The sequence below is a fragment of the Oryzias latipes genome, chromosome 2, assembly GCF_053564925.1.
Source record: "Oryzias latipes strain Hd-rR chromosome 2, Olatipes_Hd-rR_3.1".
NCBI lineage: Eukaryota > Metazoa > Chordata > Actinopteri > Beloniformes > Adrianichthyidae > Oryzias > Oryzias latipes.
The window spans coordinates 41,446,755-41,690,547 of record NC_136238.1 but is presented as its reverse complement, the minus strand read 5'-3'; the positions used below and the strand labels follow the sequence as shown (position 1 = coordinate 41,690,547).

The 243,793-nt window shown below is 41.2% G+C and overlaps 10 protein-coding genes and 1 long non-coding RNA gene across 59 annotated transcripts; 4 read left to right on the top strand and 7 right to left on the bottom strand.

Annotated features, from left to right (window-relative positions):
- Nucleotides 1–16,566: 16,566 nt before the first annotated feature.
- On the bottom strand, nt 16,567–33,530 carry abi2b (abl-interactor 2b). Of its 13 annotated transcripts, XM_023961535.2 has the most exons (12): nt 33,325–33,509; nt 29,061–29,228; nt 28,768–28,944; nt 28,251–28,268; nt 26,815–26,918; nt 24,432–24,578; nt 22,358–22,482; nt 21,986–22,192; nt 20,504–20,668; nt 19,776–19,862; nt 19,199–19,384; nt 16,567–18,534 (listed from the first exon to the last, which is right to left on the bottom strand). In XM_023961535.2, exons 1-12 carry the CDS (start codon nt 33,439–33,441, stop codon nt 18,359–18,361), a joined length of 1,677 nt encoding a protein of 558 aa, XP_023817303.1. In that variant the 5' UTR covers nt 33,442–33,509; the 3' UTR covers nt 16,567–18,358. The 13 variants fall into 13 exon arrangements, with proteins under 13 accessions (XP_023817303.1, XP_023817318.1, XP_023817312.1 ...); XM_023961550.2 differs by lacking the exon at nt 19,776–19,862 and having other exon boundaries at nt 33,325–33,511; XM_023961544.2 differs by lacking the exon at nt 28,251–28,268.
- Nucleotides 33,531–33,800: 270 nt separating this feature from the next.
- Nucleotides 33,801–38,684, bottom strand: cyp20a1 (cytochrome P450, family 20, subfamily A, polypeptide 1). 2 transcript variants are annotated; one of them, XM_078943961.1, is made up of 13 exons: nt 38,593–38,684; nt 38,021–38,070; nt 37,678–37,844; nt 37,457–37,602; nt 37,206–37,373; nt 37,042–37,120; nt 35,535–35,647; nt 35,406–35,460; nt 35,214–35,334; nt 35,034–35,145; nt 34,901–34,965; nt 34,361–34,450; nt 33,801–34,274 (listed from the first exon to the last, which is right to left on the bottom strand). In XM_078943961.1, the coding sequence occupies exons 4-13, from the start codon at nt 37,583–37,585 to the stop codon at nt 34,121–34,123; spliced, it is 1,086 nt and encodes a 361-aa protein (XP_078800087.1). In that variant the 5' UTR covers nt 37,586–37,602; nt 37,678–37,844; nt 38,021–38,070; nt 38,593–38,684; the 3' UTR covers nt 33,801–34,120. The 2 variants fall into 2 exon arrangements, with proteins under 2 accessions (XP_078800087.1, XP_004066406.1); XM_004066358.5 differs by having other exon boundaries at nt 38,454–38,652.
- Nucleotides 38,685–39,097: 413 nt separating this feature from the next.
- LOC101166111 (transmembrane protein 237B) lies at nt 39,098–42,949 on the bottom strand. Of its 2 annotated transcripts, XM_004066359.4 has the most exons (14): nt 42,747–42,949; nt 42,511–42,546; nt 41,189–41,220; nt 41,069–41,082; nt 40,929–40,997; nt 40,713–40,841; nt 40,546–40,639; nt 40,283–40,428; nt 40,083–40,215; nt 39,824–40,015; nt 39,682–39,755; nt 39,517–39,604; nt 39,327–39,448; nt 39,098–39,256 (listed from the first exon to the last, which is right to left on the bottom strand). In XM_004066359.4, the coding sequence occupies exons 1-14, from the start codon at nt 42,765–42,767 to the stop codon at nt 39,192–39,194; spliced, it is 1,215 nt and encodes a 404-aa protein (XP_004066407.1). In that variant the 5' UTR covers nt 42,768–42,949; the 3' UTR covers nt 39,098–39,191. The 2 variants fall into 2 exon arrangements, with proteins under 2 accessions (XP_004066407.1, XP_020563214.1); XM_020707555.3 differs by lacking the exons at nt 42,511–42,546; nt 42,747–42,949 and adding an exon at nt 41,678–41,784.
- Nucleotides 42,950–43,026: 77 nt separating this feature from the next.
- On the bottom strand, nt 43,027–58,203 carry mpp4b (MAGUK p55 scaffold protein 4b). Of its 2 annotated transcripts, XM_023961520.2 has the most exons (22): nt 57,903–58,203; nt 56,809–56,917; nt 56,602–56,723; nt 56,106–56,183; nt 55,932–56,015; nt 54,696–54,827; nt 51,964–52,045; nt 51,420–51,505; nt 49,750–49,824; nt 49,483–49,679; nt 48,935–48,993; nt 48,818–48,835; nt 48,697–48,738; nt 48,598–48,618; nt 48,463–48,477; nt 47,488–47,529; nt 47,244–47,417; nt 47,086–47,166; nt 45,096–45,189; nt 44,920–45,028; nt 44,704–44,838; nt 43,027–43,715 (listed from the first exon to the last, which is right to left on the bottom strand). In XM_023961520.2, exons 2-22 carry the CDS (start codon nt 56,864–56,866, stop codon nt 43,524–43,526), a joined length of 1,896 nt encoding a protein of 631 aa, XP_023817288.1. In that variant the 5' UTR covers nt 56,867–56,917; nt 57,903–58,203; the 3' UTR covers nt 43,027–43,523. The 2 variants fall into 2 exon arrangements, with proteins under 2 accessions (XP_023817288.1, XP_078799963.1); XM_078943837.1 differs by lacking the exon at nt 48,463–48,477.
- Nucleotides 58,204–59,394: 1,191 nt separating this feature from the next.
- Nucleotides 59,395–77,936, bottom strand: als2b (alsin Rho guanine nucleotide exchange factor ALS2 b). Of its 8 annotated transcripts, none has more exons than XM_078943787.1 (35): nt 77,759–77,934; nt 77,381–77,450; nt 77,028–77,173; nt 76,045–76,952; nt 74,788–75,130; nt 73,421–73,595; nt 73,253–73,349; nt 71,946–72,023; nt 71,644–71,865; nt 71,311–71,482; nt 71,048–71,237; nt 70,915–70,980; nt 70,685–70,847; nt 69,188–69,319; nt 68,987–69,115; nt 68,871–68,894; nt 66,879–66,949; nt 66,663–66,729; nt 65,786–65,955; nt 65,644–65,709; nt 65,457–65,555; nt 65,220–65,384; nt 65,035–65,146; nt 64,171–64,248; nt 63,962–64,095; nt 63,721–63,885; nt 63,530–63,659; nt 62,660–62,817; nt 62,034–62,150; nt 61,783–61,959; nt 61,647–61,698; nt 61,413–61,474; nt 61,184–61,333; nt 60,589–60,685; nt 59,395–60,511 (listed from the first exon to the last, which is right to left on the bottom strand). In XM_078943787.1, exons 2-35 carry the CDS (start codon nt 77,398–77,400, stop codon nt 60,473–60,475), a joined length of 4,974 nt encoding a protein of 1,657 aa, XP_078799913.1. In that variant the 5' UTR covers nt 77,401–77,450; nt 77,759–77,934; the 3' UTR covers nt 59,395–60,472. The 8 variants fall into 8 exon arrangements, with proteins under 8 accessions (XP_078799913.1, XP_011479545.1, XP_078799935.1 ...); XM_011481243.4 differs by having other exon boundaries at nt 63,530–63,647; XM_078943809.1 differs by having other exon boundaries at nt 74,833–75,130.
- A 3,509-nt stretch (nt 77,937–81,445) lies between these two features.
- zgc:113142 (D-beta-hydroxybutyrate dehydrogenase, mitochondrial) lies at nt 81,446–84,264 on the bottom strand. The gene is made up of 4 exons (XM_023961647.2): nt 83,763–84,264; nt 83,138–83,290; nt 82,924–83,057; nt 81,446–81,844 (listed from the first exon to the last, which is right to left on the bottom strand). Exons 1-4 carry the CDS (start codon nt 84,118–84,120, stop codon nt 81,479–81,481), a joined length of 1,011 nt encoding a protein of 336 aa, XP_023817415.1. The 5' UTR covers nt 84,121–84,264; the 3' UTR covers nt 81,446–81,478.
- A 6,033-nt stretch (nt 84,265–90,297) lies between these two features.
- LOC101166362 (inositol polyphosphate-4-phosphatase type I A) lies at nt 90,298–137,035 on the bottom strand. 26 transcript variants are annotated; one of them, XM_023961462.2, is made up of 26 exons: nt 136,865–137,030; nt 118,951–119,182; nt 118,831–118,875; nt 118,616–118,734; nt 116,879–116,995; nt 116,712–116,791; nt 116,298–116,409; nt 116,120–116,210; nt 114,676–114,823; nt 113,700–113,830; nt 113,477–113,581; nt 113,298–113,406; nt 113,110–113,127; nt 110,869–111,055; nt 110,574–110,789; nt 108,091–108,232; nt 107,886–108,011; nt 107,498–107,530; nt 104,740–104,912; nt 103,130–103,253; nt 102,990–103,057; nt 102,704–102,903; nt 102,524–102,621; nt 100,905–101,017; nt 100,659–100,813; nt 90,298–91,215 (listed from the first exon to the last, which is right to left on the bottom strand). In XM_023961462.2, exons 2-26 carry the CDS (start codon nt 119,054–119,056, stop codon nt 91,083–91,085), a joined length of 2,949 nt encoding a protein of 982 aa, XP_023817230.1. In that variant the 5' UTR covers nt 119,057–119,182; nt 136,865–137,030; the 3' UTR covers nt 90,298–91,082. The 26 variants fall into 26 exon arrangements, with proteins under 26 accessions (XP_023817230.1, XP_078799896.1, XP_078799805.1 ...); XM_078943770.1 differs by having other exon boundaries at nt 110,869–111,052; XM_023961441.2 differs by lacking the exon at nt 90,298–91,215 and adding an exon at nt 94,874–96,069.
- Nucleotides 137,036–142,372: 5,337 nt separating this feature from the next.
- On the top strand, nt 142,373–147,476 carry LOC101157900 (CD48 antigen-like). The gene is made up of 8 exons (XM_011490497.4): nt 142,373–142,672; nt 144,241–144,390; nt 144,676–144,801; nt 144,889–145,049; nt 145,181–145,268; nt 145,362–145,445; nt 145,793–145,849; nt 145,994–147,476. The coding sequence occupies exons 1-8, from the start codon at nt 142,603–142,605 to the stop codon at nt 146,005–146,007; spliced, it is 750 nt and encodes a 249-aa protein (XP_011488799.1). The 5' UTR covers nt 142,373–142,602; the 3' UTR covers nt 146,008–147,476.
- Nucleotides 147,477–156,788: 9,312 nt separating this feature from the next.
- LOC110016046 (uncharacterized) lies at nt 156,789–171,944 on the top strand. 2 transcript variants are annotated; one of them, XM_078939492.1, is made up of 9 exons: nt 156,789–156,837; nt 156,972–157,043; nt 159,960–160,109; nt 163,007–163,132; nt 163,209–163,363; nt 163,441–163,528; nt 163,628–163,726; nt 169,162–169,230; nt 169,301–171,944. In XM_078939492.1, exons 2-9 carry the CDS (start codon nt 156,977–156,979, stop codon nt 169,396–169,398), a joined length of 852 nt encoding a protein of 283 aa, XP_078795618.1. In that variant the 5' UTR covers nt 156,789–156,837; nt 156,972–156,976; the 3' UTR covers nt 169,399–171,944. The 2 variants fall into 2 exon arrangements, with proteins under 2 accessions (XP_078795618.1, XP_020563226.1); XM_020707567.3 differs by having other exon boundaries at nt 156,792–157,043.
- A 10,636-nt stretch (nt 171,945–182,580) lies between these two features.
- On the top strand, nt 182,581–217,735 carry LOC101167524 (NACHT, LRR and PYD domains-containing protein 12). The gene is made up of 16 exons (XM_078939476.1): nt 182,581–182,702; nt 185,195–185,332; nt 185,415–185,492; nt 186,516–186,704; nt 188,862–189,047; nt 194,021–194,227; nt 195,921–196,025; nt 201,805–201,883; nt 202,045–202,243; nt 202,383–204,183; nt 204,280–204,453; nt 205,142–205,315; nt 208,567–208,740; nt 214,654–214,830; nt 216,074–216,247; nt 216,556–217,735. The coding sequence occupies exons 2-16, from the start codon at nt 185,247–185,249 to the stop codon at nt 216,575–216,577; spliced, it is 3,825 nt and encodes a 1,274-aa protein (XP_078795602.1). The 5' UTR covers nt 182,581–182,702; nt 185,195–185,246; the 3' UTR covers nt 216,578–217,735.
- A 16,816-nt stretch (nt 217,736–234,551) lies between these two features.
- On the top strand, nt 234,552–242,551 carry LOC144988697 (uncharacterized). The gene is made up of 5 exons (XR_013652670.1): nt 234,552–234,616; nt 238,337–238,474; nt 238,557–238,667; nt 240,245–240,349; nt 242,452–242,551. It is a non-coding gene; the product is annotated as an uncharacterized LOC144988697 (long non-coding RNA).
- Nucleotides 242,552–243,793: the final 1,242 nt, after the last annotated feature.

Genomic DNA, 243,793 nt, shown 5'->3' with positions numbered 1-243,793 from the left:
CTTCTAGGGTGTTTGTAGACTGGAGCTGGCAGCAAGTGTGTGCAATTGCGTGAAAATCGTTCAAACAAAAGTGTCTTTTCCCCATATTGTGGGAAAACACGAAAATCGCCAATTCTCAGAGTTCGCCACAAAATGGCCGCCAAGCCGTAGGTCGTGTGGCCGTCCCATAATGATTTCAAAACATCTTTGGGACATCCCCGACACGTGTGTATTGGTTTGGCGACTGTATTTTGAAGTACATTTTGTCCGGCCCCATACGCGATTTTCGGCCCATTCATTTTTTTGACGGGATCGCTGGCCGTGATGTCATCGTCTTCGGGGGGGTGACGTTGACTTTGTGGAAAATTCATTTGCAATTTATCCCAGGTGTGTGCACATTTTGGTGACTTTTCGAGCATGCGGCGGGGGTCAAATTCTCGCTGAAAGGCGGCGAAGTCGTCGTTCCAACTGCGAAAACAATATGGTCCTTGCAGTCAGTGACTGCTGCTGCGGGCCATAATAAGGTATGAGGAATAGCAGTGCGCGACTTTGCGAGCTCGCCACGCGGACGCCGTTCAAAATCTACAACTTCTAATTGCAACATTTTTTTCACAGTAGCTTGACGTTGATGCCCAAAAAGTTTCGAGACGATCGCGGAAAATTCCAACGACAAGTTTACGATTGAATCCAGGGGTAAAGGCGTTTTTTATAGAAAATTCAAGATGGCGGCCTTTTCCCGAGGTCAAAGGTGGACGAAACTCCAGAGGTAGTTGTGGACTTGCTCTAGCAACATGTGAGTCAAATTTCGTGAAAATCGCTCGAAAAAATGTTTATTTTTCCATATTGTGTATAAACGCGAAAAACGCAAAACGACAGATTTTGGCACAAAATGGCCGCCAAACCGTAGGTCGTGTCACCATCCCGTAATGATTTCAAAATGTCCTTTGGATATCGCGGACAAGGGTATATTGGTTTCGTTAGTCGATTCTCAAAAAAAAAAGTTCCGAATGTTTTCGTTTTTGCCGAGTCGGCACATTTTTTTGCGATGGTTTTTTGCTTACCACGCCCACATTCCTTTATCGATCTTGTCGTGCGTAGCATCATTTTGTTCAGCGCGGGCCAAGGAATCGCATATCTCCTCTTCACGACGTTCCAATGAAAAATGTGCGAGCTAGCCAAGATGGCAACGGTTGCTAGCTCGCCACGCGCACGTCATTCAAAATCTACAACTTCTAATTCCAACATTTTTTCCAGAGTAGCTGGCCGTTGGTGCCCGAAAAGTTACGAGACGATTGATGAAAATTCCAACGACGAGTTTTCGTTTGTATCTGGTGCTAAAGGTGCTTTTTTGAGAAAATTCCAGATGGCGGCCTTTTCCCAAGGTCAAAGGTCAACGACACTTCTAGGGTGTTTGTAGACTGGAGCTGGCAGCAAGTGTGTGCAATTGCGTGAAAATCGTTCAAACAAAAGTGTCTTTTCCCCATATTGTGGGAAAACACGAAAATCGCCAATTCTCAGAGTTCGCCACAAAATGGCCGCCAAGCCGTAGGTCGTGTGGCCGTCCCATAATGATTTCAAAACATCTTTGGGACATCCCCGACACGTGTGTATTGGTTTGGCGACTGTATTTTGAAGTACATTTTGTCCGGCCCCATACGCGATTTTCGGCCCATTCATTTTTTTGACGGGATCGCTGGCCGTGATGTCATCGTCTTCGGGGGGGTGACGTTGACTTTGTGGAAAATTCATTTGCAATTTATCCCAGGTGTGTGCACATTTTGGTGACTTTTCGAGCATGCGGCGGGGGTCAAATTCTCGCTGAAAGGCGGCGAAGTCGTCGTTCCAACTGCGAAAACAATATGGTCCTTGCAGTCAGTGACTGCTGCTGCGGGCCATAATAAGGTATGAGGAATAGCAGTGCGCGACTTTGCGAGCTCGCCACGCGGACGCCGTTCAAAATCTACAACTTCTAATTGCAACATTTTTTTCACAGTAGCTTGACGTTGATGCCCAAAAAGTTTCGAGACGATCGCGGAAAATTCCAACGACAAGTTTACGATTGAATCCAGGGGTAAAGGCGTTTTTTATAGAAAATTCAAGATGGCGGCCTTTTCCCGAGGTCAAAGGTGGACGAAACTCCAGAGGTAGTTGTGGACTTGCTCTAGCAACATGTGAGTCAAATTTCGTGAAAATCGCTCGAAAAAATGTTTATTTTTCCATATTGTGTATAAACGCGAAAAACGCAAAACGACAGATTTTGGCACAAAATGGCCGCCAAACCGTAGGTCGTGTCACCATCCCGTAATGATTTCAAAATGTCCTTTGGATATCGCGGACAAGGGTATATTGGTTTCGTTAGTCGATTCTCAAAAAAAAAAGTTCCGAATGTTTTCGTTTTTGCCGAGTCGGCACATTTTTTTGCGATGGTTTTTTGCTTACCACGCCCACATTCCTTTATCGATCTTGTCGTGCGTAGCATCATTTTGTTCAGCGCGGGCCAAGGAATCGCATATCTCCTCTTCACGACGTTCCAATGAAAAATGTGCGAGCTAGCCAAGATGGCAACGGTTGCTAGCTCGCCACGCGCACGTCATTCAAAATCTTCAACTTCTAATTCCAACATTTTTTCCAGAGTAGCTGGCCGTTGGTGCCCGAAAAGTTACGAGACGATTGATGAAAATTCCAACGACGAGTTTTCGTTTGTATCTGGTGCTAAAGGTGCTTTTTTGAGAAAATTCCAGATGGCGGCCTTTTCCCAAGGTCAAAGGTCAACGACACTTCTAGGGTGTTTGTAGACTGGAGCTGGCAGCAAGTGTGTGCAATTGCGTGAAAATCGTTCAAACAAAAGTGTCTTTTCCCCATATTGTGGGAAAACACGAAAATCGCCAATTCTCAGAGTTCGCCACAAAATGGCCGCCAAGCCGTAGGTCGTGTGGCCGTCCCATAATGATTTCAAAACATCTTTGGGACATCCCCGACACGTGTGTATTGGTTTGGCGACTGTATTTTGAAGTACATTTTGTCCGGCCCCATACGCGATTTTCGGCCCATTCATTTTTTTGACGGGATCGCTGGCCGTGATGTCATCGTCTTCGGGGGGGTGACGTTGACTTTGTGGAAAATTCATTTGCAATTTATCCCAGGTGTGTGCACATTTTGGTGACTTTTCGAGCATGCGGCGGGGGTCAAATTCTCGCTGAAAGGCGGCGAAGTCGTCGTTCCAACTGCGAAAACAATATGGTCCTTGCAGTCAGTGACTGCTGCTGCGGGCCATAATAAGGTATGAGGAATAGCAGTGCGCGACTTTGCGAGCTCGCCACGCGGACGCCGTTCAAAATCTACAACTTCTAATTGCAACATTTTTTTCACAGTAGCTTGACGTTGATGCCCAAAAAGTTTCGAGACGATCGCGGAAAATTCCAACGACAAGTTTACGATTGAATCCAGGGGTAAAGGCGTTTTTTATAGAAAATTCAAGATGGCGGCCTTTTCCCGAGGTCAAAGGTGGACGAAACTCCAGAGGTAGTTGTGGACTTGCTCTAGCAACATGTGAGTCAAATTTCGTGAAAATCGCTCGAAAAAATGTTTATTTTTCCATATTGTGTATAAACGCGAAAAACGCAAAACGACAGATTTTGGCACAAAATGGCCGCCAAACCGTAGGTCGTGTCACCATCCCGTAATGATTTCAAAATGTCCTTTGGATATCGCGGACAAGGGTATATTGGTTTCGTTAGTCGATTCTCAAAAAAAAAAGTTCCGAATGTTTTCGTTTTTGCCGAGTCGGCACATTTTTTTGCGATGGTTTTTTGCTTACCACGCCCACATTCCTTTATCGATCTTGTCGTGCGTAGCATCATTTTGTTCAGCGCGGGCCAAGGAATCGCATATCTCCTCTTCACGACGTTCCAATGAAAAATGTGCGAGCTAGCCAAGATGGCAACGGTTGCTAGCTCGCCACGCGCACGTCATTCAAAATCTACAACTTCTAATTCCAACATTTTTTCCAGAGTAGCTGGCCGTTGGTGCCCGAAAAGTTACGAGACGATTGATGAAAATTCCAACGACGAGTTTTCGTTTGTATCTGGTGCTAAAGGTGCTTTTTTGAGAAAATTCCAGATGGCGGCCTTTTCCCAAGGTCAAAGGTCAACGACACTTCTAGGGTGTTTGTAGACTGGAGCTGGCAGCAAGTGTGTGCAATTGCGTGAAAATCGTTCAAACAAAAGTGTCTTTTCCCCATATTGTGGGAAAACACGAAAATCGCCAATTCTCAGAGTTCGCCACAAAATGGCCGCCAAGCCGTAGGTCGTGTGGCCGTCCCATAATGATTTCAAAACATCTTTGGGACATCCCCGACACGTGTGTATTGGTTTGGCGACTGTATTTTGAAGTACATTTTGTCCGGCCCCATACGCGATTTTCGGCCCATTCATTTTTTTGACGGGATCGCTGGCCGTGATGTCATCGTCTTCGGGGGGGTGACGTTGACTTTGTGGAAAATTCATTTGCAATTTATCCCAGGTGTGTGCACATTTTGGTGACTTTTCGAGCATGCGGCGGGGGTCAAATTCTCGCTGAAAGGCGGCGAAGTCGTCGTTCCAACTGCGAAAACAATATGGTCCTTGCAGTCAGTGACTGCTGCTGCGGGCCATAATTAAAGCCGCAAGCGGCGTTGTATGGCCCGCAGACGCAACCCGCCTTCCACGCCCAACTCTAAGCACCACCGCCTCCCTCACCGCCCTCACTGCCCAGTTTTGATAAAGGCTAGTCAAAACGGCATTTGCTAATTATGCTAACTATGCTAGCTATGCTAATGTGGCTAAAAGTGCTAGCATAGGGATCAGCATCATTAACTGACTCAGAAAAACACATTTCCTAAAATGCTAATTATGCTAACTATGCTAGCTATGCTAATGTGGCTAAAAGTGCTAGCATAGCGATCAGCATCATCAACTGACTAAGAAAAACACATTACCTAAAATGCTAATTATGCTAACTATGCTAGTTATGCTAACATAGGTAAAAGTGCTAGCATAGCGTTCAGCATCATCAACTGACTCAGAAAAACACATTACCTAAAATGCTAATTATGCTAACTATGCTAGTTATGCTAACATAGGTAAAAGTGCTAGCATAGCGATCAGCATCATTAACTGACTCAGAAAAACACATTTCCTAAAATGCTAATTATGCTAACTATGCTAGCTATGCTAATGTGGCTAAAAGTGCTAGCATAGCGATCAGCATCATCAACTGACTCAGAAAAACACATTACCTAAAATGCTAATTATGCTAACTATGCTAGTTATGCTAACATAGCTAAAAGTGCTGGCATTGCGATCAGCATCATCAACTGACTCAGAAAAACAGATTACAAAAAATGCTAATTATGCTAACTATGCTAGTTATGCTTACATAGCTAAAAGTGCTAGCATAGAGATCAGCATCATCAACTGACTCAGAAAAACACATTACCTAAAATGCTAATTATGCTAACTATCCTGGAAATGCTAACATAGCTAAAATTGCTAGCATAGCGATCTGCATCATCAACTGACTCAGAAAAACACATTACCTAAAATGCTAATTATGCTAACTATCCTGGAAATGCTAACATAGCTAAAATTGCTAGCATAGCGATCTGCATCATCAACTGACTCAGAAAAACACATTCCTCCATGGGTGAGAGCTATATGTCATAAGTTGATAAAAAACCCACTTTTTCCAAAATGGCGGCTTTTCTGTTGATTTTATCTCCATAGCAACCATTTTATGTTTTGGTCCCCTCGGGAGGACGAACAGATTGACGTCAGTTTCGGACAAATCGGTAAAAGTAAACTTTTTGTTGTCCTTAGCAACAGGGGTTTTATGCTAACCACGCCCACATTCCTTATATGTCCATATCCAGTGTTTTTCAATGTATTCTGTTTCAGGCATTAATGCATGCATTCAATTTTCACTGTATTGTATTGAAATGCATGGGAGTTATAACACTGCGCCACTTTGCTAGCTTGCCACGCGCACGCCGTTCAAAATCTACAACTTCTAATTCCAACATTTTTTCCACAGTAGCTTGCCATTGATGCCCAAAAAATTTTGAGACGATTGATGAAAATTCCAACGACAAGTTTACGTTTGAATCCGGTGGTAAAGGTGTTTTTTATAGAAAATTCAAGATGGCCGCCTTTTCCCGAGGTCAAAGGTCGACGAAACTCCAGAGGTGAATGTAAACTTACGCTAGGGACATGCGTGTCAAATTTCGTCAAAATCGCTCGAAAAAAAGTTCATTTTTCCATATTGTGTAAAATCGCGAAAAACTCAAAATGGCAGATTTTGGCACAAAATGGCCGCCAAACCGTAGGTCGTGTCGCCATCACGTAATGATTTCAAAACTTTCTTTGGATATACCCGACAAAGTTATCTGGGTTTCGTTAGCCGATTCTTAAAAATAAAATCCGAAAAAATTTTTTTTTGCCGAGTCAGCACTTTTTTTTGCGATCGTTTTTTGTTTACCACGGCCACATTCCTTTATGGATTTTGTCGTATGTGACATCGTTTCGTTCAGTGTGGGCCAGGGTATCGCATATTTCAGTTTCAGGCTATTCCGATAAAATATGTGCGAGCTAGCTAAAATGGCGACGGTTGCGAATTTGCCACGCGCACGCGTTTCAAATTCTACAACTTCTAATTCCAACATTTTGTCCACAGTAGCTTGCCATTGATGCCCAAGAAGTTTCAAAAAGATCGAAAAAAATCCCTAGGACGAGTTTTCGTTTGTATCCGTTACTAAAGGTGCTTTTTTTGAAAATTCAAGATGGCTGCCCGTTCCCAAGGTCAAAGGTCAACGAAACTTCTTTGGCAGTTGTAGAATCGTGTTAGTGGCACGTGTATGCAATTTCGTGAAAATCCCTTTAACAATAGTTTCGTTTTCCTATATTGTCAAAAAACATGAAAATCGCCATTTCTCTGAGTTTGCCACAAAATGGCCGCCAAGCCGTAGGTCGTGTGGCCATCCCATAATGATTTCAAAACTTCTTTAGGATATCTCCAACACCCGTGTTTTGGTTTCGTAACTGTATCTTGAAAAAAAAAAAATTGGCTCCATTTGAGATTTCGGCACCATTCATTTTTTTTACGGTTTTGCCGACTGTGAGGTCATCGGGTTTGGGGGGGGGGCGTTCACTTCGCCGAAAATTCATTTTGAATTTATCCTAGGTGTGTGCCAATTTTGGTGAGTTTTCGAGTATGTGGCGGGGGTCAAATTTGAGCTCAAAGACGCAGTAAGAAAGAAGAAACGTAATAATAATTAAAGCCGCAAGCGGCGTTGTATGGCCCGCAGACGCAACCCGCCTTCCACGCCCAACGCTACGCACCACCGCCGCCCTCGCCGCCCTCACCGTCCACAAATGAAAAGCTAGTCAAGGCTGGATTTGATAATTATGCTAACTATGCTAATGTGGCTAAAAGTGCTAGCATAGCGATCAGCATCATCAACTGACTCAGAAAAACACATTACCTGAAATGCTAATTATGCTAACTATGCTAGCTATGCTAATGTGGCTAAAAGTGCTAGCGTAGCGATCAGCATCATCAACTGACTCAGAAAAACACATTACCTAAAATGCTAATTATGCTAACTATGCAAGTTATGCTAACATAGCTAAAAGTGCTAGCATAGCGATCAGCATCATCAACTGACTCAGAAAAACACATTCCTCCATTGGTGAGAGCTATATGTCATAAGTTGATAAAAAAAACCCACTTTTTTCAAAATGGCGGCTTTTTTGTTTATTTTATCTCCATAGCAACCATTTTATGTTTTGTTCCCCTTGAGAAGACGAACAGATTGACGTCAGTTACGGACAAATCGATAAAAGTAAACTTTTTGTCGTCCTTAGCAACAGTGGTTTTATGCTAACCACGCCCACATTCCTTATATGTCCATTTCCAGTCTTTTTCAATGTATTCAGTTTCAGGCATGGATGCATGCATTCAATTTTCACTGTATTGTATTGAAATGCATGGGAGTTATAACAGTGCGCCACTTTGCTAGCTTGCCACGCGCACGCCGTTCAAAATCTACAACTTCTAATTCCAACATTTTTTCCACAGTAGCTTGCCATTGATGCCCAAAAAGTTTCGAGACGATCGATAAAAATTCCATAGACAAGTTTACGTTTGAATCCAGTGGCAAAGGTGTTTTTTATAGAAAATTCAAGATGGCCGCCTTTTCCCGAGGTCAAAGGTCGACGAAACTCCAGAGGTAATTGTAGACTTATGCTACGGACATGCGAGTCAAATTTCGTGAAAATCGCTCAAAAAAAAGTTCCTTTTTCCCTATTGTGTAAAAACGCGAAAAACTCAAAATGGCCGATTTTGGCACAAAATGGCCGCCAAACCGTAGGTCGTGTCGCCATCACGTAATGATTTCAAAACTTTGTTTGGATATACCCGACAAAGTTATCTGGGTTTTGTTAGCCGATTCTTAAAAAAAAAAATCCGAATTTTTTTTTTTTGCCGAGTCAGCACTTTTTTTTGCGATCGTTTTTTGTTTACCACGGCCACATTCCTTTATCGATTTTGTCGTATGTGACATTGTTTTGTTCAGTGTGGGCCAGGGAATCCTATATTTCATTTTCACGACATTCCGATAAAATATGTGCAAGCTAGCTAAAATGGCGACGGTTGCGAATTCGCCACGCGCACGCGTTTCAAAATCTACAACTTCTAATTCCAACATTTTGTCCACAATTGATTGCCATTGATGCCCAAGAAGTTTCAAAAAGATCGATGAAAATTCCTAGGACGAGTTTTCGTTTGTATCCATTACTAAAGGTGCTTTTTTTGAAAATTCAAGATGGCCGCCCCTTGCCAAGGTCAAAGGTCAACGAAACTTCTTTGGTTATTGTAGAATCGTGCTAGTGGCATGTGTGTCCGATTTCGTGAAAATCGCTTGAACAAAAGTGTTGTTTTCCCATATTGTCAAAAAACACGAAAATCGCCATTTCTCTGAGTTCGCCACAAAATGGCCGCCAAGCCGTAGGTCGTGTGGCCATCCCATAATAATTTTATAACTTCTTTGAGATATTTCCAACACGCGTGTTTTGGTTTCGTTACTGTATTTCAAAATATTTTTTTTTGGCCCCATAAGCGATTTTCGGCCCATTCATTTTTTTGACGGGAACGCTCGCCGTGATGTCATCGTCGTGGGGGGGGTGACATTCTCTTTGCCGAAAATTCATTTTCAATTTATCCTAGGTGTGTACCAATTTTGGTGAGTTTTCGGGTATGTGGCGGGGGTCAAATTTGAGCTCAAAGTATCCGTTAGAAAGAAGAAGAATAATTAAAGCCGCAAGCGGCGTTGTATGGCCCGCAGACGCAACCCGCCTTCCACGCCCAACTCTACGCACCACCGCCCTCACCGCCCTCACCGCACACTTTTGATGAATGCTAGTCAAAACTGCATATGCTAATTATGCTAACTATGCTAGCTATGCTAGCTATGCTAATGTGGCTAAAAGTGCTAGCATAGCGATCAGCATCATCAACTGACTCAGAAAAACACATTACCTAAAATGCTAATTATGCTAACTATGCTAGCTATGCTAATGTGGCTAAAAGTGCTAGCAATGCGATCAGCATCTTTAACTGACTCAGAAAAACACATTATCTAAAAATCTAATAATGCTAACTATGCTAGCTATGCTAATGTGGCTAAAAGTGCTAGCATAGCGATCAGCATCATCAACTGACTCAGAAAAACACATTACCTAAAATGCTAATTATGCTAACTATGCTAGCTATGCTAATGTGGCTAAAAGTGCTAGCATAGCGATCAGCAACATTAACTGACTCAAAAAAACACATCACCTAAAATGCTAATTATGCTATCTATGCTAGCTATGCTAATGTGGCTAAAAGTGCTAGCATAGCGATCAGCATCATTAACTGACTCAGAAAAACACATTATCTAAAATGCTAATTATGCTAACTATGCTAGCTATGCTAATGTGGCTGAAAGTGCTAGCATTGTGATCAGCATCATCAATTGACTCAGAAAATACATTACCTAAAATGCTAATTATGCTAACTATGCTAGCTATGCTAATGTGGCTAAAAGTGCTAGCAATGCGATCAGCATCTTTAACTGACTCAGAAAAACACATTATCTAAAAATCTAATAATGCTAACTATGCTAGCTATGCTAATGTGGCTAAAAGTGCTAGCATAGCGATCAGCATCATCAACTGACTCAGAAAAACACATTACCTAAAATGCTAATTATGCTAACTATGCTAGCTATGCTAATGTGGCTAAAAGTGCTAGCATAGCGATCAGCAACATTAACTGACTCAAAAAAACACATCACCTAAAATGCTAATTATGCTATCTATGCTAGCTATGCTAATGTGGCTAAAAGTGCTAGCATAGCGATCAGCATCATTAACTGACTCAGAAAAACACATTATCTAAAATGCTAATTATGCTAACTATGCTAGCTATGCTAATGTGGCTGAAAGTGCTAGCATTGTGATCAGCATCATCAATTGACTCAGAAAATACATTACCTAAAATGCTAATTATGCTAACTATGCTAGCTATGCTAATGTGGCTAAAAGTGCTAGCATAGCAATCATTATCATCAATTGACTCAGAAAAACACATTAGCTAAAATGCTAATTATGCTAACTATGCTAGTTATGCTAACATAGCTAAAAGTGCTAGCATAGCGATCTGCATCATCAACTGACTCAGAAAAACACATTCCTCCATTGGTGAGAGCAATGTGTCATAAGTTGATAAAAAACCCACTTTTTCCAAAATGGCGGCTTTTCTGTTGATTTTATCTCCATAGCAACCATTTTATGTTTTGGTCCCCTCGGGATGATGAACAGATTGACGTCAGTTTCGGACAAATCGGTAAAAGTAAACTTTTTGTTGTCCTTAGCAACAGTGGTTTTATGCTAACCACGCCCACATTCCTTATATGTCCATATCCAGTGTTTTTCAATGTATTCAGTTTCAGGCATTAATGCATGCATTCAATTTTCACTGTATTGTATTGAAATGCATGGGAGTTATAACAGTGCGCCACTTTGCTAGCTTGCCACGCGCACGCCATTCAAAATCTACAACTTCTAATTCCAACATTTTTTACACAGTAGCTTGCCATTGATGCCCAAAATGTTTTGAGACGATCGAAGAAAATTCCAACGACAAGTTTACGTTTGAATCCGGTGGTTAAGGTGTTTTTTATAGAAAATTCAAGATGGCCGCCTTTTCCCGAGGTCAAAGGTCGACGAAACTCCAGAGGTGATTGTAGACTTACGCTAAGGACATGTGCGTCAAATTTCGTGAAAATCGCTCGAAAAAAAGTTCATTTTTCCATATCGTGTAAAAACGCGAAAAACGCAAAATGGCATATTTTGGCACAAAATGGCCGCCAAACCGTAGGTCGTGTCGCCATCACGTAATGATTCCAAAACTTTCTTTGGATATACCCGACAAAGTTATCTGGGTTTCGTTAGCCGATTCTTAAAAATAAAATCCGAAATTTTTTTTTTTTGCCGAGTCAGCACTTTTTTTTGCGACGGTTTTTTGTTTACCACGGCCACATTCCTTTATCGATTTTGTCGTATGTGACATCGTTTTGTTCAGTGTGGGCCAGGGTATCGCATATTTCAGTTTCAGGCTATTCCGATAAAATATGTGCGAGCTAGCTAAAATGGCGACGGTTGCGAATTCGCCACGCGCACGCGTTTCAAATTCTACAACTTCTAATTCCAACATTTTGTCCACAGTAGCTTGCCATTGATGCCCGAGAAGTTTCAAAAAGATCGATAAAAATCCCTAGGACGAGTTTTCGTTTGTATACGTTACTAAAGGTGCTTTTTTAAGAAAATTCAACATGGCCGCCCCTTCCCAAGGTCAAAGGTCAACGAAACTTCTTTGGTTATTGTAGAATCAGGGTCTTGGCATGTGTGTGCAATTTCGTGACAATCGCTTAAACAAAAGTGTCATTTTCCCATATTGTCAAAAAACACGAAAATCGCCATTTCTCTGAGTTCGCCACAAAATGGCCGCCAAGCCGCAGGTCGTGTGGCCATCCCATAATAATTTCATAACTTCTTTGGGATATCTCCAACACGCCTGTTTTGGTTTCGTAACTGTATTTTGAAATATTTTTTTTTGGCCCCATAAGCGATTTTCGGCCCATTCATTTTTTTGACGGGATTGCTCGCCGTGATGTCATCATCGTGGGGGGGGTGACGTTTTCTTTGCCGAAAATTCATTTTCAATTTATCCTAGGTGTGTGCCAATTTTGGTGAGTTTTCGGGTATGTGGTGGGGGTCAAATTTTGGCTCAAAGTGGAAGAAAGAAAGAAGAAGAATAATAATGAAACGAAGCAGAAACAATATAGAAGTTTTTGCAGTCAGGTGGCCTATGTATTTCAATGCGGCCTGTCTTTTACTATAGGCTGGGCATGTCTTTTTGGCTTTAAACCCGTCTTTTGAGGGCTTTTTGGGGCTTTTTTGTGTTTTTGTCGTCATTTTTGCGACTACAATTTTGTCGTTTGTGCGGGGGTGTTGTGCGTGTGTGTGTTTATTTTTGTTCCGTTACACAATTGTCGTGTCGTTGTGTGCTTTGGGCGACTTTTGACTCCATTTTTTGGCGTTTTGACGCGTTTTTTCGACGTTTTGGACTTTTTGAGTGTTCGACCCTCGTACCAGTTACAATATGGTCCTTGCAGTCTATGACTGCTGCGGGCCATAATAATGAAACGAAGCAGAAACAATATAGAAGTTTTTGCAGTCAGGTGGCCTATGTATTTCAATGCGGCCTGTCTTTTACTATAGGCTGGGCATGTCTTTTTGGCTTTAAACCCGTCTTTTGAGGGCTTTTTGGGGCTTTTTTGTGTTTTTGTCGTCATTTTTGCGACTACAATTTTGTCGTTTGTGCGGGGGTGTTGTGCGTGTGTGTGTTTATTTTTGTTCCGTTACACAATTGTCGTGTCGTTGTGTGCTTTGGGCGACTTTTGACTCCATTTTTTGGCGTTTTGACGCGTTTTTTCGACGTTTTGGACTTTTTGAGTGTTCGACCCTCGTACCAGTTACAATATGGTCCTTGCAGTCTATGACTGCTGCGGGCCATAAAAATGAAACGAAGCAGAAACAATATAGAAGTTTTTGCGGTTAGGATTTCCTATGTATTTCAATGCGGCCTGTCTTTTACTATAGGCTGGGCATGTCTTTTTGGCTTTAAACCCTTCTTTTGAGGGCTTTTTGGGGCTTTTTCGTGTTTTTGTCGTCATTTTTGCGATTACAAATTTGACGTTTTTGCGTTGGTGTTGTGCGTGTGTGTGTGTATTTTTGTTGCGTTACACAATTGTCGTGTCGTTGTGTGCTTTGGGCGACTTTTGACCCCATTTTTTGGCGTTTTGACGCGTTTTTTTGACGTTTTGGACTTTTTGAGTGTTCGACCCTCGTACCAGTTACAATATGGTCCTTGCACTCTGTGAGTGCTGCGGGCCATAATAAACGTTTTTTCAGTTTAGTCTACAACATGATACAGATGGATTGTCGGGAAAATTTTGAGAAGAAATGTGGATCCGGTTAAAAAGTTCTTTTAATGAGCCTGTTTTCCTCTAACCAATTTTCAATGAACATCAAAAAGAATGCGAAAAGGAAACAAAGAAAATACTAACAAGAGCAAGATGACAACAGGCAGTTCAAGAAAACATAAAATCAGCCATAACGGACCACTGCAAACAAGAAAACCACATTATGGCCAAAGTCCTCCGCACTGAAGACAACGGACACCGCAGATGGATCATGGAGGTGGTGGAGATACGAAAACCGGCCCACACTTCCATGAACCGGGATAACTGGAGCAACATCCTCCAGCAGAAAAAGGACATCAAGGGGCGGAGTCACTTGTCAAGGTTTGACGGGTGACTCCGCCTTAGTCAGAAGAACCATCTGTTTTTAAGAGGTCACACACCACCATCTGATGACGACTCTGATGAAGGCGGAAGTGCTTCCGCCGAAACATGTCAGGTATGTGAAAAACAACCGTGTCTGATACAAATTAACTTGAGAAATCACATTTCAATGAGCTGCTGTGAGTCACTCCTGCTTCAGAACTCTGTTTCCATCCCGCAATCCTCAGCTACGGTGGCTGTTTTGGTTCAGTTGTTCCACTCTGAGCATAAAGCCTGTTCAGACTGAAGAATCTAAGAGCGAACCGGAGCTCAGTCCGATTAGAAACAAACCAAGACCACCATAAAAGATTGGTCTAAGAGCGGTTCCTGGTCCCGGACCATTGTCTGCTTGGGTTGGTGAAATCTGGTTCCGGATTATCCAGGCAAAGAACTCCGGTTCACTTTAAGCGAACCAAATGTGTCCAGTCTGAACACATCCTATATGAACAGAGAAGCAGGTCAGTTCTGTCAGTGGTGAGGAGGAGTCTTTGTGATGATGAGGGCAGCAGAGTTCTGGAGTTTCTGGAGGAGTTCTGGTCAAAGACCATAGAAGATTGTAATTGTTTATGATAGAAATGAGTAAACTAAAGGGTTGAACTCACCATTTACAAGAACTAGTTCTTCTGTAAACAACATAGACAGAAGATCAGCAATCAAACAAGTCTGAACTTATGAATGTTTTCTGCTTAAAGTTCAGTGTCTGTGATTCAAACACAGACTGCTGCAGATTTTACACTTATGTTTCTGTAGAGAACAGTCATGATCTCTCCTTCAACTGCCTTTGTATCACATATGTCTTCTAAAATCCTGTTTGAAAAACCAAAAATAGAGTTAACTTGATGTCTACACGTTGAGTTCAGAACACATAAATCAGGTTTGTGTTTCATCTGTAAGCATTCAGGCTTCATTAGACGTGTTTGTGACACATTCTTCTTTTTCTACATGGATTGGTTGACTTGAATTCAACTTTACTGAAAGAGAGCTTAAGAGGGCACTCGGTGCTGTCCACCAGAACGCCAGGTAGCGCTGCGGGGATGCTAGGCAAACCTGATGGACAGCTACGTTGTCCACAGAGCCTCTGGCTAGCACAGCGAGCCAGCCCACTGAGCGTCCACTTAAGCCAATTTGGACAAACCCATCTGGGGCCCACTTGGCCTTGCTGTCTGGGATCCTTACAAAGACTTCATAATACATTTACTGCAAGCACAACAATCGCGTCATGGAATCCCTTTAAGTGGGCGAACAAGCCTCAAGGGAACTGAAAGACACACCTGCGTTCACCTTGAGATGTGGACTCAGTTGTCTTCGACCTTCCACGGATCCAGACAACCCAAAAACCCACAGGGTGTCACTGAGGAGCACGTGACCTAGACTTTGACTGCCAGTGTTTCGTGCACTGCTCGGGCTCAGGCAGTCGGAGCTGTTACAAAAATTAAAAAGAGAGGGTAATACAAATGTTTCAAGACAGTTTTTTTTTTCTCAATAGATGCAAATTGCTGCATCACCTGCATGTCTTCAAAATGCATCTAAGGCTCAATGTTGTTGTTAGTCACACATATTAACCTTGACCTAAATCTATCCCCAACCCCTAAACCTCTCTTTGTCACCTCTCCCCCCCCTTCTTCCCTCACAACCTCTTTTCTTCCCTAAAACCCCCTCCCTCAATTCTCTTACAAACCTCATTTTCTCCTACCACTTTCTCTTGCCCACTCTAGGGTTTGAATGTATCTCATAACAACTGTTTTCTATTTATTCTATCTTTTCTAAATAACCTAGAAGTTTATCCCACCTCTCACTATGTTATTGCCACTAGATACATACGAAGACAAGGCACTCACCAAGTTGCCACCTGCACCCATAAGGAAGATACGCAGGTTTCCAATGCACAACACAGCACACAAGTAATAGCAGCATACATTACAGACAAGGGCACTGTCAGGTCGCGTGACCCCGACCGGACAGCGGCCATCTATATCAAGTACCACCGGCTGCCAGTCCTCCTGTAGTCAGGGAACATAAAAAGCAGGCAGTTCTGTCCACCTAATGGTCGCCGTTTACATTCACATTCTAGAAAAAAAGAGGCAGCGGCAAGGAATGTTGAAGACTCTGCCGATGCCTCCTCATTGCCCGGTGGCAGTTTTATTTGTGAACATAGTATAACTAGCACATATATATTTTTCCCTAACAAAAAGGCCTGCAGTAAAAAGTTTTCTGAGATGCATTGGAAATTATTTTACAAATTAAGATGACTACTGATAACTAATTTTGTGGGCTCCAAGATGTTAGAAGCAGCACAAAAGCTTTGCAAATTCAACACTTTAACCCTTGTGCTATCCTAGGCACTTTACCGTTGGGAGTTGGGTCATCTAGACCCACTAGACAGTGCTCTGAACCTTTTTTCTTCAATGATTTGTGATTTTCACTGGTGTCCATGGATTACATGAAATCTTTCCACCTTTATCCACCTTTGTCATGGTAGGGAGAACACGTCAATGGAAGGGTGGGGTCATCCAAGATAGCACAAGGGTTAAACCAATTCGGTGATAGAAGCACGGTGATGCCACCCGTAATACAATCGGATGAAAAGACGACAATTCTACACCACGAAATCTTCATCATTTTATTGTCTTTGTTGTCATGATTTTACAAACATGATGCTTCTGCAACTCCACTTTGAACTGTGCAACACGATGGCGTTATGGACCGTCAACAACCCGAAGGACGCCTGGGATTCCAGGAGGCCGTGAATCCTGCAACCCGGCGGTCGTCAGGCGGTGGTTCTTAGCGCTGTTCTCAGGGAGCTACGCAAGTGGATCCTCCCCTCCCCCGCCCGCTGTTTCGCCACAGTGGGCCGAAAGCAACTTGGGAATAAAAAACTCCTCCAATAGTGTCATGGATGGCTACAGTCTTTGGGGGAAGACGCCCCACACATAAGTTAGGGTTCCTTGGAGTTGTACAGTCTCTTTGGACGAGGCTGCAGGTACCTGGTTAAAGATGCCCGTCCGTTCGGTAACGGGGGATGTCGCCACATGGTTTTTTTGTATTTGTGTTTTTTTCTGGACACCGGTACAGATAAGAACGATGGCATGCAAGAACCACATTTTTTTTACTTCGGTTTTTACTGGAAAACAGGATTCAAACATAAAGTAAAGCACTGAGCCCTGGAAAAACACTTCACGGCCAAAAGCTTATTAAACTATATGGAGGACAATTCAGACTTTTTTATATAAAGTAATGGGGCGCTTGCAACAGTTAGAACCATTTCAGCACAACAGTTTGCATCTTTTCATATTCAGTAAGTCCAATCGTGAGGACAGAATACATTTCACATTTATATTATATCTTCTTCTACACCTTTTTATTACAAATGTATGTGCTTTTTAATAAAAATTAAATCAGGAAAGGAGAGGAAATAATAATATTAGCATTCCGATGACGATCCGGCCAATTTATTGCGAATGTTGACCTGTGAACACCCTTTAATATGGCACAAACACCGTAGAAATGTCCTAAATGCATCGTCATCCTGGTGAATATCAAGAAAAAAATGAAGAACAACCCCACCGCATATCTAAAACAAAAAAATATTAAGACGGTAAAAATTAGTAAAGCAGAAGTGTTTTTTTTTCCTCATCGGAAACATGCGATCAAGCAAAAACTCAACGCGTGGTTAAAATAAGGAAAAAATGTGCAGACGAGTGTTCCCACGTTGATGACGATGTCCTTCCTGGAGACGTCTGGAGCGACTGAACCTGTGTGCAAAACGTGACAATCGACCCAACGGAGCGAGAGCTGGGCCCTCGGGCGGACCCACGCGAGCTTTGGGCGGCGCTTTAAGACATCGGATGTGCTTATTTTGCTCAGCTTTGGCACCGCTTTCTGCCGAGGTACCACGCTGTGTGACCCCTCCCCCCGCATTCCCACACTGAGGATACTGTTGTCTCTGGAGTGTTGAGGAGAATCGGCCCTTCCGCTAAGGTTACCGATATTTGACAGTTATCTGAAGCCTTCGACAACGGCCACCTGCTCGCCATTTATCCCACTACAAATAAATATCGTAAATAAGTCGGTAGAACGCAAAGGATATGAAGCAAACCAACACGTGTAGTGGCTTCAAAATGTAAGACGAAACTCTGGGAACTAAAATCCACCACCGTCCACTCTAACGGATGAAGAAACACTACGGGGGAGGATGTACTGTAACTGGAGTAGTGGTTGTTGTACAACGGCGATGTGGAGAGAATGACGCCGGGCCACGATGTCCTTTCCATCTCCCCCATCTTTGTCCGGAGGCGACCGCGCTCCGTCGGACCCAAAGTCTGACACCGGAAAACCCTCCCTCCCCCTTCCCCCTTCCCTGCCGGGTGCTCCCTCCCACTCAGCGGAGGGGCAGGTTGTTCAGTCGGCGTAGTGCATGATGGACTCGACGTAGTTGCCCGGGAAGAGGCCCGTGGTGCCGTTCATCACGCCCTCGAACCAGCCGTCGTCGTTCTTCTTGATCACGTAGATGATGGAGCCCTCCTGGAATGAAAGCTCGTCCTCCTTGTCGCGAGTGTAGTCGTAGATGGCCACCACTGCGTGGTGACAGAGGTCAAGTGAGATGTCGTCAAAGTTTATGGAGGATTGAAAGAGGGGAAAGGGGAGCGGGGTTGCTCCCATTGACTGTATCAGAGAACTGGACCAAGTGAGTGATGTCATCCATGGAAAATGACTTTTTTTATACTCTAGCCAATTATTCGCCATTTTTTTCACGATTGGTAATCAGTGATTGGTCAGAATTGGTCAATATTTCTATCAGAAGTGAGCTTGTTGGAAGGCCACACCCCTACCACTCAAAAATAGGGTACATTAAATCTGTCAATGTTTTGAATGTTGGGCGAAAGGGCCAGCAGGCTCCACCTACTTTTATTGAGGCATCCGATTGGTCAGTTTACGATTTGAAGAAAAAGAATCAGAGCAAAAACGGTCATTCTGACTGTAATAGCCGTTTATTTCTCTATAGAAGTCTTTGGGTACTTCCTGTTTGAAACATGAGGGGGGAGGGGTCACTCAGTCCAGTTCCCATTTACAGTCAATGGTTGCTCCAAAAATGATGACAAATATTGCTGAAGTCATGTACAAAATGGCTTCTTCAGGTCTTTCCTACCCTAAAGGCTGATGAAATTTAGGCGGGACTTGGTTCGACCCACTTCAATTCATATCACGCATTTTTATGAGTGTATTTATTAAAACCCAAACCTTTCTCCATGTAGGTTCGGGGGGCCCAGGGCGGGTCCTCTTCAGCGTATGGGTCACTGTACTCCACCACCGCCGACTCCTCTTCATCTTCATCGTCATCGTAGTCCTCGGGCGGAGGAGGCGGCGGCGTGGGCTCCTCAAACACCGGCTCGTCTGAGGGTGGAGGCGGCGGCGGCACGTCTGAGACTAAAGGTGTTTTTTTTGGAGGATGAAACAAAAGCAGTTAGGAGGAGGAGGAGGCGCCAAAAGACGGCCGATGGTCCATGCGGGGTTCAGGTAGACGTGTGGTTGTGCGTTAAAAATGACCACATCGCGCTAAGGGCCAAACGCTGCTCACATGCTTTCCACCTTAAGGAGGAGCCAACAGCTGGTGCCGCTGCGAAAGAATGAAACTGAAAACTGAATCTGGATTCGGTAAGAATCCTTCCTGCAGCAATCAATCTGATGTTTTTGCTCGTTTTTCCAAGATCAAGATGCAAATGCAGCAACTTCCTGCTGGTGGCTGATCGGAAGGTGGCGGGAAAGTGAAGGCGGGCGGCGGTCATGCTGAGGCGGCGAGGAGCTAAAAGCCACTTACTGGTCTCCTGAACCCGGGCCACAAAGCCCATGAGGGGCAGCTGAGGGGTGATCTGCATGGAGGGGGGAGGGGGCGCGTGTGGGCCAGCTATCGCCGTGCGGCGTCAGAATACAGACAGAAGCGCCAGGCGGAGAACGGCGGGAAAACACATGTTAAAGAAGAGAAAGACAGAAGTTGGAAGACAGGAAAAGGAGAATTAAAGAACAATAATCCAGATGATTTAAGATTATAAAAATACATGAACATAATCGTTTTTCATAGTTTGATATTTGCAGATGATTCCATTTAATTAGAATTTAAAAAAAACCTACATATAAAAGCTTGAAAAAACGTGTAAAGCAATGACCACAGAGGGCGCTAGAGAGGTGAAATTACTCATGACAGTTTAATTATAAATTACATAGCTTGGAAAGAATCCGAAAGATACTTAAAGCAATATTTAATTTATTGTAAAGAGAAAAAAATTGTTGGTTTGCCTGGAAACAGATGACAAATCGCTCAAATTTAAATATAAATTTAATTGTTTTAAAAATGTCTTTGAGTTTTATTGTGAAAGACAGAGTTTTAGAAAATAAATGTTATTTGTTATTTGAGTAAATTGCAGTAAAAAAAAATTCTAGAGTTAGTTTTTCTAGATTTAATCACTAAACGTATTACAGATGGATTATACAAAAATATTACAGCTACTTATGTGTTGTTGTCTTTTTACTGCAGATGCTCAGATGTACCTGGGTTCTGGGTGTAGTGGGGCCCCCCGTTGAGCTGGGTGGGGTTGTGGGCCGTGTTGGGTTGCCCGGTGACGGAGTTCGGCCGGCGGTACGGCAAGGAGCCCCCCACCTGCTGGTTCTGGGGCTGCTGGAGGGGGCGGTTCATGCTGTAGAACTGAGGCGCGCCTGCAGGAGAGGACAGCAGGGGGCAGCAGAGAGTCAAGCTCTGAGGCTGCAGCATCATAAATCCATGTAGAGGACACACAGCGCGGCTCATGCACACCGAGGAAGAGGAGGATACGCCAATGGAGATGAAGAGCAGGGAGGTGAGTGAACTCTGATGACAGTCTTCTTTCTCTTTCGGCTTTTCCCATCAGGGGTCGCCACAGCGAATCATCCTTTTCCACCTCACTCTATCATGAACATCTTCTACCCTAACATTAGCCAACTTCATGTCCTCTGTTAAGACATCCATGTATCTCCTCTTTGGCCGTCCTCTTGCCCTCCTGCCAGGCAGCTCCATCTCCAACATCCTTCTACCAATATATCCACTATCCCTCCTCTGAACATGTCCAAACCATCTCAGTCTGGCAGAGATATTTAAGTAACAATAAACTGACTTTATTCCAAAACTTTTAAATCCTCACTATCCATCCATAGTTTATTCAGATTCAGGGGGAAATTAAACCCTTAGATAATTTTTTACATTTTTGAAACATTTGTAGTTTATGGGATAAAAACTTAAACTTGAAAAAAGAAACAGCTACCTCAGACGAACAGTAATCAGATTACAAACCAAGACTAACTATATGTTTAAAGATGACATACTCTCCAAATACCTATGGATAGGTATTTTGTAACCTGATTACTGATCTGTCTGATGAGTTTGATAGTCACTAATCTGCTATCTTCCATTCTATGCAAATAACAATGAAAAGAGCTTGTAATCTGATCTCAGAAGTTTATAATCTGATCAAAGGCTACACATGATATGGATATGGTAGTATGTAATCAGATTACAAATACACACGTGGCAGAAATTAGGTAGTTTTTTTATTTATTTTTTGTAATCTGATTACAGATGGAATACTTGACTAAAAAATGGGTCTGATTACAGATGACATATGTGACTGATCCTCAACTCTAAAGTGAAGCTCTTTAAGGTGACGTTTTTTCAACATGGACAAAAATTACAGATGTGTTGATTATTTAACTAGTTCCACCTTAAAAAAGAATAAAGGTGGCATTTAGTTTTCTGGTGTAAAGTTTTCAGAGCTGCAGATGTTACTGTAGGTCAGTTGTGTTTGTTTGTTGTTTACTTCCTATGAGCTGCCTGCAGGTTTGTTTGTTTGTTTGTTTATCGGTTTATTAGATTTATTTTCAACAACAAACCTTAACGAACCAGATCTGCTTCATCTGAGAGGAGGATGATGAGGGCAGAAACACAAAGCAGGTGGGGGTGAGGGGTCGTCTTGATGGAGGGGGTGGGCTTCTCCCACTCACCTTGTGCCGGGTTGCCAAAAGGAGCAGGACCGGAACCAGGGGGGGTTGTGTTGGTGGGGAGCTGGGGAGGGGGTGGGGGTACAGGCGGGACCTCTGCGGGGGGGTTGGGGGCTTGTGGGGGGCCGTCTAGAGCAGAAGAGGGGGGGCCGGGGGTTGTGGCACTGTTGGGGGCGGGTTTAGCTGGGTTTGAAGGGGCGGGGGCTGATCCTGACAGGTGAGGGGGAGGGGGAGTGAAATTAAGAGGGAAAAAAAGAGAGAGACAGGTGAGGAAGAGGAAGATCAAAGTGAGCAGGGAAGACGCCGAAATCCTGGACACTCAGATTAGTCGAGTTAGTCATGTGGGGCCCCACCCTCACAGAAAGAGGGCGTTACCTGGGAAGGCTGTGGGCGGGGCCGGGGTCGGCACGGCGATGGGAACTCCGACGCTTCCGCTGCCGCTGTTTTCCCGGCTGCTGCTGCGACTGCTGCTGGGGTGGCTGCCTCCGCTGCTCCCACTGCTGGAGGCGGGGCAGCAGAACACGTCAGAGCACAAACACACCCGGCAAACCCAAAAAGATGCTAGTCGCTTTAAGCTAACAGTTAGCCGCTAACTCTTTTAGCCTCACGAGGTAAAACTAGGAAGGAGGACGAGAAAGGTTGTTGGGAACCCAGTTCATCAGGGGGATTAGTCTAAAATCAAAGTAGCAAAAACGACAAAGAACAAGACTTCTTTTCTTAGAAGTTGCCTTAAAGTGGCGATATTTTATCTTAATAATTTCAATTTAAGGCTATGGGAGGAATGACGAATTATAAAACTAAAACGGTTTCTCAGTTTATTTAGGTGTAATTTTATGTGACGCCACACGTTGGTACATCCCCTGTATTTCGGCAGACATTGAACACGACTGTCATTTTTTTTCGTAGAAAAGTTTTCAATCGTTGACTTTTTTCAATGAATCCTGGGAGATGTAGTGAGCTGATTTATTCATTTCTGCACCTGTTTTGCAACATCTGACATCAGAACCCACAGGAAGCCGGCTACAATCTTCAGTTGCGATTTTTGTTAAAAACTGACTATCAGTCGTATCGGCACAAGGAAGTGCGGACGCAAACGTCTGATTGGTTAGATTGATGAGGTTCAGGTTTTCCTTTTGCAACTCCTACAACAAAAAGACTGATGCCACTTAAACGTTACTGTGACCACGCTAACTCCCAACCTGCTAGTAATACGTTGAGGAATAAAAAAAAAACGAACAGTCCAACACCGCTACAAGTTAGCTGCGTTAGCGTATTTACAATAACACCCAACCGTTTTTGAAAGTCGCATTCAAAACAAACTGGGATTTTGAAGGAGCACCGTGTACCTCTCCAAGTCAACATCTGTACGCAACACCAGAATGAATCCGTATACAAGACGCTCTGGATTATAAGGTGCACTTTTTTTGAAATACGGTAATATTGTTTACGAACAAAATAACGAAAAATGTCCAAAAATATGTTTTTTATGAAATAATCAAACTTCAGGGAGGTTTTGACGGCTAGAGGAGTTTCTGCTTTTCAAACAAACACCAAAATACAAAAGACTAAAACAATTTCAAATAAAATAACTGAAACTCGCATTATGTTTAATGTTTTTGGTTTTCAGAGAATATTGTGGGACTGAAAGACTGAAAGCTTTAGTCTGAAGTGTGGGTCACCAACAACTTACGTCTTTTAAGGAAGAAGATTAAAAAAAATCCCCAGGAAATGTGGGATTTTAAACCATCAGATCAAATCATCATTCAGGAACTGTAGAACTCAGAACTGTTGTTGTTTTTTTAAGAGCGTCGATGTGTTAGCCGCAGTCGGAAGCCTCTGAAATGACCATGTCACAGGGATATAAAGAAGCAGCTGAAGCCTGAAGGAAACAACGAGACGCAGACACGGAGATGACACGGACAACACGGGGCGGACTTTCTGTTCACAACAAAGAGCCCAGAGATGAGCATGAGGATGGAGATCTGTGGATGGAGCGGTGAAGATAAAAAAAAAACACCAAGAAGAGGCGGGTGGGGGTTGGTTTGGCAGGTGGGGCAAGATAATTTCTGTGTCGTTCCCACATGTCTCCACTTGTCTCACTGGATTTTAATGAAGTTTATTGGTCCTTGTTTTGGTTGAAGAATGTTATTTTTGAAGAAAAACAAAATCAGCACTGCGGGGGCGTTGCGTTGTATGGCTATCACCATGGAAACCTGTGTCTAGCCGGGCTAAAAACAGCTCCGGATCTCTGCGCCGTCCTCGTTTCTTTGTCAACTCGAGCTTCAACTGCTGGAAAAAGTCAGTTCAGGAGGAGGAAACGTCTAAACGAGGATCTAGAGAGGAAGACTCCCCGACTCCAGGGGCAAGAGAGGAAGAGAGAGGCAGGAGAAAAGGGGCTGGCTGTTGAAGTGTTGAAAGGCATGCTGGGAAAGGGGGAGGGAGGGGGTACCTGTACGTGCGGTTCCTCTGATTAACTGATGCAGTGCGTGCGGGGCTCTGCTGGGGGAGCGCCGTGTTGCGCGTTGGGCTCGAGACGTAGTCGTTAGGGACAACGGGCGGACGCACCGGCTCGAGCGTCCTATAGGGCGAGTGGCGCCTGCGAGAGGATCGGGGTCCAGAGGGTGGGGGGAGGAAAAGGGAGGGGCATCCACACAGAGGTGTAGGAAGGGGGAGGGGGGAGGAGAGCAAGAAAACAAGTGCAAACTTAAAATGATTTGGGTATGACAGGTGGTAAACATCGGGGTGGGTGGGGATCCACAGGTGGTCTGGGGGGGTCAAAACCCATCGCTGCTGAAATACAAACCATTATATTCAACTATTTAACTACTAAGTAAGAAAAATAAATGCAACCCGACTTACCTTAAACGCTAAAAATAAATAGAATAAAACCTTCAAAACACGATTTTTAAAAATAAAAACAAAAAAGGTTTAAGCGTCTATTAAAAAACGTTCATTTTGTAAATCATATCCATATCAGACGCTCCTTTACACTTAAAAAAAAAGTACAACATGTTTAATTTTTATAAGAAAAGCATTTTCTTAAAGTCGTCCAGATAATCTCGTTTAGATTTAACAGACCAGTGATTAAAAGTGAACCCCTGATGGTCAGTTATGAAACTGCAATGGAAGATGTAATTAAATTAGCCAATTAAAATGAAATTTCCTATAAAAAACCGCAAGTTACGTTCACACCACCCTCGGCAAAACGCGATCAAGCTACCACTTCCAATGAAGAGTCTGTAAATGCGCATTTTGAGCTTCCACGTTCAAAACTTAATCGTTCATGCGTAACTACAAATGTTTTTATGACTCTTTTGGGGCTCTAAACGTGCAGTGCAAGTTAAACCATTTAAAGTTTAACCAATCAGGGACTGGCATCTGGTAGTGATGGCGTCCCTTTTAACCTTTCAACCTTTCAAAAGGTTGGCACGGAAGGACTTGCGCTAGTAAACAGTAAAAAGAAGAAGCCCCCCCCTGCTTGTCCAGTTTGAACATCATGGACTATACTCATGCTCAAGAATCCACGGGTAGCGAATCACATCCCCGGTAAACATGTAACTTTACGCATATCATTAATTTATTCCCTCATGTAGTTGTAATGTCAACCTCCGGCCACATGGTGGCGGTGACACACTAGTCTGTTCACCCAATGTAAATAAAAAGTAACCAAAGAAAAGGGTCAACGTAAAAACTATATTCTCAAAAGCAATCCACCAATTACAATTATGTTATTCTAGCACATTATACGGAAAATGGACAGTTTGAAAATAACTTTATTGCTGACCCACAATCAACAAGTTACATCCGGTTAATTGAAAGAGATCTCTAAAAATGATTAATGAAATTTCGTTAACTTCTTAGCAAGTCCTGTCATTCTTGACATGGTATTCTTATTATTTTTATAAATTAAAATGTAAAAAAAAAGTCAGATATTTGATCTTAAGCAGACGGTACAATTGCGTTTTGATGACGATTACTTGCTGCAACTTTCTATTTTTGGGATTAGCATCTTTCCTGTTTCATATCAAAACAACTGACAGTTGACGGAGGTAAACAAACACAAAAACACGGAGCTTTGAACCGAACAAAAGTACGACTCGTTTCCATCACTCTTCCAACGCTCAGGATATCTGATCATCTGGAGGATTTTAAGAGTGTCAAGATGGTGAGGAACCTGAACCAAAGCAACAAAATAAAGGCTATAGATTTGTTTCAGTGAAATTAAAACCTACGAACGCAAAACCATATATGCTAGCTCACTAAAATGCTAATTTCTTTGAATCGTTATAACATTCTTCCTTTAAACAAGGTTACTTTCAGTGGAAAAGCTGGCGTAGGCCTGTTTTCCCAGCAGGCACAGCGGGGCGACCCACTCCCCGAGCCCTGTTGCTAAGAGACACTTAAAAAACGTAAGTCGATGATTGTCAGGAGCTAGCATGAATCTTGCAGACAGACAAAAGGTGAGGGGGTCGTGAGGAGGACGGAGAAGCCCTTTCTGTTCCACATTCAAACAAACAACTCAAGCGGATGGACGGGGGATGAGAAGACAAACATATCGACACCATTAAAGAACATTCACGCAAGAAGACTTCAAAGAAAACCACAAAACACAACATCTCTGGAAAACCTCGGAACAACTTGGAGAACAAATTATTTCTCTAGGATCCTGATCATCAAAGTCGAGATCAAAGGTGTTTGGAGATCCGTGTTTGGAGAAATGGTTGCTAACCCAACCGCGGGAAAACCAGGACCCCGATGAAGCACCCGGTCCCACAGACACTCGCCAAGCCTTTAGAAAAGACGCGCTGAGAGCGGTGCTGCGGCCTACATACCCAATCGTCCCCTTCCCCGTCATGGGCGGGCTGGGGGGCTTCTGTGTGGGGGGGTTGGTGCGAGGAAGAGCACCTCCTCCGGTCTTCATGTTCTGAGCGTTAGCCTGTGGCGAGGAGTACCGGGTGTGAATACTTCAGAGAGAAACACGTCAAGCAGTCGACAGCAATGAGCGCATCTGTGTTGTCTTTGTGAACCAGCAAATACTGAGCATGCCGACAACAACACACAACAGCTGGATTCACAAAGAGGAGAGATGCACCGTTAAAACCCACCAGGAATCACAACTGGACGATTTTCCATGGAATGTAGCCCCTCCCGAGAGTGTTTATTTTAAATTAGCATTAAGCTAACAGGAGATTTTAAATAAATATTTAAATCAGATGAGGTGATAATCAGCAACGCAAACAAGTTTAAATAAAAAGATGTAAAAAGTTAGCAAAGCGGCTTTGAACCATTTGAAACACATTAGTAGCGTAAAGCGTTGGCGCAAAGCCGTTGGAATTACGTAAATTGCAGAAACAGTTGAAAAGTTAAAGTAGTCGATAGAATGTGAACACAGGCTACTTTTTTTCTTAAAGATTTTCTGTGACTCTTGATTGAAGTTTGTGTCATTGTTTTTTTTTTATCCCTTCTACAACAAGCTAGTGTAAGCTAACAGATGCTATCCTTGTAGCTTCATTTAGCTACTTTTTAGACCTCAAAGCGACAAATCGACCTATTTTTTTCTATTGTTATTAAAGATTTCTCGCCATTGTTTGCTTTACTTGAGAAGTAGCAGCATATACTGCCATAGCAACCTTCTACAACAAGCTAGCATAAACTAAAAGTTGCTATCCTTGTAGCTCGATTTAGCAATTTTTCAGTCCTCATAGCGACTAGTATCAAATCGAGCCCCTTTTTTCCTGATGTTGTTACAGACCTTTCGTGATTCTGGATTAACGTTTAAGTCATTGTTTGGCTTTCCTTGAGAAGTAGCGGCGTATACCGCCATGCTGTCCTCCCACATCATCTGACAGCAGCTACAAGACAAACACATCCCGTCTCCACTCTATGTTGTCGTTTAACACCTATTAAATGAAATTATTCTTTCTAATGCTGCAAACTAGAAATATTGCTTCACAAAATAACAGCAAAAAGACTGAAAAAACAAAACAAAAATGTGTTCATATATATTTTTCTTTTAAATAAAGTTCTCAGAACTCGATTTGACCAAGAGTAAAACAATCTGTGTTCTCTTTTTGGGTGTAAATAAAGTTTTTAGCATAGACAGAAAGAAAATAAAGAATGAAATTGTTTTGGTGCATCTCAAACAAAAAGGAAACAAAATCTAGAAAACCTCTCAGATTAAAGAAAGCATTAAAAAAAAAATCCTCAAACACCCAGAAATCCCGGTAAGCCCCTCCCTCCTTTGAGGCTTTCACTTCAAGCGTCTTACCTTAAACCTTTGCAACCACTACGGTTGACAAAGAGGAGAAAGGAGGCGAGCGTAAAGAGGAAAAGAGAAGAAATCAGGAGGTTAACGAGTGCTTACAAAGTAAAAGCATCCATGAGGAGCAGAGGCAAAACATGAAAGCTGCCAGCTGAGTTTTTGCTGATCAAGCACATTCGTACCCTTAATCTTTTATGTATTTATTACAAAAGTCAGATTTATTCAAAAACAGGTGGCTTTTCAAAATAAAACAACATGCTGGACTGCAATCGAAAGCGAGAACAGGAAGCAGCAGCAGTATGACAGATATTTTGTCTGGATCATTGATTTCTGAAACCCAATCGTCGTTTGACCTCAAAGAGTTCACCGTGAGGCGCCGCGGCCGCCATCGATCCAGAAACACAAACATGGGTGAAAGCCACACCTCCTCCAAACTACCAAAACCTACCGGACCTTCTAATTCGGTCCAATAAATAAACAATCTGACAGTTTGATGAAAGGACAGGAGAAAAGGAAGCAGCACCTTAACTCCATGACCCATGTCGTCCAGCAGGCTGTAGTCGACGGGCTTGCGGATGTAGCGGACGGGCCTCTCGGGGTTGGCGGGGGCGATGATCTTGTGTGTGCGGGACGTGTTCTTGTTGGTGGTGAGGATACCGATTTCCCGCCGTGCTACTTTCTCTTTGTGGATGTCCACCGTCTGAAAAAAAAACCCCAACTTTTAAGAACAAATGCCTAAAATAAAGACAACTATCACGGTAAAAATGAAGTTTCGGCCTTGGCAGATTAGACGAAGAGGAAGGGTGTTGTCCTCACCTGGGAGATGTGGTTGATGGAGGACTCCATCCGGCGGAGCTGCGACGCCTGGATGTCGAGCATCTGTAGCACATTGTTGGCTAGTGTGTTGATCAGGTAGGCCACGCTCGCCAGAGACTGGGTGGTGTAGTTTTTGGTCTCCTCCAGCGCCCTCTGCTTGTCTGGAGACTTAACAAAACACAGAAGGGGCATTTACAGAAAGCAGATGATGGATTTTTGCTTTTAAAAAAATGGCATATGGTTGGTTAGGAAGCTGGCTTTCATAGAAAACCTGTCTGCACTAGGGTTGTGCCGATGGACGATATCATCGTCCATCGTGATGGGTGACTGACATCCCGATGGAGAGACCACCATCGTGATGCCACGCCCCCGCCACGTTGCGCGTCGACACCATAAGCCGCGGTTACACGTACAAAATATCTTGATGGGATCAATGGTCGGATTAGAATCCAACCGTGTACATGGGCCCAGAAAAATGTTTTCAGAATATAAAAACGTTCACTAAGGTCACAATTTCGGTCGGAATAAATCATTCGCACACGCGCAGTATTCACACATGCGCAGTTTGAAAACCGGAAGAGGATACAACTTCCGCCGAGCGGCTTTTTTTCCAAACTTTATTGAATGTAACGATTCAATACAAAACAATAACAGCTATATACATTGACATGTCAGCTCGGTAAAATACGAGACGATCTTCTAAACGTGCTTTTAATAATGTTACGGTTATTATGAAACACCTCTTCGCTCATCATTTGAATTTTAATCCGTGTGGTCAGTGCTTTTTCTGAACGTAGCCAGGATTAGCAGTATGCTAACACACGGGCTAACAACATTAGCTTTGGAGCTGCGGGACGGATCGCAGTCTTAAATCTCCCACACATACCGCTCATGTACCCCCCCCCCCCCCTTCCCATCAAACATAAAGCTGTAAATCTGCCCTCCGCCGGTCCACTTCGCTAGTTTAAGTGCGGGAGCGGACTACTTCTTTTCTATTTTGTTTGTTACTTTTTCTGTTAAAGTCACTTCCCTCAGTTTATACTGGATCATCGCGGATTAACTATTAGTTGGGAAATAAAATGAAAAAAGCAAAATAACGAATAGCAGTTATATAAGAACGAAAAATGTAAAAATACCCCCCCCCCCCCCCCCCCCCCCCCGACGATGTCATCGTCCATCCCGATGGTTGACAGCAAACATCGTCAACGGCCAAATTAGGGGACATCGCCCAACCCTAGTCTGCACCAAAAAATAATGACCTGATTAACGTGGCCGGGTTGCAGTGAGCGAAGGTAAAACAAAGAACGTGGCCCCGGCCTCGCCAGCTTCAAAGCGCCAGAGGGATCAGTGAAGATCCCTGATGGGGAACGGTGCACATCACAACAAGCTCCACCCGTCCAACCCTTTCTCCTTATTTGACTGTTTTTATCTGACAGCAAATCAGCCGTTTGTGATCATTCGACCGTCCATCCATTCATGCCTTTATTGATTCCTCTGGAGAAAATCTGCAGCTCGCTGATAAGACGGCTATCTGGAACCACATCCATCACCAGCAGCCTGCAGGCTGGATCCAGCCCACTTCTTTCCATTGAAGGTGGAGGAAATAACTTCATTTATTGCAACAGAGGTAACTAAGAAATGTACAAAAAACAAAAAATCTACTCAGCCTTCAGCATATTATCATGAAACCCTAATACAAAGCAAACTTGTAGCTAAAATGCCCTGGAGTTAGTCAGCAAAAATCTACCCATTCTTCATCCAAGAGAAAAGAAACCTTTACCAACAGCGTCATCGTGACAGCAGGTGAGGAGGTGAAGCACTGGTTTAATATAAGGTCAAACAGGTTTTCAGGTGCGCGTACGGACCACACCTATTAAATAGAAAAGGTCTGTGTTCGAAGGAAGCCGGTTTTCCGCCTCACTTTAAGTAATTAGAGATGATGGACTCAAGTTCCAGTAAGAGAACATAAAAAAACCTCCCAAACCACCACATAGAACCAGCTTCTGGTTCCACCTGTTTAAATAAAATTACAAGCTTAATAAAGGTCAAACCTCCATAGCAACCATTGGATTTTTTTCTTGTATGGAGCTAATAAAGTAAATTATGTTGCTATCACAAATTAGATTTCCATTTGTCCTTAGCAACTAGGGTTGTGCCGATGGATGATGGTGGGTGACTGACCTCACGATGGAGAGACATCATCATGATGCCACGCCCCCGCCACGCTGCGAGTCGATACCATAAGCCACAGTTACATGTGCAAAATACCTTGATCTGATCAATGGTCGGATTAGAATTCAACCGTGTACATGGGCCCAGAAAAATGTTTTCAGAATAGAACAAACGTTCACATGGGTCACACTTTTACTGCATACATCGTCAACTGGCAATTTAAGGGACATCGCCCAACCCTAATAGGCATTCAAGCATTTTACAAACCAGAATGACAAAAAGAAATAGACCACAATTACATTTTGTTTTTTGTTTTTAACTGTGGTTTTTCCAGAATGAGTGCTAGTGTTAGCAATGAGCTAGCAATGATGGCAGCTTCATTTTCTTTCCACACAACATGGAGCCGTTGGTGTTTTTCGATCGCAAATGCTGGCAAAGAGCTTCACCTAAACGGACACTGCAAAACTTCTCCATCTGTGCCACAAGAAATCAGCACATTTAAAAAACACACAAAAGGAGTCCTTGGCTTCCGCGCGTTTACGAGGCGGTCACCTTTGACCTCTCCCAGAATTCAACCCACACCTACGTATTTGTGAACTAGTCCATATCTGCAGAGAGGATTTGTCATTCAGCCTCTAAGTACATTTTGTGCATTTTCCATGCATGAAATTTTTGTCTTCCGTGAAATATGCGTGACAATTCATACGCGTTTCTCGTGTTCGTCGATGTGGGCTGATGTCTATCAAGGGTTTCAGCCAACGGCTCTTTACGTGAATTCGGTTTTAAGTGTGAATTACGCGGTTTATGCAGATTTTGTGTGGTTTATGCGCAATTATTGTGTAAATCTTACGCAATTGTGTGATTTTTGAGAGATGCAAACACAAATTTGTGTCTTTCCAGGTATGTCTAACGGACTTTTCACGCATGAACCACCAATGTATAACTTTTAGATCGCGTATGCGGCGCACATCACGTTCCTTCTATGTCCTTTATGCACAAATCACTCATGAATTGCAGATAAACAGCACAATAATCACACGCGGTTCATGGTCTACGTTGATTTCGTTGCGTGGTTTATTCATACCTCTTCTGTGATTTTAAAGTGGTTCATTCGTGATACATCTGCGATAAGACCACAACGACAACAGGTGACTCCGCCTCATTTACAATCATCCGTTTCTATATAAGTGACATCACTACCACCTGATGAGGACTATGACGAAGACGGAGGACGTCTGTCGAAACATGTCAGGTATGAGAAAAACACAGCCGTGTCTGATATAGAAGAACCTAAGAAATCAACACAACTTTTTTCTTTTGTAGATTCATGTCTGACCAACAGGTCTGCAGGACGGATCCTGATGCTGGCAGCTCTGAGGTTCAGACGATGTGGAGGTGTGAGCAGCATGACAGCAGCGAGATGACAAGCCTCCACCTCCACCTGTCAGGTCTGATCAACCCTGTTTGTCAGGGATGTCAGGGCCAAGCGCATCACACCTCCTCAGGTGCCAAAGATGTGTCGGTGTCGAACGCGGAAGCTCACATCACACATCCTCCGTATGTGGTTCACAGATGCAAAGCAGCTGCGGGGTTTGCGTGTGTAGAGGGGCGTGTGTTTGCGTGTCTCTGTATCCCGCATCATCATAAATCAAGTGTTTAATGTCTGGTCACGTTTATCCGCCGTCAATCCCAGATTACCAGAGATTAGCCTGGTTCAATTACCCCCCCATACTATGACCACTGTGTGTGTGGCAGCGGATCGTATCGATCCCCGAAGCATCACGGGAATGGATTTTTCGTTGGTTGTTTGGACCGAAAGGTTAGCTTGCTAACATCTAGCGCTCGAAAAAAACGCAACATTTTCTCCCCAAAAAGCGTCAACAATAAAGCGCGTGGGCCGCACATCTGCGTGTTTGTGGCGGGTCCACCGAGAATCGCGCGCGCGCGCATCGAATGAAATTACTTGACAGCGGCTTGTTTTTACGCGCTAGCCGCGGCTAGCTGCCTTAGCTGCGGCTAGCACGAGCGTCGGATGGCCGCCGGGAGGAGCGTCCGCCCCGGGCTCCCTCTGTCCCCCCACGCGGAGGGATACCTGGACATAGTTGCTCTCGCAGTACTCCGCGACCCGCTCCAAGTTGGTGAAGCTGTCCAGCAGCGCGCTGCGTCCGGCCGGGATCTCCTCTTCCAGAAGCATTTGTAGCTCCGCCATTTTCACATCTTTGGAGTGGGCAGGCGCGCGCGCGCGGGCTCCTTGGCGCTCGCAGAGGCCGCGTGCAGTACTGCAGGGTTCCCCCGACAGCATCAGCACTTGCGGGCCTCCCACCAGAAGGGGGCAGTAAAAGGCCGCTAACTTTTTTTCTTCATGTCATAACAACTTTAGTATTTATCTCCTTTGTCAGTTAAAATTTATAGATAAAAATTAGAAAATAAATCTTATTAAAAAGAGATTTTTAGATACATTTTATAAATATTTATACCTAAAACAAATGACATTTTCTACAAAATGATGCCTAAATAAGTAGAGAAATAAAAACATAATGTTTATAAACAAAAATGCACCAAATATTCAAAAAAAGTTTTATTTGTTTTTACAGTGAGCTAATTGTTAGCTCCATTTGTTCATGGGTAAAGCAGAACAATAAATGTTTTGGAACATTTTTATCATTCAAGAGCTTTTTAAAAAGAGTGTTGGAATCTTCTAGATCCTCTATGACTCACAAAGACCTAGAAGTCTGAGGACAGTCGAGGTGCAGAGATGGTATAAGGATGGCGGTGAGGGCTTAGAAAGGCACTGATCTGAAGATGAGATCTTCGTCGAGAGGAGGGGGAGGAGCCTAACCTCTAATACTTTCTGGTTTCTCTTCGACTGGAGTTTGTTCCTGGAGCTCTCAGCCCCTCCTGCTGCTCACCGTGATCCAGGTTTCCTCTTTGGGTGTGGACACCAGCTCAGACCGGACCTCGGGTGCCTGTCCCTTCAGTGGTCGGAGCTTGAGCCGCCTCACCAAGGTGGCGAGCAGAACTGTAGCGACTGTGTAGGCGAACCTGAGGAGATACAGCCCCCGCCGGGTAAACGCCCACTTAACGTTAGGGGTCTGCATCTCCTAAAAGAAAAAAAAAAGGTTTCTCACCTGAGCTCCGGACACGTTTGGCTCCCAGAGAAGCCGAGGAGGCAGAAGCTCTTCCTAGCCGACTCGTCCTGGAATCGGTCGGGATCGAACCTAAAAGAGGACTGAGAGTCAAGCGGCTGCTGCGTGACGCTACGTATACACCGGAGATTCAAGAACGCGCATGGTGTTCACACTGGACAAGAAGGGAGGGGCTTCTTCTTCTACCATTTACAAGCAAATTGGGCACAAACGGTTTTGGTTCCTTGCAATGGGGATGTGGTTTCGCTTTCCCTTTGTTTATCTTTATTTGAAAAACAAACGCAGACATCGTCAGGCTCTTGACCGTGTTCACCAGATAAACCATTTAGAGTCTGGTGAGTTTGACAGAGCAGAGTCCCCGTTTGACCTGGTTTAGCTGGCAAGACACGAATAAAGGTTGGTAGAACCTGGTAGCTACACGTGAACGCCAGACTTTTGAAGCACCACTTTCCATCGGAAGTGACCGCTTGAACACGTGTTACCGAGGCCGGTGTGTACGTAGATGAAAAGGTCAAGCTGAACCTGTAAGGGGTGCTCCAGGTGTCAGCGTCCTGCAGGACCACGCCAAGAGCGTAGATCACCAGCGTCTGCAGGAGAAACGACCATGTTCATGTCTTTCAGTCACAGCATCTGTCAGGACCTGGACCCCACATACCTCTTTGGGGATGACGTGTTGACCCACTTTCCCCTCCACTTCCTGGAGGCGAGCGGCGACGGGCGTCAGCTTGGCGGTCCTCACCGTCTCGTTGAGGACCTGCTGGCAGTATCTACCGAAGACAAAACCATCAAACACAACCGAAGCGGGAATCGAACTCTGACAGATGACCAGCCTCACTTCAGCTGCGGGATCCGGTCTAGGGAAACCGGGTCGGAACCAAACAAGTCCTCCACCTCCTGGCACAGTTTCTCCTGGACATCCTCTGCGGTCGACAAGAAGTGGAGCGCCCAGATGCACACTGTCGGGAGGAGTTCAGGGGTCAGAGGGAGACACGGGCAATGCGGCACCAACTGGTTCAGCGGCGCTTACGGTTGGCTGTGATGACGCATCCAGCCAGCGTGAAGACCATGCAGTCCTCCATGATCTGAAACAGAGCCAGCATTAGGGCCAGACCTTCTCCCAGCACCGCTGCGCGGGTTCGAGACCGGAAACACACACCTGCCGCTCCGTGAGGCCGGACTGAAGCAGAGCGTCCACGAACGCCGTCTGCCTCCGCTGCGCTTTCCTGTCCTTCGCCACCGCCAGCAGCGTGGCCTCCATGTCTGACAGCGCTGAGCAGAGACCCGCAAACGTTAGGCGGAACCGGATGACGTCTGAAGATACACCTGATCAAAAACTGGAGCAGGGAATGCTGGGAAATGAGCAGCATTTTGGACCTCCTCAAAGATTTTACCAAATCTGGGAATTCCGTCACCCAGTTGGGATTGGGATTACAATAATCTGCTCTCGTCCAATCACACGAGTCGTAGCGATCCAGCCAAAATGACCTCTAGGTTCAGGTGTGAAATCTTTGCTAAAGAACCAACAGTTTGAAGTTACGATTCCTGTTTTTGTAGAGAGAGAGGAGGCTTGGTGGTGGAACGAAAAAGTCCAGGAGTGAGAAAAGGTGGTGCAGTTCAGGGTGATGTAGCAAAAGGTGGAGGTGACAAAGACCAGACAAAGGGTGGATGAGGACTGTCAGGTCAATGTGAAATGTGAACACATTTTAAAGTGAATACGACAGCTGATCACAATTTACTGAGGATAAAAATAATAAAGAATGTGGAAAACGTATACTACTATAATTAGCAAATTAATAAAAAAGGAAAACCACTGAGCGGTCCAGTCCGGTCTGCTTTAGAATGGAACACAACCGCTTTCTTGGAGCTTTCTTTGGTCATAATGACCTTCAGCGCATCAACGGGTGTCATCAGTAGCTCCGCCCTAACTGGTCCGTTCCATTTTTCTGTGGACCAACAGGGGCCGGTCCAGCGTAATGGGTCCATTTTACAATGGAAATGCTTAAAAAACCGGACCGGACCGCTCAGTGGAAAACAGGCTCAAGAGCTGATTTACACTGATCCATCTGTGCTGCTTCTCTGTTCATTAATGAATTGTAACGTTTATATCGACTCTGTTCATGTCCACGTCTGATGTCCGCAAGCAGTATTTCCCATCTGTTGACGGGTCAATTCTGCGGCAAAAAGACAGAGAAACAGGAAACGGGTCCGGGTTTCAAAATAAAAGCTGGCTTGCCCACGAGATAACACATTAACCTGATGGACAAAGTTTTGGATGAGCTACTCTTCCAGGAGCCAGGGGGGGACGGACTGGAGACGCAACGGAGACATCGCAAAACTAACTGACGGCCGGAGACGGAGTTTTCAAGCAACGCAACGGAGCCGCAACGCAACGGAGCCACACCGCAGACGGACTGGCATGAGTCAAGGAAGTTCTGCCTCCGTTAGACACGAGATGACAGAGTTCCCTTGCTACATCATGCTCCTCCTTTCACTGTCACACAGTTTTCTTTAGTACAATTATGCATCCTCATTTTATTTTACAGTGCATTGTGTTCTGCATCCTGATTGGCTGCAGACCACTGTCAATCACTCTCTCCAAGGAAAGTTTGTGTGCTGCTGATGAACCAAAAGACGTGAAAACAGGAACCGAGGTCTCTGCTCACCGCTCTCGTAGTGTCGCTTTCTACTGGAGCTCTTCTCCAAGGAGCCGTCCATGTAGCCTTTCCCGATCTCCGACCAGATCTGGCGACAAAAGAAGGGTTTGTTTTATCCGAATAAACGTAAACAAAGGCCAAAGCTGCAACCCTGCCTCTGAGAGCGTTCTCACCGCTTCGTGGTTCTTGCGGAACGAAATGACCTCGGCGTCGTCTTTGAACCGTTCGCCCAGCGCCAGCTGCGTGACGGTCTTCAGGGCCAGGCCCAGCAGGTGAGCGCACAGCGGGATGTGCTGATCCTCCGGGACGGAGCTCCACTTATCCACCAGCTCCTCCGCCACCTGAAAAAACACAGCATCCACTGGGGGGCGCCGCTGGGACTGTCGGTGAGCTGCAGGTTTAGCCTAAAGAAAGATGGACGAACCTTCAGCACCGCAGGGAAGCTGTTCTTCACGGCGTTGTTGATGGCGCTCTCGTACAGCTTCTTCCTCATCACTGACTCGTTGGCCCCACCTCCCGCCCCTGCCTGGTAGCCTAGCAACGACTTCAGCATTGTCTCAAAGGAGTCAGCTGTGGGCAAAAAGAGGAGAATCACCAACTTTTCATTTTAAAGATACAGAAACAAACAAAAGCGGCGCCCCCTACTGGTGTGGTTGGGGTTGATGTGTTGCCGGAGCGGGTCCACCGAGCCCAGGCTGACCACCGGCTGGCGGCCGAACCAGAACGAGGCCACCGGACCGAACTGCTCATGCAGACTGACGAGGAACTCATGGAGGCTGCCTCTGCCCACGATGTCCTGCAGGTTCCCATCCCTGAAGACACAAACAGGAACTAAAATGGAATCATGTAATTTCCTGTTAACCCCTTTAAGACAATAAAAGTCATTTAACTCTTTCACACTTGAAAACGGGTCAGTTTTAAACCAAACACAATTTAGCACTTAACGCTTCTCTAACGCTGTAACACCAGGGGAAATATCTGCACTTACTTCTCATCTGTTGGGAAGAGACCCGGAACTCCTGAGGCTCTCCTTGACGACTGAAAACAGGAAACTCAAAGTTCAAAACATAAGAATTTCAAAATAAAAGCCCGGTTTTTCTTCTCCCCCCCAGTAGGTTAAGTTCACGGATCAATAGAAAAGTCGCTTTGACATTGACTTACTTATATTCTGTGAAAAAAAAATACATTTTTATATATTTTATCCCATTTTATTTTCAATAGTCAAGCCAAACCCAAATTAGCTTAAAGTTTTTACATACATTTAATTATTAAATACGATAAAATATTTGTTTTAAATTTCTAAATTATTTTTTGGCTCATGAGCGACAGCGAAAACTTTAAGCCGCGCGCTCTCTACTTCTACATTAGCTCGACAGTGCATTAGCATGATGCTAACGTAGCGGAGCTAGCTGCGAACTTACCGGGTATAAATACAGAACAGCGCCCACTAAAATGACGACAAACGTGACGGCGAAGATGGCGAAGTCCAGCATGATGGTTCGGCTGTCGGAGCGCCGCTCTACGGACTATAGGTCGTGTATTTCTGCAGGTTTTTATTACCTCGCTCGCGACCGTTTCCACGTCAACAAAATCGATCGGCAGACCAAAGCAATCGATCCGAGATGCGATCGATGTGATGTGGGAATCTGCCTCCTGTTCATCTTTTCTGCATTTCTCAACACCTTTAGAGGTTTAATATTACATTTAAATTATTTGTTGACGGTTCTTTAATCATAAGTTTAATTTTGCTTTTATAATCATTTTTCATTATTTTGTCATATGGTACCGTTTCACAACATTCATTAATAATTTTCTTAGGTAATACCGTTATTATAAAAAAGTCAGTAATAAAAAAAAAAACTATTATTTCTGAGTTGTATGTATTGCTAAATTAATCTCTAAATTTTAAACTGGATTAACCTCTAAATCCCAGCAGCCTCCTTTATGTTCACATAATCCATCAATGATTATAATCTGGATTATTTATGAATAATTCTGCAACAAATTAACAAAAACACAGACAGTTGACACAAATTTTTTCCTCAATTGACTGATTGAACTAAAAACAGATTTTTTGTTCAAAAAACTTTATTTAGAACACAAAAAGTAAAATGAAAAAAAATACAAAAATAATCTATAGATGATAAAAATCGCAGAGCTCAGGCCGTAATCTCTGCGTTCTCTTCGGGTTTCGGTGCCTCCACCTCCATGGCTCTAAGGTAACCTGCAGCAGAAGAGCGCAGACTTCAGATGTGGATTTCAGGTGTGAGCGGCGGTGGGCGGGTTCGCCCCACCTTCGGTGTAGTCGGCTTCAGGCCTGGTGGCGACGCATATCCAGGCGATGCCCACCAGCAGAGCCACCACCAGGTTGACGGTCACCCAGGGGTGCAGGATCTGGTGCTCGGAGCCCGGCGGCCTGCGGAGGAAGCGCGTGTGGCAGATAGGGGAGATACTGGCGAGGTGAGGAGGAGGAGCTGGGCTCACCATAAGGTGGCGTTGTAGGACGGGTAGAGGTTGATCCGGTCGCTGGTCATCTGTTGGCTCAGAGAGAGGACCAGCGCCGAGAAGTACACTGCGGGGAAAAGAGGAGGTCAGACCGAGCGGAGGAGGTGTGGTTGAAGGAGGAGTGAAGCGGATTGACGCGCTCACAGAAGGAGGCGAGGGCGACGGGGTCCAGCGTGATGAACTCCCGCAGCGCCACCGTGCCTTTGGCCAAGTTCACCCTGCAGACACATGTTTGGTTCAAAAGCCAGCGCGGGCTCTGCGCCAGAAGGGGGCGGAGCCAGCGTACCTGTCGAAGGCGGCCACCGTGCTGATGGCCAGCAGCATGTAGAGCAGCGACTGGGACGGGTACGCCAGGCTGTGGTACTGCTCCAGCAGGTTGGCCAGGGCGGTGAGGTGCTGCCCGGCGAGCATGTACACCACCACCACGTTCCACACGGCGTAGCCCGCCAGGAAGCCGTGGCAGTACAAGCCGAAGACTCTGAGGACGGCGAGGAAGCGTGAGGACGAGACGCCGCCGCGGGGCTGAAGAGAGGTGGCCTGCTCACCTGAACCCCCCGTGGACTCGCACCGACACGTCTCTGGTGGTCCACGGCTGCTGCAGGTGCTGGAAGTCCGCCGTGTGGTCCATCTGCTGGCTGCTCTTCCTCAAGTCGGCGCGCTCGGCCGCCTGGAACCGTCCTGAACGCCAACGCACGTGTCAAACTCAAACCGCCACCGGACCGGCTCCCGAATGGTTCCTACTCACGGTTCCTCTCCACGAAAACCTTCGCCACCGCCTGGCTCTGACCCTGCGGCGCCGAGAACAAGGCATGCTGGGGGATCGGGTAGTCTGTAACCACATCGTCTTCCTGTATGTCCAAGTCGTCGGGGAGATCAGCGACTTTCGGCTTCCTTCGAAAAAAAGAAATAAGAGAAGCTGCGTTACATTTAAACCCACCTGATGAATTTAAAGCTTTATTGTTCACCAGTTCACAAACATTTTTGGCGTAAACGAAATTTTTTTTTTACTTCTTCTTTTTGGGCTTTTTGGCCACTTCCTCCCCGTCTGTGGTCTGATCGGCCTCGTCTCCGTTCACCAGATCGGCCTGATCGTCCTCCAGATCTGAAATCCGAGTTTCAACCGGAACTACATCAGCCGCCGCAGAGGGCTCATCCCCTCCAAACCCCCGCCTCACCTATGGTGGGGGTTTTCTTCTTCCTCCTCCTCCTCTGCGGCAGGGCCTCAGTGGCGCCCTCGAGGGTCAGCTGCTCTCCGATCTCCGACGACCGCCGACTGCTGACTCCGCCCATCTCCATCCCCTGATCTGAAAGCAACCAGACACTTCTCAGAAATTAAATATTTCCGATTTTAAAAAAATGAAAGACAAAAGCTAAAAACCGTCATTTTGTACCGTCGGTGTCGTCGACGCCCTCCACATCCTTCCTCGCCCGCTTCTTCTTCCGTTTTGCTGCTGGAATTTCTGCGTAAAAAAACGGAAGTTAACGAACGGAAGAACACAAAAAAAATTGTTCCTTCATTGTTTTTCCTTACCTGTCGTGTCTACACTTTAAGGGTAAAGATCAAAGAAAAATGATGAAAGAAGAAACATCAAAGACTTCAGTTTGACGTTTTTTAACACCAAATTGCGTAACATGTAGGAAAGGTAAGAACCTGGACATGGCGGGAAGCGACCTCTGACCTCGCTGAGGAGATAAAAACAAAGACGCAAAGTCTCTTATGTCCCACGTTTGTCTCAAAATAGACGCAAACAACACGAGACACACAAACACTACAGTTCTAACGGTATTTTGACAGAAATACTTCACTTCAAAAAGGTGGAGAACGTCTTTTTTGGGAGCATTTTCTGGGCGGTTTGGGATTACATTAAAATTTAAAATCATTCACAGCTGATGTGCAGGAAAATGTTTGATCCCAGGAGAACTTTTACACCTTTAGGTTGTTTTATTTTGGAAAACTACTTGGAATAAAGTTACATAAGAATCTAACAGGCGAATTAAAGGCTCTAAAGTCCTTAAGAAACAAATATTTTAAGTTGAATTTTACTTCTTAATCTAAAAAGGAATTAACGTTTTAGAACTATTTAAATAAATAAATCAGTATTTTTTCCCCCCTCTTTGATGTCAAATCAAATCGTCTTACCGTGGTCTTTCTGGTCATTTTACCAGGCGGTTGTGGCGAAGCGAACAACAAACCTGACGGCTAAATCCCAAACTAAATCTGGCAGGATTACACAGGTCAAAGGTCGGAGGAATCACAGCTTCTTTTTGTTTTCTTTCTTTCTTTAAAGGTGAGAAGGTTCAGCAAAGACGGCGTGCATAAAAAATAAGTTTGGTTTATTTGTTAACTTTGGGTTTCTGATTGAACTTTAGTCAAAAATGTTTTTTTATTGTTAATAAAATTGTTTAAAGTTGATAAAAAGCACAAATGTTTTTCCTTCAAAAAAATAATAATAAAAACATAAAAACACAGAGGAAAAATTCAACTTAGCTCCTAAATGTTTCTCAGATCCTCCTTACAGCAACTCTCAAGCAAAATCTGGGATCTTATAGCAATTTAGTTTAATTTTTCTAGAATTATTAAACAAAGATATTTTTAGAGAAAAAACAAACCAAATTTATTAAACTGTGGAAAAAAAATGGAAAATTGTACATTCAACACATTTAAATTAAGTTGTTTATTTTTATTATATAGTTGTAAAATAAAAAATGTATTTCGATCATTTTTGCCTTTTTTATTGTATTCCTCATTTGCATTTTAACTTTATTGTTAAATGTAGAATCGGTGTTTAGAGCGAAACACTGATTCTTAAAGGGCCAGCATCGAATTTCTCACAAATAACTGAAATACTATATTCATTAATAAATATTGCAAATATCTTATTTAAGAATATAGACTTACTTTTGGTGAACTAAATGAAACTATTAATTTTAATTAATTAATTAATTAAATCAGAAAAATGAGTGGAAACTGACCTGCGGGAGCGGCGGCAGCTCTCTGGCCCTCATTTTCTGAAACAAATCACGAAAGTAATTTCATTACGAACAACAACCTATAGCGGTTTCACTTAGCAAACGAAATCCCTAATAAAAATTAACTTTAAGTCAAGAATTGAGTATTATTTCAAACTTATTTTGGATGAAATCAACGTCCGAGTTAGCCAAAATAATCTCACTGCTGCACACACACAAAACCGGTTAACAAACATCACCTTCGAGCCTCCAGCGTCCATTCTACCAACGTAAACCTCAACATGGGCCTGAAATATAATTTAGCTTCATAATTGTCACCGAATATGTCGCTTTTACTACACTTTCAATTGTTATAAGCCATTTCAAAGCTAATTTAACTCCACCGTTAATTTGTTTACACAGATATCCGAGTTGACGTCACCGGAAACCGGTGGGCATCGACATCCGGTTGATTTAAAATAAAAGTCCGTGGTGAAAATGAAAACACAACAAAACGGTAACAATAAATACAACCACACATTTGTGAGAATTAATTCATAAAATGGTTTATTGCAGTAAACAATTACTCCACACATGGTTCATGTGAATGTTTACATTTGTGATGCGTTCAGCTTTTATTTGAAATAAAAAAAAGCTACTTGTTAATTCAGTGTAAAGATGATACATTGCTATAAAGTTTTTGTGTTTAAAAATGAAATTAATTTCACAACAACAAAAAACATTTTCTTCTAATTGAAAGAAAAATTAGATACAAAAGCAGAAATGTGTGACATCATCAGTGACAGTTTCAGGGATTTCATTTTTGTGTGTGCGCGTGCGTGTGCGTGTGTGTGTGTGTGTGTGTGTGTGTGTGTGTGAGACTTTTGGGTATTTAACTAAATAACCAGATCAAAGCTGTAAACAAATGGATCCAAGTATTTACATTATTTATTCTTGCCAAAGTTCCTTAAAAAAAGGTTGTAGTAGTTTTTTGTTGTTGTTGCATTGGCTGGCGTGTTTTGCTGCAGGCCCCTTCCTCACGGTTCGGCGGTGGGCCGGATCCAGCTGGCAGGGACCCATTGGGGCTCGTCCTGCGCCTGCCTGACCGCCGTCAGCAGCTGGACACAGGAATCCTGCAGCTCATCGTTGATCAGGACGTGATCAAAGAACTGCCAGTACTGAGACTCGATCTTACGCGCTGCATCTTCCATCTCCTGGAGATCTTCATCCTGGTGGGTAAAAATTAAGCCTGATTGTGGTTAGAACTCTTGGTATTATGGCTAAAAAACAAACCATCAAATAATAAGTTTGATATGTTGCATTTAGCAACTTTTTATTGGTGTGGAGTGACCAAAAAGATACATTTATGCATTTTATTTATCTAATAATTTGTTATTTTTGTTAACATAAAACCATGAATTTTTTTATTTAAATTTGAAAAGACAGATTTTTTTCTTCAAAAAAGGTTTAAAGATCTGGTTAAATAATTATGCTAATCATATAATCAAAGTTGTTAATTTTTCATCTAACAAGAATATTCAGAGAAACCATAAAAACAAAAAAACTTGTTTAGAAATTTTTATGAGAAATTATGTTAATTATAGAAATTAAATAAAAATTGTGCTGGTCCCAGCATGGATCCCAGAGGTACACCAAAGTTAATAAAAAAAAAAAAAAAGAGCTAATTTGCATTTTCTAATCAAAAAAATAGAATTACTTGAGAGCATTAAAACAATGAACAATCAATCAATAAGTTTTACATTTTACATTTGACAACTTTTATTAGTGCATAGTTACCAAAAGATAAGTTTAGGCATTTAATTCCCGTATTTTATTTGTTATTTTTGTTAGCATAAAAATAATATATCTATTTTTTAAAAGGCAGAAGGCAAAAAAGGTCTGCTTTTTTAATCTTAAAAAAAATCTAATTATAGAGTCAAAACATTGCAAAGAAATTATTATAGAAAATTGTGTTATTTAAAATAAATTTGACCCCAGGACAGATCACCAAAGTTAATCAAAAGAGTTAATTTGCATCGTCTTAAGGATAAATCTGTTTTTCTTTTTTATAGCAATAATTTATCTTGTGATTTTTATTTTATTTTAAAGCAGCTTGGGGAAATACCACTTTCTGATATATTTTTTATAATAAAATAATAATTTCAACACCGTATTCTATAAAATAAATTCAAAGTGATGGGCACCAACAGTCCGTACTTTGAACGGCCGGTTTACGTAGTAATCGGTGGTGATGTACGAATCCCGTCTGGTCTCCCTAAGCCTCTCCAGAGGTGGAGGCTTCACGTAGATGATGTAGGCCTTCAGTTCATGGGTCCTCACCGCCTGAATGGCCTAATATTGAGAGGAGATTCAGTTAAACTTAAAGGAAGCTGTCATTCAGCTTTAGATCCTCAATCTCATCCCTGGACTCACGTTCGGTTCTATGTCCATGACGCAGATCTTCCCGCTGTTCAGAACGTGGCGCGCAGACTCAATGCTGGTGCCGTATAGATTCCCTTTGTACTCCCCGTACTCCAGCAACCTGTTCAGCAGATTCTCCATTACCCACAATATGATTGATCTCTACCACCAGCTTACAGCAGCTTCACCTGTTGTTGTAGACCATGTTGTCAAAAGCCTCTCGAGAGGTGAAGTAGTACTCCCTGCCACTCTCCTCGTACCCTCTGGGTGGCCTCGTGGTGTCTGACGATGGAATGAAGGCAGAGTCATGCAAAAGTCAAAATATTGTCTCTGAAAGCTGATTTACTGTATAATTAATAGAAATAACAAATCATTTTAGAGTTATATTATGCAAAATTAGAATATTTATTCATCTGAAACCTGCTGGTTTGAGGCAAGTTTAAAAAACAAAATCAACTGGAACCACATCAGTTCATCAAATGACCACCAGGTGGCATGTTAACTACTTCAGCACATCTCATTCAAAAGCAGATGCACAAACCTCGTGGCATGCTAGTTTTTCGTCTAATCGGTCATCAAACCAAAAAAACTAGGCAAAGGGGCGGGGCTAACACACCTGTAAATTGTTGGTAAACACCTATCACAGTGGTTCTAGAGCGAACAGTCATCCGTCATCAATCTCAAACCAAATTAAAACCATTTTAAGCAGGTAGAAAATGTTCTCCACCTTGGTTGGTTCCCATTCACTCCAATGTAACCCAGTCCAACTTTTTAACACAGATACATCCTTTTCTATCACTTTTTTCATGCCTCTATGGTTTGATCAAACATCCACGCCCTTTAAATTATGTTAAATGCGTAAAAGGTTCTGCTGACCTCAACGGCTTCAAAAACTAACCTGAAACCAATTTAAGAACTCGTGTGCTGGCTTTCTCCATCTTTCTAAAGCTACGTTAAACAGGTCACGTGACGCGTCTTCAACAATGTGCCAAACGCGGGTTCTTGAAGGCGAATTTAGCCCACGATGTTCACACTGGACAAGCAGGGAAGGGTTTCTTCTTCTACCGTTTACTAGCGCCACCTACAATTGGAAGTGGCTTGGTGGGAAATGTCAAAACGGTGCAAATCTGGCGAATCTCGCTGCAGGCTTTTTCTTACACGGCTCTCTTCCGATGTATGAAAGACTTTGTGTCATTGAATTCCGACGCCTGAAAAGGGTCTTAAAAATGCAAGAGCGCAAGAGTTTTGACCAGGGAAGCACGAAATGCTCATTTATTTCTTCATTGGAAGACGTCGCTGAAACGCATGATGCAGAGACTTTAACCAACAACGACCTTTTGTAGACATTTGTATGGGTAACTTTTTTAGGTCAAGTATGAATTACATAAAAACAAGCCCATACCATCTGCATCCACCTCCGTGTTTACAGCTAATAATGCTTTTTTACAGCTTTATTCAGAGACAGGCTTGTGTTCTCAGCTCATCTTGCTCTGATGAGGGTTTCCTTTAGTTGAGGCTTAAAATAAAATTTATCTTAACATTAATTTTTGACGTTTTTGGGGTATTTTAGGTGTTTTCTTTATAATCCTGATCTTGATGAAGGTTTTAACTTCAATCTACTCTATTATACCCCCAAAAAAACTTTTGTGTAACAAGTTTTCTTTTCTTGGTGTCACTATCCTCATCATTCAAGCTGCTAAAATCAGTAATGCAGTTCTTTTAGTTCTTCCTGAGTCTGTCACGGATAATATTTTGCTGGCGAGTTCCCTCCTTAGACGATTAGCGGCTGCCTTGAAAGTAATCCTCTTGTAAGTAATCTTTCTCGTTGTGGGAATTGTTTGGATTTGGGTCTGTAAGCCTCTCCAGATTGATGTGCAGCAACAGTTTGTCAAATCGTGGCTGATGTTCCGTCCTCTTGTTTGCAACCCCGCGGTTGAAGCCTCCAGGGTTCTTAAACCTGAGGCCCTGGAGACTCATGTGGCTCTTTGACCCAGTTTTTGAACGATAAAGCAAACTGTTGAAGTTATTAAAAAATCTATTATCCCACTACTGCTACATTGGCTCCATTGATATGATCTCATGGGGTCCAGGGTGTCTCCTACTGGGTTGTGGTTGAAGAAAAATCGACCCAAATGGCTTTTTAAAGTCATACAGTATTAATTAAACTGTTGTACGTACGAGGCACCGCCCCCTGGAAGATGTTTGGGTTCATCTCAATCAAGCGCCTCCGCAGTTCGCTCACCCCCACGCCAGACGGACCTTTGGGAAAACACTTTCCATTAAAAATCCACCAAAATCCCAAAGAGAGAGCCGCTCAATCTGATCGTCCGGTCTACCTAGAATGGCGATGAGGCGGTGCACGTCCTCTGGGTGGCGTTGGTAGCGCACCACTTCCTCGTATGGGCTGTTGAGGGCGCTGTAGCAGCTGCTGGGACAGCGGGTGGGGCAGGACGGATGGATGGTGCTGTGAGCGCGGCGCCGACACAGACGCATGCTGCGCCTGAAACCAGCTAACGGTGGAAAGAGGGCCGTAAGCAAACCACAAAAAAAACTCCATCGTTACCTTTGCTCCAAACCTACCCAAGTAAACTCCTTCAATGTTGCTGCTGTAGTCATCCTCCTCTAAAGGACACACAAAGAAAGTACAGAAAAATTTTTGAAAAAAGCTCCGACATAAGAGTTTAGCAAAAACAACAAAACACATTTAAGAACTGAGTTGTGCCTTAAATTGTGAACACAAGAGTGAGCCTCGTTTAGGAATTTATGAAGGCTTTGAAAACCAGCTGTGACAGTGGTGCTGGAAAGTCAACCATAGATTCAGCAGGAGTCCATAGCAACCATTTAAGTTTAGCCATCTCTTGGGCTAATAAATATGTCCACCAATTTTCAGATCTTGATGCAAAAGTACATTTTAACAGTTTCCTTAGGAACCACAGTTTTGGCCATTTGGCCAATTTTTCGACTGATGTCAAACATTGACTCAAAATGGTGCCCTCCAAATGGGCGAAGTTGAGTTTTGACACTAATTTATTTCAGGTTTCGATACAAGAAAGCTTTCTGACGATTTTTGTTTCGGCTACTTTTCTTTTTGATTGACGCAGAGTTGCCATGGTGACAGTATACAATGGTCATTTTCCTTGATTTTTTTATATTTTGAGGTGTTTTTCTCCTTTGTGGCTTTTGTAGATTTTAAAACGGATCAAAAATTGAAGTGTTTGGGTAAAAAAATTAAAATTTTTATCACATCCTTAAGGTTAAAGTGAAGAACATAGCCAGAGCTTTAACTTGCAATTCTAAGGATGTTATTTTGCATCGTCCAAAATGAGGTCATACATCTTTCAATTGAGTTTGCAACGTAGTTTTTCTTCGACATTTCATCAACGTATCATCAATGTATCATCGACGTATCGACATATCATTGATGTATCATCAGCGTAACATTGATGTATCATCGATGTCATTGAGGTATCCTCAACGTATCATTACTGTATCATTGGCGTATCATCAACGTATAATTGACGTATCGACAAAAATCTAGAGTATAGAGTTTCTCACCTTCTCTGAGTTCCTCTGACGATTCCCATCAGACAATAGCGAGAAAAGAAGCAACAGTAACAGTTTTATATGAAGGACGCTCAATGAAGAGCATCTGCGATCAAGCACAGATGAAACCAACACAGACTTACCCACCAGATTCAAAGGCCTCTTCATCTGAAAAAAGAAAAGCACACAAATCAAAAACAGGGAAGCAAAGTGTGCAAAAAAAACTTGTTTAAATCAAAGTATTACCTGCTTCAACACATTTCTCATCAATAGCCATCATGTCCTCTTCTGTGGGGAAAATAAACACAAATCGACATGATCGTCAAAGAAAACAAAAAAAAACCACGGTATAACCGTTTGGCTTTACCTTCGTCAACAGTACTCACTGCAGCAAACGTGTCAAAACAAGGAAAATGGTCAGTTGAGACGTTCAGATGAGTCAGAGGTTTGAAAAAGTGCAGCTATGAACATGTGGGAGACTCACAGGTCTGCATGCAGAAGTGTGGCTGGTACGGCTGAGACCACCAGAACTCCCTCTGCTTCCTGTGGAAACAGCGTTCAAACTCAAATACAGGGCTATAAATTAGCTTTTATTCCAGAAAAACTGGTAAAATATGTTTTAAAAACAATGTTCTATTTGGTTCAGCTCAAAATGGTCGGGCCTGTTGTACACACACGTTTTTGTGCTCACCTAATTAGTTATGGTGTTCCACAGGGATGGGTATTTGGACACCTTTTTTTCCACCCCAAAATCTCACATTATATAAGGGAAATCGTTTAAAACCATGCAATGCGGATGACTCTAAAAATGCCTTTTTGTACGTAACCTGATGATATTCGTGACCTATTGAAGTTTCAAGCCAGAGAAGACAACTTGGACTTTTGAAACCAAGTCTAATTTGTTTGTCTTTACAAGTGCACTGAGAGACCAAACAAAAATTTCCTAGTCTTTTGTTTTTGTGTCATAAAATTTTTTATATTAATGGATATTCGATGACTTCAGGTGGAGATGGAGTCAGTGAACAGTCTGACCGTTTGAGGAGATTGGTGGAAGGAATGAGGCCGGCGCATGCCACGCTGCTGGGCAGTTTCTTGGCTTGCCACCAGAGGGCGTCAGTCTGATCCACGATCTCAAGAACGTCTCCTTTCTTGAAGCTGATGCCGGCGTCTGCGCAGGGGATGTTGGGGTCCTGCTGCGGGCTGTAGTCAGTCATGGCGCGCATATATAGCTGAAACACAGCAGTTGTTGGTTGGATTTTGGTTTAGGAGTAAACAAATAAAGTAAAGAGCAGCACGCACCATGGTTTGGTTGTGGACGGGCCTCTCTGTGATGGGGATGACCTTAAACATGATGGTGCCATGGGACCGAGCTTGCTAATTGGATAAAAACACAATTTTCCTATTAAGAACATAAAAAAGGAATGACTCATTTTAAAATCATTGTAACTTATAAAGATAGGTAACTTTATTTGAGATCTTTTATTTTTGAATGAGCTTTGAATGACTTTTAAAACTTTTCTTATTGTAGGCCTATAACATTTTTTGCCAGTTATTTTGACATTGTTTAACGTTGTTAATCCCTTATTGGATTTCTAAAAATGTAACTTGCCGAAAACAAGATGGCAGCTAATTAGAGAGATAACTTAACATTATCATTATATTTTAGCATTTTAACAATAACCAATTTAGCACTGTTATTTAGCATTACAAATATTTATTTGAGTTTTTCTTTATTTCTTTAGTGTCTTGCCGTGTCATTTAATCTAATCCTTCTAGGTTAGCATTAGCTTCCCTAAAGCATTCAAACATTTTATGCTAGGTTGGCATTTAACTTGCCAACTTCAGCTAAAAGTTTAGCATTATTGCATACAATTATTCAACTAGAGCTTTTTTTCCCTAAGATTTTAGGCTATGTCCGAATTCCCACCCTAACTACTAAAAGACTATATAATGTGGGACTATGTAGTGCTGTGAATTTTTAAAGCAATTCAGACACCAAGCTCACTACTTTTTTTTGTAATGGCGAACATGAGATCATTGATTTCACGAAGTTAAAATCTAATTGATATGAACGTTTTTCGACAATCACTGTCCACTGTCCACTGTCCATTGTCTTCTGAAGATAAAAAAGTTGCTGGTTTATTTAAAAATGTATTTAAATACATTGTTCCGACCCAATGCATTGTGGTCAATATTCACCAATCTACTGAGCATTAATGCACACAGGTTTTCTCCAAAGACTTCTGGGAAATTTCAAGGGCAATTTTGGAATTGTAGATTCGGACAGCACTGAAAAATGGCGAACGCACTACATAGAGAGTAGGGAAAGAATTCGGACACAACCTTAGTGATTTTTCTTTTACTATATTTTTACAATTTAGCCATCTTGTGTAAATTTAGCACTTAGCCAATAGATAGCATGCGTAGCATTTATTTAATTTTCTAAAGCATCGTTCAATGTTAATTCTAGTTTATTAGCAGTATCTTTCCTAAAGCACAAATACATTTTTTGCTGGTTTGGCATTTAACCTGCCAACTTTGCAATGCTAAGATTAGCATTACTTTGTTGTTGATGGCATTTAGCCATAACCCAAGTAGTTAGCATAAATTATTTTTTCCCCTAAAATTTCAGGGATTTTTTTCCTCAATAATTAAACAATTTGTACGTTATCTTTTTATTTCTTAATCTAAAATCATACATTTATCATGAATACCAAAATAAAGTGTCTTCTCAGCTGCTTTAGACATTTTGACACTACTTTAGCATTAACAGTAATAGGGTTCCTTTAGCATTTTTTAGCTTAAATATACGTCTTTGCTTCACCTTTTCTGTTAGGCTGGAGTGTTTTTGTCTTGGTAGCTTTATGTAAACCCATTTTTGTAACACTCAGCATAATTTTTCTTTAATAGATGTCATTTTGGGAATCTTTATATCTAACAGTGAAAGAAAATATGTATGTAATATTTACCACAACTTGAATGACTTGTTCAGGCTCCATCCCGTCAACAGGAAAACCGTTCACTTCTACAATCCGGTCTCCTGCATGAAGCAGACCTGAACACAAACAAATCCAGACCTGATATTCTGCACAATGTTTTTTTTTCTCCAATTTGATAAAACAAAAACATCAAGGGCTAAATTTTTAGAGCAAACCCACTGATTTTACAGATACGTTTGAAAACGTATCATTTAGCCTCCTGGACTTCTGATTTTTTTTAAAGAAACTGGATCTTTCAGAACTATTTAATTAGTGGAAATGTTTTATTTTGATAAAATGAAACCTAAAATACTTTTAAATGACAAAAGGTACTGACTGATCACATTATAAATAGCATAAAAATTTTACTTTGACAAAAAATGGCCTCATGATGTCGGTACAGACCTGTAAATGTAAAAGGTGCTAATATCTTGTGATTAAATTTTGAGCAATATCTTTCAATAAATGATCGTATATAAAGTTGTTAAATTACAACATAGCTGACAGAGGAACCTTTAAAAAGAAGAAACCTTACCACTTCGATCAGCCAGGCCTCCATGGATCACTCGAGCCACGAAAATCTCCCCTGTGATCTCGTTTCTCTTTATCGTCGCTCCCTGTGGAAGGAAATCAGATCTTAGCCGCTGTCCTTTTCTCCATTTTTCTCCAAATCAGTCAGACATTCTTTAATTTACTTAAAAGTGGCTTATGACGATAAATACCAGCTGGACTATCTCAAAGCACAAAAAGATTTCAAAATAAAAGCTCAACCACCTATATTTTCGGGTGAAAGTGATGAAACACAATTTTGGAATCCCCTTTTCTTCTACTTTCTTAAGTAAAAGTTCTTTCAATATTGCACCAAAAATGGCACCACTGAGGTATTTTTGCGACGTTTTACTGCTAACGAGTACTAAAGTTTAAAAGTCGTTGGACCACTTTCAAGGATTAAAGAAATATCTGACATTTTGGGGGGAAAAATGAAACAAAACGATGGACCAAGAGGTTGAAGACCAAAAAGAATAAGTATTTCTGTTCAAGAAATAAGGAAAGGACTGGGAGTCGGGACAGATTCAGAGGAAGGCCATGTGTGATGTTTATGTAGGGGTCAAACATAAACCACCAAACCAAGACATCAAGATGGACGTTCTTGCATGAAAACATTTGAAAGTCACAATGAAAGATGAGGAAAAGCAGATAAAAACGACTTTTTAAATCTACCGCTGCTTTTTGTGCAGGTCGGCGATTTCCCAGCGAACTGGAAGAGATACCCAAAAAACCAGTTTGGATGCTCCTCAAGTCGCACTCTTCCTTCTCTTTTTTCTCCGTTTGTTTGTACCACCTCCTCCCACGGGCCTTTCTCCATCCAAAACCCCATTGGTGAGTCTGCGCGATCCCCGATGGCCGTTGTGCTTTTTCTGCTGCTGAGGAGCGTGCCTTGTCCTTGTCGGCGTGGGACGAGGAGATCCCTGGTAAGATCCTGACAAACATTCTGCAACCTGGGAGGTGGAGGGAGCGTCCAGCGAGTTGCTGCTGGACAGGGAGGAGGTGCAGGAGCATCTGGACAGGTGGGTCTGAGCTGAGTGCTGCTCAGAGTCCGTGGGGTTCAGGGGGCTGAAGTCGGACCGGGAGGTGACCAGAAGGGTCTGCAGACGATCTACCACCTGCGTGAGGAGCACCAGAGCTTGGGAGTTGTCTTGAACTGTTTCAGTGATGCGCTCGGTGGCAGCGGTCATCTTCTCCCCGAGGAGCTTGATGTCTTTAGTGCTGCTCTCCATGGAGCTGGCGGCCAGTTGGACGGTGGTCCTCAGCTCGTCCAGGCTCTCCTGCTTGGCGAGCTCGACGGAGGAGTCGTCCAGGAGACGGTGAGGGTGCATGGGGCTAGGTGGAGCAGTGTGGACACGGGGGCTCTGAAGCCTTCTGGGAAGACCTGGGTGGAGGCACTCCTCAACATTTGGGTGGTGTAGAATGCCAGAACATGGTGGACTTGCTTTCCACCTCTGGGAGGCGGGATAAGGGACGTTGGTAGAGGATCCTGCTCCATCAAACCCTTTCACAATGTCGTCTCCGATGAGAAAGGAGAAATGGTTAATCCTTGAGAAATCAAGACTGGATGGTGGATGGATTATGGATGGATGACGGATGACCAAAACAAGGGTCACATCTTTTCTTACCGATCCAAAAAGAGCGGTACACTGACGGCGCAGAGCGGTTCAGCCTTTCCTCCCAAAACAAGTCTGTGCAACAAACCCTACACCGAAAGTCTGGCTTGTGTCCAGGTCGGGGGCACGGCAGCTGGGGAAGCCTTCTAGCAGGGTGGATCGCCCCTCTGGAGCTACTCCAACACTTGGGAGATGAGACTCTGCGGTCACAAAGCTGCGGGACAATGGAAGTACCGGAAGTCTGTTTGTGTTTGGCCTTGAATTCGCAGCACTGATTTAGAAAAAAATAACAAATGACAAATCATTCAAACGCAATGCATTGTGGTCTACATTAGGTAATCTGATTTTCTACAGAGACTTCTGGGGAGAAGATTCAGACACGCTGAAAAAATGGCGAACACCCTATACAGTGCACTAATGCCTTTTTTCCACTGAATGGTCTGGTCTGGTACGTACGGTTCAGTCAGGTATTTTGTGTGTTGCCATTATCTAATGGATCCATTAAACCGTACCATTTTTGGGCCCCCATTGGTTGTAGGTCCATTGAAAAATGGAACTGACTGGTTTGGGCGGACTTACTATTGAAGCACAAAGTACCAAAAGCTAAGCAGAAAAATGTACCTGCTGGATGACCTCCGTTGTTGTTGTTGACTTAACCCGTGACGGTCCAACTTTGAGTGGAAACGCTCACCTGAATTTGGACCAAGTGGAACCAATTTTGGACCAAGAAACTAAACCCTACTTGCAGCCGAGCCTCATAGTCGAGATTTAGCCATAAAGAGGATCCAAATTGGAAGCTATAAAAACAGTTTTTTATAACACGTTTATATTATAGTATAAATTGATATCAATCATGATTAGCACTTGTTATATTAGGAAAAGCTAAATAATTTAAATTAAAAAATAAAACATTTCAAAATTTATTTTCCAAAATAAAAGTTTCATATCTTTGAGCAGAGCCCTAAAAGATTCAAATCTAATAAATGAGGTTCCGTGCATTGTTGAAATATGAACAATCTTTATGAATCAACCTACGAAAAAGAAAACGCTGGGATGGACTAGGAGTTGTGAAACGTCATTGTTGGATAACGCCTAAAGAGCTCACCAAAGGCTGTTTGTTCTTCACCAGACAGACGATTCGCGCGGCCTCCTCGTCCTCCGGCAGGTCCTCTGGCATGGGGGGCAGTACCGGCTCATAGTCCTTCTGGGCCACCGTATCGTGGGCAGAAAGTAGAGCCTGGAAAGGTCAGACTGATTTGTTAGCGCTTTGAGCTAAAATGGACTTCGGGGAAAAAGTCAGGAATCCACAAAGAGTCTAGAACCGTCTCCTTAAAAGGGATGAAACCGAACAGCTAAAAGGTTCACAAACTTTGACAAATGTATCAAACCAATTAAAGAACTGTCTTAAAAACTTCCTAGCTGTATTTGCTTGAAAGGCAAAGGGAAAAAACAAAAGCACCTACGATATAAATTGTATTTTTCTATTTGGTTTATTTTAATTTTACAATGTAAACTAAAAACATGAAAATTGCTACATGTGTTCATATAAAGAAAACGCTATGGTTGCTATGGTTGTGTATTGGGACTATAGAAAAAAAGAGCAGCACCTCTTAATGCTGTCACCGTGACGACAGCCAAATTTAAAAGACCTTGGTGCACAAAAACTTCACTACACTCATAAAAATACTTCTGTTTGTATTCTATTGCATTTGGGCAATGCAATGAGTTGTTAATAAAGAGTTGTTTGATTGACCTTTGACCTTTAATGCCCAGCCATCTTTGAGTCAAACTGTAGTGTCACATAAAAATCTGTTATTTCTCTTTAACTTTTTCAAAACTTAGACCTATCCCCAGCCAAACACATCAATTTTCATTTTTATGTCCTTCTATTAAAAATAAGGCGGTGGGAGGCGTATATGATGGTTGCTATGGAAACCGAACATTTTGCTTTAAGGTATAGACATAAAAATTGCCACACATGTTAGTCAGCCCAAGACATGAACATTTTTCTATGGTTGCTATGGAAACATCATTAATACAGGGCAACAATTTTCAATCAAAGGATGACTTGAAAGTTTTAACATTGGGCCCATAACAGACAAAACTCAGAGTTTCAGAATTTATGCTAACTCTGACGTTGAAAGTTATTTTAATAAAAACACAAACTCCTAAAGAAAATATGCTAGAAAAAAAAGGCTTTTGAGAAAAACTGCTTTCCCACTTAGGTGTCTCCAATAAGCTCAATTGTCCTCATGTTTTCTGTTTTTGTTCATGAAAAGCCGTCTTGGTGTGATGCAACACAAAGTGCAACATAAAGTGAAATTGCAGAAGCGGTTCTCACCTGCAGGTGTGGTTGTCGGAGGAGGTGGTAGAGCTCTTTAGCCTCTTCAGAGCAGCATGGCAAAGACTTAATGTCTATCAGCAACTGTGCACAAAAGCCCCCAAAAAAAACCAACACAATCAGGACACCAGGAAAGAGAACAAACAAGTGACATTTTACGTTTAGAGAGCAAACCTGAAGTGAAAGTCCAGACGCATAATCCAGATAAGGCTCAGGAGAATCTCTCAGACGTTTATGGAGACACTCGTATACCTGACAAAAAAGTAAAAAGTAAAACCTTTATTTGTAAGTATTATAAATATAGTTAAGGTCATTTAGATGTTTAAAATAATTTGAAAAATTGCACACACAAAAAAAATACAAAAAATACATTTTAAAAACCAGAGATTCCAGTGTTGTAGGACGCTGTAAAACTTTGACTTGTTGGAAAGTCTCATTTATTGAGTGGCTCAGTGACATCACCAACCCACTAGGCGGAGTCAAGTGTCAAACCCCGCCTTTAGATTGACTACTGAATTTCTGAATGTGACTCCCCAAAGCCTCAACATTTGGGCAAAAATAATTCTGTTGACTTAAATACTTTTATTTTGAAAAAATTAGAAGTTAACTGATATGATCAGAAATGGAGGTTTTAAAACCATTATCAACTTTTATTTTGTCCTTTTCAAACCTTGAGGAGCGACTGCAGCCAGGGAGCATTGAGCAGACCATGGAGGATCTCGGCGCCGTCGATGTCTTGACTGACCGAGCGCCTCACTTCCTGGATCACGTCTGCCAGGACGTGCCGCAGGCCTGGAGCCCGGACACACAGCGTCATGATCACAGCTCAGGGGAAGCTTTAAACTCGTCTGCAGACCCATCCAAACACCCCGCTTACCTTGCTCTCCAAGCTCAAAGTGAGGAATTGACCCCTGAGCTTCAACCGCCTGCCTCATGGTCGCCTGACCTTTAACCCTTAACTTCCCACTGAGTGCTGAGCAGCAAACCTGCAGATGAATTAACTCATGTTACAAACTGCAAGAAACTTGATTTGATTTAAACTATTAAAAAACAGCATCAGGTACAGAAAACTTTCCCTCACAACTAAACCAAACACGTATGATTTTGGTTCTTTATCACTAACAGATTTTTTTGTTTATGAAGTATTTGCTTACAATTGATGAAGCTTCAGTCTGCTCATCATATATCGCAATAAAATAACTTACAATTTAACGTAACGTAATCAGCTAGCATGAATATTTCATAATGTTCTAGTGATCAAATGATGTGCGATAAAAAAGGTACAGCCGATGGTTGAGCATTCCCAAATTTAAGGCAGAAACATACAGATCTGTCGCCAAAGTCAATATTTTAAAAGTTCGGATTTAGCGCCACCTGGAGTCACCACCAGGAAATACCCAGACTGCTACATTCTACTGCTTAAAAATCCCAAACACGATGGGTTCGTTGCTCTGCAGAGGCGCGACTCAAGTCCTCATGACCTGCGAGTCCCTTTCAGTGAAACCAAACGTTGCATGCTTTCAGAAGATAAAGCAGCGAAGAGCCGCGGCTTCAGGAGATTTTCGCTGCCATCTGCAATTCTGCAGTTAATCAAAGTTGCACTTTTTGCCCGGTTCCTGCAGCAGAATGGAGGAGGTCAGAGGTTACTGGCACACGTTGTGCCGACCCGCAAAGGCAGCAAGATGGGCATAAACTGTAATCTCCTGCTGACAAAGAAACTTAAAAAAAGAATTAAAACGGTCTTTTTTTGTTGATTTTTGAGCAATAAATCAAGATTATTTAACCAGATTTGACCTTCTGGAGTTAAACAGGAAAATCTTCAAAAGAAAGAGCAACTTCAAATGACACAGAGCTGAAAATGCTGCAAAGTAAAAAGATCTGATTGATATGCAATAATCCGGCAAATATTTCAAGCACTAGAAGAAGATAATCCCTGAAGTCTTCCTCTGACCTTCGTCCCTCAAGTCTTACCTGTTCACCTGCAGGCTTTCGGGGCCCTCACCACCTTCCACAGGTGTCGGCTCGGGAGCAGAAGCAGGGAAAATATTCCCCTGACAGCGCCCACGGTTGCACTACGCTTTCATCCAGCCGTAATCTCTCGCAATCCCACTTAATCCCGGGCAAGTGAGCTGCCTGCCTCTGGCCACCGGAAGCCGGTTCCTCCCTCACCGGCTGGCTGTTTGCCCCAGACCTGCCAAATCTCCTTAACTCAGCTGTGGGTGGAGGCGGCAGGAAACACAGGTGCTGCTTGTGACGATTAGAGCTGAACTCCAGCAGAAGAAAAAGCACAAATCTGGACTCGCCTGACGCCACAGGAGGACGGAAATGAACTTTAGCCACAGTTGTAGCCGCAGAAAATCCCAGATTTACCCTGAAATTCCTGAAAATCTCACATTTTATTCAGTTTTTTTGACACGTTACATCAATTGTTTACACATTTGAAGTAAAACATGGAGAAATGCAGAACTGCAGATAATATTTAGAATTAAGCTAATTTTCTTTATTAAACAACAAAAAGTATCTTATTTACTAATCTTTAGCTTCCGTAGAAAATTAAATCAACTAAATGTTTTCCCGAGCTAAAGAAGTATTTGACTATTTTCTTCTAAAAAAAAAAAATTAACAAAAAAAAAAATTTAGATTAAATTGACAATTCTGGGGTGAAAAGTTTGGTGCAACGAGAGATTTTTTTTTTAAACTGACATCCACAAAAAGGTAGATAAATGTTCCCATTTCCATAGCAACCGGTACTTGTGCTTGCCACGCCCACATTGTTAAAATAATTATTTTTAATTGTTAAAAAATTGTTAGGATGAATTTGTCTAGCTTTGTATATTTTACATAGTTTTTTTATTGAGAAACCTTTGAAAAGTCCAAAAATAATTGAAATTATTTAGCGTTTGTTACAAAATTTATTTTCTAAAACAAAGCAAATTAGAAAAACCTGTTATTTCTATCCTGCAATTTAGCTAGCCATCATGGTGATATCATGTAAGGCGGCAGAGTCATCAACTTTGACACTTGTTTTTTAAGAAAACATGAAATTGGACAAAATATCAAATGTTTTATGGGGGAATTTTTTTTTCAATCATTGAGTGGGTTCATTTTTTAAATTTGGGGCGTTTTAACTGTTATCATACAAGTACTTCTTCCACTTTATTTTAACTTAATGGCTAAACATAAAAAGACAAGTGAAGACAGTTACTGTCCCTCGACGTTTGGTGAAATTACTTTTTTTAAACATTTAGTTCATGTCTATAACTTGTGCTCTAATTCTGCGTGCTTGGATTATTCATGTAACTGCTTAATTAAAAAGGGAAAAAAATGAAGGAAATTTTTAAATATAAAATGCGGGTATTTTTGATCATAACAGCTTGCCATATAGAGAGAAAAGCAATAAATTCCATACAAATCCTTCCTTTAGCCTTTTGTTTTGTGATTTAAATGCTTGGTCTCACTGAAATTGAGTCAGATGAGTCTTTATTGCTTTTTTTCCAAAACTTCAGAGCTTTTTCAAACAACTGTATCAGAATTGGGTCAGTTTACAGTTCTTTCACAAACACGCGAGGTTCAGTCAGTTTGTACAACCGTTAAAAAGTGTCCAGAATGCAAACAGACCAAACAATAAACCATAAGGACAGTCACTTCTGCTGCAACAGGAACACTTCGGTTCTGAGCAGCTTTATGTTACGTCATTTCATAAAAAATGGGGAGGAAAACAGCCGTTTGACCTCTGACCTGCTGGATTTTCCCATCGCTGAAGAAAACAAAAGCCAGCCGCGGTGTTTAGGAAAGGGTCGCCTCTTAAGCCGTTTCTCTGACGCACGGCGCTGGGAACAGTTAACATGTACAGATGCTGCAGAGTGGGACTGTGGCGGCACACAGTGGGTTTTTTCCTGTCTGGGCTGCAGGAAACTGACACTGTGCTTAGGCTAGCTGTTGTTGCTAACGGAGCACAACTAAAAGCTTATGATCGGTACTTCAACACGTCTTCAAAGTCGGGTTCACGTTTACGCAACAACCTGAAAACTTCGGGTCTCTGCGAAACAAACATTAGGCCGTCGGTCTCGTTGCTGCTCCGTGTGGCCACAAGAGGAGCTGCAACTATCAGCTTCAGCCTTCTTTCTTTGTTCTGGAAACTTAATTTAAGATAAAAAATCTGTCCTACACCTGCTGACAGAAGCTTCCAGCAGGGGGCAGCGTTGAACCGATAACCAGAACAAAGGGAACTTTTCAAGTTTGACCATGTTTTTAAGTGCTGCGGATTCACCGGAAAATCTGCGGACGGGTTGTTCTTCATGTAAGAAAAAAAAAAAAAAAACCTATTCAATCCAAGAAAACCTTGTATTAGATTGCACTGCCACGCCCCTGGCCCCTCCCACAACTGTGGGCCTTCTTGATTGGTGGAGATCAGGCTGGGGGACCGCCTCCTGACAGGAGGGGAGAGGCGATTCCATCTCCATGACAGCAGCAGATGGAGCCGTCAGCAACCCGGTCGCATGATCCAATCCGATCCCACCGCAGAGCAGGAGGAGCAGGTCTTACGTGATCTTCTCGTGCTGGATCTGGTAGTAGCACGCCTGAAAGGAGGAACATCAGGAGGTTATTGTTGTCGATGAGGACGCAGATGATGATGGTGATGGCGAGTGTTTGTTGCCTTTAGCGTAGTGAACATGATTCCGAGTTCTCCGTGTTGGACGGACGGGTCCATCAGGTCCTCCATGAGGCTGACCTCAGAGCCGAGGTTCCTGATTCTGAAGGAACACAAAGAACCAGAGAAATGTGAGTTTGAAATATAAAAAACTGAAAAAAAAAATGAAGATGCGTATTCATGCATGAAAAGTCCGTTAGACATACATGGAACGGTTGTGGAAAGACAAGTTTGTGTATATATCTCACAAAAACGCACAATTGCGAAGGATTTACTTAATAATTGCGTATAAACTATGTAACACACGCATAAGCTGTGTAATTCTCAAATGATCAAACATTTTGAACAGCTCAAAACCAAATTTACGTAAAGACCCATCGGCGGAAACCCTCTACAGACATATACGCACATCGATGAACGCAAGAATCATTAGTGAATTATCATGCACGTTTCATTAAATGTACGTAGCGGCTGAGTGACACGACCCTCACAGAAGCAGGAAGAGGGAATGCTGGGAATGTTTTCATTCCAAGACGTTGTCCACTTTTACATAAAGACAACAACCTCTCGTCTCCACATTTGTCTTTGTGTCAGGACTGACCGAGCTCGCAGAACCACGTAGAGAAAGACGGGGAAGAGCTCGTCCATGGACCACAGGAAGTCCTGCTTCAGCAGCGACTGAACCACCTGGGTGATCTCCTCAAAGGTCAGCTGGATCACCTGCAGCTTGTCCGTGGGGGTGAAGGTGGTGCTGCGGAGGCGACAAACCCAGACAAACGCTCAGATCGTTTTCCACCACTCCTTTACTGTCCGGAGGACACGAGTCGTACCTGATCTGCTGCAGCGTTTCCACCGCAGAAGCAAAGCAGGCGTCTTTGGTGGTAGAGACGACCTGCAGCACAAAGTCAGACGTGTAGATGTTTACAAAGAGCAACACAAACAAACAAACAAACAAACAAACACTGCTAACTCAACAAAAGCAGTAAACAGTGGAAATGTTTGAACATTTGGGACGATCAAAAACAGGTAAAACAGACGCATCGAGAACATAAGTCAAACTGTACCAGCGGCTTATCTCCTGTCTCAGGTATGGAAGGTGAAATGGGCCAAAATTTCCTAAAATGACAAAACAGAAGAGGTTACAGACATAACCCCCCACCACCACCACCGAGGTGCCCCGTATTCAGGCGTGTGACCCACTGCTGGACTCCGAGGAAGGCCAGCAGCGCCAGGTCGGGCTGCTTGTTGAGCCGGAGGACGCACTCCCAGTACACGTCGTCCTCCTTCTCCTTCTCCAGAGCGTAGAGCGTGAAGAGCGGCGGGTAAAGCCGAGGCAGGAGGACGGGCAGCAGCAGAGTCCAGCTGCTCACCACCAGCCTGAGGAGCAAACACCGAGGGGTTAAAACGCCAAGGAGGGGAGAAACCAGCAGGGGGCGCAGATCGGCCCATACCCGGGGCGGGGGGACTCCAACGGGGCATCGGCAGCACTCGGCTCCCTTTTCATCTGGATGTTGGAGGCTGGTTCTGGGATTTGAACGCCCTCTTCTGGCAAGTCTGGGAACAGAAACCTACAAGACATTCAAATATCAGCTGTTATGTGACACAAACACCAAGAACTTCATTAGATTTAGATTAATCTAAAGTTTGTCGTTTGTTTTTCCAATTGTCGACTAAATTTAAAACTAAATTGTTTTTTTCAGAACTTCTTTCACTAACTTGAACTTCAGTTGCTTTTTTTTTTTAGACAAATAAACTTGACAGTCTTACTTTGAAAATCAGAACCTTTACATTGAAAATGTATTTACTTCCTGTGACAGCAGCACATTTGGTTTGTTTATATACTTAAAATCCCAAATTATTTTGAATTTTAGAGTGGTAATTACACAGCTGAAAGTGTATTTTTACTATAATCCACTATATTTACAGAGATCACAATTTCAGACGTTACACTCAAGTTTTCGGGAAAGACTCGCAAATATCCGAGTATTCGGATCCTTGCTCCAGCTCCAGTTCCAATAGTGTAAATAATGAAATAAAGAAGCACACTTGGTTCCAAACTGAGTTAAAAAAAATCTACCTGACGATCTGGAAGATGCGACTGAGGTAGGACTTAATCTCGGTGACAGCTAGCGGCAGCAGTCGCCGGTTTGCGCCGACGCCCACGTATGTCATCCTGTAAACCGCCACCAGGGTCTCCACCAGCTGGCCCAGCGGGTGCAGGGGGGTGTCGCATGCCTGGAATAAAAAAATAACAAAATTTAAAAAATTTCATGGGCTTTCATTTCACAGAATGGATTTGCACATTTTTGCACTTTAGAGTCTATTTTCTAACCTATGTAGCTTAATAAAAGCGCATCAAACTATAAGACACGTTAAGCAAGAAGAAAAAAGTCAGTCATACCTCATTAACTCTGTTCACAGTAACTCTAGGACTCCGTGTTAGCTACGGTAGAACTGTTAGCCGCGTTAGCATATTTACAATACCTATAACTCCCAATATTGGTAGCAACACATAAAAAACAGATTGACACTGCTCAAATAAATGGTATCAGTCACGTAAAAATAGCACAGTCCGACACCGCTACACGGTAGCCGCATCAGCATTTTTACAATTCCTGTAACTCCTAACCTTGTTAGTAACACATAAAAAAGTCAGACACTGCTACACGCTAGCTGCGTTAACATATACCCACAACACCCAACCATATTTATTAATGCATTTATAAGGCGCTCCAGATTATTAAGTGAACTGTCGTTTACTGAAAAAAATATTAAGTTTTTTAAGTGCCATACAGTTCGTTTACAACAGTAATGATTTTTGTGTTATTTATAATTGTAATAAAGTTATAAGATCCAATTTGCGACTAAAAATGTATGTATTGTGTTGAATTATAGTTTTACTTTTTTCTATTTTGGCGTTCCTGAGTGTCCGTACGGGTGGACTCACGTTGAGGAGGTACACGCGGATGAGGTCGTATCTCTCCATGGTGATGGGACCTTCATGCTGCGGGACGACCTCCAGACCCTCCAGGGTTTTGCTGTGACTCCGAGACAACAACCCTGGACTGAGGGAAACACTAAAGTCTAGTTTCATTTGTCTGATTACGGGAGGCGTCTCTCTGAACACCTGAAGCGCACCTGTCCCGGATGTGTTGGCGGTGGCTGGTGAGGGCCACGGCGATGTTCTCCCAGGCCTTCAGGTGCTCTCCCCGCTCTGGCGCCTCGCAGCCCAGCTGACTCCAACACTCCTGGAAGACGGCCTGCCACTTCTCCTCCGCGCTGACGCACAGCCGGCCCAGCTTCCTGTACGGTTACACGCAAACGTTCATCACTCAGGTACGGTGAGGCTTCTCTGAAGCCAACGCTGCAGCAGGCTTACACGGCTCGCGTCTTGTCTTTGCCGGAGTCGAACAGGTGAGGTTTGAAGTACGAGCCGGTCACTTTGAGCCCGGAGCCCCATTCGCCACTGAAGGAACCCTCCAGGTAGTCGCCGTTCGCCAAGGTCAGCACGCCCTGACGGACGGAGGGCGCCATCAGCCCACCAACCCCAACATGTCTGTTCTTCAGAATGTCACCAGAGTTAGTCACCTTCCCGCTGAGGGTCCAGTCGTCAGAAAAGTCCCCCTCATACGTCGTATCGTCTTCCGAGACCAGGACACCAGTTCCCTGAAAAAAAAAAAAAAGAAGAAAACTCTGAGTTTAGTTGACTTATCTTCAGTCTGGTAAATTAGGTCAAATCTAAGAAAAATGTATGGAAAGCCAAATAAAACAAAAATACAAACAACAAAATTCATAATTATAGTGTATCTCGTAAAAAGTAAACCATCACAGTCATTTACTACAAGCTAAAAGTTGGTTTAAAGTATGGAAAGCCAAGAGGGCCAAAAAAAACAAACAACAAAATTATATTATTATAGTGTTTCTATTCAACATAACTTCATAATTTCCTAAAGACTACATGTATGTATGCTAGTGGGCGGGGCTTTATATATAATTTAAGATAAACAATTAGAGCAAAGCCTCCCAAAAAGCGTTTAAAAGTGCTTTGACAAAATATTTTTAATGTTTAATTAAATATGCCTTTTAAGTATAATTTAAAATAAAAAAACTTTTCTGCATCAGATTTTTCTAGTCAAACATTTTTGATGTCGAGTTACTTTTTAACTTGAAAAAAAGGGCATATAAAAACCTACTAACTAACTAAAAATATAAATTTATAACCCTTCAATGAATAATAAAAAGCATTAATTGAAAGAATTTCTCTGATCTGCTTGCTCAGCTGTTGGACAGGACAAGTTAACAAAAAGAAAAAAAAGAACAAGAAAAAAAAAAAAGAAAGAATTTCTTTGCTTTGGTGCAGTTTCTTTATTGTTTTTCTTAATTTTCTTGACCTAACGCACAGACAAGAAGGCTCCCACAACCCCACATTATGAGCATTTGATGAGCGCTCACCGCCATTTTGTTGTCCTTGAAAGCTCCTTCGTAGTACAGCCCGAACTGCGTGACGACGACGCCCGTGCCCTGACGCAGGTGGTCCTGCCACATGCCCATGAACTTCTCCCCTCTGCAGAGAAAACCCACCAAGCTTTGGCTTCTGCGCGGGTCATTTCAAACGGTGCGGCCGAACCGAGCGTTACTTTGTGATGTCGTCGAAGACTCCGTAGCCCGTCTTCTTGTCCTGCAGCCACTGGCCGATGAAGACGCTGGGCGAGGAGGTGTTCAGCTTGCCGCTGCGCAGCATGCCGTGGCCGTGGCGCACGCCGTCCTGGAAGGACCCATCGTAAACCTCTCCGCTGGCATACCTGCAGTCGGTCACACCAACTATCATCAAGCAGAAATGCTAACGCTAACATCAAAGGTCAAAGCGGTCTCACCTGTAGGTCCCTGGACCGTGCATTTTCCCATCTTTCCAATGGCCCTGATAGCAGTCGTTCTTGTTGAGAGGCTTATTTGGAGCCAAAAACTCCCCAAAGCTGGACAAACACACCAATAAATGAGAGGAAGGAGATAAACTAACCGAAGCTCTAGACTGACAAAACAACTGGTTTCTGGCTGATTTACCCATCCTCCAGTCCATTCTTGAACGTCCCAGTGTAGATCCTCCCATCAGGCCATTTTAGCACTCCGCTGAGGAAAAGAAAGAACAATCGGACTCGGAACAGAAAGCTTTCAAACTTTAGGTTCTGAATCAAGCGGGTCAGACCTGCCGTGGGGCTTTCCGGACACCCAGCCACCTTCATACGTCGCCTCTTTCAGGCGTCCTTCTTTGTAGAAGGTGTAGGCAGCTGTTCTGGAGATGGGCGGTTCTGACTTCTGCGCCGTCCCGCTCAGAGCCTGATCCACTGCTTGGTTGATGGCACGCAGCCACTTGGACTACAACAACAACAACAGAAACCCAACCAGCTTCAGAGAAAGCTCAGGGTATCTAACACTAAACAGACGTATCAGAATATGAATTTAGCTTTGTCTGCTAACTTTTATACGGAGCCCGTGACCAATAAAAAAATACTTAGACGTTCCCTTGAAGTAATAATGCGTTTGAACGCATTATTACCTCGTTCCCATGAAATAATTCCAGACCCCAAACAAAAATAAACTTAAATGCTTCTAGTTACATTTTACTGTAATGAACAAAACTGGTTTAAAGTAACAATATCAACAAAATGTGCTTTTGCCACTGCATCAACGTTTCCATTAACTAGGAAATTGCACAAATTGGGTTTGCAATAATAAATTAACCTAATGGAAACACGGCAATTAAAAAAAAAAACTCTTATAAAAAAAAAGAGGCGTATCGAAATGGATATATTTGGCAAAACTGCTCTAGAAACACTTTTTTTTTACTTAAATGAGTTGAAAACGATTTAACATGTTAGAATATATATATAGAATTTAGCACTATTTTAGCTTTTAATTCTTTTCTTAGCTTTGAAAATACTGTAAAACAAGCCCAGTTGTGTTTTTTTTCTTTTGTGGCTTTCATGTGCATTTATTTTTGTAGAGTATTTCCAAAGGCAGGACTGTTTGAATAGTGAAATAGAGATGAAATGGTGTCATGAAAAAATGTGTAAAAGACTCACCTTTTCTGAGGGAGACGACGCCAGAAGTGTTAATGTCTCTTCAGGTGTGATCACCTTCAACCCATGTCTACGCAAAAAAACAGACCGTACAACGTTAAAGAAGCTTTAAAAGTCTGAACCTATTAAGTAAATAAACATATTTCAGAAGGACTTTTATATCAGTAATTTCTCAATAGTCAAACTAATATAAAAACCCTTGAAAGTGAAGAAACTTACAGGCTGGAGTCGTCCTCTGGGATTGGCTCCACCCACAGCGTTGCTAAAGGGAAGATGTGATGAGAGGAGAACTGGAAAGAAGCAAAGGTGGGGTTAAAAAAAAAAATCACAGTTTAATTACGAAAATCTTATTCATATTATAGTTATGAATATGTATTATCATCGTCGCAATTTTAAACTCTGCAGTACGGGTTTCAGAAACAACAGTGTAAACTGTGATAAATGGCTAACGTAAAGGTTTACATACACGCTAAAACAATCTCACTGCAGTGGAAGTATTTAACCAATCACAAAAGATCCCTTTTACGCATTTGGCCAATCAGACATAGCCTTTCTGCCGCCGACCAATTGGACAGAGCCATTTCATGTCAGATTACCACTTCCAATATAGACCTAAGTTATTTGGAGTTTAATTTAAGTTACGTTGACTCTTATTGCTGTTTTGCTATTTGTTTAATAATGCTCATCTCGGACATCGTGATATTAGTTTTCCTCATATCATGTAGCCCTACTTTTTTTATTTTATTTAATTTGAGTCAAATATGTTTTTAACAACTTTGCATTTCAAAATTAAGTGTAATCTTCTACGCTAAAAATTACGTTTGATATATTTATTTCTCTACATGCTTTTATTTTGTACAGTCCCATCCTACTATTTTTTTTGTTCCATTCAGTTTCAACTGCTGCAGACATTTTAAACTGAAAAACGAAATATCAAAATTAGCAGAAATTTAATTTTGAAAATCACAATCAAGCAAGCACAACTGTCACAAAATCAGGACAACACTGTGAACGCTGATAGCAAAAGAACAGATCATAAAAAAAAGGATGATGGCGGAAACACTTGAAGTATTGGGGTGGGGGACTTTTCAATAGGGACCGCCAAAAAAAACTGACACCAAGAGTGAAAACAGGATCAGCTGACTGAAAAAGGCAGTGAAAAGAGGGTGTTTGAGGTGTGAACCCACTGGGGTCAAAACAAACACGGGAGAGCTACAAAAATAATCCCTTTTTTGTAAAAAAAAAACAACAAATCAGTTAATTTTCTTTTCAAATAATTTCAACCAAATATTTTCTACAGTGTAGAAATGTTCTAATTATAAATATTGCTTGTTTAAACAGCTTCAGCGACAACAGGGACCGGCAGGTTTGGAATGACAAACTAAGTCCTCATTTATTATAATGAAATCATTTCAAAACAAAGTAAAAGTAAACTAAAAGAAAAACTCGGACAACTTACAATTTAAACATATTAGTTTGTTCTACAACAAACATGAAATACACAAATAAAGGAATTTCATTTTTGTCAATTTACTAAAATTAAGGTTTAAAAATGAAAAAAAAAAAACTAAAAATAAATGGATTTACAAGAATAATTTAATTTTATAAAAATATGTATTTTACCAAAAAAAAGGTGTTCAAAAATAAGGATATTTAAGATGAATTCTATATAGTCATAGTGGAACATTTTATGAAACAGAATAAAGATAAAGATTTTTCTTTCATTTGAAAGAAAAAATTCATACAATAGAGAAAAAAATTAAGAAAATTCACTAAAAAACTGAAAAACTAACAAAAATGTTGAATTTTGTGAAATACAAAAGTGAATACAAATATACTACGGATCATTAAGAAAATTCAACGTGGAATTAACGTAAATAAAATCAACAAACAAATTAGCAAAATTAAGGAGCAATAGCAGCATCAAGTTGTACTTTGAATACAACAACAAATAAAATTTAAAGCGTAAACAAAATAGCATAAAAAATCCGAAAACTGTTTAGAGTTTTAATCAATAAAAGAAGGATAAAGAAGAGTAATCTTTTGCGCTCAACGCTGCCACTGATGGCTGACACATTGAATGACACCTCAGTTTGATTTGTAATCGGTTGACAGGATGGTGAAGCATTCAGACACACAGAGAGGAAGATGAGGAGGAGGAGGACGAGGAGGAGGTTTTGTTTGGGCTGTTGCTCGTAGCTTCATACTTACGAGGTTTTTATGAGGCGCCACGCCCTGACAGCACGGAGGAAAGCACACAAACATTCAGACACGGCAGGCGGAAAAGTGAGAGAAGAAGAGGAGCGGCGGCGGCGCTCGGGGCTGACCTGCGCGTGGACCAGAGCGTCGTTGAAAAGGATGAACCAGTTGACGGAGAAGCGGCCGGCGTTCTGCAGCGTCAGCGTTTTGTTGCTGCTCTCGCAGATCAGCCGGCGCTGGGGCTTCCGCAGCGAGTCCTGGCCACCAGAAAACGGTCAGCGGGATGTCACGGCGACAGGACACACAAAAACACACTGGCGGACGCTTACCGTCATTTTACCGGGAAAGCTCTTCCAGAAGTGGAAGGTGTACTCTGCCTCCTTCCTCCTCCTCTTCAGCTGGAGGCTCAAAGCTTCAAACTTGGAGCAGCTGTCCTGCAGCTTCCTGTAGTCCTCAGAGTTCTGAAGGATCAAACACGAATAGGAAAATTAAGGCTGCAGGTGGCATTGGATGGTCCGCCCGTGCCTTTGCAGCCCACCCTCTCTGAAGGAGCAGCTGCCTAATGCCCCCGCTGCAACCACACAGCCCCTTTCTACCCATTCTCAATAGCTGAGCAGCCTTTGTGCTACTTTCATCCAAAAATCTTTTTTCCTAAAAAGGTTAAGTATGCTAACTATGCTAATATGGCTATAATTGCTAGCATTGTGTTGCGTCTCATCTACCATTTCAGAATGTCACACTGCTGAAGATGCTAATTATGCTAATTATGCTTATGTTCCTAAAAGTGCTAGCACTGCGTTCAGCATCAACTATCTCATAATTGCTTAGATTGTTAAATATGCTAACTTTAGTAGCTATGTCTATGGGGTTACAATTGCTAGCACTTCCTTCAGTATCATTAACTATCTCTTTTAAAAAAACTGCTGAAAATGCTAATTATGCTATCACTGTTAACTATGCTAACCTTAAATAACTGGCTAGCAATGCGTTAAGCATCATCAACTCCCTCTGGGAACTACATTGCTAAAGGTGCTAATTAGGCTAACTTGGCTAAATGTTCTAGCATTGTGTTCAGCACCATCAGCTATCTGGGAAAAAAACACTTTGCTAAAGATGCTAATAATGCTATCTTTGCTAATTACCATGCTAATGTTAATCAAAGTTCTAGCAATGTGTTAAGCATCAAATAGCTCAGAAAAACACAATGCTAAAGATGCTAATCATGCTCATGTTGCTAAAGGTGTCAGCACTGCATTCAGCATCATTAACTACCTTAGAAAAAACACATAGCAAAAAATGTTAATTATGCTAATGTAGCCAGAAGTGCTAGTATTAGCTCAGCACCATCAACTATCTCTAAAAAACACACCACTAAAGATGCTAATGATGCTATCTTTGTTAACTATGATAATGTTAATTATAGTGCTAGACTAGTAATACGATGAGAATCATGACTGTCTGAGAAATAAACACTGCTAAAGATGCTAACTATACCAATGTTGCTAAAAGTTGCAACATTGCGGCTACCATTATCAATTATTTTAGAAAAACACATGGCTAAAGATGGAAACTATGTTGGCAATGCTAGCAGCGCTGACATTTTCACTCCAAAGGGCAGTAAAAAAGAAGAAATATTACGACTACGATAGGAAGGTTTTTAAAGCCACGTGGTGAGTGTCTTTGTGTGTTTTCTGCTCCTACACACTGCTGATGTTAGTTTGGGACTGCTTATTTTTTTTCCGAAAACCATATGGTCCTTGCGGTCCCAGACTGATGCAGGCCATAATTAAACACATTCTGTATGGTTTCCCGTCCGATCATCGTACCACTTCAAAGCAGGTGGCTAGCTTGAGCAGGAGCCGCCCATACTCCTGAACATGGTGGAAGGGGAGGTAAAAGAGCGCCACCATGAGGTCCGGCACGGCGGCGTTCTCCTCGCTACATTCCGACAGCCTCTGCAGCAGCTCAGGACTTTTCCCAAAAGCGTCCCTTCAACAGAAGATCCATCGTGAACCCTCTGGTCCTACTTCTGAGTGCCGAGTGTTTCAGTACTCACAGCAAAGGTTTGGCCAGACTCTGGAAGCCCCCCATCACCTGGAAGTTCCCCACTGCGCTGCAGTAACTTCAGGAAAAGAGGGGTGTGAAAAAACTGCAACGCACAAAGTCAGGACGGACGTCTGCTTACGTACTCGCTGTAAGAGTCCAGGAAGATGTCATGGTGGTTCAGGATGAGCAGACCCTGGAGACCGCGGCAGCGCCGGAGGTTGGAGGTGAGGCTGGCACTGTGCTGTCCCGTCAGGTGACACAGTCCACCGAACTGTCCCGCCAAGGTCTGCAGGACGCCGATGGTCGTCTGACCCAGTGCTGAGCTCAGGGACTCTGGGAAAACAAAGAAAAGCTGTCCAAGTCAGGGAAGAAGTGGGGGGAAAGCACGACTGGAAGCAGTACCTACCCAGCTCCAGCAGGGGGCGAATGACCTGCGACTTGATGTTACACAGCTTGCAGTAGAACTTCCTCTCCGTAGAAGCTAGCTCGTGGAGGCTAGCGATGAGGCCCATCACGTTCCTGTCCGACAGCGCCATGCACCTCCCCCCACCGGCACAAACGTTGCTGACATATCCCAGCTGGAACACAAAGAGAATACACAAAAAAACAATCAACAATAAAAGTCTGTTACATAAATATTACAAATCTTCCCACACTTTTTGAGTTAACTTTTGCATTATTTTGCAGAGTAGGCTTAAAAAGTATTTTAATTTGAAATCCAGTGGGGCTACTTCCTTACATTCATGCAGAAAGGCAACAGAACGGGCTGCTGGGTGTATCCCCCCACCCGCCGCTCCTCTTCCTCCCCTCCCTGAGCCACGGCCTCCTCCTCTTCCTCCTCGCCTTCCCTCATTTGCTGGCCGCTGTAGTAGATGATGGGCTGGATGCAGTCGCCGTCCGCCAGCAGCAGGGAGTGCCGTTCTCCCGCGCTCGCGTCCCACACCCGGATCCCTTCCGACATCTGGGCGAGAAGGCGGAGACAACATGGAGGTTCAGGAAGGACGAACTTCAGGGCTTCACCTGGGGGCTCGGCTTCCTGACCTTGGTGAGGCGGGGGACGGTGCTGGGCTTCTCCATGTGTCCGAGCTGACCACAGTGGTTTCTGCCCCACGAGAACACCTGGATCATAAAACACATTGAAACGGCCTGAAAACAGACTTTCCCCTCAGAAATGTTACTTTTTTAGTCAGAAAACAGGGATTCTGCTTCTCCATTATTTGCAATTTTAAAAGTAATTGAACCCTACCAGTTAAATTTTGCTTATTTCTTTTCATTTTAACAAACAAAATACTTAGTGACCAAAAAAAAAAAGAAAGAAAATTTACCTTGGTAATAGTTCTACTTCATTTTTAGTTTTCTTACCATAAATATTTGACATATTTAGCAATTAGCATATAGCATTAGCTCATTCTAGCTTATTGTTTTTTAAGTTTAGTAATATTTTTTAGGTTATTAATTATCAAAAAAATAAAATAATTCAGATGTAGGAAATAGTACATTTTTACAGCCCAGAATCCTTTTTACAAAAAAAGTCAAACTATAAATGTTTGTAATATTTAGCAAAAATTAGTTTTAGCATAAACATTGGATTTTATCAAATATATAATATTTTTGTGAGCTTATTTATTTAGCAAATAAATAAGTTTTATACATAAAAAAGTTTTTTTATATGTATAAAATGGTATACGTTTTTAAAAGCTTGACATCTATTTATTAAGCACAAAATAAGTCGAGCAATAAATGTTTGACATATTTAGCAATTAGCAAGAAATATTTTGAGCATAAACTTAAGCTGTTTTGGCAAATAAACATTTTTTTGAAAATTGTATTTCATTCATATTTAGGAAATAATACAAGTTCATTATATCCTGGTATTTTAAACAAGCAGCAATCGTCCATATTTATGCTGCAGTGCAACAAAAGTTGCATGTAAATTGCCTAATAAACAAGGAAGGACATTATAGAAAAATAAAAGACTGTGCTGTGTTCAAAATACTTTATGCTAATGGACCTAAATTAAAAGTCACCCACTAGATTAGCTAAACAAGTGAAAAAACAGACAGAAAAGATGAATTATGTTATGCTAAAAAACTAATGAAAAACCTAAATACGTGTTAAAATGCTACTATTGCTAAACCATGTGTTACATTTACATAATGGATCGTTTTTAAAATACAATTTGTTAAGAACATAAATAAGTTTAAAAAATATAACTGAACATGATGGAGTTGTCATGAAAAAACTAGCATTAAGCAATTCTCTAACAATTAAATGAAGGATTTGTTGTTATGTTCGTCCAAACTAAAACCACTTTTTATGCTACATTTCTGCCAAACCAACAAACTGACCTGACACTGAGCCGTCAGGGCGAGGGAGTGGTGGGCGCCGGCCACCACCCGCACCACCTCCTTATTGTTCAGACTCTTGATGCAGAGCGGCTGCAGCCTGCAAACACAAACCAAAGGTTTCAGGCCGCGTCCACAAAGGCTTCTCAGCGTATGCAGACGACACCCTACTGGTCCGAGCAGTCTCCGTGTCCCAGCTGGCCGTGCTCGCCGGATCCCCAGCTCCAAACCTCCGTCTGCAGGGAGGGCAGCACCTCTTTGGCTTCGGGGACAGCTCCAACCACAGGGGTGAGGGCGACGGCTCGCACCTTGGAGCGGCCGGCTCTCCTCAGCAGCCGGGGCGACACTGCAAGACGGAAGAGTTCCTTACGCTGGACTCCAAATTCCTCACGTAACATATTTGAATGTATGAGGAGCAGAAAAACCGGATTCAAACGACAAACGGGCGACATGTGCAAAAAAAATGCTGTGAATGGTTGAAGGTAAAAGAACGGGACATCACGGTGACAGCAACATGCAGTAAAAACTCAAACATGCAACCAATGTAACGCAACTCTGGAAAGATCAGAGTCTGAAATTATTTCCACTCCTATGTCAAACCTGCAAAATGATTAGAACTCCCATAAAGAATTATAACAATTACTTACACTCTAAAAAATTAATCGCCAAAAATGCTTGTTTTTATTTAGATCTGTCTAAACAGAAAAGGGGTGATCAAAACTGAGACCTACTGAACTAAAGTTACATTTTAACTTTGAAGAACCCAAGAGCATTTTCGTCTGGGCTTTTAAAGATGATTTTAAATTTTTGTTGTTGTTTGTTCATTTTGGGAAATAGCAAATTAAAAAGCACAGAAAAACTTTTTTTAAAAATTGCCATAAAATTTTCTCCCTTTCGCCGCTTTTCTCCATGTTAGCATCAGCTGATTTACGTTGATTGCGTAAACTGTCGTAGAGTGTTGCCAGCGACTTATCTAGTTTTAAAGGCCTAAACAAATTTTTGAAAAAAAATCGCAAATCCACCTGGTTTAATCAGAAAAGTCACAAACAAAAGCGAAAGCTAAATTTTTCGTTTGTTCGTCACTTCTCAGGATGTATTAGCACGTTGTGTTTGGGGCGTGAAGGCTTGATTGTTGATACCTAACATGTTTGCGTATTGATTAGGACACTAAAAGTAAACGTTGTACATCAGAGAAGTTGAACTTTGACCTGAAAACTCATTCAGACTCAGAATGTTGGATGTGCTTCTCATTGATTACACACACACAAATTCCATAAAAATAAATTCTTAAATCTAGAAATTTTGATCTAATTTGTTATTTTTAATGATTTTTTTTATGTTTTGAACAAAAATGTTACCCAATCAGAGATTTTGTGAGACGCACAAAGACAAAAGTGCAGATTTCAGCCAAGAAAAAGGTGGTTTTGTTTCGTTCTCATGCAGCTAAGAACAGGACTGAAGCGCACAACTGCACAGGAAGCTCGCCATGAAACGCGCTGCGCTCTGCGTGCGTCGCCGCGCTCCCGTGGTGTACTCACGCTGCAGCCCATAGGAGGAGGATAAGAGCTGAACAGCGTATCTACCCTGTGACAAAAGCCCCGGCAGCGACAGGCGGCGCCGCAGACCCTCTGCCTCCTCCTCGTGGATGTCCCCCGTGCTGCAGCTCTTCTTCGTCTGGACCGAGTCCTCCTGGCGGACGCGGTCGGCGGTAAGGTCGCCCACTTCGGCGCCGCCCTCTGAACCCGGGGGCCTGGACGGCAGATAGAAGTTCATCATTTTCTTGAAGGAGAGGGCTTCGTAGGTGGAGGCCACCCGCTCGCCCACGGCGGAGGCGCAGGAGGCCAGGTTGTTGAGGGTGGAGGAGGCCAGACCTGCTGACGGCTAAAGGAGAAAGAGAAAACAAATGTGTGAAATAAATGCCGACAAATCTATATTTTCATAAAAAAGTTATTTCCTACATTACGCTGCACTACTTAAGATGTCCTCATGGTGGTGCTAAATACACAACAAAACATTTTTCTACTAACAAAGAGCAGAAACTAACAAACAAAATAAACATTTTAGCTAGCTTTTAGTGCAAAATTTTGAGACATTTTGGCTTCCGTACAAAAGTCAGCTACGTACGATTTTTATAATTTCTAAATTAGTGAGTTATTAATAGCGTAGAATAAATATATCGAAAATTAAGCAAAAAATCGTCCTATGAAGACGATTAAAAAAAAAGTAGTGATATTTGATAAACTGTTCGCTCTTCACAACTACGCCTTTTGGAAAAGCCATCAAGCCACGTCAAAATTTTGCTTTTTTTAAAGGTTCTTTATACACCAAACTATTAAGAAGAATATGTCATGGTTGAATGTCGCGCTAAAAAATACCAATGTTGGTATGTGAACTTAAACTTAACTTGCTACGCTAGGCATAGGCAAACAAAGACAGCAAACACAAGAAATAATCAAGATTTAAAAAATCTAATACGCAAAACAAAAATACTGCATAAACTGATACTAAAATAACCTATTTCAAATTTATGCAAAGCCCAGAAGCTAGTTAGAAACACTAGCGCATTTAGCCAGCTAACTGTAGGGGCTGCCATAGCAACACAGAAAGATAAAAACAAACTAATGGCAAACTTGTGATTTTGTCATAAAATCTTGAAATGAAACAAAAAATAATCAATAAAAATAAAATAAATCAAAATGTGGTATCAGCTTGAGCCAAAAAACACAAAACCAAAAAGAAAAACCTAATTTCTATTGTAGGCCGAGAGGTCAGAACGTTAGCTGAAGAAGTGTTACCAGCAGAGCTTGGCGCCCCCCAGTGGCCGTCTTAGCGTCTGCCTGTGTGTTGTCCGACAGCCTCCTCAGATACTCCTTCACCGCACGCTCGTCCGGATACGGGGAATTCTTGGCTCGGGACACCGCTGAGGATGGCTCCTCCCCTTCGTTTGCTAAAAAGCCCTCTTTTCCTGAGTCCTCAGTGTGGGCGGAGTCAGAGGAGGTTACACCAGGAGGCTCAGAGGCGGAGATGTGGGACGTGAGCACGGGCTCGGATGGAGATGTCTTGAGGGCAGGAGTGGGCGGGTCGTCCTCGGTGGGCTCCACGCCGAGCGGACAGCAGTGTCCGTCCGAGATGATGACGTGGTCTTCCTTATCCGTCATGGTGTACAGGAGCTGGTTACACTGGCTGCATTTGTCCACAGGGGGACGCTGGGTGTCCCCGGGGCCAAAGCAGCGCACCAGAGCCAGGCTGTGAGTCGCCCCGCAGGCCACCTGTAGCACCCGCCTCCCTGCCAGCTGCTCCACCTTCCGTGGCCTCCACACCGGTGAGGCGGCGGCGTTGAGGCAAGGCTGGCAACCGCCGCCCCACGCCCACACCTCCCGCTGCAGCGACAGCGCCAGCGTGTGACGCTCCCCGCAGGCCAGCTCCAACACTGACACCACCTGAGCCGAGCTGGACTCCGGTTCCATCAGCGCCACCGGTGTTGGGTTGGGAACACTGCTGAGCCCCGACAGCCCGCACTGCCCGGCGCCGTTGTCACCCCACATGTGGACGCCACCGTCCTCCGTCACTGCCCCGCAGTGGAAGCTGCCGGCAGCCACGGCGAGCACCCGCTGCCCGCTGAGAGCACCCTCCGGGGTGGGGTCCGTGGCCACAGAGGCTTTCTGTTTCCATGGCAACGCCCCCAAACTGTACACCTGCCCACCTGAGTGCAGACGCCAATCAGACAGTCACACATTTACCCCGCCACCCAAAAACTCCTCATGACGGAGACCCTCACCTTCCACCAGCAGGACGGCGTGTCGGGCCCCCAGCGCCACCTGGAGGACCGGCCGGGGGAGGAGCAGCCTCTCCGGGGTCACGCTGCAGGAGTAGCCCCTCCAGGCGTGGAGGAGGCCCCGCTCCCCGCCGCAGTCCCCCTCAGAGCTGTGACAACAACACTCTATTTAATCACTGAATGGGGGGGCTCAAATGAAGCAAATGATGCGATTGGAAAAACTCATTAGTCAGGGAGGGGCCCTGGACGGAGCTCGGGTGGGTGAAGCCATCCGAGCTCCGTCTGAAGGCGAAGTCACATGAAGATCAGCCTGACAGGAGCAGCTGAGACCCCCTCAGGCGGGAGGGGGGACCTACCTCTTCCTCTGGGTCTCCATCAGTGGGGGGGTTCAATTCTTCAGGTTCTTCTTCAGATCCATGTTTGCTCCTAAACATCAAAAAGGCACAGGAAGTCACAAGAACTGCAGGTTTACAAGTAATTATGAGGGTCCTTTCAAAATAAAACATCAAACTAAAAGCAGCTGTGTTTTATTTTTAAATAAGCATCAGTATTTTGGCGTTATTGAAAGTACTTTTACCTATATTAAAGTAACAGTAGATGAAAACCTCTCTCAGCGCGTAATCCCTGTCAGGTGTTTCCATCTGTCCTCGCCTAAATCTCGCTAGCTAACACACAGCGGCTAAACAAATTAGCCCTAGCTAAAAAGAACAAACCCAAAAGATTTACACACATACCGTGAGAGTCACTTCCGGGGAAAACGGGAGGAGATTCCTCCTCTGACCGAGCAGCTGCTCGTCCCGGCGGTTCTGTGTTCGGTCGCTGCCCTGGGACCCGCCGGTACCGGTGGTTCGCAGCCAAACGCCGCCGGTTGTTGACATTCAGCGCGAGCTGCTGACGCCAAAGATCGTCTATGCACGCGCGCGGCGGTTCGGAGCAGCAACATAAAAAGAGTGGGCGTGTCTTAAAGAGACAGTAAATGTAAACAAGAACAGGTCGACCCAGTTCAAACTAAAGCAAATGACTATTTTAAGCACTGAATTGTCATTCATACCATTTCAGTTTTGGAAATATTTATCTAACTCTTCCTACCACTATATATAACTATAAACACACACACACACACATATATATATATATATAAAAAGCTAGCTTTTCTGCCATCTCATTAGAAAAAAAGTCATGGTCTTAAAAAAGATGAAGCCATCCTCATGCACCTTATAGACATATTGCCATCATCCATGTCTTTTTTTAAGTTATCGACCTTATTGCCCCATTTGCTGTCAAAATAAGTAACCTGTCTCTTTCCATAGGGACTGTCTCAAACTTATTTAAACAGGCAGCGTGATTCCCATTTTAAAAAAGCCTAACCTGAATCCATCACAACCTTCCAACTATAGGCCCATTTCAAAATGACCTTTCCTTTAAAAGTCTTGGAGAAGGTAGTGGCAGAACAATTGACATCTTTTTTAAACAATAATGAACTGTTCGATAAGTGCCAATCTGGTTTTAGAAAGATTCTTTGTACTGGATTCCACTTTACTCAGAGTTTCAAATGATGTACAGATGACTCTGAAAAATATACAGTTTTGATTCTTTTAGATTTATCATCAGCTTTTGATAATGTAGATCAGTGGTATTTGGAGTTTGTTCCTATGATGGACTCAACAACAGCTGATCAAAAGGTCATATTTCAAAATCTTAGTTTTATCCTACAGAGCTTTAAATGGACAGACCCCACAATACTACTTGCTGTGTCCCTACACTTCTTGCCATTCTCTCTGATCAAAATCTTTAAAAACATTTCAAGACCAAATAGAAAACCAGTCGCCCCCACACTCTGGAATGCCCTCCCTCCGTCTCTTCGTATGGCTGACACTGCGGAAGTCAACTAAAGACACTTTTATTCAAAAGTTCTGTTAGCTGACTGGTTTCATTGTTTTTTCTATCCAACGTTTATTTTCCTATATGGTTTTGCTTTACATCATAATAATTGATTGTTTCGGTTATTATTTCTGTAATTCTTATTGTTCAGCGCTTTGTGATTTTATCTGGGAAAGGCGCTAAATAAATAAAACCTATTTATGTAAAGTGATAAAAAGGATACATGTAAAACGCCACTTATGCAGTCACACGTAACTCCTATTCTCTCTAAATTGTCCAAATCATTAGCCATTCTACATAAAGACAAGTATTTTTTAAACACAGCTACATTGTTTATTCTATATTGTTCCCTCATAATTCCTTATTTGACCTATTGTGTAGAAAATCCAGGGGCATAGTTACAAGTCAAATACAAAACCTATTTTTATTCTGCAAAAAAAAAGCAATTAGAATTGTAAATCACTCTTCCTTCAATCCACAAAACAAATATTTCCAAAGTTAAGGGCAATTACATTTTTGGATTTACTTGATCTTAGTACTGGAATTTTTATGTTTAAAGTTAAAAAACAAAGTGTACCTGCCAAAACACTGAGTTTGTTTAAAATAAAAGTTAATAATTATGATTTTCGGGGTGAAGATATGTTTAAAAAGAAAGTGGTCAGAACTAATGCACTACAGAATAGTATTTTTGTTCAGGGGGTCAATGTGTGGAATTTATTATCCGATGATCAGGAGAATGAAAAATCCATATTTCAGTTTAAGAAAATGTATACAGGTCATTTTGAGAAGTGTTTGTTTTTTTCTCTTCTTTTTTCTTTTCTGATTTAAGGTTCTGACAATAGGTAGGTCGATGCAATGTTTGTATTCAGGGTTGGGGAAATAAGCCTTGGCTTCACCCAACACCTTTTTGGGTTAATTTTGTTCAATGTTTATGTTGACATTGTTCAGTGTCAATGCTTATGTTTATGTTTTTAAGTTTGTGTGTTGAACATAACCGAAATAAATGTCTCTGAAAAAATGTCTCCAACCCTTACATATATTTCTGTGGATTTTATTTGATGATGTTGCTATTAATAAATTAAAGATTAGTAAAGTTAACCAAAAAACTGGTTTTGAACAACACAGCACAGATTATAATCAAACACATAAAATAAAATACGCAACATAGTTGTAGCCTTGTAGATGGTGGGGGTGGGGGGCATTTAAACAACCCCATTTCAAAGTTGTAAGTCAGTATTTTATTTTGTATTATCAGTATTCTGCTTTATCTTCAAATGAAAGCATAAACAAACAAATAAATATCAGAGTGATCACTCTTGTTCTAAATTATTTTTTCTGTTATTCGGGAGAAACTAAATGGAAACTGGGTAGAAGAAGAAAAAAACATCAAAAATCTCCCAAACTATAAAGATAAATGAAGAATTTTATATGATAACATAGTATTATCAGCCTTTCATTTGTCTCTGTTCAGATAAGAGCCGTTCATCACTAAAGCAGCCGTTTATTTTAGGATGGTGTGATAAATAGGAAAAGCTCTAATCGTCTGCCTTCTATTGTTTACTCAGCACTAATCCATCGACCTCATTTGATAAATGGGATTTTTATCATCTCAAACTGCAGGGTTTAAACAGCTGAGTCATTGTTTCACAATGATTTAACCTTGAGAACTGATTTTTTGAGTTAACTAACAAAACCTTGAAGATATTAACAATTAAATCCTGATTATAAAGTCATAACTTTTCTTAAAACAGCTTTATTTGCCATTGAATCCAAATAGATGAATATCGTAAATTAAAGGCTGTACGTCACTTCATGACGGAGCAGCCCCTTTGAAAATAAGAGGCAGCTGGGAGGAAGAGCTTGGGTGGAGTTCAGATGATAATGTGTAGAACAGAGAGTCAACCACAGTCCCTCTAGTACCAAGTTAAATATAATACAGTTCAAAATACTACATGGGGCAAGACTGTCAAGGATCTATCCTCATCTGAGTGGAAATTGTGACAGAAGTCAAAGTAGTCCAGCCAATCTAACCCACATCTTCTGCTCATGCTCTGCTTTGGGGAACTATTGGTCTAGAATTGTCAAAACCTTATCAGATGAACTCCACGTCACTTTCCAGCCTATTGCAGAAGCAGCCATATTTGGTGTGTCACACCAAAACCCAGATACACTCAGAAAGTGCAAGTATATCTATACTTGCTTTTGCTAGTCTAATGGCAAGAGGCCAGATATGACTGAACTGGAAATCTAAAGACCCACCCAGGGTGTCCCTGTGGCTGACTGGTCCTATGCAACTATTACAACTAGAGAAAATAAAATATTCAGCTCCCCTGTAGGGAAAATAGATGCAGTTTTGGAACAGATTTCAAGATTTGTTTGTCTGCATTTAAGATGATAACTATATTTCTCCACTCGATGGGGAAACTATGACCTAGAACCCCAAAGAATCCACTGGATATGCAAATGAGTTTACGCAATAAGGAAGGCTAAACATTTTGCTTTGTATCTGAAGGCAGAACAGGAAAAAAAATGACACCAGAAAGAAGAAAATAGATTTATTAAGAAAAAAACAGCTACTGATTGAAGAGCATTTGTTTTCGTGTTTTGTACATGGAGCTGAAGGAAAAGACAGAGTCAGCGAAGACGGTGGGGAGAAGAGGGTACAGCTTGAAGAAGACCTTATCCAGCGCAGACACCAGCAGGTATCTGCTCTTCGGACGAGTAGACGTGAGCGCGTGCAGCATCGCCGTGACGACCGGCTCTGCCGTTTTGAATCCAGTCTTGCAGGTTGACTTGAAGTAGTCGTTGGCCAGTTCCACGTACCGACGGTTGAAGACGACCTTTCGGTCGTCGTCCAGTTTCGCCCAGATGTCCGAGGCGGTTTTGGTCTTTAAGATGTTGGTGGCTCCAGCGAAATTCCCCGGCTGGATGATGCTGACCTGAAGGTGGAGTTACGCTTCAGTTAACCTGAGGTTACTAGTCCGTCACTCTGCGAGTAACCAATGCAACGTTCTACAGCCTGACAGGAAAGTCCCGCTACCCAAGAGCCTTTTGGTAAAATCCCACTTTGTTTGAAAGGGTGGAAGAAGGCGAACGCCTCCTGGAGCAACCAACTCAGATCAGGAGATTATTTTATTAGGGTTTTGTTTTTACAGTGTGGAAGAAAAGTTTCATTTGTTTTATTTATCTTAAAGTAAAAAGAAAAAAAAGGTGAAAAATGTAAAAAGTTTACAAAAAAGAAAAACGTCCTACATTCAAAATGAATTAAAACGAAAAATGTAAAAAAAATTAATAACAGCACATTTCAGTAAATATTTTTACTTAAGCCATACAATTCTTTTGGTGTTTAAGGGGCGAAAACAATCAAATTTTTAATGAGGCTCTCAGTACTTTTACTGTGAAGAATTGTACTATAAACAGCAGAGATTTACTAAACCAAAGTTGACATAATGTTGCGCTTGTCTTTCTTCCTTTTTTGCTTTAGGGAATCATTATTCACAGAAGGATTAGATCCGGCACGTCCAAAGTCCGGCCCGGAGGCCAAATACACCCTGCATTCAAATTTCCACCACCCAGCAGGTTCCTGCCATAAAACCAATAATATGCTTCCTCCAGCACTTTCCTAGAACTGTGTCCAATTCCTTGATTGTGACTAGCTTATTACGCTATTAGCCGTGGTAAACCTGTGGCTACTTGATCTTTAGAGCCTTAAGGGCCAAACGAGAAGAACAAACTGATTTGTTTGTTGATCATTTTCATTGAATAGTTTATTTTAATGTATTATTTATCTAATTTATTTTAATATTAGTTCATTATACATCATTATTTAATGTTTTTATGAGGGGCCGACTGATTACCGCTCACCAAATCTGGCCGTGTTTGCAAAATGTTTGAACCCCACTGGACCATATTTTGTAGATTAGGACGTCGTATTTTACTTGTCCTCCTCCCCGTCCCCTGAACGCATCATAATCAAAAACACACATTTTTGCAAATTGAACCCAAAAGTTTACCGTACCTTCACTCCAAAACTGGCCATTTCCACCCTCAAACAATCTGCAAACGCCTCCAGCCCCCTCTTGGACACGCTGTAGGCCCCCATGTTCAGGCAGTGGAAGAAGGCAAAGATGCTCGACACAAACACCACCCGACCTTCAAAGGAAGACGCCGTTATGGACGGCAGCGCGCGACTAAATATGACAGCAGAGGCTGTTTGGCCGCTGAAGGCTAACCTTTAGCGGCGCGGACCAGAGGCAGGAAGGCGATGGTGGTCCGGATAGAGCCAAACAGGTTGACGTCCGCCATGTGGCGGAAATCCTCCAAGCTGCTCCATTCGATCTCGGCCCAGTCTGAGATTCCGGCATTGTTCACGACGGCCCACAGACCTGACAAGAGAAAAGAACTTGACTTTAAGTTTATTAAACATTATATTGTGTTTGGGTCTAAATTGACCCATTTTGAGGGGGGGAAAGTGGGTCAATTTTGAACCACATCAACATCAAAGTTAAAGGAGGAAATTAAAAAAGGGAGGTTTGTACCCACATAATTATGATAGATTTAAAAAAATATATACTTTTTTTTTTAAGGGGAAGAGTGACTTTCAAATTTACCTTTTTTACTACTTTTTCATATTAAAAATATTTTTAAAAATTAAAAAAATTTTTTTTAAATATAAATGTATTTAAAGTTACTTTCAAGTAAATTAATAAAAAACGATTTTAAAAAAATATACTAACATTGCAAAACTTCAAAATAAAAGCCTATTTAAATAAATTTGGGGGAAAAAAAATCTTTTTTGAACTCTGTTTTTTGTCCTTAACGGTGTTCCGTACAAACGGCCCTCTTCTGGACCCTCACCTTCCTCGGGCAGGTTCTCCTGGACCGTCTTCCTCGCCTGCTGCACCTCCTCCTCTTTGGTGACGTCCAGCTGAAGGACCTTCAGGTTACCGGAGCCGTCCCGGACCAGACTCTGAGCTCCGTCCCCGTCCGGAGACAGACACCCCGCGAAAACCACAAACCCGCCGCGGTCCAAAGCTCCGGCCAGCCGGTGCCCGAAGCCGCTGTCGCAACCCGTGACCAGCACGGCCCGGCCGAGGCCGAGGCCGGCCTCGCCACTGCGGCGGAAGCGAGCCACCAGCTTGAGGAGGACGAAGACGAGCACGGCGGTGATGGGGACGGTGCTGATGAACTGGACGAGGAAGAGGAGGAGGTTCATGATGTCGGCGTGGAGCTGTCAGGCTGTCTGCCAGGCTGAGGCTGAGGCTTCGCTTATAGCGGCGGCTGCATTAGTTCCAGGCTTCATGTGATGTGAGAGAGAGCCTTGTTGGAGCCTGACAGATACTTTTATCTGCTGTGATTTTCTCTCATAACAGCTTCAGAAATCAGAAACAGAAGACTTCTATTGTATGAAACTGTGAGGAACCGACAAATCGGAAAAGATTGACAAATTTATAAAAGCCGCATTAAAATTCTCCCATCAACCATGTTTTAGAAAACATTTCACAACAGATTCCCTGGAAAAGTTGAATTTTTCGCAATAAATCGGACACATTTCATTCACTGACGGTTTCTATTTGTTTATTTTAACCCTTGTTCTATCCTAGGCACTTTAACGTTGGGAGGTGGGTCATCTAGACCCACTAGACAGTGCTCTGAACCTTTTTTCTTCAATGATTTGTGATCTTCACTGGTGTCCATGGATTACATGAAATCTCTCCACCTTTATCCACCTTTGTCATGGTAGGGAGAACACGTCAATGGAAGGGGGGGGGGTCATCTAAGATGGCACAAGGTTTAAAAAAAATAAACCAGGAAGATCTTGTTATTAGTGACTCAAAAATCCTCGAGTTGCGATGAATGAAAGGTTTTGGTGACGTCATGCGGTTTGACGCAAAGTTCAGCACTCATGTTTGGAACAGAAAGACAACAAAAACAAACAAGTGTCTTTGTGGAAGGGAGGAGCTTTCCAGGAACCTCAAAGACAAGTTTCTGTTCTTACAGAACTTTTTTTAGGAATACAATCAATAATTGGATTAGATTCCGGGGACTTTATTTCATTTTTTTTATTAGCAGATAAACATGACATATCAGACTCAACTGCAGACGTCTTTCACTTTTACTTGATTTTTAAACACAACTCAAGGCTTTAAGAGATAAAAAATTATCTTTATGGAAGTTAAACCTTAAAGGCCGTACACTACGTACAGTTTCCACGTATGAAATGTCGGTCTTCTGCCATCCATGCGTGATATAAGTAATTAATTCGTGTTCCTTGCGTTCATCATTTGTCGATGAGCTCAGATGTCCGTTGAAGGTTTCGGCCAACGGGTCTTTAGGTGAATTTGGTTTAAAGCTGTTCAACAGTTTTGTTCGGTTGAGAATTACGCAGTTTACGTGTATTTTACGTAGTTTCAACGCAATTATTATGTAAATCTTAATCAATAGAACGTGATTTTTGGGAGATTAATACACAAATTTGTGTCTTACCACGACCGTACCCAGTATGTCTAATGGACTTTTCAGGCATGAAGTATAACTTTTACTTCTTTTATATCGCACATATTACGTAACTGATGCACTCTTTATTGAATTGCGTAGAAACAGCGCAATAATCACGCACGGTTCATGTTCTACGTTGGTTTACGTGTTCTTTGTGTGATTTATTCGTACTTCTGTGGTTTTAACGTGGTTCGTTCCTGATACATCTGAGAAAATTTCGTCCGTGCCACATGTGCAGAATGTCTGTAGACACTGTGTGACATGGCCTTCAGTCACATGACCCGTACTAGGGGATTGACCTGAACAAGTCCTGCAAGTTTTTGGGTTGTCCGGGCCAATGAAGTGTTGTAGGACACCAGTACAACGGACCGTACCATTGTGTAAGTGTATCGTGACGTACTCGTCAGGCTAGTGGAAGTTGCACACACTTTATGATGTACAGATGATGCTGTCCCTTCATTGAAAGTAGGAAAAATCTGTCTGTCACTCTTATAAACCCTTAAGTGCTCACTACGGTCTGTTGCCTGCGACAGGACCGCAGAAAAAAATCGTTGTACAACCTTGGTATTTCGTGGGGCCCACAGGTTTGACCATTTTTCACATGCAGACAGCCCGTATCCATCCGGACAATTGGGACTAAGCGACAGAGGGGGAGTCCAGGCCAAGTTCAGCCTGGTGCGTTACGTGGGATTGAACAGTCACCCAACAGAGGTCCATAACCGTCCATGGGTCAACAGGCTTCTTTTAAGTCCACGAACACACACGCAGATGTGCAAACTCCCAAGATTCCTTGGAAATCCTAGAAAGGTTGGTTCTACCGGGCATAAATAGAAGCTATGTTTCTCTGGGATGTGACGTTCCTCTTTCGTCTGGATTTCTATAGTCAGACCGTACCAAGAGGCTACAGAGTGTTTGGTACATTCCGATCTACGCTTTTACTTTGGAGTAAACCGCCACCCAAATGTGGCAAATCCAGAAATTTAACCCTGGTGGAATTTTAAAAATGAAAACCTAACAATCAACAGTTTTCAGTTGATTCTTACAGCCGGTTTTTTAAGTCATAGCTAACAAACTAGCAACTTTACGGGTTCGGAGTCCCGTAAAGGTGCCCCCCTACTCGGAGTGTGACGGAACTATTTGAACTTGTCTTCCGAGGGTGCATCCATGTTCACAAATGCACTTTGGGGGGAATACACAAAAACATAAAACCATTTGGCGCAGTTACATCGATTATCCTGCAGGTGGCAGCAGATCCCTAGAGGATGACAGGAACTATGGAAAGGTTGAACTTGGAGGCTCCTCCCTGCGGTCTGCGGAACGTCCGCTGCTCCGGTTTAGAGGTTCTGAGAAAAAGAGCGGGTTCCAGCAGATCAGAACCACAGCCGATGCGGCGGTGGTGCTGATCCGACGGTGACGTCAGCCTGAAATCTTTCCTCTAACACGCGCTCTGGAAACATCCCAGGGGATGGGTCAAATGCAGAGAACAAATTTCCCATTGTGGGATAAATACAGTATAATAAAAATTTCGATTTGGACCTGTTAAGAATCCTCTGTGAAGGGTTGAAGACAGGTGACCTGCTGCCTCGAGGGTAGAGTCTACCCAGACAGACGGGTGTTTGGAGAATGAGTGACACACTTTTCCTGGAAAAGTTCAGCGCCGGCGTGACAAATCTGGTTTTGGAAAATGCCAAAAATTAGTCAGATGGAAAAAAAGGGATTTTTCTAAGTAAATATCTCCCACTTCGGTCTTTTAAGGTGACGTGGGAAACAAAGCTGGATTTGTTTACAGTGACATTTGGGAGGAAAAAAAACAGCGTGAATCAAATCCAAACCTTTAAGGTGGAGGAAGCGGCGGCGGCTCTCCTTTAGCGGTTCAGCGACATAACGGTTCTCTCAAACCCACTAGAGGCTGAGATTCTGGTTTCAGGAGGCTTTCTCCTTTTAAGGCTCAATAAAAGTTCTTAAATGCAAAACTGTCACATGATTTAAACCATAAAAGATAAGAAAAACAGGGAGGTCAAATCTGTGATCTTTTCTAATTAACGTCCAAAAACCCAAAAACTGATCGATAAATGGAGCCGGCTGCTCTTTGGGATTCATCCAAACACACTCAATTGTAACAAAATCCTTCTTTGACTCACGATTTCTGCAATCGGACAAGTTTTTTTTAGGCAAATAGCAACTATTTCAAAAAACATTTTCCTAAAACAAGAACAAAAATGACATCACATCAAACATTTCAAAATAAAACGCCAAAGTTGAACATAACTGTTGAACAACTTTTGAAAAGTTGTCATCATAACTAATTTGGAAGGCTTTAAAACTAATAAAAAGGAAAAACGTGATAAAGGATTTGATTTGATTTTGATTTGAATTTTTGATTTGATTTGAAATGGTTTATTTCAAGCAATCAAATAGAAGTTATACACAAAAGCATTATAAAAATCAGTTATACATTCATACAGTAACTAATCAAACTTAGGATAATTAGACATAATTAATAAATATTGCTTGAAAGGGAGTGGAAGGAAGCAAACTTATATAATTCCACCCCGTTATACTATAACCATTTTATTACATGATTTATCAATATCCGGTTCCTAGGTTTTATCAGACAGAATTAAGAATCATAAGATATCAATAAGGCACGTGCCAAAGATGAATTACTTAAGTACTACGTCAAAAATAACTATTTTAGAAATTAACATGGCAAATGCAGCATCTGAAATATATGCAAATTATGTTACTTTTAAAAGTCATTCATATGCTTTAAAAAATAATACTATACCAGTAAAATAGACACAACACTGTTTCAGGAGTTTTCATAGCAAAATTTCATCAAGTATCAAAAGTTAAAAACATGTGCAAAATTATGCTACATTAGGAAAGATTTTTGAATCAATTTATCAATTTTTGGAGAAAGTGAAGTAATATCATCAAAAGTCAATCAATTTAACAATTTTCAAAAGTGATTAATCATTTGTTTTACTCTTTTTATATATTTTTATTTTTATTTTTTTATTTTTTATAATAAAGTAATGCTGTTGGGGAAAAATAAAAAGGGTCCATAACTGTCGATTGTCCAAGGTTGGTATTTCTTCTTTTACTGATAACAGCTGATCTCCTGGGTTCAAAACAGAGTTTATAGTTCTCTTCCATGTTATGTCTGCAGACATTAGATTCAGGTCCATATCCTTCTTCAGCTGATATCAGCTGCGGTGAAAGTTGAGGTCAAGTTGTCTGCAGGTCAGAACTCTGCTGTTATTCAGGTTACGTCAGACGATGGAGAAAGTGAAGATTCCAGGTGTCATATTTCTTGAAATTATTTGGCTCTTTGGTTTATTACTCCACGTTGTTTCAGACAACCGTAATCAAGCACTTCTCAAAGTCCTTCATGGTGTTCACGACCAGAACCTTGGTCCGGTCCTCTGGACCGAGTGGTTTGACATAAATCCTGCAGCCTTTAACCCAAGTGTTCTCAATCTGCTTACGCTTCCTGAGAAGCCGTGCATTTTTTGAGATTTCAGCATTCCTTCTGGTCAGATGGTCGTTCAGATAAACAGCAGATCCTCTGAGATTTTTGCGTTGATTCATCAGAGCTAGTTTGTGTTTGTGATTCACAAACCTGATGAGGATCGCTGGTTTATCCGTCTCCTTTCTCCTGGGGAGCAGGTGGCAGGTCTCGATGGTATTGAGATCCAGGGAAATCCCTTTAGATGTGAGAAATGAATGTATTTGCTGTTCCAGAGACTCTCCACTGACCTCCGTATTAGCACTGCCAGCTACGCTAGCGCTAGCATTAGCAGTGCTGGCTCCAGCTGTATTCAGCTTCGCTTGAGGCTTGATCGGTAATCCAGTGAGAATGACATTATTCATCCTTACTTGCTGTTCCACATCGTCCAGTCTTTTCTCCAGAATCTCGACCTGGTTTTCTCGCTGCTCGTTTTGAGCCCGAAATCTTCGGAACTCTTCCATCATCTCCCAGAGTGGCGTTAGCTTAGCCGACACTTGTTCCATAAAACTTTTCAGCGTTTCTTGAATAATGTCAAGAGACTTTTTGAGTTCTTCATATAGGATTTAAATTAAAAGTTAAGGCAACTTTTTTACAAAAAAAAACAAATCATCACAGACAGAACCTCGAGTCTCTACGACACAGAATTAGCGCCATCATGAAGGAAAAAAAACAAATTAGGATAACAAAATAAAGTCGAAACATTTTATGAGAATTAAGTTGGAAAATTATGAGAAAACAAGTCACCAATTTAGGAGAGTAAAGTCACAAAACTAACGTTAACATTTTACGACATAAAAGTTACAAAAAATTGTGAGAAAAGGTCAAGATTTTACTAAACTAAAGTCATAAAATGTAGAGAAAAATTCAACATTTCTTCGGGTAAAAGTCAAAGAAAAACAGAGAAAGAGTCATCATTTTATGAGAATAAAGTCTTTTAATAAAAATAAAAAAGTCAAGATTTTGTGAGAATAAGTCGTAAAAATTGAAGACAAAGTCGAGTGGAGTAAAAGAGTCAAAAGTATTTCCTTATTTGTGAAACCAAAGCTGAAGTTTCTATTTTTGAGACTTTTTCCTCATAAATTTATGACTTTAATCTCGTAAAATCTCATGAAAATATCATTTTAATCATTAAATATTGATATTTAGTTGAAATTTATTCTAGAAAAAAAAATCACAACTTTTTTCCCAAATTTTTACGACTTTATTCTCGTATATTCTTCTATTTTCTACAGTGTCGTAGAGATCAGTACTGGGCCCACTTTATTTTCCCCAACAAGCACCATTAAGTTAAATTAAAACTTCATATAAGCCTGATGATACAAACACAGAAACTTAATGTAAAACATAAAAAAAAAATCTAGAATAAAAATTGACATTGACTGTTGTTTTGGAATATTTTTATTTTTTACAGGAAGCCACATTTGGTTTAAGATCAAATTTGTTAGTTTTCTGCTAAAATAAAATGAAAACAAACTTTATGCCAAGAAAGGTCTTATGGAATGGATCAGAGACTAATCTGTGATATTTGTTTAAAATAAATAAATTATGGAATCATCGGTTCCTTAACAAAAAATGAATAAATTAACCTAAAATAGATTTATGAATAAAAAGCAGATTATTTAAGCTGCAGAAATGTGAGGCACGAGCAGCAGTGATAAACTAAGAACTGTTTCTGTAAAATCTTCATTACATATGTGTTTAAAATAAAAACATACAAAAACATTAACTTAAATCATTCAAATCCCGTAAATTTGCAGAAACGTATTAATTATGATACAATCCAAAACCCTCTCATCCATAATTCAACAGTGTGGAGCAGCGTGGACGCTCATCCTCTCCTCTAGCGCCCCCTGCTGGTAGACAAATACTGTTGCAGCGTTTCTGCTGCTCGAGACGCTGAACTACAAACGCCTTTTTGTTGAAGCAAAAGCTACATTTGTCTAAAAAGGCACCAAGAAAATGTCATTTTTTTGGTGGTGAGCGCACTCGAACAGTTATGCAAGGAGTTTACAGTACCTACAGACAGTTTTTGCACCGTTACCATGAAGATCCGAAGAGTTTTTTTCTTGTTTATTGATGAATCACTGAGGTTACCTCCACAAAGGTCAAACCTAACGCCAGTGAGGCCTCAGCGGGCGCCAACACCTGGTCCAACCCCCCCTGGCTCAGGTTTCCACCTTGCCAAAGGTGCCGTCAGGCGGCCGGTAGTGTCTGGGGAAGGCCTTGAGCTGCAGAGAGTTGAAGGCGTACTTCCTGCAGCCGACGTTCTTCACCGTGTTCTCCCGCCGGCAGCCCTCGCTGTGGAGACAGAAACCAGAGTGGGCGGAGTCAGAAACACAAAGGGGGCACAACTGCCATTGCGTTTAGACGGAGTAATAATTGGAGGGCAAGAATTCAACCTTAAAAACCACCGTTTTTTTTATCTCCACATAGAGGCAAAAAACTTTTATTTGGCCAGAAATGTGACTGTTTAGCTGAAAACAAAAGCAAAACAGCAGACGATACATATTTCATCCTACAAGTTTTCATTCCATAAGCAAAACCTGTTTAGGAATCTACTCTAATTATTATAAATATACAATTAAGTTCATCAGGATTTCTAATTTTAACAAAAAATAACTGTGCAAACCAAAAAGAAGCAGTTACTGTAAAACAAAAACATAAATATGACAATAATAATCTTTGATATAAAGTGACAATAATCACAGCACAAGCATAGATATTTGGCAGATGTTACATACAATAAATAATTTATGACAAATAGCTTATGCAACCCAGACATTAGTATACAGTGCAATTTCAGTAATATCTCTGATAAATTAAAAATATTCATTAAAAAATTGGCAAAACCACTAAAATACTCACTTTTTAAGTATAATGGGAAAAAAGTAAAAAATAAAAAAGCTCTTTATTGAGGTATTAATAATGATATTTAATAAGTACTTAGCTCATACGATTGCTTTATTAATATATTTTCTTTAAGTTTAGGAAAAATAATGACCACTTCTGTGATATTTCTGTGCAAATGCACTTTAAACTGATGCTAATCTGCACCCATACTAACAGGGATTCAGAATACTTTCAAAAGACTAAAAACATAAAAAAAAAAAAGTTCACTTTAAAGAATATAAGTGCTAAAGTTGACAATGGATTTTAGAGGCTAACCTCAACTAGCTTAGGTCCTATAACCTCAGACATTCATGTAGACACAAAAATAGTTATTATTATTTATTGACGGGGACATTTATTCATATTTCTGAGAAAATTTATCAAATAAAATGAAATGCATTATGTAAAAGTAAGGATTTGTGTCTTGCTATTCTTTAAAAAAGGGCGGGAAACAAATCTGCTAATCTACACCAATGCTAACTGGTATTGATAATATAAAACTAACGTGAAGGACGTTTAAAAATTACAACAAAAATACTTAACTTTATATAAATTACAGTTATAAAATAATTACCTTTTAGCATACACGTAGTAGAATTAGCCATTATCAGAGGCTAATTCACATCAACTGCAATACCTCCTAAAACCACAAACTTCCACAAATAATAGTTGATTTTTTTTAATAGCAGGAAGCCATTTTATAATATTGAGAACATTTATTGAATAAACATAAATGTATTATCTAAATGAGGAGTTTTTACCTTGTTAAGGGTTTATTAAACATGATAAGGCAAAATAAAATAGGCAAAAATAAAGTGCTAATTTTAACCAATGCTAACTGGGACTGAACAGAATTTTAAAACACTTCCATAGATGACATAAAAAACAAATAAATAAATTAAAAAATAAAATTTAACAAAAAAATCAAAGTGGTTACATTTCTACCATTTAACATAGATGCGTTAAAAACCTAGCCTAATTTCAGAGGCTAATTAACATGAACTAGTTTAACTTCTAAAACCAAAGACGTCCATGTGAAAACAAATGGACGCAACTTTTATTCATGGGGGGGGGGGGGGGGGGGGGGTTAATATTTTATTGGATATTTTAATAATTCAACAAAATATTATGCATCTGAACTATAAACCTTAAAAACTTAGCAGTTTGCCGCATGTTTAGATAAGGCGGAAAACTAAACTGCTAATTTACCCCAATGCTAGCATTGGTGCAATGCTAACTGGAATTGATAATGTTTTCAAAACACTTCATGAAATATTATTTTAAAATATGATTTAGATTCAAAGCCATTAGAGTAGTGAAGTTGTGGTTATTACTTTTAACTTGTGTCATGGTCCAGGTGAATTCTCGATTCTGATTGGCTGCTGAGTGTGCATTTAAAAGTGACAATCCAGAGTGATAATGTACGCCTAAAAAAGAAGTTCCGGTCACGCAGCTTAAATGTTTTGTATCACTGCGCCGGCTTCTTTTAAACAACCACTACCTTCATCATCTGGACAAAAACAAGTGGTAAGAGGTGAACTTTCTCTCTGAACTCATGCTTTATATGACCCATCGTGACCATCAGCATATATGTGTGTGGTCACATTACCTACACACTACACGTAACAAATAGGTTGCTTTTTGGAAAGAAAAGCCATCCAGACCTAAAAAATAAAAATTATAAAGTACTAAAAACTGGTTGAATATTTATGTCTTTTGTAAGTGACCATGGAATAAGCGGGTTAATGGCGGGCGATGTCTGCATTATCAGAATTAATGCACTTCGCGGACGCTTCCGTCCTCCGTTTCATGTCGGATGGTTCAGGCTTCCACGGCGTGCATTAACTCTTCAACCATTAACCCTTACACAAGCATAGTATAACCTAGCCAAAATCAGAAGCTCCTTAACATTAGCTAGAGAACTTCCTGAAGACGAATAATTGAAAGCTATTATTATTTATTAGAGGAGGGAGTTTGATTCATATTTTCAGAGATATTATCGATTATAAATAAAAATATTGTGCAAATGTAATGATTTGACCTGACTAAACTTTAGTAGCAAACACAACACAAAGAGGCTAAATAGTTAGCCTAGCTTAAGCTAAAGTAAACAAACTCCATTAGAAAGGCCTCTGTACTCATAAATGCATAATGCAGCTTATTTTCTTTTCAAAATATCAAAAGTAAAAGATACATTTATTAAAGTTTAAAATATTTCAGGACTGGAAAATGAGATTGAAACATTTGAGCCTGTAGATTAAGTTCATTTTGGGTAAATGTATGATTACTTTGCAATAAAAAGTATACAGCAAATATTTACTTATAAGTAAACAACAAATTTTTTACTCAAAATTTACTTAAATACATTTTTTTTTACTAAAATGGGCAGATACGTTCATGTTCTATCTTTCAATACAAATGGAACTATACGAACGCTAAATATCTTTTAGGAGAACCTTAGAGAACAGAAACTGAAATAAAACCCTTTATTTTAGGGAGCCATCAGTAATTGGAGACTCCCTGAGGAAGACATTCCAGTCTGATTCGAGTCCCTGCAGATTCTATTTATGGAGGTAAATAATACTTTACAGGATATTGATTCTTACAAGGCAGAATTCCTGTAAAACAAAAAGACTAAGTGTTGCTATATTTGAAAAAATCAATACGTTACATGATGAATATTTAAAGTTCTCACTTTTGTAACTATTGTTGGAACAACAGCTTGAATTTTTGGATGTTTTGATTAAGGTAAACACTTACAACACAACATTGCACTTTTCGTGAGCAAAAATGACTAAATATGATACAAATCTGACTATTTTGGCACAAGCATGAAAGCATCAAAGAAAACCGCGTCCCTCTCTGTGCATAAATCTATAAAGCTAAGAAAAGTGAAACAGCTTTAACATCTAAAGATGCTCACCTGCATAATCAACACGTTCGACCTGGATTTCCTACAATCAAAACCCTGATATTTTCAAAGGTCAAGCTCTATCTGAACATTGCATTTTGTTGGAAGCTGAAAGTGGGCGTGGCTTACAGACATCTCTATTTTAGCTCGAATGGCTTTTTTTTTTTTTTTTTTGGTCTTTTATCGACTGTCTGTAAGCGACCCACACAAGCTTCAAAGTGCACAAGCTAATACTTCAAAACAGGAAGACTAATTTAAACCACAAGAAAAATATTTGTTTTGGCACCAAAATAAAAGCTTTTGTTTGCTTGATATGAGTTAGTTAAGTGCAAAAGCGTATGGAAGACAAAGATAGAAGAAACAACTAAAAATATTAAAGTTTTTGATTTCATTACAAAGCTACACTGGGTCCTTCCTGAAGCTTGGATGCTAATATATGCCGTTTAGGTAGCTGGTTTAAAGTTAGCGTTAAAGAAAGTGGTGTCATCAGCATACGGTGAGACCTGTACATCTATTGTGTGTTTTTTCCCCCGCAAAACACCTGCTTACTTTCTAAACAACTTTCTCCTGTATCCATAACTTAAAATGTTTACGTTTTATCGATCGATTCAAAACTTCTTTTCTTTTTAAAAATTAATAATGTGTTTATGGAAGAAACTTTAGGGAGAAAGGTTTCATACAGAAATGTTGAAGAAAGAGGGTAAAAAAAGGAACTTTGAAACAATTATGGGATAATTTGTTTAGCTCTGTTAGTTGTTATAGATCTAGATGAATGAAATTATTATTTTATTCAATAAACTTGTTTTGGTTAAAGATTTTGTTTAGGAACCAATATCTAAAGTTCCTGTGTGAAGCTAGTGCGGCGCTAACGATCTGTTCTTCAAATTAGCTTCAGGTAGACGATGCTACAAAACGTGTTTTGCTTTCTGCTCTGCAGGTTCAGTGTGGATGAAAAGCTGAAGGTTTTCAGTCCAGAAGAATCTGAGCTGTGAACAAAAAACGAAAATTTAAGGGGCGGAGCCCTGAGAACAGGGCGCTAGCGGTTTAAAGCCCTTTCAGTGGTGGTTTGTCGGCGTGGATCCGTGCACGACAAGACGGTGGCTTCCAAACCACGCTGGGTTTGATGCGCGGGGGCGGAGTCACAAGTCCTTCGGGTAAAGTGTCCTTGAGCTCAGCTGCAGCGGAGTTTGGCCAAGAAGAACGCCACGCTGAGGAAGATCCACACCACCAGCAGGCTGGGGCTGAGCGCCAGCAGAGGGAGCGAGTACAGGAGGCTGGGGTCCAGGCGCAGGTCGCGCACCGGCAGCAAGCCGCTCAGGTTCTTCTGGATCACGGCCTCCCTGGTACCGATGCTGCCGAGGGCACAGGGAGACGGAGATGTGGAGGCGGGAGGGGGGCGGCAGCCCATAAGGATGGAGACGATCAGGAAAGGGGGGGCGGAGAGAGCGCCATGGGGGCAGTCCAAGCAAACAGATGGCGTGCAACAGATGCGGGTGGAGGGGTGGGATGGCAAACAAAATCCAAGGGGGCGACATCACAACAATGATGTTGATTTCATGAACAAAGAAAAACAAACAAACAAACAAACAGCAGAAATGATTCAAAGAAACAGACGGATTATGTTACAGGAAACAGAGGAAGGAAAAGAGAGAAAAAAGATAAATTAAGAAAAGGCTTCCAGGAAAAGAAAGCAGATGGTTCCACCATGTTTATCTGTTTCTAAGACATGGGATGAAGACAGGAGAGGAAGAGGAGGGGAGGCGTCAGGCGATGAAGACGCGATTTCATGTTTTAAAGCTGGTCAGAAGTAAACAAATGAGGAAGAAACGGGGGGGAAAAACGTTCCCAACCAGTAAAAGGAAAACTTGTTGTTGGATGAGGAGGCGGGGGCGTGGGGGGGTGGAGGTGGGTGGGGTTTGAAGATGAATCATAAACATTTCTGCAAACAGCTTCAGACAATCAAAAACATTAACTTTTCCTTTAAACTGTGTCTCCAACAACAGCTGGAATTGATTGATTGATTGATTGATTTAAAACTGATCAGGGCTCAATTTAGCTAACGCTAGAAAGATTTAAAAAAAAAGCCTGTAAGAAAAAGGAAGGAAAGAAATCTGCATTTCTTCTTCTTTCTCTTTCGGCTTTTCCCATCAGGGGTCGCCACAGCGAATCATCCTTTTCCACCTCACTCTATCATGAACATCTTCTACCCTAACATTAGCCAACTTCATGTCCTCTGTTAAGACATCCATGTATCTCCTCTTTGGCCGTCCTCTTGCCCTCCGGCCAGGCAGCTCCATCTCCAACATCCTTCTACCAATATATCCACTATCCCTCCTCTGAACATGTCCAAACCATCTCAGTCTGGCTTCTCTGACTTTGTCGCTAACACAGGCAACATGTGCCGTCCCTCTGATGTACTCGTTCCTTATCCTGTCTAACCTGGTCACTCCTAAGGAGAACCTCAACATCTTCATCTCCGCTACCTCCATCTCAGCCTCTTGTCTCTGTCTCACTGCTACCGTCTCTAACCCATAGAGCAGAGCTGGTCTCACCACTGTCTTGTACACCTTTCCTTTGAGTCTTGCTGGCACTCTTCTGTCACACAACACTCCTGACACTTTCCTCCACCCGCTCCAACCTGCCTGCACTCGCCTCTTCACCTCTTTTCCACACTCCCCATCACACTGAACTGTTGACCCCAAGTACTTAAACTCCTGCACCTTCTTCACCTCAGCCCCCTGTAACCTAACGCTTCTACCTTGATCCCTCTCGTTCAGACACATGTATTCTGTCTTACTACGACTGACCTTCATACCTCTTCTTTCCAGAGCAAACCTCCACCTCTCTAGCTGTTCCTCCACCTGCTCTCTACTCTCACTGCAAATTACGATGTCATCCGCAAACATCATTGTCCAGGGAGATTCCTGTCTTACCTCGTCTGTCAGCCTGTCCATCAGCATAGCAAACAAAAAAGGACTCAAAGCTGATCCTTGGTGTAGTCCCACCTCCACCTTGAACTCCTCTGTCTGACCTACAGCACATCTCACCACCGTCATACTTCTCTCATACATGTCCTGAACTACTCTGACATACTTCTCTGCCACTCCAGACGACCTCATACAGTACCACAGCTCCTCCCTCGGCACCCTGTCATACGCCTTCTCTAAATCTACGAACACACAATGCAGCTCCTTCTGACCTTCTCTGTACTTTTCCATCAACATTCTCAAAGCAAAAATGGCATCAGTGGTGCTCTTACGGGGCATGAAACCATACTGCTGCTCACAAATCTCCACCTTCTTCCTAAGCCTGGCTTCCACTACTCTTTCCCACAGCTTCATTGTGTGGCTCATCAACTTTATTCCTCTATAGTTGCTGCAGTTCTGCGTGTCACCCTTGTTCTTAAAGATCGGAAGCAGAACGCTTCTCCTCCATTCCTCAGGCATCTTCTCACTCTCTAGAATCCTATTGAACAACCTCGTTAGAAATTCCACTGCTGTCTCTCCTAAGCACTTCCATACCTCCACAGGTACGTCATCAGGACCAACGGCCTTTCCGCTCTTCATCCTTTTCAGAGCCTTTCTAACCTCATCCTTTCCAATCTCTGCTACTTCCTGCTCCACAACAACCACATCTTCCTCCCTTCTTTCCCTGTCATTTTCCACGTTCATCAGCTCCTCAAAATACTCCTTCCATCTTTTCTGTACACTCTCCTGGGTTGTTAGCACCTTTCCATCTCTGTCCTTAATCACCCTTATCTGTTGCACGTCCTTCCCATCTCTGTCTGTCTGGCTAGCCTGTACAAGTCCTTCTCTCCTTCCTTTGTGTCTAACCTGTCATATAGCTCATCGTAAGCTTTCTGTTTGGCCTTTGCCACCTCTCTTTTCACTCTACGCTGCGCTTCCTTGTACTCCTGTCTACCTTCCTCAGTCCTTTCTACATCCCACTTCCTTTTAGCCAACCTCTTCCTCTGGACGCATTCCTGTATTTCCTCATTCCACCACCAAGTGTCTTTACTGTCTTTCCTCTTTCCAGATGACACACCTAGCACCTTCCTACCTGTTTCCCTGATAATTTCTGCTGTAGTTTCCCAGTCATCTGGAAGCTCATCCTGACCACCCAGGCCCTGCCTCAACTTCTGCCTAAATTCCTCACAAGTTTCTTCATTCTGTAGCTTCCACCACTTGGTCTTCTTTTCTGTTTTCCCTCTCTTCTTCTTCCTGACCTCCAGAGTCATCTTACACACCACCATGCGGTGCTGTCTGGCTACACTCTCTCCTACCACCACTTTGCAGTCATTAACCTCTCTCAAATGACCTCGTCTACATAGGATGTAGTCCACCTGAGTACTCCTACCTCCACTTCTGTATGTCACTCTATGTTCCTCTCTCTTCTGGAAGTAAGTGTTGACTACCGCCATTTCCATCCTCTTTGCAAAGTCCACCACCATCTGTCCCTCCAGATTCCTTTCCTTCACACCAAACCTGCCCATCACCTCCTCATCACCTCTGTTGCCCTCACCAACATGCCCATTAAAGTCTGCTCCAATAACAACTCTCTCTCCTCTTGGGATACTCTCTATGACCTCATCCAACTCACTCCAGAATCTCTCCTTCACTTCTAACTCACAGCCAACCTGTGGCGCATACCCACTGACTACATTCACCATCACCCCTTCAATTTCTAACTTTAGGCTCATCATCCTGTCTGAGACTCTTTTCACCTCTAGAACACTGTTTACAAACTCCCCCTTCAGAATCACTCCTACCCCGTTTAAAAAAGAAAGAAATCTGCATTTAACAAACAAAAAAAGTACTTTTTAAAGTAAAGATTTATAACTATAGTTCATTATTGTGGTTAGGAAACTACTGCATTTGTGACATTTTTATTTTATTTTCATTTTTGTTGTATTTTTTTGGCACACCTTAAAAGTGGTTTAAGCTAGTGTCTGGTTTTAGCTACAACTTAAGGGGAAAGTTAAGGAGAAAAAAATCACAGTTTTAATGGGTCCAACACCCTTTCTAGAGAACTAAACACGTTAATGTAGACACACAAAGAAGGAATTTAAGAATATTCTTACAGTAAAGCTAAATGAAACATCCTTTAGCTCAGAAAATGTTCTTCTGTGTTAAAGGGAAACACAATTAAACAATATTTAGTGAAGATGTACGAATTATTTTTTGGACCTGAAGGACAATCTGAGCTAAATTTTCTCTAAAATCGTATTCTATTATTTGAAATACCTTTTAATAAAGCCTTTAATGGATTCTCAACAAATTAAAAACTCTTGTTTAGTTTAATCTTTATCAATTGTATAACAGCTCCAAATATTTTCCAACTGTCTTTACATTTGATTTATTACAGGACTATAAAACAGGGTTTTCCCTTAACTTTTCCCTTAAGGGTAAACAGAAGCTAAGTAGAATCAGACGTCAACTTCAGCCTCACACCGGCCTGAAAAAGGATGAAGAGCACGGCTATGTGCCAGTGCAGTACACAGTAGGACTTTCATAACCAAATACTTCAGATATTTGCACGCATCTAAACTGTTGTCCGTCGTATTGATTGTCCCGTCATCCCTGCGGACATGTTCTTGACTCGGACACATCCAGGTGCGCTTCCATACCTGATAAACCTGAACCCTACACATTGTTCCAGAAACCAATGATTTGCACGATTCGCACCTGACCTGGGAAACACGTCAGAATGACATCATGTTGCTCATTCGACCCTTCCTAATCTTCCCTGCACTCTACTGGACTCCGGTTTTTGGAGAACCGACATCCAGGTTGTGGGGAAGAGGAAACCTGTGGTTTTGGTCAAAGTATTCAGATAAAACATAAAAGTATCTCTCTGCATCTGTACTTATCGCCTGTTTTGCACCATCTTTGCTGTAGACCTTTAAAAACCATGTGATCCAGGTGCTGTGCGGGCTCCTTACCTGCGCATGCAGTCGAGCGCCTGCGTGAACACCTGCGGCGCCATGCCGTGCTCGTGCTGCAGGATCAGGCACTGCTCCAGCGTCACCGACATGGCCGTGCGATCCTTGGCGCTTTTACAGCTGGTGAAGCGGACGCCGTTTAGCCGGCGGCATATCTGAGGGAAAACGTTGGTAACGTTTGGACTGAAAACCGGTCCAGGAGTGAAATAAAACTCCGCCTCAGGCAGAGGTTTCTGAGGAATTTACCTCGGCGGCCTGCCAGAGGATGTCGACGTTCTTGTTCTTTCGAGCGTTGACGTTTTGTCCCAGAAACCTCAGCAGTTCAGGAAGGCAGGTCTGGGAGCGGGACCTCGGAAGGCCTGGACGTAAACAAGATCCATCAGCACAAAGAAAACACAACGACATCATTTGCTTTCAGCCTTTAAGGGCTAATTTCCTCATACCCTAATAGGGGGCCTGGCCTGTTGATTGACACGTTACCGCCCAATCTTTTGCTGTTGAACAGCAACAGTGGGCTTGTTCAACTGTTAAGGATGCATATTTGTCTTAATTCTCTGAAATCATAACTAGCACAAAAGGTGGTGTTACTGAACCATCTGTCCCCCTGAAGGGGGCGTGGCTTGTTAAATGACATTTATCCATCCAAACTACTATAGCTGCAGAAAAACTATAGTGGGTGTGTTAAACACTTGAAGACGCATGTTTGACTTGATTATTTGTATCAATTAGGGTTCACTGATGTCCTAGCTAGATAAAGGGTGTTATGACGGATCTGTCAATCACCTACTAGGGGGCGTGGCCTGTTGAATAAACTATATTTGTCCAATATTTCGCTGTTGAAGAGCTACAGTGGGCGTGTTTAACAGTTAAACACACGTTTGGAAACATTAGGGTTCGTTGACATTCTAGCTAGTGAAGTGTGATGCCCGCTGGTATAAATAAATAATGCAAAAACACGGTTCCTGTAACCATGGCAACACATTAGAGACTCTGTTTTTTACATTTGAAAAACTATGGCTGCTGATGCTGAACACTCAACTTTTAAAAAAAAAGAATCCAATGGATGATTATAGAGGGACATTCCCTTCAAAATAAAATCCCCTTCAAAATAAAGTCTGCTTTAAACAGATTTCAGGTTTCTCTGAAAAATTAGGACACCAACGTGGAAATAAACCAATTCATGCGTTAAATATTACATTTTTAGAGGGACTGGCAAAAAACTAAAGCAAGGGATTTTTAAAAAGTTATGTTTAATGGGTACAATAATTACAAACAAACACTAAATCAATAAAAACTAAATGTTGAATCAGCTGCTGTAGTTTCGGTTGTTTTAGGGCTTCATTTCAGCACTTTTAGGAGTTTTTACTGAATATTTTTCAGAAAATTCAGAAAAATTCTGACCAGCTTCCGATCTTTGACGTATGTCTGGATCTACGTTTCCTCACAACAAGAACAGCCCCTCCTTCTTGTCATTATTGTTCAAAGAAATCCCTTTTCAGAATATGTGCAGAAACTGCAGTCCAAGTAGTGAAACATATTTAAACGGCGGGGGATTTTTTTTTTATGTGCAAACTTTTCCCTAATATTTATTCAATTAAAAAACAAATCTTGGGTTAAAGAAAAGTATTTAAAAGACTTTGAAACTCAGAATAATAGCCCTGTGATGGTCTAGAACCATCCAGGTTGAACCCTGCCTTCGCCCAAAAGGGTGAGGATAGGCTCCAGCAACAGGGTGACCCAGAAACGGGACCAAGCGGGTTTAGAAAATAATGGAACTCAAAAGAATAAGAAAACTGTATCAAAGCCATGGAAGCTCCACCCTACAGTCCCACCTCCATGTTTGTGTTGCTCTGCTTTGTACTCACAGTCCTCTGGCAGGACTTCTTTGAACTGTTCGTAGTAGGAGTTCAGTCTGGACAGACTCTCGCTGTTGATGATCTCCTGCAGGGAAGTGTCTCCAAACCTGACAGGACAGAGGAACCCATTTAGGTTTGATTTTTGCGTTTTACGTCCTCCGCGGGTGCAGTAAAGGAGCGGTTCCCCACTTCTCAGCCAGCGTTTGCTGCTCGTTGATGCCGACGTTGAAGAGCACCGGCTGCACCCTCAGCAGCATGCCGCTCTGGATCTCCCGCGGCAGCGCGTCGAACATGGTCCCCGGCAGCGGGATGCGCACGTTGAAGCCGTCCCGGTTTCCAGTGATGATGGGCAGCAGGTCGGGGGTGGAGCTGCCGGTTGCCTGGGTGACCTGGAACCAAAAAAACAAAAGGAAAACCTTGATGCTGGAGGAGCACAGACTGGCTTCAGTCCGGTGTCTCTGTGCGGTGACTCTACCTTAAAGGTGACGTTCCGCAGATCCATGACGCCGACGCTCATGTCCTCCAACATGCCGAGCTCCTCCCCTGCAACACAGACACGCACAGGTCAGTCTGCAGCCGTCGACTCGAAGGCGGCGGCAGCGGGCCGGAGCATACCGTAGGTACTGAGCAGCGACTCAAACTGAGCCAGCAGGCCGATGGTGTAGAGCTGCCGCAGGAAGCCGTTGTCACGGAGACAGTTCCTCAGCTTAATAATGAAGCCGCAGATGAGAGCGGTGAGCTGAAACCAACAAACAAACAAACAAACGGCATCAAAGATTGAAAACGTTTGAGGAGCAGAAACTTCAAAATCAATGATGGATTTTCTACGAAATTACTGGCATTAGAACATTCACACAGAACCGTTTACACGTCTTTTTGATCCAGATTTTAATAAACTAATGTGGCACAAAAATGTTAACCTTTATGCTTGTGTTTTTCTTTGATTTTCTTTATCTTTTTTGGGTGTTTCAGAGGTGCATCAGGGCTCTATGCTGGGGTCTCTTTTTTAAATTACATTTACTATGGTAAAATATTAAAGATCATCCACTTTCAAAGGCAGCTCTTCTATGCAGATGATGCGATATTATACATTACATGTTAAATCAATAATATAAGCCTGCCTCGATTTTGTTTCACAACTCTATAAACACCGGGAAAGGATTTTAAATCATGTTTTTAACTAGAAAACAATAAAACCTTTATTAAGTCTGTATTAGTAAAAAACAAACTGCTGTATTTACTATTTATTAATAACACGATGATGACAACATGATGACAAGATGGCGCCTCACATTGTTAGCTAGAAGGCAAAATCAACCCTAACCCTGTTCTAAAAGGTTTCGGGATTTCGGAAAAACCTTTTTGAATAATTTTTAAAACCTAAAAAACTGTAACTGTTCGGGTCAGCAGTTAAAATATGATTTTTTTCTGGGCAACAGGGAGACTTCTGGTTCTGGTCGTTGATGTCTACAGCTTCGTGTAGTGTTTTATATATTTTGTAAAACATATAAGACATAAATTAACCTTAGAAATATTTTCAGTGAAATAACATTTTATTTTGCAACTTCTGAGGTAGCTAGACAATATTTTTTGCAAATATACTTTTTTATCTGTACCTGGACAAATTTAAAAAGTTATTATTGTTGATTCAATCTTTAAACATTAAGGCATTGCATCCTTTTTTTTTAACGTTGCTTTTTTTAAAAATTCCTGGAGCTTTGATTTTATTGTTTTTGTAACATGATTTTTCCTAAATAAATGTTTCTCTTTCGGCTTCTCCCATCAGGGGTCGCCACAGCGAACAAGTCGCATGGTAAACTTGGCAATGTTTTACGCCGGATGCCCTTCCTGACGCAACCCTCTCAAAGCAACCGGGCTTGGGACAGGCACAGAGGTAGATTTTTGCTAAATGAATAATGATAATTAAAGATATAAACACCTGGGTTGTTTTATTTTTTGTTTATGGTCTAGTTTAGAAAATTCTAGACTGACTGAAGGAATTTAAACATGGCTGTGAGGCTGCAGCCGTGAGGAAAGCAGATCTTTCTCTAACTGAGTGACATAGTGAGGCAGTAAAAATTCTTCAGGGCAGATCAGCCTGAACTCGTTTCTGTAAACAAACTTTCAAAGCTGCACAGCAGCCGCAGAACTGCTGTGTCGGCAGAATTTAGACAGTCGACCCGTGGAGGAGCACTTCGGCGGCAGATTTGAGCGTCAGTTCTGACCGCTTGGCAGAAGACGACGTCGCGGCGGTACTGCAGCGTCACGTCCATGGCGATGGTGGGGGCGCTGTCCTGCATCAGCAGGAACACCATGGACTGCTTGGCCTTGTTGCTCATCATGGCGACGCACTCGCTCAGCGTGGTGAGGAGGGGGTACAGCGCCTCGCTCCACTCGCCTGGGAAAGACCCAACGAAGAACCTCCAGCTTAAAAACTCAAACAAAAGAAGCTTCAAACATTTTTTTAGACATTTTAGGACAAAATGACAAGAGCACAATTCACCATAGATTTTCCTTGACAGTAAAAAAAAAAAAAAGACAAAGAATTGGATTGAAAAAACTCAAAATCACATTTTCATGCCTTTAAAATGTTTTTTTTTTTTTTTTTTCTTGGCTCAGTTTAAAACTTAAATGATTTATTTCCTTTTTAATTCTAATTAATCACATGATTTTCTGTACTCAATCGTATTGCTGACTGCTCCTCTCTCTCCCCTCATGCCTACATCCCTGGTGACAAATTAATAATAAAAAATCTCTTTTTCACAATGATGGCTTTCCTGTTGGTTTTATCTCCATAGCAACCACTCTCTTTCTTGGTCGCCTGGGGGTGACGAACAAGTCTTTGTAATTTCTAGAAGAATCTGCTAAAGTAAATTTCTGGATTTCCTTGGCAACGGAGGTTTTTTGTAAACCCCGCCCACATTCCTAACTTGCTCACATTGTTCATCATATCGTTTTGCTCAGCTTGAGCTATAAAATGTTCACAATATTCCAAGGAAAAATGCGTGAACAGGGGAACGTCACTTTTGTAAGTTCGTCATGCTAATGCAGTTCAACATCTACAAACTTTAAAACCAAAATGTTTTCTCCAAGTAGCTTCGCTTTGACGCTCAAATAGTTTGGAGGTGATAGATCAAAATCTATAGGAGTTGTTCAAATCTGTAGAGGGTACCAAAAAATTCTTTGGAAAAATTAAGATGGCCGCCTCCTACCGAGGTCAAAGGTCAACAAAACTTTAGTGTAGACTGTAGATGTAGGTTTAAGCTGGTGGTGAGTTTTACAAACACGCTACCAGGTCAATCACTATATTTGATATCATTTTAGAGGTTTTTCTATCAAATCAAAAGAAAAAAACCTTAAGCTCAACATCACATGAACATAAGTTCAAAATAAAAGCATCAAGAAAATGCAAAATGAAATGCAGATACTGGCAGAGTCTGCAAGCACAGAAGCAGCTGATTAAGCCTTAGTCACATGACCCCTATGGGAGTTAATCCATCTGGGTGCTGCAGGTTTTAAGCTGTCTGGAGGCTCGTGAAGAGGAGCGCAGGTGTGTCTAGCAGTTCCAGGGTTTCATACTTGTGCGTGTGGTTAAGAGTATCATCAAGTATTTGTAGGGCTGAAAGTTCAACGAACCTATGGTGTATAAGTGATGCTGTCAAACTCGCAGCTTACTGACGACTAGAGTGTGACGTCTGGGCACTCACTGTACCTCGTTTTCCATTTTCAAAGAGCCTCAAAGGAAATGCAAGACACACCTACGCTCCCCTTAAGTTGCGGCTGTGTCCCTTTACGACCCTCCAGACAGCCGGTTTAGTCACCTGCGTGCCCTGTATTGGTCGGCCCACCCGACAGACAGCCCACCCGTTAGGGCAGTTGGGACTAAGGCTTTGGCGACAGTCAGTCAGAACAGTAAATACATTCTCAGAACTACAGTTTTGTCTTGAGGCCGTATCACACAGCCACTGCGCACATTTGGAGCGTTTTCCACAAATGAAATGTCTCCGTCTTTCGTGAGACATGCGTGACTTACGTCATTCATGAGTGTTTCTTGCGTTAGTCAGTCATGGATGTGCGCAGATGTCCGTCGAGGATTTCAGCCGACGGGTCTTTACATGAATTGCGCCTTGAGCTGTTCTAAAATTTTTGGTAGTATTTTATGTCGTTTATACGGCATTATTACGTAAATCAATAGGGTGTCATTTATGTGCGATGCATATACAAATGTGGGGCTTTTCACGGCCGTTCCACGTATGTCTAGCGAAATTTTTCACCCATGAACCACCGATGTGTAACTTTTATATTGCGTATGAAGCACACATATCAAATCTGGATCGTGTCTAGCGCAGCACAAAAGTACGTCAGGTGTAAATGTGACTTTGGACCCCCTTCTTGTTGACCTCCCTGGCTGTGATTCCCACCGGGGGTCCCCCATCATGGCGGAATACCTCAACCGGATGAGTTAGAACTGGTGCGGACCTGAGGGAATCCAAGTGTTTATTTAAAACAAAGCATCGCAAGGGCCCACGGCGGGAGCTGACCATGGTTCTGATACGATGTGATTTCTGCTCAGAAAGTCAAAGTCACGAATTTTAATAAAGCGCAGGGTTACGTGTTTTTTGTGTGTGGTTTATTCGTACTTCTTCCGTGGTTTTTAACATGATTCATTCGTAACACATCTGTGAAAAGACCACAACTTTTCTCACTTTTTCCACGTAGATTGATGTATGACCAATTTTCATCTGTGCAAATGTACGGAGTGGCTGTGGGACACGGCCTTCAAGGAAGCCGAATAAGTTTTAACAGTTTTAGTTTAGACAGATTCTGTTGAAGCAACAAAACCTTTTAGTTTCATAGGCTGGTGGAGTTGGTACAATCTGTCGATCTGTTAGTTGACTGGAGACGGTCTCAGAACGCTGGATTTTGCAGACCTACAGCCGTATACTAACGACTGGCTGGAAGCAGCGTGGGCGGGGCTCTTACCTGGGTACGCCTCCGCGGCACAGGGGCTTCCATCTGCAAACGTGCATGATTGACAGGCGCTGTGAGCCACAGAGAGCAGCAGAGACAGTCGCAGAAAAACACTGCAGCCCGGGGCTGAAGGTCCATACTCCAACCGATCAATAAATTAGGTTTTTGGAAATGTTTTTGGCCTAAAATGTGTGGATTTTGGTGGCTCAGCTTTATATTTTTCAAAATAAAACAAACAAAAAAAGTTTGATTTTGAAATATGTATAGACGTCGTGCCCCAGGCTGACATCCATATAAACAATAGCAGCGAAAATGGACATAAAATGGAGACTAATTTGAAAAGAGTTGATTGAGGAATAAAGCTTCAGAAGGGAAGAAATGAAGGGAAGAAACAACATACAGCTGTCCTTCTTTTCAGATGAAAGTGGAGAGGTAGAGGAGGAGGATGATGAGGATGGAGCGGGCGCTTCGGGGGTTGAAGTGTAATCCTGGATTCCTGGGTTGATCCAGAAAGCTCGCGCCTCTCCTTTCACATTAAGAGTTGGGAGATGAATGGAACGAGGGGGAGAAAAGCTTTAGGTGGAAACGGAGTGTGAGGGTGTTACCCTTTTTGGATTCGCCGCCCTGCGGGTCGCTATGGGTGCTGGTCTGCTGGCTGATGCTGGGTCTTCTGTCTTTCTGGAGCAGTTTGTCCACACGCTGGATGATGCACTCCAGAGACTTGTCCACGTTTGACCACACCTTCTCCTGCAGGCACAGGCAAAGACGTTTAAGATGACTAAAAATAACCAAAAGGAACTCAAAAAAGGGGCGCAGCCTTTGATTGACACATGTCTCAAAAACTAATCGGCACATTTGTCCTGTCTAAAACCTTCCCGCCCAACATTCTGTTCCTGAATTTGGTAAAAAACAAAAGAACCAAATGTTGCAGTTCCTCACACGACCACTAGGGGGTGGTTTCAGAAGAGAGGAAGTTTTTCTATTGACTCTAATGTTAAAAAGTCTAATTTGGCACCAAATATAAACTTCTTTTCAGTCAGGTGTTCAACCTTTATCAGGACAACCATGTTTGTTTGTTTTTTATAATCAGCTGTTTTAACTTGTATTACAGTTTAAAATGGTGCATTTTTTAGTAGGGGTATAACGACTGATGGATTACATGATTAAATATTTTTTTTCAACCAGATTGATCTGACTGAGGCTATATCACTATATCATTATAAAATTATTTCAAAATAAATAAATTGATTATATAGATCCTGGAAAATGCCATTTGCATTGAGACACGGTGGGTTTATTTTACTCTAAACTGTAAAAACGACCAAGTGCGTCACAGTGGATAACACACACATGATGTTAGTAAAAAATGATAAAGGCAAATTTAATTTACACTTGTTTATCTTGAAGAAATCCAAGGAATCTGGAAAACTTCACCTGCACTGTTCAGTGTCAGGTATTTCTCTCTGAGTCACACTGGTTGAAGTTTGGATAAAGATGTTCTGGATCCATTTAGTGAATCAAATCGTTCAAAATGAACCGATCGTCAACCACGACTCAAATCGTTGGGAAAATAAATCAGTACACCCCTAATTTTTAGGTTTGGGAATTGAATTGCTCTGTAATTTGTCTTTTCTTTTTCCTTAAATGACCCTGAACTGACCTCTATCCCCAAATACTCTACCAGTTAACTATCCTTTATTTTTTCTGGAGAAGGTTTAAGAGAACAGTTAATGGTGATTTTCTACCGACAAAAGGTCAATGAAGGTTCATTTTTATCCAGTTGACATCTTGAAGTTGAGTCGTTTTATCTGGACTTGTCGTTTCCTCTTCTAGAGATGTTTCTCTACTCGTCCGATTGTATTCAATCAGATTCTGGGTTCAGGCCTCACATGTCGTCCACTTTCCTAAAATTGGATGGTCTCATTAAAAAGACCAAAGAAGGGAAACTAGAGCGGACAGCCCATCCTCTTGTAATCCACCCCTACAGGGTCGTTGGGTGAGGTCATGGTGGAGTCTTGGTCTTCTTTGGGACCATTGACTGTATGTGAGAACTGGACAGAGTCAGTGTGACATCATCCATAGAAAACGGTTTATTTTCGGCTCCAACCAAATGAAGTCAGTTCAGTCGCCATTTTTTTGCGAAACGGAAGCCGCCATGAGAGAGCCAAGAGCCGTCAGTAAGCAGCAATTGGTACGAGGCTGTCCTAGTCAACATTTCCATGGCAACCACTCTCACCAATCAGGAGTGAGCTTGTTGGAAGGCCACACCCCTTACACTTGAAAGCGGGCCACACGGAATCTATCCATCAAATGTTTTGAATGTTCGACGTGAGACCACCTACTTTTATTGAGGCGTCTAATTGGTCAGTTAAGAACTTGAAGAACTTATATAAAAATATGAAAAAATGACTAACAGCTCTTTATTTCTCCATAGAAGTCTGTGGGAATTTGCGGGTACTTCCTGTTTGAAATGCCAGGAGGAGGGGTCACTCAGTCCAGTTTCCACATACAGTCGATGGTTGGGGCTTACTAACGGGCAGCATGGCAAACAGGAAACACGTTGCATCTATGGGGTGAAGGGTAATTAATACGAACATGTAATTGTCTTTCAAATCATCCGACTTCCTGGTCTTAGGATGAGATTTTTTGTCTTTAAAATGCGAATAAACCTTAAAACTGGCTTCTTTTTGGTGTTTAGCAAAGATCCTCTTTAGTTTTTCAGAAAAACCCGCCATGGAAAGAATGTTTCTTCCTCTGTCTACTTCTGCTGTGACAGGAAATTACTCTTTTAGATGAGATTTGTATATTATTTAAATGATTTTAAAGGAAACTGGAAGTAAAAAACCAAAGTTTTATCATAACCCATCCCTCTTCTTCAGCACTCCATTTTTCTTTTTAGTTTTACGATTTATATCTTCTAAAGTGCCATTTTTATAACAATTAAGACATTTGTTTTCTGTGTTTTGGACAGCAACTTCAAATGTCTTTGTACAAAATAAAACATGCCAACAAAGGTTCAAATCCAAACATCTCCCCATTAAAACTTGTTGCTAGGCTACAGGAAGGGTTTTGTTGGGGAATCACGCACCCACTCCTCTTCATGCCAGTCCACGTGCAGAGAGGAGCGGCTGTTGCGGCCGCTCCACTTGGCCAGCAGCGTGTCCTGATCGTTGCGGAGCATGACTTGTTCCGAATCGGCGGATGGGGACGCCTTGGAGGCAATGTACTCCGGCCGGGCTGCGTTCAAGGCCTGGATGGCGGAGGCCAGCAGCTTACAGTCGCACACCGTCACAAGCTGACGCGTCTGAAGACGAACGTAAAATATGAGCTCAAGTCCACAAAAAAAACAAACAACAAAAATCAAAGCCAACGGTCTCAGAAACCTTGTCGGTCAGAATGGCGAGAGTCCTCTCCAGGCCGCTGGCGGATCGGTCTTTGGCGGCTCGGGAGAGCCTCTCGGCGTAGTAGCTGACCTGAGTCTTGAGCGTGTTGACGTGGGAAATGATCTCTTTGGCTCGGACTATGTCCTGGGGTATGTAGACGATGGACTGGGAACTGGAGAGGGCGCTGCTGCAGGAAGAAGCGGTGGAATCAGAGCTGGTCTACCATCTGGTCTACACTTATGAGGGTTAAATGATCTGATTGTTGTTTTTTTCTTGTTGAGCTGTTGGTCGTCCACAACGGCGTTAGAGACACAGACGCACTTTAGTGTTTCCATGCACATGGCTGCTTGTCTACAGTGACGTCAACAGCTTACAGAAAACATCCACCGCTAACAGTAACAACTCTTAACTTTCAAACCAAACCTGTTTTCATAATACATAATTCAAGCCTTAGTCACATGACCCGTACGGGCGGTTGACCTGCACTGGTGCTGCAGGGTTTTTGGGTTGTCCGGGCTCGTGGAGGGTCGTAGAGAGGAGCACATGCTTTCGACAATCGGGACTCTTCAACCGTTAATGTAATTATCGTCATTCAAGCGCATTCGGAAGCGAAGAAAATCATCCTCGCACTGATATGCAGCACTTTACAACACTGAAGTGTTACGCAATCAACGTAAATCAGCGGATTCTGTTGCGGAGAAAAGCGTGTTTGCGCTCTTATCCGTGCAACTAGGAATCCAAAAGCCGCCTTACGCTTGCCAGTGGACAAGGACTTACAGTTTGTCAAATAGCGTGTGTTATTACGGCGTTGCCAGCCCAGTTGTGTCTTGCAGTTCCATTGAGGCTCGTACGGCCACCTTTACCCTTGTGCTATCCTATGGGGTCCAGATGACCCCACCCTTACTTTGACGTGTTCTCCCTACCATGACAAAAGTGGATAAAGGTGGAAAGATTTCATGTAATCCATGGACACCAGTGAAGATCACAAATCATTGAAGAAAAAAGGTTCAGAGCACTGTCTAGTGCAGTGTTTTTCAAGCAGTGTGCCGCGGCACACTAGTGTGCCGTGGGAGATGGTCAAGTGTGCCGTGGGAAATTGCCCTCATTATCTGATCTAAAAACATCTCCCATCTCCAGGATATCAGCTCTGTGTTCATCCAAACAGGTCCTGATAAAACACTGAGTAGTTAGGAATATAAAAGATCGTAAAATACCTTTTCTTTGTGTTTATTTGATTCTATTAGAGACATTTTGATAAGAATGACCGTACCGCGATTTACCTGCAGCTATGACAGTTTGCGGAAAAGTCCCGCCCCTTCAACTGTCTCCACCAATCATTCTTGGAGGCTTAATCACATGTCATCAGTCTGACCAATCAGAAGTGCTTAAAGTCTTCACTTCCTTGTTCCGATTCAGATTGTAAAGTCTCTCAGTTCTAACAAAAATACCAGCTAAAGCTCGTCTTTAGCGGTGTAGCTTTCCGCGGGACCCGGTATCAGACCGTGGAACAAGTGAACAAAACCATGAAGCCTATGGAAGAAAGTCTGTCTGCGTTTGGCGGCTGTTTGCACTACTCATCTCCCATGATGCATTGGGTTAAAGAGACAGCTTCTCGGTGCACGAGTCTCTCCTCTAAACGTCTTGAAACCAACGAACACACATCAAACGGTTTTTAAATCTTCTAACTTAACTTTTATTTCCTTTTTAGAAGAAACATCTGCAGCTTCCAGCTTTTTCTGCCACAATTATCACAAAATGCATGTGAGATTGCAGAGGGGCTGTAGATCAATACAATCAATCAATAAAATGAGTTTCTGCTTTTTCTTTTTGGATGCTGGTGTGCCGCGGGATTTTTGTCAAGGTTAAAGTATGCTGTGGCTCAAAAAAGGTAGAAAAACACTGATCTAGATGACCCCAATCCCAACGTTAAAGTGCCTAGGATAGCACAAGTGTTAAAACAAGTCGCGAAAAGGGAACGTACCATTGTTATGCATGTGGTAAGCGTATCGTGTTTTGGTGTTTTTGTGTTCACTACGACCTGTCGCCCGCAGGTTTCTGAGCGGTCTACGATCTCGACGGTCCCGTACAGGTGTGACCATTATTCATCCGCAGTTAGCCCATGTCCACCCGTAAGGACAGCTGGGACTAAGGCTGAACAGAATGTGCTTTTTGTTTGTTTTAAAAAGCAGTGAAATGCAAATATTGAAATGAAAAGATGCAGAAATCAGGACAAGAACTCACCATTCCTCCTCAAATATGCTGATCAAAGAAAATAAAACCAAAATGAAGAGGAACTGAAGGATCAACGCTTTCATTTCATGTCAAACTTAAGTTCATTCAGACTCAAAAGCATGAATCAAGCGGTAAAATTAATCAAATTAAGAGGAAAAGAACGTTTAGGGGTGGGGTTTTCCATTTTCTAAACGTACTGTTTCTTTGCTTCCTCAAGCTTCTGAATGTGGCGCCTCAGTCCGCCGCTTTTGAAGCCCCGGCAGTGAGCGGCCGGAGCGCCGACGGTCAAAATGTCGTAGGTGTGCTCTGGAAGAGGACACGGACGTTAGCCTTAAGGAACAAAGGAGGAGAAAACGTCAGCCAACGGGTACGTCACCGAAGCCCAGCTCGTCCTGCAACCTCATCCTCTGAACGTGGAGGTTGGTCGCCACAAACTCCAGCTTCCTGTCCGCCTTCAGGTTGCTGGCTTTGAAGGAGGGACCTGGTGGCGCAGAAGAAGAAGAAGCTCAAGGCCGTGTCACACGGCCACCGTGTTTCTTGCGTTCGTCATTTGTCGATGTGCGACTCAGACTTCTTGAAATGCTTCAAAGAAAGCTAACCTCTGTAGCCGTTGAGGTCGGACAGCGCCTCCTGGTACGCCAGGATGATGGTCTGGTACTGAGACACAATCTGTCTCCTCTGGTTCTCCCAGCAGGGGGACAATTCCCCAAGATCCTGCAGCTCACACACCCTAAAAACACACATAGGTGATGGTTTACTGGAAGATAAAAACGGCACTAAAAAAGTGTAAAATAGATCCAAGAACAATAAGAAATGTCGCAGAAAATCACCAATCCATGCCATCAACTACACTCCTAAAAATGTGGGTTATTTCTGCAACCTGACTCTGGGGTCATTTATCTTGGGTTATATATATATATATATATATATATATGTTGGCTACGTTTTGGACCAATTTTTTTAGGGCTATATTGGCTTCATTTGAACCCAAATTTGGTTATATGTTAACAATGGAGTTTTTAGAGTGTAGTTTGTCATCTGCAAAAGAAACCACTTCTCAACAACAGGCCCCAACAAGTAAGTCAAAAATCCCTCAAACTGGATAAAATGTTCTTTAAATACAGTATTTCCTTAAATCTTGTCATGTTCTGCGGTCGTCTTTGTATAGTTTGGCCAGGAGTGCGCTTATGTGGGATTTTTTCTTCTTCTTTATTATGTAATTTTTGCGCCTGTGTCTGCATGGATCCAGTTTGCTGAACTTTGACCTTTAAAGATGACGAAAAAAAAAAAAATTGGAAAAAGAAGAACAGGAATATTCTGATGAATGCTGATGAGAGGTCCTTCAAAATAAAACCAGGAAGAATGACCTTTTAGTTTTGTTCCAATCCTCCACTGGAATCTGTTCTGCGTAAATAAGGGATTAGAATCTGTACGATATTTTAATCTGTATCATTATAATTGGGCGCATCCGATCTTTTCTTGAGTGCAGATTCCCATCAAACAGAGTCTGCTGGCAGATGCGCGTCCATATTTGGAGCTGAATGGAGAACCGGGAGCAGGAGGGGAACCTCTTACCTGGCAGCGTCCTCGTCCAGCAGCAGTTTGACAAACTGTCGGGGAACGTTGAGCGACAGCACGCTCTCCGCCATCTGCTCCAGAACCCGCAGTTGCTTCCCGCCGGTGCTGGGGAAGCGGTACATCCGGGACATGGTTCCTCCGAACACTGAGAGACAGAGGGACACGCAGCGTCGGTTTGTCTCAAACATGGAGATGAACGCAGGACGAAGCTTTCATGGGGGTTCAGGGGATTCACCACGTTGCTTCGTGAAAATTGTTGTAATGTCAACTTTGCTACGTGAACGTTTTTATGTGAATGTTGCTATATAAAAGTGAATGTGTAGCAACTTTCAAACAGAACACATAGCAACAGTGCAGTGGTAACTTTTACATAGCTTTTTGAGTGTTGCAATATATAGGTTGCCACAGAAAGTTGCAATGTAAATATTCTCACAGAAAAGTTGCTTTAAAAAAAGTTGCCATAAGAAATTGCAATGTCAAAGTTGCCACAAAAATTGCAATATCAAAGATGCCACAAAATAATTGCAATTTCAAAATTGCCACAAAAAAATTAAATGTCGAAGTTGCCAGATGAAAGTTGCAATGTAAAAATTCCCACAGAAAGTCACTTTATACAATTTGCCACAATGATTTATTATATAAAAGTTGCCAAAAAAATGTAATACAGTGGCCACATAAAAGCTGCTTCATGAAAGTTGCCACAAAAGGTGTAAATGTAAAAGTTGTTGAAATACTGTCTACATAAAAAGTTGCTTCATAAAAATGTGCAATATAAAAGTTGCCACAGAAAGTTGCAATGTAAATATTCTCACAGAAAAGTTGCTTTATAAAAGTTGCCACAAGAAATTGTAATGTCAAAGTTGCCACAAAAAATTGCAATATCAAAGATGCCACAAAAAATTTGCAATGTCAAAGTTGCCACTTAAAAGTTGCCACATGAAAGTTGCAATGTAAAAATTGGCACAGAAAGTCACTTTATACAATTTGCCAAAACGATTTGCTTTATAAAAGTTGCCGAAAAAAAGTTGCAATAACAAAGTGGCCACATAAAAGCTGCTTCATAAAAGTAGCCACAGAAAGTATCAATGTAAAAGTTGTTGAAATAGTTGCTACATAAAAAGTTGCTTCGTAAAATGTGCAATATAAACGTTGCCACAGAAAGTTGCTATGTAAAAGTTGCCAAATAAAGTTGCAATGTAAAAGTTGCAACATAAAGGTTGCTTCATAAACATTGCCACACAGAACCTATCCTTGTTCTGTTCCTCCTATTCCTTCTCTGTGATCGTGAATATTTTTCACGTCTGATATTGCTGATCTGTGATTTTTTGTGTAGTATTGTGCGGTAAAAATTACACTTTAGACAATGTGATGAGCGTCTACTAAGACATTCAAATTTTCGTGACTTTTGGTTTGATCATTTTCTAATTTTGTGGACACTTACCAGAGCGCAGCAGAGTGTCTTTACACAACGAAGCGTACTTGATCCGAACTCCCATGGCCTCCGTCAGGCTCTCGTCCACCGGAAGCATCGTCTGCAGAAACACAAATTCCGTGAGCGGCGGCTTCCCCCGGGGGGGTCAGGAGGCAGAAGTGCCTCAGGGATCAAGCCGGACACTCACCCTGCCGTTAATGCTGTCTGGAAAGCGGCCAACCGACATCCTCTGGTCCGTCTTGTCGTCCAGGTGCCAGGCCGCGAGGACGACACAACCCACTCGCTTGTTCTCCGCTGACCTGTCCGTCAACAAACAAGTAAATATTTTCTCTTTAAAAAATGCACACAAAACCACAGGAAAGCACACATAACAGCGTAAAAGTGGAACTGTCAAGCACAGAGGTGGAAGTGTAATGGTGTGGGCCGGTTTACAGTAGTCATCAAGTCAGAATCTTAGGATTCTGGAGGCAAATGTAAAGCTTTGTCGGACACCTCCCCCTGTCTGAGCATGCTCAGTACGATCAGGGACACCACACACACCTAAGAAAACTCATCCGCTTTGAATGACTTTCAGAAAATGGAAGTGCTGTGTCGCCGTTACCTCAGCTCCAGCTGCAAACTGTGACTCTTCTCCTGCAGCAGCTCCTTCACCGAAAACAACGCAGAGCCTAGCATGTACATCTGCGCAAAGACCAGCGCGCACCGTTAGCCTTACAGCGTTCAGGCATGCGCAGGAAGATAGCTGAAAGACAAGGGCGATGAACACACCGTGCTCTGCAGGCGGTCCTTCACGTCATACACGGTCAGCTTGACCTGCGTCTGCTGGTTGATGTTGGAGTCCTGGAAGAAGGCCATGCTGCTGAGGAAGACCGGGTTGCTGGTTCCCTAAAGAGAGCCACACCCACTTTCAGTTTGACTGGTGACCACTCCAGTTCAACGGTTTGTTGATGTCTGCACTAAAACATTTCATTAAACATGTGTGTGATGTCATTTCTTTGCATCTTCTCTTTAAATTACACCAGATTTCAGATATACATATACTTCTCTGTCCACCTAGACAAATAAAATTCCTCATACCGTCTGATTTTTTCCATCTTCTGGCTTTAAAGTTTTATTTCAAAATAAAATCTGCAAACATTTATGCATTAGGCTGGGGTGGATACATCCCTTTCCTGCTTTTGGATCAGAGGTGATGATGCTTTTTTTACCTGAATCTACAAAGTAAAAGGAAATAAATATGCAGAGGCTTGAGACTAGACTCAACGACTTGATACGTAACATCAATGACTAGAAGCTTGACTTTGAAGACTTGACCTCAAAGATTTGATACATGAGATTTCACTTAAAACTAAACCAAAAACCTAAAAACTTGACTAGACATGACCTCAGTGACTTAAGTCTTGACTCGAGACTCAACTCAAAGACCTGAGACTCGACTAGAGACATGACCTCAAGGACTTGGATCTTGGACTGGAGACTCAATTTAAAGACATGAGACTCGACTAGAGACATGACCTCAAGGACTTGGATCTTGGACTGGAGACTCAACTCAATGACCTGAGACTTGACTAGAGACATGACCTTAAGGACTTGGATCTTGGACTGGAGACTCAACTCAAAGACATGAGACTCGACTAGAGACATGACCTCAAGGACTTGGAGCTCGGACTTGAGACTCAACTCAAAGACCTGAGACTTGACTAGAGACATGACCTCAAGGACTTGGAGCTCGGACTTGAGACTCAACTCAAAGACATGAGATTTGACTCAAAACTTGACCTCAAGGGCTTATGTCTTGATTTAAGAATCAACTCAATGACTTGAGACTCGTCCTCAAAGACTTAAAACTTGACCTCAAAGTTATATCGTCAAAGACTTGATATGAAGAACATGAGTCTTGGCTTGAGACTTCAGATGTCACCTCAAAGACTTAAAATCTGACCTCAAAGACTTTTAGGTAGTCCTGTGGTATGCCTTAGTTTGTGGATCAGATGTTGGATGTGGAAGTTTAAAATAATTTCATATCCATAAGGTCTTGACCTTAGAGTCAACCTCATTGACTTGAGACTTGACTTGAAAACATTTATTACATTCGTAGGTAAAATATTTGGCAGAAATTTGATGGCTGGTGTTTCCCTAAATAAGAATCTTACTTCAAGTTCTGGTTTCTCTATGAAGTCCAGTTTGAAATGGAATGATTGTGATTTAGAATCTTACAAAACGGTGGTATTTTTTCCCTCTGATGGGTCATTCTGGGAGTGGGGGTGTCAACATTCATGATCTCATTGCAGTTGGTCTCAGTATTGACCTGCTGGCTCCAAACCAAGAGGGCAACGTCAGAGGTCAGGTTGCTTTTTCAGAACCGTTACTTTTGTTCAAATCTGTCTCATCCTCCACCTCCTCAGTTGGCGGCACATTGGTACCAAAAGAGAAAGCTACAAACTGGTGCAGAGTTCAGAGAACGGCTCTGCAGCAAACCGGGACTTCCTGCGTGGGAAAGCTGACCTCTATGACTTCGGTCTGGGCGTGTTTGGTCCAGAAGGCCTGCGGCGGCGTGGTGCAGCTCACTGCGACGAAGCTGTTGGGCTTTCGATCCAAAGCAGGGGTCGTCAGGTCTGTGCAGGCTGGAAAACAGATATCAGCAGCTCTGGTGTGAATAAAACATGAGGCGAGAGGCGTCTGCGTCTCCAGAGTCATCTCAGTCAAAGCGTGCTCCTCACCCACACTGAACTCCAGGACAGGTTCATCTGGATCCTGACTGTTTCCTGGAAAACAGGGCGAGTTATGAGAGTTTGGGTATTTTTCAGTCGTAGCTGCTTGACGGTTCTGCGTCGTCTCACCCGCCAGAGCCAAGCTGATCATCTCGCTGGAGAGCTCAAAGGTGCTGGCCCGGTACACCGACCACGGCCTCTGCAGCCGCGAGCCGGACTCTCTGCGCACCGCCATGGCGGTCCCAGGGAGGCGGGCGGCGGCGGAAAGCCGGAATGCGCAATCTCACACACGTAGACACGCGCTCCCATGTGGGGCGGTCCTCCTGCCGTCCAGGTCCATGGATTACCAAGTGTCACGTCTCTGAGGACACACAACCATCGACACTGATGGACACGACGTACGGAGACAAATCTGAGCAGTTTTTGTTTTGGGTTTATTTACAAGTAGAGCCGTGAAGGAAAAGTTTGGAGTTCAACCGACCAGAGACCAAAACACCATCAGCTGATGGAGGCTCTTGAAGTATCCGAAATCCCTTCAACCTAAGCCCTTTGATGCTCATTGATGTTATGGATAAGTCGTTTCAATGCCGGAATATTCCCAACAACATTTGCAAAGACCTAGTAGTCGGTGAAAACAAATTTTTGTCCCCAAAAACCGATGAAATCACAGCATAAGACGCCATAAATAAAAAATAAAATAATGAATGGGGCCAAAATCTATTAGGCTCAAAAAAATAGTTTAAGAATCCACTAACGACACGGTTACCTGGTTACTCTGAATTGTCCTGAGGTGTGAATGTGAGTGTGTGACTGCAACACACTGGCGACCTGTTCAGGATGTCCCCTGCCCCCGCCCAACAGTGGCCGGGATAGGCTCCGGCAGCCACGTGACCCCGAAACGAGTTTAGAAAAAGAATGCATGAGTGACAATTTTTATGGGATGGCCAAACGGCCTACGGCTTGGCTGCCATTTTGTGACAAAGTGTGAAATGTGGCGAGTTTTTACATTGTTGCACAAAGTGGAAAAAGACAACATTCAGGGGTTGAGCAATCCTAATGAAGTTTCACACACCAGGTTAAGATTACAACCACAACAGAAGTTTTGTTGACCTTTGACCTCAGGGAATAGCTGCCATCTTGAACTTTCCACAAAAAAAAATATTAACGTCGCCTTTAGTACCTGCTCTAAATTTAAACTCCTCGTGGAAATTTTGAACTATAGCCTCCTAACTCCTGGGCATCATTGAGAAGCTACTTGGGGAAAAATGTTGGTTTTTGTAGTTCTAAATGTTTTACAGTGTTCGCGTGCTTGCACATTTTTTACCAGAATATTGTGAACATTTCATCAACGAATCCTTGGCTCAAGCTAAACGAAGCAATATGACAAACAATATAAAAAAATATTAGAAATGTAGGTGTGGTTAACAAAAAACCTCAGTTGCCAAGGAAATCCACAATTTACCTTTGGTTATATGTCTAAAAATTACACAAACTTGTGATCCTCAGGCAACCAAAAAGTAAAACGGTTGCTATGGAGAAAGTAATTACAATAATGCAGCCATTTTGAAAAAAGTTTAGTTTATCAAATCTTTATATGCAACTGGGTGGTAGGGTCAGAGGTGGAGAGTGAGGGACGTGGGGGAGGGGAGGGGCGGGCAGCGTTTTCCGGTCATACAACGCCGCTTACAGCTTGAATATTTATTTAAATTTTTCTTTAAAAACTTTTTATAAAAGACAGTTTTGTTCTTTGGATGACATAAAGCTGGAATAAAACGAAACGTCATAAAGAAAAACAGACTAAAGTTATTGACAGAGAAACTTTTGATCACATTGTCTTAATAATATAAACTAAAGAATGTCAGAACAGTGTTATAGCAACGGAACTTTAAGAGAAATGGAAATAAAAGTTTGAATTGGTTGTAGTTTTGTTTGTAATAAAAAGGAAGAGGAGAAACACGACGCAAGGAGCATGTAATGCTGAAAAACGTGAAGACAGCTAAACATGATGAGTTTATGGTTGATTTCTTCACCATCCTAACAACAAAAGTCTAAGAAAAATGTTATTTTTTTATTTTATTTATTTGATGCTGGAAAAAGAGAAAACTGCCAAAAACGATGATTGGTTTTCCGCACCATAAGTTTAAGAAGAAAAAAATGATATTTATTGATTGTCACGCTTCTACTTTGAGTTGTAGTTTTGACAACAAAGAAAAAGTTTTAATTTATTTTATATTTTTGTCCCCCCTCTCATCTCACGGGACTCAGAATGAGGATGAAGAACCGTCCCACTGCTTTCATTCTTTCACTCCGTCCCACTTTGTGAAACAGCAATTAGCCCATTTGTGGTTCGCTTGTAAACTCGCGGGACGGCACACTGGTCCAGTTGTCTCACTGGCTTGGCCCATTTTTTTTTTTTAAATAAAAACATAGGCATGTATTTTTCCTGATAAACTTCCAAGTTTGTATTTTTTGAAGAAAATAATCTCCAGAAAGTCCCTGTTTTGTTTCAGAACCCAAACCCCTCATGGTGTAAGTGAGGAACACATTGATCTGCATGTATTGGTGGGTCTGGGGGAGTCACTGTGACCTAAATTTTGATCTCTGACAGCGTCCTACTTTCTCCTTCTGTCCTATATGTCTGACTCCTACAACCGAATCCACCTGATTTCTGTTTCTGTGTTCGACCGAAATACTCATAAAGGCGTTCAGACGCACCTGAATGACGGATGTGAGCGAACAGAAACTCACTTTTACTGAAGACAGCCTGTTGATGAACACCTCAAGGGTTCTACATTTTTTTAGAAATTACTAAAATAGACGGAAAAAATTAATTAAAAACAATTTTAAAAAATTGCTTTTGAAAAGCTCCAACTTAACGTTGGTGTCTTCATATTTTTTATTTTTTTACGACTTTTTTATTGTTAGCTAGCTGTGATTTTTGTTTATTTTTGTCTATATTAGTCTAGAATCGTCACTTTCCAATTATTTTTAAGTTCCTATAAACTTAGCAAAAAGGGACTAGCGGGTGAATGATGGATGCCATGTGAGGAAGAGGAGGGACATTTTTGGGAAATACAGTCCGGTTTATTTTGGTGAAGCAAAACAAAAGTTATAAACCAATCAATCCTTCAGCATAAAAGCTGTTAGGGATTTTTCAGAGGTTCTGCACTTTGTCACAGCGGTTTTGCAGCTACCAATGGGAATCCTGCTGAATATATCACTGATTAAAGTATTTGTCAGGGTTGTCTTGATATTTTAATGTCTTAGGTTTTTAGAAACTTTAATTTTAATAGGAGTTAGTCCACGAAAAGAATAAAATCCCTGTAAGTGGTCAGCATGTCCCCAAATACTAAACAGTTCTTGCTGCGATTCTGACAAACGTCACGACTCAGAAGGACGATAGCAACCTTAATTCATCTGTGCTTTGTTTCCAAACCCTGAAGTAACTTTCCAGCCTCTCAGCCAGCTAGAGTCACTTTTTCCACTCTCCAAAGCCAAAAACGTCACAATCTCAGAGTGCTCCTTATCAAAAACTCACCTCCTGCTCAGCATCTGAGTCCAGGCTCTCTAGATGTCATCGTCACTAAACAGAAAGGCTCACAACCATTTTTCTGGATGCTGTTAAACAGAATAGTATCAAAGGTAGAACAACACCCTTCTCTGTTGTTCTTGTTTTTTGACACATTTCACTCTAAATCCAAAACAGGGCAGCAGATTCACACTGCATAGCCACTGTGATCAGCAGCCATATAAGGCAGCAGCAGCGGATGCAGCCTCCTGAGCTTTGCTTTGGAAGTCATGAAGTGGAGCGTACACACTACACCTACTGACAAATTAACTACAAATCCCAGAACCAGAACCCAGTTAAAGCCTCTGACACGTAAAAACTACAAATCCCAAAACCAGAACCCAGCTGAAGCCTCTGACACAAAAACTACAAATCCCAGAACCAAAACCCAGCTAAAGCCTCTGACAAATTGACTACAAATCCCAGAACCAGAACCCAGCTAAATCCTGTGAAATGTAAAAACTGCAAATCCTAGAACCAGAACCCAGCTAAAGCCTCTGACTAGGGCTGAACGATCTGAGGAAAACTTGCGATATTAGTGATTAATATGGCGATGACGATATAACTTGCGGTATATGAACATATAGCAAAGCAACCAAAAACAGCATTTCCATTTCACTGCAACAGTTTAAAAATTGCATTCTAAATGACCCGCATCTACATAGGAGACGAGCATCTAACATGATAGAACTCTGATTGGTCTATTATATAAAGGAGTCCATTCGATTGGTCAAATAAAAAAATGGATTTGTTTGTTTCGAGAAATACTTCAAGGATCCATAAGATTGTTTTAGCATATTTATGGTAACCATTTCTTGTGATTTTTGCCGTCCTTTGCGATATGTGTACAGTAAACCCTTGTTTTTTGCGGGGGTTTCGTTCCAAAAAGAACCTGTGATAGGCAAAATCCATGAAGTAGAAACCTTTTTTTTTTTTTTACAATTGTTATACAATTAAATACTCTATTATACATTGAATAGAAAGAACAAACCATTTTACAGGCTCAAGCATTTGTTTCACAAATAAAAGTACTTTAGAAACGTTTTTTTCAACAAATAACTTCTGTACTGTTGTTGTTTCCCTTTCGGCTTTTCCCATCAGGGGTCGCCACAGCGAACGAGTCGCATGGTAAACCTGGCAATGTTTTACGCCGGATGCCCTTCCTGACGCAACCCTCTCAAAAAAAAAACGGGCTTGGTACCAGCACAGAAGTAGAGAAGGGAACAGGGAGCAGCCCGGAGTCGAACCCCGGTTTCACGGACGGAAGGCGCCGCAAACCAGCACGAGCTAAACCGGCTCCCCAAATAACTTCTGTACTGTACTGTCAAATAATAATTTGAATCATCGATGTGAACAGAAGGCTTCAAATCGCGGAGATTAGCACCGCCCACCGCGACACGAGTAACTGGATTAAACGGGAGAAAATTTTAAATGATTATGAAAAAAATACAAAGTATTGGCTGGACCTCCGCTAGTTTCTCTGACAGGAGTCCCTGCAGAACCGTGGAGACAGCTCTTGAACATTTATCACATCCGTCGCTGGAATGAGCTCCGAATCAAAAATGTGAATTTTAATTTTTGGTCACAAATTCTAAATGTATTGGTGGTTCGGCAGTCCAACCATCTCAACTGAATCTTCCTGCATTTAGAGACCCAGTTTGTCTGAAGGTCTGCTTTTGGAGAAGACAAACCCGTTTTTCTCCATCTTAGGTCATCCGTCACACGTCATGACTCATAACAAAGAAGCCTTTGTGATTTCAGACTTCCTCCCAGACCAAACATCCTCAAACTGTAATCCAGGAATTGTAACCAAATGTAATAGATTACTGCCTCTTAACCCTTCACGCGCTGAAATGCATCGGTGGTTTCAGAGGCCGTGAAAACTCCAATCACTGATGACGTCACAGATGGAGAACAAACCAGACGGTTAGAGATGATTATCATTTTGTAACCATGGTAACTACAAAGTCCTGTTGACGTTATGGAGGACAGAATCATCCGGCTTGTTTATGTTCCTGGAAGCTGAAGCAATAAGCTTAAAAGTTCATAACCCCTTAAAGGAGGCAGCAAACGAGTGATTCCGTTCTGATCCTGTAGGGGGATCAGGATGGAGAACAAACAAATCTACCATGTGTTCACGCCAGCAGATCCCCTTCCTCTGCCGACAAACCCCACAGCTGGAACGAAGAGTTACGAAGAGACACACACACACTCTGAAGAACGAACAAATAACGTCGCTGGTGACACCGATGACAGCACGGCTGATGTGAAACCGGTTTCTCAGCTTTGTTGATGTGACAGCACTGAACTCGCTCTTCCTCCTGCTCTGCAATGTCTGAAACCCACAGCCATGGACAACCCCCAAACGTGTCAGTCCTCCGAAACTTTGTCATTGCCTACTTATGTGTTTGTTTGTTTGCTTTTACCATGCTAAGGGTTTTCTGGAAAAATCTGCATTATGTCTAATAATAGTAATAAATAACTTCAATCAAACGGGCAGTGGTGAGCGCTCTAGCCTCACAGGAGGAAGGCCCCTGGTTCAAGTCCCGGCACAACACACACACAACATCAATGGAGGATCTTGCATGCGTGGGTTTTCTCCGGCTTCCTCCCACCATCCAAAAACATGTTTCATAGGTTAATTGGCAACTCTAAATTGTCCATAGGTGTGAGTGTGAGAGTGAATGGGTGTGTGATTGTGGACATTCTGCGACAGACTGGCAAACAGTCCAGGGTGGCCCCTGCCTTCGCCCACTAGTGGCCAAGATAGGCTCCAGCAGCCCCGTGACCCCGAAAGGGACAAAACGGAAAAGAAAACGAACGAATCCTGCATCTTAAAAACGGACAAGCCTGACGGCTGCTGGAACATAAATTGACTTTGAACATCATATTTTGAAGAACATTTTTTAGGATTTTCTGCTATTAGCTTTCAAAATTAACATTGTTTTTAACTAAAAACTAAGAAATGTGAATCTAAACTCTATTTTTGGAAGGATAATAAAATTATTGTAAAAAAAACCCTGAAGCATTAGTTTTTGGGGCAAGGCCAAGTGGGCCGCCCGCATTTGGTTTAAAAATGGGCAGACAGTGTGGGCCCCAGAAGGGTTTGTCCACATTGCCTTAAGAGGGCACTCAGTGCTGTCCACCAGACTGCTGGCAAGCGCCGTGGAGATGCTAGGCCACTTGATGGACAGCTCAGTTGTCCACCGTAGCGAGCCAGTCTACTGATTTCCCTCCTAAGCTATCTCATTTGGGGCCAAAAACTAATGCTTCAGGTTTTTCTTACAATAATTTTATTCTCATTCCTATAATAGAGTTTACATTCACATTGGCTGGATCTCATCTGTAAAATGAAGCTAAAGTCTTGACTGTCGTTTAAAACAGCGTTTACATTTTAGACGTTTGATTTTCCTGAAGTGCAGGTTTGTGGTTTTCCTGATTCTACCAAATCTATTTACACAAACTCAATAACACTAATGGCTGAAAGTACACTGATCCAAGGTCAGGTATAGAAAGAGAAAAGCTTCTATTCAGATGGTGGTTCTGTCCTCACAACTGTAGAGTTCTTCTCCACAAGCAGCAGACACTCCGGGTTCTGTCCTGACCACGTTTACAGAATGGGACCTGCTTCCAGAGGGTGTTTTTGTGTGTGCACTCCTGCGGGTGGACGTTAAAATAAAACATTGATCGTGTCTTCAGAGGAGCAGCTGTAGCCCTTTCACATTCAAATGAGCGACCTGCATCAATATGCACAAAAGACACACAAAGCGGCCAACAGCTCCGACGCCTCTAATCCCAACCGTTCTGGGTGAGAATGGAACAGAACCGTGGCTTCGTTCTGAGAAATCCAACACCGGTTCTGACCAAACCCAAAAGAGTGAGATCACTACCACATAAAATCCGAGGGAATCTGATTAAGGCAACTTAAATCAGAAGCAAATCAGGACATTTTATTGACTTTACGGGTGTCGGGTCCAGAAAAAAAGGGTTTTCTTGAAAAGCCAACACCAAGTTTAGTCCACCCTCAGAAGTGCAGTGTGAAAGTAATCCAAATCAAATGAACACCAGTGATTTATTGGCTTTTAAAGGGTTCAAAGGAAATGTGCCTTTTTATTAAATCAAATGTCATTTATATAAAGTGCTAGGAAAATAAAACTTTTCTGAGACAACTAACAAGAAATAATCCCTTCTTGCTGTTTTAGCAACTGTGAATACAGTTGATCTGAAGCTGAAATTGACGGGATTAACCCCTTAACGCAGAATGCAGAACAAACTGATTTCACTTAAAATGCACCCAAAATACTGTCCGTCGTCCTCCGCTTCCAGTCGATGTACTTTCAAGGAATACCTAGGGAACCTTTTTCAAGCATTAATTTCTCGTAGGATGAGTCAGATTTGGAGCACCATCCCGTTCTTAGGTACAAAGTCCATCTCGTGCTTTTCTTGTGTACAATCTTGCAAAAAGTGTCCCATATGAGGTAAGGTGTACGAATATAAAAATATGTTCCTGTGTATCGATTACTTGTCTCATTACCACAAAGCAGTAGAGTATATTTAATTAATATTTTGTAGGATATTTGACATTTAGGGTTTGTCGCTGAAGCAAGATCGCAGGATACAAAGAAAATGTACTACCATAAATGTGAGGCCGTGTCTAAATGCCGTTCCACTGAGTATTTACAGTCATTGTACAAATACTGTGGTGGGATAAATAATTGATACTTTATTGATCCCACAATGGGGAAATTCTTCTCCACATTTTGACCCATCCCCTTGGCGAGCGGTGAGCTGCAGCCTAACCACGCTCGGGAGGCAGTAGCGTTAAGGGTCTTTCCTAAGGGCCCTCACTGGGTGATGTTCATTGCTCGCCACTGATATGGTAATTGACCCAGTACCATCGCTTATCCCCCCTGGGAATAGAACCCCGTATTCCTGCATTGCAGCCTCTCCCCCTACCAACCGAGCTACCCAGCCGCTCTGTGATTTCTGTCCTTTATTGTTCTTTAGATCCGTTTTAAAAATAAACGTGGCAGCATGAAAGCAGCATGTGGGCTGCGGCGCAGGACACTGACCAGTGGTGGTAAATAAGTGTCAAAGCTGAGGATTTTCCCAATAAAAGAGCCAGACTCAAATACATGCCTACCTTTTGTCGATTAGCAACAAACCTATGATTTGATCTATTTTATGTATTATTGTCAAATTTATGATCACAACTTAATTTAGCATTTAGTAGAATCCAAAACCATGACTCAAATTATTTTTTCATAATTGGAAACAAATTCCGGTCTTAAGTGGATAAGCTGCTTTTATGGGACAATTTCACCTTTTACCTGACTTTTAAAGGTGAGGAAGATTAAAAAAAACTAAAAAGAAAAGGAAACAGTCATGGAGAGGCAATTCATTGACTTTTCAAATGTCAGGTCCAGAAAAAAAAAGTGTTTTCTTGAAAAGCCAACACCAAGTTTATTCCACCCCCAAAAGTGCAGTGTGAAAGTAACCCAAATCCAATGACTAGCAGTGATTTAATGGCTGGTGTTCAAAGAGTGTCTGCTGGTCAATAGATCAAAGAAAATGCGCCTTTTCATCAAATTCAACTTTTTTAAAAATAAAAAACTCTTCCATGCTTTGATCAGTTTTGTTTAAAAACAAAACATAGACTCAAACATTCAGGAGCTGGTTTAGCTCGCGCTGGTTTGCGGCGCCTTTCGTCCGTGAAACCAGGGTTCGACTCTGGGCTGCTCCCTGTTCCCTTCTCTACCTCTGCGCCGGTCCCAAGCCCGGTTTGGGAAGGTTGCGTCAGGAAGGGCATCCGGCGTAAAACATTGCCAAATTTACCATGCGACTTGTTCGCTGTGGCGACCCCTGATGGGAGAAGCCGAAAGAGGAAGAAGAAGAAGAGACTCAAACATTCAAATTAAAACCAACCGAAATTAAAAACAAGAAATGAAAACAAGGCTGTAATGATTATATAAGAAACAGTCACTTATTTTTTATGGAAATGAGCCGAGGGACATGAAACTCTTCTGCCAAAAAGTGCAAAACTAACAAGAAGCTTTTACTTCCTGCTGTGTTTTAGGAAGTTGATGCAAATAAAGTTGATTTCATAAGAATGGGCATTATTAAATTACTTTTACAGCAATATTGAACCTTAAAGGATTAGACAAAAATAAAACAAAAGGATTACAAACTATGATAATTAAAGGTGTTTGTGGTTCTTAAAGGCCGTAAAAACAGGCTCATGGTTGCGTTAAATAGACTGAATCAACACGTCAAGGGGCGTTTCTTCTGCTCGCCTTCAGACAAAAACCACAGGTCAAATATTGCATCACAGATGGAGAACACGCATGCAGAGTTGCAGACCGACACTTGCAAAGAGAAACACAACCCTTTCTGGAAACGGAACCTCAGCGTCCCGTCCCCCCCAGGTGTCACTTCCTTTCACTTGGTCAGATACTATTGTTCTGCAGTGTCTCTTAGTCTCTTAGCGTCATCGACTTTTTCTCTGTATTTTTTGAGGCATTTTTTACGGTTTCTTCCTGTTGCAACACGCTTGAGTTCTTCTGTTTGGTGGGGTGTTATTTCTCCTGTAATGAAACAGTTTCTGCAGCTGTTCTGGTCAAAACGGTCGGATTTCTTTTAGGGTAGAGCTTAATTTTCCAAACAGCAACAACACAAAAATTGACACACACACACACACACACACACACACACCCCCCATAAAACCATCAGTTCCTTTGAGTTTTCATTGGAATCTGAACAGAATTTCCGTTTCTGTTTAAAAACGGCACAACGCCGATTAAAAAAAAAGTGTAAAGTGTCACTCATCCTTGTGATCGGGACTTGGGCGTTCTCAACGCTGGCCGAAGGATGCTGGACGCGCTTACATTTAAGATACGACAACAAATCCCCGTACAAATTAACAAATACTGAAACACAAAAAACAATTTTGATGCAAATGAGCAAATACTAAAACACAACAGCAAATCTGGGTGCAAATGACCAAATCCAGAAACACAACAACGAAAGCGGAGACATGGTTTCTAACAGAAAGGGACGTTGATTAAATCCAATAATGTGTGATTTCTTTTTACTACTGTTTTCTATACATAAATCGTCAAATACATGAAACAGTCCAAAAGCACTTTTTTCAATTGTATTACTACAATAAAATTACAACAATGTTTCGCATGGTAAAGTTCTTCTTGCGTCACATCCAGAATTAAGGGTATTTCCTTTCCGTCGGCAGCTGCTCGCTTTCGATAATTTGCTATCCACCTTCTGCCGTCGTGTTTTGCCGGTTGGCTGCTTAACGGAATTGGAACAACTTGGAGCCCCTCAATACCGGAAGAGACGCAAAAACTTAATCTAGCTAAACATTGTGGTAATTTTTACAGTTGTAATACAATTTTAAAAAAATGCTTTTGGACTGTTTCGTGTATTTAAAATGTCCACATAAAGAAAACAGTAATAAATAACTTTTCAAAAATTGTACACGGTTAGTTTTATATTACGTCCCTTTCTGTTAGAAGTCGTGTTTCCGCTTTCGTGGTTGTGTTTCTGGACTCTCGTGTTTCTTGGAAGAACTGTAGTTGCGATTAAACCCTACAGCCAATCAGATATTGCGACGTCATCACTAGGCGCAGTCTGATCTGGCAGGCCGAACACAAAGAGTACCGACACCGGTTTTTCTGCTGCACCCGTTTGCCATTAAAGAGAAGTGATTCTCCAGGATGGAAGTTTTCATGGTGGATTTTGTGGTACCAGAACGCGCATCACTTCCTTTTTTCACTGTTTTCTGTCAAAAGTCACATTTTAGTAGAAATAAACCATAATGAGCTGGTATCCATGACAACTGCACTGGGAGGAAATGTCCATCAACGTTCATCTTCTAGATTAAAAATGGGTGACGGATCGAGCTTTAGATGAACGCCATCATTGGATTCTGGAGGTTAAAGGTTATTCTAGAGCGCAGTAAAAGTGTTTGTTTACTCATCGCTCCATCGCTGTGATTTGACGGGAAATAAATCCACATCTGCTTCAGACTCGGATTCAAACCGACTGACAGAAGCTGGTTTTCGGTTCCCTGTTTGCTCACCGCTGCAGTGTAGTATGAGTCTGCCGTGCCGTCAGAACGCATCCTGGAGCATTTCCTGCCAGACGACCAAAACACACACACCCAGCACGCACACGTGCAGTCGCCAACACACTCAGCAACGTGCGGCAAAGGCCTGCTCGCTCTGCAGGCTGCAGACAGACTCACACTTACGACGCAAGACACGGCAGCTCGTCTTCCTCATCTCTTCCTCATCCAGCCCTTTCTTTTCCCAGCTGATCGTGGAGGGAAGTGGTTTCACCGACATCCCCCTCCAAGGAGTGACTCAGCAGAGTTAGCCGTTAGCTAGCTGACAGTATTAAGTCCTTAGTATCAAAGTGAATAGAAAAAAACTCTACTGATGATCCAAACTTGTTAATCGTTTGTTTCTTATTTTCCCACTGTCTTACAGTTTTTTGTTAAAATAAAAGTTCTGGCTTCACAATAAAAGCTTCTCTCATTTCTTTTGCCGTTCCTTTCTGTTAAAGCGTGGTCGTTTCTCCTCACTGAGCGTGTTCGGAGGTGGAGGCGGTGTGTTCATCCAAACAACCTCATCCATCACATGAGCCTAGAAAGGACTCGAACACTTTAAGATGATCTGTTTTTCCCCTTCACTTTCTTTAATTTTTTTTAACTCTGGTTTCTTTCTCCTCACATCCATCCTCAGTGGACTCTGGATTTTCTATCATAAATTTTTACACATTTGACAACGCCATCTGGATTATCCTCAAATCTTTCTGGACGTCTCTAAAGTACAGGTCAAGCATGATGGAAGTAGTGTGATGGTGTGAGCTTTGTCAAAATAAATTACTTATACATATCAAGGTAGCGTATATGTAGAAAGATGTCGACTTCCATCTGGTCATGATTTTTAGCTGATGAGCACTAAAGTTGTGCAGCTGAGTGTTGGTTCCAGTCAAAGCTGTTTTTAGCATGGATTGATCAGCTTAGCTGCTCTTGGGTGACATTTTCCACTAAGAATTGCTGTAAAATGCGTGGGAGGAGCCTAATTGAGGAGTGTGGCAGCAGCACAAACACCCACGTTGGTCTCAGTTGGGCTTCTGGCGCTTCTCTACTTTCCCCTCATTAATATTTAAAGTGAGCATGCAGCGGCGGCGGCGTGCCTAAGATTCTCAACAAATCTGTACATGAAGGAAGCAGCAGTCTGTGAAATCTGTGAAACAGCTAATCAAATGAAGATTTAATTATCTTTTCACTTCATTGACAGCTGCTACAGCCAGCAGCCCCTCATCCACCTCATGCTCTTATTTTGAAAAGCTCTCCTCTGTGACCCAGGTCCTCAGAGGAGAGTGGGATCCTCTGCTGAGTCAGCGCGCACCAATGTGACCAAAGATGGATGAGGACATCAACACAACCACCAGCAGAAATGGAGTCCGTCTCTGAATCACCTCCACTCTGATTGGTGTCACACTCGGATCATTTCAGGGACATTTTCAAACAAACAAACAAACAAACAAACAGAAAATAGCAACTTCAACAATTCTCCAGTTTAATAAATGTGAGCCAAACTCAAAAAACCAAAACTAAAGTTGTTAAATCTTTATTAAACCCAATGTTTACAGTTTACCTTTTTTTTTAAGTTTGCACATTTTTTTGGATTAATTCACAGAAATGTAAGTTAATAAATAGATGATGGGTTAGTTTATTGTAAATATACAAAGTGCAAAAGTTCTAGAGTCATCCTCTTTTTGGCGGTGACGGTTTGATGCAGAGGTTTGGCGACCTGGGGCACGATGGCACACGGGGGAGTAACAACAATCAGCATTTGATCAGTCGTCTGTAATTTTCGGATTGAAAAATAAATTTCGGATTAGAGCGATCATCTCTTTTCGCGATGATCTTTTTTTCCCCTATGGTGTCATGAGGAAAGGGTCCAAGCACGCAGCGCTGTTACTGTGACCCCGCCCACCTAGATAAATACTGACACTTTTCTTTACATTAATGCGCATTTTAAGAATAAAACGACATTTGCCGAGGTGAAATGAAACATAGATCCTGTGGTTTTGAAAGTGCTGCTGATGACATGTGGAGCGATATGACCACGTGTCTGTGAATGGAACCTGAACTCACCGCTTGAGTGGGAAAAGCGCAAAGCCGATCCGTGAGCTGTTGCTCATGTTTTTGACCACACTGTTGGGTTTTTTTTGGTCATGTTTTTGGCTTTGCAGTGGCTGACATATATGAAGTGAAAAGTTCAGTTTGGTAAAATTTCAGTTGTATTGGAAAGACTTTAGTATTTTTTTTTTGTATTAGAGTTAACATTATAGATGGTGATGGCACAGTTAAGGAGAAAATTTGGAATTGGCACTTCATGTCATAAACGTTGCTGACCCCTGGTCTAATGTAAAGAATACCAAAAAATCTACATATAATTTATGTTTTTATTGATTTGAAGCCTTTGAAGCAGTGAATCAATGACTTCTACAGAAACGTGAACAATACCATAGACTTAGTGTGGGTACAAGGCTATGACAAAAATGTTTAGATAGACCGAACCAGCCCAACATAAAGTCATGTGGAGTTACCCAAGGCTCTGTTTTGGGACCATTATTGGATTTACTTTCCTTAAATAACATGAATGCCATAAACCAATTGAGATTCAGTCATTTTGCAGACAATATCACTGTATTCTGTTCAGGACAAGATTTTTTTATTTTAGGTCGCTTTGAGCTTGAAAAACTCAGATGTCGGTTTTATCAAAACAAATTATTTTTAAATATAACATAAAAAAAAATTCAATTGTTTCATTAATAGAAAGAAAATCCATCAGAAGCATGTGACAGAATTTTTGTGGCGTAGGGACAGACCCAGCTGGACAAGTGTAAAATCTTCAAAAACCATTGTTTACGTCTCAAAACTATCAACTTCGGACCATAAAGCACACACTAAGCAAAGCACCTTACAGGCCTAGAGGGGCAAAAAGGCAGGTTAGATGGGAAGTTTTTCCCACTGTTATTCAAGAATGCTACAAAACTCCTCAAAAGTACAAAGATACCTTGAAAATCTTGATATTTTAAACCAACTGGGTTGGTCTGTCCAATCACCAGTCTTAACCCCTTAAAACTGGATCTTGAGCTCCAATGTTGATGTTCTTTTTAATAACCGTAACTGTTCGAATGGTTACACGATTAACACAAAATTCCAATGGATTCTGAAGTGAAGAAAACTAGTCTTGCGGTGATACTCTACACTTTACAGTAGTGAAGTGTTTACATAATGTAAATCAGCTTTGAACCATTACACAACACTTTACTAACGAAGACAAAGTGCTGAATAATAAAGTTGATTGCTTATACAAAGACTTATACTAACGTATGTTACTTCGTTGTCACTGGCGACAGCTCCTGTGTTAAAGGGTTAAGAACCCAAGTCCAATTTTTCTGCTACTTACAGGCTGTGAACTCCATATGTTTCCCTGTTGTAATTTTGCTCTCTTCGCAGCTCATAAAAGCCAACAGCAGCACACTTGATCAGTGACTTCAAACTCTGCAGCTTTGTTGTGGTTTCTCAAATGCAAAATAACGTTTGTTGTGTTAGTCGCTGCGGTTGAGGCCCTACACAACTTATTTAGCCAGTAGTATAAACTGCCGTTCTTTATTTTTGGTCTCTTGCAATGTAACGAAACTGTAAAACCAACAACATTTCTGATGGAAACTAACTGTTCAGACATGACTGAGTGGGCGGTCCTTCTTCTTTTACAGCAGAGGTTTTCAGACCAACGGATACAATCAATGTCACATCGGCCGATAGAACAATTCAGTCTGAGAGTATGTGTGTGTGTATAAGTGTGTGTAATGGTACACATAGTTGAATTGAACCGTTTTGGTACGGCAATTTCGGTTCAGCTCACTTTTGCACCGTTTCTGTACGTTTTCCCCCCAAATGTATTAACTTTGCACCGAGGCAGAACTAACGTTAACTGTGAGTTTCCGCCGAGACGCCATTAGGTGACGGACAGTTAGCAGGTCAACAGTATCAGAATGGCTAATGTAGATGTGAGGTCAGAGCTCCAGGACCCCCCCCCCCCCCCCCCATCTCCTCCCGCTCTCCTAGAAGGTAGCATATACCACAGTAACACATCTGATCTGCAAACGCACTTAAAACAGCATCACCCGACTGTAACAATCAGGTCTACAAGAATGTGCAAGTTAAAAAAATAATTTCAGGCCAGTGTGAAGTATCCAAAGATTTTGGTTCCTGACAGCTAATAGTTGTATTAATTTATATAAATAGGTTTATTTTATTTATTGGTATATAAAAGTAATACATGCATTTTGCAAGTAATTTTTTTCTGCCTTTTTTGTACCGAACCGAGCCCTATGAAATTCTGAACCGAATTGAGATTTTAGTGTACCGTTACAGCCCTACAAATTATATATATATATATAATAATTTGCATATTACTACAAATCCACCGTCAGCCCGAGCCGCTTCTTTAAACCCATCTCATCTCTGTTGCTTAAGCGAAGCGTTGTGGTCCTAATCTGTGTCTGTCTGCTAAAGACATTCTGACAATAGAGATGGAGGTTTAGATGAAAGGGTTGAAGAAACTACGAGACAATTCTTAGTTTTTACACAAACATTCTCCATGTTTGTCTCAAATTCTATTTGACAATCAATATATTTCATGGATTCAATGTGATACACGACGTGTACATATAAATATAAATTTGTCTAATTCCAGGCTGGGAAACGCACATTCAAGCGACCCATTCCTATAAAAAAAATGTCAATATGTAAACAAGCATAAATACGTGTTTCGGGCTTTAAAAGTCTCCCATTCAAGAATTGCTATGCAAGCTTTTAAGTCTATTTTTGGGCTCAACATAAAACATGCAACCATTGAACACATGTTAAAGGTTAAACCAGATGACCTTTGACCAATCGGGGACTCGGATTTGGTAGATACGTATTGGTAACATCCCATTTCAAAACATGCAAGAGCCAACCGGTTCAAAATCTGTCATGGAGGAAAATTTAATATTTCTGGTTTGACTCCAACCAGAATTCTAGGACACCAAGACTTTCAAATATCAGATGAGAAAGAAAGAAAAAGGCCGGAGTGAGATTCACCAGATTTGGCCAACTTTGACATTTCACACCAAGACTCTTCCAACTGTGAGTACACTTTCTAGTATCAGGTAGAGGCAATCCAGTGTACACCCTATGCTAAAAGTGCGTTCAGAAACCCGTGTTCTGCAGGTTTTGGACACGCCACACATGCCTGGTGTGTAAGTAGCTAATCACTGAAGATGTCGCCACTGATACGTAAACAACACACGTGCCTTTACATGCTGTGAATGATCAACTGTTCACACCATCGACATGGACCAGCCGATTCTGACACAGAAATCGGCTGGAATTGCAGTAATTGGGTAAACGGTTCAAGTTTGTCAACATTGACACTAAAGATCTGGTGTTAAAGGGTTAAATATGCTTTTGTGTTGATGTGATTTGAACCTCAGGGCCTCCATATTACAGTAAAAAATTGCATTTACACTTTTTTTAAGATGTTGTCATGTTTATATTCTACAGTAAAAGGATGACGAAGCACCAGGTCAAAATGAGAAATTCGTCTTTCTTTCATTTGTAAATACAGTCAATCTTGACTAGTTTTATTTTGAAAGGACCTTGTCCATACAGCTATCAAAAGAAGTTAAAACTATATATGGAAAATAAAACACTTTTACAATTTAATTATTGTAAATATTATAAATATGTATTTCATAAATAACTGTCTTAATATCGAGTAAAAACATAAAGTGAATATTGGAAACTTTGCGTCTCTTCCTGCAGGGTTTTGGCCGATTAGAAATTATTTATTTATTGAAGTTAAAGGTTGCAGTAGTTTGGAGCCTTTATTGTGAAGGTTCAGTAGCGGCATCAGGTCCCTACTACTGCTGACCTTGGCTCCAGAACAGGGTGTATCATAGTCAGCATCCAGACACCCCCCATGTATTAAAAAGCCATCATCCCCAGGCCGATTCAGCAACTACAACTATGGTGCTAAGACGAAAAAGAGGGTTGAATGTTTCCACCCGGAAAGTAGTAACAGGAAGTAGCAACGCTCGTCATATTTAAGAAAATAAAATATTAAAAAAAAAGAAAAGATTTTCAGCTGTACGTCATGTGACACTTTAGCCCGACTATTTACACCCTTCTGTTATTCTCTTGTTTTTTGGCCTAAAACGTTGCCCCTGCACAGTCAAGCATTTCACGGGCTCGCGCCCTACGCGCTCGTTCACAAACTTCAAGCTAACACTTCAAACGCCGACAAATAAAAGCCGATTTTCTGTAAGCCAAAACCCGCGAAATGTGACGTAATCAGGGATACAACTCCTCCCGGACGAGTTTCAACTTACCGGCTTAGCGGCGGGTCAGGGGCATATATCCGTTTCATGTAACAAAACAAAACAAAACACAACTGACTGGGGGACAGTCCGCTCAGTGACGCACTGGGTTCGCTCGCGCTGCGCTGGAGCCGCTGCGGCGGCGTCAGACACCCCTAACCACGCCCCCTCCAGCCCTACGCTGCTGCGTCATTACGTTGGTTGAGGACGTAAACCAAAAAATTATTTTTCTGTATAACAAATAAAAAAATAATTTAAAACAATACTATGTTTTCTGTTGCATTTCCTAACTTAAAAAAACAAGCAAAATTTAATTTTGAATTTTTAAAAAAATGCAAAAATTCATTTACAATTCAAATTCAAAATTCAAAATTTGTAGTATAAAATACAAAATTTTAAAATGTTTGCATAGACGTGACTATAATTTTACTTCTTTACCTTTTTTTTAATTTACCAATTAAGTGCATAAAGGTCTTTAATGTAGACATTTCATGTATTTATTTTAATTTTTCCCCAAAAAAAACACAACACAATTTTACAATCAAATTCAACCGAAGAAAGAAATTTTGGGTATGTGCTTGATATTTTTAAATGAATTGTTTTATGCAATCACATTGAAATTATTTAGTATACAGAAACCACATTTTAAATTTGTCAATATGTATGTTGCATCAAAAGTCAACTAGATAAAAAAAATACATCAGAGAAATCAGCTGAACAATCCTCCTTCTGGAGAAAATCTGTGTTGAACTCTGCTGACATCTTGTGACTTCCTTGCAATACTACAGATTACAAAAACATACAACTTCAGGAAGTACTGCCAACATCCATCCTGACAAACTTTCATCCACTCACTATAACACAAGATTATACTCTATCACTGTATTTATACACATATATATATCAACTTCATGGAGAGGCTGCCGGTAGTGTAATGATGTGTATTGATTTTTTTTGGCACTCTTTGGGCAGAACCGAGTATTGTTGCTGACCATATCTATTCCTTCATGATCACAGTGTACCATTACTTCAAGCAGGATAAGGAACCATGTCATATAGCTGGAATCATCTCAGACTGGTTTCTTGAACATGACAATGAGTTCTCTGGAATCAAACTGCCTGCACATTAACCAGATCTCAACCCAATACAACACCTTTGGAGTGTAGTGGAACGGGAAATTGGTATCATGGATGTGCAGCCGACAAATCTGCAGCAAGTGTGTGATGCTATCACAGCAATGTAGACCAAACTCTCTGGCTCCTCTCGATGTTGAGGAACAGCAGCTCTAAAAAAAAGGATTCCGGAAAAAACATAAGAAACCTCAGGGACGGACAGTCGATGTACCAGGATTCTTAGAGAAGAATTAGCTTCTCTAACTCTACAACTACATGTTTAAATAGTCCAGCAGATGGGCTTCATCCAGATGGAGTTGGGGAACAGCTGGGGGCGCGAGACGAGCCAGAGGCAGGATCCACAACCAGGTGTAGGAGCAGTAGTAGAGGCAACCCAGAGACGAGGTCCAGGATCAGTTACAGGAGCACGGATGAGTCAATTTGAAGCTGGAGTCACTCCCAGAGGGGAGTGGAAAAGAGGGACAATACGTGAATGGCACTGCACCAAAAAGAGGCATGGAGAGCTAAATGATAAATTAATGTCATCAGGTGTTGACTAATAAGATTGTTTTTTTATCAGCAATAGAAATCCCAACAATATTGCTAGTTTATTCCAGCTCCAGCAGGAACTAACAAACCAAAGAGCCACAAGGGTCTCTGAGTCAAACTGGGACTATTTTTAAGTGCCCTGTGCCCCAAATCCTGATGAACATCTGTGTAAACGAAAACACTTATTTTGGAGATTTTTGTTGAAGGTTTGTCTTTTAGTTATTCCAAACCTTAAACTTTTTAAACTGCTGGATTGTTGGACAGTCAGCAGGAGACGATGGAGGAAGCAAACAGCAGGAAGAATGTGTTTCTAGGACAGTCGGTTTCCTTCCAGTTTATTCAGCTTGAAAACATTTAGCCACACCTGACTGCAGCAAAAACTATAAGAGGAGGAAAACTTTTCTTTTTCTCTAACCTGTCCAACAGCTGAGCAGACAGATGTGTGCTGAAAGCCTCTTGTGTTGGACATGTTTTACTGCTACAACAGGGATTATATATCTTCTGACACACTAGGTGTATATTTGAATTAACCCCTTTTGTAATTTAGGCTAAACTTTATTCAACTTACTTACATATACTCATGTATAGTATACTTATATATAACATGTCAACATGTACACAATGCAACTGATGTTCACACACGCCTGCCTATGCATTCAGACCAACACATGTGAAATACTTCATTTCAGTAACACAAACTATTTGTGCAAAGGTGAGCTAACACCTGTGCTCAAGTTAGTGTTTATGTTCCTCTAAAATGGTTGATAGAATGTAAAAAGAAGGAGGGAGAGTGCCCAGTCATCCCCACACCAAGACCCCTGCACACATCGGCCACCCAGACCAGGGTCAGCAGGACCACCACAGGGACCTCCAAAGCCAGAGAGCAGGGAGGCACATGTAAGGATTCAGTAGTTTGGTTTTCTTTGTCATGTTTTTGGTTTCCTTGTCAGTCACACCAGTTTCAGGTTGATGATCCACAGCTGTCGTCAGTTCAGTTAATTCCTGTCAGCCTATTTAAGTGTCTTGGTTTCTGTTCTTCCTTGTCAGGTCATCTGCTCTGTTTTGTCAACGGTTTGTTTCTCCCCATAGTTTTGTCATGTTTCAGTTTGTTTATTAAATGTTTTATTTCCTGTCACCAAGCCTGGTCTCCTGCATTTTGGGTCCTCCACCACCAGTTCCTGACAGCACAGACAGGGACAGAGAGTGCAAGCCCCAGCCCAACCAGGAGAGAAGCCTGGCTACCGGTGGCGGAGCGCGACGCCATCTTGGCACCCATTTGACAATGCTTTCTATTGCCTTTGGTGGCATCTAAGTAGCTTTTGTAAAATATATATTTAGTTATTTTTACATATATTTATACACATATATAAATATATGATATAATATAGATAGATACATCATTTGTTGTTTTAACTTGTGAGAAACTTTATTTCGGTTAAGTTAAACAAACAAACTTAAAAACATCAACATAAACATTGACACTGATCAATGTCAACATAAACATTGAAAATAATAATAATAATAATAAATAAATAAACATAACATAAACATTGAACAAAATTAACCGAAAAAGGTGTTGGGTGAAGCCAAGGCTTATTTCCCCAACCCTGAATACAAACATTACATCTACCTACAAACTGTTAGAACCTTAAATCAGAAAAGAAAAAAGATGAAAAAACCAAAAACCAAAAACAAAACAAACACTTCTCAAAATGACCTCACAACCACCAAAGTCTCTCAGTCCAGAAGGTATTTTTGAAACATTTTAACTTTATACATTTTCTTAAAGTGCAGTATGGATTTTGCATTTTTCAGTTCGTCTGATAATAAATTCCACATGTTGACCCCCTGAACAAAAACACTATTTCTTAATGCGTTAGTTCTGACCACTTTCTTTTTAAACATATCTTTACCTCGAAAATCATAATTCTCAACTTTTATTTCGAACAAACTCAGTATTTTGGCAGGTACACATTGTTTTTTAACTTTAAACATAAAAATTCCAGTACTAAGATAAACTAAATCATAAAATTTTATTGCCCTTAATTTAGGAAATATTTGTTTTGTGGATTGATTGTATGAAGAGTGGTTTACAATTCTAATTGCTTTTTTTTGCAGAATAAAAATAGGTTTTGTATTTGACTTGTAACTATGCCCCCAGATTTCTAAACAATAGGTTAAATAAGGAATCATGAAGGAACAATATAGAATATACAATGTAGCTGTGTTTAAAAAATATTTGACTTTATGTAGGATGGCTAATGATTTGGACAATTTAGAGAGAATATAAGTTATGTGTGGTTTCCATGATAATGTATGATTCAAGATTACTCCCAGAAATTTTATTTCATTTACTCTTTCAAGAACAACATCCTCAATTTTTAACTCAGAGATGTTTTCCCGTTTTCTATAGCCAAATATAATGTACTTGGTTTTATTTTGATTTAAAGACAGTTTGTTTGAATCAAACCATTGTTTGATTATGGATAATTCTTTTGTTATGTCTGAAAGAAGCTTTTCCAGGTTATCTCCAGATAAATACAAAGTAGTGTCGTCAGCATATAAAACACAATTTAACAAATCAGAAACTTTACAAAGGTCGTTTATGTATAAAATAAATAATATAGGACCCAATAGGGACCCCTGGGGTACTCCACATGTAACAGGACACATATCAGATTTTTCGTTATTGAAATAAACATACTGACATCTGTTAATAAGATAACTTTCTAACCAGGAATATGCTATTCCTCTAAAACCATATTTCTGTAACCTACTAAGTAACATAGTGTGATTTAATGTATCAAATGCTTTTTGAAGATCAACAAAAACGTTGTTGTCAAATAAGAGAAAAAGTCAGCCTTAAAAACTCAAACTTTATTGAAAAATGCATAGTTGCAGGACTTCTTACAAATAAAAAAGTATTACAAAGAATTTTAAAAAATAATTTCCAAACATTTCAAAGCTTTAGACCACTTTGACATGTAATTTAAATTATTTAGATAAACACATCAATAAGTCAATAAGTAATAATAAATCAAAAATAAGTCAATAAATAATACGTCAAATAATAATAATAATAATAATAAATCAATAGTAAGTCAGAAATAATAAATAACTACTAAGTCAATAAATAATCATAAATCAATAATATGTTAATACACAATACTACTACTACTACTACTACTACTACTACTATTACTACTACTACTACTACTAATAATAATAATAAGAAGAAGAAGAAGTCAACAAAAAGTCCAAAAGTTAACAATAGATTTACCCTAAAAAACAAAACAAATAAAAACAATAAATTTACTGATTCATGTGAGTGATCAATTTGTGTTACACAGATGGTATAATGGTTACGGTTTCAAGCAAAGAGTCTGGCCTCTCTCCACAAATGTTTTTAACATAGCCAGACTGTATTGCTAGTTGGTATATCTTACATGACATGTGTACTATTAATGAAGCCCCTGCAGCATTAAAAAAAAATCATGGTACATAACTGTCAAATCTTATGCCTTCCTCCTTCGTGGACTCATTTCTCCGATTCTGGCAGTTGAAACCCGAACTGGCATTTTGTCAAATAATGTGTTGACTTGCAAGCACTGCAGCAGTAACCTGACCTCACCAAGATGGCGGTGCTCTCCTCCCATGAGGAACCACGTGATGTCTCCTCTAGCGATATAACTCATTGGGTTTTTATAAAAGATTCGGTTTTGGTCTAAAAAACAGCTCAAACTGGTTCCTGTTTCATGTTTTGACTCGTTTTATTTTACATATTAATAAAAAACGTAAAATAGAATTACTGAACTCATGGTGTAAAAACGTAAGAATGAACACAATGGTACTTTGTTTTGGTCAGTGGGCTGTCAGTTTTTTTTAACTGCGTGATAACCGAGTGTGGTTTCAGTTTGCTCCCTGACTTTTTAAACGAGGAAGAAGCTTTTAGCGAAGCTGTTTCTGTTCGGCTTCGTCCTTTTAATGATTATTTGATAAGAAATTTGGAGTTTTGATCATTTTTTCCCCCGGTTATTCTGTAATTCCATATTTGTTCTTGTGCTACTTTATTTTTTCTTGAAAGAAAAATGGCGTCGACGCCCTTCTTCTTCTTGAGCATTTTGTTTTTAGCCTGGTTTACCACAGATGCTCTCTCGGGTAAGTTCTAATTTAGTCTTTACGAATGTTCTAGAATAGGACTCTGCATTAACCAAAATAAGTCTGTATTTTAAATTAGAACTCACATCTAACATGAATTCCTTTAGCCAGTTGTTGTTCACTGATGATGATGATGATGATGATGATGATGATGATGATGATGATGATGATGATGATGATGTGGCCCCGTGGTGAAGCGTTTCGGCACATTCCCCAAACTGTATTGATACTGTGTTCATCAGTACTGACTCCTGCTGGACCGAAAACATCACTTCAGGTAACCAAGTTAAGGAACTCCACTGATAAACTACACAATTGTTGTCCTTGTAGTTCCTCTGTCCCACCCATGTCTCGCTCTGTAAGGCATTGAGGAGGTGCTTTAAGCTTGACAGTTCTGCTGAACAAATGGGACATTTAATGTGTAAAATACAAAATAATTAATTTTAAATAAGAGTCGGTTTAAAATGGAATTGTATTCTGATACATCAAGTGGAACGGGTGTCAAAAAGCCAAAAACACTCTTAAAACTATGAAATAATTCCACAAACCTCATTAAAACACCACATTTAACACCTTCAAGAAACACTCAACAAAACTAAACATCAAAACACAGGTGGTATAAAGTAACGGGATCAGGAGAATCAACCATACACAGCTGTTGCTGTTATTTTCCCCCTACTGGACTAACTTAGCATTCGGATCCGGTCATAAAAAAAAAAAGATACTTTAGACTTTAGAATAAAATGAGTAGAGTATTGAGTATTTCTTCAGAGGACTGGCCTGGTGGTTGGGGATCGTACAAAGTTTTGGAGCCTGCTGCACATTTTATTCAAGGATTTCTTCTAAAGCAGCGTTGGAAACTTACTGAAAGAGGAAAATTCAAGAGTTTTACCCAAAAGTTCTCACACCGACACAGTGGCTGTATTGGTCATGTGACTTTTCCTGGAGTGATACGATACCGACACGGTTACACTTTGAGCTCGGCGCCTGAGCCGACGTGTCTGTGTTGCCATACCAATCATTGTTGTTCATCTTTGGGCACATCTGGGCGATGACCTTAGAGATTAAAAACTACTGTTTCAAGTGTACTTTTACTCTGAAAGTTTGAATGGAAACAATAAAAAAATTAAAAGTTTTTTATTTCTTGTTCAGGAAAACGCGTGCGTAAAATATCTTTGTATGTTAGTTGACTGATAAAAACAAGAAAATGTAAAAATTGAGACGAAACTGAAAAAAATCCAGTGTTCTGTTGTCAATATTTAGAAATGAGTTCCATCAACAGCTAGCAAAGTTCTGCTAAATGTCATCAATGTAACATTAAAGTGGTTGGTAATACATTTACTCTTTGTTATTTGATCTTTGCAGCAAAAATGGAAACATTCTTAAGCTTTTGTGTCCCAATTTAAGTGCTGCTTTTATCTTGAATTATGATCCTATTTTAATCCAAAAATCACTTTCTTTGATGTAAATGTAATATGATATAAAATCTTCTTACTTTGAATAATACTGATCTGCATATTATTATAATGTCATTGACATTGTCATTGTCATTAACTTTTGCTTTACAGTGAAGGTAATTGAGGTGTTAAAGGGTTCCAGCATTGTCCTCAGTCCAGGTGAAGCAGAAACGTCCATCATCAGCATAACATGGAAACATGGAGATGATTTGGCTGCAGACTGGTTTGGAGGGGATACAACTTTCTATCGCATCTATAAGGGTTAGAACTTAGAAGTTTTCCAATAATAAACAAATACGATGATACTGTGGTGTTGAAACCTTGTTGTCTGACAAATTACACTAACTTTCACATTAACCTTCTGTTGTTTTTCTTGTCTTGTGACGGAAAGAATCAGTTTCTTTTGTGTGATTGTGATTGTTGGACTAACTTTAACTCAAGAAATCAAAACTAAAAAAAAAAAATGATAAGAAAAAAGAAACTGATCATAAGTGAACAAATTCTGTTTGGTAAACATTTCATCATAAATATCTGTCATTCTTCCAGATCGCTGCAGTTTAAATACTAAAACAGGTGAACTGACCATCAATAATGTGAGACCAGAGCACGGCGGCGAGTACACGCCAGATATTAATGGAAAAACCCGATCTACTGTGAAACTACGAGTTTTCTGTAAGTTATAGTTAGTTTTCTATAACTTTGCTTTGAGTTGATTAATTTGATTCATTATAACAAGTTTTGTATTTGTTCTCTTCTCAGCTCCAGTCCCCAAACCCAACATTATTCATGACTGTAATCCTGAGGAAACCAAATGTACCCTTCTCTGTACGTTTGTCAGAACTGATGATCTGGGAGATGTGGAGGTTTTCTGGATTCTTGATGACAGACGTGAAAATGGCACAGAGCTACAGATCACTAAGGTACACAGAAAACATTTAAAACATATTACTACAAACCTTAATTATTGAAAGAATTGGGAAAAAACACAATTTAGTCCTTAACCTCTAGTGAAGATTCAGACTTCTGACACTGTTTGAACTTTTGTCTTCAGGACACAAAGGAGAAGAGGTTCTACTGCAGCCTGAAAAATCCTGTCAGCTCTGAGAACAGCACAGAACTGAAGAACCCTCTCTTTTCTGGTGAGTCATCATGTCTGTAGAAACCCACAGAATCACAAGAACCACTAAAACCCACAACAAGTCATTTCTGAATCTGTGATCTGTTATTTGTAGGAGGAACAAGTCTTTACTATCTACTGATGTTTCTTGTTATTCCTCTGATTGGGGTTGGACTGTTCTTGATTTTCCACCACGAAAGTAAGAAAAATATGTTATCTTTGTTCAGTTCAAAAATCCAATCTTTGTTCATAATCTGAGCATGTTGAATGTTTTTCTTGTGTGGAATGAATTCAGTCTCTAAAGTCCTCAGTCTGGTGGTTTTGTTTGGTTCTCTGATGAACATGTTTCACATCGTGCTGCTTTCAATGACCCTCTCTTTCAGTAAATTTGAATTCAAGTCAACCGATCCATGTAAAAAAATGAAAAGGTGTCCAAAACACGTCTAATGAAACCTGAATGGTTACAGATGAAACACAAACCTGATCCATGTGTTCTGAACTCAACGTGTAGATGTTAAGTTAGCTCTGTTTTGGTCTTTCAAACAGAGCGTCCCACGGTTGAGAGGACTTTGAAACAAAGATTTTTAAGATGGCTGTTTAAAGGTGAGATCATGAATCTTCTACAGAAACATGAGTGTAAACTAGCAACAGTCTGTGTTTGAATGACAGACACTGAACATTAAGCAGAAAACCTTCATGAGTTCAGATTTGTTTGATTGCTGATCTTCTGTCTTTGTTTTTTTTCAGATGACGACCTGTAGGAGTCAAACTCTGCCGATATGTTGTTTGTCCTGTGGGTGTCGCTGTTGTGTGATTGGACATGTTAAAAACAGGCTGGAATCAAGTCAGAGGTGTTGTTCTGAAGGAGCAACTGGTTTTTCAGCCGTTACCACAAAGTAAAATAAAGTCTTAATGAGTTATGAATCATCAGTACAGAATGAAGAAATAAATATTGGCTTTGATTTGCAAAAAAAAAACCAGAACCAAGAATCTTTAGTTATGAAGAAACTCGTTTAATCCGTTGAAGGCCATTCCAGACCATCAGGCCAACACCACCAGCATAGGAGCTCAAACATTGGACTGAGCTACAACAGCAGCTGACAAATGTTTAATTTATTGGATCAATGTCATCATCTGCAGGTTTAGCAGGAGGCTTTTGAAGTGAATTCTTAAAAAAAAGTTCAGTTCTGTCTGTGGAGAGAGATGTTCATGTGGAAGATCACGCTCACCTCAACACATTTGTAAACTTTGTGTGTTTACCGTGATGTCACCATTGAGTGGGCCGTGGTGAGAAGGAGGACTCTTTATGACGAACAATACGGTAGAGTTCCAAGACGAGTTCTCAGTTTCGAAAAGTGAAATACAAGTTCTGACGAGTAGCAAGGGGCGGGAACACATAACAGCAGTTTTTAAGTGGCTGCATTGACTCCCTGAGTGTTTCAGATTAATGTTAAAGTTCTCTTAATGGTTTATTAATGTTTTATGGTCTTGGGCCCTTAGTCGTTCCTAAAGTGAGAACCAAAACACACGGTGAGGCCTCTTTACACCATTACAGTCCTCGCCCGTGGAACAGCCTGCCAGAAAACCTCAGTGCCGTAGAGACTGTAGAGGTTTTCAAGAAGACTTTTTAATTGATTAATTATTTTATTCTATATCTATTTATTAATTTATTTTCTCTATTTAATACTTTTTTAACTTGTATACAGACTACTATTTTAATTTACTACCCTTTTTACTGGTATATTTGTGATCTTTAAGGTGAGGTTTAATCAGTTCCAATGCTTTTATTGTCATGTTTTATTTATAATTAATTGTTATATTCTGGTGTTTCATCTCAGGGATCCATTAATCTGGCGCACTACCGGCCGCCGCCTTTTTTGCTGCGGTGTTTGTTCTCATTAGGCCGTCTGGGGTCCCACTCTGTGGTCTAAAAGCCATGGAGTGGGCCCCGGGGTGCTCTGTCTTGAGCGGGCGCCGTGACAATGACCCCTGTGGTCGGGCTGGGCCTTGGAATTAATGGATCCCCATTACATAGTTTCGGCACAGCCGAGCCAGACGGTTTCTTTAAGATACAGTTCTTAACGTTTTTGTTCAGGGTTCTATTCCCCCGAACTGGGTGGGTGGAGGGAGGAATCTGGTGAGGGAGGGGTGCCAACTATGTATGATTGTCCTGTGGTTTCTGCTTTCATTAATTAATAATTAAATAGTTCTTTGCATCCCCACCAGGAAATCGTTTGCTCCTTTTTCTGCAGAAGTCTTTGAGTATCATTCATCTGCTTCCACCATCCTCAGAAACATTTGGCATCCACCCCTAAAATGTCCTGCAGGTTCTTCACCAGAATGTTCTTTGGCGTTTGCCACCGCTCAGAGTTTGAATACTAAATCAGTTGAGCGTTTCTTGGCCATCGTTACACTGGTTACAACACAAATGCCTAAAATTTATTGCAGTGTTCATGTCAGCCACAGTCGTGGAAGCTAATGTGTCTAGACCAACAATCAACTCAGCATGTGACATGTAGAGCTGTATCTAACCAAAATAAATACTGTCTTCAAGACATCAACAATAAAAGAACTTTACTTACTCGTATATGGGTACTGTATATTAAATCTTCAGTTTGGTATCACTCCATACTAGTTCAGATCTTCATTTTGGCTAAATCCAGTGGTAGAGCAGTAGTCCTGGGGGGTATTCCAAAAAGCAGGTTATGCTAGTAACCACGGTAAGTTTGAGGCTAAGGAAGCAGATAACCTCAGCTTTTGGTTCCAGAAAGGGAGGTATGTTTTAGGGTTTGATGAGATCATGAGTTTAGCAGGAGGCTTTTAAAGTGAATTCTTAAAAACTCGCTGAGTTCTGTCTGTGGTGACAGACGTTCATGTGGAAGATCACGCTCACCTCAACACATTTGTAAACTTTGAGAACCTCAGGGCCGCAGAGACTGTAGAGGTTTTCAAGAAGACTTTCTAATTGATTAATTATTTTATTCTTTATCTATTTATTAATTTATTTTCTTTAATACTTTTTTTTAGCTTATATTAAAGACTATTATTTTAATTTACTACTATTTTTACTAGTATATTCGTGACCTTTAAGGTTATGTTTAATAAATTCCAATGCTTTTATTGATATGTTTTATTTATAATTATTAGCTAGCTTTATTATTATTAACTATGTATTGTATGAGTTACACAGCAACAATTATGAACATAAATCTGGTGATACTATTTTTTCTCTATATAAACAGAAAATGCAATAATAATTAAAGCCGCAAGCGGCGTTTTATGGCCCGCAGACGCAACCCGCCTTCCACGCCCAACTCTACGCACCACCGCCCTCACCGCCCTCACCGCCCACTTTTGATAATGGCTAGTCAAAACTGTATATGCTAATTATGCTAACTATGCTAGCTATTCTTGTGTGGCTAAAAGTGCTAGCATTGCGATCAGCATCATCAACTGACTCAGAAAAACATATTACCTAAAATGCTTGTTATGCTAACTATGCTAGCTATGCTAATGTGGCTAAAAGTGCTAGCATAGCGATCAGCATCATCAACTGACTCAGAAAAACACGTTACCTAAAATGCTAATTATGCTAACTATGTTAGCTATGCTAATGTGGCTAAAAGTGCTAGCATAGCGTGCAGCATCATCAACTGACTCAGAAAAACACATTCCTCCATTGGTGAGAGCTATACGTCATATGACAGTAAAAAAACCCCACTTTTTTCAAAATGGCGGCTTTTCTGTTGATTTTATCTCCATAGCAACCATTTTATGTTTTGGTCCCCTCGGGGGGACGAACAGATTGACGTCAGTTTCGGACAAATCGGTAAAAGTAAACTTTTTGTCGTCCTTAGCAACAGTGGTTTTATTCTAACCACGCCCACATTCCTTATCTGTCCATATCCAGTGTTTTTCAATGTATGCAGTTTCAGGCATTATTGCATGCATTCAAATTTCACAGTAGTCCTTTGAAAAACATAGGACTTATTTCAGTGCGCCACGTGCACGCCGTTTAAATTCTACAACTTCTAATTCCAACATTTTTTTCCACAGAAGCTTGCCATTGATTCCCAAAAAGTTTCGAGACGATTCCAACGACAAGTTTACGATTGAATCCAGCGGTAAAGGTGTTTTTTATAGAAAATTCAAGATGGCGGCCTTTTCCCGTTGTCAAAGGTCGACGAAACTCCAGAGGTAGTTGTGGACTCGCTCTAGCAACATGTGAGTGAAAATTCGTGAAAATCCCTGGAAAAAAAGTTCATTATTTCATATTGTGTAAAAACGCGAAAATGGGGAAATTGCAGATTTTGGGACAAAATGGCCGCCAAACCGTAGGTCGTGTCACCATCCCGTAATGATTTCAAAACTTCCTTTGGATATCGCGAGCAAGGGTAGATTGGTTTCGTTTGGCGATTCTCAAAAAAAAAGTTCTGAATTTTTTCGTTTTGCCGAGTCAGCACATTTTTTTGCGACGGTTTTTTGCTTACCACGCCCACATCCCTTTATCGATCTTGTCGTGCGTGACATCGTTTTGTTCAGCGCGGGCCAGGGAATTGCATATTTCCTCTTCACGACATTCCGATGAAAAATGTGCGAGCTAGCCAAGATGGCAACGGTTGTGAGCCCGCCACGCGCACGCCGTTCAAAATCTATAACTTTTAATTCCAACATTTTGTCCAGAGTAGCTGGCCGTTGATGCCCGAAAAGTTACGAGACGATTGATGAAAATTCCAACGACGAGTTTTCGTTTGTATCTGGTGATTTATCCCAGGTGTGTGCACGTTTTGGTGACTTTTGGGGCATGCGGCGGGGGTCACATTCTCGCTGAAAGGCGGCGAAGTCGTCGTTCCAACTGCGAAAACAATATGGTCCTTGCAGTCAGTGACTGCTGCTGCGGGCCATAATCATGTGATGATCTGAAGGTGATTATAATTTTATTGATCGACTTGTCATTAATTTTTGTTCTACAGTGAAGGTACTTGACGGGTCAAAGGGCTCCAGCCTTGTCCTCAGTCCAGGTGATACAGAAACGTCCATCATCAGCATAACATGGAAACATGGAGCTGATTTGGCTGCAGACTGGTTTGGAGGGAATCCAACTTTCTACAGCAGCTTTTATGGTGAGAACTTAGATTTCCAATAATAAATATTTACAATGAGACGTTGGTGTCCTATGATCTCTCATTCAATCTACTTCATATTAAATGCAAAGTTGCTGTTGTACCCTGAAAAATGACCCCAGCATTCACACTAGGGATGGCCTGTTGGACACGGACGTTCCGGCGCTTGTTTCACCTTCATGAAACCGAGTTGTTCGGCTCAATGTTTGGCGCATGTGTCAACTGGAGCAGTTCACGTGGTTGATGATGTATGAAGCACCAAATCCATTGTTTGGTCGAACCACAGTTCAGATGTCACACGTGCTTGAACAGTAGGGCGCGCTATTCTCTAGAAATAGAAATGAATCCCAAACGTTTCCTGTTTCTGTTGTTCTGTTGTTTTCCTTGTTTTTATAATCAAGGTCAGTTCATTGCACTTTACCATGGTTCCTGGTAAAAAACGCACTGTGGCTCAGGATCGTTTCAACTCAGTTCCTCCTAATAAAACAATACTCAATGAACGATATTCATAAAGAAAATACTTCTATAAATCTCTAATGGCAAAAGGCTGCTGTAACAGTGGAGAGAGCTCAGTTGTAACGTCAATGCCATCTGGATCCAGAGGTTCTGGGTTCAACACCAGTACTTACCTTTAATTTTTTTGCGTTGCGTTTATTTCCTTCATGTGATGAGTATTTTGCTGTGTCAAGCACTTCTCACAGAAAATATCACACGTTGTGTTGTTTTATGTTTTTGTTATTTTCATTAACAACATTGTTTTGTTTTATGTGGTTTCATTATCATTTCCATATTGAAGTGTTACAAGGAGCTTAGTTGACGCACATGTTGATATACGTCCAGTCCACCACCAGATGTCGCTGTTCTGTGTGGTTTCAAAGCCATGAATGTTTGGTTCATTATTCCGGCACAATTACACGAACCCCGTAGGAGAGCTTCATGGGGCTTCTATTCCGATCCCTAATTCACGCTAACCTTCTGTGATGAAGAGGCTAAAGCGTTTGGATCCATAAGCAATAGATTTTAATGGCAGCAAGAACAGAGAATGTGAATCAGTCAGAACAGGAAGAAGTCCTAAAACACAGGAAGTCAGACTGAAAACAAGAAGAAGACTTCACACCAGAAAAGGTGCGGTGTCTGCTCAAGTATAGTTTGCGATGATTATATGATGAAGAGCAGCTGTTGAGACTTTGGAACGGCAGCAGAGGCTGATGGGAATTGTAGTGAGTATACAGCTCAGGGAAAGTTCAAAACTTCGGAGATGGCTCCCTCTGGTGGTGAGAGGGAGAGACTGACGTCTGATTTCTGACACCTTCATGTGATTCTGTAGTTTTTCTTGTCTTGTGACGGAAAGAATCAGTTTCTTTTGTCTGAAATGTGATTGTTGGACTGACTTTGAAAAAGTGATCATAAGTGAACAAATTTTGTTTGGTAAACATTTCTACATAAATATCTGTCATTCTTCCAGGTCACGGCAGCTTAAATACTGAAACGGGGGAACTGACCATCAATGATGTGAGACCAGAGCACGGCGGCGATTACACGCCAGAGATTAAGTTTGTTTTTGTTTAACTTTGCTTTGCTTTGATTCATTTTATTCATTATAAGTTTTGTATTTGTTCTCTTTTCAGCTCCAGTCCCTAAACCCAGAATTACTCATGACTGTAAACCAGAGAAAACCAAATGTACCCTCACCTGTAGCTTTGACAGAACTGATGATCTGGGAGATGTGGAGGTTTTCTGGATTCTAGATGACAGACGTGAAAACGGCACAGAGCTACAGATCACTAAGGTACAGAAAACACAAATTTTCTTCATAGAAAGTTTTGGTTTCTGTCCACAACGATGAAACTTTTTGAACTTTTGTCTTTAGGAGACAAAGGAAGAGACGTTTATCTGCAGCCTGAATAATCCTGTCAGCTCTGAGAACAGCACAGGACTGCAGAACCCTCTCTTTTCTTCATTCAAATTTATTTATTTCCAACCCGTAAATTGTACATTGCATTGATAAACTGCAATGTTCTCGCTTTCTCCGTTTCAAATGAAAATAGAACATGTGAGGGAGCAGGCATTGATGGCATAAATGGTATGACATCATTTTAGTGACACTTCACATATTCTGTCCATATAGATCAAGTAGTGTAAAAACATCCAGTTGTGTTTGGTTTAAGGTTTTGGTTTAAGCCATTTTCTGGTTATTGCTTTCTAACTAGCTGCTAGGAGAACGTAGAGCAGTTTCTTACTTTTGTTGTCCAGGCCATATAGCTCTATTTTATCCAAAAATAGACTTGTAACCCTTGTGCTATCCTAGATGACCCCACCCTTCCATTGACGTGTTCTCCCTACCATGACAAAGGTGGATAAAGGTGGAAAGATTTCATGTAATCCATTGACACCAGTGAAGATCACAAATCATTGAAGAAAAAAGGTTCAGAGCACTGTCTAGTGGGTCTAGATGACCCAACTCCCAATGGTAAAGTGCCTAGGATAGCACAAGGGTTACATGACAAGGGGAGGACAACAGAAAATACATTTTGCAGATGTTCATGAATGTCAGACCAGTATTTCTTGACAACCACACAGTCCCAAAATACAGAACAGAACGTACTCGTTCAAATGAATGAGAGGTCTGTCCAAACCTTTGGTCTGTACTGCATATGGATGTGATTGTCTCCATTGTTACATTTACTACCTGTTCCTAGGTATTTTTTCTGAGAGGGTGTAGTAAAAAAAACCTCACGATGCTCTTCCAACAGAATTCACGCATTGTTTCCAACATACATGTTCCCAGTCATCTGTAATAGTGAGCCGTCCTTCTCGCTCCCATTTTTCCTTTACATGGTACGTGTTCTCCCCCTTATGCGTAAAGATAATATTGTATCATTTTGAAGTTCTTTTTGTGGGGCATATTGTTTTTATTTAAGTTTGAAATGTTTGAAGTAACCTCGGGTCAACTGCGGGTATTTTAAATTTTTGATTGAAATAGTGCCTGACCTGTAAAAATCTGAAGAAATCTTCAGGATTTAACCCGTGTTTTTATTTTAGGGTATCAAATGTTTGAAACAGTCCCTTGTGCACAAATGAGTTGGAATCATTTTTAAATCTATAATTTAAATCGATATTCATTCTTGTTGGGGGTAAACATCTCAGAATTTTTGAGTCCACTAAGTTTAATTTTTCAACTATGTCATTTAAGGTTTTAATCATCAGACTTAATAAGGGATCTTCCTGAAAATAATACCCTCCCTGTAACTTGCTGTCAGTTAATAAAGTTTCTAATTTTATTCTTTCAGAACCCCTCCAAATGTACCTTGATAACATTTTATCCCATTCTACAAATTATTTTGGGGGTTTAATAATCTGAGCAAGTTGAATGTTTTTCTTGTGTGGAATGAATTCAGGGTCTCTAAAGTCCTCAGTCTGGTGGTTTTGTTTGGTTCGCTGTTGTGAGCACAGAGTTCTGATGAACATGTTTCACATCGTGCTGCTTTCAATGACCCTCTCCTTCAGTAAATTTGAATTCAAGTCAACCAATAAATGTAAAAAAAGGAGAAAGTGTCAAAAACACGTCTACTGCAGATGAAACACAGACCTGATCCACGTGTTTTCTCAACGTGTAGACGTCAAGTTAACTCTGTTTTGGTTATTTTAAACACAACGTTTTATGGTTGGGAGGATTTTAAAACAGATATTTTACATGGCTGTTTAAAGGTGAGATTGTTTTGTTGTTTACTGAACACGAACTACGTCTTGTGAATGGTGAGTTCGTATTTATTAAAACTTTCAAAATTAGTCATATATTTTACCCTTTAAAAAAAAAACAAAGTTAAAAAAAGATCTGGACATAAACTGCCCATTTTGTCGTTCCTCACCAGAAACTGTATCTCATCTTTTTTGGTTTTGCTCTTTCACTCAAATGTTTTGGAGATTTTACTGGGTTTAAACCAGGGGTCTCAAACTCGCGGCCCGTGGGCCATTTGCGGCCCCCAAGATTATATTTTGCGGCCCTCGCCTTAATGTGAAAGTTTTATGTTAATGCGGCCCGCCTGTCTGTATGAATGACACCTTTTCAATTTTGTGCGCGGAGCTGACAAACCAACCAATCACAGTGGAGTATATGACTCTTGGGGGCGGGACATTGACCGGGCTTGAAAGCAGGAGAACATTTAAGACAGGAAACCTGACCGCCCAACGCAATAGTATATTGTGGGAACGGAATAGTATTTTGTGCGAACGAGATATTAATCTGAGGGAACGAGATATTAATCTGAGGGAACAAGATATTAATCTGAGGGAACAAGATATTAATCTGAGCGAACAATATATATTTTAATATCTTAATGTCAGGACAAGGGCTCCGTACGCTCCCGCAGGAGATGGGTCACTACGGAGAATAAATGTCCCACACCTACATGCTTGACAGCTAAAGGGGCTTTGGCATTAAACACGTGCGAGCGACAACACGATGTAGTCTTAGACAAACTGAAAATACGTGGGGAAAATTCAACGATAGACATGAGATGAACCAGCGCCATGCCTGGGGGTGGGGGTGGGGGGTTGTTAAGGCGAAGCTGCAGCGAGACTGAATAAGAACAGAAAGTTGGAGTATCCTTAACATTCAATTTAGTTTTAATATGCCTCTCCCCCTCAGTATAAACTGTGTTATTATATCTTTAATATTTATTTTAATGTTTTGTAATGTTTGTAGCCTTTTTTAATCAATAGGTATTTTAAATTATTTTAATTGATCACTCAACTACAATAACCATCAGGACACATTTCCCATAATGCATTGTTTTGTAGTCAATTGGCGGTTTGCAGGCAGTGCAGTACTAAGTTTCCCACCCTTTCTGGTGATATTTTTGTGATGATTGACAGGTCTTGTTGGAGCAAGAACATACGTCACACACCAGGTGATCAGCGCAGCGTTTCTTCTACCTGGGTAATCTCAAACACGCTGATTGTGCATCTTGGCTGCACCTATTTGGTGTTGCCAACATGGATTTCCATTCGCTTTTTTTTTTAAATATAGGAGTGGCTGTCCGGCTGCTCTACAATAACTTGTGACCGGGGTTTAAATGTGCAAAAAGTCATAAGAAAGAAAATCCAAAAATGGTTACTGAATTTTGTTTGTCCTTTACTAATTTGTGTTTTAAAAAGTAAACTTAAAAACAAAATTCGACACAGATTCAAAATTGGGAGCACATCCTCTCTGACTTCTCAACCTTAAATTTCAATAAGTTCAAGTTCAGTCCAGATTTACAGACATCTTCATCCACACTGAGGGTCTCAGCCGAGGAAGCAGCCAAGTGTCAATCAGTAAGAAGACAAGAGAAGCCGTGTTCAGAATAACCATTGATAGAGGTGACAGAACTGACAGAACTTTTAAATTAGAAAACATATAGAAGACTAAATGAACAGAACTATGTTACTGATTTGTTTACTTATTGATTTTTTTATTTACGTATATTATTTGAATGAGAGTTTTATGAGTACATTTTGTACAGACAACAGTTAATAATAGAGTATAGTTAATAGTATAGTACATGATCCATACAAATGTATTGGCTCTCAGACACTCACTAGATACGTGTGTGCGTTGAAGTTGCGGCCCTCCCTCAGCTAGACCCTGCCTTCAGTGGCCCCCAGGCAAATTGAGTTTGAGACCCCTGGTTTAAACCAACCCATCTATGTAAAGACTATAAATTATTTCATAAACTTTTTTTTTGATAATTTACACAAGGGAGATTCAATGCAGAGAAAATGTTTATAGTTAACTTACAATTATGGCTAAAGATTTCCTTCACAACTGTAAATATGCTAACAAAAACATTATTTTATGTTTTTCAGAAGGGTGTCTTGTTGATTGTGTGTATAAATAGAATTGAATCCTGCACTAACAAAAAGCTGTTAGAACAGTGGAAACATGGTCCCTTTTGAGACTTTAATATTATTATTTTTGTGTTATTATTGCCTGCAGCAGTCACAGACTGCAAGGACCATATTGTAACTGCAACAAGGGTGGAACACTCAAAAAGGTTCAAAACGTTTAAAAAAATGATCAAAACGCCAAAAAAATCACATCTAAAGTCGCCCAAAGCACAAAACGACTTGATTTTTATTTTTTTTTACCTGTTTTTTATTGTTGTTATTATTATGGCTTTTCTGTTCATTTTCCTGGGAATTGTGAAAATGTTGTCTTTTTCCCACAATGTGGAGTGTCAATGTTTGGTATTCTGTATGTGCAATATTTGTTAATAATCTAGAAACCATCTCAAACTAGTTTTAAGATTTGATTCGTTTCATTCGACAGAATCACTGAACTTTGTGGCATAAAAATGTAAGAATGAACACAAAGGTTCTTTCTTTTGCTCAGAGGGCTGTCACTTTTTTCTTTCATTGCGTCACAAAACAGGTTTAGTTTCACTTTCGTCATTTCTTTTTCAAACGAGGGAGAAGCTTTTAGTGAAGGTTTTTCTGTTTGGCTTTGTTTTTAAATGTTTCTTTGAGACAAAATTTAGTGTTTGTTTGTTGTTTTTTTACTGGTTGTTCTGTAATTCCGTTAATATTTGTTCAAATTATATGTATATTTTTTTTCTTCAAAGAAAAAATGGTGTTGACGCCCTTCTTCTTGGGAATTTTGTGTTTAGTCTGGTTTACTACGGACGTTCACTCGGGTAAGATTTACTGTATTCTTTAAGAATGTTCTAGAATCAGAATTTGTATTTACCAAAATAAAAGTCTGTGTTTTAAACTAGAACTCACATCTATCATGAATCCTTTAGTCAAAACTACTACTACTTCAAAACGACTGTTTCAAGTTTACTGTGTGTGGGCGGCAGTGGCTCAGGCAGTTGAGCAGGAAGTCCAATGAGGATCGGTGGTTCGATCCCCCCAGTCAGCTGTTGTTTTGTCCTTGAGCAAGACGCTTCTCCCTCCCTGCCTCCAGCGTTGCTGCACTGGTGTGTGAATGTGGATGAATGTCCCGATGATGGTCAGAGAGGCTGTAGGCACAAACTGGCAGATAAGCCTCTGTCAGTCTGCCTCAATCATATGGTTCTTGCAGTCACTGACAGTCACTGACTGCAAGAACGACAACCGCCACGACGATGATATCACAGTGAGCAACCCCGGAAAAAAACCGAATGGGCCGAAAAACGCTCATGGAGTAAAAGAAAAGAAGGCAAAAATCAGTAATGAAATTAAAACACACGTGTCGAGGTTATTCCAAGGAAGTTTTGAAATCATAATGGGACGGCCACACAACCTAGGGTTTGGCGGCCATTTTGTGGCGAACTCTGAGAATCTGTGATTTTTGTGTTTTTCGACAATATGGGAAAACGACACTTTTGTTTATGCGATTTTCTTGAAATCGCACAAACATGCCACCAGCTCAAGTCTACAAACACCACAGAAGTTTCGTTGACCTTTGAGACGCCGCTTCCTTTGACCTTGGGAAAAGGCCACCATCTTGAATTTTCCAAAAAAAAGCACCTTTAGTACCAGATAGAATCGAAAAATCGTCCTAGGGATTTTTATCGATCATCTCGAAACTTCTCGGGCATCAATGGCAAGCTACTGTGGACAAAATGTTGGAATGAGAAGTTGTGGATTTTGAACGGTGTGCACGTGGCAAATTCGCAACTGTTGCAATTTTAGCTAGCTCGCACTCTTTTAATCAGAATGTTGTAAAAAAAACGAACATGTGATTCCCTGGCCCACGCTGAACAAAACGTTGTAACACACACAAGTTCGATAAAGAAATCTGGGCGTGAAAAACAACAAACTGTGGCGAAAAAAAGGGCTGACTCAGCAAAGAAATTATTCATTCATTCATTCATTCATTCATTCATTCATTCATTCATTCATTCATTCATTCATTCATTCATTCATTTTCTTAACCGTTTTTGCCTTTCGGGGTCACAGGGCTGCTGGAGCAAAAAAAAAACATCCATCCATCCATCCATCCATCCATCCATCCATCCATCCATCCATCCATCCATCCATCCATCCATCCATCCATCCATCCATCCATCCATCCATCCATCCATCCATCCATCCATCCATCCATCCATCCATCCATCTTCCTCCGCTTATCCGGGACCGGGTCGCGGGGGCAGTAGTCTAAGCAGAGATGCCCCTCTCTTCACCCGAGTGTCCAAGACACAAGGCCGAACGTCGCCTGAAACAACTACAAAGTCGATCATCGACCTCCTGCCCAGGGTGTCCTGATGCCAGGTGTATTGATGGACGCCCTTGTGCTCGAACATGGTGTTCGTTATGGACAAACTGTGACGAGTACAGAAGTCTAAAAACAAAACACCACTCGGGTTCAGATCAGGGGGGGCACTCCTACCAATTAATAAATCGGAAAATACTTTTTTGAATCGGCTACTGAAACCGATATAACCTTGTTGGGGATATCCCAACAAAGTTTCGAAATCATTACGGGATGGCAACACGACCTACAGTTTTGCAGCCATTTTGTGCCAAAATCTGCGATTACGCATTCATAGAATGACGCGGAAAAAGGTCCTTTTTTTTTAAAACAAATTTCACAATTTTTCCCGCACATGTTGCTAGCGTAAAACTACAATCACCTCTGGAGTGTCGTCGACCTTTCACATTAGTAAAAGGCCGTCATCTTGAATTTTTATACAAAACACCTTTACTACCGGATACAAACATATACTTGTCTTTGGGATTTTTATCAATCGTCTTGAAACTTCCAGGGCATCAATGGCAAGCTACTCTGGACAAAACATTGGAATTAGAAGTTGTAGATTGTCAACGGCATGCGCGGGGCGAGCTAGCAAATTTGGCACACTGTTATAACTTTCTTGTTTTTCAACGGAATACAGTAAAAATTGAATGCATGCATCCATGGCTGGAACTGAACATATTGAAACACTGGACATGTACGTATAAGGAATGTGGGCGTGGTTAGCAAAAAACCTTTGTTGCTAAGGACATCAAAAAGTTTACTTTTTCTGATTTGTATAAAACTGATGTTGATCAGTTCGTTATCTCAAGGCTACCAAAACATAAAATAGTTGCCATGGAGATAAAATTAACAGAAAAGCCGCCATTTTGAAAAAAGTGGATTTTCTATCTACTTATCACATGTAGCTCTTACCAATGGAGCAATGTGTTTTTCTGAGTGAGTTGATGATGTTAATAGGAATGCCAGCACTTTCATCCACATTAGCTTAACAAGCATAGTTAGCATAATTAGCATCTTAAGCAATGTGTGTTGTCTGAGGCAGTTGACAATGCTGATCGCAATGCTAGCACTTTTAGCAACATTAGCATAACTAGCATTGTTAGCATAAATAGCATATGCAACTTTGACAATCCTTGATAAAAGGTGGGCAGTGAGGGGGGCGGTGCTGCTTAGATATGGGCAGCGATGGCGCAGCGGTGGTGTGTAGAGGTGGGCGTGGAAGACGGGTTGTGCCTGCGGGCCATACAATGTTAATTGTTATGATTTTTTATTATTTACTTTTACTCTATAAGGTTGGAAAATAACAACAAAGTGATTAAAAGTTTTTATTGATGAAGGCATTGACTTGTCATTAACTTGTTCTTTACAGAGAAGGTAATTGACAGGTTAAAGGGCTCCAGCGTTGTCCTCAGTCCAGATGATGCAGAAACGCCGATCACCAGTATAACATGGATACACAGCAGTCATTTAGCTGCACACTGGTTTGGAGGGAATCCAATTTTCTACCGCAGCTGTGAAGGTGAGAACTTAGTAGATTTCCAATAATAAACATTTACAATGAGACTTTGGTGTCTTGTGATGTCACATCCTGTCTACTTCATATTATGCAAAGGTGCTGTTGTGCCCTGAAATATGACCCCAACATTCACGCCAACCTTCTGTGATCAAGAGCCTGAGGCATTTGGATCCATGAGTAATAGATTTTAATGGCAGGCAAGAACAGACAAGGTGAATCAGTCAGAACAGGCAGAAGTCCTAAAACACAGGAAGTCAGACTGAAGACAACAACAAAAATAAGACTTCGCACAAGGGGGGTATTCCAGAAAGCAGGTTATGCTAGCTCCCACGGTAAGTTGGAGGCTAAGGAAGTTGATAACCTCAGCTTTCGGTTCCAGAAATGGAAGTATGTTTCAGGGTATGTCAAGTTACCATAGCAACAAATGCTCTGAACATAAGCTGGTCTGGGGGGTATTCAAGAAAGCATGTTTAACTCTTGTGCTATCTTAGATGACCCCACCCTTACATTGACGTGTTCTCCCTACCATGATAAAGGTGGATAAAGGTGTAAAGATTTCATGTAATCCACGGACACCAGTGAAGATCACAAATCATTGAAGAAAATTACTCCAATTCAATCAATATTTTTTCCATCATATTAATTGAACTATTTCTTGAACTCTCATATGTCTAAGTTTGAGCCGGCAGATATACTCATTTGTATAACAATAAAAAGAATGAAACAATAAGCAGATAGCATGCATTCTCAAAGGAATTTTCCAACATTTTCATTATAACAATGGATGGTAGGTGTGCTATATAAACTCATCATCCTCTTCCTCCCTCTCACTCATGGTGCAGAGACTTAAGCAAAGTAGGACAAAATAACTCGGCAAAACACAGTAAAACAGCTAAACAACTAAACACAATTGGTCAAAAACACACTTAAACCCAAATCCATCCAGACAGGCAAAGGGAATGATATCCTACAATCCCTTGTGGTGCTGATCTAACAGCAGCACCAAAGTTACACCTACTTAATTGAATTAATTTGAATGAAAGTAAATTAACTGTCTGAAAACTATGTGTTATTTTTAAGCTGACTTAACATTATAATGATTTATCTTAAATAAAGCAAATAATTAAGTTAGATCATTGATGTAAAAAAGTTTCTCTTCCCAACATCCATTACTTACCGTGGGAGTTAACATAACCTGCTTTCTGGAATAACCTCCCTGGAGCAGGAAATTAGGTAGGATAAAATCAACTCAAGTACTTGTTACCAAAAGAAGTAATTCATTCGAGTTGGCAAAATTGGATAAGTTCTATCTATCTGTCTATCTGTCTGTCTGTCTGTCTGTCTGTCTGTCTGTCTGTCTATGCATCACAAGGTAAGTGGAAATAAGAGATCAGAAACTCGTGCGTTTACTTTGTTCTTCACTACAAGCAGAAACTCTTTCTTTTGCTGATGCAGCCGTATTACTCTTTTGATGGACGTATAATCTTCACATGCCGTCATTAAAAGCTCAGACTCCGTCTCACTGAAGTGTAGCACTCTCTTTTTCACCACACGTTTCCATGGTGACTCCAGAAATCAGTGATCCATTGAGAATGTCTTTATGTACCTGCCGCGCACGTGCATTAACCCAGGGTTACCAAGTCGAGCGTAATTACGCCAACTCATATCCGGTCTTTTGGAACCGACATACCCAGAGTAAGCAAGTTCAGGCGGATTTCAGCCAGACTTCAGGCTCAAAGTCAGGGGAGTTTAAACATGCTTCCAGGAATACCCCCCAGATGTCTGCTTAAGTATAGTTTGTGGTGATTACATGATGAAAAGCAGCTGGTGAGACTGAGGTGCCCCCCCCCCCAAAAAAAACAAACAAAAACAAAACAAAAAACACACACACAAAATCCCCCGGCGGGTGCATCGGAAATAAATACAATTACAACGTGCTATTCTTTATTAACAAATAACAGTAACGACTGACTACTACCTATCTAACTAATGAGCTAACTATGTTGTAGATTGACTGTGACTTTGTGGGCGCGGTGCGTCTTGTGTAGGACTAGGAGGAAGAAGTGCGCACATGTGTGTTGGGGGTGCGTGTTGATTCTTCTGCTCTCTAGCTGCATGTGAGGCTTCACCTGTGCTCTCTGGTACAGACATCTTCTCAGAATATTATATATTGCCCAGTAATAAACAGACTGCAGACACTTTGTCACCTTTCTAGTAGCCATGAGCCTGACATCCATGAAGAACACGGGCAGGAGGCTCCGCCTTTGTTTATACAGACACGTAACTTTGTGCTGCACAAAATAGTTCCCAAACAAAAAATGTAGTGATATTCATGGAAATCTAACCGCGCGTGTTCATGTCTGGTGTTGCAGAGTGAAGGAGAACAGTAATACCCCCCCCCCCCCCCCCCCCCACACACACACACAAAATCCTCCGGCGGGTGGCCGTGTCGCGCACTCAAGAACGCACACAGCTTGTAATGGAAACGAATAATTAGAATGCAGTAAATTTTCCGTATTTCCTCGCAAGACAGAAACTTCTTTTGTAGAATGAGGATGGGTGTGTTTCTGAAACAGCACATGTCTGTGTGTGTAAGTAGAGTGTAACGTGCCGCGTGCTTCTCTAAGAGACAGTGATCGCTGCGCACGCAGGCGGGTGCGACGAGAGAAGGAGAAGAGTGATAAAAGGTTTCCCATAGAAACCCTTGAAGTCTGAATACAGGACTAGCAGAAAAAGTAAATTATCAGCAAAGATGAATGTGTTTAATGCGTTTATTATCGTTCCAATCACGCACCATATGCAAAACTTTCAAAAAAATTTTTTTTTCAAAAAAACGTGCGGTGATGAGGTCATCGTCACAGCCCTAAACATTTCTACATAATTATCTGTCATTCTTCCAGATCGCTGCAGCTTAAACACTAACTTGGGGAATCTAACAATCAATGATGTCAGACCAGAGCACAGCGGCATGTACACGCCAGTGATTAACGGAAAAACCCTATCTACTGTGAAACTACGAGTTTTCTGTAAGTTATAGTTTGTTTTTCTGTAACTTTGCTTTGATTTGATTCATTATAAGTTTTGTATTTGTTCTCTTTTCAGCTCCAGTGCCCAACATTACTATAGAATGTAATCTTGAGCAAACCAACTGTACCCTCACCTGTAGCTTTGACATAATTGATGATCTGGGAGATGTGGAGGTTTTCTGGATTCTAGATGACAGACGTGAAAAAGGCACAGAGCTACAGATCACTAAGGTACACAGAAAACATTCAACATTCAGGATTCTGACTTCTGTTCACGGTGATGAAACTTTTTGAACTTTTGTCTTCAGGAGACAAAGGAGGAGACGTTTATGTGCAGCCTGAAAAATCCTGTCAGCTCTCAGAACAGCATCAAACTCCAGAACCCTCTCCTTCCTAGTGAGTCATCATGTCTGTAGAAACCCACAGAATCACAAGAACCACTAAAACCCAGAACAAGTCATTTATCAGTCTGTGTAACTGTGTTCTGCCTTCTAGGAGAAACATGTGTCCCTGTATGGATTCCTGTAGTCGTGACAGCTGTTACACTTGTTGCTGTTTCTTGTTGCTGTTGTTGTTGGATGATTTGCAGAAACTGTAAGAAAAATTTCAGTTTTTTATCTTTGTTCAGTTCAAAAAATCCAATCTGTGTTCATAATCTGAGCATGTTGAATGATTTTCTTGTGTGGAATGAATTCAGTCTCTAAAGTCCTCAGTCTGGTGGTTTTGTTTGGTTCTCAGTTATGAGCACAGGGATCTGATAAACATGTTTCACATCGTGCTGCTTTCAATGACCCTGTCTTTCAGTAAATTTGAATTCAAGTCATCCAATCCATGTAAAAAAATGAGAAAGTGTCCAAAACACGTCTAATGAAACCAGGGGCCTGTTTCAGAAAGGAGGTTAAGTGTAAACTCTGAGTGCATTAACCCTGAAATCAGGAAAACCCTGGGTTTTCCGTTTCAGAATCGGAGGTTTGTTAAACCAGAGAAAGCAGAGTAAGTCAAACCCGTTTCTGAAAGAGAGGTAACTTATACTCGGAGTCAGTATCCATGGTTACTTATGCTGTGAACCTAACCTGGTCGGGAGCAGGTTTTATTCTCCAAACTCAAGGTTTCTGCCGGTCCCCTCCTCTTTTTAAAGACGAAGCGGTATTTTTCGCTTTAACCTTCATTGCCCAAATGTCCGTCACACAGAGACGGTCTAAGTGACAAGAATGGCTTGTTCTTTTTTGGAGGACCCAATAGACGAGGAGGCTGCATTAATTCATAGAGAATTATATTTACCTCGTACGAGGATTTTGAGAAGACTCGATTTTTTGTCATTTCCCCATACGTTTTTGTGAGCGTTACCGTTTTTCGTTGCAGTCAATCACATATATACAATGAAAACAACATTAGATATGTATTGCTATGTAGATGTTTCATATGTCAAATATTGTCAACAAAGCCTACATCCATGACATGCTCACATTTGATCTGATTGAATTATGTTTTGATACTTCATTTTTAGCTGCTGCCATGTTCTTTTAATTCCTGCAGGATTGCATCTACATGAAAATGAAATCAGGGACATTGAATTAGATTAATGTAACAATTACTTTTTGGAAACACAATTTGCTAGCACTGCTTACTTTCTTAATCCCATATAAACCTATACCACTTGATCAATACAAGGGTAGTGTTGCAGCGTGTGTGTGTGTGTGTGCTGAGCGGGGTGCGAGTGCAGGTGCAGATGGGGGGGGGGTGAGCAGGGAGCAGAGGTGTGTGCGTGTTATATATTGTGTGTTCGTAGGACGGAGCACTTAGTTAAATAAAGAGAAGGTGTCATTCCCAGAATAACTGTTTTGGAGTCATTCTTTATCCGCTCTGGAGGTTGAGGGTTTCAGATACGTCAAGTTCAGCTGGCGAAAAATATGCAGACCAACTCTGAGGTTGAACTTGAACTCTGAGTTGGTCAATCGAGAAATTAACAACTCTGAGTTTTCTGTTTCAGAGAAGCTGATCGGAGTTAGGTCAATCAACTCTGAGTGGACTGATTCGGAGGTGAGCGTGCGCACCGCGACTATAAGAAGCCATTATCAATGGAGCGCAGATATTACGAGTCACCATGGCAACCGTGAAAACAAAGAGGTCTGCGTATTTTTCGCCAGCTGAACTTGACGTGCTGCTGCAGAGTTACAGTGAATATGAGCACATATTCCAGAAGAAAAGCAACACCGCTGCATCTGCAAAACAGAGACAGTTAGCGTGGAAAACATAGCTGCTCAAGTTAATGCCTAAGTTTGCATTTAAATCATTGTTATAAAATATTGGCTGTAATAACTTTTTAAATAGCGTAAGGTGTGAAATAAAAAATGGGGATATTTAGGTGTACTTTTGAAGTGTTATTCCTGGTGTAAATGCATGAAATGCTGCATAGTGTACACAACCAATCTGGGGGAAAATGCATTTAACGTCGGTAATGTTTAGAGGACTTTTTTGTTAACCTTCCCCTCTTGCAAACGTTGGTCAGTTTAATATTAATACATGCAATTGTGTTTTTAAAAGTGAACTTTTGTCTACTGTTGAACCTTTCGCTGCGCGAAGGCTTCTCCTTTCCTTTCTCTCGTCTTTCCGACCGTGGTCAGAAGCGCAGGGGAGATTTCCTTCAGGGCCGAAGGGAATTCTCCTTCGGGGTTCACTTCCCGTTGGAAACCCTCAACCTCCAGAGCGGATTTAGAATGACTCCAAAACAGTTATTCTGGGAATGACACCTTCTCTTTATTTAACTAAGTGCTCCGTCCTACGAACACACAATATATACCACGCACACACCTCAGCTCCGTGCTCACCCCCCCCCCCCCCATCTGCACCTGCACTCGCACCCCGCTCAGCACACACACACACACACACACGCTGCAACACTACCCTTGTATTGATCAAGTGGTATAGGTTTATATGGGATTAAGAAAGTAAGCAGTGCTAGCAAATTGTGTTTCCAAAAAGTAATTGTTACATTAATCTAATTCAATGTCCCTGATTTCATATTCATGTAGATGCAATCCTGCAGGAATTAAAAGAACATGGCAGCAGCTAAAAATGAAGTATCAAAACATAATTCAATCAGATCAAATGTGAGCATGTCATGGATGTAGGCTTTGTTGACAATATTTGACATATGAAACATCTACATAGCAAGACCTAATGTTGTTTTCATTGTATATATGTGATTGACTGCAACGAAAAACGGTAACGCTCACAAAAACGTATGGGGAAATGACAAAAAATCGAGTCATCTCAAAATCCTCGCACCACGTAAATATAATTCTCTAGGAATTAATGCAGCCTCCTCGTCTATTGGGTCCTCCAAAACAGGACAAGCCATTCTTGTCACTTAGACCGTCTCTGTCTGTGTGACGGAAATTTGGACAATGAAGGTTAAAGCGAAACATACCGCTTCGTCTTTAAAAAGGGGAGGAGACCGGCATAAACTTTGAGTTTGGAGAATAAAACCTGCTCCCGACCAGGTTAGGTTCACAGCATAAGTAACCATGGATACTGACTCCGAGTATAAGTTACCTCTCTTTCAGAAACGGGTTTGACTTACTCTGCTTTCTCTGGTTTAACAAACCTCCCATTCTAAAAACAGAAAACCCAGGGTTTCCCTGATTTCAGGGTTAATGCACTCAGAGTTTACACTTAACCTCCTTTCTGAAACAGGCCCCAGTAGAAGTCCAACTGTGCACATATTTTGATTGTCCTGTGGGTGTCGCTGTTGTGTGATTGGACATGTTAAAAACAGGCTGGAATCAAGTCAGACGTGTTGGTCTGAAGGAGCAAATGGTTTTCAGCTGTTACCAAAAAGCAAAATAACACCTCCATCATATGAGCTCAAACATTGGACTGAGCTACAACAGCAGCTGACAAATGTTTAATTTATTGGATCAATGTCATCATCTGCAGGTTTAGCAGGAGGCTTCTGATGTGAATTCTTAAAAAAACGTTGATTTCTGTCTGTGATGACAGATGTTCATGTGGAAGATCACGTTCACCTCCACACATTTGTAAACTTTGTGTGTTTACCGTGATGTCATCATTGAATGGGCCGTGGTGAGAAGGAGCGGTAGAGTTCTGGATCAACACAAATTCTCAGTTTAGAAAAGTTAAGTACAAGTTCTGATTAGAGCCAAGGGGCGGGAACACACAGCAGCGGTTTTTAAATGGCTGCATTGACTCCCTGTGAGTTTCAGATTGATTTAAAAGTTCTTTTAATGGTTTATTAATGTTTTATGGTTTTGCTCCTTCTTATTGAACTGATCTACTATTAAGATATGAACCCACGGGTACTCTGCGGTTCTCCGGCACTCGCCTGTTATTTTTCCTAAGATGAGGACCAAAACTTAGGGGGGGGCCTCATTCCACCATTACCGTCCTTGGCTGGAGAACCTCAGGGCTGCTGAAAGTCCGAGAGGTGCGGTCAGATGAGGCAAGTGAGGGTCAGCCTTGTAAATATTGTAAATATTATTTTCTACTGATCCGTGTTAAAGATACATTTTCTTTTGACGGAACAGGGTTTCTACAGTTTCTGAGGTTAAAATCACAGAATTTGAGTGTTGCACGATCACTTACGGAGCAGAAACTCCCAGTGAGGCTCCAGAGCGCTGTCTGACGGCAGGACTCAATTTTAACAGAGACGTGCACTCAAAGTACTGCTGTAAGCATGGAGAAAAGGCTGCTGGTCCGTCGAGGCTCGCCAGCAGGGGGAAGACGTGAGCTGTCAGCTGCTCTGTAGTTATACTGGTGTGGTAGAAACTAGGGGTGTAAGAAAAAATCGATTTGGCAATATATCGCAATACGTCATTTGGCAATACTTGTAGCGATTCAAAATGCTGCCAGATCGATATTTATTAAGTTATTTCTGAGCGTCCTTCAGCCTCTGACTCTTGCTGTCCACTTCCCGCTCCGACCGCTAGTTGGCAGCAGAGAACACGGAGCCTCTTTGAGCAGCTCTGCTCTGCACAAAACAACAGGAAGACTGCAGCTTGTTCTGTTGTTATGAGACATGAACTACTTAGTTTTTACTTGGAATGGAAAGGAAAGGAAACAGAAACTCTGAGCCATGTTGCTGCCAGTAAGATATGAAAACGTGGATTGCTGTGCTTTTTAGCGTCTCAGATAAATAAGATAGACAATGAAGCACGGCAGCAGCTAATAGGCTAATGCGCTTAACATCTGCTAACATACTAGCAAAGCGGGCTAAAGTTCTGCAGAACCTCCCAGCAACAGATTCTAGTTTAGGGACCTGATGGATCAGAGGGATGTTTACAATGCTCTGAAAAAGGCTGACATTGTGGTGATCAGCCTTACTAGTTTACTTAAGTGTGTGAGAAGTGTGGCTGCAAAGGTGCAACAGAGCAGATGTAAACAAAGCCCCTTTTTTGTCACATTAAAGCAACTTTCCTTCGTTCTGTCATGCTGCCTCATCATCACACTTTATTATTTCTGGAAAGAATCAGTGTGCCCTCCCCACTCTTTATTTTTAAAGCACCATTCAGGCTCCTGAACTGTTTAAAAGCACTAGAGAAGCTACATTAATGCTGAAAATAAACAGCATTTTATTTCCCCAATAGAAACTTATTGGGGACCCTTCCCAGAAGCCACGCCCCTAACTCCATTAACACAAGGGGCTAGTAAGGCAGCATGAAACAGTCTCAGTACTAACTTCACTGTACCCATCATGCAATGCGGTAAGTGACAGAGAGATGGACACACAGTTATGTAGTTACTGGGACTGAACTGGTTTCTAAAACCTAAACCATAAACATTCATGAAGTTTCATTGATGCGCTCTGGAAAAGATCCAGTTTAGTTTGCTATAAAAGTCCAGAAGCAGCTGATCAGGAGAGATTAGAGATCAGATCTGATCACTTTGATCCTTTTTGGGCTTCTTTAACTCACTAGAACTGAAATTGATCAGGAACTCTTTGTAATTATAAAGTTAATCATCCTGGAAAACAAACAGTTATTTATTTATCTATTTCTTTACTCTGAAAGACCCTGAAACCAACAGAGAAGCTGAGGATCAGAACACAGATCCACCTGAAGAGGCTAATCATCAAACTGGTGAGGATCTATAAACCAGAGAGTCTTTTCCTGGTTTCTGTCAGTCTGAGTCTTTCTGTTCTTTCTGCAGATTCTGGATCAGCTGAGAATGATCTACCAGAAGCAGAGAGACCTGAAGCCTCCTCAGGTTCTCCTGATGGAACCGTCTCCACCTCTGAGCTGTCTTAACAACTGATACCTCCAGGAATAGTTTCTGTGATGTTCTGGAACAATAATGGAGAGTTTTGCTCTGATCTAAAGTTATTTGTAATAATTTTGTTACTGTTTTTTGTATTTGTACGCAGCGTTGTGACCATCAGTGATGTTTCTGTTTGGTCTTCCTGTTTGTTCTTCAGCAGATGAAGAAAAATGAATTGAGGTTGATAAATAACTGTGAAACTTTAGGAAGGATTTCATAGAAAAGAACTGATTTGCCAATTTTTTTATTCTTCTGTCAAGATCCTGTATCAATGGTGATTTATTCATTTTATTTTCTTGGTCACTAGATGTCACTGTTGTCATGTTTGATGAGGAGTGACACATGCGTGGGTTTTTTCTTTCTTTCCATCAAAACATTGACTTTACCTTCTGTGTAGGACCAATGCAGAAATGACATTTGCTTATTGCTTTTTATTATTTATCTCTAGCCGTGTAAAGTTTGATCAGTGACATCTTGTTTTTTTTTTAATACATGTGAACTTTTGCTTTGTTTTAAACCTTCATCCAACTCGTTCATGACATGATGACATGATGACATGATGACATGATGAGTGCTGTTTTAAGTTTCACTAGTTACCATAATTTCAATTTACCCGACTTTAAAAAACAGTTCATTTGTATGTGTCCCATAATCCACACCATCAACTTTTCCAACAGCTTTTGTTTGTAAGATGTACAATGACTGCGAATTTATTTTAATTTTATTATGTATATATTAGTAAAGGTGCTTTGTGAGAGTATGACGTGTTTTTCCCCAACACCTCTTTACTTTTAACAAGTTTAACTCTCACCTACTCTATTTGTGGCTTCCAGCTTATTTTGCCGTCCATAATTACTAAGTGAAAATTAATTTCAGCCACTCTTTCCAAAACATGATTATCAATAACTTTTATTTCTATATCTGCAGAAATGTGGCAATTTCCAAAAATCATGAATTTTGTTTTGTCAACATCGAGTGAGAGTTTATTCAAGTTAAGCCATTGTTTTATTTTCTCTTATTCTGTTTTTACTATGTTACAACTTCCTTGAACCTGTACATACCATGCTTGTGTCATCAGCATATATAATGTATTTGAGTGTATTTTACACCATGTGTATGTCATGAATGGATAGGATGAACAGTGTTGGACCTAATATTGACCCTTGTTTTTTCTATTTGAGAAGTGCTTTATTTTTAAAGAGGATTTCAATTTAATTTCTTTGGGAGGGAATTACAACCTTCAGTGTCATTGCTGTTGACAGCAATGGCCTTCTTTATTTAGGAACGCCATGACTTGTTGTTCCACTGGATCTTGCTCTGTTTGTTTTTCTGTTTCCTTACCATCATCTGCTGGTTTAACTGCCCTAGCAAAGGAAGATGGTTTGATTTCAACCCCACTAATGCATCATTTATGCCGGAATACTGTTCAAGATCTGATACATGACATTCGAATTGAGAAATCTGCATATCTTTTTCTGCATTTAGTTTTATTTTCTCCTTCAACTAAGTCATCAAGTAGCTGCTGTTTTTTGGAGACGTTGGCAATTTCTCTAGTTCTTCCGTCATTCTGCTACTTTGCTCGCCGTTTTTGGTCATTTTAACTATTACCGAGGTCCGCTGGTGCTGTTTGCTGCTGCAGGATGACGACCTGGGTTTGATGGTTAGCTGCACTCGGCCAGATGACGCCACCCTAACAGGCTTAGATGTCGATGCTCGCCGTGCAGGAGGCCGCCGCTCCCTGTAGTTTGGTGGTGTTTTGTTTTTTGTGTGCTGATTTGATCTGGGGGTGGAAATCATTCAATTTACCCTAATCCCAAAGTGTCCAGAGTTGTAGAAAAAAACTATAATTAAAGCTAAAGATTGGAAAAAAATCCTAATCATAAGGGTCACCAGTTAAAAAGAAATCTGTTTAAAAAGTTATAAGTCCTAAAGTGCAAAGATTAATTTCTCCTTCATGGTCAGTTTTCTAAACAGTTGTTGCTTCTATTAATTAAAGAGGTCGTCATCGTTACAGCCAAATCAAAGTCCCTGATTGGTCAAAGCTCGACTGGTTTAACTTTCAATGTGTGTTTTATATGCACAGCCAGGAAATGGACTTCAAAATGTACACAGTGATGCATGAACACTAAGGTGTTGAATGCAGAAGCTCAAAACATGCATTTACGTTTATGTAGTTTTTCATTGGAAGCAGACGTGAGAACAAACGTTTCTGACCCTGGTGTGAACGTAGCATCAGTGTTTGCTGCTTCGTCGTCAGAAGTTTCCTCCTCAGCCTCTGCTCCTTTGGTGCTAACATGTTTGTGTCAGGAACTGGAATCAATAAAGAAGGAACACAAAACCATATTATTCTGGATTAAATGTTTAGTTTTTTTTCCAATATAACCACAGTTAAACACTTGAACTGTTATTCTCAGAAACACTAAAGTCTGCTTGTGTTTTCTGTTACTTTCTCTACTCCAACATTCTTCAAAGGTCTAACAGGCATTTAGGAGGTGGAGGTGGAACTAACACAGTAATAAACATCAAATGAACCCAACTTACTGTCTGAGTGCAACTTTCTTCTGGAGAACATCCAGAATGTTCTGGATTCTCTTCCCTCAGCCTGTCATAGATGTTATTGTCTGTATTTTAATGTTTCAATCTTTTTACATTTTGGCATTTGATTCCTTTCACACTGGAAGTGAAGAAAAAAAGATAAACAGAGCAGTAAAAGGTTTTTTAGGAGTTGGATGACTTTCAGTTTTAGCTCATTAAAGTCCCACTCCGATTGTCTTCTGATCTATTATAGGTGTTTCAGGTGGACTTTAAATTAGTATTATACTGTTTTTAATCCCAAATAATATAACACTTTCTGCAGATCAGCAGGAGTTGTGGTGCAACATCATTAGAAAAATGCCACAAGAACACATTAAAAACACAATTTCCATTGGAATGGGTCTTAAATTTAGCCACACATGACTGTGGTGACATTGGTGTGGCAGCACAGCAGAGAAAAGGCAGAAGAAAAGACGACAGTTCAGCCAGTAACTGCTGAGCCACGCACAGGAAAACAATTCCTGAGTACAAAGAACAACAAAATATTGGCAAACCTTGTTTTTGGACCACAAAATAATTGTCAATGTCAAACAATATTTTCAAGGACCAGCTTCTACAAGATTGAAGTTTGTGTCTGATGATATTTAAGATCTTAGTTTCTGTTAAATCTATTTTCACATTACAATGGTTCTGATCATCATAGCATTTCTGCCATGAATTTTGAAATTATATTTTAAAGTAATTTGTAATGTATTGTATTTTAATTTGCAGTCATACTTTTGTGTCAAAATCCAAAAGAAATTGCTAAACAGTGCCATGCCCCCCCCATGCCAAAATAAATGTTCATCAGATTTTCATTTAAGCTAAAAATGTAATCTGTCTTTCATCTGGCCTGGTCTTACCTGTATTTACCAAGTTCTTGGACCTCCAGCTGCATCACTGCTCCTCAACACATTTCTGTATACTTGCAAGTTGAAGAGCTGCAGTTTGTCAAAGGCCAGCTGTGCTGCTCTGGTCTCAGCTCTGAAGTCCAACCCGTCCCACCTGACAGAACTGGACCTGAGCTTCAACTTCCTTCAGTCTTCCGATGTTCAGCAGCTCCAGGATCTGAAGAAGAGTCCAAACTCCAAACTGCAGACTCTGAGGTCAGTAGAGGGTTGGAGTCAGTCCAGCTGCTTCCAGATGTTTGGTCCTAAAGTTAGTCTGAGAGCAAAGATGCAGAGTTTCCTGTGAAGCTGCAGCTTCTCAGTGAAGCTCTGAGGAGAATGATGACAGGCTTCAGGACAACAGTCAGCCAATCAGAGCAGCAGAAGCTCCAACAGGTGAAAATGACAGGAAGCTGCTGCTCTGAACAGGACTGAAGCTCCTGCTGCTCTTTCTGCTGCTGTGCTGCATCACTGACTGACAGACCAGGATCAGGAGACACTCCTTCATCTCTCTCTCTACACTTTCTCTCTGCAGTTGTTGGTAAAGATCAGTCTGATGTTCCTCCTGGAGGAGCAGAGAGGAGCAGCAGCAGCAGCTGGTCTGCAGAGATGTTGTGACTGGACGGTGTTCCTGGGAGGTGGAGAGCAGAGTGATGGAGGAATCAGAGGAAGTGGAGATGAGTGTCAGAGCTGCAGCAGCTCCCCCAGTGGACTGATGGAGAACTGCACTTCCTCCTCTCATTCTAACTTGGAGTGTTGATCTGAAACATGGGTTGGATTCAGATGTTCAGCAGCTCCAGGATCTGCAGACAAACAGATTCTTTTCTAGATCATCACTTTCTTCTTTGATCTACATTTGATGAACAGATGTGAGTTTGGGATGGACCAATCAAAGATTGAGGATCAGACAGAACATTTCTGGATGAGATAGATCTATGTGTGGGTCAGGGGAAAACACAGTCAGGCGTTGGATCCTGGTTCTGTCTCTGGAACAGGGACAGAACCAGAACTCTGGATCACAAGATTCTGGTTCCAGATGTTTCACACATGATTTTTGTTCTCCAGAAACTCTCATTTGAAAACAAACAGAGTTTCATTCAGAAACCTCCAACATGGTCATGTGACCAGAATGTTCATAGTGGAGACACGGACAAACGCTGTGGTCACATGACTCACTGGTTTGGATTCAAGTCTTTTGAAGTCAGTTTTTCAGCTCTGTGCTTGTTGACATGATTGGTGGACGTGACGTTACCTTTCCAATAATAGCTAAAGAGGGGGTCAAACACATCTTTCAACTGTTTGAACACACAATGGAAGACTATTTTGAGCTTTGAATCAAAAGGCCACGCTCCCATTTTCCTCTTACATTTTTTTTCCTTTAGTGTAGAAATCAAATGACATTTGGTTTGTAGGATTTTACTAACAAATACTCTAGTAATCGTTGAGAAAAGAACACTGAACATTTTAAATTTTCCTTTAATTCATTGCATCCTAATTGAATAAAAACTAGATCTGAAACCAGATTCAAATCTATTTAGTCTTTGAGTTTCATGGATTTCAGCTTCATCTGTTCTGGTTCCAGAATTATGACTTTTCAGCTGAGCGAACAGATCAGAGCTGAGGCCCTCTAGTGCTGGACAGACGTTACTGTTACAACAGGAGTTTATTTCTATACTTTTGTACATTTTTATTGGATGGGACAGAAGACAGAGAGAGAGTGGGGTATTAGAGATGGGGGCAATTAAGGAAAAAGGGGGTAAAGAGGTTGGAGGATGACTAGGAGGAGGCAGGACAGGCCTGGTGGGCTACCATGTCGTTTCATTTCCTGTAACGTATAATTGATAAAAAATGGACTTTAGGACTTTGCTGAAACAGGAATGACATAAATGAAACAATTTCAGCACAACAGTATATGTGAAGAATAGTTAGAAACTGCCTTTAACTTTTATAACACTTATGGTTTAAACTTAATTCACTGAGCATTTATTGTCATCTCAAAATTGTATTACATTTGAAGAAAGCACAGCCAAGCTATTGTTTTCACAGTTTATTCTCATCCTCCCTTTTTTCTGTGCATGTGTGATCTGCTGAGCAGGCCTCAGACTTATCTTCACTTTAGCCTTGGAGCTTCTCTCCAGCAGCAATCTGTGGGTGTGATTTTCACACGGGGTCCATCGGACGATCTTCTTTATATGGTTTATATACCAAGCCCATCTCTGAGCTCGTTGGTTCGGACTTTGAATGCACCATGTTCATCTGTCTGTCCCCTTCGTGTTTGTACGAAGTAAAACCTCCACAAAAGATAAGTAACTGTCTCTGAGTCATTATTCATTCATTTCTGTGTGCAGGAAGCTGAAGGGGAACGAACCATCAATCTAATTTACCTATTTTACAGTCCTGTTTAGAATCTCCACTTTCCTCACAAGTATGTTATTATAACTGTATCTATATGTATAAGTATTTTGGTATGTGCAATCTCATTGACCCTGCAGGCGGTCTGTAGTGTCATCAAGCACAAATCCTCCTCTCTTCCCAGAAACATAAGTTTCATCACAGGCTGATGACAGAAACTCAAAGTCTGCTCTTTTTGCCTCCAATTTGCCTCGGGTGGTAATGTTTTGATTTTGTTTTTTCCCAGTAAACTAAAAATTCATCTTTTGAATTTGATGACAAATTTGATCAGAAACACGACTGAGATCAATATATTCAGTTCATCAGACAAAAGGAGGAATAGAACCAGCAATCCTTTCCACCTCTACTGCCTCAGTTACCGACACAGGTGACCTACAGGACGTCAAGGTCATAGACCGCTCAGTGAACCGTAGAGACAAATTTTCTTTTTGCTACGTTCATGCTGTGGGGGACAGGTCATAGGGGACACTTCTACAAAACATAAGGAGGAAGTAAGTGATACACGGGTGTGTCATAGAGATTTCCCAGTTTTACCCCCCAAAACCCTGCAGACTGAACAAGAAGCCCGTTGGAGCCGTTCACATGATCTGTGAACGTTTCTTGCTGCAGCCGTGTCGTGCAGTGTCAGAGCTGCAGCAGGAACTGATCTGAGATCAGCTCCACTGTGTCTCTCAGCATCAAGTGGACAGTTATTGTGCTGCAGCTCCCCCGGTGGACTGATGGTAAATAATGCAATTTTAAGTAATAAAATTATGTACATATTGTCATTTAAAAAGATTGTGTAATTTGAGAAATTATTACAAATCACTAGACATGTAGTAATCAGTCATCCATCTCATTATGGAGTATTTCAGTAAAATGGTTTGACTTACTATACAGTGAGCAGTGACTCAGTTTTTAAAGCTGGGAACAATAACAAACATCTTGGTTTCAAAACCATCAATAACATTCCAGGCCACTACTTCCTGTGAACAAATCTACCAACAAGCACCAAATCAGTGTTCAATGACTCACCATCACAGTGAACCAGAAAACCAGAACCAGACTAAACCAGAACCATTTCAATCCCAACTAAATCCCTTTCAAAGATCTTCAACCAGACTGGACCATCCCAGAAATCTGGATTTGACAAACCATCACAGTCAAAAAGGAACAACCACAGCTGGAAAGACGAGAACCAACCCAGAAAGGAAAATGCCTCTTACCTGTGGCAGCTTCACCTGGAAAAAGAATCTTTGTACAAACTGATCCAATCACAATAGAGAACCCCAACAATGCTGGTTAGACGACCTCATATGGCGTCTGCTCTGTGTTCCACACAAGCGGTCAGTAGAGGAGCATGAGAACAATTCACCAAAAGGAGCAGAATATTCCTCAAAATCAACATGAATTTATTATTACATCATACACTGATTATATGCTGTCAGGTTATAAATAAAACTTATGTCGTCATCAAAAAGTAAGCGTTGACAGCTTCACCCATAGGCGACGAATTTTCACTGACTACATTTGAGGCCCTTGTAATAAACGCAGGAATTCTGAGATACAATCTGGAACCAGTTTGGTTCTGAAGGTTGGACTGAGGCTGTTTTTTAAGGTTAACACTATAGGGTGCGGCCATTTAAAAAAAAAGTTTAAAATATAAAACTGTAATAAGAAACGATGTTTGAAGAACTGTTCAGTGTTCTCACCTTGTTCAGCCGCATGTTTCTAAAACCCCATAGGCCAGTGTTTTTCAACCTCTTTTTAGCCACGGCACACTTTGACATTGACAAAAATCCCGCGGCACACCAGTATCCAAAAATTAAAAAAAGAGAAACTCATCGTCTGTATTGATCTACAGCCTCTCCACAATCTCACGTGCATTTTTGTGATAATTGTGGCAGAAAAATGTGGAAGTTGCAGCTGTTTTTTCTAAAAGATGTAATAAAAGTTAAGTTAAAAGATTTAAAAACTGTTTGATGTGTGTTCGTTGTTTCAAGACGTTTAACAAAGAAAGGCTCATTGTGCGCTGAGACGCTGTCACTTTAATCCAATGCATCATGGGAGATGTAGTGCGAACAGCCACCGAATGCAGAAAGACTGGCTTCTTTGAGCTTCATTGTTTTGTTCACTTGTTCCACGGTCTGACACCGGATTCTGTGGAAAGCTACATCGCTAAAGACGAGCTTTAGCTGGTATTTTTGTTGGAATGAGAGACTTTATGAGCAGAATCAGAACAAGGAAGTGAAGACTTTAACCACTTCTGATTGGTCAGACTGATGACATGTGATTAAGCCTCCAAAGAATGATTGGCGGAGACAGTTAAAGGGGCGGGACTTTTCAGAAAACAGCTGACGCTGCAGCTAAATCGTGGTACCGTCATTCTTATCAAAATGTCTTTAATTGAATCAAACGAACACAAAGAAAAGTCTTTTACGATGTTTCATATTCCTATCTACTTAGTGTTTTATCAGGGCCTGTTTGGATGAACAAAGAGCTGATATCCTGGAGATGGAAAATGTTTTTAGATCAGTTAATGAGAATAATTTCCCACGGCACACCTGGCCATCTCCCACGGCACACTGTCATAGAAGAAGTCCACGATACAGATTGTATTTTGTCCCATGGCCACCAAACACAATTCTGATAAAGGAGCTAAACCTCCATGAAAGGAGGTCAGAAAGGAAGAAGAGAGAAACTAGAAGCTGAAGCAGCACCTATTATTTTGGAGATCTGGAAGATCTGCAGGAGGAAATTTTATTGCACTCAAATCCATTTCAGCTGAAACGTCCTGGAACAATAAGTTCAAGCCTCGTTGTGAAAAAAGCCAAGAAAAACAGAGCAGAGTGTTCACTGCTGCACAAAACCACCTCAACTCAACGTCCATGAAGGACATTCAATGCTCACCAAGCTTAGAGAAAAACAGGAGCAAACGCCAAAGAAGACTTTAGAGACAAAGATCGGCCAAACAAAGACATGAAGGACTTACTGGTTGAAGATCTTCCTGAGAAGAAAACCAAAGTTCTTTACGAGTCGACTCAATTCCAGCAGGAAGGTTGTTTTCCGAGAGTTCTCTGTTTTCATGGATGGAGCAAGGAATCCTGGGAAAGAGAAGCCATCACAGCCAGCCTCCCGCTCTGCCTCAGCCGGAAAGGTCCCGGCTTCATTTCTGCTTGACTCTGTCCTAAATAAGTTGTTTGAAGACATGGCAGATGGACACTGGAGCATTTCACAGAGATTCTAAAAAGCTTCTTTCAAACAGCGGTTTTGTCCAATCTGCAGCCACAAGTTGCTTTGGGCAGGTGGACATAATTTGGATGAGTTTAAAGTCAGTTTGTTAGGTTTTAGTTCCTTAAAGAAACACATTTCAACCAGGGAGGAGTGGTGAGGGGAGGCAGGTGAGGCACTCACCCCACCCGCCATCATGAGATGTAGACTTATTAGTATCAAAATAATAAATGTGTCCACTAATCTGTGCTAAAAATACAAATTTTATGTAGGTTTCAAATTATTTGATTCACTTTCACAATTTTAATCTCTGTATTACATGTAAACTTCTTTTCTTCAGACCACCAGAAGGAAAGTGCTTCTTCTTTGTGGCACAGAACGCCCTCGCAGTGGGGGGGCTCAACATCCCAGAGGGTTAGATCTTAAAAAACTATTTCAAACAACCCGATCCTTCCAAACTCCCCAACAACTGAAGGGACAGGAAGAAGCCGTAGAGCTAGACTTCAGATTCTGCCTTTACTGATGCTGTTCCACCAAATTACCTGTTTGTACAAAATTAGAAGAACATCAAACAGGAAACTTTTTGGAGAAATCTGTGGTGATAAAAGATTAAATTTATTGCTTAATGATTTATTATTGATATTAGGTAAATGTTTATTTGTAAGAAAATGGTTTTTAAAATTCAAACCACTCTTTAATAAGTTTAACAAGAACATTTGCTTAAATTTTATATCATTTAAAGGAATGAAAAGTAAAAATTCAAGAACACGTTTCCCTTTTGATCAAATTCCCCAGCATTTGATTTTTTTTTCTTCTTCTTGAGGTTTGATGTGAAAAGGGGCGTGTCTGAGCTCCCATTCATGCTAATAAAGTTTCACAGTTGTCCGTTATTTTAAGCTCTGATTTGACAGCAATATTTATATATATCAGGGGTGTAACGGTACATGTATGGGTAGTACTGAACCGTTTTAGTACGGCAATTTCGGTTCGGTTCCCGTTTGTACTGTATTGGTTTTTCGGTTTTATTGTTTGTTTGTTTTTTCCCCCAAATGTATTAACTTTCCGCTGAGGCGGAACTAATATTACCTGCTGTTATCCGCAGAGACTCTCATTGATGTTTAAGAGTATAGTTCCTCTGTATTGTTTCTCTGAGGAGAAGAGCCTTCAGTCAGAGCTCATTGCTCATTGCAGCCATGCTTGTAATTGTCAATTTTTACATTTTCTTTTCTTCTTGTATTTTGGGGGGGAAGTGAAGATCACAAATCGTTGAAAAAAAAAGTTTCAGAGCACTGTCTAGTGGGTCTAGATGACCCCACTCCCGATGTCAAAGTGCCTAGGATAGCACAAGGGTTAATGTACACTGTCTCTATTAAATAAATGAATGAATAAAAAAATATTATTGATACTTTTTCACATTTTAATAGTTTTAATGGATAAAATTGAGTTTAAATAAAGTCTTAATAGTGAAAGGATGACCAGGATGATGATTTTAAGTGATGGTTTGGTTCTGATTTTCAGAATAATGTTAGAACATCATCTTTTTTACTTAAATAAGAAAAAAACATGCAAACAAAGTAAAAGTTAGCTGTTAGTTATTAACTCTGATGATAATACATTCAATATCTATTTGACTTTCAAATACATTTTTAAGAGTAAGAAAGAGAAAGAACCGTTTCCTCCACATGTTCTCAACATTTATTCTACTCCTCAACAAAAACCTGGTTGTTGTCGGGAAAATTTTCCAATTCCTTTAAGAAATCCAAACCAACAAAATGGTTCAAATTGTGAAATCATCCAAAACGGTGATGTGTACATTTCTCCACCAGACGTCACTGTTATTTGTTGGACTAAAGCCTTAAAAATCTCCATGTTTTTTGGTCCAATCAGAGCTAAAAGCGCAGGAGATGTCTCTGCTATTCACTCCTCCCTGTTTCTCCATCTCTGCTTCTTCCTCTTTCTCCAGTAAATCTGGGAACTTCTCTGTTCTCTGAGCTGAAAGTTCTCCTCTATGCTGATGACTCTTTGTTGTCTTCAGCTGAAACATCAGATACTGATAACATGTTCATGTGTGATGGAGGATCAGGAGGATCTTCCAGATGAGCTGCAGCTAAAGTCATCATGGAGACTGGGAGAAGGTCCTCCGTCTTTCATCTGGAATGAGGAGATCAGGAGACTTGGTGATGGAATGAAGGCGTTCAGGAGTGAGAAAACGTGGGAGTCTGAGAGGACAGAAGACATGTGTCCTCCTCACAAACAAACTTCGTCTTCTTCTAGGTTTGCTCACATCTCAGGAGGATCTTTTTCTTCATCGATCTTTTCCGTGGTTTCATGGATACTGTGATCAGATGGGTGGAGAAAGTCCTCTCCACCCTCCTGGAGGAGAAGCTGCAGCTCTGCAGAACCTGTGCTGTGATCCTAGAACCTCCAACAGACTGCCAGCTGATGAAACAGCCTGAGAGCAGAACATTGATCTGATCTGTTGGAACCGACTCCATCCTGAAGCTTCCTTGCTGAGTCCCTGTCCACCAGGGGGCAGCACTCCTTCAATCCAGCTGCAGGAAACCTTCATCTTTTGAAGAATCTGCAGCCGTTCAGACACGCCCTGCTACTGAGGAACAAGGAAGTCCTTCAAGAATGTGGTTCTGCTGCAGAACATTCTTCCAAACTCAAGCTGCTCCTCCTTCAACGGCAGAGAAAAAGTCCCACAGATCACCTGGAAGATCCACATTCTTTCAGTTTGATGTTTTCTTTGTGATCTAATCTCTTCCTCAAACGGCTTTTCTGACTTGTTCACATTCAGACTGTCAGGGTTCTGACTTTTTCCTTAATAAAGAGAAGAACCACACAGGAGATGAGAACTTTTGCTAGACTTCTGCAGAAGGAGAATCGAGCTGTCACAGAGGAGTTCTGCCCTCCTAGTGCATGGAGCCTTCTTTTATTGAAAACTGAAGGTTGCAGACATGAATGTTGGTCATTTAATCAGAAACAACAGGAACATCATATTCTCGTATAATCAGAACTTTTCAGGTCATTGTTTTCTTACTGAATGATAGAAATGAAACAATCATATTATGGAGATTATAGTGTGCAAGCAAATGATAATTATATAACTCTAACACAGACTTCAATCTGCTCAGTTCTGAGGAGAGGAGAGCCATCATCTTCTTACACTTTCGGCTTCTCCCATCAGGGGTTGCCACAGCGAAACAACCCTCCCACGAGGATGAGTTGCATGGTAAACTTGGGAATGTTTTTAAGCCGGATGCCCGACCTGATGCAACCCTCTCAATCCAACCGGGCTTGGGACCGGCACAGCAGCAGAGAAGGGAATAGGGAGCAACCCGGGATTGAAACCTGGCTTCACGGACGGAAGGCGCCGCATACCAAGACGAGCTAAACCGGCCCCACAGGAGAGCCATCATCTAAATCCTAAAAACATCTAAATCCTAAAAATATATTTGAATCCTAAACAGAATCCAACAATGTTCCTCTAAAAATCCAATAGAACCTGTGATCAAACTAATAACTATTAATAACTAATAATTATTCATCATCAAATCCGTTTGTTCTTCAGTCATTTTCCTTCAGTTTTAGGATCTTGTGGATTTGAAACGTTGAGCTGGAAGTTTCTGCTTCAGTGTCAGTAGATGACAGATGAGGGGGGGTCATGCACGTCTGGAAGGAGGAGAACAGAAAGCAGAAGGTCACATGACCTTCACTGAGGTCAACTATCTGTCAATCTGACAGTTTGAAGCTCCGCCCCTCCTCCCAGTGACTGTCAGGTTTCTGGTTGAACTTGTTCTCTGTCTTTAGTTTCTCTAAACGTCCTGCTGTGTTCATGGGATGTTTCTTCCTCCATCTTCATCTCAAAATCTCAGGTCACTTTACAAACATCCTTCAGCTCCTGTCAGTCATTTCACCTCCAACAAGAAGCCCCGCCCCCTTTTTATGTCAGGATAACACCTGATCAGATCCTGATCCTCTGACTGTGGGGCAGTGGGTGTTCACTTGGTAGACAACAGGCAGGTTGAGGGTTTGATTCCAGGAAGGCTCACAGTCTGAATCTAACATTAAATTTCCACTTCAGCCCCGCCCACCTGTGCTGCCCCGCCCACCTGTGCTGCCCCGCCCACCTGTGCTGCCCCGCCTCCATCCAGGTGGACTCTTCCTGGTTGTGAGTCAGTGATCAGTGCTGCAGCTGCGTTGACACGGTGAGTGGAGACTCTTCTTCCTCTTCATCTCTTTGCAGAAACTGAAGTGAGTTTGTTTCTGGAACTTTGTCTTCACTAACTTGACTGTTTGTTTCTGAATGTTTGGAGAAGATCTTCTTCTTTCTCTGCAAACTCTCCTCACTCTGCTGTTTCCAAAGCTTCATCATTGTTGGATCAACAACATGGAAGACTCTTCTTCATCAAGTCAACAACAATCAGCTGATGCTTGTTGTGTTTTTTCATTTCTGTCTCCAAACCTTCCTGTTCTCCTCCATCCAAGTCTGTGTGAGAACTCATTACTAAAGTAATAGATTACAGTTCCAGGTAACTGTGTGCTGGAACACAGTAGAGTAATATTTCCTCATTCCATGTTCAGGAACTCTCAGATTCCATCAGACAAACAACCTAGAATAGAAATGTTTGTAGCAGAGAGACAATGAGGCCTTAGTGGATGAAAACAAAGATTTTTCTGCTTTTATTCACCGACTATAAATTCTATTTTTCACATTATCTTAAATAATTGTGTTTAATCTGCTGTTAGTCTTCATTGACCCTAAACTCTGGTTTTTATGTTTCTTGTTTTTAGCACAGAGTTGTTTGTCTAGTTTTTCTAGTTCTGTCATTTGAACTTTATGAGTACTGGAGCCTCCATCAAAATAAAAATAATAAATACATTTACTAGAATAAAGTATTACAATTATGAGACAGAAGTTGTGAATTTATGAGGATAAACTTGTAGGATTATCGGTAAAAGAGTCAGTATTATATGATAATAAAGTTATAATTTCATAAGTTATGAGTTGAGAATGAAAAATAATTATTTTTCTGGACTTTGTCTAAACTTCCTGCATTGATCAAAGTGTCAAACTAAAGTGTTTTTCTGCTCCTCACATCTTTCTCTCTGTTGGAATCTGTCAGAGTTTTTCCTGGAAGCTCTGACAGATCTGGAAGATCCACATTCTTTCAGTTTGAGGTTTTCTTTGTCATCAAATCTCTGCCTCAAACGGCTTTTCTGACTTGTTCACATTCAGACTTCAATCTGCTCAGTTCTGAGCTTTAGCAGAGGAGAGCCATCATCTAAATCCTAAAAACATCTAAATCCTAAAAACATCTGAATCCTAAACAGAATCTAACAATATTCCACTAAAAATCCAATAAAATCTGTAATCAAACTAATAAATCTACATCAAATCCATTTGTTCTTCAGTCCTTTTCCTTCAGTTTTAGGATCTTGTGGATTTCAAACGTTGTGATTCTAACAGACATGGAAAGAAAAGCTTCTCAGCTTCACTGTCAGCCATTTTCCTGAGCTGCATGTGAACAAACTCTCTGTTCCTCTGAGTCTGACTTCAGGGTCTTGGTCCTTCTTTTATATCCAACTCGCTTTTAACGTATGAACCTCCCAGAGCCCTTAGGTCCTCAGGTGCAGGCCTGCTGAAGGTTTCCAGGGTCAGGACAAAAAACCACGTCGAGGCCTCATTTAGAACTATGGGCCTCGTCTGTGGAATAGTCTACTGAGGATGTGAGGGCCTCATCTTCTGTGGAGGTTTTTAAAAAGAAATTAAAAACACACTTTTTAAAATAAGCTTTTAATTAGATTTCATATCATATCTTTTCTAAGCTAGAAAGATTTTTTTTCTTCTTTATCTTTTTACTCTTGTAAAACTTGTGTTTTATCACATTCCAAATGTGTTTAGTTCATGTTTTCTGCTGTGTCTCTGAGGAATATCAGAGAACTGAAGCTCAGTCTGATTGGAAATGAACAGAGACCACCTCCAAATATGGGTTAGAGAGCGGTTCCTGGTTCCAGACCAGGATCCACTTGGGTTTGTTCAGACTAAAAATTTGTTCCTGATTATCAGGAAACAAACTCTGGTTCACTTTACACCAATGTGTCCAGTTTGAAAACACTCTAAGTTTTCTTTTTATGGACTAAACTCACTGAAGCTGAATTCTGATCTCTGATTGTGTTCACATTGTTTTCACTTTACCAGAAATAAACTTTATTATCAGAAATCTTCATGAAACCAAATCGTCCTTCATAGAAATGAGAACAACTTGGTGGTAAATTTGTCTCTTCAGAAGTTTTTCTTCTGCAGCTGTTCTAAAGAAAAGAACTAAAAAGTAACTCTGGACTCATGTTACAGCTTTCAGAGAGTAATATTGTGAAGTAATGGATTACTTTAGAACAAGTAACCTGTAATGTTTTCCAGTATAGAGGTTCAACAGTGGAATCAAAGTCTCTGTTGGAGCTTTGAGAGGAAGAATTCATGTCTTTCTTTCTTTTCTCCTCATTCTTTGATTTCTGTCTGTTTTTCTTGATGCTTCATGTTTCCTGAAGTGTAGAAACAGGAAGTTTGTTGTTTCTTTGTCAAAGTGACTGAATGGAAATGTTGCTGCTGCAGCTCCATGTCTCCACCTGGTGGAGGGAGAGCAGAAGTGCAGCAGCTGATGGCAGCTTCCTCTGATGATGATGAGGGTTTCCTCTGCAGGTGAAGGTGGAAGGTGTGTGTGAGCTGATGTGGATCCAGTGAATCCAGCAGCATGGATCAGTGGGAGGAACCACAGGAGGGAGCCCCTCCCTCTAGAAGCAGAGATGGTAACCATGACAACCAGAGCAGAGCTCAGAGGTGAGATGAACATCTCCAACTGTCCATGATCTTCTCCATGTCAGAGCTCAGGACTCACACCAGCAACCTTCATTCTTCACAGGAACCAACCTGGACCTGAACCTGGATCTGGATCCAGCTTGGGGTCCAAAAGGAGACGCAGATCAAGGGGAAAAAAAAGGTCTAAAGATTTTCATTGCAGTCTAATAAATCTGTTAGAATTTCATTCTTCATCCAGTCTTAGTTCAACATAGATTGATCAGTATAAGAAAAACATTGGAATGAATGTGCCTTAACCAGGTATCTAAACTAGAATCTATTGCTGGGAGGTTCTGCAGAACTTTGGCCCGTTTTGCCGACAGCATTTTGGTTGATGCTAAGTGCGTTAGCCACTAAAAAGCACCACAAGCCGCGGTTTTATGATACTGGCAGCAACATGGCACAGAGTTTCAGTGTTGGTATCCATCCTAAGTAAAAACTAAGTAGTTCATGTCTCATAACAACAGAACCAGCTGCCTCCGGCTGAGATCTTCCTGTTTTGTGCGTGCAGAGCTGCTCAAAGAGGCTCCGTGTGCTCTGCTGCCAACTAGTGGTCGGAAGTTAAAGTGGAAAACAAGAGTCAGACACTGAAATTAATAATTCATTCATCCTGATTGCATTATGAATGGATACAAGTATCGCCAAATGAACTATCACAATATGTCACCAAAACAATTTTGTCCAACATCCCTAGTAGAGACCCCCATGTAAAGGATTCATTAAACATTGATTAAAAAATAATGGGGCCAATTTTTCAATACGTTTCTTATAAAATTCAGCCGGAATACTGTCTGGACCGGGAGCTTTCTAGAATATTTCTGCAATATCTTTCTGCAGTGCTGTAAGTAGTTCAACCTTAATGGCAGCAATGTCAAGCTTTGCCTGTGTTAGGATTGGGTCAGGTGTGGCCTGTGGCTCACATGGAGCCATGGTTGCGACATGAAGGCTGGGCCTCAGTTGCGTTTGAACAACATTGCGAGACTTTGCATTCATTCCAGACATGTTAGCTAACTTAATAAAACACTTATGGAAAACTAAAGCTTCAAAGTGGTTTGAAACTTTAGTTTTCAAACCACAGCTGGATGGAAGTAAAAGTTTGATGACATGTAGAAATGTCACAGATTTTTAAAAATGAGTTTTATTAAAACAATTGTTTTACCATCAGGAATCAACAGAAACCTGGATCTGAACCTGAACCTGAACCTGAAACTGGACCTGGATCTGAACCTGAACCTGAATCTGAACCTGGACCTGGATCTGAACCTGGATCTGGATGCAGCAGTGTTTCCCCCAGGACTGACGAGTCAACAAGTCATATTCAAGAGACCAAAGACGTCAGTTCAGCAGTGGAACAGTGAGTGTTTCAGATGCATGTTTTGAATTCAACTGAAATACCTGCATGCAGTGTCACACAGTTGTCAGAAGGGGGCGTTTGGACAGACTGTCTCACTGCAGATCAGTCTGTTCATGATCTGAGTTCAATAGTTCAACATGGAAAATAATCTGATCAACCTCCAGAACACAAGAAATGAGTTTCTAATCAAACTAATGTTTTTCCATCAGGATTTTACAGAGCTCTGAACATGGATCCAGCTGTGTTTCCTTCAGGACTGACGTGTCAAAGGGTGGTAATCCAGACTCCAAAGACGTCAGTTCAGTAGTGGATCAGTGAGTGTTTGTCAGAGTTTTTGGAGGCTGGATTCTATTTCAGATGATCAACAGTTTTCAGATGAAGGACTTGAGGTCTGGTTCAGTTCTGGATCTCTCTGATCAGACTCACTTGGAGCATCATGTGTGTGATGAGATCTTTTCAGTTGAGTCTTCTGAGAGTCTCTGAGAGACATCAGAGATGTTGGAGAAGAAAACATGTTGACTGCTGACTCTGACTGACAGCAGCTCCAGTCTGATTCCAACCAAATCAGGAGAAAAGTTCCAGTTTTGGTTCATCATCATAATCATAACAGGGCTAGGCTGATGCTAAATCGCTGAAATGGAGGAACAATTCTTTTTTAAAACTCTCCAAGAACATGACATCTCTAATAGCCGGTACCAACTGATTCCATAGTTTAGGAGCCAGCAGAGCAAACTAACGGCCCCCCTGAAACTTACATTTGGTTCTGGGAACCATTAACACAAACTGGTGAGAGGAACATAAGGACTTTAGGGGGGAATATTTTAAAAGCAAACTGGAGAGGTAAAAAGGTGCCGTACCTGCAAAGGATCATAAAGTAAGGACCAGAATAAAAACTAAGTATTGCACTGGCAGCCAGTTCAAAGAGACCAAGATCGGGGTTCTGTGGTCAAACATCTTTGCCCCACAAATAAATCTGGCTGCTGTGTTTTGGACCAGCTGCAGCCTGGCTAATGAAACCTTGGCTAATCCAGTTTATGAAGAGCTGCAATATTTTAGTTTGGATAAAATGAAGGCATGAGTGACAATATCACAGTTTGTTTTTGATATGAAAGACTTAATTCTAGCCAGACTTCACATCTGAAAAAAGCAGGACCTGGTCACAGCATTTATTTGGAGGTGGAGCTTCAGAGCTGCATCAAGTTTCACACCTAGGTTTGTGACCACAGACTGTTCAAAAGGGGCAAGAGAGAGGAGATCAACACCATGATCTTTTTGACCACAACGGTAAACACTGCTACCTCCATTTTGCTTTCATTAAGGCCAAAAAGGTTAGCCAACATCCACGCCCTAACTTCAGCAAGGCAGTCAATTATTGAGTTAATCGTGCGGTCGGGTCCCTCACATATAGGGACATAAATTTTGCAGTTGTCTGCATAAAGGTTAAAGTTCACCTTATGCTTCCAAAACCGCATTCCCTGTGGCAGCAAGTAGATGGAAAACAACAATGGGCCGCATTTAAAGAGCAAGTCTGATGGTCTGAGAGCACCATCAGCAGGATCAGTTGGGAAACATTCACTTTTCTGTAAATGTTATTTTTACCCTGATGGGGAACAGAATTACACTAAAATACTATAAACCGAGGATAGTGAAATTATGGGATCAGTTACATATAATATCAAATCATCGGCATATCACAAAAGTCTGTGTTAAGTCCCTTCACGAGTAATCCATCTAAACAATGGGGCAGACCTTAAAATAATAGACAACGGCTCAACTGCAATGGGAAAAACAAAGGCGATAAGGGACAGCCCTGTTGAATACCGCGATCAAGAGTGAAAAAGTCAGAGTGAGTCTCATTGATATGCATACTGGCTTTGGGAAATGTGTTATGTAGGCAAATCCAGGCAATTAATTTATCGCCAAAGCCTAATTTTTTTAAGTACAGAAAACAAATGCTTAAACTCCACTCTATCAATACTTTTTTAGCATCTGGGGAAATATCGATCTCAGGAAGTTCAGCAGAGTGTTTGGAATAGATTAAATTGAAAAGTTTGTGGGTGTTAGAAGGCAATCGAGGCCCTTTTATGAAGCCGTTTTCTCTTTGGACATTGAAATAATAATAATAATAGTGGATTGGATTTATCTGTGCTTTTCCAGACGCTTAAAGTTTCAACAGAAACCTGGACCAGGACTGGCCCCAGGACCTGAACCTGAACCTGGAATAAGACCTGAACCTGAACCTGGATCTGAATCTGGATCTGGATCCAGCAGTGTTTCCCCCAGGAGTGACGAGTCAACAAGTCATATTCCAGACTCCAAGGACATCAATCCAGGAGTGGAACAGTAAGTGTTTGTCAGACTTAAAGAGGTCTGGTTCAGTTCTGGATCTCTCTGATCAGACTCACTTGGAGCATCATGTGTGTGATGAGATCTTTTCAGTTGAGTCTTCTGAGAGTCTCTGAGAGACATCAGAGATGTTGGAGAAGAAAACATGTTGACTGCTGACTCTGACTGACAGCAGCTCCAGTCTGATTCCAACCAAATCAGGAGAAAAGTTCCAGTTTTCTCTGGATTTGGTAGACTTGCTTCATCATCATAATCATAATAACAGGGACCGGCCTCCTGTTGATTCCCAGAGTCAGAACTAAACAAGGGGAATCAGCGTTTCAATATTCTGCAGCTAAAATCTGGAACAGCCTCCCTGAAGGCCTCTTCTATGTTCATGTTCAAATCTAGACTTAAAACATTTCTGTTTAGCCGTGTATATGACTGGAAGGTCCTATCTGCACTTTTCTTTCCTTTACATCCTTTATTTTTAACTCAATTTTCAAACTTTCTTTTCTTTTAAAGTAAATTTTACGTTGATTATTTATATGATCTCCTTCCTTCTTTTCACATTCCTCCATCCATTTTAGAAGAACATAAACACTCACCTGAGCACAGGTTATTAGCTCACCTTTGCACTAATAGTTTGCGTGATAGAATGAATGAAAGATTTCACACTTGTTGGTTTAAAGGCATAAGTATGCGTGTGTGAACACTATCTGTTTTGTGTACATGTTGACATGTGAACATTTTTTCAGCCAGCAGTGGGGTATTCCAGAACGCAGGTTATGCTAGCTCCCACGATAAGTTTGAGGCTAAGGAAGTTGATAACCTCAGCTTTCGGTCAAGTTACCATAGCAACTCATGCTCTGAACATAACCTGGTCGGGAGCAGGTTTAGTTGAAGCTTAGTTTGTTTACAGAGAGGTGAAGCAGCATGGTGTGTCCATTTGAAGATGATTTAGTGGATGAAAAAGCTCAGATAATACTTTTTCCACCATGAGAGGATGATAAGACCATATATGGATGTTGGAAAGATAAACTTGTTTACTTTGATCTAACTTCATTATTTGCTTCAGTTAAGATAAATCATTTTTTTGTTAGGTCACCTTAAAAATAACACGTAGTTTTCAGACAATTATTTTCCTTTCGTTCAAAGTAATTCAATTAAGTAGGTGTAACTTTGATGCTGCTGTTAGATCGGCACCGCAAGGGATTCTGGGATATCATTCCCTTTGCCTGTCTGGATGGATTTGGGTTTAGGTGTGGGTTTTTTACAAGATGTGTTCAGTTTAGCTGTTTTACTGTGTTTTGCCGAGCTATTTTGTCCTACTATGCTTAAGTCTCTGCACCATGAGTGAGAGTGAAGGAAAGGATGATGAGTTTATATAGCACCTCTACCACCCAAACCTGTCATGACAGTAATGGAATATTCTGTGATGAATTTTTGCACCCCGTGCATTTTTTCCCATTCTTTTTATTGTTATAAAAATGAGCATATCTGCCGGCTCAAACTTAGACATATGAAAGTTCAAGAAATATAAGTAATTAAGATGGAAAAAAGATTAATGGAGTAATGTGACATTTAGTTAGATAAATACGTAAAGTTGAGTTGTATAAACAATTATTGAGTTTGAATAAATTTAACTAAATTATTTAAATTATTTTTCAGCCGTGTTTCTTTTTTGATGGACTTATAATTTTTATCCGCCGTCATTAAACTCTCAGACTCCGTCTCACTTCCGTCTCAAGTGTCGCGCTTTCTTTTTTTTTTTCCACGCGTTTCCATGGTGACTCCAGAAATCGGCGATCTATTGAGAATGTCTTTATGTACCTGCTGTGCACGTGCATTAATCCAGGGTTACCAAGTCGAGCGTAATTACGCCAACTCATATCAGGGGCCTGTTTCAGAAAGGAGGTTAAGTGTAAACTCTGAGTGCATTAACCCTGAAATCAGGGAAACCCTGGGTTTTCCGTTTCAGAATGGGAGGTTTGTTAAACCAGAGAAAGCAGAGTAAGTCAAACCCGTTTCTGAAAGAGAGGTAACTTATACTCGGAGTCAGTGTCCATGGTTACTTGTGCTGTGAACCTAACCTGGTCGGGAGCAGGTTTTATCCTCTAAACTCAAGGTTTCTGCCAGTCCCCTCCCCTTTTTAAAGACGAAGCGGTATTTGTCGCTTTAACCTTCATTGCCCACATTTCCGTCACACGATCTAAGTGACAAGAATGGCTTGTCCTTTTTGGAGGACCCAATAGACGAGGAGGCTGCATTAATTCCTAGAGAATTACATTTACCTCGTACGAGGATTTTGAGACCTAGACTCGATTTTTTTGTCATTTCCCCATACGTTTTTGTGTGAGCGTTACCTTTTTTCGTTGCAGTCAATTACATATATACAATGAAAACAACATTAGATATTGCTATGTAGATGTTTCATATGTCAAATATTGTCAACAAAGCCTACATCCATAACATGCTCAAATTTGACCTGATTGAATTATGTTTTTATACTTCATTTTTAGCTGCTGCCATGTTCTTTTAATTCCTGCAGGATTGCATCTACATGAAAATGAAATCAGGGACATTGAATTAGATTAATGTAACAATTACTTTTTGGAAACACAATTTGCTAGTACTGCTTACTTTCTTAATCCCATATAGACCTGTACCACTTGATCAATACAAGGGTAGACAAAAGTTCACTTTTAAAAACACAATTCTGTAGCAGCCCATGCAGTGTCTCATGTTCATGCATTTACTACTGCAGTTACGGTAGTGGGACTGTAGGGGGCATGTGTTCTGCTGAGCAAGATTTATAATAAAGAGACATGTGGAGTGAACAGACGTGTGTGTCTGAGCGCCATAATTTCATTCACATCTACCGACACCGAACCCTGTGAGGCCGGCTACAATGCATGTATTAATATTAAACTGACCAACGTTTGCAAGAGGGGAAGGTTGACAAAAAAGTCCTCTAAACATTACCGACGTTAAATGCATTTTCCCCCAGATTGGTTCTGTACACTATGCAGCATTTCATGCAATAACACCAGGAATAACACTTCAAAAGTACTCCTAAATATCGCCATTTTTTATTTCACACCTTACACTATTTAAAAAGTTATTACAGCCAATATTTTATAACAATGATTTCAATGCAAACTTCCGCATTAACTTGAGCAGCTATGTTTTCCCACGCTAACTGTCTCTGTTTTGCAGATGCAGCGGTGTTGCTTTTCTTCTGGAATATGTGCTCATATTCACTGTAACTCTGCAGCAGCACGTCAAGTTCAGCTGGAGAAAAATATGCAGACCTCTTTTTTTCACGGTTGCCATGGTGACTCGTGATATCTGCGCTCCATTGATAATGGCTTCTTATAGTCGCGGTGCTCACGCTCACCTCCGAATCAGTCCACTCAGAGTTGATTGACCTAACTCGGATCAGCTTCTCTGAAACAGAAAACTCAGAGTTGTTAATCTCTCGATTGACCAACTCAGAGTTCAAGTTTAACCTCAGAGTTGGTTGAACCTCCTTTCTGAAACAGGCCCCTGGTCTTTTGGAACCAACATATCCAGAGTAAGCAAGTTCAGGCGGATTTCAGCCAGAGTTCAGGTTTAAAGTCAGGCTAGTTCAAACATGCTTCCTGGAATACCCCCCAGGTGTGTTGATAACATTTGAGTGTGTGTGTGGACAGGCTCCGCCCTTTTTGTACTACATTTGAACCTTACCATAATGATTAACAACCAGTAAACTTGTTGCTCTATGCTGCTTCATGGTCTTATCCCCCTTCCCCTCCTATTATCACCCCCTACCCCCCCTCTCTCTAGCGTCCCTCTCTCTTCTTCCCCTCTTTCCTTTTCCGTCCGGTCCAACACCAAAGATTTTCAAACATGATTGAAATTAATAAAGGTTGGCCTCAATTACAAAAGGGGTTTATTCAGACATACCTTTGGTTTGTCTGTAGATTAATAACCCCTCTTGTTAAAGTAAAATATGTCCAACACAAGAGGCCCTCAGCTCTCATCTGCCTGCCCAGCTGTTGGACAGGACAAGTTAAAAAATATAATAAAATAAAATAAACAAACAAACAAACAAAAAAACAGGTAGCTAAACTATAATCTATTGCTGGTAGGTTCTGCAGAACCTTGGCCCATTTTGCCGATAGCATTTTGGTTGATACTAAGTGCATTATCTGCCAAAAAGCACCACAAGCCACAGTTTTATGTGATACTAGCAGCAACATGGCACAGAGTTTCAGTAGTTCATGTCTCATAACAACATAGCAAGCTGCCTCTAGCTGAGATCTTCCTGTTGTTTAGTGCGTGCAGAGCTGCTCAAAGAGGCTCCGTGTTGTCTGCTGCCAACTAGTGGTCGGAGGTCTGAGTGAAAAACACTGAAAGTCAGACACTGAAAAACACTCATAAATAATTCAATCATCCTGACTGCATTATGAATGGATAGAAGTATCGCCAAATGAACTATCACAATATGTCACCAAAACGATTATGTCCAACATCCCTAGTAGAGACCCTCATGCAAAGGATTCATTAAACATTGTTAAAAATTATGGTGCCAATTTTTCAATCAATTTCTTATAAAATTCAGCCGGAAACCGTCTGGACCGGGAGCTTTCTAGAATATTTCTGCAATACCTTTTTGCAGTGCTATAAGTAGTTCAACCTTAACGGCAGCAATGTCAAGCTTTGCCTGTGTTAGGATTGGGTCAGGTGTGGCCTGTGGCTCACATGGAGTCATGGTTGTGACTTGAAGGTTGGTCTTCAGTTGTGTTTGAACAACATTGAAAGACTTTGCATTCATTCCAGACATGTTAGCTTATTTAATAAAACACTTGTGGAAAACTAAAGCTTCAAAGTGGTTTGAAACTTTAGTTTACAAACCACAGCTGGATGGAAGTAATAGTTTGATGACATGTAGAAATGTCACAGATTTTTAAAAATGAGTTTTATTAAAACAATTGTTTTTCCAACAGGATTCAAGAAAAACCTGGACCAGGACTGGCCCCAAGACCTGGATCTGAACATGAACATGAACCTGGACCTGAATCTGAACCTAGAAGTAGACCTGAAACTGAACCTGGATCTGAACCTGGATCTGGATCCAGCAGTGTTTCCGCCAGGAGTGATGAGTTAACCGATCATATTCCAGACTCCAAAGACGTCAGTTCAGTAGTGGATCAGTGAGTGTTTGTCAGAGTTTTTGGAGGCTGGATTCTAGTTCAGATGATCAACAGTTTTCAGATGAAGGACTTGAGGTCTGGTTCAGTTCTGGATCTCTCTGATCAGACTCACTTGGAGCATCATGTGTGTGATGAGATCTTTTCAGTTGAGTCTTCTGAGAGTCTCTGAGAGACATCAGAGATGTTGGAGAAGAAAACATGTTGACTGCTGACTCTGACTGACAGCAGCTCCAGTCTGATTCCAACCAAATCAGGAGAAAAGTTCCAGTTTTCTCTGGATTTTGGAGATTTTCACTTTAAAAATGTCTGAGTTTGGTTTTATAGTGTGGCTGATTTCTCCAAGTCTAAGTTGACCACGCCCACAACATGAGGGTCCAGCTGGTCACCCACAGACTTTGCTGCTTTTGTGCCCAACATTGTTGTCTGGATTGAGTCACAAATAAATAAACGGTTCATTCTGGTCAATATTTAATACTTCTCCAACGTTTTCTCTGTAATGTTTGTGGATAAAGTAGGAAGAACTAAACAGACTGGAGATATCGTGAAGAACACAGTTGTTGATGATGTCATTCTCATGGATTTCTGTGTGACCAGCATAAAAAGTGATGGAAATTCACGTTGACTACATGTTATACATGCAGCAAAGATGAACATTGGTGCAGGTAGTTTAAGGTCTTTCCAGGCTAAATGTAGTCATGTGTTTAAAGTTCAAGTCCCGTTAGCGTTCACACTCCTAGGTGTGTGAAATGTGTTCCCACTGTTGGCCCCTCCCCCGAGGGAGCAGTGAGCCGCAGACACAGCCACATTCAGGAACCATTTGGTTGTTGAACCCTGACCTTAATCATCCACAGTTGGTACTTCTCCTTGAAAAGACATTTGTTGTTAAAGCTACATTTCCAGCATTTTGGATCTTTTCTCAATCCATGAATAGAAAGTAGAAACTGAACTGATGACAATTCCAGCTGCTGTACGCCAACGTGAACTCTCATCACCGATAGCAACAGGTTGAACTTCTGCCACATTTTCTATTCAAATCTCACGTTAAACTATTTTATTTTTATGTTTTTGCATCCAAAATATTAAAATTTCATGACTTTATCAAAACTTTACAGAAGATTTCATTTTTTTCAATTGTTTTAGAAACATTTTCATTTTCCAAAACTTTTCTAGGTTTTCCCTGACGAACCCTGTTTAAAGCTGAACTTCAGATTCATTTTGTCCATAAATGACATAAAAGTCTATTTATATCCATTGCAGTCTAATAAATCTTTTAATTAGTCCAACATAGATTTTCTACTCATCAATATTGTTCTATGAGTACAAAGAGTTGATTCACGAGGACAGAAACTGAGGCTGGAAATGAATTATTATATGAATAATCATTTAAATATTTAGGGTTCAGCCTGATGTTTTTAAATACAGTCTTGTTTTAACCAAACTAATAATCTATTATCAGAAAACTAATTTGACATTTCAGATTTGTGTTTTTGTCCACAAACACATTATACCAGTAACAATACCTGCATGCAGTGTCAGACAGTTGTCAGAAGGGGGCGTTTGAACAGACTGTCTCACTGCAGATCAGTCTGTTCATGATCTGAGTTCAATAGTTCAACATGGAAGATAATCTGATCAACCTCCAGAAAACAAGAGATGAGTTTATAATGAAACACTTGTTGTTGTTTTTTGTCAGGATCCAACAGAGACCTGGATCTGGATCCAGCTGTGTTTCCTTCAAGAGTGACGGGTCAAAGTGTTTTAATCCAGACTTCAAAGACATCCATCCAGCAGTGGACCAGTGAGTGTTTGTCAGAGTTTTTGGAGGCTGGATTCTAGTTCAGATGATCAACAGTTTTCAGATGAAGGACTTGAGGTCTGGTTCAGTTCTGGATCTCTCTGATCAGACTCACTTGGAGCATCATGTGTGTGATGAGATCTTTTCAGTTGAGTCTTCTGAGAGTCTCTGAGAGACATCAGGGGGGTATTCCAGGAAGCATGTTTAAACTAGCCTGACTTTAACCCTGAACTCTGGCTGAAATCCGCCTGAACTTGCTTACCCGGGGTATGTCGGTTCCAAAAGACCGGATATGAGTTAGTGTAATTACGCTCGACTTGGTAACCCTGGGTTAATGCACGTGCACAGCAGGTACATAAAGACATTCTCAATGGATCGCCGATTTCTGGAGTCACCATGGAAACGCGTGGAAAAAAGAAAGCGCTATACTTCAGTGAGATGGAGTCTGAGGTTTTAATGACGGCGTATGAAGATTATACGTCCATCAAAAAAGTAATATGGCTGCATCATCAAAAGAAAAAGTTTCTGCTTGTAGTAAGAACAGACAAAATAAACGCACAAGTTTGTGATCTTATTTCCATTTTCCTTGTGACGCATATATTATATATATATAACTTATCCAATTTTGCCACCTTAATGAATTACTTCTATTGGTAATAATTGAGTTAAATTTAATCAACCTAATTTCTTACGTCTATAAAACTCAATAATTGTTTATACAACTCAAATGTATGTATTTATCTAACTAAATGTCATATTACTCCAATTCAATTTATATTTTTTCCATCTTAATTAATTATATTTCTTGATCTCTTATATGTTTAAATATGAGCTGGCAGATATGCTAATTTTTATAACAATAAAAAGGACGCGGAAAAAAACGAGTAAGCCCTGGCTGCAGCCTGCAGAATGGGTCAACATAGTGGAATGCTGGAACGCTGAGGAATGTGAACACGCTGTGGAATGTAAACCCCGCCCACATTGAGCCCGTGCATTTGACTCACCTTTGTCAGAGCAGTTGTGATTGCAGGAAAGGGGAAGAATCCGTGGAGCACATTTTGTGTCATTGTGAATTGTATGAGGAAGAAAGAGAAGAGAGGGATGAAAATTTGAATGGTGCAATTTTTTTTATGTATCACTCAAAAAATGATTTAAGCCCCTCTTTCATGTAACACAATAAAATTGTGTTTGTTTTATTTAAAAATATTTATTTTAAAAGAATGTATCCACATTTAATTGACCTAACACAAAATGTATTAATATTTTCCCCTATAGCTCCAGCATGCTGTTGAATGCTGTTTTCCTGTTTCTCTTTATTGTTTTTGCCGTCTCACGGCTACAATTTTTCACCTATTTTAACCATTCAACTATTAAAATGTTCAACTCCTTCGTCTAATGTAATGCCTGGTATGACTATTAGTCCTTCAAATCCTTCGACTTTTCAAAAGAAAACTTTCGTTCGTTTTTTCCACATAAAAAACGTACTGTGGCAAGAAATCGCTTCAACTCGGCTTCTCCCAGTAAGACGATAGACGACGAGCCTCATCTATGGAAATAATGAATCTATTTGTTTATACCGGCGGCCTCATGTTGTCACAGGAGTGTTAGCTCAGCAGGTTAATTAGCGGGTTCAACATACAGAGGTTCTGAATTTGAATCTAGCTTTAGACTTCTGTTGCATGATTTTTTTCTTGATAAAATTTAGTTCGACTAACTCGATTATATTTCGTTACATGGAAGAATTTTCTTTGAGGTGGGGTTACTCATATTTATTGGATGGAAATCCTGCCCACAATTAAATTGAGTTCATCCAATGAGTTATTTTTTGAGTCCGTGAGGCCAGACAGAATTTATTAACTCCCTAATACATGTACATGGAAACTTGTAAAAGGCATAAGAAGACAGGAATCACTGTATAAATTCTCTAATTCAATTAAAAAAAATTTTTATTTAGCGCAATGAAAAACAATGAAAAAGGGGATCATGAATACAAAGAATGCATTAGGAAAATACTAAACTTTAACAAAACAGACTAAACTAAACTGATATTCCTGCCCTTAGACCCCCCCCCCCCCCCCTTCACGATAAGGAAAAACTCCTTAAAAACTGGTAGGTGGCAATATTGCACATGGAAACTTGTAAAACCAAAGAAGAAGACGGGCTCAATGTGGGCGGGGTTAACATTCCACAGCGGGTTCGCATTCCTCAGCGTTCCAGCATTCCACTATGTTGTGCAATTCAGTAGGCTGCAGCCAGCGGTAGTTGAAAAAATGCACGTAGCGCACAAATTCAGTAAAGAATATTCCTCCATTGTCTTTATTATATGTACCTGTAGGGGTGCTATATAAACTCATCATCCTCTCCTTCACTCTTACTCATGGTGCAGAGACATAAGCATAGTAGGACTAAATAACTCAGCAAAACATGGCACAACACAGTAAAACAGCTAAACAACTAAACACATTTGGTCAAAAACCCACACTTAAACCAAAATCCGTCCAGACAGGCAAAGGAAATGGTATCCAACAATCCTTTGCGGTGCCGATCTAACAGCAGGACCAACGTTACACCAACTTAATTGAATTAATTTGAATGAAAGTAAAATAACTGTCTGAAAACTGCGTGTTATTTTTAAACTGACTTAACAAACAAATGATTTATCTTAACTGAAGCAAATAACTATGTTAGATAAAAGTAAAAAAGTTTCTCTTTCCAACATCCCTATGTGGTCTCATCACCCTCTCATGGTGGAAAAAGTATTATCTGAGCTTTTTCATCCACTAAATCATCTTCAAATGGACACGCCATGCTGCTTCACCTCTCTGTAAACAAACTAACCTTCAACAAAACCTGCTCCCGACCAGGTTATGTTCAGAGCATGAGTTGCCATGGTAACTTGACCTACCCTGAAACATACCTCCATTTCTGGAACCGAAAGCTGAGGTTATCAACTTCCTTAGCCTCAAACTTACCATGAGAGCTAGCATAACCTGCGTTCTGGAATACCCCCCAGATGTTGGAGAAGAAAACATGTTGACTGCTGACTCTGACTGACAGCAGCTCCAGTCTGATTCCAACCAAATCAGGAGAAAAGTTCCAGTTTTCTCTGGATTTTGGAGATTTTCTCATTGAAAATGTCTGAGTTTGGTTTCATAGTGTGGCTGATTTCTCCAAGTCTGACTAGTCCACCTGTTTCTCCTCCAGCCAGTCAGAAGGTTTTTCTCTTTTTCTAGAATCTTCCTCTCTGTAGAAAAACATCAACCAGAAATGTAGCTGCTGTTGTCCAACAGCTAAACCATGTAGATCTACATGGATTAGATCAGGTCTCAATATGCTTCAGACTAAATCTACTGTTCTGGATCTAGATTTAGTCTGCTTTAGATAAACCTCATTCTTATAATTAACTAAATACAATTTTAAAATAAATACAATTTCTGAAAGTAAATTCATCATTTAACCCTTTCATGCCTGACATTATTTCTATTTACTGCATTTTCACAACCATAGGACACACTGGGTTATAGGGCACAGTTTCAGTTATGGGGGAATTTTTTTTTTTTTTTTTTTTTTTTTACACACAAAAGATCCAACGGGTGTTCGGAGGGCACCTAAACACATACTGGTAAAACATGCATGCTAGTGTATGTTTAAAAAGGCAGTGGGAGCAAAACTGAGTTGGTTTTGATTTATTTTTCATTTTTTCAGTCATCAGTCAGCATCCAAAAATCCATCAGTGTCATTATCTTCTGTATCTAAAATGAACATCTGGGCCAAAAAACCAGCTTCCATTTCCTCATTGTCAGTCTGTCTTGTTGCCAGGCGGCTCCTCATGAATGATGCCGGCTTTTGGGAAAACTCGAAAAACAGTTCAAGCATATTATATTATCCCAGGACTCTGTAACTCGCCCAGCATCGTATCGTTACCATCGTGCTCCTGTTCTTCTTGACTCACCAGGATGTCAAAGGTCAGCGTTACTTCGTCCATGTTGGTGATGCAGCTAGATGTGTTAGTCTGCGATCTTTTCACTGCAGTGTGAGTGGAAACTGAACAGCTTTTCCTTGTAATCTGCTGGAAGTTGCTGCACCAGTCCTCGCCCAGAGATAAAGATGACGGCGTTTCATAAATTGAAAGCACCAAGATGGACCTCCTTGAAAATGTTCAATTTTCATTTCCTCTTCAAGCATTACTGCCTTCTAGGGAAGTGAATCTGAAGCATAATTAAAAATAAAAGTCAATACCAGAAATGCTTTTTCATTTTCAAAATGAAGCTGCATTTCTTCCCCAGAGGGAATCAGCCCCCACCACTGCAATATCATCTGTAAATGTATCAACAGTGTTGTTATGGTGTGTGGGTTTGCAGTTGTGGGTGTAGATCGGGGATCTAGAATTCAATTCACCTTGGAGCCACTGAAGGCAGAGTCTGGCTGAGGCTGGGCTGGAATCTCTGCGTGAACACGTTTGCGTTTTGAGATTAAACATTTTCTAAATTGCAATCAAAATGTACAGTTTTTCTTCAGCCAGAGAAACTAAATTGAGGGTAAAAGAACCTGTTCAGCTTCTGAGCCTCGGTAACAGACACATTTGATAAATATGGGTTAAATGGCGTATACTTATTTAGCGCTTTTCTACCTACAAGGCCCAAAGCGCTTTACAGTCACAGACCCATTCACACATTCACACACACATTCACATACTGTACTGCTGATGGCTCTGCTGCCGAACACTGGCGCCAACCTCCCACCAGAGGCAAGGTGGGGTTCAGTGTCTTGCCCAAGGACACTTCGACACATGGACATGCAAGGCGGAATCAATCCTGTAATTCTTTTGACCGCCCTACCGCTGCACCACAACTGCCCCTGGATATGCATATGGTGACTTGATTGGATGTAATCTAGACCAATCAGCATGAACCCTCTTGACTCTGATTGGCCGTTTGGTGGAACAAAAATATTATTAAACTGTGAGAAGTGAAGAAAAAATTAAATAAAGGGAGAAAGCGAGATATGAGACAACGCATTTGAAAAAAGTTGTCGTGAACGCAAAAATGTTTATTATGATTTTGAAAGCAAATATTTAATGTTTCATTTGCAACTTACAATGTTTTGTTCTTAAAACTGAACGTTTTGAGTGCAGTTTGGGACATTTTTATCTCTAAACTGTGACTTTTGTTCTCAATGTGTAGGCTCAAATATCACTGCATATAGAAAGACCCTAAAAGCTTTAGCAAATGTTTTTCTTTTCTTTCTTCTAAATACAAGAGTGGCTTCAAAGACCGTAATGTGCATTTGACTGCATGTAAATACGTGTGAATAGCATCAGGCTGTTTTTTCTGGGCATGATTGTTTTCACGGTTTCACAGGATTGCTGGAGACATAATTTCTGCATTCAAAAGTTGCCTCCACAGCTCAAACACCATCCAGACCCGCTCATCTGCTGCTCTGTTCTCCTGGGAGAGAGTTCTCTGTAGTCAGGCAGCTCACTATGACTTAATTTGCGATAAGTCCATACGTTGGTTTGTTGGGGAGGATGGTGTTAAACGCTGAGCTTCAGTCCACAAAGAGCATCCCTGTTAGCTCTCCTCTAGCTCTAGGTGGGACAGAGCATCATGGAGGGCTGTGGTCACAGAGTCCTCTGTGGATGTTCTGCCTCTTTAGGCAAACTGGTCAGAATCCAGACATGGGGGCAGCAGAGACATTAATGCAGCCTTTGACTCAAAGACAGTAGAGACACTTCAGTGACTCCATAGACAGAATGGATCTGATTGTTGCTGATTCTCCACAGACTGGACCAGCAGAGCTCAGAGACTCCCAGTGGTCCGTCTGTCCAGCAGCATCAAACACAGCTGGACTCCATCTTTCTGGTCTGTACATGAACAACAACTACTTTCCCATCATTCTGTCCACAGTCGTCTCCATGCTGCACTTTGGACACCAGTGGACTGTCAGTGTGTCCAACATGGAGCTGATGTTTGGCTCCATGACTTCACTCTGATTGGCTCATTCATCTGGAATTCTGTTGCAGCTGCTGGAGGACAACATTGTCACTTTTGTCAAGAAGGAGCTGAAGAAAATGAAGAAGCTTCTGAGTCACATGGAGGATGAAGAGGAGCGGGAGGATGAAGATGAAGAGCAGAGGAGCAGCAGAGAGTCACTGATGAAGATCACAGTGAACTTCCTGAGGAGAATGAAGCAGGAGGATCTGGCTGATGGACTGCAGAGCAGTAAGAGGATTTCTCTGAAGGTTTCAGCTGCTGAGAAATTAAGATTTACTGATGTCTGAACACATGGAACCACAGGGATTCAAACCCTCATCATTCAGGGCTGCAGAGAGTTGATTTACTGTTTGTTGTCTTCATTCAGGATCTGCTGCAGTTTGTCGACATGAAGTCCAATCTGGTCTGAAGAAGAAGTTCCAGTGTGTGTTTGAGGGGATGGCTAAAGCAGGAAGCCCAACCCTTCTGAATGAGATCTACACAGAGCTCTTCATCACAGAGGGAGGAAGAGGAGAGCTGAATGAAGAACATGAGGTCAGACAGATTGAAGCAGCATCCAGGAAAGCAGGCAGAGCAGAAACAAGCATCAGACAAGAAGAGCTCTTCCAACTCCCAGCTGGAAGACCAGAACCAATCAGAACCGTGATGACTAAGGGAGTGGCTGGCATCGGGAAAACAGTCTTAACACAGAAGTTCACTCTGGACTGGGCTGAAGGCAAAGCCCACCAGAACCTCCACTTCACATTTCCATTCACTTTCAGAGAGCTGAATGTGCTGAAAGAGGAGAAGTTCAGCTTGGTGGAACTTGTTCATCACTTCTTCCCTGAAACCAAACAAGCAGGAATCTGCAGCTTTGAAGACTTCCAGGTCCTCTTCATCTTTGATGGTCTGGATGAGAGTCGACTTCCTCTGGACTTCCACAAGACTCGGATCCTGAAGGACCCTAGAAAGTCCACCTCAGTGGCTGATCTGCTGACAAACCTCATCAGGGGGAATCTGCTTCCCTCTGCTCTCCTCTGGATAACCACACGACCTGCAGCAGCCAATCAGATCCCTCCAGGATATGTTGACATGGTGACAGAGGTCAGAGGGTTCAATGATCCACAGAAGGAGGAGTACTTCAGGAAGAGGTTCAGAGATGAAGAGCAGGCCAGCAGGATCATCTCCCACATCCAGAGATCCAGAAGCCTCCACATCATGTGCCACATCCCAGTCTTCTGCTGGATCACTGCTACAGTTCTGGAGGATCTGCTGAAGAGCAGAGAGGGAGGAGAGCTGCCCAAGAGCCTGACTGAGATGTACATCCACTTCCTGGTGGTTCAGGCCAAAGTCAAGAAGGTCAAGTATGATGGAGGAGCTGAGACAGATCCTCACTGGAGTCCAGAGAGCAGGAAGATGATGGAGTCTCTGGGGAAACTGGCTTTTGAGCAGCTGCAGAAAGGAAACCTGATCTTCTATGAATCCGACCTGACAGAGTGTGGCATCGATATCAGAGCAGCCTCAGTGTACTCAGGAGTGTTCACACAGGTCTTTAGAGAGGAGAGAGGTCTGTACCAGGACAAGGTCTTCTGCTTCATCCATCTGAGTGTTCAGGAGTTTCTGGCTGCTCTTCATGTCCACCTGACCTTCATCACCTCCGGACTCAACCTCATGGAGGAAGAACAACAAAAAAAGTCTTGGTTTTCTTTCTCTTTTCTTCAAAGTGGTCCAGTCCAGTTGTACCAGAGTGCTGTGGAGAAGGCCTTACAGAGTCCAAACGGACACCTGGACTTGTTCCTCCGCTTCCTCCTGGGTCTTTCACTGCAGACCAATCAGAGTCTCCTTCGAGGTCTGCTGACTCAGACAGGAAGTAGCTCACAGACCAATCAGGAAACAGTCCAGTTCATCAAGGAGAAGATCAGTGAGGATCTGTCTGCAGAGAAAAGCATCAACCTGTTCCACTGTCTGAATGAACTGAATGATGGTTCTCTAGTGAAGGAGATCCAACAGGTCCTGAGGTCAGGACGTCTCTCCACAGATAAACTGTCTCCTGCTCAGTGGTCTGCTCTGGTCTTCATCTTACTGTCATCAGAAGAAGATCTGGAAGAGTTTGACCTTTGGAAATACTCTGCTTCAGAGGAGGCTCTACTGAGGCTGCTGCCAGTGATCAAAGCCTCCAACAAAACTCTGTAAGAACTCTCAGGAAAATCACCTTCAGTCAACAAATGAATCTGAGTGGAAACATGAAAGATTCAATAACTGCTGTCTGTCTTTGTTTTCTTCAGACTGAGAAGCTGTTTCCTGTCAGAGAGAAGCTGTGAAGCTCTGTCCTCAGTTCTCAGCACTCAGTCCTCCAGACTCAGACATCTAGACATGAGTATCAACATCCTGCAGGATTCAGGAGTGAAGCTACTGTCAGCTGGACTGGAGAGTCCAGACTGTAAACTGGAGACTCTCTGGTCAGTTTCATTAAAATGTTGATTCTCTACAAGAAGTTCTGTCTGGTTTTCTCTGATTCAGGAGAAAGTGTCAGAGAGATGTCACTGAAAAAGAAACAGCAATAGATAGAAATAAACATCTGTTAAATTCAAAACCCCAGCTGGATGTAATCTGATTACCTTTTTTCTTTGATGTTTTTCCAAACCAGACTGTCATGGTGCTTTTATCGCATGTAAATTTAAATGTTTTTACTTTTTCCTTAGTTTGCCAATTATAGTTATTTATGTTTTTGAACAGCGTCATTAAAAAAATACCTGTGTTCATATTAATATTTATCAGAACAGAAAGAAATTCTGGGTTTAATCTGACCTTGTTTGGTTATTCTTCAACAAACTGAACTCTTAACTTCATAAACATCAGCAGCTGCGATGTCAAAAACATGACCAAAAAACTCACTCTAACCTGATTTTAGGTTTAAAACAAACTAAGTAACTTGTTTTAGGAGAGATATTTTGGGGATTCAGAAAGAGATTAATAAATAATGCATATTCATTTAGAGCTGTTCACAATCTTCCAGTCCAAAATTTCACCTGAAATTATCATCTGTCAGTCTGTCATCAGGGCGGGTCCCACCTGACTGAATGTATCAAGTTCCTGAACCTCCAGCTGCATCACTGCTCCTGAACACACTCTTCTGTCTGGTTGCAGGTTGGAGAACTGCAGTTTGTCAAAGACCAGCTGTGAAGTTCTGGTCTCAGCTCTGAAGAAAAACCCGTCCAATCTGACAGAACTGGACCTGAGCAGGAACAACCTGCAAGATTCAGGAGTTCTTCATCTGTGTGGTTTTCTGGAGAGTCCAGACTGCAGACTGCAGACTCTGAGGTCAGACTCCATGTTTCAGTTGTGTTCACATCAATATGATGAGTACTGATGACTGACTGATAACATCACTACATAGAATTGACCAACATTACCGTATGCTGCTGCTGACTGCACTCACTGTCACTCTGAGACTCCTTTTCCTTTTAAATTTTTCACAGAGGTACTTGCATATATCAGCAGTGCATATCTAATGTGATTTTTTTTTTCTTTTGTACTTATTCCCCCAAACATCATTACAGTAGGTGAGGAAGGGGGAGCAATAGTTTAAATATTCTCTCAATCCTCGCTAGTCTGACAATAAGCCTGTCCAAAGAGGAATGTTTTCAGTCTATCTTTGAATATAGAAACTGTGTTGGCCTTTATTCCATAAGACAGGGGCTTGGTGGCTAAATGCTCTACCTCCAACCGTACTTTTACTAATTCTAGGAACCACAAGCAGTCCTGCATTTTGCGAGCAAAGTGTTCTTATTGGATGGTAAGGGACTATGAGGTCCTTAATATAGGACGGGGCCATTCCATGTAAGGCCTTATAGGTTAACAGGAGGATCTTGAACTTGATTCTAGAATCAACTGGGAGCCAATGGAGCAAAACTAACACAGGAGTTGAAAAAAACTGTTTAGTTGGTGTGGGTCATCGAACATCTTTGGTGGGGTGCACATTCAAACACTGAACTCCCAAAACTCCACAGGCATCTTATTCATTTGAGTTGAGCTAATGAGTTGTGGATGATTTGGCCTGTAATTAAATGCAAAAACAAATGAATACAATGATACATCATCCATTGTTGGTTGAAGATAATAATAAAACATACGTCTATGATACAGCCACTTAGCTGGACATGGACTGATTGGCGGTAGGTATTTGGCTGGGATTGCTTTTTCTCCTGGTAGAGGTTGGAGGGGGTAGGGAATGCAGACTGGCTGAGTTAAGTAAGTTCCTGGCTGAGTCTCACAGGTGCTCACTATTGAGCTTATAGTGGGTGTGGCCTGCTGGTGGTGCTGGATGACAACTAGTATTTTTAACAGGAGTGATGTGACCCCCTTTGTTAGTTCCTGCTAACAATCTAGCTGCTGCATTCTGAACAAGCTGGAGACTTCTTAAGGAACTCTTGGGACACGCTGCCAACAAAGAGTTACAGTAATCTATCCTAGACGTAAAAAATGCATAGGTGAGTTTGAATGATTTAGCATCACTTTTAGATCATATATTTCTGATTTTAGTTATATTCTGCAGTTGAAAAAAAAATCAGTTTTATACAAGATATGTGAGCCTTAAATGATAAATCCTGGTCAAATAAAAAAAAAGCTCTTCAGAACTTCTCCTTTGGGCTGCAGGGTGGAACAGTGGTTAGTGCTCTTGCCTCACAGCAAGAAGGCCCCCAGCTGGGGGACATGAACCAGAACATCAACGTCATCACCTTTCCGTGTGGAGTTTGCATGTTCTCCCTGTGCATGTGTGGGTTTTCTCTGGGGACTCCTGCTTCCTCCAACCATCCAAAAACATGCTTCATAGGTTAAATGGTCACTCTAAATCAGGGGTGGGCAAACTATGGCCTGTGCGCTGGATCCGGCCCGCCTCCATTTTTGGTCCGGTCCAGTGAACAATATCAGAGACCCATGTTTTTTATTTTTATCTGGCAACAAGATCAAGACCCGCATAGAACGTGACATTTTACTTCCCCCCCGTCTGCAATCTGTGCTCCAACCTGAAACCCTCTCAAAATCTCTGTGAATCAGAACAGAGGACAGTCTTTCCTATCTATGTCGCAGTTCATCTTTCCGGGTTTAGCTCTTTCTTTTAGAGCGATCATGCTACTTTTTTTAAACAGTGCACCCTGTTCTGTGTCCTGATTGGCTGGAGACCTTGTCAATCAATCTCCTCAGTCCGTCCAGTGACTCCTGTACAGAAAGGCGGGGCACTTCAGATCAGAAATCTGTGATCCTGATCTGGACTTAATTTCTATGAATGTTTGAGAATTTAAACAAGATAAAAGTTTAAAATTGTTATGTAAAAGTGTATTTGTGGAGTGAGGAGTTTTACTGCCATAAACATGTAATCAATCTCTGTGAATTTCACTGATCACGGTTATTTTTAGAACGTAACTTCTGCAATAAACGAGGAAACTCTGTACTGGTGAAAAGGTAATGCAGAAATACGCGTAGCTGCAGCAGAAGACAAAGAAATGTGCTGTTTTTCATAATTACTGGATGAGAAACAGATGTGCAGGACACAACTTTGTGGAGCTGCAGCCCTCAAAGTCTCAGCTAGACGGGAGAGGATCCACTGTTTATTGTTTTATTTTTTAATGTATCATTATATTCTCCTCTGCAACGATGAAACTTCACTTTGGGATTCTGCACTTAAATATTGCTTTTTTCTGTCATTTCTCTCTCATCAAATGTGCCATTAACTATCTAAACTAGTTCAGCAGCAGTCCTGGTTGTGAGTTTTTCAGGGCCAAACTGGTAATCCCAGTTTTTTTTTCAATCTGGACTCATTGTGTATTTCTCTTTAACACAGAGGAGGGTTTTCTGTCTAGGATTCTGTCTAATTTAGCTTTTCTGTCTGAAAATTCTTCAATGTCTCTTTTAAAAGTTTTCATGAATCAGTAACTTTTTTTTCTTGAATATTCATCCTCTGTAAAATATCTGCAGCGGATTTAAACTTTGTTCACTTGATTTTGTGTTGGATGCATTAAAATGTAATCAAGATGTTCCAATGAAAGTTTATTTTTACCCATAATTAAAAATGACATCAAATTCATAATGTATAATTCACTTGACAATGTGATGATGTCATTTGAAAATGCATTTACAATGTAGGAATAAAGATGAAGAAATACAAGTTTATATAAAGTATTTCCAATACAATTTAATCTGATATTTTTGAAATCAAAGCTTTAAATCGAAGCAAACTCAATTAGATTTTAAATTGTTGTGTTTTTTGCTTCCATGATTTAAATGAAAATTAATTTAACAATTGTCAGTTCCACTTCATTTAAAGTCATTTAAAATCTTTTGTATTTTCATTTACCTTCAAGTCTTTGGGTAAAAGTCCAAAAGAAATTCCTAAACAGCCCCACCCCCAAACATAATGCATTTTTCATTGCGGTTTTTCAGCCCAATATTTCACCTGACATTGTCATCTGTCAGTGTCTCATCAGGGCGGTTCCCACCTGACTGAATGGACCAAGTTCCTGCACGTCCAGCTGCATCACTGCTCCTGAACACACTTTTCTGTCTGATTGCAGGTTGGAGAGCTGCAGTTTGTCAAAGATCAGCTGTGAAGATCTGGTCTCAGCTCTGAAGAAAAACTCGTCTAATCTGACAGAACTGGACCTCAGCGTGAACAACCTGCAGGATTCAGGAGTTCGTCATCTCTGTGGTTTTCTGGAGAGTCCAGACTGCAGACTGCAGACTCTGAGGTCAGACTCCATGTTTCAGTTTTGTTCAGATCAATATGATGACAACAGATGACTGAATGATGACTGCAGAAAGATGACTGCCCCCCCATTCCCACATTACCGTATGCTGCTGCTGACTGCACTCACTGTGATTCTTAATTATTTTTTCATAGAGGTATTCACATCTATAAGATGTGCACAATTCATGTGATATTTGCATGTCCAGCTGTCGTGTCAGGACTTTAATACACAGATAACTAGCTGGGACAGACTACATTCACACTGCAGGGCTTAATGCTCAATTCCAATTTTTTGAAAAAATTAGATTTTTTTGCAAGGCTGTTCACAGTTCTAATTAAATGTGAAATTTTGTGATATCCTGTGTGACCGTGAAATGACCCAGAAGTGACCCGCATGCACAGAAGAGTACTCAACGGGGAACGACGTCCCTCATTGTTTAACGTTAACAATGGATGTCAACAACAGTGTTGTCAACAGCGGAGCTCTTTTTGCATTATTACATTTATTTTCTCAAAGGATCCAGCACAATAACAATCTTCTCCTTTTAAGAAGTAAAATTAAAAAGGAGGATAGCAAGGTTGTTGGCCATGGCATTTTGTGGAGCAGTGTTAGCAACGTCGGCACAGAGAAACATGTGGGTGCGGAGTCGCTGCAGGACCTGGACTCTCCTCCTCAGGCTCCTCTTGGCCAAAGCAGCTGTCCAACAGTTCTAGTGGCTGAACGCTGGGCTTATCCCCAAAATGCGGTCCAGCTCTTCGTAAAATGGACAGGTGATACGTTGATGGCCACTTCGTTTGTTCCAGTCTTTAACTCCTTGTATTTGGCTCGGAGGGTTTTTATTTTTTGCTGGCATTGGAGCCAGAATTATGTCTTTTCGTTTTGCTGCTCCAAATGATTGGAACTTTGTCAAAACATACTGCATACGGAAACTCTGATTCTCTGAAACATGATTTACAATTGTCGATTCAATTTTCTGCAAGAACCTGCGTGACTCAGGATTTCATCTGTGTGGTTTTCTGGAGAGTCCAGACTGACATGACCACATAATGATGACCGAACACACACACACACACACACTCCCACATTACCGCATACTGCTGCTGACTTCATTTGCTGTGACTCTGAGGCTCCGTTTGTTTTGTTTCTTTCACTCACGTATATCAGGTTTGCGCAAATCATGTGATATTTTTATTAGAAATGAGAAGGAGCTTGTCAGAGCCTTTATGTGAAGAGTGAAACTCAGGCATGGGAAGAAAAAAAGAACAAAATATGGTTCACAGACAATCGCCACTCGATTCCTATTGTTTTATGTTAATAATCCGTTGAAAAGCTTCCATTTGTTCTCTACAAAACATCTGTGTAAGATTAGGAATGTCAGTGAACTCTGAATCTGTCTCCTACAAAAAGGACTGAAACTGCTGGTGATTCAAACCTTTAGCTTAGATCAAGTTTCCAGTTTGTGTTCCAGAGCTCATTCTATTGTCCATATAGTGCTCCCTGGTGGAAGATGTAGTGATCTGCTGTTAACTCACCTGGGGGGTATTCCAGAAAGCAGCTTGTGCTAGTTACCGCAGTAAGTTTGAGTCTAAGGAAGTGGATAACCTCAGCTTTCGGTTCCAAATATGGAGGTATGTTTCAGGGTAGGTCAAGTTGCCATAGCAACTCATGCTCTGAACATAACCTGGTCTGGAGCAGGTTTAGTTGAAGGTTAGTTTGTTTACAGAGAGGTGAAGCAGCATGGCGTGTCCATTTGAAGATGATTTAGTGGATAAAGAAGCTCAGATAATACTTTTTCCACCATGAGAGGGTGATAAGACCACGTTTGGATGTTATAAAGAAACATTTTAACTTTGATCTAACTTAATTATTTACTTCAGTTAAGATAAATCATTTTTTTTAGTTAGGTCAGCTTAAAATAACACGTAGTTTTCAGACAGTTATTTTACTTTCATTCAAATTAGTTCAATTAAGTAGATGTAACTTTGGTGCTGCTTTTAGATCGTCACTGCAAGGGTTTTGTGGGATACCATTCCCTTTGCTTGTCTGGATGAATTTGGGTTTAAATGTGAGTTTTTGACCAAATGTGTTTAGTTGTTTAGCTGTTTTACTGTGTATTGTGTATAGTAAAACAGCTGTGTACAGCTGTTTTATTGTGTACTGTGTGTTATTTTGTCCTGTTGTGTTGAATTATTTCTGCACCATGAGTGAGAGGGAGGGAGAGGAGGATGACTTTATTTAGCACCCCTACTGGTTAGTTTTGCAACATTAAGGTCAGAGAAAATGTACGAGACATTGAGTTTCATATTGCAAATCCATATTGTTTCATTCATTTCATTGTTATAAAAATGAGAATATCTGCAGGCTAGAACTTAGACATATGAGAGTTCAAGAAGTACAATAAATTAAGATGGAAAAACATTTAATTGAATTGGAGTAATATGACATTTAGTTAGATAAATGTGTAAATTTGTGTTGTATAAAAAAATATTGAGTTGGATAGACATAAGAAAGACATTGAAGTAACTTTTCTGACGAAAAAGTGAAGTACATTAATTGGTAACAAGTAATTGAGTTAAATTTATTCAACCCAATTTTTTATGTTCAAGAAGGCAACTTCTTGAACATGGCACTAACATGTCAGAGATGTACTTTGGTGCTCGGCCATGGAGAGACTTGTACAGACTTGGAGAGCAGCTTTGAAGTCTATTCTTTGTGGTACAGGGAGCCAGTGCAGAGACCTGAGCACAGGACTAATGTGATCATACTTCCTGGTTCTGATCAACACTCGAGCAGCAGCAATCTGGATGTACTGAAGCTGTTTTACAGCTCGTTTGGAGAGGCCGGTGAGCAGGCCGTTACAGTAGTCTAACTTACTGGAGACAAATGCATGAATAAGTATCTCCAGGTCTGGCTTTGACACTATGTTTTTGATTTTGGCAATGTTTTTCAGATGGTAAAATGCTGCTGATGTTACTGACTTGATATGGCTGTTAAAGTTCAGGTCAGAGTCCATGATTACCCCTAGATTTCTGACTTGATTTGAGGGTTTAAGAGAAGTTTCCGGTTCCGGGGTTAAGGCAGGACGCGTGGTCGCGGCTCTCTGCGGATACTATCTTCAAATTACTTAAGAAGTTGATTTTCTCCAAAAAGAGAGCTGACCATGCCCCCGAAGAAACCCCAGGAATATGAAGAGCTCAAAAAATCTCTTGACATTATTCAAGAAACGCTGAAAAGTTTTATGGATCAAGTGTCGGCTAAACTAACGCCACTATGGGAGATGATGGAAGAGTTCCGAAGATTTCGGGCTCAAAACGAGCAGGGAGAAAACCGGGTCGAGATTCTGGAGAAAAGACTGGACGATGTGGAACAGCAAGTAAGGATGAATAATGTCATTCTCACTGGAGTACCAATCAAGCCTCGAGCGAAGCTGAATTCAGCTGGAGCTAGCGCTGCTAATACGGAGATCGACGCGTCGCTGGAGCAGCAAATACATTCATTTCTCACATCTAAAGGGATTTCCCTGGATCTCAATACCATCGAGACCTGCCACCTGCTCCCCAGGAGAAAGGAGACGGATAAACCAGCGATCCTCATCAGGTTTGTGAATCACAAACACAAGCTAGCTCTGATGAATCAACGCAAAAACCTGAAAGGTTCGGCTGCTTATCTGAACGACCATCTGACCAGGAGGAATGCTGAAATCTCAAAACATGCACGGCTTCTCAGGAAGCGTAAGCAGATTGAGAACACTTGGGTTAAAGGCTGCAGGATTTATGTCAAACCGCTCGGTCCAGAGGACCGCACCAAGGTTATGGTTGTGAACACCATGAAGGACTTTGAGAAGTGTTTGATCACGGTCGTCTGAATCAACGTGGAGTAATAAATCAAAGAGCCAAATAATTTCAAGAAATATGACACCTGGAATCTTCACTTTCTCCATAAGTCTGACGTCACCTGAATAACAGCAGAGAGTTCTGACCTGCAGACAATTTGACCTCAACTTTCACCGTCGCTGATATCAGCTGAAGAAGGATATGGACCTGAATCTAATGTCTGCAGTCATAACATCGAAGAGAACTATTAACTGTTTTGAACCCAGAAGATCAGCTGTTATCAGTAAAAGAAGAAATACCAACCTTGGACAATCGACAGATTGTGGACCCTTTTTATTTTTTTCCTTTCAGCATTACCTTATTATTAAAAAAAAAAAAAAAAAAAAAAAATTTAAAAAAGTAAAACAAATGATTAATCACTTATTGAAAATTGTTAAATTGATTGACTTTTGATGATATTACTTCACTAGCTCCTAAAATTGATAAAATGATTCAAAAATCTTTCCTAATGTAGCATAATTTTGCACATGTTTTTAACTTTTGATACTTGATGAAATTTTGCTATGATAACTCCTGAAACAGTGTTGTGTCTATTTTACTGGTATAGTATTATGTTTTAAAGCATATGAATGACTTTTAAAAGTAACATAATTTGCATATATTTCAAATGCTGCATTTGCCATGTTGATTTCTAAAGTTATTTTTGACGTAGTACTTAAGTAATTTCATCTTTGGCACGTGCTTTATTGATACCTTATGATTCTTAATTCTGTCTGATTCTGTCTTCTGTCTTCAAGCAATTTTTATTAATTATGTCTAATTATCCTAAGTTTGATTAGTTACTGTATGAATGTATAACTGATGATTATATTGCTTTTGTGTGTATTACTCCTATTTGATTGCTTGAAATAAACCATTTCAAACCAAATTTCAAACCAAGAGACAGAGAATGAAGGTAGCTGCTGACACTTTCTCTTTGTTTCTGTGGGCCAAAAGTAATAACTCCGGTCTTGTTTGAGTTTAACTGGAGAAAGTTGTTCTGCATCCACGTGCTGATCTGTTGGAGGCAGTGGCTGAGTGAATCCACCGGCCCATATTCACCTGTTGTCAGTAACACATAGATCTGAGTATCATCTGCATAGTTATGAACATAAAGTTTTTTATTTCCTTATCATTTAACAATGTTTTTTAACAAAATATTTTACTTTATACATTTACAACTTGAAAAGTAAAATACATGAAAAAAGAAGTTATTTAAAGAAAACTAAACAGCAATGTTTTGACATATTGTGTCATGATGTAAATATAAAACAAAGTAAGTAAATGTTTGAGTTCATAGAATCATCCCACAGAAATTATCTGCGTCAACTCCTGCAGTGAAAGCTGCGTCTAAATCTGACACCCGTGTTTCCATCTTTGACAGATTTTTAAATCAAAGCCCCTCCCCCGCCTCTCTACCTGCTTTTCCACTCTACCTGTTCACCTGTTAGCATCCTCTGCAGCTGAGAGTCGTTTTTTCTCGTGCCCCTCCAGTGTACAGAGAGTATACAAATACGGTCATCATAGCAGCAGGTTGACACAATAGTCAGGGTTATTAATCTTCAGACAAACCAGAGGTATGTCTGAATAAACCCCTTTTGTAATTGAGGCCAAACTTTATTCATTTTAATCATATTTGAAAATCTGTCTTGTTGGACCGGACAACAAGACAGTTAACTGTCAAATGTACAGTTAACTATTTGAACTAGTTCAGATTGTGGTTCCTTAATTTAGATGAAACTTCATTTTACAACTGTAAATTCTTCAATGTCTCAATTAAAAGTTTTCATGAATCAGCAAATATGTTTTGTTGAATCTTCATCCTCAAAAATATCTGCAGGAGGTTTGAACTTTCTTTGTTCATTTAATTGTGTTACATTTTTAATTTAAAGGTCATAACTATTTTTTAGCCCAAAATTTCACCTGAAATTATCATCTGTCAGTCTGTCATCACGGCGGGTCCCACCTGACTGAATGGACCAAGTTCCTGGACCTCCAGCTGCATCACTGCTCCTGAACATACTTTTCTGTCTGATCGCAGATTGCAGAACTGCAGTTTGTCAAAGATCAGCTGTAAAGTTCTGGTCTCAGCTCTGAAGAAAAACCCGTCCAATCTGACAGAACTGGACCTGAGCGTGAACCAGAACCTGCAGGATTCAGGAGTTCGTCATCTGTGTGGTTTTCTGGAGAGTCCAGACTGCAGACTGCAGACTCTGAGGTCAGACTCCATGTTTCAGTTGTGTTCAGATTAATATGATGACAAAGTTGTGTTGACCCACAGTGAGCAGAAATGTCCAGATTCTGATCTGCTGCAGCATCTTCCTGCAGCTGCTTGTTCTCTTCAAAGTTCTGCAGAACAACTTCTTCTTGTCTTCCTGCAGCTGCTTGTTTCAAAGCTGTCTGCTGACATTTGTGCTCCACAAAGTTCTGCTTGCAGCCATCAGCTCTTCTTTGTGTCTTTGCTCCAACAGACTCCTTTAAAGCCTGTGCAGAAGAAGCAGCCGTGCACGCTCACATGCACTCTGAGTCCTGCTGCTGTGTTTCAGCAGATGCAGCTGAGAGTCCAGCGGCTGATGTTTGTGAGCAGACAGTGACAGAGTCCTGCTGCAGCTGGATGCTGCTCTGACAGACACATCCTCCACAAACATCCTCACCTTTTCATCCACAAACATCATCACATCATCCATCAAAGCTCCCAGCAGCTTCTGACTCTTCATTCAGAGCTGAAGTCATGCTTGATCAGGGATCAATGTCCAACATTTGCTGGTGACTCTTCCTCATCACTTCCTTCTTCTCTCTGCTTTGATCTGTTGGATCTGAAAGTCTCTGCTTGAAGGGCTGCAGCAGAGAAGGACTGGAAGATCATCTCCTGAAAACTGGGATGAAGACTTTCCAGCATCCTGCTGCTGAAATTCTCCCATGATTCAGTGCTGTTTGGAGTAGAGCTGAGCAGAAAGAGGAAGTGGACTTTTTCTGCTGTTGCTGCAGAAACATCAGTTGGTTTGGATGCAGCCACAGGCTGATGTTTGACTTTCTCACATGGGGAGGCCGTAATGCAGCAGTAGGGTGGTCGACCCATGATTGTAAGATTGCAGGTTCGATTCCCGCCTTGCACACCCATGAGTCATTGTGTCCATGGGTAAGACACTGAACCCCACCTTGCCTCTGGTTGGCACCAGTGTTCAGCAGCAGAGTGTGTGAATGTGTGTGTGCATGGGTGAATAGGTTAAAAGCGATTTGGGCCTTGTAGGTGGAAAAGCGCTAAATAAGTATACGCCATTTACGCCACATCTGGACTTCTTTCCTGAAGCAGCTGCATGTTGTCCTGAATGTTCCTGAATGTTTTTCTTCTCTTCTTCTGCTGGACTCTTCTGATCTGCTGCTGTTGCTTCACATATTTGGACTTTGAAATGAAAAACATGAACTTTGTCTTTAAACTCAACTCTTTGTTCTGGATTCAGGTTTAGGAGCTGCAGTTTGTCAAAGACCAGCTGTGCTGCTCTGGTCTCAGCTCTGAAGTCCAACCCGTCCCACCTGTCAGAACTGGACCTGAGCTTCAACAACCTTCAGTCTTCAGATGTTCAGCAGCTCCAGGATCTGGTGAAGAGTCCCAACTCCAAACTACAGACTCTGAGGTCAGTAGAGGGTTGGAGTCAGTCCAGCTGCTTCCAGATGTTTGGTCCTAAAGTTAGTCTGAGAGCAAAGATGCAGAGTTTCCTGTGAAGCTGCAGCTTCTCAGTGAAGCTCTGAGGAGAATGATGACAGGCTTCAGGACAACAGTCAGCCAATCAGAGCAGCAGAAGCTCCAACAGGTGAAGATGACAGGAAGCTGCTGCTCTGAACAGGACTGAAGCTCCTGCTGCTCTTTCTGCTGCTGTGCTGCATCACTGACTGACAGACCAGTATCAGGAGACACTCCATCTATGTTTTTTTCTCTTTGCAGGTGGAAGGACTATAGAGTCTGATGTTCCTCCTGGAGGAGCAGAGAGGAGCAGCAGCAGCTGGTCTGCAGAGATGTTGTGACTGGACGGTGTTCCTGGGAGGTGGAGAGCAGAGTGATGGAGGAATCAGAGGAAGTGGAGATGAGTGTCAGAGCTGCAGCAGGAACTGATCTGATATCAGCTTCACTGTCTCTCTCAGCATCAAGTGAACAGTTATTGTGCCGCAGCTCCCCCGGTGGACTGATGGAGAACTACACTTCCTCTTCTCATTCTAACTTGGAGTGTTGATCAGTTGGATTCAGATGTTCAACAGTTCCAGAATCTGGATTAGTCATGAATCGATTGGAAAATTTAAATACATGCTTAAACATCTACATCCACATAAATATTTCATTTGTAATAACTCACAATCAACAGACATTTAACACTTAACATTTAACACACTAGATTTAAGACACATTTAAGACATTAAACATCAGGTTTGTCAAAAGGATAAATAATTGCTTCAAAAAGAAGGGAGAAAGCAAACACATAATCCCAATCCCATCATGCTCAACTGAACTTTGTATTTTATATTTTTCCATTTGGATCCGGTTCTTAACATCTGATAAGTTATTTATATTTTACCATCACAAACGCAGATCATAAAAAATAATAATAATAAAATCAAATGACAAAAATTAAATGCATATAATTATGTCAGAAGGCCTAACATTACTTCAGAAATCACAACATATTACAAATTACGTAATAAAATGATTAATATTTGGGAAATTATTACTTAAGTAAATTGTATTAATCAGTAATCCATTTTATTATAGAGTATGACTTACCATAGAGTGAGCAGTGTCTCAGTTTTTAAAGCTGGGAAAAATAATTAACATCTTGATTTCAAAACCATCAATAACATTCCAGGCTACCACTTCCTGTAAACAAATCTACCAACAAGCATTTGCTCTAAATCACTGTTCAATGACTCACCGTCACAGCTGAACCAGAAAACCCAAGAAAACCAGAACCAGACTAAACCAAAACCATTTCCATCCCATTTGTGGTCAGCTTACATTGACTTCGCCCCCCCTCCCTGACACCCGGAAAAATGTTTTTTCTTGCCCATACGTGTCGACATGTGTCGAGTAGTTTGTCCTGTTCTCTTTTCTCATTAAAAACTTTACCAATCAGGCCCTATCTCCTCTCCTTCCACACTGAGACCTTGTAAAATACATGTTTTATGTAATGGATGGTGTTTTGTTTTTGTACCTCAAAAAGTAAAAGTAAATTGTCGTAGTTTGTGGGGAAGATGGACTTCGGTATCATCTCTGGTACCAATGTAAGCTGTCACGTGGACACATCACTTTGAATACAAAATAAGTTTTATTTTGAAGCAGCTGCTGGTCAGAGAACCGCCTTCAAACTACAGACCTACAGTTCTTCATCAGGGTCTTTCAGGAGCAGCAGCAACACTTTCCTGAAGATCTGATCAACCAGACAGGTCTCTCCCACACCAACATCAATGCTCCAAGTCCTCTGAGAGCAAACCCTAAAGCCTGATGCTGAGACTCAACTTTAGTCTGAGAGAAATGGCATTGAAGGAGACTTTACCACAGAGGACGAACTTATTGGACCAGGATCAAAGAGAAACAAGGAGACAGGTCAATGGACAAATTAGAGACATTTCAGGGGGAAAACTACACCTGAAGTCATTATCGAAGTTCAATTTAAGCAAGAACATTGCAAAAAATTCATGTAAATGAACATTATTAAAACGCATAAAACAGAGTAAAAAGAGGCACAGCAGCCAGAAAGAAAGGCAAAAACCTCCCCCCCCAAAAGTCTAAGTCACGGCACGGCGGCCTAGAATGAAACAAACAGCAAAACTTAACGGCACATGCATTTGGAAGACAATGATGACATGATCCACCCAAATGAAATATGGGTGTGAGCATCTTGAAGATTCTTCTTCCTCTTTCGGCTTCTCCCATCAGGGGTCGCCACAGCGTACAAGTCGCATGGTATATTTGGCAATGTTTTACGCCGGATGCCCTTCCTGACGCAACCTTCTCAAACCGGGCTTGGAACCGGCACAAAGGTAGAGAAGGGAACAGGGAGCAGCCCGGAGTCGAACCCTGGTTTCACGGATGGAAGGCGCCGCAAACCAGCACGAGCTAAACCGGCTCCCGAGCATCTTGAAGATCAGGACGTAAATGAAATTTCCAAAATGGTGGAAAAAATGTTAAATGAAGGAAGCGAGAGCGCTAAATGATGACGGGCTGGTTCACTCTGGAAGAAAATTCTGGAACTTGTGGAATATAACCGCATTTGAACTACCATTTTAATAAAATCTTTTATTTACAGATTGCTCTAATACAGGGGCCTCAGTAGTTCTCAGAGTAGTAAGCTACTCGCCGTCTGTCTGTCAGGGGAGGGGGAGTCTCGTATGGCGTGCGCTATGTTCCTGCGGTCAGTAGAGGAGCATGAGAACAATTCAACAAAAGGAACAGAATATTTCTCAAAGTCAACATGAATGTATTATTACATCATACAATGATTATTTGCTGTGAGGTTCTGAATCAAATGCATGTTGTCATCAAAAAGTAGGCGTTGACAGCTTCACCTATAGGGGATGAATTTTCACAGGCTACTTTGAGGCCCCTGTAATAAACCCAGGAATTCTGAGATACAATCTGGATGCAGATTGGTTCTGAATTTTGGACTGAGGTTGTTTTTCTCAACACTATAGGTTGCAGCCATTTTTTTTAAGTTGAAAATATCAAACTGTAATACAAAACAATGATGTAGGAACTGTTCAGTGTTTTAACCTTGTTCAGCCGCATGTTTCTGAACCCCATAGAGGATCCCCAAGTCCACACTACAAATTCTGTTTTATCCCACGGCCACTTAACGCAACTTTGATGAAGGAGCTAAACCTCCATGAAAGGATGTCAGAAAGGAAGAAGAGAGAAACTAAAGTTGAAGCCATTTCAGCTGAAAAGTCCTGGAACAATAAGTTCAAGCCTCGTTGTGAAAAAAGGGAAGAAAAACAGAGCAGAGCGTTCACTGCTGCACAAAACCAACTCAACTCAACGTCCATGAAGGACATTCAATGCTCACCAAGCTTAGAGAGAAACAGGAGCAAACGCCAAAGAAGACTTTAGAGACAAAGGTCGGCCAAACAAAGACATGAAGGACTTACTGGTTGAAGATCTTCCTGAGAAGAAAAACTAAAGTTCTTTACAAGTCGACTCAATTCCAGCATGAAGGTTGTTTTCTGAGAGTTCTCTGTCTTCAAAGATGGAGGCTGAAGACATTTAGAGGCAAAGCTCTCAAGGTGGCAGAGCCGGATCTTCAAAGCCTCCATGGTCGGCCCTATGGGCTGACAACTTAACCGACTCCACGACTGTCTGAATAAACCCCTTTTTTAATCGAAGCCAAACTTTATTCATCTTAATCATGTATGAAAATCTTTTGTGTTGGACCGGACGGAAAGGAGGGAAGAAGAGAGAGGGATGTGAGGGATGTTAGAAAGGGGGGAGGGGGTGTAAGAGAGTGATTAAGAAGGTTAGAAGGGGGGGTCAGCATAAAGCAACAAGTTGCTGGATGGTTTTAATCATTACAGGTAAGTTCAGATGTACTACAAGTCTATAAGGGCGGGGCCTGTCCACACACACACTCAAAATGTTATAAACATCCAAAAATGTTCACATGTCAACATGTACACAAATAGTGTTCACACACGCATACCTATGCATTCAAACCAACTGGTGTGAAATATTTCATTCAATCACACAAACTATTAGTGTAAAGGTGAGCTAACACCTGTGCTCAGGTGAGTGTTTATGTTCTTCTAAAATGGATGAAGGAATGTGAAAAGAAGGAGGAGGAGTTCCCAGCCATCCCCACACCAAGACCCCCGCCACAGCAGTAGCGGCAGCCAGAAACCCCCCCCCAACACCTGCACGGTAGCAGATAGAGATCAACCGCTCCCTGGGTGATCACATTCGCCACCCAGGCCAGGGCCAGTAGGACCGTCACGGGACCAGCCACAGAGCAGGGAGGCATGGGGGGACAGAGAGTGCAGCTCCAGCCCAACCAGGAGAGCAGCCCCCCCACCGCGCCTGGAGGGCCAAGCGCCGGACCCTAACCCAGAAGAGCACCCACAGCCCCAAACAAGCACCTTACCACCACCCAGGAGTTCCGGGCATCCCCCCACCCCAACCCCAGGTACATGCCAGGACCTCCCAAGCGAAACCCGCCCCACGCTCCAGCCACCCACCCACCTGGCCCACGGTTGGTCCAGGAAGGAGCAAGGCAGGGGCCAGCTGCCCCCACCCAGGAGGAGGACACCCAGGGGAAGAGGGGGTCCACGTAAACATGGCCAGACCAGGCTTGTCCACAGTTGGAAATTTGGCGAGGCCCAGCGCTCAGGGGCAAAGACCAGAACCCACACCACAGGAAATGGACACCCACACAGCCCATTAGACCTCCAGTCAGCTGGAACAAAACGTTCCATTAGACCCTAAAGTTCCAGTTCTAAAGCAGAATTTGACAAACTAAGGAGCAGAATGAAGAATCACTGATCTGAACTCATCCCGCAGAACCGAACCGCACAGCCTCACCGGGAAACTATTAGCTTAATGAGCTGTTTGCCACCTCTAGTAGGAGTGGACACGTGACCAGCCGCTCTTCCGGAATAACGACCAATCTCTTTGCATCTCAGATAGTGGCGCCAAAATGCAACTTTTTTTCTTTCTGTATTGTCAAATGATGAGCGGACAAAGTGTTTGAATGAGTCAGAGCGACATTTAACTGAAAGAAAAAGAAAAGTAACACATGACTAAATAACATCATATAAAAAAATACAAGTATATTTATTTACTCATATCAACCTGACGGTGAAAAAGAAGCACAAAAAGGTCCGGTGTTGCGCTGAAAAAAGCCCCCCTGCACACTTCCACCCTCGGAAAAAATGTCATAGCGCCGCTTGTAGTCTGGACCAGCTGTTGTGTTTTTTTTTAATAAAATCAAATCGTCTGAAAGTCCAAGAAAAACAAGAATGTTCTGGACTTTCTGCATTCTCTCATCCACTGTCTGACACGATGGGGCGCTCTTTCATTATTTATTTATTTTTAGAGAACTTTAAGTTTAACAAAACTTCATATCCAGACATAGTAGAAGAAGAACACAACAGAATGAACTTGGGGCCAATAAATAAGTAAAGTTCAGTAAATGAGAAATAAAATGATGATCAAAGAGAAAATTTGTGAGAATCACAACATCATTAAAATGGGGAAAAGTTCAGTGGTTCACCTGTTATTTAGATGATATTTTTTAAATAAATTTTACGTTTTTACTGCTTTCAAATTCTGGTTTTAATTCGAGGGTTTCATGTGGGCATATTTACATTTATGAACATGGGATTTTTCCAGAAGAAAAATTAACTGGAAGAAATGGACCTCGTTGTTTCATAATAAGTACATAAGTACACATTGTAAACTTAAAGAAAATATAATGAATTTGAACATTTGAACAATAGAATCGTACATTTGTTAAAATTTTAAACTTGAAAGAAATATTGAAAATTTGAGAAAAGAAAACAGTAAATTTGATACTTCAATTAAATAAATATGAACTAAAACTGTTCCCAAATAAAAAGATGTTGTTATAAATGGTGTTTTGTATTTTCAGTTCAGAGCAGAATCAGTCCTGTATGTCACATCAGTTGTACAATGTCTGTTTTTCATATTTAAAATCTGTTTTTTTCATCCACTTTCAGATGGACCTTATTTGACCTCATACAATAATCCAGGATTACAGTGATAGTGGATTTTAGACTATTCGAGTTTATATTGTACCATTCAACATTATTTCTAAACATAAAAAAAAATGTTGGTTTCATTTAACTTCAAAAAGGAAACCCAATTTCCTTCTAAGATACATTTGTGACTCTTAGAAACTCTGTCTTAAAGTGTCACTATGTTGGAAACTGACATGAAAACAGAACTTTAGTCTCCATAAATCTTTATTTCACAGGAATTGGTGGGATCAGGATGTTTGGTCAGTGTTACAAATGATTGATAATAGTGGGAACATTTTGCTTTTTGACCTTTTTTGTAGTGGATTGAAGTGAAATGATAGAAAACTATCTGATAGTTTGATCATCAGTCAATCTTTGCTCCAAATGTTCTCCAGTCTGATAAACAATAATGTTTAAACGTTGCTTCATTCTCGCTTTCTTTATGGTTAATTCATAGTTCATCCACAATTGTCCAGTTCCTTCATACAGTTTTCTTTGTTTTGTTAGAGAATTTTTTCCAACGTCCTCCAAAAATAATGCAATGTTACAAAATGACACTTAAAAAAATTGGGCAAATTCATATTCGATGAGTCAAATTTCCTGTTGATCCAATAAACGAAGAAATTCTTTTGAAAATAGTTCAGGATGTTTACTCGTACAAGGAGCTGTTACGTTTGCTTTTTAGGAAAACAACAGCTCTTCAGCTGTGGAACCAGCTCAGTGGCCTTGTGGTAGAGCGTCTTTCCTGAGACTGGAGGGTTGTGAGTTTAACTCCGGGGCCACACTAAAGGGTGTAAAAAAGGGGACCTCCCTCCATGCTGGACAGTCTGCATTTAGGAGTTGGACCACCAAAGGGTTTCTGAGTGCAGCTGTGTCTGCAGTTCACCTCTCCCCCAGGGGATCCATCAAATGCAGAGACTACAAAGCTCGGTTGGTCAGGTGAAAGATTACCACACAGGAAACCAGGGTTTGATTAAACAATGGTAAAAGCAATTACCATAAGTAAGTAACATCACCCAGTGAGGGCCTCCTAAGTGCGGGTCACCTGCAGCCCACTGCTCCCCCAGGGGATGGGTCAAATGCAGAGACTACATAGCTCGGTTGGTCAGGTGAAAGATTACCACACAGGAAACCAGGGTTTGATTAAACAATGGTAAAAGCAATTACCATAAGTAAGTAACATCACCCAGTGAGGGCCTCCTAAGTGCGGGTCACCTGCAGCTCACTGCTCCCCCAGGGGATGGGTCAAATGCGGAGGACAAATTTTGCACACCTAGGTAAGTGACAGATAGTGAGACTTTATACATCTAGGTGATTTTATACATCAAGCTGCTACAATGTTCATGAATACAATGATCTTATCACACATGACATACTGTCTCACTACCTGGTCACAGGCAATTAAATCAGCATTAAAACCTCTTTTAAAACCACTTTACAAACAATTAAAATACTGGATAAAAAAACCATTAAGATATCATCACTGTGAGATTTCACAAAAACACAAACCGTTAAGCTGGGAAAAAAATCATTAAGTATACAAAACTATGCTTGTTGTATAAAATCATCAATGGTCTGTCATCCCCTCCACTCAGTCAGTTTGTTAAAATAAGATCATTCTCCCAAAGACACACGAGGGTCGGTTTATCAAGACTGCATAGTTCCTCTGTGGAGAAGTGCCTTCAGGCTGAGCGCCTTCTCCGTAACGGCAGCACAAGAATGTTCCTCACGTTATTAGAGACCTCACCACATACACTCTGTCTAAAAAGCACCTAAAGTCTGGTTTATATGACAACAAACATGTTGTGATAAACATTGAACTATATTCATGACTGCCTCTCCTTGTCTGATCTGTCACCTTTGTGTCTTTTGTATTTGTTTATGTTTCTCACTGTTTGCATGTTTTTATGTATTTAAAATGATTGTTTACTGTACATGGATATTTTCTATTAATATAATTATTTGATGCTTTGAGGATTTTAGGTTGACAATTTTAACACCTGTCTGGGGACTACAGATGAAAAACAGCCTTTGGGATAATTCTGGCTCAGTGCAGTCATGCTTTTAATGTGCACTGTCTCTGTTAAATAAATGAATAAATACATTTTATTGATTCTTTTTCACATTTTGATCATTTTGAAGGATAAAAATTGAGTTGAACCCTTGTGTTATCCTAGGCACTTTAACATTGGGAGTGGGGTCATCTAGACCCACTAGACAGTGCTCTGAACCTTTTTTCTTCAATGATTTGTGATCTTCACTGGTGTCCATGGATTACATGAAATCTTTCCACCTTTATCCACCTTTGTCATGGTAGGGAGAACACGTCAATGGAAGGGGGGGGGGGGGTCATCTAAGATAGCACAAGGGTTAACTAAAGTCTTAAAAGTGAAAAGATGATCAGGATGATGATTTTAAATGATGGTTTGGTTCTGATTTTCAGAATAATGTTAGAACAACAATAGAAAAGAACAACTGAGAAAACAGTTTTCTGGTTTATTTGTTATCTTTCCTTAAATAAGTCAAAAAACATGCAAACAAAAATCAAAGTTAGCTGTTAGATGTTACCTCTGGTGATAATTCATTCATTCATAATTCATTTATTTTACTTTCAAATGCATTTTTAAAAGTTGAGTCAATAGAACTGAGAGAAGTGATGGATTTGTGACAAATAACCGTTTCCTCCACATGTTCTCAACATTTATTCTACTCCTCAACAAAACCTGGGTTGTTGTCTGGAAGATTTCCATTTCCATTACGAAATCCAAACCAGCAAAATGTTTCCAATAGTGGAATCATCCAAAACTTTGACAGGTACATTTGTTCACCAGATGTCCCTGTTCTTTGTTGGACTAAAGCCTGAAAATCTTCATGTTTTTTGGTCCAATCAGAGCTGAAAGTTCCAGAGATGGTTCTGATTTTCACTCCTTCCTGTTTCTCCATCTCTACTTCTTCTTCTTCCTCCAGTAAATCTGGGAACTTCTCTGTTCTTCAAGAGGCTTGTCTAATGTCAGACGGCGTTCATTTAAACCCATTTAGAGTTGAAAGTTCTCCTCTATGCTGATGACTCTATGCTGTCTTCATCAGATTATCAGAGCATAACCCTTGTGCTATCTTAGATGACCCCACCCTTCCATTGAGGTGTTCTCCCTACCATGACAAAGGTGGATAAAGGTGGAAAGATTTCATGTAATCCATGGACACCAGTGAAGATCACAAATCATTGAAGAAAAAAGGTTCAGAGCACTGTGTGGGTCTAGATGACCCAACTCCCAACGTTAAAGTGGCTAGGATAGCACAAGGGTTAAAGACGCATTCACGTATGGAAGATAAGGAGTTTCTTACAGATAACTGGAAAGCTGCAGCTAAAGTCATCATGGAGACTGGGAGAAGGTCCTCAGTCTTTCATCTGGAATGAGGAGATCAGGAGACTTGGTGATGGATTGAAGACTTTCAGGAGTGAGAAAACGTGGGACTCTGAGAGGAAGGAAGACACGTGTCCTCTTTACAAGCAAACTCCGTCTTGAAGCTCAAACTCTCACAGATCAGATGTTTCTTCTAGTCGTCCTTCAGGTTTACTCACATCTCAGGAGGATCTTCTTCTTCATCATTCTTCTCCGTGGTTTTATGGATACTGTGATCAGATGGGTGGAGAAAGTCCTCTCCACACACCTGGAGGAGAAGCTGCAGTTTCTGCAGAACCTCCAACAGACTCCCAGCTGATGAAGCGGCCTCTTTAGCAGAGAGCAGAGAGTTGATCTGGGGCCTGTTTCAGAAAGGAAGTTAAGTGTAAACTCTGAGTGCGTTAACCCTAAATTCAGGGAAACCCTGGGTTTTCCGTTTCAGAATGGGAGGTTTGTTAAACCAGAGAAAGCAGAGTAAGTCAAACCCGAGAGGTAACTTATACTCGGAGTCAGTGTCCATGGTTACTTATGCTGTGAACCTAACCTGGTCGGGAGCAGGTTTTATTCTCTAAACTCAAGGTTTCTGCCGGTCCCCTCCCCTTTTTAAAGACGAAGCACTATTTTTCGCTTTAACCTTCATTGTCCACATTTCCGTCACACAGAGACGGTCTAAGTGACAAGAATGGCTTGTCCTTTTGTGGAGGACCCAATAGACGAGGAGGCTGCATTAATTCATAGAGAATTATATTTACCTCGTACGAGGATTTTGAGACCTAGACTCATTTTTTTGTCATTTCCCCATACGTTTTTGTTTGAGCGTTACCGTTTTTTGTTGCAGTCAATTACATATATACTATGAAAACAACATTAGGTCTTGCTATGTAGATGTTTCATATATCAAATATTGTCAACAAAGCCTACATCCATGACATGCTCACATTTGATCTGATTGAATTATGTTTTTATACTTCATTTTTAGCTGCTGCCATGTTCTTTTAATTCCTGCAGGATTGCATCTACATGAAAATGAAATCAGGGATATTGAATTAGATTAATGTAACAATTACTCTTTGGAAACACAATTTGCTAGCACTGCTTACTTTCTTAATCCCATATAGACCTATACCACTTGATCAATACAAGGGTAGACATAAGTTCACTTTTAAAAACACAATTCTGTAGCAGCCCATGCAGTGTCTCATGTTCATGCATTTACTACTGCAGTTACGGTAGTGGGACTGTAGGGGGCATGTGTTCTGCTGTGCAAGATTTATAATAAATAGACCTGTGGAGTGAACAGACGTGTGTGTCTGAGCGCCATAATTTCATTCACATCTACCGACACCGAACCCTGTGAGGCAGTAGCGGTTTTAGGCACGGGCCATACGGGCGATCGCCCGGGGCGGAAAAATGACGGAGGGGCGGCGCCAGCGGCTCAGCCCTTGTAAAATACTTTATGCACCACTATTGGTTTTTTTATATCACAGAGTTTGTAACAGCCTGAAACCTGGCGGCGCCCCCGCCCCGCCCTGCGCTCCCTCCTGTCTTTGAGAAGTAGACGCAAATGTGTGTGAGAAGGAGAAGGGAGGGGGCGCGGGGTGAAGAGGGAGAAGGGAGGGGGCGCGGGGTGAAGAAGGAGAAGGGAGGGGGCGCGGGGTGAAGGGTGCAGGTTGAGAGGCGAGCAGGGAGGGGGCGCGGGGTGAAGGGTGCAGGTTGAGAGGCGAGCAGGGAGGGGGCGCGGGGTGAAGGGTGCAGGTTGAGAGGCGAGCAGGGAGGGGGCGCGGGGTGAAGGGTGCAGGTTGAGAGGCGAGCACGGAGCGCAAAACGCATGCGCAAAACCTGGCTGGATCTTCTTCCAGGGGGGCGACGGTCACAGGCCAGGGCTCAGTGCTTGCTGAAAACATAAAAACTGCGCCGCCATGTAGCGAATTGGCGCCCCTGGGTGCAGCTGCACGCGCTCCTGCTGGAAATGTGTGACGAAGGGGGGGGGGCTTCGGGCATAAAAAAGGTATAAAAAAATCATGCTTTTTTGGTTATTTTTGTGTGAAATGCCCAAATAAAAATGGGAAAACAAAACAATGTTTTCACTAAGGTGACAGTTGGTTTAGTCGACAGACTTGATGCCTTTGTGAGGACATTTATGCTAAATGCAAAAAAACATCTGAAATATGGAGAAAAAAGGTCAAAGCTGGTGCCCAATTTAGAAAGAAAAGAGAAGAAGAGGAGAAAAGAGACAAAGAAAAGGGTATTATCGCATAGCTAGATGCACGTTTTCTAAATTCGAATGCTACCTGCCCTACAACAACAACAACGTTGCAGAGGAAAAATCTCTTGTTTGGTCTATCATGACCAAAACTGAAGTAGGCCCACATATTGTAAATAACGTCATTTTTAAGATTTTCTTCTTAAGTGTTTGCTCTGCCTTAACTTGTAACATTAGTTATGATTCGTGTGTCTGTCTGCTCTGCTGTAACACAAAGTTTTTGTTGTGTTTTACTGTTGTATATTAGTTCATAATGTTAAATAAGCTGTGATGGTAGCATGCTGCTGCTGCTGCTGCTGCTGCTGCTGCTGCTGCTGCTGCTGCTGATGCTGCTGCTGCTGCTGCTGCTGCAGCTGCTGCTGCTGTTACCTTTTCAAAACTCCAGTTGATCAAGTCATACCTGAGGTCACCAAAGTGTCAGGAGCAACTCACTAACCTGCTGTTGTTAGTATCAATCATTCAGGGGGGGGGGGCAGATTTCATATGATGACGTCATTGACAAGCTTGCATCAAGGAAGGCCACAAAGGTTAGGTTTTAGTTAGTGTTTTCCGTTCTTAGTGCTGCAGTTACATTTATTCTAGTGTATTATTAGTGTGATTTGTAGTTTATAATATTTATTTTAGATTATTTGTGCTTGATTAAATATTTCCTAACTGTATTTTTGCCATGCTGATAGCCTTTTTTTTTATTTTTATGTTCCGATAACTGTTATAATGCAGTGCAGAATTCTGATAAACATCTTTTTTTTATATCAATTTCTTAGTTTCAGTTACAATAAACGGACAAAGTGACTCTATTGGGGGGGGGGGGGGGGGGGGGGCAGAGGAGGGTCTCGCCCGGGGAGTAATTCAGGGTAGAACCGCCACTGCTGTGAGGCCGGCTACAATGCATGTAATAATATTAAAATGACCAACGTTTGCAAGGGGGGAAGGTTAACAAAAAAGTCCTCTAAACATTATCAATGTTAAATGCATTTTCCCCCCAGATTGGTTCTGTACACTATGCAGCATTTCATGCAATTACACCAGGAATAACACTTCAAAAGTACATCTAAATATCGCCATTTTTATTTCACTCCTTACGCTATTTAAAAAGTTATTACAGCCAATATTTTATAACAATGATTTAAATGCAAACTTCCGCATTAACTTGAGCAGCTATGTTTTCCCACGCTAACTGTCTCTGTTTTGCAGATGCAGCGGTGTTGCTTTTCTTCTGGAATATGTGCTCATATTCACTGTAACTCTGCAGCAGCACGTCAAGTTCAGCTGGAGAAAAATACGCAGACCTCTTTTTTTCACGGTTGCCATGGTGACTCGTGATATCTGCGCTCCATTGATAATGGCTTCTTATAGTCGCGGTGCGGACGCTCACCTCCGAATCAGTCCACTCAGAGTTGATTGATCTTACTCAGATCAGCTTCTCTGAAACAGAAAACTCAGAGTTGTCAATCTCCCGATTGACCAACTCAGAGTTCAAGTTCAACCTCAGAGTTGGTTGATCCTCCTTTCTGAAACAGGCCCCTGGTCTTTTGGAACCGACTCCATCCTGATGCTTCACAGCTGAGTTCCTGTCCACCAGGGGGCAGCACTCCTTCAATCCAGCTGCAGGAAACCTTGATCTTTTGAAGAATCTGAAGCCGTTCAGACACGCCCTGTTACTGAGGAACAAGGAAGTCCTTCAGGAATGTGGTTCTGCTGCAGAACATTCTTCCAAACTCAAGCTGCTCCTCCTTCAGCGGCAGAGAAAAAGTCCTACAAATCATCTGAAAGATCCACATTCTTTCAGTCAGAGCTGGGGCCTGTTTCACAAAGGAGGTTAAGTGTAAACTCTGAGTTCATAAACCCGGAAATCAGGGAAACCCTGGGTTTTCCGTTTCAGAATCGGAGGTTTGTCAAACCAGAGAAAGCAGAGTAAGTCAAACCCGTTTCTGAAAGAGAGTTAACTTTTACTCGGAGTCAGTATCCATGGTTACTTATGCTGTGAACCTAACCTGGTCGGGAGCAGGTTTTATTCTCCAAACTCGAAGTTTTTGCCGGTCCCCTCCCCTTTTTAAAGACGAAGCACTATATTTCGCTTCAACCTTCATTGCCCACATTTCCGTCACGCGATCTAAGTGACAAGAATGGCTTGTCCTTTTTTGGAGGACCCAATAGACGAGGAGGCTGCATTAATTCGTAGAGAATTACATTTACGTCGTACGAGGATTTTGAGACCTCGACTCGATGTTTTGTCATTTCCCCATACGTTTTTGTTTGAGCGTTACCGTTTTTCGTTGCAGTCAATTACATATACAAAATGAAAACAACATTAGGTCTTGCTATGTAGATGTTTCATATGTCAAATATTGTCAACAAAGCCTACATCCATGACATGCTCACATTTGACCTGATTGAATTCTGTTTTTATACTTCATTTTTAGCTGCTGCCATGTTTCTTTTAATTCCTGCAGGATTGCATCTACATGAAAATGAAATCAGGGACATTGAATTAGATTAATGTAACAATTACTTTTTGGAAACACAATTTTCTAGCACTGCTTACTTTCTTAATCCCATATAAACCTATACCACTTGATCAATACAGGGGTAGTGTTGCAGCGTGTGTGTGCTGAGCGGGGTGCAATCCACGAGAGACAAGGGGAGGGGCGATTGCAGGTGCAGATGGGGGGGGGTGGGGTGAGCACGGATGAGGAGGACGGAGAAGGTGTCATTCCCAGAATAACTGTTTTGGAGTCATTCTTATTCCGCTCTGGAGGTTGAGGGTTTCCAACGGGAAGTGAACCCCGAAGGAGAATTCCCTTCAGCCCTGAAGGAAATCTCCCCTGCGCTTCTGACCACGGTCGATCGGAAAGACGAGAGAAAAGAAGGAAGTCTTTGCGCAGCGAAAGGTTCAACAGTAGACAAAAGTTCACTTTTAAAAACACAATTGCATGTATTAATATTAAACTGACCAACGTTTGCTAGAGGGGAAGGTTAACAAAAAAGTCCTCTAAACATTACCGACGTTAAATGCATTTTCCCCCAGATTGGTTCTGTACACTATGCAGCATTTCATGCAATTACACCAGGAATAACACTTCAAAAGTACGCCTAAATATCACCATTTTTTATTTCACACCTTACGCTATTTAAAAAGTTATTACATCCAATATTTTATAACAATGATTTAAATGCAAACTTAGGCATTAACTTGAGCAGCTATGTTTTCCACGCTAACTGTCTCTGTTTTCCAGATGCAGCGGTGTTGCTTTTCTTCTGGAATATGTTCTCATATTCACTGTAACTCTGCAGCAGCACGTCAAGTTCAGCTGGAGAAAAATACGCAGACCTCTTTGTTTTCACGGTTGCCATGGTGACTCGTGATATCTGCGCTCCATTGATAATGGCTTCTTATAGACGCGGTGCGCACGCTCACCTCCGAATCAGTCCACTCAGAGTTGATTGATCTAACGCGGATCAGCTGCTCTGAAACTGAAAACTCAGAGTTGTCAATCTCTCGATTGACCAACTCAGAGTTCAGGTTTGACCTCAGAGTTGGTTGAACCTCCTTTGTGAAACAGGCCCCAGCTCTCAGGTTCAGAATCTTGTTCCAAACAGTCTGAATGTTGATGTTTCTGTCAGCAGTAAAGAGGTCAGAGGTCAGAGCTTTCAGTCACCAATGTGATCAGAAACATTCACAGAGAAACTAGGAATGTTCCCTAAAATCAGAACAATGTTGATGTTTGCAGATCAATTCCTTAAAGCTGATGATGTGTTTGAGCTCAAAGGAACATTTCTGCTTTGAACAGACGACCACCACGACCATGAAGGCATCACAGCTCCTGCTCCAAACTCCAACATGTCGGCTGTGATGCAACAACCTGACAGTTGATCTGACAGCAAAGGAATGGATGAGGAAGACAGACGAGAAGGAAAGTCTCTGCAGAGAGTTGAGAGACGACAGGAACAGAAAACAGACTCAGGTGGTTGGAGGAAGATCAGCAGGTATGAGGTGGAGAAGAGAAACACCTGAAGATCCTTTGAGGGAAAACAGAGATTTGGATGTTTGGAAAGATCAATGGGACTCTTTTTCTGGACTTTGTCTAAACTTCCTGCATTGATCAAAGTGTCAAACTAAAGGGTTTTTCTGCTCCTCACATCTTTCTCTGTTGGAATCTGTCAGAGTTTTTCCTGGAAGCTCTGACAGATCTGGAAGATCCACATTCTTTCAGTTTGATGTTTTCTTTGTCATCAAATCTCTTCCTCAAACGGCTTTTCTGACTTGTTCACATTCAGACTTCAATCTGTTCAGTTCTGAGTTTTAGCAGAGGAGAGCCATCATCTAAATCCTAAAAGCATCTCAATCCTAAAAAGAATCTGACAAAATTCCTCTAAAAATCCAATAGAATCTGTAATCAAACTAATGACTATTCATCACCAAATCCACGTCAAGTCATTTTGCTTCAGTTTTAGGATCTTGTGGATTTGAAACGTTGTGATTCTAACAGACATGGAAAGAAAAGCTTCTCAGCTTCACTGTCAGCCATTTTCCTGAGCTGCATGTGAACAAACTCTCTGTTCCTCTGAGTCTGACTGATGATCAGAAGGAGCTGTTTCCAGGAAATAGTCAGGCCCCTCCCTTCAGCTCCATCAGAGTTTCTGCTTCAGTGTCAGTAGATGACAGATGAGGGGGGGTCATGCACGTCTGGATGGAGGAGAAAAGAAAGCAGAAGGTCACATGACCTTCACTGAGGTCAAGTATCTGTCAATCTGACACCTTGAAGCTCCGCCCCTCCTCCCAGTGACTGTCAGGTTTCTGGTTGAACTTGTTCTCTGTCTTTAGTTTCTCTAAACGTCCTGCTGTGTTCATGGGATGTTTCTTCCTCCATCTTCATCTCAAATTCTCAGGTCACTTTACAAACATTGATTAGCTTGATTAGCGTCAGGAAAAAACTTGGGGGGTATTCCAGAAAGCAGGTTATGCTAGCCCGCACGGTTTGTTTGAGGCTAAGGAAGTTGATAACCTCAGCTTTCGGTTCTAGAAATGGAGGTATGTTTCAGGGTAGGTCAAGTTGCCATAGCAACTCATGCTCTGAACATAACCTGGTCTGGAGCAGGTTTAGTTGAAGCTTAGTTTGTTTACAGAGAGGTGAAGCAGCATGGCGTGTCCATTTGAAGATGATTTAGTGGATGAAGAAGCTCAGATAATACTTTATCCACCATGAGAGGATGATAAGACCACATATGGATGTTGGAAAGATAAACTTTTTTATTTTGATCTAACTTAATTATTTGCTTCAGTTAAGATAAATTATTTACTTTTTTGTTAAGTCAGCTTTAAAATAACACGTAGTTTTCAGACAGTTATTTTACTTTCATTCAAATTAATTCAATTAATTAGGTGTAACTTTGGACCTGCTGTTAGAGCGGCACCGCAAGGGATTGTGGGATATCATTCCCTTTGTCTGTCTGGACGGATTTGAGTTTAAGTGTGGGTTTTTGACCAAATGTGTTTAGTTGTTCAGCTGTTTTACTGTGTCTCACTGTGTTTTGCCGAGTTATTTTGTCCTACTCTGCTTACGTCTCTGCACCATGAGTGAGACGGAGGGAGAGGATGATAAGTTTATATAGCACCCCTAGTGTCTAACAATGTAATGGAAAAATCAGAGAAATAGATAAAGGCATTGAGTTCATTATGTAAATCCATTTAGTTTCATTCATTATATTTTTTATAAAAATGAGTATATGTGCCGGCTTAAACTTAGAAATATGACAGTTCAAGAAATATAAGTAATTAAAATGGAAAAAGGATTAATGGAGTAATGTGACATTTAGTTAAATAAATTTGTAAATTTGAGCTGTAAAAAAATATGGAATTGGATAGACTTAATAAATAAGGTTGAAAAATGTAACTCAATTACTTGTTACCAATTGAATTAATTCATTGTAGTTGGATAAGTTATATATATGTGTCACAATGAAAATAAACATGAGATAGAAACTTGTGTGTTTACTTTGTCTGTTCTACTACTACAGGCAGAAACTCTTTCTTTTGCTGATGATGCAGCCGTGTTACTTTTTTGATGGGCGTATCATCTTCATACGCCGTCATTAAAAGCTCAGACTCCGTCTCATGGAAGTATAGCACTCTCTTTTTGTTCTCCACACGTTTCCATGGTGACTAAGGAAATTGACGATCTATTGAGAATGTCTTTATGTACTCACTGTGCACGTGCATTAACCCAGGGTTACCAAGTCGAGCGTAATAACGCCAACTCATATCCGGTCTTTTGGAACCGACATACCCAGAGTAAGCAAGTTCAGGCGGATTTCAGCCAGAGTTCAGGGTTAAAGTCAGGGTAGTTTAAACATGCTTCCTGGAATACCCCCCTGATCAAATCCTGATCCTCTGACTGTGGTGCAGTGGGCGTTGACATAAAAATTTCCTCTTCAGCTGCTCCACCTGCTGCCCCGCCCACCTGTGCTGCCCCGCCCACCTGTGCTGCCCCGCCTCCATCCAGGTGGACTCTTCCTGGTTGTGAGTCAGTGATCTGTGCTGCAGCTGCGTTGACACGGTGAGGGAGACTCTTCTTCCTCTTCATCTCTTTGCAGAAACTGAAGTGAGTTTGTTTCTGGAACTTTGTCTTCACTAACTTGACTGTTTGTTTCTGAATGTTTGGAGAAGATCTTCTTCTTTCTCTGCAAACTCTCATCCCTCTGCTGTTTCCAAAGCTTCATCATTGTTGGATCAACAACATGGAGGACTCTTCTTCATCACCTCAACAACAATCAGCTGATGCTTGTTGTGTTTTTTCATTTCTGACTCCAAACCTTCCTGTTCTCCTCCATCCAAGTCTGTGTGAGAACTCATTACTAAAGTAATAGATTACAGTTCCAGGTAACTGTGTGCTGGAACACAGTAGAGTAATATTTCCTCATTCCATGTTCAGGAACTCTCAGATTCCATCAGACAAACAACCTAGAATAGAAATGTTTGTAGCAGAGAGACTATGAGGCCTTAGTGGATGAAAACAAAGATTTATCTGCTTTTCTTCTCCAACTATGATTTCTATTTTTCATATCATCTTAAATGACTCTGTTAGTCTTCATTGACGCTAAACTTTAGTTGTGTTTTGTCTGTTTTTGACACAGAGTTGTTTGTCTAGTTTTTCTAGTTCTGTCGTTTGTACTTTATGACAGAGTATTGGAGCCTCCATCAAAATAAAAATTGAAATACATCTACTAGAATAAAGTAGTACAATTATGAGAAAAAGGTTGTAATTTTATGAGAACAAACTCGTAGGATTATGGGTAAAAGAGTCAATATTTTACAAAAATAAAGTTATATTTTTATAAGTTCTGAGTTGAGAATGAAAGTCTTCAATTTATAAATCAATAGTCTGTTCACTAAGAAAAGTCTAGGAAACAAACAGGAACCAGTATGGTGAGAGACATAGAGAACATCGTCTTTCATTCAGAAACGCTTTCTCTAACAAGGAAATATTTAGTCTTTTAGTAAGTCAACATTGTTTTAGTATATGTTTAAAGACATTGAAGAGAATTTCAGGACACTGGACGTCTTCATAATAAGATTCTTGACCCACAGAAAGTGGATTTCTGGCAGAACCGTTTACACCGTCTGCAGTATGGCTGTAGAGGTCCAAAGGTGTTATGCTAGGGTTACACAATCAACTCTATTTTTAAAAAGCAATTATTATTATTATTATTCCAATAATTCTACTACTTTATCTTTGTAGTATTTCTAATTTTTCTCATGAATTTATAACTTTATTTTTAAGGTGGTCCTAGTACTCCGTGGTAGAACCTGATTTAATAAAAATGTTTTTTTTTCTGAGGTTCAAAGTCCTGTAGTTCTGTTTGTACTTTTTTTTTAAGCATGTTTTCAGTCTGGAAAAGTTTGTTACGTAAAATAAACGTAACAAATAAAAAGTTGGACCTTGTTTACTGTCTGATAACACAGACAGTTTCTTTGTATTTGTCTGCGATCATTGGTTCCTTCATTCCTGAAAACAGAGATTTGGATGTTTGGAAAGATCAATGGGACTCTTTTTCTGGACTTTTTCTAAACTTCCTGCATTGATCAAAGTGTCAAACTAAAGGGTTTTTCTGCTCCTCACATCTTTCCCATCTGGCCCAGTCACAAAGACAAAAAATGATAAAGATGTTTAAAAGAAAAGTCAGGTTTCTAGTCCATTCCTCTGGCGAATTATGATTTTTTCAAAGAAATAACTGAAATGTGCAATTCCGCCACTAGGGAAAGCAAAGGAAAAGGAAGACAGATGAAACAGCAAATCTCTGCATGTGCCAAAAGCAAAATCTAACAGCTCTGCATCTGGGTAGGATGTAGTTTGGTTCCTCCTGAGCCTCACCGCTGTTGTATTATAAGAATGATCAGTAGTGACACAATAATGACAAAAATGTTGTCAAAAGAAGGTTGAAGTAGAGTGCTGATCTTTATTTGGTGCAGTTGTATTTGTTCACTGAGCTGAATGCCATACCTGCATGCTTGGTATGTCATCAACAGGTCCCAGTGCTCAACGAATATAACATTCAGCACCACTATGAGACTCACCATGAAGAAAGGTTTTACCATTTGGAGTTCAGAAAAGACAGGATTTACCGACTATTAGCTGGACTGACAAAATAACCGTCGGCATTTACTGCAGCATGACGTCATTGATGGAGCAGTGACAGACACCTGATTGCAGACAAGTTGGAGAAAACATTTATGAGTCTGTCAAGATTACGATTGCAGATCCAACATCTCTGAGGAGATTTGGACGCCAAATGAAGGAATCCAGTCATTTATTGTATTTGCGGTCGCTATTGATGAAAGCACAGACATCACCGATAAATGTAACTGTGCACATTTATTAGAGGTGTTGAAGAGACCGTCACAGCTGAGTTTCTAGAGTTGATGGACACAACAGCTGAGGACATAGTCAGCTCTCTAGTTTTAGTGCTGGACAATGGTGGAGTGAACTGGTCACGTGATGTCAGTCTGGTCACTGATGACACCCATTAAAAGTTTGGAAGAAGGCAGGAAACCAGGAAAAGACTATTGGACATGTCATTGGGTTTTGCTCACTTAAATGACAGTAAATGTGTTTCTGCAGAGGATCTGAATCCTGATATTGATGACGTTTCAGGAGAGAAAGGAGGTTAATTCCAAATTCTTATGTTTACAAAAGTTTGCAAGTTTCATTTAATTTAATTTTTCACTGATTTGCACAATTACATTTTGGGCAGGTGTTTCATTTTTTCCGTAGCCCCTCTTGTGTTTATTATCAGATTGATTCAGTGTCAGATGTAAAATATTCAGTCTGTGTAAAATTGAATAAACCAATTTCTTTTAAAGTTAAATGCCCTTTCTTTGAGATCCATTGGCCTCTGTGAATGAATGTGTCATAATAACTGATTACGCTACCAAAAAAAGAGCTGTTTTTTGCTTTTAGGTTACTGGTACATACAGGTTGAATGTGGCCCCCAAACCAAAATGACTTTGACACCCCTGGTCTAAATCCTAAAAACACCAAAATCATAGAAACATGTAATCCTAAACATGTGACCACCGGCTTCCACTGAACCAAAACTCAGTGAATCTCAGAGTACTGAAGTTCAGTCCAATTGAAAACAAACTGAGACTACTTCCAAAAATGGATCAGAGAGCAGTTCCTGGTCCCGGACCAGAATCCACTTGGGTTTATTAAGACTGAATATTTGTGGAAACAAAGTCTGGTTCACTTAAACCAAATGTGTCCAGTCTGAACACTCTACGTTTTCCTCTTATGGACTAAACTCACTGAAGCTGACATCTGATCCTCTGATTGTGTTTACATTGTTTTCACTTTACCAGAAATAAACTTTATTATCAGAAATCTTCATGAAACCAAATCCTCCTTCATAGAAATGAGAACAACTTGGTGGTAAATTTGTCTCGTCAGAAGTTTTTCTTCTGCAGCTGTTCTAAAGGAAAGAACTAAAAACTAATTCAGGACTCATGATACAGTTTTCAGAGAGTAATATTGTAATGGATTACTTTAGAACAAGTAACCTGGAATGTTTTCCAGTTTAGAGGTTCAACAGTGGAATCAAAGTCTCTGTTGGAGCTTTGAGAGGAAGAATTTGATTTCTGTCTGTTTTTATTGATGCTTCATGTTTCCTGAAGTGTAGAAACAGGAAGTTTGTTGTTTCTTTGTCAAAGTGACTGACTGGAAATGTTGCTGCTGCAGCTCCATGTCTCCACCTGGTGGAGGGAGAGCAGAAGTGCAGCAGCTGATGGCAGCTTCCTCTGATGATGATGAGGGTTTCCTCTGCAGGTGAAGGTGGGAGGTGTGTGTGAGCTGATGTGGATCCAGTGAATCCAGCAGCATGGATCAGGGGGAGGACACACAGGAGGGAGCCCCTTCCCCTCTAAGCAGAGATGGTAACCATGGCAACCAGAGCAAAGCTGATAGGTGAGATAAACATCTCCAACTGTCCATTATCTTCTCCATGTCAGAGCTCAAGACTCAGACCAGCAACCTTCATTCTTCACAGGAACCAACCTGGACCTGAACCTGGATCTGTATCCAGCTGTGTGTCCAAAAGGAGTGACGAGTCAGATGATTATTTAACTAAATCCCAAAACAGTCAATCAAGAGTGAAAGAGTAAGTGTTTTTGTCAGGTGCATGTTTTGAATTCAACAGAAAAAACTCCATGTGCTCATCATAGTTTGTCCATAACAAACACCATGTTCGAGTACAAAGGTGTCCATCAATACATGTGGCATCAGGACATCCTATTTAGGAGATTGATCATTGACATTGTAGTTGTTTCAGGCGACCCTCAGCCTTGTTTCTTGGACAATCTGGTAAATAGTGTTCTTTGGAGATTTCACTTGAATTTAATTTAATTTCACTTTAACCTTAATCATCCACAGTTGGTACTTCTCCTTGAAAAGACATTTGTTGTTAAAGCTACATTTCCAGCGTTTTGGAGCTTTTCTCAATCCATGAATAGAAAGTAGAAACTGAACTGATGACAATTCCAGCTGCTGTACGACAACCTGAACTCTCATCACCGATAGCAACAGGTTGAACTTCTGCCACAATTTAAATTCAAATTTCATTTTGAACTAGTTTATTTTTAGGTTTTTGCATCCAAAATATTAAAATTTCATGACTTTACAAAAAATACAGAAGATTTCCTTTTCCACAAACTTTACAAAGACATAGAAATTGCATTTTCCAAACCAGGTTTTTCATGACCGTATGAACCCTGTTTAAAGCTGAACTTTAGACTATATTTGTCCATCAATGACATAAAGGTCAACAGATTTCCATTGCAGTCTAATAAATCTGTTAGTCTTAGTTCAACATAGCGGCTGAGTAGCTCGGTTGGTAAGGTAAGCGGCTACCATGCAGGAATCCAGGGTTCGATTCCCGGAGGGGAAGAAACAATGCTACTGGGGGCAATTACCATATCAATGACGAGCAGTTAACATCACTCAGTGAGGGTCCTTAGGCCCTTAACGCTGCTGCCTCCCGAGCAGCTCACCGCTCCCCCAGGGGATGGGTCAAATGCGGAGAAGAATTTCCCCATTGAGGGATAAATAAAGTATACAAAAAAAAAAAAAAAATGATTTTCTACTCATCAATGTTGTTCTATGAATACAAAGAGTTGATCCACGAGGACAGAAACTGAGGCTGAAAATGAATTAGTAAATCTGAAGAATGACTTGATGGAAATTGGACAAAACAAGCAGAATCCTGCTGATCTGAAAGTCTGTCCTTCAAAATAAAGTCCCTGGAAATGTCCCCTACTGTGGTTAATGCTTCTTTCTCATTCCCATCTCTAATCAGACAGTGACTAAGTCATTGGAGATTTCACTTTCTTTCACTTCATTGACTGCCTGATGGAATTCAGAGATTGATGACATGTAGAAATGTCACATCATTTTAAATATTAAGGTTGATGCCTTTGAAAACAATCATGTTTTTAAATAATATAGTATAATTTGAAACTAATTTTACAGTTAAGATTTATGTTTTTGTCCACAAACAAATCCGTTATTTCAGTAACAATACCTGCATGCAGTTTCACACAGTTGTCGTTTTAACAGACTGTCTCACTGCAGATCAGTCTGTTCATGATCTGAGTTCAATAGTTTAACATGGAAGATAATCTGATCAACCTCCAGAACACAAAAAATGAGTTTCTAATAAAACAATTGTTTTCCCATCAGGATTCTACAGAGATTTGGATCTAAATCCAGCAGTGTTTCCCCAAGGAGTGACAAGTCAACAAGTCATATTTCAGACTGCAAAGACATCAGTCCAGCAGTGGAACAGTGAGTGTTTGTCAGAGTTTTTGGAGGCTGGATTCTAGTTCAGATGATCAACAGTTTCCAGATGAAGGACTTGAGGTCTGGTTCAGTTCTGGATCTCTCTGATCAGACTCACTTGGAGCATCATGTGTGTGATGAGATCTTTTCAGTTGAGTCTTCTGAGAGTCTCTGAGAGACATCAGAGATGTTGGAGAAGAAAACATGTTGACTGCTGACTCTGACTGACAGCAGCTCCAGTCTGATTCCAACCAAATCAGGAGAAAAGTTCCAGTTTTCTCTGGAATTTGGAGATTTTCACGTTGAAAATGTCTGAGTTTGGTTTCATAGTGTGGCTGATTTCTCCAAGTCTGATAAAGTTGACCACGCCCACAATGTGATCGTCCAGCAGGTCATCCACAGACTTTGCTGCTTTGTGCCCAACATTGTCGTCTGGATTGAGTCCCAAATAAATAAACGGTTCATTCTGGTCAATATTTAATACTTCTCCAAAGTTTTTCTCTGTAATGTTTGTGGATAAAGTAGGAAGAACTAAACAGACTGGAGATATTGTGAAGAACACAGTTGTTGATGATGTCATTCTCATGTATTTCTGTGTGACCAGCACAAAAAGTGACGGAAATTCACGTTGACCACACGTAATACCTGCAGCAAAGATGCACATTGCTGCAGGTATTTTAACGTCGTCCCAGGCTAAATGTTGTCTGTACTGTATTCAAAGTTCAAGTCCCGTCAGCGTTCACTCCTAGGTGTGTGAAATGTGTTCCTCTGTTGGCCCCTCCCCCGGGGGAGCAGTGAGCTGCAGACACAGCCACTCAGGAACCATTTGGTGTTTGAACCCTGACCTTCATCATCCACAGTTGGTACTTCTCCTTGAAAAGACATTTGTTGTTAAAGCTACATTTCCAGCATTTTGGAGCTTTTCTCAATCCATGAATAGAAAGTAGAAACTGAACTGATGACAATTCCAGCTGCTGTACGACAACCTGAACTCTCATCACCGATAGCAACAGGTTGAACTTCTGCCACAATTTCGATTCAAATATCATGATAAACTAGTTTATTTTCATGTTTTTGCATCCAAAATATTAAAACTGCACGACTTTTCCAAAACTTTACAGAGTATTTATTTTTTCACTAACTTTTTAGAAATTACATTTTCATTTTCCAAAACTTTTCCAGGTTTTCCATGACAGTATGAATTCTCTTTAAAGCTGAACTTCAGATTCTATTTGTCCATTAATGACATAAAGGTCAACAGATTTCCATTTTAGTCTAATAAATCTGTTAGAATTTAGTTCAACATAAATTTTCTTCTCATCAATGTTGTTCTATGAATACAAAGAGTTGATCCACGAGGACAGAAACTGAGGCTGAAAATGAATTAGTAAATCTGAAGAATGACTTGATGGAAATTGGAGAAAACAAGCAGAATCCTGCTGATCTGAAAGTCTGTCCTTCAAAATAAAGTCCCTGGAAATGTCCCCTGCTGTGGTTAATGCTTCTTTCTCATTCCCATCTCTAATCATGTTTAATGTCGCTTTCCCTGCACAAACCCCACTGCAGACAATGTCTATTTTACCCTTGTCCAGGGGATGTTTTAATAAAGTCCTTGCTTCGACATTACAGGTATACACACTCCACTTCCGGTGTTCCACTCTCAACTCTCAGGTCGGAACCCAAAACTAAACAAGCAATTCCTATTGCTACAAATCAGACAGTGACTAAGTCATTGAAGATTTCACTTTGTTTCACTTCATTTACAGCCTGATGGAATCCATAGATTGATGACATGTAGAAATGTCACATCATTTAAAGATTTAGGATTCAGCCTGATGCTTTTGAGAACAATAAAAATGAAACAGTATCTGAAAACAAATTTAAATATTAGATTCGTGTCTTTGTCCATACACAAATCCATGATTCCAGTAACAATACCTGCATGCAGTGTCACACAGCTGTCAGAAGGGGGCGTTTTATCAGACTGTCTAACTGCAGATCAGTCTGTCCATGATCTGAGTTCAATAGTTCAACATGGAAGAGAATCTGATGAACCTTCATAACAGAAGACATTAGTTTGTGATAAAGCATTTGTTTTCCCCCATCAGGAATCAACAGAGACCTGGATCCAGCTGTGGGTCCCCCAGGACAGACGTGTCAACGGATTTTAATCCAGACTCCAACGACGTCAGTTCAGGAGTGGAACAGTAAGTGTTTGTCAGAGATTCCATAATTTAGGAGCCAACACAGCAAACGTACAGCCTCCATGAAACGTACATTTGGTTCTAAGAACCATTAACACAAACTGGTGAGAGGAACATAAGGACTTTAGGGGGGAATATTTCAAAGGCAGACTGGAGAGGTAAAAAGGTGCCGTACCTGCAAAGGATATTAATGTAAGTACCAGAATAAAAACGAAGTATTGCACTGGCAGCCAGGTCAAAGAGACCAAGATCGGTGTTCTGTGGTCAAACTTCTTTGCCCCACAAATAAATCTGGCTGCTGTGTTTTGGACCAGCTGCAGTCTGGCTATTACAACCTTGGGTAATCCAGTTTTTGAAAAGCTGCAATAATTTAGTCTGGACAACATGAAGGCATGAGTGACAATATCACAGTTTGTTGTTAACATGAAAGACTTAATTCTAACCAGACGTCACATCTAAAAGAAGCAGGACCTGGTCCCAGCATTTATTTCGAGGTGGAGCTTCAGAGCTGCATCAAGTTTCACACCTAGGTTTGTGACCACAGACTGTTCAAAAGGGGCAAGAGAGAGGAGATCAATGCCACGATTTTTTTGACCACAACGGTAAACACAGCTACCTCAGTTTTGCTTTCATTCAGGCCAAAAAGGTTAACCAACATCCACGCCCTAACTTCAATAAGGCAGTCAATTATTGAGTTAATCATGCGGTCGGGTCCCTCACATATAGGGACATAAATTTGGCAGTTGTCTGCATAAAGGTTAAAGTTCACCTTATGCTTCCAAAACCGCATTCCCTGTGGCAGCAAGTAGATGGAAAACAACAATGGGCAGAATTCAAAGGGCAAGTCTGATGGTCTGAGAGCACCATCAGCAGGATCAGTTGGGAAACATTCACTTTTCTGTAAATGTTATTTTTACCCTGATGGAACAGAATTACACTAAAAAACTCCAAACCGAAGAAAGTGAATTTATGGGATCAGTTACATATAATATCAAATCATCGGCATATTACGACAGTCTGTGTTCAATCCCTTCACGAGTAATCCATCTAAACAATGGGGCAGGCCTTAAAATAATAGACAATGGCTCAACTGCAATGGGAAAAACAAAGGCGATAAGGGACAGCCCTGTTGAATACCGCGTTCAAGAGTGAAAAACTCAGAGTGAGTGTCATTGATATGCATACTGGCTTTGGGAAATGTGTTATGAAGGCGAATCCAGGCAATTAATTTATCACCAAAACCTAA

What these genes read in the sequence shown, in the direction of transcription:
- LOC101166362 (XM_023961441.2), bottom strand. Translation starts at nt 119,056, where the DNA reads ATGGCGGTGCGCAGAGAGTCCGGCTCGCGGCTGCAGAGGCCGTGGTCG. An exon ending in GCAGGACGAGCTGGGCTTCG is followed by an intron (nt 113,407 to 113,476) that starts GTGACGTACCCG and finishes GTCCTCTTCCAG; the next exon opens with AGCACACCTACGACATTTTG. An exon ending in ACTGGCATGAAGAGGAGTGG is followed by an intron (nt 108,233 to 110,573) that starts GTGCGTGATTCC and finishes CTGTGCCTGCAG; the next exon opens with GAGAAGGTGTGGTCAAACGT.
- LOC110016046 (XM_078939492.1), top strand. Translation starts at nt 156,977, where the DNA reads ATGGTGTTGACGCCCTTCTTCTTGGGAATTTTGTGTTTAGTCTGGTTT. An exon ending in TTTCTACCGCAGCTGTGAAG is followed by an intron (nt 160,110 to 163,006) that starts GTGAGAACTTAG and finishes TCATTCTTCCAG; the next exon opens with ATCGCTGCAGCTTAAACACT. An exon ending in CCAGAACCCTCTCCTTCCTA is followed by an intron (nt 163,529 to 163,627) that starts GTGAGTCATCAT and finishes TCTGCCTTCTAG; the next exon opens with GAGAAACATGTGTCCCTGTA.
- cyp20a1 (XM_004066358.5), bottom strand. Translation starts at nt 38,525, where the DNA reads ATGCTGGACTTCGCCATCTTCGCCGTCACGTTTGTCGTCATTTTAGTG. An exon ending in GCTTCCCTGCGGTGCTGAAG is followed by an intron (nt 37,374 to 37,456) that starts GTTCGTCCATCT and finishes GTGTTTTTTCAG; the next exon opens with GTGGCGGAGGAGCTGGTGGA. An exon ending in GACCGGATCCCGCAGCTGAA is followed by an intron (nt 35,146 to 35,213) that starts GTGAGGCTGGTC and finishes TGTCTTCGGTAG; the next exon opens with ATACTGCCAGCAGGTCCTCA.
- LOC101157900 (XM_011490497.4), top strand. Translation starts at nt 142,603, where the DNA reads ATGGCGTCGACGCCCTTCTTCTTCTTGAGCATTTTGTTTTTAGCCTGG. An exon ending in GAAGAACCCTCTCTTTTCTG is followed by an intron (nt 145,269 to 145,361) that starts GTGAGTCATCAT and finishes TGTTATTTGTAG; the next exon opens with GAGGAACAAGTCTTTACTAT. An exon ending in CTTGATTTTCCACCACGAAA is followed by an intron (nt 145,446 to 145,792) that starts GTAAGAAAAATA and finishes TCTTTCAAACAG; the next exon opens with AGCGTCCCACGGTTGAGAGG.
- abi2b (XM_023961535.2), bottom strand. Translation starts at nt 33,441, where the DNA reads ATGGCGGAGCTACAAATGCTTCTGGAAGAGGAGATCCCGGCCGGACGC. An exon ending in TTTTGGCAACCCGGCACAAG is followed by an intron (nt 20,669 to 21,985) that starts GTGAGTGGGAGA and finishes CCTCTCCTGCAG; the next exon opens with GCGCGCCTCAGTTCTACAGC. An exon ending in CCGAACCTACATGGAGAAAG is followed by an intron (nt 18,535 to 19,198) that starts GTTTGGGTTTTA and finishes GTCACCACGCAG; the next exon opens with TGGTGGCCATCTACGACTAC.
- als2b (XM_078943787.1), bottom strand. Translation starts at nt 77,400, where the DNA reads ATGGAGACCCAGAGGAAGAG. An exon ending in TCCGCGTGTACCTCCTCAAC is followed by an intron (nt 62,818 to 63,529) that starts GTGAGTCCACCC and finishes TTTTTATTCCAG; the next exon opens with GCATGCGACACCCCCCTGCA. An exon ending in GCCTTCCTCGGAGTCCAGCA is followed by an intron (nt 61,699 to 61,782) that starts GTGGGTCACACG and finishes TTGTCATTTTAG; the next exon opens with GAAATTTTGGCCCATTTCAC.
- zgc:113142 (XM_023961647.2), bottom strand. Translation starts at nt 84,120, where the DNA reads ATGAACCTCCTCCTCTTCCTCGTCCAGTTCATCAGCACCGTCCCCATC. An exon ending in GGAGAACCTGCCCGAGGAAG is followed by an intron (nt 83,291 to 83,762) that starts GTGAGGGTCCAG and finishes TTCTCTTGTCAG; the next exon opens with GTCTGTGGGCCGTCGTGAAC. An exon ending in TCTGGTCCGCGCCGCTAAAG is followed by an intron (nt 83,058 to 83,137) that starts GTTAGCCTTCAG and finishes CTTCCTTTGAAG; the next exon opens with GTCGGGTGGTGTTTGTGTCG.
- LOC101167524 (XM_078939476.1), top strand. Translation starts at nt 185,247, where the DNA reads ATGGATCAGTGGGAGGAACCACAGGAGGGAGCCCCTCCCTCTAGAAGC. An exon ending in ATCCATCCAGCAGTGGACCA is followed by an intron (nt 196,026 to 201,804) that starts GTGAGTGTTTGT and finishes GATTCTCCACAG; the next exon opens with ACTGGACCAGCAGAGCTCAG. An exon ending in TCCAAACTACAGACTCTGAG is followed by an intron (nt 216,248 to 216,555) that starts GTCAGTAGAGGG and finishes TTCTCTTTGCAG; the next exon opens with GTGGAAGGACTATAGAGTCT.
- LOC101166111 (XM_004066359.4), bottom strand. Translation starts at nt 42,767, where the DNA reads ATGGACGCTGGAGGCTCGAAG. An exon ending in GGTTTTCGTGGAGAGGAACC is followed by an intron (nt 40,216 to 40,282) that starts GTGAGTAGGAAC and finishes GTTGGCGTTCAG; the next exon opens with GACGGTTCCAGGCGGCCGAG. An exon ending in ACGGTGGCCGCCTTCGACAG is followed by an intron (nt 39,756 to 39,823) that starts GTACGCTGGCTC and finishes ATGTGTCTGCAG; the next exon opens with GGTGAACTTGGCCAAAGGCA.
- mpp4b (XM_023961520.2), bottom strand. Translation starts at nt 56,866, where the DNA reads ATGAGGCAGGCGGTTGAAGCTCAGGGGTCAATTCCTCACTTTGAGCTT. An exon ending in TGAGAAATGTGTTGAAGCAG is followed by an intron (nt 48,619 to 48,696) that starts GTAATACTTTGA and finishes TTCTTTTTTCAG; the next exon opens with ATGAAGAGGCCTTTGAATCT. An exon ending in AACATGGTCTACAACAACAG is followed by an intron (nt 45,029 to 45,095) that starts GTGAAGCTGCTG and finishes TCTGCTGAACAG; the next exon opens with GTTGCTGGAGTACGGGGAGT.